This window comes from Miniopterus natalensis, chromosome 2, assembly GCF_054644295.1.
Source record: "Miniopterus natalensis isolate mMinNat1 chromosome 2, mMinNat1.hap1, whole genome shotgun sequence".
NCBI lineage: Eukaryota > Metazoa > Chordata > Mammalia > Chiroptera > Miniopteridae > Miniopterus > Miniopterus natalensis.
Genome location: NC_142082.1, coordinates 138,848,777 through 139,086,375, shown reverse-complemented (window position 1 = coordinate 139,086,375; position 237,599 = coordinate 138,848,777). Strand labels below are relative to the sequence as shown.

At 46.2% G+C, this 237,599-nt stretch overlaps 9 protein-coding genes, 1 long non-coding RNA gene and 1 other non-coding gene across 17 annotated transcripts; 5 read left to right on the top strand and 6 right to left on the bottom strand.

Moving 5' to 3' along the window:
- The first annotated feature begins 8,592 nt into the window (after nucleotides 1–8,592).
- COPZ1 (coat protein complex I subunit zeta 1) lies at nucleotides 8,593–27,995 on the top strand. 2 transcript variants are annotated; one of them, XM_016218011.2, is made up of 9 exons: nucleotides 8,593–8,645; nucleotides 19,738–19,806; nucleotides 21,149–21,230; nucleotides 21,846–21,937; nucleotides 23,523–23,578; nucleotides 24,887–24,964; nucleotides 25,133–25,184; nucleotides 26,367–26,405; nucleotides 27,216–27,995. In XM_016218011.2, exons 1-9 carry the CDS (start codon nucleotides 8,628–8,630, stop codon nucleotides 27,261–27,263), a joined length of 534 nt encoding a protein of 177 aa, XP_016073497.1. In that variant the 5' UTR covers nucleotides 8,593–8,627; the 3' UTR covers nucleotides 27,264–27,995. The 2 variants fall into 2 exon arrangements, with proteins under 2 accessions (XP_016073497.1, XP_016073495.1); XM_016218009.1 differs by lacking the exon at nucleotides 27,216–27,995 and adding an exon at nucleotides 26,985–27,062.
- LOC148093845 (U6 spliceosomal RNA) lies at nucleotides 14,608–14,714 on the top strand. The gene has a single exon (XR_015714091.1). It is a non-coding gene; the product is annotated as a U6 spliceosomal RNA (small nuclear RNA).
- Nucleotides 27,996–38,470: 10,475 nt separating the features above from the next.
- On the bottom strand, nucleotides 38,471–40,300 carry GPR84 (G protein-coupled receptor 84). The gene is given in 4 exon segments (XM_016217987.2): nucleotides 38,471–39,216; nucleotides 39,219–39,594; nucleotides 39,596–39,687; nucleotides 40,179–40,300. Coding segments are annotated over 3 exon segments (1,206 nt in total). The 5' UTR covers nucleotides 39,680–39,687; nucleotides 40,179–40,300.
- A 3,701-nt stretch (nucleotides 40,301–44,001) lies between these two features.
- Nucleotides 44,002–64,646, bottom strand: ZNF385A (zinc finger protein 385A). 2 transcript variants are annotated; one of them, XM_087813895.1, is made up of 8 exons: nucleotides 64,601–64,646; nucleotides 58,254–58,390; nucleotides 50,147–50,257; nucleotides 48,356–48,518; nucleotides 46,299–46,541; nucleotides 45,780–45,949; nucleotides 45,460–45,555; nucleotides 44,002–45,311 (listed from the first exon to the last, which is right to left on the bottom strand). In XM_087813895.1, the coding sequence occupies exons 1-8, from the start codon at nucleotides 64,608–64,610 to the stop codon at nucleotides 45,081–45,083; spliced, it is 1,161 nt and encodes a 386-aa protein (XP_087670021.1). In that variant the 5' UTR covers nucleotides 64,611–64,646; the 3' UTR covers nucleotides 44,002–45,080. The 2 variants fall into 2 exon arrangements, with proteins under 2 accessions (XP_087670021.1, XP_087670022.1); XM_087813896.1 differs by lacking the exons at nucleotides 58,254–58,390; nucleotides 64,601–64,646 and adding an exon at nucleotides 53,410–53,440.
- A 3,368-nt stretch (nucleotides 64,647–68,014) lies between these two features.
- Nucleotides 68,015–90,298, bottom strand: ITGA5 (integrin subunit alpha 5). The gene is made up of 30 exons (XM_016217999.2): nucleotides 89,855–90,298; nucleotides 83,233–83,363; nucleotides 81,844–81,956; nucleotides 81,586–81,706; nucleotides 81,338–81,399; nucleotides 81,193–81,238; nucleotides 80,802–80,927; nucleotides 80,522–80,566; nucleotides 80,343–80,386; nucleotides 77,764–77,820; nucleotides 77,529–77,581; nucleotides 77,013–77,221; nucleotides 76,554–76,745; nucleotides 76,283–76,328; nucleotides 76,006–76,107; nucleotides 75,754–75,809; nucleotides 75,468–75,622; nucleotides 75,015–75,152; nucleotides 74,817–74,884; nucleotides 74,300–74,450; nucleotides 74,109–74,201; nucleotides 73,905–73,984; nucleotides 73,722–73,802; nucleotides 73,510–73,615; nucleotides 72,949–73,101; nucleotides 71,744–71,830; nucleotides 71,530–71,643; nucleotides 70,819–70,920; nucleotides 70,147–70,269; nucleotides 68,015–69,497 (listed from the first exon to the last, which is right to left on the bottom strand). The coding sequence occupies exons 1-30, from the start codon at nucleotides 90,229–90,231 to the stop codon at nucleotides 69,414–69,416; spliced, it is 3,315 nt and encodes a 1,104-aa protein (XP_016073485.2). The 5' UTR covers nucleotides 90,232–90,298; the 3' UTR covers nucleotides 68,015–69,413.
- LOC148093844 (uncharacterized) lies at nucleotides 90,044–118,938 on the top strand. 4 transcript variants are annotated; one of them, XR_015714058.1, is made up of 4 exons: nucleotides 90,044–90,334; nucleotides 91,459–91,568; nucleotides 95,973–96,055; nucleotides 97,393–97,827. It is a non-coding gene; the product is annotated as an uncharacterized LOC148093844 (long non-coding RNA). The 4 variants fall into 4 exon arrangements; XR_015714059.1 differs by lacking the exons at nucleotides 90,044–90,334; nucleotides 97,393–97,827 and adding an exon at nucleotides 118,887–118,938 and having other exon boundaries at nucleotides 90,956–91,568; XR_015714060.1 differs by lacking the exon at nucleotides 90,044–90,334 and having other exon boundaries at nucleotides 90,956–91,568; nucleotides 97,459–97,827.
- A 6,973-nt stretch (nucleotides 118,939–125,911) lies between these two features.
- On the bottom strand, nucleotides 125,912–134,526 carry GTSF1 (gametocyte specific factor 1). The gene is made up of 6 exons (XM_087813763.1): nucleotides 134,511–134,526; nucleotides 130,146–130,246; nucleotides 128,128–128,254; nucleotides 127,628–127,711; nucleotides 127,111–127,174; nucleotides 125,912–126,014 (listed from the first exon to the last, which is right to left on the bottom strand). Exons 1-6 carry the CDS (start codon nucleotides 134,524–134,526, stop codon nucleotides 125,912–125,914), a joined length of 495 nt encoding a protein of 164 aa, XP_087669889.1.
- A 3,752-nt stretch (nucleotides 134,527–138,278) lies between these two features.
- Nucleotides 138,279–147,689, bottom strand: GTSF1L (gametocyte specific factor 1 like). The gene is made up of 3 exons (XM_016217988.2): nucleotides 147,597–147,689; nucleotides 147,251–147,371; nucleotides 138,279–138,310 (listed from the first exon to the last, which is right to left on the bottom strand). Exons 1-3 carry the CDS (start codon nucleotides 147,687–147,689, stop codon nucleotides 138,279–138,281), a joined length of 246 nt encoding a protein of 81 aa, XP_016073474.2.
- A 7,694-nt stretch (nucleotides 147,690–155,383) lies between these two features.
- On the top strand, nucleotides 155,384–187,499 carry NCKAP1L (NCK associated protein 1 like). Its single transcript, XM_016217989.2, has 29 exons — nucleotides 155,384–155,485; nucleotides 156,570–156,680; nucleotides 157,348–157,440; nucleotides 159,931–159,987; nucleotides 160,624–160,766; nucleotides 161,697–161,787; nucleotides 161,878–162,015; nucleotides 162,877–162,925; nucleotides 163,023–163,179; nucleotides 167,672–167,728; nucleotides 168,012–168,108; nucleotides 168,640–168,749; nucleotides 168,920–169,052; nucleotides 169,459–169,540; nucleotides 169,732–169,790; nucleotides 169,992–170,137; nucleotides 171,158–171,290; nucleotides 171,584–171,703; nucleotides 174,092–174,237; nucleotides 174,521–174,652; nucleotides 177,343–177,561; nucleotides 179,062–179,192; nucleotides 181,849–181,946; nucleotides 182,057–182,150; nucleotides 182,303–182,385; nucleotides 182,687–182,767; nucleotides 185,855–185,948; nucleotides 186,830–186,946; nucleotides 187,264–187,499. The coding sequence occupies exons 1-29, from the start codon at nucleotides 155,384–155,386 to the stop codon at nucleotides 187,389–187,391; spliced, it is 3,201 nt and encodes a 1,066-aa protein (XP_016073475.2). The 3' UTR covers nucleotides 187,392–187,499.
- An 11,535-nt stretch (nucleotides 187,500–199,034) lies between these two features.
- Nucleotides 199,035–226,303, top strand: PDE1B (phosphodiesterase 1B). Of its 2 annotated transcripts, XM_016218012.2 has the most exons (16): nucleotides 199,035–199,120; nucleotides 199,208–199,330; nucleotides 215,295–215,408; nucleotides 216,355–216,537; nucleotides 216,676–216,742; nucleotides 217,333–217,449; nucleotides 220,118–220,258; nucleotides 220,647–220,747; nucleotides 220,845–220,970; nucleotides 221,085–221,186; nucleotides 222,190–222,310; nucleotides 222,630–222,711; nucleotides 223,052–223,160; nucleotides 223,649–223,779; nucleotides 224,285–224,404; nucleotides 224,943–226,303. In XM_016218012.2, the coding sequence occupies exons 2-15, from the start codon at nucleotides 199,221–199,223 to the stop codon at nucleotides 224,386–224,388; spliced, it is 1,608 nt and encodes a 535-aa protein (XP_016073498.1). In that variant the 5' UTR covers nucleotides 199,035–199,120; nucleotides 199,208–199,220; the 3' UTR covers nucleotides 224,389–224,404; nucleotides 224,943–226,303. The 2 variants fall into 2 exon arrangements, with proteins under 2 accessions (XP_016073498.1, XP_016073499.1); XM_016218013.2 differs by lacking the exons at nucleotides 199,035–199,120; nucleotides 199,208–199,330 and adding an exon at nucleotides 210,872–210,972.
- On the bottom strand, nucleotides 226,266–236,920 carry PPP1R1A (protein phosphatase 1 regulatory inhibitor subunit 1A). The gene is made up of 7 exons (XM_016218014.2): nucleotides 236,837–236,920; nucleotides 233,121–233,181; nucleotides 232,083–232,120; nucleotides 231,702–231,765; nucleotides 228,932–229,087; nucleotides 227,896–228,002; nucleotides 226,266–227,373 (listed from the first exon to the last, which is right to left on the bottom strand). The coding sequence occupies exons 1-7, from the start codon at nucleotides 236,918–236,920 to the stop codon at nucleotides 227,365–227,367; spliced, it is 519 nt and encodes a 172-aa protein (XP_016073500.2). The 3' UTR covers nucleotides 226,266–227,364.
- Between the last annotated feature and the right edge of the window lie 679 nt (nucleotides 236,921–237,599).

Here is a 237,599-nt window from a genome sequence, read left to right as displayed (position 1 = left end):
AAATAATCCATCTACTTCCCTTCATATCCAGAACTGTAAAGTTGCAGACTCTGTTAACTTCCTTGCTCTCCCCGACCCTCCATTGAACTTTCTTAGAAAAAAACAACAATTTCTGTTAAATCTAAAAATTCAGCTTCACCACATCTATACCTGGGCAGCTAAATATTGATGGAGAAAAATCTCAGAATTTTGTTGACTAGTATCACTTTTCAATTTATGCCACCAAAACTCAACATTGCCAAATTACTCTACATTTTCCTGGCAAATTCTCTTTTCTATTCTGCTCAATATTTCACAACTCTTCTCTTCTAAAATTTCCAATACTTCCTCTACTCCTCTCTCAGTAGATCACCTTTCCTCATATTTCACTGATAAAATAGATGCAATTAAGTGAGACTGCCTTATTTTTCGAATATCAAATCCATCAGCTTACTTGCATCTATTCCCACATGCTTGTCCTTCTACCTTATCAACATGAAAGAAGTATCCCTATTCCTAAGTAAGGCCATCTCCTCTCAGCTCTGCAAAGAGACAAAAAAATCAGATTCCTCTGAGTGCATAGCAAACATTCAATTCTGCACCACAGCAAGGTTGCTATCCATACAGCGAACTGTGTGGATTCAGTCCGGAGAGAAAGTGAGAAAATAATTCAGAGGTAGGGCTGAATCACAAGGTGATAGTCTTAAGAGTTCATTCAGGTAGAACTCCCAACCCATTCCCTTGGATGGCCACAGCAGCTATATAAATCCTAGGAACCTTCCTTTTTGTGGTCTTAAGTTTCATCATAGTCATATGTTGGGGAGACACTTCTACACCTCAGAGACAAAGACAGACTGCTGCTAGGCCAGAAGGATGCTATCTGCTTCTATTTTCCCCTGAAGGCCTGCCTCACTGTTAGCGACTGCCCCACTGAACACCCAAGACTTGAGATGTCCTCACCAGTACTCTTATGGAAGACGTGCCCACATCTCCAGGCCAATAGCTGTAGCTGCCAGCATTCTGCTGTCTGTGATTACCACTTTTTAAGCTGTTTCCCATTCAGCAGTGGTTAGAGTAGAAATAATCTATGATTGCTTTAGCAAGAGGCAGAGCAATCGAGGGTGGGGGGCCAGGAGATGGAGTGTTTAGCACCTAATCTAAGTGAACCGTATGTGGCCCTAGGCAACTTGAATCACTTTTCTGAGTCTCTGGTTCCACCCTAAAATGGAAAAACAAAACAACAAAACTCCCTTTTCACTATCTCTCTGAGTATACATGAAATAAAGCTCCTTCTACACCAGGGTTGATGTTAGGGTGACTAGAGATAGAAATGTTGATTTTTCTTCTTTAAGAAGACCCAAACTTCAGCTTGAATGCTCAGGAGTTGATTTGGTCAATTAATTCATTTTGTGAGAACTCATTTATGCTGACCAAACTTGAAAGAGCATGATATATAAACCATACGGCTGATTTACATAAAGCTTACAGTGGCTTAGATAATCCTATTGGCTGATCAAAATGTTTGATGATTTTGGAAGTCAAATACAATAATTAGAAGGTTGCTTAGTGAACAATAGGAATTAGTTGGATAATTTTTTAAAAAATATGTTTTTATTGATTTCAGAGAGAGGAAGGGAGAGGGAGAAAAAAAAACATCAATGCTGAGAGTCATTGATCAGCTGCCTCCTGCACGCCCCCTACTGGGGATCAAGCCTGCAACCCAAGCATGTGCCCTGACCTGGAATTGAACTATGACCTTCTGGTTCATAGGTCAATGCTCAACCACTGAGCCATGCTGGCTGGGCTAGTTGGATAATTTTAATGGTTAATAGAATTACATTTGCATCCTTTATAAATATATAAGATATTCACTTGTGTTGGCCAAGCTGGGAATCTTCTTTCTTAAATGTCACTAGAGAAATATTGACAATATTTTTGTTGTTTTTGTTGGAAGGGGAATTCTATGCAGACAATCTCCCCCTTCTATGAAGACAAGGTACAATTCAATTGATTGGGTTTCAGCTCCAGCTTCAGTTCCAAGTTAATATAATTGATTCTGTTTATGTTCACTCCAGCCATTTTATTATAATTGATTGAGTTAGCCTTTGATTGTGTTAGGGCTCCAGCCATTTTACTTTAAGTGATTAGGCTACTAGAGCTTTAGATATATTGAGAGAATTATGCTTTCCTGAAACTACACCAGGTCATTTACTACTTTCACATATTAGTAAAAAGTGTAATCTCACCCATTACATTTTGACTTTTCCTAATTTCACCTGTACACAATCTTTTGGGAGCATTTTCCTACTGTTACTATTTAGGAAAATGCAAATCAAAATCACAATTAAACACCACATCACACTAATTAGGATAACCTTTTTCAAAAAAGAAAAATAAGGGTTAGTAAAGATGTGGAGCAATTAGAACCCTTATACGTTGGACTATAAAATGGTACAGTTGCTGTGGGAAATAGTTTGGTGGTTTGTCAAAAAGTTAAACAGCCCAGCCAGGTGTGGCTCAGTGGTTGAGCATCGACCTAGGATCCAGGAGATCGTGGTTCGATTCCCGGTCAGGGCACATCCCCAGGTTTCGGGCTTGATCCCCAGTCGGGGGCCCTGCAGGAGGCCGCTGATCAATGACTTTCTCATCATTGATGCTTCTATCTCTGTCTTTCCCTCCCCCTTCCTCTCTCTGAAATCAATAAAGATATATTTTAAAAAAAGTTAAACATAGAATTACCATATGATCTAGCAATTTTACTCCAAGTTATAGAACCAAAAGAATTGAAAATTGGTAAATTTGTTATACCAATATTCATAGTAGCACTATTTATAATAGTTAGAAGATGAAAACCACCCTAGTGTCCATCAATTGAATGTATAAACAAAACAGGATTGACTGAGCAATAGAACATTATATGGCCATGAAAAGAAATAAAATGATGATACATGCACCTTGAAAACATTATGCTAAGGAAAATAAGCCAGAGGCAAAAGATCAGATATGGTATGGTTTCACTTATTTAACTATTCATAGATACAGAAAGCAAATTGTTGGTTTCCAGCAGCTTCGGGGAGGGGGAAAATGGTAGTGACTGCTTTATGGGTATCAGGTCTTCTTTGGGGTGATGAAAAGGTTTGGAACTAGAGATACTGGTTGCACATCATTGTGAATGTACTTAATGCCACTGAGTTGTACACTTTAAATGGTTAATTTTTGTTACATTAATTTTGCTTCAATAAAGAAAAAATGCTTCCATAATCTCATGCCTCTGCTCAGAAGTATTCAATGGTGTGCAATTATTTGTAAGATAATAAATAACAACAGTAGAGCTTTTTAACAGTTTACACATATTTTTACACACATTATCTCATTTAATTCTCACAACTTTATCCCCATTTTGGTATTCACTTTTTTTATTAGTTTAAAATTATAACCCAGCTGGAGCGGTTCAGTTGGTTGAGCATTGTACCATGCACCGAAAGGCAGCCGGTTTGATCCTTGTCAGGGCACATGCCTGGGCTACCAGTTTGATCCCTGGTAGGGGTGCTTATAGGAGACAGCCAATCCATGTTTCTTCTCTCTCCTTCCTCTCTCTAAGCATGTGATCAGGTGAGGATTTAAAAAAAGAAAGAAATTATAAACATATGCTTGTTGTATCAAAGTCAAACAATACCAAGATATATAAAGAAAAACTATTTAGTAATTCACTCTTTCCATCTCACTCTAGTCTAGGGTAACATATATTAATACTTTCCTTCCACTTTTCCTCTATGTTCTCTTTGCCTGGAATGCTCTTTCCCCAGATATCCTCGTGGTTCATTCCCTGACTCGTTTCAGGTTTTTATCAAATGTCCCCTTCTTAGTAAGATCTTGACCACCTTATTGAACTTTCTCCCTGTCTCTCACTTTTCCACAAAGTGCATAGAACCACTCCAAATTGTGCAACATAGTGTGATTGCTCCCAGCCTCCTTTTCAGTTTTAATTTTCTCCATGGCACTTATCACCACTTAACCTCCTAAGCATTTACTTATTTCTTTGGTTATTGTCTGCTTCTCCTCCCCAACCATAATGCAAGGTTTCATTGAGGGCAATGATACTTGTCTGTATTGTTCACTGTTTTTGTATACTGAGTGCCTAGAGTGAGTGGCTGGCCCATGGCTGGCATTCAATAAATATTTGCTGAATGAATGGAATAAAATAGAAACATTTCAAATAGAGTTATTCATAATTAGTCTTACATTTTTTAGTGGAGAAAAAAAAAGAACTTATACTACATAAATTCCTCTTCAACTTTTGTTATTTAACTTTTCATTATCATTTCTCCAAGTTAATGCATATAGCTCTAACATACATTTTTTCTTTTAAATAGTTTATTGACTACTAGAGAGAGAAGAAGGGAGAGAGAGAAACATTGATTCTAGAGCACAACATCAAGTGGCTGCCTCCTGCATGCTCCCCCCCCCCCCCGCCCCCCCCAGGATTGAGCCGAAACCCCAGCATATGCCCTTGACCGGAACAGAACCAGCAACTTCTCGGTATACAGGAGGATGCCTAACTAACAGAACCACACTGGCCAGAGCATAACATACGTTTTTATTAATTGCATATGAATGCACAGTCTGGATGTACAATAATTTATTCAACTATTCTCCTCTTGATAGGCAATAATGTTATTTTGCCATTATAAACAATGTTGCATGAAAATTCTTATATATGTATCATTATGTAATGGGTTGTGTTTGTAATTCTTTAGGAAACGATGTACCCATGTTTAATTTTACAGGATATTGTCATAATACTTTCCAAAAGACTGTAACAGTTCCAACTCCTACAATCACCTGGTCTCCTTACAGCAGTTACCTAGGTTTGTATTCAAGGCATTTCACCGTCTGGCCACAAAGTACCTTTCCAACTTGCTCTCCATTCCTTTCCCTATTTGAATCCTCTGTTCCATGAAATCAATCTCTCAAAGATTTCTTACACAGCCCTGAAAACATTATGTTAAGTGAAATAAGCCAAACACAAAAGGACAAATATTATATGATTCCACTTATCTGAGGTATTAGAGTAGTCAAATTCATAGACAGAAAGTAGAATAGTGGTTTCCCAAATGTTAGGGGGGAGGGGAGAATGGGAGTTATTGTTTAATAGGTACAGAGTTTCAGTTTGGGATAATGAAAAAGTTCTGGAGATCAATAGCGGTGATGGTTACATAACATATGTGAATATGCTTAATGCCACTGAATTGTACACTTAAAAATGGTTAAAATTTTAAATTTTATGTTATGTATAAAAATTTAAAATAAATATTCTTACACATCCCAGCCTCCATACCTGTACTGATACCAAACCCTACCAGTCATTTCTTCACTACATGAAGGAATCAGTGCCTAACTCAACATCATCTCTTCTCCTGGACCTTGACACCACCACCCCCAAATCCCCAGGGATCACTCCTTTCTCAATTTCTGTGTCTTTTATTTGGCATTTAATCCTAAATTGTGCTTTAACACTGCTCATGTCTTTGTATCTTGCATTTTCACACATATTCATTCTATTCAGTAAACATTGTTTGAGTGTTTACCATTTTAGGGCTAGGTGCTAAGGACATAAAATGAATGGGAGAAAGCATACCTCAGATGGCAAGTCTGGTGAGTTATGTGTTAAAACATGGCTATGACCAGTCAATGATGGCACCAAGGAGGAAGTGTCCAACTCCACCAGAGAAGATGTTGATTTTGTTCTTAAAAAAAAAGCTGATTGGCCCTGGTCAGTGTGGCTCCATGGGTAGAGCATTGGCCCTCTGGCTCAAGGGTATCAGTTTGATTCCAGTCAAGGGCATGTACCTCAGTTTTTTTGTTTGTTTTTTAAATATATCTTTATTGATTTCAGAGAGAGGAAAGGAGGGGGAGAGAGAGAGATAGAAACATCAATGATGAAAGAGTCATTGATTGAGCCTGCAACCCAGACATGTGCCCTGACCGGGAATCGAACCCGGATTGCCTGGATCCTAGGTGGATGCTCAACCGCTGAGCCACGCCTGGCCGGGCAGTTTTGATGTTTTTTTCTCCCTCTCTCCCTTCCAGTCTCTCTGAAAAGCAATGGAAAAAGTATCCTTGGGTGAGGATTTTTTTAAAAAGCTGATTTTTCTTTTAAAATAGCACCTAGACATTTTAGAACACCTAGAAAATACAGAAACATGAAAAAAGTCCTAGCACTTTAAAACAGCCATTGGTTACAATTTGGTATATTCTTTACAGTCTGTCTTTTCTCTACATGTTTTTAGTAAATTGTCTGTAACCATATATATATATACATGGTTTTAATATATTATATATTATACATTATATATATAGTTGACCCTTGAACAAATTGAACAATGCTGGGGTTAGGGGTGCTGACATCCACGTACAATTCTTGACTCCCCCAAACTTAATGTTGACTGATAACATAAACAGCCTATTAACACATATTTTGTATGTTATATGTATTATATACTGGTAATCTTATAATAAATAAGCTAGAGAAAATTTTATTAAGAAAATCATAAGGAGAAAATACATTTCCAGTATTTATTGAAAAACATGCATATATATGTACCTGCGCAATTCAAACCCATGTTGTTCAAGGGTCAACTGTGTGTATATATGTATATATAGTGGAGAGAACATACACATTTTCCATTTGATTGGTTCTTAAAGGTTTTCCAGTTGAAGGGGAGATGTAAGTAAAAGGAACAAGAATGATCATAGAACTTTAATTCCAGGTTCCTATTTTCCAGAAGTGGCAGCTATAGTCCAGAGAGGGTACAAGGACTTGCCAGAATTCTCCCACTTATTAAGGCAAAGTCACAACAAGAACTAATGTCTCCCATCCAGTTAGTTGTCTTTCCCCCATTCTACAGTTACCCAATACGCTCTAGAGCTAAGAATCAGCCATCTTCTGAAACAATGTCTGACTATTAAAATTCATCAATTACTCCACAATCAAAGAAAGAGGAGCCAATCCTCTCTCCCAAAATCACACATTTTTCCTCCTCATGGTCCTTACAGATCATCTGGCACTGGTGTCAGGTACTTAAGATAGGACTGGGATACTGGGCAGCCTGTGTCACAAATCAGAGGAGTGGATTGTGGGTAAGAACATGGTTTTAGAACCAGACCCCTTGGGCTCAAATGTATGTATGTCTGCCAATTAATACTTGTATGGCCTTAATTAAATTATTTAACTGCTGGAAGCTCCACCATTCTCATCTACTTAGTAAAGGTTTCTAAAAATATTGAATAATGTATTCAAAGATTTAGCATGTGCTGGGCCCATAGTAAGGGGTCAATAAATGTTAGTATTATCATTAAACTGCCAAGCCAGGGATAGCCTTGTGATGCTAGGCTTAGTGCTAAATGTTTGAATAACTTCCCAATCAGAATAAAGGCTAAGACTTTGCTTCTTCCAAATATGAGGATTGCCACCTGGAATTTTACCAGAAAATCATATACCCTCCTTTACAGCAAAAGTTAGCTCTGTAGTTTGTTTTGTATTGTTCTATACTTTCCTCTTAGGACCTCTGACTCTACTCTGAAATTATTAGAAAAACTCCTGAGTAGGTTTGGGTGCTCTTCTTGGAGAACTCCTAAAGACATAATATCAGAAATGGGGGGGGGGGGGTCGCTTTGGGGATCATATAAGGCAATAGACGGTGTCCTTGTGGGGGCGGCGGTCGGGGACCAAGGAACAGAGGGGTAGGGAAAAGCTAAACTTCATCAAAACCCTTCCCTATTGTGAAATCCCTGAGTTCAGTAAACTTCTCTTTTCTCATTTTGCAACAGCTTGTCCCTAATGGAGAACCACAGACCCTACTCCCTATATCCTTCCTTATCCTGGACCCTTTATCCCTCTGTCCCTCCTACTCTCTCCTCTCTGGTCTCCAAAGCTCTAATAAAAGAAAACTTGCTTTTACAAACTCACCGGGTCCTTCCCTGGGTTCAGCACAACCTGGCACTCCACTTTGGAGAGATTATTACTGTAGCAATCAACTTTCTGGAGATTCGGTTTATCTACTTAACACTTGGGCAACCCTTGGCTTTGTTCTACAGTTGTACAGCCTTTCTGGGAGGATGCTTAAGTGATCTGAGCGAGTCTGAGGGAAGAGCTAGCAGTGTTGGCCAACGCAACCGTGGGTATCAGGGACTTAATAGGAGTTCTTAGTATAGGGATTGGGGTAGGATTCTATCGGGAGCAGCCAGTTTTAAGGGCTAAGGAGACATAGCGCCCCCTAAAGGAAGTGCGTATTAAAGCGGCTAAAGCAGGACGATATCACGTGCTCTTCGCCCTGCCAATTGAAAATTAATATTCGCTTCCTCTGTTCCCCATGGAAACAACCCCGCCCACAGACACTCCCGCCCCATTCAGTTACGAGATTTTGCCATTTTATTGAGTGTTTAAACTGACAATCAAATACCTGAGCCTTCTGGCTGGACAACTTGCTTCCGCTAAGCAAACTAGTACATTTATTGGTCAATAAAGCAATAACTGGCAGTCGGTAGTCCAATAATCACCATGCTGGGCGGAGTCTAATGAGGGCGTAGGGCCAATCAACGGTGGCGTTGTTTTTGTGGCTCCACGTCGGCACCAGCTGCGGGGCAAGATGGAGGCGCTGATTTTGGTAGGAGCCGGGGCAGCTGAGATGCTGCGGTGTCTAGAGGGGCTGGGAGTCGGGGTTCAGCCTGACTGGGAGGGATTTAAAAGGGGAGTTCCGGGTAATCCTCGGGGACAGAAGGTTTTGTCAGTCCCTGGAATAGCGTGTGGCCTAGAGCAGGAGCTAAAGCCTCGGTTTAGAGTAGGAAGCTCTGCCGCGGAGAGGACGGAGTCGGTGGAAAGTTGAAGGGAGCACATGGAGTCCTTAGGACGCAAAGGTTCATGAGGGTACTGAGTTGGGGTCTTTCAGGTTCCCCGATTTTGAGCATTGTGGACGATATCCTGATTTGAGTTTCCCCAAACCTCCAAATTCGCCCCAAATTGTAAGAATAGAGTTGCAGGTGTTTGTTTTCACAGGCTTCTCCAGTTGGTTGTCACAATTTGACACTCCTTTGATAATTGCCTGTCACATTCCTTCAAAAAACTGTTTTCTTTTTACTTAGGTTTCCTGTTAATCCACTTTATATAGATTTGTCATGATAAAGAATCAGTATTCCATCAAAGTTCTGGAATACGTGGTAGAGTTAGCGTGGATTGTGGAACATTTTTTCAGACTTCTTATTCTGCTCTCCTTTTTCCTACCCATTTAAATTTTAGGAATTATTGTAGGATCTGGGATGCTAACTCTCTCTTTGGTTATATGAAAATTTTAGTGGTTAAAGGGGTGTATTAGCTCCCTTGTCCATATGATCTTTTTTGCTTGTTCAAACAAATAAAACACTATTACTCCTTCTTTTAAAATTGGACTAGAGAATTTCTCTTAAAAGTGCCCCATCTGTTTTGCAATTTGGAGATGTTAACACAGATTTTGTGTGTGTGTGTGTGAATTTAGCTCCCAGCTCCTTTCTTAATTGAGTTGAACTCTAGGCCTCTTTCTTGTCTTTTTCTTTCCTTCAGCTCCCAGCTCTTCATCAGGTAAAAGAGAATAACAGGTTTCAGTTACCCTTTTTCAAAATAGCAGATAGAGATTCTTTATACCATATGAGTTGGTCAAGTCTAAGTAGAAAGCTTAAAATTTGAGTGTTGTTGTTTTTTTCGTATTTGTTTTTTAATTTGAGTAGTTTTTAATGAGATATTTTCTGTCCCAAGAAGTTAACCACTATTAATCAGTTAACAGATTGGGTAAGTTCTAGGGTAGGGTGGGGAATGTCCTGCCTGAGAGCCATACATAGCCCGAGAAATCTTTTGGTTTGGTCTTGCCAAGGCAACCGCAGGTGGGACTAGAAATTCATTAAATCTAGGAACTTTTTTCATAGCTAGTTTTTTTTGTGTTTTTTTTTTTTTAAATATATCTTTATTGATTTCAGAGAGAGGAAAGGAGAGTGAGAGAGAGAGATAGAAACATCAATGATGAGAAAGTCATTGATCAAGCCCGCAACCGGGCATGTGCCCTGACCGGAAATCGAACCCCGATCACCTGGATCCCAGGTCGACGCTCAACCACTAAGCCATGCCCCGGCCGGGCTCATAGCTAGTTTTTAAAAAAACAAATATCTTTATTGATTTCAGAGAGAGGAAGGGAGAGGGAGAGAGAAAGATAGAAACATCAATGATGAGAGAGTCATTGATCAGCTGCCTTCTGCACGCCTCCTACTGGGGATCAAGCCCACAGCCCAGGCATGTGCTCTGACCAGAAATGGAACCCCGATCTCCTGGATCATAGGTAGATGCTTAACCCCTGAACCACGCCAGCCGGGCTCATAGCTAATTTTTAAGTTGATAATTTTGTATGGCCTGCAAATGATGTAAATATCTAAATGGCCCTGGCAGAAAAAAGATTCCCCACCCCTGTTCTAGGGAATTGGTTTCTTTAGAAGTTTTTAGAAATTTTTAGACTTTCCTACACCTGTTTAGAAGGGAGCCTGTTTATAGGTAAATGAGTGAGGGAGATGATACTTGGGGAGCTTTGTCTAGTGGTCAGTTGAGGGACTTATATGTAAAGTCTCACATTTTCTCTTTCCTCAGTTCTCTGTCTCTGTTTCCTCAGTGAAATGTATTTCAACCTGCTTCTTTCTTATATCCATTTTAATCTGTACCTAAGATGCTGAATTCACAGATCCCTGTTAACCTGGTCAGGTACCCCACCCCTGAACTTTGCTTTAAAAACCGTACTGATTCTGCCTGGCTGGGTGTGGCTCAGCAGTTGAGCATAGACCTATGATCCAGGAGATTGCAGTTCCATTCCTGGTTGGTCGGGGCACATGCCCAGGTTGCTGGAGGCAGCTGATCAATGACTCTTTCATCATTGATGTTTCTATCTCTCTCTCCTTTCTCTGAAATCAATAAATAAAAATTCAAAAAAAATAAAAACCATACTGATTATTTGTCATGATGAACCTATATATTGGGGTTAAGGGAAACCAAGGTATAGGGAAAAGAGCTTGTTCGAAGAAGTACAATGTCAAAGCTAGATTAGATTTTGATTTCTAATCCCAGACTAATTCTCTCTCAAATGTTACCTCATCATTAGCTTCCACCTCTTCAGTATACAAAATTGTACTTTGACTATCAGTTATATAAAGTGTCAACAGGTATCAATTCTTGTGCTGATTTCCAGAGTTCTTAGGATATTAAGCTAGTATTTTCCTTCGTCTGTGTCAGCTCTTTCCAACTTTTTTTTCTTTCTCTTTACAATTTCAATATATTTTGGGCTCCCAATTAAGAATTTATATACTTTTCTCACCATTCTAGCCATTTTCAACTGGAGTTCCAGGAAAATTAAGCCCTAATGACATAAGGCATTCATTGTATGTAATGAATCAACTTCTCTATCCACAATGGCACTAGTTTTGTACCATGCTTCGGAGAAGTGAGAAAATAGTCATGGAAATAATTTTCAGCACTTAGTGGTTCAGATGAGGAACCCTAGTTGGAAATTAGGTGGTATTTCCTAAGTTTTTCATTTTCTTCTCACTACCCTCACATACTGGCCCACAAAATTTAGCTCCATCTGATTCAGAATCACCCTCACTGCTCCTTTTAATCTCTTTCCCTCTTCTGTCTACTCAGCAGTATCTCCTGATTCACAGGTCACCATCCTCATTATGAAAACTATAAAGAATCCTTGGATCTTAGCTCTCTTCTGAACTAAAGAGTTTACTATAACTGGATAGTATTTAACAAGCCATTCCTTAGAAAGGGAGACAACTTCTAAAGTTCCTCCTTTTTTTTTCCTTTTTTTTAAAATTTTACTTTTTAGTAATTTTTAGAGAGAGGAAGGGAGAGAGAAACATCAATTTGTTGTCCCACTTATGCATTCATTGGTTGATTCTTGTATGTGCCCTGACTGGGGATCGAACCTGAAACCTTGGCATATTGGGACAACACATTAACTGAGCTACCCAGCCAGGGCCAATAGGCTTCCTCCTCTCACTTTTTTAAAAAAATATTTTTTTATTGATTTTGAGAGAGAGAGAAAAAAACAATAACAACACATCAATGTGAGAGAGAAACATCATTAGGCCGCCTCCTGCATGCCCCTTACCAGGGATGGAGCCTGCAATTCAGGCATGTGCCCTGGCCAAGAAGGGAACCGGCAACCTTTTGATACACAGGATGATGCCCAACCAACTGAGACACTGGTGAGAGCCTCCTTTCACATTTTTATTACCTGGTTTGGCTGGACCTCTGTGGAAAGCTGATCAAAGCATATTCTGTCCTCACCTCTGCAAGCGTATAGCCATAGAATATTGAGAAGAAGGGAAGGGTAAGCTAGAGGAGGTCAAGAAAAACCATCAATTGAAATTTGATCTGATTATTGGTATAACTAAATATCAATATGTTCCCTTCATTTAAGGATTTTACAATAGGTCACATTTCTTTCTTGAATTAAGTAATCCAGCCCTAGCTCTCAAGCATATTTGTCTAATCTTTCTCAGGTCTCCTTGTAGTTTCTAAGGAAAGAGAACTTTTCATTTCCTTCTGTTCCCAGTACTTAATAATGATGCTCTCAGCCTGCATCTTTGGACTTAGCTTTCTCTCTCCTGCTGCTTTCTGCTGGTTATCCCTTCCTTGGGAATGGAGAGGGATCTCTGCAGGTCACCATTCTCCATTAATAACCTATGGAATCTTAAAGATAATGGCTTATCCCCTTCCTCCTTTGGTCTACCTTTTTTTCTCAAAACTGAATTACTCTAGCAGACTAGGTCCTTAAATCTTCCCTCATAGATTTCATTTTTCCTGATCCTCTTAGGATTCACTTTCAGAGTGCTTTTCCAGTGCTTTATGGATCAGACTTCTTGTTTGTATCCTTTCTCTCCCCTTAATAACATTTTTACCCTAAAAAAAATGACAAAATCCTGAATTGTAAGCCTCATTCAAACATCAGGGCATCCAAAGTGCACAAGAGTATGCATATATATGGGGGAGGAGACTATGCAGAATACATCAGTGACTCTTAAAGGTTGATATTGCTCTGTGGCCTTCGCTTCCTGAATCATCTTAATGGGGCTTTTGTTAAATTCCTTTGGCACTAACAGTAGAGGTACTTGGCCTAAATGTCCCCTCCTCCTGCTCTGGGCAAAGGTATCAATTACATTAAGCCCCCAAAGCACTCCCATCTCGTTCCTGGCAGTCCCCTGTGCCCCTCTCCCAGCTGCGTCCTTGCTGGTGCCTGGCCCCTCCATTTCGTTAGGAGAAGCAATCTCCTCGTTCCTGCATTGTGGAGATATATTTCTCAGCTAGGGCGCAAGCAGTGCCAGCACTGCCCCCGGTGAGGTCCCTGGCAGCCATAAAAAATTTTATTGTGATTATGTTGGTGTCGGGGTGTCCATCTGGGTTATTGCACACCTAGTTTAATTGATTGAAGTTTAATTTATTGACACTTCAAATTAAATGATCAGAATAAACTGTGCTGTTACTCTGGCCGGCTTGTTTTAATGGTTGATTGCTGGAAGCAGACCTCAGCTTGAACTAAAACCCCTAAAGAGCAATTGACGCTGCTTCTAACTCTCCCCATGTCTTGCCCTCCAAGAAGACCTCGTTATAGATTTCCGACATATTTATATATATTTTTTCCCTCTCCCTCACAGTGGTGGGAAAGAGTTGGTCCCTGGCAAGGTATAAATTACATCGAAGGTCTAGGGGAGCCGTCACATGGTCAAAAAAGGAGGAGGGGCCTCCACATGAAGAAAGCCAGACCCTTGAGAAGCCAGGTCTTCCCTGGGAGGTAGAATATGAATGCAATTATCAAAATATTTGAGGGAGCATAGTGACGGATTTAGAGTCTTTCTCATCTAGATATTTGCTACTGTTTTTCACTTTATTCCATCAACATGACTTGGTTAGGCAGGATATTGACAAGCAAACTAATTATGGAAAAGGAAACTAAAGAAGCAAATAAAGGATAGAACAAGAATAAAGAATTAGTGCCAATCTACCCATTTGTGCTAGAGTAGTTAAGAAGACAAAGGCAGAGTATCCACAGGCAGCTGATGAATATGGATTGGGAGATTAAGTCCATGAACATTTTAAGATGCCTCTGTTATCAAGGGCTGGCCCACATTCTGCCTCTCCTGATTCTGCACAGAACAGGCTTTCTCTCAGATCAGATTATTATTAGAGTTATCCTGTCCTTAGAGTCCCTAGCCTGTGTAATCTCTTCTGGTGTTTGACCACCACATCTCTTCAGGAAATCTTTCCTATTGTGTAACATGAGTCTTACATGCTGCAGATGAAGCCTAGGTCTTCTTATTTGACTTTAATTTTCCTAGTATCAAGGCAGATAATTCCTATTTTCAGCCAGTTGGCCTGGATAGCTCTGTCTACCAATTTTCTCCCTCCTTTTCTCTTATTTGTATAGTTTTTAGAAGGAGACTGAAACTAGGGGAGTGGCTAGCAATTCTGCCTCAAGGATTGATTTGGGGGAGCAAATAGATTGAAAGATGAACACAGAGGCTGTCAATTCAGTCTTTTAAAAGACTAGCTTTTGGGTGCTTGCTTTGGCAGCACATATACTAAAATTGGAATGATACAGAGAAGATTAGCCTGACTCCTGCACAAGGATGACACACAAATTCATATTTAAAAAAAAAGACTAGCTTTTTGTTTTCAGGAGCAGATGGAGGGGGAACTTGGGAATAAATTAGGATACAGATCATGACCAAGGACTCGTCAGAAATGGATCTACCCCTACTTGATTTTTCCCTTTGCTGAGTGATATTTAAATGAGGGCTCCTGAATTACCAAACTGGTAAGGCAGAATATTCTAATGTTGCACCCAAGCCTCAGGTGGAGAGTACTCTGATTTCTGCTTGTTCAGTTCATTTCTCTTCCCAGTAAGTACTACTTGCTTTGTCCCACATTTCTGTAATTGTTTCACTTCCATAATAGTGGAAGAATTAGGGACTGTGTGACCCCTGGGCATAAAATTCTCTGGCTTTCTGAATTTTAATAAAGAACCTGAAACTTTGCATTCCTGAAGAGCTCGGGAATTGATTTTCTTTGTCCTGCCTGTCTCACAGCCACCAAATTTAGTCATTGAAAGCTGAAGGGATGTGGTGCTGACCTTTGGTCCCCTTGCTGGCTATGTTAGTTTTCTCAGTCATATTTATTAATTTATGAAGGCCACACACATTGTCATTACTTGGTGCCAGGCAGAGGAAAGGGGGTGATTTACAAAAATATCACTCATTTCTCCCCTTTTTCATTCCCTCCCCACACCTTCTCTCTTCCTAGAGAGAATCTTACTTAATTCTAAACCTAGGTCTATGAACTCCTTCAAGTCATAACAGTTTGTGAATGTGTATTTTTCTGGTAACAAGGTCCATAAATTTCATAAGCTTATCAGAGGGGTCTGCTGTACTTCAAAAAAGGTATTAACATTAACTGATTTAGCTCAGGCCTCTCATTTCTCCAGTGAGGAAGCTGAGTCCTAGAGAAAGATAGAACTTGAAGTAATGGCTGATCCAGTCTATAATACAAGGATTTTTTAGGAGTTTAAAGACATTTTCTTCTGTAGTGTCAGAATTCTTGGTGACTATGCATTCATGTTTTGTATCTATGTCAGATAGGAAGATTCTTTCTAGGTATCTCTTCTGCTGTCAGTTTTTCCTTCCCAAGATGTGTTCAGTTTCCTCGGTATAAGCAATATTTGGTCTCATATCATTTAGTTCTGTGGTACCTGTGGTTCCTATTCTTTCCTCAACTGTATTTCTTGAATCAAAGAAAACCTCTGGGTAGTATGTGAAAACTGCTCTTCCCTGTCACAACATTTACCTAATTATTTTCTTTTCATCTGAAGTCCCTGGGCTCGTGGCTGGCAAATTGGAGCCCTTCACCCCAGAGGAGCTTTTCATTTTCAAGAAGTTGGCACAGAGTTAGGGAGCAAATACCTGCTTAGGCCATGTAGAACTGGGATTGGTATCTAGGAATTTCTCCTTCTAGTTTTTACTGTCTTGGCTTTACTTTACAAATAGGATTGAGGGAGAGCATCTTGTTTCTAGTTGATAAAGATCTATTGCCAAGCCAGGGTACTACTTTTTGGCATGACCATAAAGATTTCTTTTAAGTGGGGAATGAAGAACTTTCTAGGAATCTCAACCAGATTCTTACTTGTGCCCTTTCAGCTCTGGGGATAGCATCTTCTAACTTCTCGAAGGCTTCTTGGTCCCCCTCCTCCAAGAGAATAAAATAAAGTAATTAATCATAGCCCCCCAAATACTGTGTCTACCTTCTCCAAACACTCCCCCAGTCCTCTACTGATGGCATATCATGATCTTACCCCAGAATGTTCTCTTACTGTATACATTGTGAACACAATTTAGTGCTTTTTTGGAGCCCATCTCTCCTAGTTTGACTTACAAGACACACAAATAGAGAGCTTTTATCCAGGGCTGCCTTTTTAATACTTTTACTAATGACTATAATCCTTAGGAAGCTGCAGGTCATGGGAAGGCCCACAGAGGGCAGCACTAGGAATGGCTCTTTCCCTCTAGTCCTCTGTGCTGGAGGAGGGGATACTGGGAGATGTTGATTTTTTTCACCAGGCTTCAGAATCCCCTCTTTGAGATAAAAGACTCCTTTGCAGCAGGCTGCTTGCTCAGTGTTGTTTCAGCTCTCCTGAGGAGTCCAGTCTCGGTTTTTCTTGATAATAAAAACATACATAAAAATCTATCTGAGCCACCCAGCCTCCCACAAACTAATCTGCCTACACATCATTTCCAGGCACCATTAGCATTTGAGGTGAAGTTCTGTTATACACTCAGGCTGTGGCTCTCTGAAAGTCAGTGCATCACAGAACTTTGTCTCGAAAGCTTTCTAGCAGCTACCCATTTGGGAGTGGGAGGGAAGAATAGATCTTTTAAATCCCTTGAACATGGCTCTAAGCTTATAGGGTCGTTCTCAGTAATCAGCATTTAATGTGTTACAAGTTCAAGCCTAGTCTATTGTCCATTTCTCAATAGCTGGGAGTTATTTATAAACTTGCCCTTTGCAAAAACTTAAAAATGAAATTACATTATTAGTAATGGCTTTTGGGGCCTTTAAACTGGCTGGCTTTATGGTGTGAGAGGAACTCCTGGGCCTCCCCACTCCTGAGAGGTAATGGGCCTGGGCTGAAGTGGAACCAGCTGCAGTCAGGAGGTGGCAGGAGAAGTAAAGAAGAAGCTGCTGGCTCCAGCTGTAGCAGAATGGAGAATTAAAGCAGCATTTAAGCTCTTGCCTAAATTCTCAGCTTGATTTAGTGTAGTTATTCCTTTGGAAATTTGAAATGACCAGCCTTTTCTCTAGTGCTTTCTTACCCCTTTTAGAGCTGTAAAATAAGTCAGATCTGATCTTGTTGACTTCCTCTGCCTGTCTTTTATCTTTCCCAGGAAGATCCAGTATTTTTATTTTGGGGGTTTCCTTGATAACGTATTCTAAAAAGCTAGTGAAAAGTGCCAGAAATTTGTTTCTCTCTTTTTGCCAGCTGTTTTAGGTCCTCACACTTTGTTGGCCACAAAGGACGTTGTCTGACTCTCCTAATTGGCAGGTGGCCATAAGGGTTTTTCTTTTCTTTGGGATCCCATTCTTTACAGGGATGCCAGACTCTGTGGTGCAAGAACCAGTTACCTATGCCAGTTCAATGCCCAGTTTAAACCATTAGGAAGCTCTCTAAGGTTGCTGTGAATGCAGATAGAAGAACAGAGCCAAAGATTTCCAGGGAAAAGATTGTGGGGGAAAATATTTCTTCTAAATTCCTTTCCCTATGGACTTCTTTTCCTCTCTTAAGGAAACTCATTCCCATCGGTATCTTTCTTTTGGTGAATTGAGGATCCAAGTTGCTATAGAACTGAGCCTGCTTTATGGGATGACCTTTCTGTGGGGAATTAGGAGTTAGGAAAACTGCTTTACTTGTGACCTATTAGATGAGACTCTAGAGACTTCCCTCTGTTAGACACAGAGTTCCCTTCATTTGAGAGAGGAGTTCCTCATACCTTGTTTATTCCAAAGAGTAATCTATATAGGGTGGGCATCTCTAAGGAGTGTTTATCAGATGAGAGATAAGTTGGTAGTAATATCACCCAAAATGGCCACACTAGGTAAGCTATAAGAGGGTCCCCTAGATGTATACTACATCAAAACATTTTTACTTTATTCTGAAACTTTATCTAGTCTCATAATCATTCAATAAATATTGAGAGTTTAGTATGGGTCAGGCATTGTTTTGGACACTTGGGATAAATCAATGAACAAAACACAAAAATTGCTGTCCTCAAGAATTCAATTGGGGAAAGCTTACATTCTTCACCTTGTTGTCAAAAGACTGGGTTACCTATACTCTCATTCTTAACTCCCTGAGCTAGGTTTGGTCCTTTGCATGGAACCATAAACCTCCTGGAGCCTCAAGGGATAGTTTACCTTTATGGATACTGCAGTTTCTGGATCCTTGGCAATGATTCTTTCCTCCTCACTCTTGGGTCTTTGTTAAACACATGCTTGGAGAGTATATTTGGCTCCTGTGAGGACTGTGGTTTTCCTAAGCAAGCCAGGAAAGGGAGGTAGCAAAGCAACAGCCTTGTCTTATAGCACAGGGGAGAGATATCAGTGGTAAGTAATATTGATTAGAAAGTCAAGGAATGAGAGCCTGCAAATACCTATACACATACCACTGCCTTCCCTCCCTTCTCTTTCTTCCTCCCCTGGTTAGTTGGTTCTCTAGAAGTTGCAGGCGTAGAGGAGCTTTTTGCAAAGTGATGTGCTATGCAGTTATTTGAGTTGTAGTATAACCATTAAGGCTGAGGCTGTGATTCCTTTATGAGAGCCAGTGTCCTCCAACTTTGATTCTTGATAGTGAAGAAACACCCCCTCCTGCTCTTTATTTCCAGGCCCCAGAGTGTTTCTTAGATGGATCCTCTTCGCATTGCTTCTAAACTTCTCCAAAATTCAGATTGGTTTTTGTCCTGGCAAGTTAAGTGGTGGTGGTCAGGGTATATTAGAGGAATTGGGATCATAAGGGAAGTCTTGGAAGATGGATGTCTCACTGGGCTACATTCAGAACTGGTGTGTGTGTGTGTGTGTGTGTGTGTGTGTGTGTGTGTGTGTGTGTGTGTGTGTACACGTGTGCACACATGCACTGACATTTCCCTCTGGTCAGTGTGTGAGTGGTTTAGGGAAGGCTTGCTTTATGCCTCTGCATTGCTACTGCATTGGGACTGCAGAAACTTCCAAGTACATTAGGGCATTCAGCCCTGATTTCAGATAGCTTCGTGCAGTGCGTATTAATTAATCTGGTCACATTCCATACCCACCTGTGCATGGGAGACCAGTGAGGGAGAGTAATTTGGAAATAACTGTAGCATAATATTTGGAAATAACAGCATGACCTTCTTTGATTAAGCACTCTTTGGGTCTGGCTCAGAGAAACTGTTTATCTGATGCTGCTTTTGAGTCCTTTGTTAAAATGCCCCCTCCCTCAATTCACTTCACTCATCACTTGGTCATTCTCAGTGGGAAATGTCAATATCTAATCAGGTTGGGATAGGAGACACACAGAAACACCCCAGTGGGACTAGGAGAAGGTATATGGTTTGCCAGTAGTGTCAGGAGCATTCAGGACTGAAGGTATGTTCATATCTCTTCAGGAACCCTCCCTGTATACTGTCAAAGCCATCCTGATTCTGGACAATGATGGAGATCGACTTTTTGCCAAGGTGAGATTCCCTTTCAAATTAGTTTAGAAGCAAGACAAAAACTTACTCAGATTTGACTTTTGGAACTGGCCCTATTAACTCATATTCCTTGATACGATACTGTAAATTTGAGAATTCTTCCATCTTTTCCATGCCTACTCCAGATAAAACCTGAACTGCTTCCATCCCTTAGTTGGCCTGCTTTTCTGCTTACTATCCTCAGACTTTGACCTCTTTTGTTATCAGCATCAGAGCTGTGGAGAACTTTGGAACTTTGGTTTCCAAACAAAGCAGTGTCTAGGTGTGAGATGTAGCCTGCCCATGCCCATCACTTCTGTTCCTTTCCCTTCTACCTTGTCACCTGCCTGGGCTTTTCCAGGGAAATTTCTTGTACTTCCAGAGTTCCAGCCCTAGGCCTGCAGTTACCACCAAGCTTGTTACCTCCTGATTTTCCCAGTGTGTGATGTTTCTAACTTTGGATCTATTAAAAAAGAAGAGAAAGGACACCCCTCTGCTCTCCTCTATATTCTCCCCCTCCTGTAGAAATTTTTTCTGTCCCTGGTGTATTAACTCCGGGCAAGCATAACATAAATCAATCAGCAGGTAGAGATTAGTTTAGAATTCACCAGCTGTTCCTCCCTGTAATTGGATGTAACTATGCAGGACACCTTTTGAAACAGTTATCCAGTTACTAAATGCCAGACCTGTCATAGGTCTTCAGCTGACTGCGACGGATTAGCCCCTAAAGAGCTGAGCGATTTAGCAGCCTTCATCTCCGCCCCCGTGCCAGGGAGAGCTTGGGAGTGGGCTTAGCAATGTGCTAGATTGCCTCCTGCTTCTTTCAGTTTGCAGAAAAGAAAGCTAAGATATGAGAGCACATAGGGTAGGGTTTTCTTTTCTTTAGAGAAGATTTTTGTAGCCTTTCCCCATTCTTCACCTTCATATAGTGAATGAGGGTCTGCAAGAAGTGTTCTGTGCTCTTAGGGCCTTTTGTGTTCTCTAGCACTGCTCCCTGACATGGGCTAGCTTCTAGGAAGCACTCGAAGAGAGTGGCCTCAGGATTGCTCTCTTAGAGTACGGACAGGAGCAGAACCTCATCATAGGACTCATAGACCTCTGCCTTTACAGTCTTAGAAATGTGAGATGGGGTTGCTTAGAGCAGAGTCCTTAAAAAGTTATTTTTGTATTTGATTACTTGCTGCCCATTCCCTGCCTCCATAGTTCTTCCTTCTTCATATCAGTATTTCTCCCTTACCCCATGCCTTGAAAGAGAGAAATCCAAGATCAGGTGCAAAACACAGTCACTAATCATTCTGGGCTCTGAGCTCTAATGACCCAATCCTTCTGCTTTCCCTCTGACCAGTACTATGACGACACCTATCCCAGTGTCAAGGAGCAAAAGGCCTTTGAGAAGAACATTTTCAACAAGACTCATCGGACTGATAGTAGGTCATTTTCCTTTCACTATTCCCTGTGTTGGGGGAACCATGGTGGGAAGGGGGTGACAGCAGGACTGCAGAGAAAGGATAAAATGACTGTGCCTCCTTTTTCTCTTTTTTTCCTCCTCCCCTCATATAATAAACTCTTCAGAAATGTAATGGGGAGGTGAGTGTACCTCACACGGGAATACTGTGCTGGAAGGTTGGCTGTTAGCTACCTGTCTAGTCCCTGGATTTATGAGCCTCACTTGACAAATTTAACTGCAGCTCTGCTTATTGTACCGCATCCATTAGGGCAGGTAAATGGAAGTCTGTAAAGGTGACCGCTCTGCATTTTCACCTCCGAAGGATCGACTAGTATCCTGTCTCTTATACAAAGAGGGAAATAAGGGTAGTCGCGGGGAGGGTGGTTAGAGGAGAAGATACATTTAGATTTCCTCAAGTTTATACTTCCCTTCTGCTACCACCTGAAAATAAAAAGCAGGTCAACTTTGATCTTTGGGGGTTATTCAACCTACATTATCTCAGACCAAAACAATTGGATACCAGGAGTTCATGATAACTCCCGTCCTACTTCCTTGTCTTAGGCCACCTACTTTTTCCACCTTTTTTCCCCCCTAGGTGAAATCGCTCTCTTGGAAGGCCTAACAGTAGTATACAAAAGCAGTATCGATCTCTATTTCTATGTGATTGGCAGCTCCTATGAAAATGAGGTGAGAATCCCTACCCCTCTTTGCTATCTCTGATCCCACTTCCTAAACCATAGGCAGGACATAGTTACTGGTTCTGGGCCTTAGGAGTACCACATCCCTCTGGCTTCTGACTGGGCTAATGAAGTTGTCAGAGATTCCTGCTAGCCTCACAAAAATGGCCTAGCAAATGAATCGACCTAAAATAGAAGTTTTCCCAGATCTTTTTTTTTAATCTTCATATAGGAGACACCACATGTGTTTTAATATATATTAATGGACAATATCAATGGCCTTTCCTGGATAGTGTGTTTTAAGATGGATTTCTGAGATATGGTCAAGGTAGGGGAATGCTTGCTCTTGCTATGAAGATTTCACACCTGACTGAGTTTGGGTCAGTTAGCTAACATTCTGGGTTGAAGCTGTATATTCTGACTGGGTATAGTCCTTGAGACTTGAGACTTGTGCACTTGAGAAACTGGGTATAGTCCTAACCTGCTTCCTCTGTACAGGAAAAACTATTTACCTCAGGTAGCAAGTACCAGGAAGGAGAGTAGATAAGTAAAAATAAGCCTCCACATAATGAGGCAAAAGTAAAAGTTTGAGAGAACCAACTCTTACTACTGTAAGTGCTTTGTACAGTACATTGTTATTTAAACCTTACAATACTTCCTTTTTTTTTAAATCCTCCCCTGAGGATATTTTCCATTGCTTTTCAGAGAGAGTGGAAGGGAGAGAGAGAGAGATAAACATTGATGTGAGACGCATTGATTGATTGCCTCTCGAATGTGCCCCAACCAGGGTGGGGATTGAGCCTGCAACACAGGTACGTCCCCTTGGCTGGAATTGAACCCAGGACCCTTCAGTCCGCAGGCTGACGCTTTAACCACTGAGCCAAACCAGCTAGGGCTGCAGTATTTAACCAGTGTTGAACTACAAAAGTGGCAGTTTCATGTGGTTCAACCTAATTTTCCCAGGGTTACACATCTAGAAAATGGCTCAGCTGGGATTTAAGCCCAGATCTGTCTGACTCCAAAGCCCATGCTCTTTCCACCAACTTTCCGACCTCAGCTATTGCTTGGTTAATGATTCTTTATCTAAGACTGGTGGGTAACGTCCAGCCCACAGGCCCTATGTGGCCCACGAAATCATTTGGTTTGGCCCTGCAAAGGCAGGACTAGAAAGTCAGTAAATCTAGGTGCTTTTTTCAATGTTAATTTTTAAGTTGATAATTTTGTATGGCCGGCGAATGATGTTATAAATATTCAACTGGCCCTTGGCAGAAAAAAGGTTCCCCGCCCCTGATCTAAGACATCAGGTAACATACACAGTTGGTAAATACATGAGAGGATTGTGATAGGAAAGTTCTGTTTGAACAGACTCATCAAAGAGAGACATCAAATTGTAGAATCATGTAGCAGAATTTATTTCTGTGAGAAACCACAGGTCCTCTTTCTGTTTTGCTCTCACTTGCACCTTATGCTTTTGGTCCTTTGTGAAAGCCTGTGTCTTTTGATGCTTAATGAATTAGAGGGTTTTATTTTTTATTTCAGGTAGCAGCTTTCAGGGCCTTGAACCTTATCCTTCTGCTTCTTCTGTTTCCCAACAGTTGATGCTCATGGCTGTTCTGAACTGCCTCTTTGACTCATTGAGCCAGATGCTGAGGTGAGCAGCCCATTCTTGACATCTGTTTGGGAGAGAAAGTCACTATTCTTCAGGCACATGGATTTGTAGGGAATCAGCAGAGGCTCCAGGGAGCTGATTTACCTTGAGAAGTTGGGCTTTTTATTTCAGAGTAATTCACACTGAAGGGAGGACTGGATGGAGGGGAAAGTATGTCCTTCTGGAATAATTCTAAGAAAGGGAGCAGAATCTTCACCTCTGTGTCTATTCTGTTCCCCAGTGGCTCTGTCAGAGTTCTAAGCACCCTCAAAGTGCTTTTCTGAACTTCATTCTTTATATTAGGTATAGGTAAGGGGCAAGCATAGGGAAATGTCCCAGATAAAACATCCGTGCCTTGGGAATGGAGGCAACACTCCCAGTTTTTCACTTTTAGCCCTTAGTTTTTCCCTTCTTTAGAACAGGAAGAACGTGCCAATTACCTCTCCTCCCCTTCCACCACTCCACCGAGTCCTTTGTACCCCATGTAGATGGGCAGTAGAAAAGACATAAGATACTTTTCCTGAAAACATACAGGGCTCTGAACTTCATTCCCCCAGCAGCTCCCAAGTGAACCCAGCACAGACAGCCATCCGGAGCCGAACAGCAGGCATTCTCAGCCTCTCAAAATCAGCAGGGTGAATGGCTCAGATTTCCTCAGGAAGGGGATGATTTATTTCTTAGCCAGGTGAATGAATAGACTTCATTTCGGGTAATCTAGTATAAGAGTCAAACTGACGGATGTAACTGGCCACAAGCACCAACCACCGGATCTGAGGCTGGTGGATGTGGGCCCTGACTGTTCCCAGCCCCCTTGTTGGGCTTCTTTTCAAGACCTGAACAAAGCTGGGGAGGAGGGGGAGGGGTTTGAGCAGAGAGAGGCTTGAAGATTTGTCAGAGCTTGAGTGCAAATAGAGTTTGCACTCAACCCCTCTCCACCTCCTGCCACCTTTAGATTGAGTTTTAGCTCTGTTTATTTCCTTTTTTCCACCCACTGATGTCAGCATTTATGAGCAATGTCATGAGCAGCATCATGGCAGGTAGGAAAGAGACAATAGGTCTGGATAATCAACCCTTGAATAGTCAGAAACTAACTGTATTTTTTGGATCTCTTTCCTGACATTCCTGATCCTTTCTTAGCAAACAAGAGTAGGAAGGGATTTAGAGTGGATTAGCTAAAAAGTTATTGTTTACCTTATTTCTTTGTGTGGTTGGTGGAGACATTTATTGGTCTAGTGTAGGATCCCAACTCAGATTGTGTCCTAGGATTCCTTTCACACATGGGCTGTTTCTTCTTTTTTCTTGGGGACTCAGGAAAAATGTAGAAAAGCGAGCTCTGCTGGAGAACATGGAGGGGCTCTTCTTGGCTGTGGATGAAATCGTAGATGGAGGGTGAGTTTTCTGACTTGCCTGGACCTCCCTGGATCTAGGGGATATGTGGGGGGAGGGGGCAGGTAACTGCCCCTATCCTAAAGCAAGTGGGCTGAGTGACCAGAGTATCTCCACAGTAAGTAGGTCCTTCAGGAGACAGCGAAAGGTGGTCTCTTCTTTGTCTTTTAGGGTGATCCTAGAGAGCGATCCCCAGCAAGTGGTACACCGGGTGGCATTAAGGGTAAGCATGAGTATGTTCCTCTATATTCCTCCATCTACTCACTCTCCAGGGCCAGACTTGCCGAATGTATTTTAAGGGTCTGGGCTTGTAGAATACATACAACCTTTTCCTTTTTCAAATTCTTATTGTCTCAAAGGGAAGCAGAGGAATGTTATTTCTGCCCCTAACCTGGTACCTAGTACTTCATATGATCTTTGCATAGAATGCACATTTAATTGAATCAATGATGAAATAAAGAGATTTTAATATTGCTGGTCCTGAAACTATAAAGGAACTTGAAGTTGGCTTATTCTTCCAACTTCACAGGATAGATCACAGTCCTTTAAAGAGTGTCTTCCTTGTCTTTTAAGGTCTTATAAAACTGAGGATAACGCCTCTCCATCAGGAAGTATTTATTTGCTAGAACCTCAGTCCTCTGGTGCTAGTGATATTAGAAAGGGGCCTCTAAGTTAACCATAGAAGGTTCCAGATCTGCTGAGGAGATAATGATGGGTGCAGAGAGAGCCCACCAGCAAATTGGGGGGGGGGTGCAGAGATGTCTAAGCAAAGCAAATCTCCCCATTCACAGAATGTCCCAGCTCTGACCTCCACAAAGTGAAGGCTGACAGTGCTGGGTAATGGGAAATCTTCTCCCTTAACTGCCGTGGGCTCCATTTGCATACTTTAATCTTCTCCTCTAACATATGTCTCTATGTGGCAAGAGAGAGGGTCCCCCCCACCAACTCCCTCCTTTCCCTTCTCAGGCTGCTGTTGCAGCAGTTTATTTCTTCAAATTAACATGCTGTCGTTACCCATCAGGCCTTGCGGGACCCATTAAACTATCCCTGGCTCCCCCTCATCCTTTCCCTAGTGATATTGATATTCAGGGAGGGTCTTCTCTGACTAGGGAATCAGGTCCTCCTAAGTTGTGGATCACATAACCTGCTGATTACTTGGAATTGAATAAATTTTTTAAGAAGTCCTCCTGCCTTAAAATGGATGAAATGACCGTTTTTTGCTCACAGTCCCTCTGGCCAAGTAAAATTGTGGCTATACTAGTCCCTAGAAGGGACTGGTAATTTTTAAGATATCTGCCCTTTGCTTCAGTTTAAAGGACCATCTCTTTCTTGTCTCCTGCCAAACTTTGATCAGGCTCTACTCCAGCTTTCTCCCACACTAACTGCTTTTTCTTCTGTGTTGTAGGGTGAAGATGTACCCCTTACAGAGCAGACCGTGTCTCAGGTATGACTTTTTCCTTTCTTCCTCTCCAGATGGGACTGGGTCACTCAAGAGGCTAGAATAGCATTCCACCCCCAATCCACAAAGTCTGAATGAGGCTAGAGACTGAAGACACATCTTCCTTGGCTCCCTCTTATTCTAGAGAACTGGGATTCATACAGCCAAATGCTCCTACCCCACTCTAACTACCATCCCAGTTTGCTATGAGCAGTGGCTGTCAACCTTGGTGTGTACCCTTCAAACTCTCCCTGCCTGATGCCTCATTCAGTGATTTATTCCCCAGCAGAAGTTTCCCTTAAGCAGATGGTCTGTGTGTATATACACTCTCTCTCTCTCTCTCTCTCTCATTATTCAAATGAGGGCTAGGCTGGAAATGCATATTCTAGAATATGCAGGTTTTACAGATCCATCCAGCTACTTTGCAAGTAGATTTGTCTACCTGATTGGGGGTGGGGGCAAAGGAGAGATTCTGTTTTCTACCCATTTGGAATTCTCACTAAGAAGTCCATCTAGATATGGTAACACACACACACCCCTTTTAACATATGTCCAGTAACTCCCAGTTTTTTTCTTTCCTCCCAGGTATACCTCTTCTCTCTTCATCCTCCCAATGGATTTGAATTTTTTTGCAATTTCCCAAACTGACAATCCTCTAGGGTCTTAGAGAGCTTCTTACCATTCCTCTACCTTTGGGGATTTTCTCTTTGCCATTCTTCTCAGGACAGGGAAGGCAAGTGAGGGGAAGGAAAGCCCCAATCCCCATCCCCACCCTATCCCCAAACAAGTCCCTCAATGCTGCCCTTGTCCCTGCAGGTGCTGCAGTCAGCCAAAGAACAGATCAAGTGGTCACTCCTTCGGTGAAGACCCCACTGTTCCTGGCTCCTCACCCCCTCAAAAAAATCCACATGTCTGCTGTGACTTCTCATCCAGTCCCCCAACTGATGCTCTCAGGATCATCTCGGGGATCACAAGGGATCCTTAAATCTCCATCCTGTCTGTGGTTGCTGCTCCCAAACCCCTAGAAGCTTCCCATTCCTTCTCACTTTTTTGTAGTTCTGGGAGTAAAGCTCCCAGGAGATCTGGATGCAGGGCAGGGGAAGCACCTCTTCCTTTCTAGATTGGATTATGCTCCCACGTTCTCCTACCCCGCATATTTTCTTCTTAACTTCTGTGCCCTTTGCTGCAGCTACGTGTCAGATCAAAGCAGGAGAACGAATGTGCTGAGTGTTTTTCTCCCTTTACCTTTATCCGGCCTTCATCCCAACAGTTCATATGTCCAGCAAGGGGAGGGAAAGAGAATTCTTTTCTATCGAATGAGTGGGGGGTGGGGAGAGGTATATCTAGTCTCAGTCACCCTACCTCCCCCTTACTGGCCTCAACATTTTCTCCCATTCCTTCTTACTGCTCTGTCCTCCAGCCTTGGAGGAAAGATTGGAACAGCTCATAGGTAGGGGACAGAGCAGAAGAAGCAATGATTTAAATTTTATTGGATAGGGCTTATAAAATTCTGTATTTCAGTCACAGCTGCATTCTTTACCCTGATTCTGGCTTATACTTTAAAAACTGCTGTGGTCTGTGTGTTCATTGTGGGAGTGTCCCATACCTTAACTCTACCTTCACTACCCTGGGATCTTTGCCTGGCTTGTCCTCTCTGTGCCCTGGAGGAAAGCCAGTTCCTGAACTAAAACTCCATTCTAGTCTTGGGAAGAAGCCTTTCTGCTCAGAACTAGGGAGGGGGTAGAATTTATGACTTGGGCCTCTGGGCTCTCTCCGTCCTGTTTGCTCCCCCACATGCTTTTCACTCCTCTGCCTTGGGTCTGCAATCCTTGCCGCTTAACCCTATCCTCTCTCTGCCTCAGCCTTATATCCAGGCAGTAGGTCTGGGCTCTTCCCCTCCCTAGGTCGCTGAGAGAGGTGCCTTCAGAAAACCTTCAGGATATGGATTTCCCCAGGAAGATGGAGGATGGAATACCTGCTCTTGGGTCGAATCTTTTCCCTTGACCCAAAACTTCCCATGAAAATGTCTCAAAAACCTTCCTGAGACTTAGGGTTCTGTCCCACCCATTACCTGCTGATTCTCCAAGACTGAAGTGGGGCACATAACTGGGCATATTTGAGGGGGCATTTCTGTGTAAGAGATATATGGAGTCAGGAGATAGCCACCTTCATGTACTGCTGTGTGCGAAGTGGAATAAAAGGAGATTTCTTTTTCCAAACTGCCTTTGTGTGATGTTTCTTTTCCTCTTCCTCTCTTTTTGGCAGCTGCTCCTATTCTTCTAGCATCCCCCTCACTCCCCATCTTATAATATTTCTTCCCTCTTACCTCAGAGACTCCCCGGCATTCTCCCCCACCATCACTGCCGTCCCTAATTTACGGGCCTGTTTGCCTCCTTGGCATCTCTCAGTCCCCTTGCCTGGAAATTGGCGCCAGGGGTGGGGTGGGGATGGTATTTTCTCAGTGGGAGTCCCAGGGAACTGAGTTCTCCCCCACCCCCCCAAAGCCAGCTGCCTGCTCCCACCTCAGCCATTAGTAACCCGGAGACGCGCACCTGCGTGGAGGCTCTCCTCCAGACCCTGCTCCCTTCCTGAACCTCCCACTCCTGCTCTGAAATGGCGCTGAGCCGGTTATTTATCGGAGCCAGTGCTGCTCCAGAAGGTCAGGACGGTGGTGTAAATAACCTCTTCTCGCCATTTCCCCGTCCCTCCAGAGCCTGCTCCCCTCCCCCTCCTCCACCTTTATTCTCACAAATGAATGTGGCTGGGCTGGCGCAGAGCCTGGCCCTGCATCTTAATGGGGCAGTGAGCTCACAAGATGGATTTAGCTGGGGGTTTTATGGTTGCCGCGGCGACAGGAGAATGCTTTGGTTTTCTTTCCCCCTTCCTCTGCAGGATTTTAAGGAGGGGGAAGTGTGGGGAGCTTTCCTCTGCACTGCTATTTGAAGGGTCTCCTCAGTCACCTCTGCTGCTCATAAGATGGGCCCCTGCAATTCCAGGATTCAGCAAGAGAGACCGCATTTAGGACCTCAGGAAAGGATGAGGGAAAGAAGGTTAACGAGTGCAGAAGAGCCTCTCCAGTATCAAGACATGAAACCTAGAGTTGTCCAGTCTTGCCTGCTCTTCTGTGAGAACCTGGCTATTAAGCTGAGTAACTATGGGGCACCTGTGCTCAGGATACCCCTCAGCAGATAGAAAAAAAGAAAAATGCTTGGGTATACCATCCCTGTATTGAAAATTGGCATATAGAGGCTTGGATGAGGGGTAGATATGTGTCTTTGCCTATCTGCAATGGGGAAGAGCAGTGTCAGGCACTACCATCCTGATATTCTTACACATCACTCAACATTGACCCTGGGCGGGAGGCCTGTCAGTGTGAGAACTGAGAGGTGATCATTGACCATGTGGAGAATGGAGTTCTATCCAGTTCTCAAATTTGAAATTCTCTGAGCTTGTTTCCCCAGCCTGGCCTGTTTGAACTTTTCTTGCCTTCTCTTTCCCATGGACCTCTGGTGCCCTGACCTACCCAGTCCTCTGGCCAACAATTTTTTTGCAAGACTATGAGCAAACCATCGCCTGCACTGACTAAGCAGAGACTGGGGAGCAGGGTCTGATTATCTCCCTCCTTTGGTCTCTTTCTGTTTGATTCTGGGCCTCTGTCTCTGTTTGTGAGCCCTTCCCTCTTCCCCAGGGAACCCGGGTAGCCCCTCCTCCCCTCGCTCCCTTCCTCTTCTTTGGCTGGGAAAGTTACTGCAGCCTGAACAGTGCCAGACACCTGCCTGCCAGATGTGGCGATTCTCCATTCTTCTCTTCCCCCTCCCCAAATGTCTATCCTTTCCCCACCCCACTGAGCTCAGGCAGAGAGAGCCCCCCCACAGGGTGATTTAGTGCCACAGCCCCTCTTCCTCATCTACCCCTCCAGTTCCTCTCCCTCCCCCTGGTCCCATGCCCCTCCCCCCTTTTTTTCCACCAAGTCCTGCAGAGTCCTTACTGGTACTGCCTCCTCCCACTCCCACCCTGGGGAGCTGGCTGGTATAAGCCCCAGCTCCTGGACTGGAGAATGAATGGGTGGGGCAGAGGTTATTGGCCTCTGTTTCACCCATGGGAGAGTACATCAGCAGGACTGAGGACAGTGGCAGCCAGAGCTGATGTCATTCTCACTGGTGGGGAGGGGAGGTGGTCAGGGAGGAGGAGGTGAGTGGGGAGGGAATGGGGAGGGAACCAGCTCTCCAAGACTGCAGAGGAGAAAGAGGTCTGAGAGGTCTTCTGAAGTAGGCAAGAGAGCTCAGAGTTGTGGCTGCCTGGTGGACATCATATCTTTGTTTCTCTGGCTGGTTTCCAGATCTTGTCTCTGGATCTGTGTCTCAATATGACTCAGTAGATGCCCCTCATCTCCTCCTCTTCAGATTGACCTAAAACACACACTTAAAGGGAACTCTTAGTCCTTAGCCTTTTCTCTTTAGTGTCTTTATAAATCTCTCTTCCCTCCCATTTCACCCCTCCTCCCTTAGATGAGCTCTCTTGGTCACAGGCCTCCCCCACCCACTTTCATCCCATATCATAATACAATATGATCCCAGACCGCCCACCAAGGCAGGGACTCATTCAGAGCCTCTTTTCTCTTTCCCATCCCTCCTTGAAATCTGACTGTCCCCCTGGGCCAGGCAGAGGTCTCTGGGGGTGGCAGTGAGGTAGGGGGATGGCTGGGCCTAAGAGGGCAGAGGTAGGGCAGATAGAGAGTCTAATGAAGTAGGAGAAGGGGGAGGAGTGGGGCAGGAAGATTGAAAGAGAAGCACAGTAAGAAAGAAAGTGACTGAGAGACAAAGGCAGAGGCTAAGAGTTAGCAGAAAGCCAGCATAACAAGCTGGGAGAGTGAGAGAAACCCACATAGAGATCAGCAAGACTGGGAACAGAGAAAAAGAATGGAGAGAGAGAAAGCAAGGAAAGCCACAGCTAGAGAAGGCAGCTGGGGAGGGACTGGGCAAGGGGCAGGCTGGCTCTCCTGGGCTCTCTCCTTCGGATGGACCATAAATCTGTGTGTGTGCACACGTGTCTGTCCATCTATGTGCATGTGCACACTGCACGTGTGCAGGGGTTTGTGGTGGGCATAGGGATGATTCCCACAATATTCTCATTCCCCAATTTCTTTCAAGGGCCTCCCTCCTCGAGGCACCCCACACCAACCCCTCATTTCCCAGTATTCCTGGTGCTCCAGGGGCCATTCCAAAGGTATTTCCACATCTCAGGAATCCTGGCTTTCTCACTTGGAATGCAGACCTCCTGGAATGTGCAGCCAGAATCTGTAGAATCAAGAGGCCCATCCCCTCACTGCCCACCCCCCCATGCCTGCTCACCAGCTGCTCCTGTCCATCTTCTCCTCCCACTCCTGTATCTCTCCCTCCTCCTCAATGACCCCTCCCCCAGCCTCTTACCCCTAGCTGGCTGGGGCCCAGGTTGGAGGGGAGACAAAGACAGGATTTATCACCAGGACGGAGAAGCAGCCAGAGACCAGGGCAAGGGCAATGGCTGACCTCTCTGGGATGGGAGGGAGTGCTTGGCCAGATGCTGGGAGGCTGGAAGCCTGGGTTCCAATGGCTCTTGCTAACAATCCCTACCTTTTCCCATTCCAACCTTGTTCTCTTCCTTGTCCCTGAAAACTTAGGAAACAGAGAGAGGATGGCCTCCAGCTGATTTTAGGCCTCTGAAGGAAAACCTGGGAGGAGATTGATGTTTTATGGTTATTCTCTTATGGATACTGAGGAGGATTTGGAAACCAGGTAGCAATCACACACCCATTATTTCCAGGACTAGAAAGAAGTTCAGGTTTAGTATTGCAACAGATGAGATGAAGAGGGACTTCCTCTAAAATAGAGGAACTTCTCTCAAGAACAGGCCCTGATTGCCAGTAGAGAGAGATAAAGGTAATTATTGGTCCAGAAAGATGGGAGATAAGGTCTCACCTGGAAGTAAAGGAAGAAATGGAATTCCCCAAGGGTTACTAGCTCCAGTCCCTCTGAGGCAGCCTTCCTTCCTGAGACCCCCGCCCCCCCAACTGCCTCCTAGGAGGTACGAGGCTTGCAGCTGGACCCTGCCTTACAGTAAATAGACTATTGGCCTGAAATTGTCTCTACTCAGCAGGCAGGGTGTGTACTCAGAGAGGGAACTGTCTGATCCAGGAGTTTCCGAGAAACCAGACCATATATCTTTTAGTGGACAGCTCCTGTAGCTTCCCTAGCTGTCCTTGGAGGCCCATCAGCCCCTCCAACATCTTGGTGTATTAGAGGCCTCCACAAACCCAACTCTGAAGCTCTCGCACCCCTTTCACCTCCTGGAACCCAATATCCTGCTTCTTGCCTTCACCCTACTGTCCTGGGAGAAAGCTGTTAGAGTTATATCTAGTGAGAAGACGGTGGAGGGAAGAGAAACTGAGGCAATTTAGTGCTTCCAGATTACCAGTCCCACCAATCCATTCCTATCCAGATCTGGTATGGGAGACCTTTTTGTGGTTTCCTTTTAAATGCTTCTACAAGTTGAAACCATTCCTTCAGTTCCTGATGGAAAGCCAAAATTTGGAAATTTTCAGTAGGAAGGGGTTATGAATTGGGGGGAAGAGACTGAGAGTGTACAAAAGAATTGGGGGGAGGGGTAGCACAAGGTAAGGGAAAAATAAGAAAAGGGAAAAAGAGAACGTTTCATTTTTTCCTCACTCCCCCTTCCCCCAATTGAGAAGGCAGATTTACAGCCTTGGTTTGGGGAGGGGGTGGTGAGCATAAGGAAGACAGATCTGCAGTTCTGCCCTCTGAGTGTCTGGGTACTTAGCTTTAACTCCCCCATTAGCATCAATCCCCATCTTGCTGCCCATCCGTCTTCTGACATCAGCTCCTTCCCCTTTCTGTAGCCCAGGCTTTCTGACCCTAAGTGGCTCTTAAAGGGCCAGTCTAGACTCTTCTCTCCCTCCCTTCTCCCACTCCAAGCAACACAGTCTGGTGTGTGTGTGTGCGCACACGCATGAACTGTGTTCATCCTTGCTTGTGTGTGCTTGGGGGATGAGAGCTCTTCCCTAGCTCTCTTTGTTCTCTTTAGACCTCTCTTATATCATGGACCCCACTTTTTGTTCACTACCTACCCAAGCCCAGAACAAGCCCTCTCACTGGGATGGGGGTCACAGACACATGGCCCTTGGAGCTGAGTGCTGGAGAAGGCATGTGGATCCCTGGACAGATCCTCTTTCCTCCCTCATTTCCTGGAGGCCCAGGGCAAGGGGTTTTTGATTCTCAGCCAGCAGTGGGGGTGGACTGGTTGGGGACTGAGACTCCTTGGAGACGCCCTGAGCCCCACATTCCTAGCCTCCTTTCCCAGGGACCCAGGCTGTGGCGTGTGGGGGGGAGGGGTGGAAGATTTCAAATCTTCCTCTCCCTGTGAGGGAGGTGACTTGCCAAAGAAACCTGCCTCTGAATTTCCTGGCAATTCTGTTCCTCAGGAACTGAGCTTAGGGCAGCAGAGGGGAAACTGGTTTCTCCCTATTTCTCTCTATCTTCTGCAGAAATGCTGTAACTGCACTCCAGGGGCTATGTGAATGCCAGGATGCTTGGAAAGTTCCTCTCCCATCTGCCTTCAATCCTTTCTGCTGCAAAGATCTGTAGTCCTCTGAGGGGCTCTCCAGGAGAGTTAACCCTCCTGCCTGATATGTGAAACTCATTCTCCACCTCCCTCAGTGCTCCCTTCTCTGGTTTAGGATGAGAGGGAAATGGTGGGTGGGGGCCTTGGGAAAGTGGCCACGCTAAAAATAGGAACCCCCAACTGCACCCCCCAGCCCCTTATTTATCACCTTCCAAACCTCACCCTCAAAGAAGCATAAATATTCCTAATTCCTGAAGACCAGCCCTGAACTCATAAATTTGACTGGGGAGGTGGGCAAGGGGGAGGAATGAGGTGTATCGGGAATGGGGAGCCTACTGCAGCCTGGAGGAAGTAGAAAATCTCCTGCAGGAGGCACCTGGCTTGTCCTCTTGCCAGCACCTATGGGTCTTCATTGAGAGGAGGAGTAGGAGTTGTTTCTCTTAGTAGTTCCTCTGAGGATTAGACTTTTCTCACCACCCCGCCCCCGCAAACAAATAAAAAACCACCCTAGTCCAGTCTTCTGCAGTACTTCTCCGTCCTTCTCCCTCCCTCTTTTCTTTGCTATTACCTTCCAGTTCTCCTCTCCGGCTCCTCTCTCACCCCTCTATTGAGCTTTTCTCTAAGCCTTTGCTCCTCTAAGCCCTTTTTAGAGCCACTGTCTGAAGAGCAAATTTCCCTTCTTATTCAATCTGGACAGCGATGTTTGAACGGAAGTCTCTCTCAGTTCCCGATCTCCCCGTTTCAGCCCATTTGCCTCCTTCAATGCGCCCTTTCTTTTCAGTCTCCTTCTTTCTTCTCCTCAGATCACCTCCTTTTTCACTCCCTCGGTCTTTTCTCCTCAGCTTTTTTTTTTTTTTTTGGTCACCCCTTTGGCCTCCTCAGTTTCCCCTTAGCTCTTCAGGTCAGTATCCTCTCTCCTCCCTCCCTGTTCAGTCGTCTCTTCTCCCCTTACTCCACCATCACTCCCACCCCTCAGATTCCTCCGCCCAAATTTACCCCCTCAGACCCCATCCTCCGTTTCAGTTCCCACCACCACACTCCATTTCCCCCTCCCGCAGGGTGAAAGAGGAGGGAGGAGGGGGCTTGAGGAACAGGTAGAGGGAGTGGAGTTCCTTGAGGGGAGGGAGAGAAAGAGGAGAAAAACCTGGGGAGAGGGAGACGGAAGAGGTGACGAAGGGAGGGGCATCTTCACTCCCCGCTGCTCCCCCCTTCCCCGCAGTCGCTGAGCCATAAATCAGGGCCGAAGCGGTTTGGCCAATGGTAGAGTGACTCGTAAATCGGCCTGTCAAACTCAGCCAATGAGAGGCGGCGTTAAATCAAGTCCTGTCAGCGCTTGGCCAATCAAAGGCCCTGTGTTAACCATAAATCTGTCTGTGAGAGACAGCGAAAGAGAGAGAGTGTGTGACCGAGCTAGAGCGGCGGGGGCGGGGGTCAGGGGAGCGGACAGGAGGAGAGTGGAGCGGGAGGATGGAGAGAAGGAGCTTAAGAGTAAAAAGGCGATAACAGAGGTACTGGGAGGTGAGGAGAGCCTGCAGAACAGACGGACAGATGGAGAGACAAAGAGAAGTCTTGAGAGAGAACATCAGAAAGTCATAGATAGAGCTCCGGCGCGACACTGACAGAAACGGGCAAGGAGACAGACACTGACTCACACTCAGGAGGGCCCCCAAATGCACATACTCTCCCGAGACACCCGTGGGCTCCGAATTATGAGGGACTTCAGGCGTGGACTCACGCGCACCATGCACACCCGCCAGAGAGAGAAAGCCTGAGCGAGAATCTTCTTTCTCTTTCCCCTCACTCAGCCCTAATCGAAATTGAGGGGGTGGAGGGTGGGGGAGGGGTGTGTGTTTGAGCTGTAGAGGGTGGGAGAAGAGGGGGTTGTTTTCTTGCTAAGATCTGTCCTTTTGGATCTCAGACTCCAGAGTTTCTTCCTGTGTCCTCTTGAGTCATTTCTTTCCAGCGACTGATAATTGGGAAGTCCCTCCTGAGGTCTAACCTCAATCCCTATTGCTGCTCATTTCTACTTGCTAAAACTTTTAAATTGTTTTCATGGAATATGAAAACTGAACACTTACAAACTTTCAGAGAACTGTCAATTTTCAGAACCTTACAAGGTCTGAGCAAAAGGGACTTAAGGATCAATTGGTCACTTGATTCTAGTTTTAGAAAGGCTGCTGTCCTGTTATGGTTAGATAGGTGGGCTGGTACTGAGGTCAGACTCAGCCCTCAACTCATGCTCATACCACTTACTAGCCCTTTGACTGGAAAATTGCTTAACCCAAATTGCCTATTTATTTATTTATTTATTTGGAAACAAGATATTATAAGAGGTACCTTATGGTAAATTTTGTGGGGATTACACAAATAATATAGTTATAGGATTTATGTGCCCTGTATATTTAGGACAGTACTGGGGCACATAAGAGTGCACCCCACCCCCATCTTTGTACAGATAATAAAGCCTGAGGCCCAGAATGGTCAAGAGTCCTGCCCAGGTTCACAGCTAATTATCAGAGAACCTTGACTGGAACCCTGGTCTCTACACTCCTGGGCAACTTCCAGAACCTTAGAAGGTCTGAGCAAAAGGGACTTAGGGATCAATTGGTCACTTGATTCTAGTTTTAAAAAGGCTGCTGTCCTGTTATGGTTAGATAGGTGGGCTGGTACTGAGGTCAGACTCAGCACATGTTCTTTTCTCTCTCTCTCTCTCTCTCTCTCTCTCTCTCTCTCTCTCTCTCTCTCTTTTTTTAATCCTCACCTGAGTATATTATTTCCATTGCTTTTCAGAGAGAGTGGAAGGGAGAGAAAGAGAGAGAAACATCGATGTGAGAGAGACACATCAATTGGTTGCTTCCTGCATGCGTCCCCACGGGGGCCAGGGATAGAGCCTGCAACCAAGGTATGTGCCCTTGGTCAGAAATGAACCCTGGACCCTTCAGTCCATGGGACAACACTCGAACCACTGAGCAAAATCAACTTGATTTTGCTGGGCACATGTTCTTTTTGGTCCTTTATTGTTCACCCCACCTGTGGGGGCCCCTCCCTGCCTCAGTACCCTTGAACTCCTGAACTTGATTCAGCTTAGGCTGCTGTGATTTTTGTGGAAGAGGTCACTTCAGAAGCTCATGTTCCAGATTAGGAGGCAGAATTCCTGGGCCCTGGAAGTATGTTAAATGTGAGAGTATAGATCTGTCCACCCCACTATCTGAATCTCTCTGGACTTGACTTTGTTCTCTCAAACCATGGACTTGGGGGCAGGGAGGGAACAGCATGCAGCCAGAGCAGTGTCACTGTCAACATGATTCTCCCATTCCATCCCCAGTGCCAGCAGTATGCCCACCCTGACCCACCACCCTAACTAAGTACTGTACACGATAAATATCTCATGAATAATAAATGTATAATTAATTCTTTACTTTTCTTCATAAGTTTGAGGAAAAGGGACCTATACAGATACCCGGGTCTCCACTCCTGCTGAAAGGGGAGGGGGTACCTCTGGACTCCCAGTCCCTTTGACACCTTCTGTCCTCAACAAGGAAGCCAGAAAGAAAACACAGAGAACCAGCGTCATCTGGTGGTCATGGATGCTTTAAGTTCGGGTGTGTGAGTGCACAAGGGTGCACAGGATGTTGGTCAGTCTGGAGGAAGGGAATGGTATGATTTCCCCTCAGCCCAGCCCCTGAGCCCTCTTAACTAGAATCTCTGTTCTGCTTTCATAACCCAGGTGACAAGAGCAAGTCTGGGGGAAGTGAGGGGTCAGGTAAACTAGCTCCATCCAGTGTGACCCTGCAAGGGCAACTAGAACTCTTGTCTAATCATTGCCTCAGCTAAGCTCAGTTCCACTTCCACAGAGTGAGAGTCCTCTCTCATGACCATTCTCTTTGGATAAGGCAAGAGCCAGGGGCTAGCCTCACTGAAGTTGTTATCAAAGCTGGATTTAAAAAAATTTTTTGAGCTGAAAAACATCTGTTTGTAGGGATTGGGGGGGGGGGGGGTCCTGGCAGCAGTAGATAGGGGTAGGGACCATTTCTGGGAAGTTTTTTTAAAAAGCAGATTAATCCTCTTAAACAAACTCACATGTTTTTTACCTAGAAATTCCTCAGCTGAAGACTATGTCCCTGGCCCACTGCTTCCTGCTCTTACTCTGACATGGGTCCCCCCCCCCCCCCCATTAAGTTTCAGTTGCAAACCAACACTGGCCTATTTCCTTCTTCCCCAAAGACCATACCTGAGAATTAAAAGCATGGAATTCATTTATTAATAATTAATAATGCAACTTGGGCAGCCTAAGGCTGAAACATTGAGCAAGAGATAGAGAGGTCTGGTTTGGGGGTTAGGGGGAGGTTGTGTGTGAAAATGGCCACAGGTCTTACTTTCATCTACTCCCATGCCAGCTGGCCACTCTAGTTCTGGATGAAACAGTCCCAGATTCTGGTGAATGGAACACAGTTCTAGCGAATCCTATGGAAACTCTGGAGCCTACGGAAACTCTGGGGTCCTCGTTTTAGGAGGGAGCTATAAGCTTGGCGGAACTGGCGGTTCATGGCTGCATAGAGCACAGGGTTGATGCAACCATTGAGCCATGTGAAGTTGGCAGCAAGCATATGGACAACCCGGGGAGCCCGGACCCTGGCATCCAGGATGTTGAGCAGCAAGAAAGGGAGGTAGCTCAGGGTAAAGCAGAGGAACACAGCAAAACACATCCGAGTCACCTTCCTAAACTCTGATGGAGAGTCCTGAGTTTTTTGGGCTCCTTTAGTTGGCCTGGCCTTGGCAGGTGCTTCTGGAGGGCTTTTATCTGCCATCTGCTTAGCTACCTTACTGGTGCTCTGGTCCCCCACTTCTGATGAGTCTCCTTCCAAGGTCTGGGTGGTGACAGTGCTGACTGGCTCAGATGAAATTCCCTCACTGGGCCTTCCTGATGCCACCCTGCTGTCCAGCTCCTGGAAATGACTGGGCATGGCTTCATCTGTTCCAGCCACGTGGCTGGATGGGATACTTGTCTGGTGCAGCTTGTACTGAGCCAGCGCCTGTGCTGCACGCTTCACCTGGCAGTGGATGAGGCAATAGAAGACACCGACACTGCTGAGCCCAAGCACAAAGTAGATGCCCATGAGGATGGTGGTGTAAGGTCAGCCTCGGATGCGGTCAAAGCTGCAGGTGCAGACTACTGGCACCAAGATATAGACAGACCGGGGGGGGCAAAGCTGGCCACACCCACCACCCAGGTGCCCACCAGAGCCAGCACTATCCCCTTGGCACTGAACACTTGGGGAAATAACTTAGGGTGGGCAATGAGGAGGTAGCATCCCAGGGCAATGAGGCAGAGGGTGAGGATGGAGACAGAGTTGGATGTAAAGAGGAGGAGCCCAAAAACTCTGCAGAAGGTGGCGCCAGTTCTCCAGTGCAGGTGAAGGTAGGTGTCCACAGAGAAGGGCTGGAGAAGGGTGCAGTAGAGCAGATCAGCTACTGTGAGGTTGGCGATAAGCAGGTTGAAGTGGGTACGGAGTTTGGGCTGGATGGCCAAGGCCAGCAGGGTGAGCACGTTGCCCACAGTGCCTGTCACAGCCACCCCCCTCCCCCCAGATAACTGCCACGTAACGATAGCCCAGCACGGACTCATGGTAGCAGGAAAAGTTGGCATTAGAGGTGTTCCACATGATGGAGGCTGAAGGGAGTGGGTAGAAGAGGAAGAAGGAGTCAGAACTTGACTTTGAATTTATATCTCTTGAACTACTCTGGGCCCCTGGACACCTGAACTGCTTTGGTTGCTCAGCAGCCTCGCAAGCCATTCCCAGGCCTCCTCATCTCAAGATTCCCAGCCCTCTCCTTAGGCTCTCTTAGTCCTTTCCCATTCTCAAAGATTCTCCCAAATTCTTATCTAAATATCTCTTAGTCTCTGTACACTTCAAACTCAAGGCCTCATTCAATATTTATCCAGATACTGTCAGTAACCCCAGTGCCCTCTAACATTTTTAATTCCTCCCCTGTCCCCTAATACCGCCCAGGAGTCCCCTCTCTATATCCAGGATGCTGCTATAGTCCTCTCTGCCCTGTTTTGCTACACACACATGCTGGTCTCAGTTTTTTTTCTGTTTTTACCACCTGGGAGATGAAGAGACAGAGAAAGAAAAGTGCACCCATCACAAAATTACTCACCTGAGTCTCCCAGCCTTCAATTCTCTCTCCAGTGGGAGGAGAAATCAAACTCGTTCAAAGGGCAGTCCTTTCTAGTGGGCAGTCAGGCATCAAACAGGAGGAATCTTGCTTTCATGTCTCTTATACTAGACTGAAAAAATAAGAAACTCCTGTTACCCAACCTTAGCCACTTCCTTCCTTGTCTCTGGTCCTACTTGTTCTCTTTGACTAGTGAAACTTGGGCTTCTCTGTTGAAACTCCCCTGCTACTTACTCCAAGGCCATTTCATTCCTTCCTTTCTCCTCTCTCATACCTGAGCTCTGTTTCCTTCCTCTCTTTGCATAGCGGAACACCCATAAGATCAATGCCGAGAATTGTTGAGGCATGGAGACAGAGCATCGGAACATCTGGGCCCCTTCTCAAAGGGTCAAAGGACAAGACCAAGTTCCAGGAGCAAGTCTAGGCACCCCAGAAGCGTTGGCTTTGTTTGGGGTGAGCACTGCTTTCCCTCTTTCCAGGACTTGGAGATGGTTCAAGTCAGAGGGTACCATGTGATATCCTGGCACATGTAGGACATTCTAGACAAAGGGCACAGTATGCATAGAGTCACAGAGCTTTATTATTTTATTTTATTTTTTTAAATGTCTTTATTGATTTCAGAGAGAGGAAAGGAGAGGGAGAGAGAGATAGAAACATCAATGATGAGAGAGTCATTGATCAGCTACCTAGCCCGCAACCTGGGCATGTGCCCTGACCGGGAATTGAACCCTGATCGCCTGGATCCCAGGTCAATCCTCACCCGCTGAGCCACGCCCGGCCGGGCGAGTCACAGAGCTTTAGGTAGAAGTGAAAAGAGTGTGAGGTAGGGAGCAACAGAGAAGATCCCGGAGTGGTGAGCAAGGCTGAGATCAAGGAAGGCCTTGTGTATCATGCTGAGGAGCCAGGTGTTTAAAAAAATATATATGTTTTTATTGATTTTAGAGGGAAAAGAAGGGAGAGAGAAACATCAATTGGCTGCCCCCCCACTCCCCACCAAGGATCGAGCCAACAATCCAGGCATGTGCCCTAGACTGGGAATCGAACTGGCAACCTCCTGGTACATGGGATGATGCTAACCAACTGAGCCATACTAGCCAAGACAGGAGCTGGGGTTTTTCCTGAAGGTGATGCAGAGATTGGCACTAAGATGGCTGTGAGTAAGGAGTGAAAACATGCAGGCCAGAAATGAGAGCAGTAAAGAGGCACCAGTTCTGACAAGAGACAGGCAGGGCCTGAGTTAAGGCCAGGGTAGGCTTCATGGGCATGCTACCTGTGTCATCGCACTGAGCCAAGGTCCAGTGCTTGGTTTAATGTTCTGCAATCACTGTCTTTTTGAACAAGGGGCCCTGCTTTTTTCATTTTGCACTGGACCCCACAAATTATGTAGCCAATCCTGGTTAGGGCAGCGGTTGTGGGAACAGAAAACAGTGATCAGGATCTGTAGGTTGTTAAAAAGTCAAATAGGACTTACTTAGTGACTTCTTAGATTAAGGGTTAGAGAGAGGGAAGACTAGGATGAATCCATTTTCCAGGTGGATGGTGGTGATCTTAATAAGATAGGGAAGCCCTGCCCAGTTGCTCAGTGGTTAGATCCTGCAGAATCCGGGGTTTGATTCCAGCCACAGGCTGCAGGCTAGATCCCTAGCACATACCTCGGCTGGCATATGCTGGAGGCAACCAATTGATGTGTCTCTCTCACATATATATATTTTTTAATCTCCCTCTCCCTGTCCCTCTCCCTGTCCCTGTCCCTGTCCCTCTCCCTTTCCCTCTCTCTCTCCCTCTCCCTCCCTCCCTCTCTCCCTCTCCCTCCCTCCCCCCCCCCTCTCTCTTTCTCTCTCCCTTCCACTCTATCTGAAAATCAATAGAAAAATATCCTCAGGTGAGGATTTAAAAAAAAGATAGGAATTGTGGGGAGTACAATAGGTTTAGGGAGGGGTTAAATCATGAATTCAGTTTTAGACTAGGTTTGAGGTGGACTCTAGTATCCCAGCACCTCTAACCTTAATTTCTTCTAGCCCCTCTCTCTCCCCACATGTGACCCAGCCCCTGTCTTTTTCTACCCACTGTCCTATAGGGCCAGACTTCTGGATATACAGTCTCTGTTTTTTTGTGTGTTTTGTTTGTTTGTTTTTTTTAGCTAGAAATACCTAAAACAAACATGCAAACCCAAAACTCCTTGTTGGGTTCCATTTCTGAAACCACAGGAAACTCCAACCCTAGACTTCACAGTTGACAAACCCAAGAGGTCCCTATTCCCCTCTCCTTCCTCTTTAAGAGCCATCTTCCTCCCTCCTCCTTTAAGACTGAGAAGGGGATAAAGAGGAAATGAGCAAAGATGCAATTCAGGAGGACTCCATGGTTTAATGTTCTGCAATCACTGCCTTTTTGAACAAGGCCCCTGCTTTTTTAAATTTTGCACTGGACCCCACAAATTATATAGCCAGTGATGGTTAGGGCAGTGTTTGTGGATTTTGGTCTGGCCTTTTTTTTTTTTCAGTCCTCACCTGAGGATATGCTCTTATAGATTTCAGAGAGAGAGGAAGGGAAGGAGAGAGAGGGAGAAAGAGAGAGAAGAGAGAGAGAGGAACATCGATTGGCTGCCTTCCTTCCGTAGCATCCAGACCAGGGATCGAACCTGCAGCCTGGGTATGTGCGCTGACTGGGAATCAAATCCAAGACCTTTTGGTGTATGGGAGGATTCTCCAACAGAGCCACACTGGCCATGGCTGGGCTGACCATTTTTGTTTGATCTTTTTGTCACCCAGCAGGGCTAGAGCGCGGGGTCACAGAGTCCCTGGCTGCTTTTGGGAGTGTGTGGTTGAACTGAATTCTGTAGATAAAGGGAACACTGCTCTTCCTCACTCACCCAACCCCCATTATGTGAGAGAGAAGAGTGTCCTCTCCTGTCCCACAGATCTTTTAGGGGACCAGATGAGAAGGTATTCTAGCATATCTGTAAATGCATAGTTCCAGTTTTTTGGTCTTGGGTACATAAAGTCTCAATAAATTAAAAAAAAAAAAAAATATATATATATATATATTGATTTCAGAGAGAGGAAAGGAGAGGGAGAGAGAGAGATAGAAACATCAATGAGAGAGTCATTGATCGAGCCTGCAACCTGGGCATGTGCCCTGACAGGAAACTGAACCCCAATTACCTGGATCCTAGGTCGACGCTCAACCGCTGAGCCACGTCCGGCCGGGCTCAATAAATTTTTAAAAGACCCAAACCTGCTCATTTTGCAGATAGGGAAATAGGGTACTAGAGAGGGAAGGACTAACCGAAGGACACTATTTACATGGGGCCAAGCAGAGCATAGAGCTCAGATTCCCATTCCCTGCCCCCACTCCTCATGCCTTGCATGTCTCTGGGGTGGGTTTCTCACTAGAGGCACAAAAACCTTGATTCTTTCTTTGGCTGATACTGGGTCTAGACCTGTCTCCCTAGAATCGTGAGACACCACAGGAGAGTAAGACTAGGGGAGACTCCTTTTCCATGTCGTTGGCGCCGCCTGGTGGAGTTGCGGAGAATTCTCAACAGCCGTGACTGCAACCCGAGACCTGGGCTCGGAATGATTCCCCAAGGCCAAGTTTACACTTGAGCTGGACCAGAGTGGGGGTGAGTGGGAGGATGAGTCTCTGCTCGCTTTTCACAAGCCTCAGATCTTGCCTCTTCCCACCCCAGGTTCCTCAACCCCGTCCTTCTTCTGGTCCCATTTCCTGTGTGCCAGTCTCCTTCACCATATCCCGATGTTATTGCTCCCAAAAACAGCGGGCAAAGATTGAGAGTCTGAGTCTGGGGGACAGAGGCCAACGAATCCAGACTTTATTGTCAGGGACAGGGAAAAGGGAAAGACATGGGTCGGGGGCCAGGGTTGCTACATTATCAAGCAGAAAGAGTTGAAGGCCAGTGGGGGGCTGTCCCCCTCCCGGGTCAGTATTTGGAAAGGCTGACAATACGGAAATCACAGGGTGGGGGAGGTCAAGCCCTCGCCCGAATGTACTGTGGTGTCTGGTGGGAGGGGACAGCCAGGAGGTCTAGGGGCTGGGATGAGGAGGCTACAGACTCTGCGAATCCTGCGGAAGGGCGGGGGCGAGGCTTCTATTGCTTTTTGCTCACAGTTTTGCGGAAGGCGAGGCGGGGGTGGGCTTGGACTGGACACCCCTTGCCCCGCTCGGTACCCCTTGGGCGATGGGTGCTGGTGAAAAGAATGGAATCCGGACTGGGGAGGAAGGTGAGGGAAGGGTCTATAGGGGCATCTACTTGGTCCCACCCAAGTGCCAGAGATGCCTCCAAGTGCTGCCCCCTGCGATGGGCCCAGCTAGACCAGGGGCAGGTGCATGGTGCAGGGCGGGCACAGTGAGGTTGCAGGCGGTAAAACCAAAGTGCTTATGAGGGATCCCGCCTGTTCCCCTCCCCCTGTGGAGGACGGGGGTGTTCACGGAAGCGCTTCAATTTTGGGGTGTGGGGCCGGAGTCCCAGAGTCCGCTTATTGCCAAGAAAATCCATTTCTGCCCCCCGGACCCCGACCATGGCTTGTGAACCCCATTTTGTGCTAGGTTTGGGGGGAAGGGCTGGATGGACATGGCTTTTGGGAGGGGGGGTGTCTCTAAGGGGGCTCGGGGTGAGACGGCCCCCCCTTTTCTAGGGGAAAGGAAAGGGCAGGGGGTGGGGTTCCCTGAGATCTGGGGTGTTCCCCCCCTTCTGAAGCCCCCCTCCCCCACTACCCCTCCCCTTTCCTGGAACCCCGTACCTCGGGGTGGGGGGGAAGGAGAGAGATCATTCAGGGAGTGCCGGGAGAAGGAGCGAGCTGGAAGCCCGGAGGCCTGGGTCCCGGCTGGAGGTGGGGGCGTTGAACGGGAGGGGGTTCAGGGTTCAGGTCAATAGGGGGAGAACAGGATGGGTCCGTGCGCTGTTCGGATGGGTCCAGGGGCCGGGTGGAGCAGGGGATGGGTGATCGGCGGTCCCTGGAGAAGAGGTGCTGCTGGAGCTGGACGCAGGGACAGCGGGGAGCCCGCTGCTGCTGCCATTACCGCAGCCACCGCCAGGGGGCTGGGGAGCAGGCCGCCGGCCAGGGACTTGGGCAGCTCCTTGGAGAAAGTCAACGTGCTCTGCAGGGGTGGGGGGAGGAGGTGGGAAGAGAAAGGGAAAAGTCATTCTTTGGCCCAGCAAATCCCTGCTGTCCCCCAGTACCTGCGTCCCCTCATCCTCCCAGCACCGGTTCCCCATTGCCGAATTTTCCAGTCTCCAGGGCCTTACCGCCAGCTCCACAGGGCCCCTAGGCTTCTTGTGACGGCTCAGAAGCGGGTTGGGCTTCCCGGCCACACCATCTCGGTGCCGCCGGCTGGAAATGTGCTGCAGGGGTGAGTGGATAGGGGGCTGTGAGTCCCCAGAAAAGGAGCAACTACCAGGAGGCAGAGCCATAGAACAGTAATCATCCACCAAGTACCTGGCCCCGCCCCTTCCGTGGAACCAAGGGATGACCCTGTAGCAGAGACCTCACTCAAATTCCCTGTTCTCCCTTCAGTTAGCTAACTGGTGGAGCTCCCCAGAATTTCTGGGAAGGGCCTTGGACCCACCTGTTTCAGCTGGACCTCCGAGTTGACCTTGACATTGCAGATCTCACAGTGGAAGGTTCGGTCCTGGGCAGGGGCCTCCGGTTCCCCAGGAGTGGTAGGCCCCAGCCGAGGATAAGCTTTGATGGGGCCCAGCCCACTTCGGGCCTCCAGAATTGTCTTGTGCTTAGTACCTGAAACCCACAGAGAGCAGAAGGTAAGGAGTGGAGGAAAATTCTCCAGGCCTACTAGGCCTCAAATACCCACATTCTCAATTACAATATGGGAAACATCAAGTGTGTGTGTGTGGGGGGCTTTCTAAGCCTCTTGGGATCTTCTCACCCAAACACAGGGTGGGTCAGGGGAGAGTCATAGGTAAAAGAAGTAAGGTGGGGAGGAGTTCAGGAAGTAAGGACTAAGGAATGGTGGCTGTGATTAGGGAGGCAGAAAAGCTGGTAGGTCTTAGAGGGTACAAGGGTATTAGAAGCTAGGGGAGTTAGGATGTAGGGAGCAGGAGTGGGCTGAGGACAGGGGAGTTCATACCTTTGTTATGTGCCTCAAGCTGGGACAGGGAATTCACTGCCACCTTACACAAAGCACAGTAGAGCAGCCGCTTGGCCTTTTCTTCCTCTTCCTTGCTACCGCCAGGAAGGGAAGCTGAGGCTGGAGTTCCCCCTTCACCCTTGGTTGCACCCTGACCAGTCTCCGGAATGCTGGGAGGGGATGGGGAACCAGGCTGTTTCTCCGGGGATCCTGGCGCTGGATCCAGTCCATTCTCCATGGAAACTGTTGTTGGGGGAGAGACACAAGGATCATCCCAGGTGGCTTTTGGAGAAGATTCTTTATGTGGAGGAGACTCACCCCCATTTCCTGGAGGGCAAGAGCCCAGGAGTCCCCACCCTGTGACAACATGCATGCTCTCATGCCCTGGGCCAGAGCCAGATGTGGTCCAGCTGCTGCAGGCTGGGTGTGAGACTGCGATGCCTGGCTCACTCTCCATAAGCTGGGAATGGCTGTGGGGGGTGGGGGAGTCCAGCCCCACTGGTATCCCCTTCAAGATGAAGCTGGTAGCCAGCCTCGACAGGGGGAGAGGCATGGCATAAGGATTCACCCCTCAATGGCCTGTCAGCCAGGGGGGCTTTCCTGGCCAGCCCCCTTCCCAGAGTCCTGTCCAGTTTCCAGGGAGGCATATGCCAAAGAACTCTAAGAAGGCACAGAGGCAGGATGAACAAGGAGAGGTTGGGAGAGACAGACACAGACATAGCAAAAGGGAAACAGAAACAGCAGAACCAGAGAGGACAGAAACAGGGATGCATGCTGCTCTATAATTCATGGCTCGATTAAAGATGCACAGGCCCTAGGCCTCAGCACTGGGTTCTGGCCTCTGTACAGGGGAAACTCTAGCGCTCCCATTCTTGCTCCAGCAGCCGATCCAGTTTCCGGGTCATGAGGAGGCTGGCAGTGGGGGTGGGGAGCTGGTGGGAGGGGACTTCCTGACCCCTGCAGGTGTCCATTTGCTTGTTCATAGTATGATATTTCCCTTTATTTCACTTACTCCTTTCTGACATCCTTTATTTCCATCTCAGCCCAGATGGCACACTCACATCTCCGTCTGGATAGGACTTACAAAAGCAGGGCAGGTATTGTTATCTCCTTAGAGAGACACCATAGGAACTAAATGATGTAATATGCATAAAGCACCTAGAACAGAGCTATTGAAGAAATGTTACCTACCACCACCATCATCTCTATTTTACTGACATGTTATCAAATTAACCCAAGATGATTAGGCTAAGAAGCAGCCAGAGCAGTTAGAGCTCAGGTCACCTGCCCACCTATCTGTGTATCCCTGAGGGATGCTTGGCTCTCATTCTGCTCAGAGTGGGGCAGGAAAGACAGGCAAGGGTAAGGAGGAAATAGGCTGCTGGGTCTCTCTGGAGGTGGCCATGACTGACATCTGATGTGGTAATACCAGGATGGGGGTAGCTCATCTTCCAGTCATGATATTCCTTCTTTCCAGTTTCTTGGCTGAAAATATGTTTAAGATGGCCATTAGCCATGAGGGAGAAATAATCTCAGAGTTGCCTTTTGTAAACCTGGAAAAGACCTCAAAGATCTTAAAGTTTCATTCCCCTGGCCCAGAGGGGTCAAAATATCTACCCAAGATTATCCAGAAAGTTGCCTGGGTGTCCTGGACTTTCAGTCTTCCCTGAGGGGAGCCCCACTGAGCAGGCTCTCAGATATCTTGACTCCCTATCCTGCCCCTCTTTCCAAGATGAAGGGGCTTCTCCCTGGATTTGATGGTTCCTTTTTTCTTGAGGAAGTTTTCCAGGTGGCCTCACCCTAGCCCCTCTCTGAGTCACTGGGCGGTGGGGAGGACAGACAGTGGGAACTCTGTTGAGAGGACCTGGGGTGGGGGGTGGGGTGACAGGATGGAAATTGTGCATCACTGTACTTGGCTCCAGGACTCACCTTGGATGGGGGTGGGGGTGAGGTGGGGGCTGAGGAAGAGAGACATGAAAGCAGAGGAGAGTTCTGGGAAGTGGGGAAAGAACAGAGGAGACAAGATCAGTTGAAGAATATAGGGGAGTCAGACATACCTGGGTGGGAGGCTACACCCTCCCCATTTGGGGGTGTGCTGCCTGGGGGAGCTGTGTCTCCAGGTTCCCTGACGCCAGGCTCCCTGCCTCGGGTCTTGGCAGCCTCAATGCCTTTGACTCTTCGGGCATGGCGATTACCCTTGTAGTGTGCCTCAGCCTGGCTCTATAGGGACAGAGGAAGAAAATGGAAGCTGAGATCACCTTTCATCTGACAATTCTCCCCACAGAGCTCTTTCAGGTCCTGGGGTAGTCTCAGCAGGATGCAGTGAATCTCTCCCTACACCAGTGAGATGTAAAGCCCCATGCCAAGGAGCCCTGCTTAGTCCTGGGGCTAGGACTAGCTTCTCAAGTTTGAGTCTCTGGGAACCTGGATCCCTACCTAGCCCAGGCTCCACTCACTACCACACCCAGGGCCTGGTTGCTGATTCAAGCTTTCTACCTAGTCCTGAGGTGAGAGAAGAGGACCCCACACCTACAGAATCCTAAGTGGGAGGGGCCTACCAATCAAGCTAATTAGCATCCTTTTAGACCCTGGGCCTGTGTCCCCTGGTACCAGGATCCAGCCTTTGCCGCTTCTACCCTCAGTCTGGGTGTCCCAGAAGCTCCGAGGCCTAGGCTCTACACTGACTACTGCCCCCTGGGTCTCATTTTCCCTGAAGCCTCTGTAGACACCCTGGAGGACCCTGGCCCCAAGCCCAGTCAGCTCTGGAAACAGAGAAAGCAGCAGAGACAGCTGTCAAAACAGACTTGGTTGGGGAGGGCAAAAAGAGAAGGCTGCCTGCTATTGGCCCCCTCTTCTCTGGTCTTCCACCCTCCACCAACAAGTGGAGCCTGGGTTGGAAGAGAGGATGCCTGGGATTGAGGTAAAAGGGAGGCCTAAAGCTGGGTTGGTCCTCTTTCCCCTCCTCCTTCCATGTGTACCCCCTGTTAAGAACACACAATCTTAGAGATACAAGGTCACCCAGACAGGAACAGAGTAGAAATAAAAGGTGAGGAGAGGCAGAAAAAGAAGATTGACAGTCCCGGTGTGGGCAGTGGTGTGCAGAGCCTGGCAGGATGGTGTGTATATGTGTGAACTGGGTAGACAAACAGAACATGCTTTATTTTCCCATACTCAGCAGAGTGAGGCTCTGTTTTTTCTCCCCCAAATCTCTTAGAACCTGCACCTCACAAAGGCCCCTCTAGACCCACACAGAAGTCCCAAGGGAGCCTTGGAGGGAGGAAATCTGGGAGGCCAGACACCTAGGTGCTGAGTTCTTGGTGGCTTCTCCCCATGGGAAAGTCCCATGGGAGGGAGTAGGGGCCAGGCTGTGTGTATGATTTGGAGGAAGGAGGGTGGAGAGAGGAGGAAGCCAAGAGGGTAAAGGGAAGTAGGTGGGCCAGGGGAAGAGTTCAGCAGAGGCCAAGGAGGGCACAGGCTTTTCAGGGGAGCCAATAACCTAACTCAGTTCTGCTCCCAAGAACCAGTGGGCCAGAGGCCACATTCCCACCCAGACACTGATGGCTACCTGTGTTCCAAGAAGTTCTGAGCCAGTGATACTAGTCCCCAAGGAAGGGAGGGCTCAGCCTTAGCAGACTGGTCTACATCATGCTGAAATATAGTCATCTCTTGGACTTCTTAAGTGCTTTCTGTCATTTCATGCCCCTCCTACAGTGCCCCATTCCCTACTCCTCTCTGATATCCCCTTAATCCCTGCCTCTTACCCAGAGCTCCCAGCCTATGTCCTTCCCCAAGATCCCCTGGCTGCCCCTGCTCCATCCATTGGGTGGGTGAGTGGCTGGGCTTCTTACCTGAGAATTGAAGCGGATCTGACAGACATTACAGGAAATGATGGGCCTCTTAGTCTTGAGCAAAGGTCCCCCAAAAGTGTGGGAAAGCACAGCCTTCTGTACAGGGTCCATCTGTGGAGGCAGGCTGGGGTGAGCCAGGAGCCCCAGCACAAGCTTATGTCCATCATCCCCCCATTGGCAGCAGCTGGGTTGAACCAAAATCCCCAGAGCCTCCTCCCTATCCCTCAGTACGCCTGAGGGTTCTGAGTCTCAGTTCCCCCTGATTTCCTCCCAGCCCTATCTTCATAGCACTAGAAGGGACCTGAGGCATCACTGGCCCAATACTTCCATTTGACAAAAAGCGGAAGTGGTTTGCCTAAGGTCACACCATGAATTAACAGGAGAGCTGGAACTTGAATCTGAACCCCCGTCTTGGGTCATCACACCTCTCATACCTGAAGATCCAACTCTGTCACCTTGACTTATCTCCTGCAGCTAAGCTGATCCACCAGTGGCACACTGACAGGAAGTCTCAAAGCAGCCCAGAACCTAGGGCCTTCAATTAAGGCCTTTTTGGCTTCCCTTCTGGGGCAAGGCTGTCTACTAAGTCAAGCTTTGGTCCCAGGAGACAGATGTTCCCAGGTTCCCATCTCTGGGCCCCAGGTTACCTTAACATACTCACTCCCTGGACCTCTTTAAGGCAACAGATTCTAGAGGGAGTAAAAGACTCAGGAGAGGGTAGGGGGTACTAGCAAATAATGGAGAATAAGTGAGGAAACCTAAGAACCTGGGCTGGCCTGAGGCAGCCCAGAGATCTTCTAAACACTCTCTCCGGGGTCACAGGGCTTCTGGGGCAGGGCTGTGGGGCTGGGCGGTATTAGAAACAGTCTCTGCCCCCACCCTGGGTCAGCAGATGTCTTTGCAGTCTCCTGCCAAGAGTTCACATGAGGAGGGGAGAGGATGGGAGTTTCTCTCTGAGGTCTTCTGCTATCAGGGGATGAAACTAGGGGCCTAGAGGCAAGAAAACTGCCTCCCTGCACAGTCCTCCTCCCTTCTGGCCCCTAGGCAGCCAGGGAGAGTGGAGACTGGAATGCAGCTGAGGCTGAGGAGGATTGGGTGATCCTCCTGAACTTCTCATAAAAATGGAACCAAATTAGAGCTGAAACCTTATCTTCCAGGTGGAAGGATCAAGTAAAAAACAGTTGCTGGGGACTTGTATGGATTCTTAGCTCCTCAGCTGAGCCCCTCCTGTGCCTAGACTTCACGGTTCCAAGTAAGACACCAGTGAGAGACAGGAATGTGAAGCAGAGGGAGGAAGGTGGTTCAAGTCTGGAAAGGCCACACATGCGGTCTTCCCTCTGCTCTCCCCAATAGTCTCACTGGCTGGTGGGCATAATGTCAGAAAAGGGGCTTTAGCATCCCTGTGAAATGTGCTGCCCCACTTGGTAGTGGTAGAGGCAGGAACCATGACCAGATTGAGATAACTGGTCTGACTGATGAGTGTCAATCTCTTGGCCTGCCTGCCATTGGCTGGAAGCAGCTACTCGGTGGCTCACTCTCACCTCCTGAAAGCCCAGGACTTATTCAAAGAATAGCTAAATGGGAAGAATGGGTGTGTCTGTGTATGTGTCTAGGCAGGCTGTGATCAATCTGTGCATGGGTGGAGTGTGAAAGAGTGTCATGTGCTGTGTGTATATGATTTATGTATCAACATTTCTGTGTCGGGGGTTCTGCTGACACCATGAATGGCCAGGTTGTGTAATCTTCAGCTGTGTGTTTGTCTGTGTGACTGTATGATGCGTTTGGCAGAAAGAAAGACAGACCAAGTTGGGAGACGAACTTTAATCAGAAAAAGGAGACAGAAGAGTGTTCTCAGCTCCCAGTCTCCAGTCTTTCCTATCCAGAGACACCCCCGACTCTGCCCCAGGGCTCTCCTCAGTCCCTGGGCTTCCTCACATGCTGGGTGGGGAATGGAAGTCAGCCCAAACAGAAACCCAATCTGGGCTAGGAAACTTAAGTAGATTAAAATAATAGGGAGAGAGGAGTGGGGTGGAGAGTGGAAAGCAGAGGCCCCTGATTCTGTCTATGCCCCACCCATCACTCCAGCCTGCTCCCCTGAGTGGCTGAGGGCCCAGTGTCCTAAGGAAAACTTGTGGGCTGACTGTCCCAGCATCCATCCCCTGATAATGGTTCCTGACTTCCTTGAGTCCTTCCTCTAGTGTTAGAGCCTTTTCTCTTGCACAACCCACTCCTCAGGCTTAAGTCCATTAATACCAAGTAGGCATGGGGGTGGGCAAGAAAGAGGGCATCAACCCAGTCAGGTGGGTCCTTCCCAACCTCTCCTCCATGAATTGAGGAGACACCAGGCTGACGATGAGGGCTCCTGGGCCCAATCCCTGCGCAGGTGGAATGTGAGCCACTGAAGTGCTGCTTCAGGCCAAGGTCAAGAGGCCCTGGTGACCTAGATGAGGGCTCTCTGGGGAGGGGAGGAGGCCAACATTTCCCAGAACCCATTCCACTCCAGAGCCCCTTCCCTGGGATTTTGGCCTAGGAACTGCCTGAAAATGTCCACAAAATGGTCCCCTCCCACCTGCCCTCCAGCAGCAGACATGAAGGGGAATTGCTCCCTGAAGCTGGGGCATAATGAATCGGGAAGGGCAAGGGGGAGGGAAGGGGGGAAACCAGATCAGGAACACGAAGGGGGGGGGGGCTATGATTATATTTCCTTCCATTGCCCTTTATCTGATGGTAACTGCTGCCCCTTGTTTGACCACCTTACTTCCCCATCCCCCAAAATAAAGGTGAAAAGGGAAGGGGCGAAATCTTAGCGGTGGGAAGACCTGAGGGACAGGACAGATAGAAATAGGAAAGAAAAGGAGCTAGGGGTGTATAAAGAGCAGGTGGAAGCTGGTGGGGGAGGGATGCTGGGAAGGAGAGAATTGGATGGGGTCAGGGCTGGATAAGAGGGATCTGAGCGGCATGGTAATTTCAGGGTAGGTGTAGGACCTGACAGGATGTCTGAAGATTTGGGGGACTCCTAGGATCTGAAAAGCTGAGTCTGGGGTATCCAGTATGGTGGCAGTAGCCTGGGGGCACCAGCTGGGACCCAGAGATTGTTTCGGGCCGCGCCGGCTGTGGGGGATGGGCCGGATAACCGGAGGACCAGGCGACGGGAGAGGTGGCCAGTCCCGCAGGGGCGGGCGGGCGGGCGGGGATGGGGTGGGGGTGGGGGGCGCTGCGGCAGCGGCGGGAGCCCGGGAGAGAGGAGGGGATGGGTGGCTTACCCTGCGGGACCCTGGGGGCCGTGGCTCCATGGCCCGGGGTGGCGGACCCGGGCGGGGGCCTCGAGCCTGGCCGGGCCGGGCAGGCCTGGGAAGCGGCTCTGTAGCCCGGTGGCTCGGGGCTGTGCAGCCGGGCGGACCCGGAGACGGGGAGGCGGTGCCAGCAGGGACCGGACCCGCCCCGGAGGCGGGGCCGAGGGCGGGCCAAGGGCGGGGGCGGGCACAGGGAGTTCAGGGGGATGAAGAGGGGCTGGGGCGAAAAGAGGAGTGAGAGTCCATGTCTAGACGCCAATTCCAGGGAAGACCTAGTAGTGCTGTGAGGGGCCGCTCGGCCTGGCGATGGAGCATTGACCAGATGACTTCGGCTTTCCTCCATTGGGGATATTTGATGGGTTTAGTGTCCCCACCAATCCTATGGAAGACCCTGTTTCTCTAGCTCGGACATTTCTCCTTTCTTTCATCCTTTCCTCCCTGCCCCTCTCTCCTCTGCTGATAGCCTCTCTTCCGAGTTCCCAGACGATCCTTCTCTTGCTCCCTCTGCACACGGGCCCTGTGCCCTTTTACATGCCACTTTCTCTACTAGGAATGGGAAACCGAGCCCAGGTAGCCAGGTGTCAGGCAGTGCTCTCTCAGTGATTCTGAACAGCTGGAACTGCGGGTGCCCAGGGCAGAACGATCTCAGGCTGGGAACCTCGTTCCTAACCTCTTCTGACCTCCTTCCCTCGCCTGCCACCTGCTGGAGAACCAGGTTCCTTAAGAGTTTATGCTTCGTGCACTTGCTGCCCTCTGGCGGTGGAGTGGGGGCAGCATTGGGGGACGAGGGCCTGGAGGGCAGAGCAGCCCACTCTCCTAGACACCTCCTCATCCTCCCTGAACAGCTTCTAGTATTACCTCTCTCATCTCTGGATCTCATCACTCCCCACTCTATCTAGGACAGAGAGATTAGTGAAGAAGAGGGCTGGATGTAGATAGAGAGAGGCTGTCTTTGGGAGACCTGAGGGATGTCCAAGGGCAGAGGGACACATAATGCAGGGAAGAGTCGGAGGGGTAGGGACTGCCCAATTAGGAGAGTGATCTGGAGGTATTAGTCCAGGGAGGGGGAGTCTCTGCCATAAATAATAATACCACCACCACCACCACCACCAAATGTTGGTTGAGCCCTTGGAATGTGCCAGCCTCCATATTGTAAACTCTTTGCATGGATTATCTAATTTAATCTTCACAACCACTATTCTAAGTACTATTATTATCTTTATTTTATAGATGAGGGAACTGAGGTCAAATAAGTTGCTCAAGGTCATAAACTAGGAAGCGGATGAACTGGGATTTGAATTTAAACCTGGGCAGCCTGACTCCAAAGCCATGTTCTTAATTGCTGCACAGTACTGCCAAAGGCCTGTCTGCAGCTTTTCTGCAGTCCTTGTTCCCCTGCAGAGTTCGACACTATTGATGCAGCCCATCATACTCACTCTCCTGGCTTCTCCAACTCTACAGGAGCCTGGTTTTGTGGTTCTGTCTCCACTCCCTCCAGTGGCTCCTCCATTACCTTTTCTCTAGTTCCCACTACCCAATTCTGCTTATTCCCCAAGGCTGAGGCCTTGGCCATACTATCTTTCTCTCTCTGATCCTCCCTTAAATAAAAATAATAGCAATAACATAATAATCATAGTAGCTATGAACACTAACTGATATTTACTTTGTGCTGGGTGTTATGACTATATAATACAATCCTCACAGCCTTGTGAGCTGGTACTATTACTATCTTATTTTACAACTGGTAAAACTGAGGTTCAGAGTGGTTAAGTAATTTGCCTAAGGCCACACAGCCAGGACCTTTATAATGTCAATTCAAATCCTGCCAGTCAGATACCAAAGCTGGTGCTGCTCAATACCCTGCTGCACTCTTCAAGCTCTGCTCATGGCTTTAAATTGCTACTCCTCATTCCTCACTAGAGGCAGTGGAGCTATGCACCCTGGAGGAGTCAGAAACTCTGGATTATCCACTGGAATCACTAAGTACCTTTGTGACCTTGGACAAGTCATTTAACCTCTCTTGGCCATTATTTCCTTATCTATAAAATGGGGGAAGTGATGGGGGACCTGAGGGTAAGTATAAATCAGGTATTTAGATGGGAGTAAGTATTCCCAGCACCTTCTGCTCTAGTTACATCCAATCAGTTGCACTTTCTCAAGTGCCCTTTTCTAGACACTGTTCATGCTATTTGCTTCCGCTTGGAATGTTCTCTAAGGCTCCTTTTAAAATCCTACTACTAATTCTTCAAAGCCCAAATCATATATCACCTGCTGCAAATTCAATCTCTTTTTTCTCTTCTCTCTTTTTCTCTTGCTTAGCTCAGGTTGGTCCCTTAGGCACCACCACATCCAGCAAGTCTTTCTTGACATCCTCATGGGATCCCATAGAAGCTAAGTGCCTCTGACACAGTTCTTCTCACACTATAGGGTAACTGTTAACTTGTTATCTTTCCTACTAAACTGTGAGTTCCACAAGGGCGTGAACTGAGTCTTGAATCCTTGACACCAGGCACAGTGTCTGGCACATAGTAGGTGCTCAAAATAAATTTTTTTTTGGTTCAGTTGAATCATTGTTAGTGTCCATTTCACAATATTTATTAACTCTTCCTCTGGTTTGCATTGCAGATCACTGCATACGTGTCTATATTTCTCCCCTGAATATAAGCTCTTTCAGGATTGGACCATATCACATTCATCCTCATGTCTCCATCATACGTAGAACAGTGCCTTGCTTATAGTAATTACACAGTTTTCTTATCTGTAAAATGAGGATAAAAATCACAGCTACCCAATCAGGTTGCTATCAAGATTGAGATATAAAAAAATGCTTTGTAAACTTCAAAATGCAATGCAGATGTTGGTTTGGATTCTTTGAGAAAAGTTTGGAGGAAGCAGCTGTGGTATTAAAAGAACTCTATTTGGAGTCACATGCTATGGGTTCAAATCATACCTTAGGCACATACTGTGTCAACTTAGATAAATTAGTAAACCCTTCTGAGCCTTAGTTTCTGTTTTCCGTATGTTGAACAGGAATAACAATATCTACTTTGTTGGGTTGTGGTGAAGATGAAATAAGAGCATGTACAGAAACATCTACCACAGTGCCTGGTGCATAGTTGATACTCAATATATGTTTATAGCTGAATATGGTTTGATGGTGGGTTATTTGAACTGAATAAGGCTGACTTCCCCCAAACCTTTAGCTCTAGCCCAGCCTCCAGGTCCCAGATTCTAACTGTTGGACATTTTTGGCTCAATGTTCCACTGGTACACCAACTCACCATGTCCTAAAGGGAGTTCAGGAGCCTCACGCCAGATCAGCTTCCTCCTTCAATCCTCTGCCCCTGTCAAGGTGACTTCTTCCACCCAATCACAGAGTCTCGGACCCTGGAGTCATCCTTGACTCACCCTTTCCTCCCCAACCCCCAAACACCAGTTGGTCACCATAGTCTGTCAATATTTCCTTGGAAATGCCTTGCCTATCTCCCTTCCTCTCTCCTCAAACTGCCACTGTCATTAAACACCCGCTAGTCTGGCTTCCCTGTCCATGGGTGGGGAATATGCGGTCACAGGGCCATATATACGGCCATGAAATCATTTGGCCTGGCCCTGCCAAGGCAACTGCAGGCGGGACTTGAAATTCAATAAATCTAGGAGCTTTTTTTCATAGCTAATTTTTAAGTTGATAATTTTGTATGGCCCTCGAATGATGTTATAAATATCCAAATGGCCCTTGGCAGAAAAATGGTTCCCTGCCCCTGCTGTAGGTCCACATTGCTGGGACAGCCTCCTAATTGGCCACCCTCCTCGAGCCTCTGTTCCCTTCCAGCCAGCTGTTTCACTCACCTTCCTTAAACACTACGATTGATTGATTGATTGATTTTAGAGAGAAAGGGAGAGAGAAACATTGATTCATTGTTTCACTTATTCATGCATTCATTGGTTGATTCTTTTTTTTTTTTATTAATCCTCACTCAAGGATACTTTTCCCATTGCTTTTCTCAGAGAGAGAGAGAAAGATTGATGTGAGGGAGACACATCAATTGGTTGCCTCCCGTACATGCCCAGACCAGGGCCAGAGATTGAGCCTGCAGCCAAAGTATGTGCCCTTGGTGGGAATCAAACCGGGACCCTCCAGTCTGCAGTCTGATGCTCTAACCATTGAGCCAAACCGGCCAGGGCAGTTGATTCTTGTATGTGTCCTGACTGGAGTTTGAACCCGCAACCTTGGAGTATTGGGACGATGCGCTAATCAACTGAGCTACCCAGCTAGGGCTTTAAACTCTGCTCTTCCCAAGTCACTCTCCTGCTCAAGACTGGATAAAGGCTCTCTATTTCACATTGCATTAAATCTAGACAACTTTACCAGCCCTCCAAGACGTACACCACTGATCATACCCACCCAACTATGGACTCCAGAGAGCTGGAACTTACAAACAGGAATGCTTATTCCCTCTTTCTGGATATTACTGTCTTTATGGATAGCCTATCACCCCTCCCACTTCACCGAGTCACTACCACCAACCTAGGTCTTGATGTGTCTCTAGATGATGGACTAGATGAGATAAAACATATCAAACACCTAGCACAGTGCCTAGCCTATAGCAAGACCTCAGCAAATATTAGCTATTATTGCTATTGTTATTAATAATATTTCAGATAGCCAACAATACCTGTAATTGACTAGAAGTAAGAGAGATGGGATTCTAAAAAGAGAATTAGATACAAAGAGAAGAGGAAAAGAAAGCAGGGGTGGGCCAGAGGGAGAGCTGAGGTCACAGGAGGGTGGGGTAGGCAGGCTGGCTGCTACTCACAGTGCTGTAGTTGCTAAAGAGGCCCAGGGTGGGGGCCGGCTCCAGTGGGAAAGGCAGGATTTGCTTGAGGTCCAGTGGGGGCTGCATTATGGGGGTCTGCCGCAGCAGAGGGAGGGGCCCTGCCCGGCTCAGGCTGCCTGAAGGACAGAGAAAATATTATGTGAGGCGGGAAGATCGAAGCCTGTCAGTTCCACTCCCCAGCTGGGGCCCCCACACTCAGAAGTATGACCCCCATGCACACATACTTCCCCTGCTTGCTGGCTCCAGAGCAATGCAGCACAGTGCCCTGTGAGTCTGGGGGAGGGTGCGGATGAGTCCTTCCCTTCTGGGTGGTTTTCACTTCCCCTTTCTCTAGTGTCCCTCCTCCAAGACAATTAGGCATTAAACAGACCCAGGAAGAGCACAGACCCCTGCAGACTGCCTGCTGGACCAGCAGGACTTGGGAACCCTAGGCCCTTGGCCACTCCCTTCTTCTGGTTTTGCTTTCCCCCAGGGAATCCCAAAAGCTAGGTTTTACCCTAGGGAGAACTCTCAGGGGGGTGATTCATCCCACTACCCAGAGGGGAATATTGAGGCCTAGATTTGGAGGAGGGCTACTGAATCTTCCAGGTTCCCTAAAAAGTTATGATTTTTGTCCCAGTCATAATTCTTAATTAACTGTAGACACCTCTGGGGGTGGGTAGTAAGTGAGTGGCATTTGCTCTGGGAGGTGGGCTGCCTGAGGCCCTTCTCAGGGCCCCTTCTTCCACCCTTCCTGTCTTCCCCAATGGCCCTCTGTCTAACCTGGAGTGTTCAACTCCAGCTCTGCAGGAGGAACTACGACCAGGCCTCTGGGAGGGGAATGCCTTGGTCTAACCCAAAGGGGAAATGAAAGTCCAGGCCAGCTACTCCACTACTCCCCTCCCCACTCAGACCTTCTTCTCCTCCCTCCAGAGCCATGGGAGGAACCCCTCCAGGCTCCAAAGGGGTGGCCCAAAGGCCTTCAGGATCCCTCTGGGCTTCCACTGGCTTAGCTCCCTTTTCCGACCTCCCTGTCCACCAGTGGGAAACTCTAGCTGCCCTTCACTGCTCAAGCAAGCCCGTCAGCAGCAGAGGTTCCCAGGAACAAAGGCAAACCCAGGAGGCTGCAAGCTTGGCCCTGTCCTCCCCGACCTTACAGGGCACAGGGTCCCCCATATTCTTCCTTGCTCCCTCCATAAAGACTGCCCATTTTCATACCTTCAGTTTCTGGTGCCTGCTGCCCCCAGGCAGTGGCCTGCCCCTGGCCCCCCAGGGGCCTGGGCCTGACAGCGTCCCCTTCCCTTGGTTCTGCCCCCTGCCCTCTCCCTTGCCAGCACCCCCCCCAGTCCAGTCAGTAGAATCAGCCAATCAGAGTCCTGCAAAAGTGGGGCAGAGGGGAGGGCGGGGGAGCAGGGATTAGGGGAATCAGAGGAAGAGAGGGAGGGGGTGGGGAGGGCTCAGGCACAGCTGGGGGCAGGGAGCTGGTCCAGAAAGGTCTGGAGGGGTCTGTCTCTTCCACCCACTGCTAGGACTGGGTAGCCATGGCGCCTGAGGCAGAGAGGGGTCAAGACAGCAGGAAGCTTGGACTCCAGGGGTCTAAAGATTGAAGGAAAGGGCAGGATGCTTGGCTTTGACCCTTGGGCATGTAGGGGTCTGTATACCCTGTGTCCATTTCCTCTTTTTCTGTACACCCTGTGTCCATTCCCTAGGAGTTTGGATGGGATAGGGTAGGAGGAGAGAGACAGACAGACAGATAGATGAGAGTGAGTAACAGGGAATGGAAAAGACTGACAGAAGCAGGAATAAGTGACTGAGAAAGGGGACAGAGACACAGAGATAAAAGGATAAAGAACAATGGAGAGATGTAAGAGAGTGAAACGAGAGAGAAAAACAGGGACACTGCTGAAGAACTGGACACAGAGCTGGAGACTAGGGTAGAAAGACCAAAGTATAGGAAACAGAAAGAGCAAGACAGGGAGAGACAGACAGGGACAGACAGACTAATAGAGTAATTCAACCATCTCCCCTTTCCTGGTCTACACCCTCATAGCTTCTCTTCTCTACACCCCACCCCCTCCTGCCTGGCATACAAGACCAGGGCAGCCTTAACGAGCCCCGGGTGGCATCAGGAATGGTGAGAGAAACCTGAGCACTCCCAGAGTCCCAGGCACCCAGCAGCCACCCTTAGCAGCTGGCTTGGGGCTGGCACTTGCCCCACCCCACAGCACCAGAGACAGCAGCTCAGCTCCTTGACCCTTTTGCGGATTGAGTATTATCACATTCAATCTCTGAGGCAGTGACGACTCGGTAGGGGTAGCTGATACTATTTTTTCCCATTTGACATATGAGGAAACTGAGGATCAGAGAAGTCGAAAACTTGACTGATGTTACACAGCTTGTAAGTATCAGAGCTGGGATTTAAATCAAGATCTGTTGCACTCTGCAAATTCTTTCTCTGCTACATAACCCCAAAGGACTTCAGTCTAACTCTGAAGCAAAGATCTGAGGGCTGGCTTCCATCTTGTTCAAGGACAGGAAGGGGAGAGCAAGTTCCATGCACTTCCTAGGACTGGAAGAAAACAGGTAGCAGCCACTCAGTTTCCTACAGCCAGCAACTCATCTTTTCCACTGACATGAGCCCTGGGGGTGGGGGTGGGAGGGAAGGGAAAGTGGGAGGAGGAGGTGAGATGAGGATGGCAGTTTATAGGACAAATGGGCAGAAGCAGGGCTCTTGGTTTCAGGTAGTCCAAGACTCGGTTCCCTCCTCCACTCCTTTTCTGAGAATAATAATAGTTGCCACTTTTTGAGGGATATAGTTGCCACTATATGCAGGGCACTTCACATATATAGTCTCCCCGTGGAAGGTGCCACTTGCTCACTAGCTGGGTGACTAGCTAGTTTCTCGGACTCTCTTGGACTCATTTCTCGTTTGTCAAATGAGACAACAGTACCTGCCTCATGGAATTGTTGAGAGGATTGAACAAATTCATGTAAAGTGCTGGCATGCCACAAGGGAGCTCAATAAATAAATGGTTGCTAAATAAATTAATCCTTATCTTACAGATGATGACAATCAGCTCAGAGAGGGGGACTTACTTGACTAAGGCCATACAACTGGTGAGGGATTTGAATCTGTGCGTCTGGCTCTAGACACAGGGTTTTCAAGCACTACACATTTTTGGGTAGACTAAGGGTGGGAGGGGAAAGGCAGGAATGATAGTAAGGACTAGGGAAGCAGGAAATGAGGTAGGAAATTCAGGGCTATTCAGGGTTATTTGGTTAGGTAAGAGCTTCTGGCAGGTTTGGAGGAGGGGGTGGAGAGCAAATTGGAGTGTGTGTATATGTGCGTGTGTGTGTCAGGCAGGGCAGAGAGAAACTGGGGCCTGGCTGGGGCAGGCCACTCCAGAGGGTAGCTCATTAGAGTACATAATTACCTTCAGCAGATAGAGCCCCACCCAGCTCTGTGGGGAACTGCCAAATGCTTTATTAAAGACAGTTCCCAATGAACTTTAGAGGGGTGAACTCTCAGACCCTTGGATGGATGTCCCTCTGTCCATTTCTGTGCCTTACCTTGCCCTAAGCCCTTTGATCCTGCTCAGGTTTCCTCCCCAGCACTAAGCCACAGCTGACTCCTTCCATCCCACTGAGGTCTGGTCTTTTCCTTCCTCTCTTCCCCAGAAATTCTGGCCTGGTCGGAGTCCTAGCCCTTTGGCTATCTTAGGTTGGGTCTGGGGCTTGAAGCCCTTGTAAAGAATGGGAGTGTTTGCCATGAGCTGGCTCAGGGAGTGGCTGAGTAGGAACAGGAACCAGGAAAGGTGTTAGGGCTGTGGGTTAGTGTTGGTCTGGAGAATGGGCCAGGATGAGATTCAGATTAGATGGGTATCAGGGTTAGGGTTACAAGTTGTATTAGGGCCCAAGGTGGTGTGAAAAGCGGAGGAATTAGACTCTGGGGCCAAGGGAGAAATTGGATTGGAGTCTGAACTGGGATTTCTTCTCTAATTCATCTCATTTTTGCTTCAGGCCTTTTGGCCTCTTCTCCCTCCCCAGAAATGCCTAATGTTGGGGGTTGAGGGGAGAATCTTGATACCCTGGATCTTGCCTTCTTGAGCATTCCCTTCTGCCTCAGTTTCCCCTGTCTTGGCAAGAGGCAGGCTGAGGGCTGGAAGGGCTTTGAAGTTAAAGATGAAAGCAACATGGGACGATTATGAACTCAAAACATCATTCCTAATAACTTCGGGGTAGCTGTGGGTGGGGGCAGGGCCAAAGGAGAAGGTGGCCAGGAAGGGAAGAGAGAAAAGACAACCCTGGGACATCTTCCCAATCTGATGGGAAAGGGCCTCTTTCAATGGCTCCCCCTTCACCACACTAGGGGCCCAGCTGGAGAGGACGGTAAGAAGGACCTAGAACAGGAAACCTGAGCGCAGAACCACCACTTAAACCTGGCCCACAGGCTGGGCCTTCCCTGCTGGGCAGGACCACCATGCACACAGACTCAGTAGCCCTCAGCACTCAGAACCTGAAAACCTTAGTATGGGTCCCAAAGGTAGGGCCTGAGCTCAAGCTAGCAGTTTTCTCCTCCCCTTCTTTCCTCAGAGGGCTAAGATGTATGGGCTCCAGCCACCAGGCTTCCCACCCCTCTGTGGGCTGGGCACAAGGAAGGAGTTAATTACAGTGTCCTCCAGGGAGAGGTGTGTGGGGGGTCCAATTGCTGGATCCAGGCATTCTTCCTGTGGTGGGACCTTGGTTGGGTTTGAGCAGGTCCCTGAAGTCCTCTTTAGGGCCTATTGACCATGGAAAGTATGGCTCACACTGGCCTGTGCTGGACAAACAAGATGTTGTCTTTGGGCCTCATGCCTAGGGTGGGGCCCATGCCCAGGGTGGAGCCAGGGTACGGGAATTGCACAGGTTGGAGGAATGTGGAGCCTGTGTTCTGGGGATCTGAGTCCAAGTTGTGGTGGTGAGGGACACTCTAGAGTAGTCTTCATAGATGGGTGGGAGTCTCTTCCCTGTAGAGATACCCTTGGGAAGGAGGCAGACAACCGGTCAGTCATGCCTTCATTCCCTCATTCATTTAATAGCTATGATGGGGTGCCAGGTGGAGACGGTTAGACATAAAGTGGTGAGAGAGTAAGGAAATTCAGGAGAGGGAGAGAAAGAGATGGAGGAAGATTTGAAGAAGGGAGTAAAGAGTTAGTGGGAAGTCAACAGGGGTCAAACGAAAGAAGAAAAGAAAAAGAGCCAAGGACACAAACAGCAGAGGGCTGAGGCAGAAGCCAGGCAGACCCTGGGACACCAGCATGGAGCTAGGTGTCCCCAGTGTGTGTGGAGGGGCAGACCACGTGTGTCTGGGCCTGGTCGGTAGGGCTCCCACCATAAACAGGGCCCAGGAACTGACCTAACCAGGGTAGAGGTCAGAGGTCAGAGGGTAGAGCAGGCCTGCAGAGTATTTGGAGGTAGAGACCTGGAGCCTAGCTGATGAGGACTCCAGCGCACAGCTCATCTGTCCCTCTCCTCCCCCACTCTGGGGTTCCCTTCCGATGTAGGTCATGAGGATGGGGTGACTGTGGCTGAAGGGCTGTCAGAGCCCCGCGGGATTCCCCTCCCCCATCCTTACTCTTTTCGTTGCCCCTTCCTCTCCTGGTCTCCCCCGCCCCCTTGGGCAGGGATGGGGGTGGGGTAGGGGAAGAAGGAAGAAGAAGGAAGCCGGGAAGGAAGGGCCCAGGCAGCCAGAGCAGGGAGAGAGAGGGGCAGGTCCTGGCGTGTTGGGGCAGGATGGTTGCGGAGACAAGATCTGAACCGCAGGGGCCCTGGGACGGACAGTTTCCCACCCCTTCTTCTCCCTGCCCCCTAATCTCCAGCCTTCAGGTTCCCACCTCCCACCATACACACCTCCAAGCTACACCCACCATCTTCTCCCCCCGCCCGCCCCTACTCCCTCCTTTCCCTCTTATCCTGGGCCCAGGAGGATGTCGGAGCGCCAGAGCGAAGGGTGCGGGGAGAGGGTCAGAACCTTTCGCTCAACTCCACCAGGCCAGGGCCAGCCCCCTCCCCCAGCCTCTCGTAGACGGACATATAATATTCATGAGCCTCATGAATACGCAATGTTCTCATTATGGGGAGGGGGTCTCCCTTAGCTGTCTGCTCCTTTAGCATTCCCTAGATTATCGGGAGGAGCGGCAGCTTGGGGAAGAGGGGAAGAAGGGACCCCAGATTTGGAGCCCGATGAAGGGGGAGGGGGAGCAGGTCGCTGTCGGGCGGCCGCAGTCACCGCGGTGCCGGGAGGTTGGGGGGGGGGGGGTGACCTATTGAGAGGGACCCAGGAGCCTGGAGCTGTGGAGCCCACTCACCGAGGATCATGCTGGGGACCCAGGCGCCCGGGTTCCGCGTCGCTCTGTCCCGGGGGCCGGTCTGGCCGGGCTGGGGGTACTGGGGGAGGAGTCGGGGGAGGAGCAGAGGCCGGTCTAGGCGGAGCCCGCAGCAGGTGAAGGAGGGAGGAGGAGGGACGCGGCGCTCAGGGCTCCGTGAGGGGGCGTCCTGGCGGCTCCTCGCTCCTTCCCGCTTTCTTGTCTCTTTGCTGCCCCTGGGTCTCCTGGATTTACGGTGTCACTGCAACCAGGGCTGGGGAACAAGACATCTAGAAGACTGTGAGATGACGGAGGAAGCTGGAAACGACGACGCCTGGGTTCCTGGGAAGGGCTGAGTCTGAGGGCGGGCAGTCTGGTCGCGAGCTGACACGGGGTGGAGGATGGCTGAGTACTCTGGGCAGGGATGGGCCTGGGTTGGCTGGGTCACCTTGATCCTCTCCAAAATGATGGGCTGGGCAGTGGTGGGGGTGGGGTGCAGAGAACGTTTGGGTCTGAGTTTGTTTCTATCACTTTAGAGCAGGATGCCCAGGGGGATTGGGTCTCAGGTAAAATGTGGGGTTGAACAGGGTTGCCACGTTCATCTATGACTTGGGTCCAAATGCCTAGGTCCTTAGGAAAGGTCTGAGTGAAGAGACTGTAATCAACGGATCCAAAGAGGTGGAAAGAGAAACTTGCAACTGAGGTCATTAGGACAACCAGAAGATAACAGAAGACCAGAACTGAGGCTCAACCTTGTAGAGATGACATGGATTGGGGTGGGGATAGGAGTGTCTATCCAGGGCCTGAACCCAGGGCGTTCCCCACTAAGGTGAACTTGGATTGAAGAGGACTGGTGGGAGGTGTTTGGCGAGGTGGAGGGGAGAGGATGGACAGGACAGAATGTATGGGGTGGGGACAATGTCTGGGGGAGGCCGAGTACAGGACACTGAATGTATGCGAAGGACCAACAAAGGGACTTGGCAGGAGGCAGGCAACTGGGACGCCATCAGAAGGCTGGAGTCTGGGAGTCTAGAGGTGTCTGGGGAAGTTGCAGCTGCTGTAGCCTGGACCTGTCTGTACCTGCCCCAAGAGGGAGGGTGGCCGGAGGCCTTCCCACAATGCCAAGCAGCCAGCATCAGGCCAACTCCAGACAGAGGAAAGGAGGTGTGGCTGGGAACCAGAACACTTAAGATTTAGGGAGGATGGCGGCAGGAAGGAATAGGTCAGTGGAAAGGTGGCGGTGGGGCTGGAATCTTGGAACACTCTAGGAAGGGAAGGGGGATGGGGACTGGCATTCCTGGGTTCTGCAGAGAAGTTGGGACTAGCTGGCTAATTAAAGTACAGCAAGTTCAAGTTCCTGTTTCTGAGCCTCAGCAGTCTCTTGCCCCCACCCCACTGATCTGGTTGGCTTGAAGAAAAGATCTGTTTCTGCATCTGCCAAGATGCTCCAGCTCAAGGGCAAGAGAATGCTGGGCTTGCCAATGCCTTGGTAGTGTTCTGATCCAGAGGCCAGAGATCTTAGGGTGCTGTGGCCTTGCTGCTCAAATCTGGCCTTGGGGGAAAATGTGGGGTCTTTGAGCCTACCTGAGGTCCTCTTGATCCAGATCCAACCTACTACTATGCCATCCAACCCTAGCATCGCAAAATCAGCTTCTCCCCAGACCTTGTTATCCACCCACCACACATACACTTCTTGTCTCTTCCCATTTTTTCTCTTCCTAGGTGGACTCTAAGAACCAGGCATGGCTGATTGGTGATAGAGACTCCTTTGCCCTCAGCCTTGTCTACTTTCCCACTGCCCTAGGGACTTTGACTTAGGGAGGTCTCAGCAGGGGTTGCTTAGCTTACTAAGGGCTGGCAGCTGGTAAAGGGCGGGGTGACCTTGCAGGCAGCTGGGAGGGGTATGTGTGGGGTGAATTCATTATTGATGAGCCCTGCACCCCGGGCTACTAATGAGCCCAGGCCGGCTGCTCTAATTGATGTCAAGAAACTTGAGACCCCCAGATCAGCTTCCCGCCTGCCAGCTGCCTCCCCTGAGCCCCCTCCCCCTCCCTGCACCCCCAGCTGCTCTGTTCCCTTCCTAGGGCCTCCTTTCCATCTCTACCAACAGACAAGGAAAGGGCTCAGGCCTCCTAGCCCCCCACTCTCATGTCCTTCTGGATCACTCAACTGTTAAAGGTGGGACGTAGACAGAGATTGGGAAGGGGAAACAGACCAGAGTCTGAGAATTTACAGTTCAGGGACAGAGAGGCTGGTGCTAGATTACATCTGCAGAATTTCTGAGCCTAAGAAATTGCTTTCTTATATTGTGAGACCTTGTCACTCTCTGAGACTCAAAGCTACAGGCAAGACACTGATACACCCATGACACCAACCCAATACTCAAAGCCTATTTCCCCTCCTCATTTCCTCCTCACAATAGTGTAAGAAGTCTCAGATCTAGCCCATGAAGTTTGGCTGATGCCATTCCCACCCCTCCCCCAAGAGGAGTAGTATGGGATTTCTTTCCTTGAGAATTCCCAGTGCCTTGTTATGCCAGAGCTGCTATCCTTGGAAATACTGGGTGGCTCTTTGCCTCATCAGGTCTCTTCTTCCCCATTAGTCCCTCTTTATTTATAGGTTCTGGGAAGAAGTTCCTGAGGTACAGAATTATCAAGAAGTCAGATTAGCGTGGAGCAGCCTTGGTTTCCCAGGAGAGAGATTATGAGGTGATGCAGGCATTGCTAGGCAGGAGCCTAGGTTAATAATAATAATCCTGGCCCTGGCTGGGTAGCTCAGTTGGTTAGAGCATCATCCCAATACACCAAGGTTGTGGGTTTGATCTCCGGTTAGGGCACATACAAGAAGCAAACAATGAATGCATAAATAAGTGGAACAACAAATTAATGTTTCTCTCTCTCCCTCCCTAAAAAAAAAAAAAAAAAAAAGTAGTCCTGGTGATGGGGAAAGAAGGTGAGATGGACCGAAGGACCTCGCTTCCCCAGATTTCCATAAATTTGTAACTTTGCTGCCCTCTGGTGGCTGAACTCTGGTCTAGCATGATGTGGACAACCGTTAGAATTTTAGCACCCCTCTCCTTTCTCTTGCTGCATGTTAGGACAGGCCTTGAGGAGACAGAGGACCCTGAGGGGCTCCCTCACTTTCATTTCTCTTCAAAGACCTGAACCTTACAGCATGTTGGTTAAGGAGGAAGGCTTTCACAGTCAGATAAGGCTAAATTTGACTCTGCTGTGGCACTCACCGTGTGAGTTGGGCAAGTTACATAACCTCTCTGGGCCTTAATTTCCTCTTGTATAAATGGGGTTAATTGTACCTACTTCACAGGACTATTTATAGAAATTAAAGGAGATTATGTATAATATTTAACACCCCCTCTACCCACCAGCACACAATAAGCAATAAAAACAAAACCCTAACTGATTTCTTCTGATTTAGTTCTATAGCTTTCTCTCTCAACCCATTTCATCAATCTGATTTAGGGAAATCCAGGTGAGTCTTCTGGACCACCTTCAACCCTTTGCATCCTTCCCTAATCCTCAAGGAGAAGGGGTTTATTTTCCCTCCCTCTTGGAGGTGTTAGGGACCAGATTTGTGGGGCTGAGTGATGGGCAGGAGTCAAGTCTTCCTTTCACTCCTTCCATTATTTCTTTTACCTAAGGGAACCCCAAAACAAGTTCCACAGTTCCTGGGAGTTAGAATCCTGGCTCCCAGTGGAAAGAAGCTGTGAGAAATGGAGGCTTTTCCTACCCACCAAACTGTCTGGTTCCAGGATGGGTTTGGAAAGAATATAAAAGATTCCAGCTCTGGTCAGTGGGGGCACCGGGCTGGGTTTATTGCACTGCAACAGAGTTTAAATAAGTCCCAGGTGTCCCGAGCCGAGGTGAGGGGAGGGTTGGGCAGAGAGAGGAAGGGCAGCGTCAGTGCAGCTGGCAGGCAGAACCCAAATCCTGCAGGCCCAAGACAGTGGGCTCCCCTTTCTCTGGGGGACTGGGAGGGCCTGTCTTTGGCCAGGCTGAGGTTCCAGATCTGTTGCCATCATGGCCCCTTCAGAGTCCTGGGCAATTCCTGACTTCTCCTGTGTCAGAGGTGGGCTGGGCCCCCAGGCCCAGGTGTCTGGTGCAGGCTCAACTGTTGTCCTGAATCTGCCTGGTTAGGTTACCAAAGTCTGAGTCTGGATCCCAGATCAACCCCAGGCCCCAGGTTGAATCTGGCCCCATTAGAGTTCTGATTCTCCTTGGAGCTGTTCTGGGCCAGCATTGATCCTTGTTTGGTATCTGTCCTGAGCTGGTCCTGGGGCACCATCCACGGTTAGTGTTCCTTATTCGCCCACGAGGGTGGGGACTGTCCAGAGCTGCCAGGTCTCACTCCCCAGGTTCCAGGTTCTTAGCTGGGGCTTTATGTGGATCTCTGGCAAAGCTGAGGACAGATCTTTGCAGGCTGGAGCTAGACAGAAAGTCCTGGTGGCAAGTTTGGCCCAGAGAACTGAGATTGGATTCCCCAGTTCTGGTTCCAAGTTGTTTTCAGGAAACTCTCTCCAAAATGCAAAGGCTGCAGGGAGGCTGGGGCCTCTGTCCCTGGGTCTAGGTTCCCCCATCCATGAGGAGGACATGTGTAAACGAGGGTCCTTCACAGTGCATGGGGGGCGAGGATCCTCTGCTCCTCACCTCCCGGCTCTGGCCCTTCAAGTATGTCTCTGGGCTGGGGAGAGGAGCTTCTCCCTGGCCCTCAGCACCTTCAGGAAGCACTCAGCCCCCTCCCTGTCAGTAGACTGAGGGTGGGGGACTGAGCCTTCAGGATTGGAGTCTGGGATTAGGAGTCAGGCATCAGAGGTGGCTGGAGGCTTGAGCTGAGCTTTTTCCATGGCGGTGCCATATGGGAGGGAGCGTTTGAAGAATCCAAGCTAATGAAGGGGAAAGGAGGGAGAGTTTAGATTCTCTGGCTCCCATTTTTCTCCAGATCTTATCCCAAGAGGGAATGAAGAGGACTCTCTAGTGCTTCCAATCTCCCCATCTTGCAAAAGTGCCCTAAATTCAGGCTGTTATGTCTACCTCTCTAAGAAGTCCAATGGGTCAGGAGGGCTATAGCTGGGGGTGCTTTGGTAGAAAGGGATCAGTGTCATAAAATGCCTCCAGGTAAGCCAGGGATAGCAAATAGGTTTGAACTCAAGTTCCAAGTCTGACTGCCTGGTATTGGCTGCCTCTGGAGGAGGATTCTGAGGGCACTGCTAGGGTATGATCAATTAGTGATAGTTGCCATGGGTCTTTGGAGGAAGTGACAGCACAAATGCCATATATTTGCCACCTGTGAGTAACACTGATGTTGCAAGTATAGGCAAACTTAACAGGTTGATTCAAGAGACTCTTTCTAAGATAGGGGCTGTAGAATGAAGGGAAGGATCCTATAGGCAGGGTCAGGATGGGATGCACGTGGCCAGGCCACAGGTGGGGGCATGTGGCTAGAGAATTGGTCTGGAGATGCTTGGGATTGTGCTGGGTCAAGGGCAGAACCTGATGAGAGGGCAGCCAAGTCACAGGTAGGATATGGCTGACCTTGTAGAGGATGTAGATGAGCAGACCTAGGAGCAGGAGGCCAATGAGGATGGCTAGGATAATAATCCACAGTGGGACACCGTGGCTGCCTTCTGCCTTGGTCCACTGTACAACTGTGGGCACCTAGGGGGCAAGTCACGAGAAGTCACTGAAAAGCCATTAGTTCTTCCCACCTACACCCGGCTCCCACTTGCCATTGGACCTAGACCCACCTCTCATTTCCCATCTTGGGCTAACAGAATTCTGAACTTCAATGTGCATCGTTGTCTCTAACTTTTGGGCCTTCACATTTGCTAGTTTCCTCTCCCCAGAGAATATTCGTTTCTTGAGTGGTTAGCCTGGTAGTTCAGGTCTCAGCTTAAACATTACTTCTTTCCGGAAGCCTTTCGTGACCCAGCAAGACTGTGTTCAAGTGTCCCCATGATGTGTTCCCATAAATATCCTGCCACTTGTCACACTGTGTTCTTATTGCCCATTAGACTGTGAACTCTAGGAGCGAAGACGCCCTGTCCATCTGGCTTATCATTATATCCCTAGTACAGGACATAGTAGATGCTCAATAAATATTTGTTATAATAATAGGGCCACCCTCCATCTATGTCTCAGTCCTAGTGCAGGCCTAGCACTCTGAACCCTATCTTTTTTGGCCCAGACCTCTGGCCCTGGACCCACCAGAAGTTCCTTTCGGGGAAGCTGCCGAGGCAGGATTCGATAAGGCATCTTCAGGGCTTCGTACACAGCTTCACATTGCAGGCTAAATGGCTGGTGCTCTCGCTGTGGGTAGAGGAAAGGTGTTCAGGGCATCCCCTGCTGCCCACTTGGGATCTAGAGGACATAGGGTTCCTCATGGTCTGGGTCAGGTTTGAGCTTTCTCTGTTTTGGGCTCACTCTCTCCTGAATCTCTATGTCCCTTACATGAGATAATAAATGTGTAATTGAATAGTTGTAACTAAATAATAATGCACAGATGACTGCATGTTCAAAAGATTTTTTTTTGAATCATTAATGTGGGTTAAGCACCCAGGACAATACCTGGCCCATAGTGTACACTTCATAAATGACTGTTCTTTACTATTCCTACATCTGCTTGTCTCTCCGCTATAGATTCATCTTCCATCTCTGTTTTTCTATCCTTCTATGCACACTGGTCACCCTCCAGCTCTCCCACCTTCTTTGAATGGGCCAGGAAAGGGAAGCTGTCACTCTTCTCAGTGTGGCCACTAGGTGGTGCCAAGGACACAGCCCTGTCTAAACAAGGGCAGGAGGGGAGCAGGAGTGCCTGGATCCCATTCCCCAAAGGATGTGGCTAGGACAGTGGGGAAAGGGAGGATCAGTCCAGGCAGGCCCGAAGGTGGGGGTCAGGGTGAGGTAAAGCTCCCTTACCTGCAGGAAGGTTTTGGCCTGGACTCGGAAATGCAGTTGCAGACTTAGGCTTTCTTGCCGGTGGAGTGACCCAAGCTCACAGCGCAGCCTGAAACACTCCACCTCTGGGCATTTCTGGGAAGAAAGAGGAAGCCTGAACCTGAAATTCTGCCCTTTGAGAATTAAAACAGGTACTCAATGCTTCGGCCCAGACCTCATTCCCAGGATGACTTACCAGGATCTGAGGCCCTGAGGAGGCAGGACTGTGGCCTGGAGCTTCCCGTCTTTGCAGCCTGTGGTTCTGGGAACCCTCGGGATCCAACTGGAAGAGGAAACAGACTATTAGCTGCCTCTTCCACCTCATTACAGCATCTAAGTCAGCCTGCACCTGGGTCTCAGAACAGCTTCAACCTGTTCTTTTATCCACTCAACTGACCACCTCCGGTGGCAAATCACCAAGCTCAGTGTGAAACATGGAAATGAATAAGACTTGATTCTTGGAGTTTACAAGAAAGATATGTGTAAATAATTAGGCCCCTGTCCCCCCTTAGGGTCTTTGCATTGGCTATTCCTTCTTGGAATGTGCTTCCCCAAGTTTTCAAAGTAGGTTCATCCTTATCTTTCAGGCCTCCAGAGGTTTTCCCTGATGACTCAAACAGTCTCCAGTTCCCTTCCCAGTTCAGAATGTTAGCACTGCACTTTTATCACTTTTCAATACCTGTTAATCTCTCTTTTTAATTTGTATTGTCTATTACCCTCCACTAAAATGCAAGCTCCATGATAGTGGGAACCTTGTTAGTTTGGTTCAGTGCAATATTTCCTGAGTCTATAATAGGGTTCAGTGCAGGCACTCATTTAATTAAATATTGTTAATGCCCTGCAGGCATGGCTCAGTGGTTGAGCATCCAGGAGACTGCAGCTCAATTCCGGGTCAGGGCACATGCCCAGGTTTCAGGTTCAATCCCCAGTAGGGGGTGTGCAGGAGGCAGTCTTTCAGTGACTCTCTCATCATTGATGTTTCTATCTCTCTCTCTCCCTCTCCTTTCTTCTCTCTGAAATCAATAAAGACATATTAAAAAAAATTAAAAGGAAAACATCCTGTTTAATTAAATATTGTTAATGAGTAAACAGGTATTGGGGCCCACAGGAACAGATCTGAAGAAGGCTTCCCAGAGGTGTTGGTGTAGAGCTGTGCTCTCAGAGTATGCCAGGGCAAGAAATAAGGGAGGGTATTTCAGGCAAAATGACAGAAATTCAGTGCATAACAGAGTCTTTTTCCTTCCTAGGGCCTAGAGGTGTCTGTGGGCCTTCTGACCCCCTTCCAGTGGCCTAAGTCCTAGCTTCAGGCACATCCTCATTCGCTCTTCCAGGCCCCCAGTGACCTTCCCCAAACCTATTACCCTTGGTTCCCCTGCCCACTCCAGTCTCCAGGCCTCTCACCTCCAGGTGCTCTGAGTTGGGGAGGTGACTGGAGGTACAGTTGCTGAGTCCTGTAAACCTGGTCATGTAGAGGAGCTGCTGACCTTCCAGACTCTGGGGACAGCTGAGCTCCAGCACACCCCGGCTAATGGAGCTGGGGCCCAGGTTGATGAGCTGAGGAGAGGAGAGAACAATCATCATAAGAAGGGAATGATTCTGCTCCATTGAGACCCTGGGTCACCATGGCCCACTATACCCTGCAGCAAGTCTCAGGAGTTAGAGGGGAAATCAATGGGCAGAGACGAAATACTCTCCAACCAATATTCTTAGAGGTGGCTCTATCTTCCTTTCCAAGTCACTCAACTGGCCTGTCCCTACTCTGGCTGTCTCTCAAACTGACCCTGCCCAGCCCTTTACATATTACTCCCCCTCCCTCCTCTCTTCCTTTCAGTCATCATTCTGTTCCCTGCCATCTGTCACTCATACTAGCTCCTCCTTCCCTATCAATCACTGTGCTCCCACCCCTCCAATTCCCAGCTGCCTGTTCTGGTCCTAGTCTGCTCTGCCTTTATCCCTCCTTACCTCATAAACATGATGGACAGAAGGGCCCAGGTCCCCCTCCTTCTGAGGCTGTTCTGGGGGATGCCAGTCACTCACTGGGAATAGCACCACGTCAGGCTTGGAGACACTAAGGAGGAGGGTGGTTTAGAGGACAGTGGAAGAAACCCTATATGCATACTTTCCTAGAAGTCTGTCTCCACTCCCAGCAAGACCCCATTTCCCTGGGCACTGACCCATTAAGGGAGACCTGGGCTTGAGCCTCCACCGAGAGCCGGAAGGAAACCACTTCGCTTTGCGAGTTGTTGAGATTCTTGCTGTGGGATGGAGAGACTGAGTTGGTGCTGGAGCCCAGCCAGGGAGGATTCCACTGGCCCTGCCCCCAACTCCACTGCAGCCTGGGCCCACCCACACCCTACCTGAGGATCTGGAAGTCAAACTGGATCGTTTTCTTCGTGTCCCGGAGGTGAGGAACTGTGAACCGAAGGCCACCCCAGAGCTATGGAACAGGGAGTGAGGACAGGGAGGCTGTTAGATTGGGCATTTGCCTCTTCCAATTCCAGCCCTCCTTCCCGATCCCACAGCACTGCCCTCTCAGGTCCTCTCTCCAATCCCAGACTTACACTGGCTCCTGCCTTCATGGGGTTGCCCAGGTCACACACCAGTAGGCGGCTCTGGTTCACGGCAAAGTAGTCACAGCTCAGGCTGGAGAAGTTCTGGAGGTGGGGTGGGTATGCAGGTAAGGTTTTGGTGCCCCTCTAGCAGAGCTTCCTCCCAAGCCCCACCTGAGAGTCCCCCCTGAGTCTGTTCATACCCCTGGGTATCTGACGAGTCCTGAGTACTCAGCCTCTGGAGGAGCCGTGACTCGAAGCTCAGCCTCATAGGCACCACCCTCACCCACATTCTGGGCATGGAAAGTTAGGTTCAGAGAATTCTTGTCGCCCAGGTACACCTGGTTCGGCTTCCTGGAGTGGGCACACAAGGTAAGGGACACTTAATCCCCAAACCAGGACAATGGGCCACAATAAAGATAACAACAATAATAATAGATACCATTTACTGAGTTTCAACTCTATGGCAGGCACTAGGCTAGATGCTTCATGTAAGTGATTTCATTTAATTCTTCCAAAAGACTAGAAAAGTAGGTGTTATTGTTCCCACTATACGGATGAAGCTGAAACTCGGAGAAGCTGAGTAACTTCCCAAGGTCACACAGCTACTAGTATGTCCCTATTGTACTTTTTCAGGTGCCAGGTACTTCCAAGTTCCATGTGTCTTGATTCAAGATCTTGGCATCTGAAACCCCCAGCTTGGTGTTAGCCTTCACGTACCCAATCACTTCCAGCTGTAGGTCTGGCACACAGATGTTGTCTTCTCCACAGTCCAGTAAGATCTGAGCCTGAGAAGCAGAGCAGCCTTCAGAGAGGCAGTTTAGAACCCCTCCTGGGCTGTAGGTGGGCTCCCCACTTCTAGGGCTCTGCCCCCAGGTGTCAGGCCCCTCTCCTGGCTTCTCCCCGCCCTGTCCTCACCTTGTCCTCTATGCGGCTCTTGCTCTGGTAATGTAAGACTGGTCGGAGGCCATGGCTGTCCACAGGGGCTTGGGGGTCCAGGGAGAAGTTGAGGGCAATGTGAATCGGGGAGAGTTTGTCTCGGAACTCTGACTCGTTCTGGGTCAGGGGAGAGGGTTCACAAGGTCAGGGGACATTGGGGATTTGATGGCCCTGCTCCTCAGCTTCTCATGTCTCCTTTTGTCCACTTAGGGCTTTCAAGAATTCAGGTGTCCAAACTTGACCATCTTCATTGCTTGAGATGCCCTGGCAGCCTGGTTCCCAGCTCTGACAGAAGGGTCTCCTTCTTCAGCCCCACCAAAGTCCCAAGCCTTTCACTGGAACCTCCCAATCTCTTTCCCTTCAGGAGGGGCCCCCCAGTTCTCTTCAGCCACCCTCCCCAGGCTGGCCCATATCCTGCCCTTGAGGTGATACCCTGAGGTAGATCTTCATCTCTCTGCAGTCCTCCCGAGCCCCATTCTGGATGAGCAGGGTCTGGGTCAGGGTCGCCTGCTTGGAGGCCAGAAACAGCGCTCGCCGTACTCCTCCCTTCTGCTTCTGCCAGTCCAACTGGAGTTCCACCGTGAAGCCTGCAGCAGGGGCTGTATGTTAGGAGAATCTGCCTCTCTCTCTCAACCTATTCAGAGAGAAGGGAAGTGCCCATGTCCCTAGTCCCTCCATCCTGTCCCAGTGCCTGAAGGATTCAGGGAGTCTCCTTTACCGATGGAATCAGGAACATGTTTTCCAGAAGCATTGAGGCAGAAGCTAAGGTTGATGCTGGAGGAAGACCAAGAGTAAAGTTGATGTACCCAACTGGAACAGGCATCCTACACCTTCCACCTATCCCCCAGGTAGACCCAGACTAGGACACCCTCATTTTCCCCCTTCTACAGACCTGGTCTCCCTGCCCACTCCAAGGCACAGACTGAGGTAACCCAGACTGACCCCTGCAATACCCTGGGCCCCAGCTTACCAAGCCACAGGGTTCCCCTCCAAGCTGCAGCTGCGCTCCTCTGGGTTAAACATGGCAGGAAAGATGGTGAGGGAGGCACTGGCAGACACAATGGGGCGACCCCTGCCAAGAGTAGATGTGGGTCAATAGAACTAAGACTCCTCTGGAACCTGGGCACAGGAAGCTGATGCTCAAGCCCCAGGATCCCAGTGTCCTTTGTATACTTTTCCAACCTCAGCCCTATTGAGGAATTCCTCAGTTCCCACTTCTCCCAGGGGGCCCACCCTGTAGTTCATACCTGTATACCACAGCCTTGTCCACACCAAAGGACCCCACAATCAGATCTGCAAGAAGTCAAGAAACTACCCTTTAAACAAGCCCCAAATCAGGACCCTTCTTTCCTAACACCCTTCTAGTTTCATTGCTCAAGGAGGCTGAAGTGAGGGGACATCGCCATCTGGTGGCAGTATCCTAAAACTGCCCCCAAGGACTTCAGGAAAGTGCAGAGAGGGGTTAGGGGCCAGTGACCAGGGAATTCTAAGATGAACAGGGCCTAGGGTACAACTCACCAGGGTATCCATTGCCATCCAGGTCTCGGCCTCCTCGAAGTGCAGAGCCAAAGAAGTCTGGAGTGTGACCAGTTGCCCACAGGGGCAACAGAACCTGGGAAGGCTTAGAGCCCAGCCCCACTGGGCTCCCAGGGAACACAAACACCACTCCTTGCTGGGTCTCGCCACCAAAGGGAGCTCCAATGGCCACATCTGCAAGAAACACAACACACACCAGTCAGCAGGCCCAGAATCCAGGAGTCTAAATCTTTACCACCAAACCCCAGGATCCAGGATCCTATTTTTCCCAGCAGTCATTCCCAGATTCTAATTTCTTCAAAGCCTCCAGACCTAGACATTGGGATTAAAGTCTACACACCGCCTTGAGAAGACACTGAGGGTCTGGGTATCTTAGCCACCCTCTTTCTAAATCCCTTCTGACTCAGGCCCCTGACCCCCTCCCTAGCTCCTTGTACTTACCGTTGTAGCCATCTTGGTCCAGGTCCCCCAGGGGGGTCAAGGAACTTCCAAATCGGCCAAACTCATCATGGCCAGTAAGAGTAAGGGTGGGTGTGGGCTCCATGCCGGCTGGCTGCTGCAGGTAGATGTAGACCCTGCCTACCTCCTGAGGTCGCCCATCGGCTGTCCGATCCATGAGCAGGGGTGCTCCCACCAGCAAGTCATCTAGCCTGGGGGGTAGGGGGAAAAGTTAGGCATCCTGGCACCCTGCCTTGCCACCTCCCCTCCCAATCCCAATGCCAGGAAATTCTGGAGGCATCCTGGATCCTAGTCTCCCTCCCACCCAAGTGATAAGAGCAGAGGTCTTCTCATCTTAGCTTTCAGCTCTCTTCTTGCCCCTGAGCAAAGGGAATGTAGGAAAAAGTGAGGAGAAGCCAGGGAAGAAGCCTGGAGAAAACCTCTCTTTGCATTTTTCTGTCCCACCCCACTCTTTCTTCTTGGGAAGGGCATCATGGTGTGCCTTTCCCTACTACTCACCCATCCCCATTGATATCTGTTGCAGCCACTGCATAGCCATAGTAGGAAGCCATCTGGGGAGGACAGAGGGGCAGTTCTGGGTCAGAACTAGGGGCTTAATCAATAAAATCAATAGGGGTTATGGGGGGAAGTCAGAGACTCCAGGGAGCCTCAGAAGTTGGGCTGAGCTTATTGGGTTAGAGCTGGGACTTGGCGGCAGAGGGCCAAGCTGGGTTGGGGCTGGGGGTGTTCTCACCTGTTCCCCTGAGAAGTTGTAGAGGGACCGAATGTCTGAGCCATTAAGGATGGTGACCTGGGAATGAGAAGAAACGCCTATTGGCCCAGGACTCCCAGACCAGCCAGTGGACAGAAAGCAGATATGTACAGGCTACCCAAGGGCAGGCATTCCTTGGAGACACAGACTACTTGTCCTCTAATCCCTTCCTGAGCTTTGCCCTCATATTCCCATTTCTATGCCAGTAGCTTAGTCCCACAGCAACTTTATTATTTTTCCCCATATCACTTATCAACTACTGTCAGATTGAATATTTATCTGTCTTTTGCCCATCTCTACCAACTAGAATGAAAGATCAATGCAGGCAAGAGCTTTGTTTTGTTTTTTTGCTTTCTCCCCAGAGCCTAAAGTAATGCTTGGCAAGCAGTAGACACTCAGTAATTATTAGCTGAATGAATGCACACCGAGGCCTCAGTCATTCTTCATCCTCCAGCCCCCCAAACCACAAACACTCACGTCTTCCCTATGTCTCCTCTTCGTGGCTGGCCTTACCAGTCCCTAAGTCTTTTTTCTTTTTCTTTAAAAATATGTTTTATAGCCCAGCCAGAGTGGCTTAGCTGTTAAGCATCAACCTATGATCTAGGAGATCACTGTTCGATTCCCGGTCAGGGCACATACCCAGATTGTGGGCTCGAACCCCAGCAGGGGGTATGCAGGAGGCAGCTGATCAATGACTCTCATCACTGATGTTTCTATCTCTCTCTCTCCCTCTCCCTTCCTCTCTCTGAAATCAATAAAGACATATTTTAAAAGAAAAAGAAAAGAAAAAAAAGAAACATCAATGATGAGAGAGTCATTGATCGGCTGCTTCCTGCATGGTTCCTACTGGGGATCTAGCCCATAAGCCAGAATCTCCAGCTTCAGGGATCGATGCTCAATTACTGAACCACGCCGCCACTGCCTGGGCCAGTCCCCAAGTTTTTTGACTCCTTGCTCTCTTCCCCACTGTTGCTGCTGTTAATCTGGTGAGAGTCCTGTCACAGGACTGCTGGAGAGCCTCTCAGCTACCTCCCTGCCTGCCTCCCTGCCTCAAACCATCCCTTCCTCTAAGCACCCTTTCCCCACTACAGCAGAATGATTGGCCTCAAACAGATCTAGGAGGGACACCTCTGGCTTGAAAACCCACAGTGGTGCCCTGGTCAGGTGGCTCAGTTGGTTGGAGCATTGTCCCGTACACCAAAAGGTAGTGGGTTCAGTTCCTGGTCAGGGCACATACCTAGATTGCGGGTTCAATCCCTGATCCCAGTGCGTACAGGAGGCAACCGATCCATGTTTCTGTCTCTCTCTCCCCACCTTCCTCTCTCTCTAAAAATCAATAAAAACACATCCTCCAGGGGAGAAAAAGGGACATCTGTAATATTTTAAACAAAAATAAAATAAAAAAAACAACCAAAAAAACCCCAAAACACATCCTCCAGTGAGGATTAAAAAAACCCAAAACAACAAACCCACAGTGGTTCCCTGCAGCCACTGCCTGAAGTCTCCACTTCTTGGCTGGTCCTCTGAGGCCCTGGATAACTGATCCCAACCTTTCTGCTTTCGCTCAGCCTTTCCTCATTCTCCTCACCCTCAGTCAGCCTATGAGCCTGCTATATAGGCCTGACATGTTTTCCTTTCCTTCCACACTTTTTTTCATGCTCCTGTCTAGGATGCCCTCTTGCTTTATCTCCACTGACCCTTCACAGAACCTTCTCTGATCCATCCCTGCCCTGGAAAGGAGGTTATTCCTTTCCCCAAACTAATATACCATCTTAACCACTTTTCTGAAATTTACCATAGTGCAAGAAGAATGCTGACTTTGGGATAAGACAGACCTGGTTTTAAATTCCTACCCAGGCACTTACTAACAGTGTGATCTTAAACAACTTACTGCGTCTTTTAGAGCCTCAGCTTTCTCATGTGTCTAATGCACATGGTAATATCCACCCTCATTGGCTTGTTGTGAGGAATAGAAATCACAAGTGGACAGTGCCCGAAGCACTGAGTCGCTCATGACTAGTAGCTGTACCTTAGGTTGTAATTGTGTGTGTCTTATCTTACGTACTTGATCAGAAGCACCTCATGAGATGGGGTATGATGTCTCATTCATCCTCTTATCTCTTACCTTGCTTTAATAAATGTTAATTGAACAAACACCTATGGCATTCTTATCTGTATCCTTTTTAAAGCACTTGTCATGGTCTAATAATAACAGCTCCAGCTGTATACTGACTAACAGTTCACTAAGTACTTTCACATGCATTACCTCATTTCATCCTTACAAGAGTCTTGTGAGGTCAGAACTATTATTAGCCCATTATACAGAGAAGAATGAGGCTCAGAGAGGTTAGGCAGGCTCAAGGATTTTACGAAATGAAGTAGGGTATGAATAAATAAAAATAACAGAAGGATTCATCTAGAGTAAGTGCCAGGACTTGAACCCAGGTCTGACCCCAGAGCCTGTGTTCTGATCCACTTTTTGAATCCTCGCAAACTGCCATGCATGTTTTTTGTAATTAGCCAGGGGAGGGGAGGAAAGGGAAGGTCAAGCAGGGTCTTACATAACCATAGGTGAGGTTCCCTTTTGGCACGCCAGCAACAAAGTCTGCAAAGAGAAGAAAGTTGTGGACTAAGGGTGGGAAAAGGGGAGTCACAAGAATGGTAAGTGTCTCAGCTCCTGTGGCCTGAGACCCTGGGTCTCCATCCACCCCCTTTGGCCCTAGCCTGTAGACATACTCACCTTCTGTGTCATCACCACTGAATTCACCTACAGCCACAGAGTAACCTGGGGGAGAGGGTGGGTGAGTATTAATTAGTATTCTTGCTTTGAGGACCCATCTGCCCTGGCCCATTCTCCAATCCCCCCCCACCTCTACTGGGCCTTCATAGTCAGCCTGCCCATGACAAATATGACAGAGGGACTGGGGATGCCTGAGTGGGAAAAGAGGAGGCAAGGGAGTGTGTGAGGACAGGAGCACCTGAGGTTCCCCCCTGCAGTTTCCTCCCACTTGCTCACTTACCCAGATAGCTGTCATCATAGATGGAACTGGCCTGGCGAGTCTGAAGCTGCCCCTGAACCAGGTTGATCAGGTACTCAGGGTAATAGGACTCTGCAATCTGCTCCTGGGTGGCCGACAGGATCTGGCCTGGGGAAGGGGCCGAGGAGATGGATGGAGTAGGAGGGGGCAGGGAAAAGAGACACTGGGGTGTGTGTGACTGGGTAGGATTTCAGAAGTCTGGTTTAAGGAAGGGAAGCTTGTGGAAGGTGGTGGAAGGGGACACGTTAAGTCTCAAAAAAGGGAGAGAATTGGGATGGTCAGCAGAGGAGGGGAGGATGGTGGTCTCAGGCTGGGAGCGGGGATGAGAAACCTTGTGCCGGGGGCCTAGGTATCAGCATTAGGAAGGACTTACCTTGCCAGAAATAGCTCCCTGGTCCACCTAGGACCACACGCCCAGTCTGGGGGGGGGGGGGGGAGAAGGAGGTGAGTCTGTATCTAGTCCTGATCCCCCTGTGTCTACCACCAACAGCCACATCCCTTCCAGATCACTCTCTTACCTTGGTGAACTCAGCACTGAAGCCCCCTTGGCAGTAGCCCTGTCCTGCTGCCCAGCTGAAATCTGTGAGGGAGAAGGTGGTGGGAAGGAGGCCCACATGGATGGGTCATGCAGGAAAAAAGAGACTGGGGAAGGAGGTGGGAGAGGAAACCTGAGGAAGGACCTCCCTGAATCAGAGAGTAAGCAAAAGACTAATCAGGAGGGTTGTAGGGATTCATATAGAGAGGCCCATGCTCACTCTTGCCCTACCTGAGCGGCAAGGTGCATACTCCAGAATTCGGGTGAAGTTGTCTGTGGAGAGGTAGCAGGTGCCCACAGGATCGCTCAGTGGCTCCTTCTCTGTGCGCCAACTGTATAGTGGAGCACAGGCCTAGGAAGGCCACGGGGAGGGAGCTTTAGGTTTAGACCAACAGAAATCCTCCTCCCTCCCTCCAGGCCTGTGCTCCACTACACCTGACCATTGCCCATTCCCTGGTCACCACCCCCCTGAGCCTGCTGGTCCCTCACCAAGATGGAGGAGCCATGGGCTCGAACTGTTGCTCCGAACCACTGTAAGGACTTGTACTCCACGGGTTCCTCTCCCTCGGGGATGGAGAGTGAGGACTCCAGGATCCGAGAGCCTTGGGGAAGTGAGAAAGGGGAGTCATGCAAGTAGTGGGCAACTGAGCCCTAGCAAGCCTTAAGTCCAGGACTTATTGGGAGGGGGAATAGGGAAGGGTCTTTAGATTCTGCTTTGTGTGGCCTGACGCACCCCTGCTCTATACAACATACACACACCTGGGATTTCTAGAGTTGCCTTTCCCTGGTCTAGCTGGGCCAAGGTTGCTTGCAGTGAGGTGGGGGCAGGAGGGTAGTGGGGGAAGAATGGCTATTTCCTGGGAGGGTAACCCTCTGGCTGCACTTCTCTGTCCAGGCTGTATCTCTAAGCGCCTTGTTCTTTTCTTGGTCTTTCTCACATCTCTGGATTGCTGCCCCTATGTCTCCCCCTCCCTCTTTTTCTCTGTGCATCTGTCTTTCTCTTTCTAAGTCCTAGCTCTGCTCTCTGCAGGACATCCATTTTTATTCCTCTGATTCTTACCTGTCTTTCTGGTTAAAAAAACAAATCAGTCTGTTTCATGATCTTATCTCCCACCCCCATTGTCCCCATCTGTTTATGCATTCCTCTTTTTGTCCCCTTGCCCCAGTCTTTATCTCTGCAGCCAGATATATCTCAGCAGTTTATATCCTTACTCCACCATTTACTAGCTGTGTGAACTTGAACAAGTTACTTAACCTCTATTTCCTCACCTATAAAATGGGGATAATATCTCATACAGTTGTTGAAAGAATTAAGTGAGTTAGTATTTATAAAGTGCTTATAACAGTGCTGGGCACAGAGCAAGTGCTCTTGAAGTGTTGGCTGTTTTTACTGTTTATCTCTTGTCTCTTTCTGTCTCCCTCCTCTCTATCTCTGCATCTACCCTGGACCTTGAGCTCTTTGAGGGCAGTGGCTAAATCATGCTTCAATTCCCCGCAGCCCCAGCACAGTGCCTGGCAAGCACTATCACTTAGTCAGTGCTTAGTTAAATGAATCAAATAGTCTGTGTGACTCTCCCTGTCTTTGTCTGTGTTACTGCCCTGGCCTCCCTGAATTGTGGGTGATTCAGGGGAAATGAGAGCCACATGTTTCTGAATCATGCCCGCCCTCCTTGGGCTGGGCTGGACTGGGAACGTGGTGTGAGTGCCACGGGGAGCCGCGTACCGCTGCACAGAACTGGAGCACCACCAGAGCATCAGAGTGCTGGGAGGGCACAGCGCCAAGGAACCGGGAAGGCCCCACCCGGGCCTCATCCCCAGGCCACAGCCCCACCCCCGTCCCTCCCTGAACTTCCCAGGCCTACCAAGGGGGGTGGTTACCTTTGCTGTCAAACTCAACAGGGGTGCACTGTGCCAGGCTGGTGCTCCAGGGACAGAGGTAGACAGCACCACCCTGCAGCACTCCTGGCTGGCTGGTGTTAGCCTTGGGTGCTCCCACCAGCACGCTGACCCTGTGGAGGGGAAGGGAGAGGCAGTTCAGGGTGGCTCCTAGCTCTTCTCCAATTTCCCAAGGCAGGAAGGACCCAGGCTTCTGGGCCAGGGGCTGACTGGGGGGTGGGGGAGATGCCCCCTGGGTTGTATTTATATCTCAGAAGATGCCACAGATGCCAGAGGCACAGGCTGGAGTCAGGCGGTCCCCATGTGCTGCTGTCACTAACACAACCCCTCCCCTCCTTCCACCACTCTCTTTCCTCTCCTACCTTCCCGTTATTAAAGAGAGCAGGAGCCAGAGTCAGTTCTGGAAAGGAAAAGAGGGGCCAGAGGTTCTGGCCTCGGCTTCTCCATCTCTCTATGGACTTGCCAAGATTCGATGTGCAGCCCCTGGAAACACAGGGTGCTCTCACCTAGCCTGTATCCTCTTGTCCCAAGCCAAAGCCTTTCTCTGGGCCAAGACCCAGGCATCCCGCTGCCCTGCTGCCCAGCCCAGGGGCGTGTAGGAGGAAAATGTGAGTCTTGGAAATCAGGCAGTAGAAGTGGAGAGAAGAGCTGGAGGCTGGTGAAAACAGATTGTTCCCCTGGGCTTGGGCCTGCCTTCACCTTGGGCTCTGGTGTGGACTTCCCCATTGTGGCTGGGTCTTTGTCTTATCTCCTAAACCCCTTTCCCACACACCATCTCTAGGAGTCTGAATTCAGATCCTGCTCTACTGGAGTCTTAGTTCTAGACACAGTTCCTCAGTCCCCCCAAAACTATAAGGAGAGGGTTGCCTTTGCTGGGGGTTCTATGTAATGGGGAGGGTCATAGTTAAGGTCCTGAACAATCTTTCTATCTTTTGCTTGGTCTTTACCATTCCATGGTCCCTTGCCTCTGAGGCTTCTGCACAGCAGTCAGCCCTCTCGGCTTTCTCCTCTAGGAGACTCCCATGAGGACTGCATCTGGCAACCGGGGCAACTGGCCCTGGCCCTGGGCCAGTGTCCCTGCAAGCCCTCTGCTCTCCTCCCATACCTGCCTCTGGCACTGTTTCTCAACCTCTCTGTTCCTCTGCTCCTGTGACTGCTTGCTCTCTTGGTTTCAGTTTTTGTCGTCTCTCTCTTGATCTCAGATCTCGGGCTTCTCTATCTCTATTGATTCCTGTCCTTTCAGTTTCAGCATTCCCGATACCCACCCCTTCTCTGATATTAGGATACCCTTTTCAGCCTTTCTTAGCAGGAAAGAGTGTCCAAGTGGGGGATTGTGGTAGAGCTGGGTTTGTCTTCCAAGAGGACTGGGTGGAGAAGTGGTGAAAAGGGTGGGGTCCAAGAGAAATAGGGGATGGGAACAACTGAGGAAATAGCTCCATGGGACTGAAGTGGGGAGTGAGCAGTCCAGAGGATGAGAATGGAGGAGGGAGAGGCCAGGGTCCAGAGGAATGGGGGGGTGGGGCCAGTGAGAGTTCCTGGAGTGATGGGGGGTGGGGTGCCAGCCTTGGTTACCCGGGGAATAGGAAATGTTTACTGCCTGTGGCTTCCTGTCTGTTTTCAACCTCTCTCTTCTCCATTTGTCTCCCACCCGCTGGGCCCCACCCTTTTCACTCAGGCATTACAAACAGTTGGGGGTGGGCCATGGCACAGGGACCCGGTCAATTACCAGGCCCAGTAGGTAAAGGTTGGTGGTGGGGAGAGGCTGCATTGTCCCAGGGCTGGGTGAGGAGAGAGGGGTACAACCCTATCTTAGCAGAGGCAGCCCCAGCAAAGTGTGGTATAGGAGGCAGTGAAAAGAGCACTGGACTGGGGGTCAGCACCGGGCAAGGGTCAGGCACTTGCTCAGTATGGACTTGGGCTATATTCTTCCCCTCTTTCTCTGGGAGCAGAGATTGAACAGGTTATCTCAAAGTCTCCAGGAACTCTGATAGTCTGTTTCCAGGAGAACACAGGGCTATGGTCAAGGGACCCAGTTCCCACTCTCAATTTTTACAACACCCCGGCTCTTGAGGAGGAGCTGAGTCTGGGCTCTCTGGGGATGGCCTGAGGAAGGAGCCTGGAGTTTGACAGGGCTGGAAGGTGAAGAGAAAGACCTTACATGCCTCCCCCCCATCATGGCTTATACCCAAGGGTTCAGTAGCCCTCCTATCCCAGTTCCTCCAAGTCAGTCTAATAACTAGTACCCTCGCCTATGTGCCAAGTGGGGCACCTGGTGTCAGGGATGGGGCATCACACAGCTTATCTTTATTCTTCTACTCTTAGCTCCTGCTTCCTAAATCCTGGAGCAGTTGGGTCTCCTTAGAGGTCCAAGAAGGTAACAATGGAAGGTCCTTGGGCTATTTTCAATTTTTCAGAAAGCCTAATGGAAATCATGCATTTACCTGATAAGGCAGCCCAGGCTAATTAAAACCTCAAGTATATTTGCTTTTGGCTGGAATTATATCAACTCATGTAGAGAACCTGACTATTTCATATTGGTCACAAGCTCTGACTGGCAGATGTCTTCTTGTTCTCACTTCCAGTTGATAAAAAAAAAAATCAGAAAAAAAGATTTATTTCTTACTAAATGCAGTTTGGCAGGTAAACCCTTCTAAAAGGTAGAGTCCAAGGGAAGAAATAATTGCCATAATTTATTTTGAAGACTCAGAACCCTGAAATTCTAGAGTTGGTTCTTGGAGACACAGGCTGCCACAGCTGGAATGCACTGTAGAGGGAATCCACCGGTTTGAAGACTTTCTTGTAGATGCCTCTGGGCTACCACATGGAGTAGGGAGAGGCTAGTTTGGTCCTGACACTCCTCCTCATCTTCTTTCAGAGCAATCTCTTTTCCCTGTTTTATATAGAATGTCCTGGTAAAATATCATTTGAATTAAAAAAAAAAGGAAATTAAGAAAAAAAACGGGCATTAAAAATTGCTGACTGAGCCCTGGCCGGTTTCGCTCAGTGGTTAGAGCATCAGCTTTTGAAGAGAAGGGTCTCAGGTTTGATTTCTGGTCAAGGGCACATACCTGAGTTGCAGGCTTGTGTGTCCCTGACCCCAGTTGATCTCCGGCCACAGCTGGGGTGCATGCAGAAGGTAACCAATCAATATGTCTCTCTCACATTGATATTTCTCTCTCTCTCTCTCTCTCTCTCTCTCTCTCCCCCTCCTTCCTCCCCTCCAGTCTAAGAAAAATCAATGGAAAAAATATCCTCGGGTCAGGATTAACACACAAAAAACTCAACCTGCTGACTGATTCCTATGTCTTTACTTTACAGATGGGAAAATGAAATCCCAGAAAAGTGAAGTAACATGTCGAAAGTCACTCAGAATCCTTTTCAACATAAAAACTAGAAGCCAGGAATCCAGATTCCTAGGCCAGTGTTCTAGTCTACCCTGTTGCCAGTTTATCCCCTGTTCTCTCCACTATCTCCCTGGCCAGGCTTCTGATTAACCAAGATCCTGTTCAATACATGCTTACTGTTTGACTCTATTGGCCTGACAAGGTCGGGGGCGGAGAGAAGCAAATGGACCAGGGCCCACTTCCTGCAGGTCCTACAGCAGTCCTGGCCAGGCCAGAAGGAGACACCTAGTTCAGTGTCCCCCAGTGTATTCTCAAAGAAAATGCCTGCCTGGCTGGGGAGGGAGAGGTGCCTCTACCTACGGCAACTAAGTACCAGAAGGGAATAAAGAGCTGGGCTAAGGCTGGTGCACCTTTTAAGTTTGTGTCCTAGGCCAAGTCACTTTCCCTCTCCAAGCCTTGGATTCTCTGCCGATAAAATGGTGGGCTGCCCTTGAATTGCCTCTAAAACAAATTCTAGTTCTAAACTTCTATGACTCCTGCAGCTTCAGTATATAAATGGAGCGCCTGGCCAGAGTGGCTCAGCAGCTGTTAAGCACTGACCTATCATCCAGACATCCAGGAAATCGTGGTTCGATTCCTGGCAGGGCACATGCCCAGGTTACTGGCTTGATCTCCAACAGGGGGTGTGCAGGAGGCACTTGATCAATAACTCTCATCATTGATGTTTCTCTCTCTCCCTCGCCCTTCCTCTCAATGAAATCAATAAAAAAAATATTAAAAAAAAAGAAATGGGAGAAAATTTAGAAAAAGAACTAGGTGGTATCTAGAAGGAGAGAAGCAGAGACAGAAAATAGTTACCTCAAAAATCATGCCTGCCATGTATTGATCACCCTCTATGGACCCTATGGACCAGGTGCTTTTTATATATATTGTCTCATTTAGTCCTCAAAACAGCCCCATAAGTTAGGTGTCTGATTTTCATAAGAACACCAGGCTCTAACAGCTTAAGTAGCTGGTCACAGGTCAAACAAAGAACAAGTAAGTGGTAGAGCCAGGTGCATACCCAGTTCTGCCTGACTTAAGGCCTGGTCCTTGTCTATACCATGCAAAATCTCTTGTGTTCACTCTGCCCTTTGATGCTGGTTTGGTGTGCAGTGTGAGAGGTGATGCAGAGGGACTAAGAACACTGAGGCCCTCCCTCTCCAGTGATGGCCCCAGGTGAGCCACTATTTTGATCCCCTGTGGGTAGGAGGGGGTGGAAAGCCCAGCTGTGGTGGAAGGGAGGTCACTGGGGAGGTGGAATGTTCAGAGTCCTACTCTGAGAGTGTACTGTAAAGAGAAAATGAGAGGGGGAGGAGTGCAAGCTAGACACCTGGGTTCTCTTGGAAGGAGAGATGAGAAGGGGAGGGAGGAGGGATGAAAATGCTGGGTCCTGTTTTAGAAGAGGGCTTTAGGGACTGTGGGATCAGGCCAGGGGCCAGACAGACACCTAGGGAACCGGAAGTGTGTGAAAGTCCAGATGTCTTAGAGGAGTGTTTTAGAAGGGTGATGACACTCCTGTTGGTTGTGGGGTGGGGTAAGAGGAAGGTTACCCAGATATGGGGAAGGATCCCCTCCCCTCCCCGCCTCTTCTCTATTCCATTAGGGTTGTGGTAAGCAGTTTAAGGGGGCCTTGGGGGAGGCCAGGTCTGGCAGAGGTTCCAGGCCACGGTGATGCAATGGGGTTTGGGCAAGAGGCCAGGGGGGTGGGGTGGGGGGTGGGTGGGGACCTTGAATAGCCCAGAACTAACAGCTAAGGCCTATCTTTCTTTCTTTTTTTCATCCCCAAGTCCTCTAGACAATGGAGAAACTTAACCACCCCCTTCCCTAACTGAATTAGCTAGATTAATCCTTTTCTCTAAAAATTAAAGAAAATGAGTAGAGATCAGTTAATTGTATCAGGTGTAAAAACAGCTCCTTGTAAAAACAGGACCTTGACAGAGGTCCTATCAAACCCTAAGATACCAGGGATTGGGGTGGTGGTGGTAGTGGGGAGCAGTGGGAAGCTCAGAGCCCAGAGATGTAGGAGAAACAGGACTATTGTGGAGGATCAGGAATCTGGTACCTGGGAGTCCCTGGATGCTACCCAGAAACACCTTCCCCTCTTCCCAACCCCCCACATTTAAATAAAAGCCCCAGTTCTAATGTTGCCTCAGCTCCAGCTTTGGTTTCCCCATGCCAGAGGGTTCCCCATTTTCCAGGCACTCGGGGTCTCTGATGGTCACCCTGCTGAGCTGGGAATGAGGAGCCTCCTCTGAGCCTTCCCCAGGCTCTGATGTTCTGTGTTATGACGCTCCCGGTCCCAGCGAGCCCCCGTCTCCCCAGCTTCCGACCCCAGCCCCCAGGTCTTAGTTCAGCTCCAGCCCACAAGCTACAGGAAACCAGCTTTTCTCTTCCTCCCGGGAGCTAGAGGAAGAGGGAAACCGCCCACCCCCCTCCACGCGCGCACACACACCCCTCCCGACACATCGGAGCACCGCCCTTGGCTGAGCCCACCCCCAGCCCCGGCGCCCCCAGTGCCAGGGTTCCGGGACTCTCCCCAAGCTGCTGGATCCCCTCATCTGAACAGAGCCTGGGGGCGGAGGGCGGAGTGGGAGACCAAGGAGAAAGGGAAGGGAGCCGCCGTCCCCCTCCCGGGTCTTTCCCAGTCTGAGTTGAGGGGGGAGGGGAGGATGAGGCTGGCCCCCATTTAACCTCTGGGCCCCTCTCTGTCTCCGACTCCCCTCTTACTACACGCAGTTCATTCTGCTTCGACCGGTTCTCTCTCCGCACAAGGGCCCTCGGGGACCTGAGGTCCCCCAGTGCTCCAAAAAGCCCTTCCCGGCCTCCGCGCCCCCTCTTCGCCGGCGTCCGCTTGGGTCCCGGCAGCTCACAGATCTCAGCCGGAGACCCTCTGCTCTCCGTTCACGCGCCCCCCTCTCCCTTGGCCCCGAGACCCCTTCCCAGACTTTTCCAGGTTCCAGCTTCGTGTCCTCTCCCCACCCCACACATGTCTCCCCACTGATCTCTCTCAAACTCCAGGCCCCCTCCACGCCGGCCACTGTTCCCTCCCTAGTCCTGCGCAGGCCCCCAACTCTAGCGTGGGCCCCCAACTCCAGCCCTAGTCCTTCCAAACTCCGCCTCTCAAACTCAAGCCTTGGTCCCCTCCAGACTTCAGCCGCGCCCCCACTTTCCAGGCGTCCCCCACCCCCTCCATCCCGCCGCCAACTCTTCTCACTCACCCGTCCGTTCCCGGCCGATAAAACTCCACCGAGAAGCCGAAGAAGGAGCCCGGGGGCCCGGAGAGCACTGCTGGGGCCTCCGAGTCTAAGTTGAAGCCCCCGACCCCGGGTGTCGGCGGCAGCAGCAGCAGCAGCAAGGGCAGCAGCAGCGGCGGCGGCGCGGGGCGGGGCGGGGGGCCCCAGCGTGGCTGCACCGCGTGGAGAGGGGACCCTGGCGTCCGGCTCCCCATAGCGCCCGCTCTCCCCTGTCCTGGGGCCACCGACCCGGAGCCGCTTCCTAAACCTCGCAGAGGCGAATGACTCAACGCGGGGAGGAGTTTGCCAAACTCCCGGCTGAGCCCTCCCTCCGCCTGCCGGGGGGGTGGGCGAGGGGGCATTCCTGGGTCCTCCGAACGCTGCACCCGCGCCCCCCACCCCGAAGGGGCGTGGGGGGGCCGCACCTCTCCACTGCCCTCTCCCAACCCCAGCTGGAGGCCGGTGGTTCGTACTGGGTCAGACTGGGCGGGCTTGGGTTCTTCCCCCCTCCCTCCGCTTCCCCCTCCTCCTTCCCTCCTTCCTTTCCAGATGTACAACGTAAACGCTCGGAAAAGGAGTCGGAAAAAGGGAGCCGAGAATTTCCTAATGAGGAAAGGAATCACCTCTGGAGGGCGGAGGGAGCCTGTGTATGTGTGTGGGGTCTTCCTCGCGTCTTCAGGGAGGAGACTTTTGGGTCCAAAGAGACCGGAGACACTTCTGGCATCTGGCCAAGTGGGATTCCCCCTTGCCTTCCGGGGCCACTGGGCGCCTGGGTTCCTGCCAGCTGGATTTGGGACTCAGGAGTTGGGGTACAGAGCGCTCCTGATCTGGTAGAGGACCTCCACAGGCTCCTCGAGTTCTGCTGCCCCTCACCCCAAGCTGCTAGAATTGAAAACCCAGGAGTTTGGGGTCACCCACCAGGAGGATTCTGCTCCAGGTCACCCCCTTCTTGGTTGTAGGGTATGGAAACCTCTCTTGAGCTCCTTCCTAGAATCTGGCAGTTGACCAAGAGCCTGGGTGTGATAGGGAGGGTGGTGCTTTGGCCCCACAGTGTCTTCTTGATAAAACCCATGTGATTCCTATAAACCTGGAAAATTGTAGCATGGGTTGGAGTGGTGGTGGTGGTGGTATCTTGCAAAGGGGCCACTCCATTTTCCCCAGATCCCCCCGGGGGGATGTAGAGGAAGGAACTCTGTAGTAAGGGAAGGCAGTGACCCCCTGCCCACCCCTTCCTCCAACCTGGCTCTGTGTAATGAGATCACCTTTTAGGATTCTAGTCTTTATCTTAGTCTGGGGGAGGGAGACCTAGGGGACTAGATTCTCTCCTAACATACTCTCCTTTCCAGCCCCCTTCCTGCCTTTTTCCTCCAGGATTTCTTTCCTTCCAGAACAGTAATTCCCCAAATCAAACTCTGCTCCCTCTGTTCCCCAGTCCCCTGCCCCCCATTCTGCCTCAGAAATTCAGAATAAAAGTGCCCAGAATCAATGCTTTTTCTTTCACTTTGAGTTTCCTTCTGCTACTCTACTTTCTGTCCCAAATCACCCAGCTTTTTAAATTTTTAAATTTTTTAAATTTTTATTTTTTAAAGCCCATCTCCAGAACCAGCTGCAGCCCAAGGGAGAAGCCAGCTGGACAGACTGTGGGATGATGCTGGCCCCTATCCCACTCTCACATCTGCAGGTCCTGACCCTTTCTTAGGTGAGGAACCCAAGCAATCTCTGGGTTAGGATTTAAGCACAGCACTACTGCAAAGGTAACCTCTAGGCAAAAACTACTCAAGCCAAGGACTGAGAACCCCCTTTGGGAGGAGCGGGGCTGAGGCCTGACTGCTGTATAAACCAGCAAAGTGCACGTGTGTGAACCCAGCCCTCTCCTTTTCAGCCCAGGCACAAGCTCTTTAGATTTTCCCAGGATTTAGGAGTTTTGGGTGGAGGGGGAAAGGGTACAGGGAGGGAGGTGTGTGACTCAGCTCCTCCCAGGAGCCTTGGTGGGGGACAGGGGACATAGCGTCCTACTCCAGTCTTCTTCCCAGCTCCACCGCCCCCCCAGCCTTGGCCAACTCAAACAGGCCCTCTCCCTGTCCATTCCCTGCTCCTGTTTACACGGGGAGCCCCTTAGTCATTCTCTGGCTGGCTTTTCTACTCTCTCCGATATCCCTCCTCTCTTGGCTCTCTTTGCCCTTATAAGTCCTTTCCCTTGGCCCAACACCTCTTGCTTTCTCTCTCACCATGCCTGCTCCAGGTCAGGCATGAACTTGGGGTTCCCTCCTAGTTGGAGCTGCTTCAGCATAGCCCTTCAGGTCTGGAAGCTGGCCTAGAAACATCAGCCAAGAGGGAGCCCTAGAGGTCATCAGGAAAGGAAATGGGTGTAGAGAGTTTAAGTGACTTGTCCAAGGTTACATGGCTAGTCAGTTTGTGGTGAGTCTAGAACCTAAGTGTTTTGACTCTAAGCCCAGTGCCTTCTCCTCTCAGCCCATTGCCCTCCAAATGCTCCGTCTCCTCTCAGCTTTTTCTGTCTTATGTATCTCTCAGCTTGTCTCTGACCCAGCCTGTGTGTCTCTAAGTGTCTCTGTTTTCTCTCTCGGATATGACCTCTCTGGTACCCTTTGTCTCTTCATCTCTCAGTAGGAATGATTTGCTGTGATGACAGACTTATTAATCATGGTCTGCTTGACAGAGAAACAGAAGGGGTGAAGGGCAAGGGTGGGACACGCACCAGGCTCCTGCTGTCACCAGCCTGCCTGCCCAGAAGGCTGGAGCTTTAGAACCAGAAGAGTGAATTTCCATAGAGATGGACGGGATAGAGGTGCATATTCTAAAGCCAGGAGCCATGCTGTGTTTCAGCAGGGTGGGAGAGGGGTGAGGGAGTACTAATAATGTTATTTAGCATATGCCCTATGCCTGGCCCTGGGCTTGACATTGAACCTGCCTTTATCCCACTTAATCTTCCCAACTATCCAGCACTAAAGGTATTATGATCCTCATTTTACTGTGAGGAAACTGAGGCCCAGAGAATGAAGTGACTGAGCCAAGATCAACAGGAATAAAGGGGCAGAGGTGGAATCCAAATTCAATTCCAGTTGATTCCAAAGCCTGTTGCTTTTCCCAATGCACTGTTAGTTTAGTCCTCTAAACTGGGCTGGGTTTCTACAGGGAGAAGACTGTGGAGCAGGGATCATTAACCTAGGTACATTGTTCCCAGGGTGGGGTGGAGGGAAGATTGGGTGCACAATCCACTAATCCTCTGAAACTGGATGGAAGTTTTTGTGTGTATGTATATGATTTCTCTGGGGTGAGACTCAATTGCTTCTTTTAGATTCTCAAATGCCTGGAAATTCTGAGAGTGCTGAGGCTGGATGTCCTGATTTCAAGGAATAGACTTGAGCCTTGTTGAGCCTGTAAAAAGCCTGGTTGGGTCCTGGCCACTGTGACTCAGTGGTGGAGCATCAACTTCTGATACAGGAGACCGCAGTTCGATTCCTGGGCAGGGCACATGCCTGGGTTGCGGGCTCGATCCCCAGTGGAGGGTGTGCAGGAGGCAGCCGATCAATGACGCTCTCGTTATTGATGTTTCTCTCTCTCTCTCCCTCTCCCTTCCTCTCTCTGAAATCACTAAAGACATATTTAAAAAAAAAAAAAAGCCTGATTAGGTGGCAAGCCTGGTTGGGTGGCTTTAGCTGAGTGAAGTCTTCATGAAATTAAACTGGTGTGTGATAGCACACACGAATAGGGTGTAGGTGTGCTGAGATCATATCAGTCCCCTCAACCCTTGCAGCCTGAAGACCCCAGGCTGGTGGCTTCTGGTCAGAAAGACCTCTCTTGCTTATTCCAGATGACTGTAGAAAGTGATATGATGCAAAAAAGATTGGGAAGAGTTCACGACAACGGGACCAGAGGAGTTTGTTGGCTTGTGCCTCCTCACTTTGGCTCTAGGGTCCCACTCCTGCCCTGTGGTGGGTGATGAATGATGAGAGGGAAGGAAGGAGGGATACTAATGAAGATTATAGAGCTGCAAGGGGGTCTCTGGAAGGAGAACAGAAGCCCAGTTATCCCAGAAGTCTGGGTCCAGAGCCAGCTAAAGCTGGGGCACTGCTCTGTGTGTGTGTCAAAGAGAGAAATTAGAAAGTACAGGAGCAGGTCATTTGAACTCTGGGGCTCTGTTGCTGCCCTGACTCAAGGTCTCAGCCTAGGGAAACTGATGGCTCCATCATATGTGAGTAACCACCCATGACTTGTATACTTCCTGTCTGACCCAGGAGAAACTCTTCCCCCATACTCCAGACCGAAAATAAACCCAAATTCCCCTCCCCTTTCCACCCCCACTTTGCTCAGAGCACAGGAGGGATGGATGAAGGGTGTTTGCTAGGGTGACAAGATCAGGCCTAGGGGATAAGATGCTTGGGTTCACTTGGTGCTCCAGGACTCTGAACGTAGGGATTGAGATGGTGACCAGATATCTCTGTAAGGGCCAAACTGTTAAGTTTTTCTTGGTTGGGCTAGACTGGGAGGGACAGAAGGACAGGGACTAGGGGAAGGGCACTGACTGGAGAGGAACAGGGCTAAGGGGACACTGGGGTAAAAAATATAAGACCCAGGGGTCCAAAACAAGCAGACCAATGAGAAGGAATTTCCCTTACCCCAGCTAGTGCCTTCTCTTCCAAACTCTCTTCAGTTTTTCTATCCTTTTTTTCCGACAACAAGATTCTACAGCAAAATGTAACAACCCCAGATAGGAAGGTAAAGGGAAATAAGATTCTCTGGGATGTCCTAAACATTGACCTCATTTGATCTGCTCACCCCCCCACCCCCATTACTTTGTTTCTCTGATTTGTTGCCATGTACCTACCTTTGGAGAGGAAAGAAGTGCCTGAAGCTTCTGGGCTCAAGGGCCTGGAAACTGGAGGAGAGATCCTTCCAGGGTGGGAGCTGTGGCCGGAGCATCAGTTTCCTGGGATGGTCTTCACAGATGTAAGCACATCTGGAGCCCATCAGGAAGGGACCTGGAGCATCAGGATTCTCAATATACATCTGATTGAGGCTGTGAGGTACTGAGGATGAGCCACCCCCGCAAATTTGCCATTTCTAGTCCTCTCCTGGGAAGGATTACCAATCCTAGACAGGAAGTTAGGGCATTGGAAAGGGCCAGGAGGAGGACAGGAGGGCCAGGGACTGCACCCAAACCCAGACATACTTTTTCACCAGCTTCATCTCTTTCTGATTCTATAGGGGTGATGGCATCTCTGATCAGGTAGGAATCAGGGTGTGTGTGTGTGTGTGTGTGTGTGTGCATGTACAGCAGAAGTATGCCATTCAATTCATGAAAAGTCATAAGCACTCCCCATGAATTCTCATGCGTTCTCTGGACCTCTGGCACTTCTCATCCTTTTACCCACAAACACACACACATACTCCTTCCTTGGCTGCAAATTCCTCCCTGTCCATCATCACCTTGTAATGAGCACATTTGTTTTCCAGGGATCATGTACAGGGCTAAGAATAGGTCCATCCACTTGCCCTTCCTCTCAGGGAGCTCTAACCTTTTGGGGTGCTGAATTAGGGGGTAAATGAGTATACAGTGATCCCTGCGAAGGATCCAGGTGTCCCCAGCAGCCAGCCCCTCGGTAAAATGGAAAGTCTCTGGGGTTGAGATTCAGGCTCAGTGATACGGAGCACTCTTGAGGAGCAGAGCTCTCTCTCTTTCTTCCACGGTTATAGCTTGAGTGGGGAACTGAGCCTTAAGAGATTTAAAAAAATATATCTTTATTGATTTCAGAGAGAGGAAGGGAGAGAGAGAGAGAGAGAAACATCGATGATGAGTCATTGATCTGCTGCCTCCTGCACGCCCCAACTAGGGATCAAGCGTACAACCTGGGCATGTGCCCTGACCAGGAATCGAACCTAGATCTCCTGGATCCTAGGTCCATGCTCAACCACTGAGCTACACCCGGCTGGGCACCTTAAGAGATTCTTAAATAACTCCTGGACCCCAACGTTGTGACTTAATGAGTTGAGATAATAATATAAGGCAGTGTTGTATAAAATTTGCAAGTGTTTTATTTCAGGTTCTAATTTACCAAAATTGGGTTTCCTGTCTTACCTGCAGCAAAAGTTGAGTGGCTATGCCTTTTGAGCCTCCATCCCTCATCATCTCTGGCCTCAGCCCTTGACTGGACTTCAAAACTCCAGGTGAGAAACCAAGGGGAGGAGCTTTCTGATTTTATGGCTTAGAGCCTTTTCAATAGCTGTCCAGCAGCTCAGAGGCCAGAGACCTCTCTGTTCCAGTCTCTGATATAGGCTTGGCTAGAGGGTCCCAGCTGACAGAATTGTAAGGCTGGGGCCTTCAGGTCTCTAAGATAGAGGAGGAATGTGTGATAGAGATTGACCTGGGAAGTTTCGGGTTTGGGTAGAGAGCTGAGTGGCTGGGGGAGGGAAAGGTGGGATGGAGCTCTAAACTTTTACTTCCAGGAGATCAGCCCTTTCTTCAGGCCACACCCTCACACCCAGCCTGTATTGGCTGGCCACACCCCCACAGCTGGCTGGGAAGAGATCTCAACCCTAACCCCCCCCCCCAAGCCGATTGCTTACAGATGTTCTAAGGAAAGGGATGGGGGTTAAAAGGAGAAAGGGAAGATAGGGGGTGCAGGGAAGAAAAGCTGAAGGAAGGAGGGGGAGATTCATGGAAGGGTGGTCAGGTGGGCAAGCCTGTGAAGATGAGAAGTGAGAGGTAAACAGTTGGAGAGGGTGAGAAGTGGAAAAGAGGATCTTGCTCCCTCTGTAATGCGTCCTACTCACTGCAGGCAAATCTATCTTATACCAAGGCTGTGATGATGTTACCTCTCAGCCCAAAACCTTCCATGGCTCCAACCTTTTAACCAATAAACATCTGTTTACTCCAAAGTGCCTAGAAGTACACAAGGCACACAGTCAGTGCCACTGACCCAATTCGGTATACAGTTTTGAGTGATAACTATGTGTAAAGCTCAGTAGCCATGCTGGGGGAACAAAAAGGGAGGAAGAGAGGGAACTGGGCCAGGATAGAAATGTAAATAAGATCAAAGAGGTGGACAGAGAGAGGCCTCAGGAGGAGGGAAAAGGCAGAGGAGCGAGGGCCAAGAGTGATGAGTGGAGAGTGAGAGAGAAGCAGGTAGAGGAAGCAGGAAGGAGAGTCCTGGAAAGATGGCAGAAGAGAGGGAAGCGGAAAGGAAAGAAGGAAATAAAAGGTGGGGGACAGAGGGAGAGGACTGTGGAGAGAGGGAGGCAGGCAGGGGTGTGGGGTCATGGAGAGTGGGAGATGGATAGAAATGGGGGGACAATCCTTTCTTGCTGCTGGGTCAGGAACTCCCTGCTGGCCAATGAGAGGCAGTTTGGAGTGGGCAGGAAGCCTGCAGGGCACCTGGTGTGCTCCCTATCTCCTTCCCATTTAGGACCCAGCTTTCTATGTCCTTTGCCATTTTTAGGTCCTTGAATTGACTTTCTTCCTTCTCTGGTTCCCTCTCCTCTCTTCCTTCACTTCTTGTGTACAGATTTCTGAAGGCAACCTCCTCCTCATTCATCACACCGCAGGCCAGCCCCTTGTCCCTCTTCTCTAGGTTTGTTTCCCTGTGATCGGTGGATGGGATGAAACACCTCGAGTGGCCGTGTTTCCAGCTCCAGTTTGCTCTCAATTCAGTGTCCCTCCTCCTTCATCAAACTGGTCTCGGGCTGAGATGTTTGTGTCAGAAGTCCCTTTGGCCTCTTTCCTGCTCCTGAATCCCTGGGGTGGTATTTGAGGGTGGGAGGAGGGGTAAGGTCCGAGGTGGAAAGTTTGACGCCGAGTCCAGGCCCCCAGCCCCTCTTAGACTGGCTGAGCTCATCTCTCCAAGCAACCACAGCTGGCCATTTTCCATGTGATCACCTCAGGGAGGGGGCTGGGCTCCAGAAACTCAGACAGAGCTGCCTGAGTTCCACAACGAGTAGGCTTGGGGCTGGAGCACCCTCAGGTGCTGCCATTTCACCTCTGCTGTGCCCTGCCGGGAAAGCCCTGGGGGAGGAGCAAGAGTGGAGGAGACAGGCCTGGAGAAGAGCCAAAGCTGGAATAGATTTTGGGCCCAAGTTGGCCCAGGTTTCTCTATCCCTGCACATGAATGTTCAACATTTGTGCTGGCCAGGCTGGGAAAAGATACTCTGTGATGTGAATGTTTATGTGAGGTGGAAACCTGTGTGTGTGTGTTTGTGTGTGTGTGTGTGTGTGGTCCGAACATCTGAACATGCTTCTGACGGTGTGCATGTATGCATGGGTGGGGGCATCTGTGGCCAATAGGTCAAAGTTTGTGTGTGTGTGTGTGTGTGTGTGTGTGTGATTGCCTTGCTCTTTCCAGTGCAGAGGGAGGTGAGACAGCTGCCTGGGGAATGAGGGCTGCATGCTCTCCCCGCCATCCCATCCCTTCTCTAGCCATGGCCTTCTCTCAACCACAGATAACAGGAGAGCCAGAGAAAGCAAGCCACAGAACAGAGAAAGGAAGGGGCCACTAGCCTCTCGAGAAGAAACTGGGGCAAGGGGCTAGCTGGACTGGCTGAGGTGAGAGTCACCCCCTACCCCAGGAGTGGATGCAGGGGCTGCTGTGAGAGTAGCCTGTGGCCCCGTCATGAAGGCTGCTGAGCTGGAAGCATTAGAGGGTGTCTAGTGTGGGTTTCTGCACCCCTTTTTCCAATCTCCTCCAGGCTCTGAGATCTTGGGACAGACTGGAGGAGGTTGGTGAGGAGTGTTAGGTGGGAAGGCAGGGAAGGGGGTGGGCAGGAAGCTGTTTTTCCCCTCTTTTCTGGCTCCTTTATGTCAGCAGACTGGCTTCCTTCCTCCTGACTGTACCTTGGCTCCCAGCTCATTTCCACTCTTATGCACAGCTCCTAGTCTGGCACAGAGGATTTTTTCCAAGCCGGGTCTTCTGGGAAAGGGGACCCCTAGATGAGTGGGAATAGGGGCAGAGGAAGCAAATGAGATGCCAGTGTGTCCCTCCAACTCACTCAAGGTCAGTAGCTTAGGCCTGAATGAACTATGGAGTGGCTCAGAGGATGGGAGGTGCTCTGAACAAAGCAGGGAGCCAGGAGTTTGGTTACCTGGGGACTGCCTCTCCTTCAGCCTGGGATGTGGAGAGAATAGGCTGGAGAGACACAACCATCCTCACCCTAGCCTCACTTCCCTCTCTGTGTCCCTACTTGGCTGTCCTTGCCTCAGTCTGCCCCTGCCTGCCCCACCTCCCACCTCCATCCACTGCCCTACAAGTCAAGGAATGTAAGTTTCCTCTCTCACTCTCTCATTGATTAGTCATGGGCACCCCATCCTCAAGGGAACCGTTACTCACCCTTGGGGCCCCCCCTCACTTGCAGTCGTCTCCCCAGAACTGGCTGAATTCCTGTAGGAGGAGCTTACAGAGTTGGACGTGGGTGGGGAGGTAGTGAGGGTTGTGGGTGGTGGGCAGTGTCCTAGACACAGCCAAGGCAGGAGCCCCTCCCACTCCTCAATACACACATACCCAAGGAAGTCATACTCCTAGTTGTAGCTACTTTAATGGTCACAAAGGTTTAGGCAAAAGGGGTGGGTTTGAGGCAGAGGACCGGGTGCTGTGACTGTGTGGAGAAGGGCCCGAAACAACTGAGCATCTAGTTTCTTCACTGGTGCTGGCTTTGGGGCCAGGATGAGGGCCTGGGGCCCGCTCTTTGGACTTGGCTGAGTGCCCAGGCCTGGCCTCTGTCTCACAGAATCAGACAGAGGCCTTTCCCAATAAGGAGCCTCCCATCTCTGGGTCCACTCCCCTGTTGCCCCCACTCCCTCTCCCCTGTAACAGCTCCTCTGCCCTAAAATGGCCACATTTTCCTTCCTTTCCTGCTTTCTTCCCCCCACACCTAGCTTTGGGCCCTGGGGGGAGAAAGGGAGCTGGGTAAGGGTAAGACTGCACAGGGGACAGGTGGGCAGGTTTGGAGAAGGGTAATGGGATCTCAGGAAGAGAGGGGAATAAGGCCACATGACCTAGGTATGTATGGGGATGGGCGTGGAGGCATGGCTTCCTGGAGTTATTGTCTTTTCCATAATAATAGCATACCCTATTATTATACATACTATATAATATATATTATTATACATATTATACTGTCATTACACATATAATACATGCTATGTATTTTAAGAGTTTTATATGTATTAACTCATTTAATTGGCACTGCCACTCTATGAGGGAGGTGCTGTTAACCTAGCTGGTAAGATAAGGAAACTGAAGCAGAGAGACTTGGTTAAGTAACTTGCCCAGGGTAAGTGGAAAAGCTGGATTCAAACCCAAGCAATTTGGCTTCACTTTAGGAGAAATCAACTTGCTCACTTTGTCTGTGCAGTTCTTGAGCCTCACTATCAGAGGCATAAGGAATGCCCAAGTGGCTTATGGGGTCGTGATGCTCACAGAAGCTGCCACTCAAATGTGACCCACTATGGACCCTTGGGTGTTTGCATGGATTCAGACTAAACACTCCCAGAGAGCCAATGACCCATGTTTTAAAAAAACAAAAACATTTTAAAACAAATCTACTGTTGAGTGACATGCAAATGATACGTAGGTTAGCACAGAAGCCAAATAAGTGTGACTGGTTGGGGAAGGGTGGGAGGGATACAAGAAGAGGCCAAAATAAGAGTTAGGGATGAGCTGGGAGAATGAAAGATCCCACAGGGGATGTGTGGAGGGACTTCCTTGGGCCCTTTTCCAGCCTTTTCTTATGTTCCAGGCAGTTAAAAATAGTGATTTATTCTACCCAGTGAGGGGGAGAAAGGAAGAAGGGGTTGAGAATTCTAGCCCTGAAGCAGACAGGGACCCCATGGGATGGATCCAGGTACTTGACTTAGAAGTTCCAGCTTGAGCAAGACTCTGCCCTTTTCTGGCCCTTAATCTTGTCTTTCCTAAACTGAAGAAATTGAACTAGATGACCCCTGAGGTTCCATCTCCAACACATTTAGATTTGTATATAGGAACTCAGTGGGGAAAACCAGTGTAGGGGCTGGAGTCTTTGTGTGGGGCCAGGACTAAACAAACACTTGGTAACTAGGATGAGCTCAGGGCTCTGGGGGAAAGGCTCTGCAGGGGGTGATGGGAAGGAAGCCAGGCCAGGCAAGCCCAATCCCAGAAAAGTGAATGAACAAAACTCATTCATTCATTCAACTGTTCCTTCAGAAATTAAAACCTAGGAACCTCAGCTTCCCATTCAAGGAGGCTATAATGAGAGTATGAGTTCTAGATGTCTAGGCAGGGCAAACTCTCAGGTCCCTCATCAGTTTTTGAGGGATTATGAGAGAAATTAACATTTGAAGAAATGTGCCGATGTCACCTGACAAATACCAGGTACAAATCTAAGTATTTTACATATATTACCTAATTTAACCACAAAATAATCCTATGAGGCAGCATTTTATATATCTTTCACATCAATTTACCTATTTAATCTTCACAACAACCCTCTAAAGTTAGTAAGTCCATTTGCTTGATGAGAAATCTGAAAAAGCAGGAAAAGGGGAAATTAGATTTCTAATAGGACTTTTCTGACTGGTAAAGGTGGAAGACCCTGGAAGGAGGTAGGGGACTGTTGCTTCTTAGGAAGATCTTTTCTGGCTCTGGGTTCAGACTGGCTTAGCTGAAGGGAGGGTTGGTGTGCTGGCCTTCCAGCTCTTGACAGCTGGGAGATGAAGATATACACTAACGTCACCGACGTGTTACAAATCAGAAGAAAATGGCAATCTGATATCTTTGAGAATGCTTCTGAGAAGTCTTTGGATAGGAACCTTAAATCAGCAAAAGGATCTTGAAAGGCCAGAGGCAGAATTCTGATTAAACTAGCTGCTATTTGTTTCCACCAACTACTGGTGCACAGTAGGAGATAAGGAAATTAAATATGTAGTGGGACTTCCTTATTGTTTGGGGCTGAAAGGGGGATCTTGCCTCCTCTGGTGATTGTGAAGTTAATGCAATCTTCCGTTACTAGGCAGGAGGTGGCGGTATGAGTGGTAGTGGTGGTGGAGGAGGGGGTGGTAGTGGAGATGGGGTGGTTCCCCTGGTTGACCTCTGACCAGGTAGAAAAGCCTGAGCTTTCTGAGAAGGAAATTTGCTAAAAGGGCACTTGGGGGAAGGGTCCATATGTTTGGGTTCCAGCCTGGGGTGAAGTCAGACACTTAAATCATACCTCCCAACTGCCCAATTCCTCTTTGAGCTCAGTTCCCAGCCAAAATCCTAGCTATCCTGCCAGAGGAGTGACTGTGGACATGGGGGAGGGACTAAGATGCTGGAAGTGGGTGGTTGGAAACTGGAATTAGTGGGAATTTGCTGGGAATACAAATCTGTTCTCATTAGTGTTATGAAATGGGTTCAAGGTCAGGGCTGGTAGGGCAAGGAGCCGGGAAATCTTAACAGAACTGAATTGTAGACTCCTTATCCCCTGGGACACAAGGACAGCCACACCCAGTGGGCTGAATTCCCCTCTCCCACAAATAAAACCACAGAGAAGTGCCTAGAGGCACAGATACCTACATAGACACACCCACTACTCTTCCCTCATCCAACTGTTGTTCACTTTTGACAGAAACCCCTGTACCTTCTGGAGCAGCAAGCAGCACTAGGAAAAAGGTGTGGGGGTTAGAGGGATGGGTATCCTGGATTTTCATTAAGAAACATCCTCCTCTAGTGATCGCAAAGGCCTGCACTATGTCGGCTCTTTTGCCCTTCCCCACCGGGGATGGGTCTGGATGATCTTCCCTCTCACTCTAGGAGAAACTTGGTGGTCTGTTGCTCTCCTGGTGTGCAACACCTCTTAACCACAGTGATGCAGGAGCAGGAGGCATGAGGACGGAGTGTGCACGTTGGGCGGGGAAATCAGGGCAGGGCGTTGAGAAAGCTACTCAATGGTGTTTTCCACTGGCCGGGATCCAGGTTGCTGGGTCCTGTCTGACCCAATAGCCAGTCCTGCTTCCTTCTTTTGTCAGCTTCACACTCAATGCTCATTTGGGGGTAAGGCAGGAGAGGCAGGGTTCCTCCAGAGGAAACGTATCCCTTCTGTGAGCGGTTTTCCAGGTGACTGTTCTGGATTGACTAAAGGGACTTGGGGGCATGAGTAACCTCATCCAGCCTGGGACCATCCCACCCATGCCTAGTGTTCTCTTCCATGTAAAGGAGTTTGTCCTGGCCCCGTCATGGTATAACTATAAGCACTTAGACATCTAATAAGAACCACGATGCTTTTATTTTGGGCTAAGCTAAGTTTGCCCCATTCTGTTCTATGAATTCTCTGCTTATATCCCCATTAGACTGGAAGCTTTACTGGAACAAGAATTGTGTGTGTGTGTGTCAGTTGTTACAATGTTGTAACCCCGCATGAGGAAAGCAATACGGGGTGGGGCAAAATAGGTTTACAGTTGTTCGTATGGAAAAAGTAAAATTATTAATAAACAGTACAAAAATAAACTCTGTGTTTCACATATTCACAACTGTAAACCCGTACATGTTTGCCCCACCCTGTACATGTTTCTTTATATGCAAAGTGACAGTGTGATAATACCAGAGGAGGGAAGATCTTGGAAATGCTGAAATATATTTTTTCCAAGAAAAGGGGAGGGCCACTGAAATGGGGGTAAGCTGACATGAAGGCCTCCCTGCTCTCCCATCCCTGAAAAACAGAAAAAAAAGCTTCATTTAAATACATCCTCTATTGCAGTTGCTTGAGTCTCAGTGTTTAAGTATTATCTCACTGATATGCCCAGTCTAGCTTGGTTCCTGTGATTCCAGTATCTGGAATGTACTGTCTTCATTCATCAAGGCCCACCCAAGCCCTGCATATGTTTCTCCAGCTCATTCTAACTCTCAGTAATGTCCCACTCTTCTAAATTCCTGCATTCATAGTCTGGACTACACAGTCTAACACATAATTATAACAGGGTATTTATAAAGTCTTTGTACAACTTAGAAATTGAATATATTTGGATATACATATGATAGGAACAACTACAAATATTTTATGAAAGCAAAGCCCATAAAATTTTTAATGCTAATGTTTGCTTTTTGTTAATGTGCTTTTAAATTGTACAGGAAGGGTATGTATTATACTGGAAAGAAGACCTGGGTTTGAATGCTGACTCTCTCACTTGATAGATATGTGACCCTGGCAAGTTACTTAACTTCCCTGGGTCTCAGTATTTTTAATCTGTAAAATGGGGATAATATCTTCCTCACAGATTTGTTGGGAGAATTAAACTAATATACTAAATGTACAATTACCTACCACAGTGGTTAACTGCAAATATTAAAGCCTCATTCAGTCTGTCTGATAAATCTGAAATCTATTCAAAGTCTGAAATGCTTTCTGAATGGAATGGAATATATTTTATAAGTCAGTTCTGAACACATACATTAAAAGCCTTCCTCAAGCTCCCTCCCCAGTACCCCAGATTTCACAAGTCATAGCATTTACTCCACTGCATTGCTTCTGAGTTCCTGACCCAAAGAAATTAAATTACTTTTAAGCCACTAAAGTTTGGGAATAATTTGTTATGCATCAATGGGTAACTAATATAGTCTATAAATCCCTTGAAAGCAGCATTTGTTTTGTACTTATTTTACTTCAAGTTATTGCATCAACCACCTCCCTGCCCCTGCATTGGAGATTAGAGCATACTTAAACATCTGTGGAATACAAGAGGTGAAATGACATTGCCCTTGAAATTCAGCACAGTACAACTGGACGAGAAAACCAAGATGTTCATGAGTCAGAATATTCTGATCATTTTTTCTTCCCTGAGGGTATTTAAGATCTCCCAGGGTGGAGGTAAGGACAAAGGAGTAGAACTCAGGTATTATTTGTCATTTTGGAGTTTCCCAAAACTCTGTTCTCAATTCTTTTTTAAAATTATTTTTTATTATTGATTTTTAGAGAGAAAGAAAGAAATATTGATTTATTGTTCCACTTATTTATGCATTCATTGGCTGGTTTTTTAATGTGCCCTGACTGGGATGGAACCCACTATCTCGGTTTATTGGGATGATGCTCCAACCAAGTGAGCTACCTGGCCAATGCCTGTTCTCAATTCTTATGTGGAATATTTTCTTAAGCCTGGGTATAGAGGGAAGTTTTGGTAAATGTGGAGTTTCCAGTATACTATGGAAACTCACCTAGGCAAAGGAAGTGAGACAATGCCTGGAGGAAAAGGGATGTTTCTCTTCACAGGATAAATTCAGGCACAGGTCCTTTCCTAGGGACCAGGTAAACACTGCTCAGGCATCCAGGACCAACAGAGTCATCCCACTGTGAATATGAATGTGCACGAAGGGGCCTGAGGAAGGACAACTCTGGGGGCAATGAAGATTAGATTAGAGACAGAACCACATTAAACCCAAACTCTATTAATAAGTGGATGTTACCCAGATGAGCATCATTTTCTTTTTGACATGGTAGCTTTAGATTCTCTTAGTTACATGGTTGACTAGAGCCTCTGGCCTGTCAGTATATAGAGAATCAGGAGGTCTGGACCTCTAACCTTCAAATCCCTGTGGTGGTGGGTGCCTAGTGTGGGAGCAGGGACATTGTGAACTCAGAACTTTAACTTCCCCCACTCCTCTAGTACATGGTTCCCTTAGCTTAGGCATAGCTTATGCCTGGGATCACATGGGGTTCTGTGGGTGCTAGACTGGTAACCCTCAAGAAGAGAAAGTCAATCACTTCTCAAAATTGAATAGCAGATGTTGGAGGAGGAAGATATTATAGGTACCATTTAGCCCAATGTCCTCATTTTATAGACAAGGAAATTGAGGCTCAGGGAAAAGAAATGCCTTGCCCAAGGTCATACAGCTAATGTGGGATATAATCCAGGTGTCCTTATTCCAAGTTAGCTCTTTCCACCATGCCACACTTGCCTTCACTTTAGTTTCATCATATATTCCCTTTTATCCCACTAACTCCCAACTTTATTCTGGGTTATATTCAGAAAGGTCCATTTCCAGACTCCACCCCCCCTCCCCCCCAGAAGGGTAAAGAGCCTCTGTTTTTGTTTTTGGGTATAGAGCATTACTCCCTTTCCCTGCCTCTCTTTCTCCTGTTGCTCTCAATGAGGAACTGAGTCTATTTCTCTCTATATAGGAGGGTTATTAGAAGTTCTGGGCTCCATTCAGTTTGTGGCAGGGAAGCTGATGGGCACAGTGCCTTGGGATGCCCTCCATGTTGGCAGGCTGACTGTACCCAACTGGTGGTCATGGCCTAGTGCCCACTGGCAGGGAGGGTACCCATCCATGCATTCATTAACTTGATGCCTGGCATCCATGGATGCTAGATGGCTGGCTGGCTGAATACCTATGCTGGTCCTGGTTTGTGTCAATTTTAAAGATACTGGCAGTTCTAGATTGGCAGGAAGGACATCTCATTGCCAACCTAGAATCTGTGCTAAATCTGTGCACAGGACCTCCTGGACTTTAGGTAAGAGCTTTAAATGTCTCTGTGATCCCCCTCTTCTTCTCATCCTTACTCCACTATAGAGTTCTTTGTATCACCTTTTCCTAGCCTGATACCAGAAGCTGACAGGTGACAGTCTCAGGCCAAAGTTTCTCAGAAAGGGAAGGAAGAGAAATGGGGCATATGTGAGTTAGGCTGAGTAGGAACTAGGAAGCAGCAAAGGTACCCTGCCTACTCTCCCCACAAGCTTCAAAAGACTCTGGAAGCTACCTATTGCCCAATTATTTCCACAGCAGTTCCAGGCAGCCTTAGACTGCATCTCCACCTGCTGGTCACCAAGAAGATCAACAGCCCTGTCTCAGCTCTTTCTTTAGAATATAGAAACTAAAACTTCACCAATACTCCCTCTTCATTTCAAGGTTAAATTCTTCCTTCTCATAATCTGTTGAAGTTACAGTTTTCTCTCTTGGGAAACTGCCTTTTCAAGAGACTGAATGTAGGGATACCTGGGTACAATTTCCCTTTCAAAACATCTCTGAAGCTAGTTGCCCTAGGTGTAGGGTGGTCGAAATCTATGCCCCTCCTCACCCTGGTTAACTATACCCACAGGTAGAAACAGCAGGTAGTGAGGTCATACTTAAACAAAGATCACAGGATCCCTGTTGGCCTTAGGGGCAGGGAGAAATAAGTCTTAAAGAACTGCTCTTATTTTTCTCTCTGTCCCTATCTGATTTAGATATGGGAGAGCCTGAGGGAGTCCTCTAATGTTTTTTGTTTTGTTTTTTATCTCTACTGTTTTTTTCATATCATTCTCTTCATTTTCCTCTTCCCATCTCACTAGCAAAGACAACTCCTTTAGAACCCATTAGCTATCATTCAGTCCATGTTGAAACCATGGGCTAGGGAATCCTGAGAGTCCCTAGGGCTACACCTTGAGAAGTGAAGGTCATCTTAAGCAGGACAGCTCTCAAATTAATACTTTATTGGTGAAATTGGACAATGTCAATAAATACCCTTAAAATTGACCAGGATACAGTTTCAATTCATGGAGGACATAGGGCTAGGAAAACAAATCAGATCCAGAAATTTACTCTCCTTTCTCAGCTGACAGTCTGATCTACCCAGGTTGAGTAAAAAGTAATTTCTTTTTTATTTTCTGGATGCCCAGCCTTGACCGAAAGGATCCCCTTTAAATGTCTCAAATTTTGTCTTAACAGGAAGAAGTCAAGGAGTTAAGACAGTATAAGGGGATAATCTTATGCTATATGCACTTCATGTCATCTCTGTGTTAGGTATCCTCAGTTTATGCATTATAGCTGAAATGTATTGAGTGCTTACTGTTAACACTCTTAAGAACTTAAATGTGCCCTGGCTGTTGTGACTCAGTGGTTGGAGCATCAGCCCGAGCACCAAAAGGTCAAAAGTTGGATTCCTGGTCCAGTGCATGTACCTGGGTTGTGGGTGAGGATTAACAATGAATAAACAAACAAACACTTAAATGCATTTTCCACATTTGTATCTTTAAATCATTGTATGATTCAGATACTGTACCTTTATTATCCTCATGTTCTAATCACTATTATGCTATACTCTTTACTTGGTGATTAGTGTAATTTTGTTTTTAAAATTTATCTTCATTGATTTCAGAGAGAAGAAGGGAGAGGGAGGGAGAGAGATAGAAACATCAATGATGAGAGAGTCATTGATTGGTTGCCTCCTGCACGCCCCCTACTAGGGATTGAGACCGAAACCCAGGCATGTGCCTTGACTGGGAATGGAACCACGATCGTCTGGATCATAGGTCAATGCTCAACTGCTGAGTCATGCCAGCCAGGCAGTGTGTAGATTTTTTAAGGACCTACTTGGGTCTTTAACAACTCAGTGTAATTATCTTCCTTGTAAATGCCTTTGAAAAAAAAAAGCCTTTCTTCAGAGTGATACGTCGTTGCAGAAACTTTATGCATCAGAATTATATGAGGTGCATTTTGAAACACCCTAGTTGGTTTGGCTCAGTGGATAGAGCACTGGCCTGGGGACTGAAGTGTCCCGGTTCAATTCTGGCCAAGGGCACATACCACAGTTGCAGTCTCAATCCCCAGCCCTGGTCTGGGAGCCTGCAGGAGGCAACCAATCGATGTCTCTTCCTCTGTCTCTCTCCCCTGCCTTCCAGTATCTCTGAATAAGCAATGGAAAAAATATCCTCGGGTAAAGATTAAAAAAAAAGTGTATTGTGAAAAAGATTCCAGTGTGCTGCTTCTAGATAATCCGATTCAGGAAATCTGGACCAAAGCCCAGGAATCTGCATTTTAAAATAAGCACCCAAGTAACTGTGATGTAGGTGATATTTGGATTATGTTTTGAGAAACACTGCCTTTGAGTATAAATGGCCTGAGGGTAGGGCTGTTAACTATAACAAATCTTCATGTGTATATCCCATTTAAGTTGGCTGCTTGTAGCAATAGATGTAACACTGGGCTTTGGATCATCCTTGGCTAAGAACTAAAGGATGCTCATTCACTCTGATCTTTTTTTTTTTTTTTTTACACCAAGGAGAGGCAGTCCTAGGGCCTCCCTATCTGTTAGAGGCCCTTAGAAACAAGACTATGTTACATGTTGTAAGTGGCTTTTTCCCTTATTTCAAAAGGTTTGATGAAGGCTGTACAGTTTTGCCATACTGGCCCTAGTGATTCTGCAGTCTCCACTGGAGAGGGCTGAGAATGATATGTTATTTTTGTCCACCTTCTGAAATGCACAATGCAGGCGGCAGGGTAAAGGGAGGAGAGTCAAGGGCTAAGATAGAGTCTGAAGCAAACTAAGAAAGCATTTTAGCAGGGGAGAAATGAAGGGTTGCACATGGCTCCAGTAACACCACAGCATTCTCTGAAGACAGCACCAGTCACTGCTGGCTGTTTCCTATTTTGAAGGAAAGAACAACAAAAAACAGTATTGGCAAACTGACCCTCGGTTTGTCTGGAAATGGTGTTCTGGAAAGCAGTTTGCATCAGAGAAGCACAAGAATGAAGGTCTTGAAGAAAAAAAAAATGGGGCCAAAAAATACAGCAAGCACCTCATATAGCCCAAAGGAGGCGGCAGGGACATTGTGGAAAACTCTATTTAATCCCTGGCCTGGCTAACAGCCTTTTAATGCACTTTTTATAACAAGCCTGGCTTCTGAGGTTGTGATGAGCGTTCTAGCTCCTAGAATCAGTTACGGTTCTTTGAAAAATTTCTTACTCCTGGGACAGATTAACCAAAACCCCAAACTGGGAAATTAGGGAGCTCCAGTTGCTCTGCATGTTTTAAAAGGCTATATTTGATTCAATATGGTGAAGTCAAAACCCTTTAACTTTCTAGGTTACTTTCTTTTCCCACTGCTTCTCTCACTCATCTGGATGGCCTCAGAGAGTATTTTCAGGTTGACAGAAAAATTTTACAGAATGATCAAAAGCAAAGCAAGCCCTAGAAATGGCTGCAGAATCTTCCTCCTCTTTACTTTAAAATGCTTTTTTTCAATTGAATAAGTAGAAAAACAAAATTTTCCAGTTGTACCAACCATGGAGGTCATCTAGTTCAATCTCCTCACTTCATAGAGAAATGAGGTAAAGAAAGTTTAACTGACGTGTCCAACATCACAGGGCTGTTCTTACAATCAAGAGAAGTCTGTCAAACTCCCAGTTCAATGTTACCTCTCTTAACTGCTTTCATAACCACTTTTCTCAAGTAGTTTTTGCCTGCCCATGACTTAGTACTCAGGTACTATAGCAACAAGTTTTTGGCTTTTTGGGGGGAGGTTGGCATAGTACCTTTTTCTGTGAACTTTGAAGTAACTTACTTGCTTTTAAAAAAAGGCTGACCTCAATCTTATTACAAAAACAAACATTGAAAAACTCTAACACACTCTAGAGCAAACTCTGAACGCTCCAGGTACTGATTATCCAGTTTCCTTTTCCCTTTCTCTGCTGACCATGCATTTGGATGTTTACATTGGTCAGTAGCCCTGCAAAAAGTCTGATACAGCCCAGCCGCTGTGGCTCAGCCATTAAGCGTTGACCTATGAACCAGGAGGTCACAGTTCATTTACCGGTCAGGGCACATGCCCAGGTAGTGGGCTTCATCCCAAGTGGGGGGCGTGAAGGAGGCAGCCAGTCAATGATTCACTCATCACTGATGTTTCTATCTTTCTCTCTGAAATCAATAAAGACATATTTTTAAAAAAAGTCTGGTACAATATATGTTGTGGTACTGTTTGTGGCAGCTTCCTGATCCCTAATAGTATCTACGGTGCTATGTTCTCAAAGTCAGTATTCCAAAGGCTGGAACTTCCTTGCTGGATTAGTTTGTTAGTGTTCTAGGAGTCATTCCTATATACCTGCTCCTCCAGCAAAAAAAATAAACTAGACCACCTTCTTATACCATATATAAGAATAAACTCAAAACGGATTAAAGAATTAAATGTAAAAGTTGCAATCATAAAACTCATAGAAGAAAACATAGGCAGTAGCCCCTTTATATTTCTCTTAGTAATATTTTTTTCTGATATATCTCCTCAGGCAAGGGAAACAAAACAAAACAAAACAAAAACAAATGGGACTACATCAAACTAAAAAGATTTTGCACAGCAAAGGAAATCATCAACAAAATGAAAAGACAACCTACTGAATGGGAGAAAATATTTGTCAATGATACATCCAATAAGGGGCTAATATCCAAAATTTATAAAGAATTCATATAACTAAACACCAAACAATCCAATTAAAAAATGGGCAGAGGACCTGAATAGACACTTCTCCAAAGAGGACATACAGATGGCCAATAGACTTATGAAAAGATGCTCAATGTCACTAACCATCAGAGAAATGCAAATTAAAACCACAATGAGCTATCACCTCACACCAGTCACAATGGGTGTCATCAATAAATCAATAAACAAGTGTTGTCGAGAATGTGGAGAAAAAGGAACCCTTGTGCACTGTTGGTGGTAATGCAGATTGGTGCAGCTACTGTGGAAAACAGTATGGGTACTCCTCAAAAAATTAAAAATAGAACTATATGACCCAGCAATTCCACTTCTAGGTAAATATCTGAAGAAATCCAGAACACTAATTTGAAAAGATATGTGCACCCCTATGTTCATGAAGCAACTCAGGTGTCCATCAACAGACAATTGGCTAATGAAGAGGTGGTACATATATAAAATGGAATATTACTTGGCCATAAAAGAAAATAACCTTGGACATATCAAGTTGGCGGCGTAGGTTAACAGCTGTACCCACCGTCTCCTGCAACCACATCAAAATTACAACGAAAATACAGAACCATCATCACTCAGAACCTCCTGAAATCCAGCTGAACAGAAGCCCTACAACCAGGGAACTGAAGAACCATCCGGACTGGTAGGAGGGGCAGAGACACGGGCGGATTGGGGCTGAATCCCGGAGACTCAGTAGCGGGCCCACACCTGGTGCTGTGGTTTAAAGCCCAGAGGGGCATCTTGGTGGCAGAGGTTTCCTGGAGGAGTGAGGGGTCCCAGCCTCAGATCAAGCTCCTAGCCCAGGGCTCCAGGGCTGGGAATAGACGTCCCCACAACTTTGGGCTGTAAAAACCAGTGGGGACTGTGGCTGAGGGTCCTGGAGGATGCGGGAGTCCTAGGCTTTCCTCTTTTTTTAAATTTTTTATATTTTATTATTATTACTTTTAAATATATCTTTATTGATTTCAGAGAGAGGAAGGAGATGGAAACATCAATGATGAGAGTCATTGATTGGCTGCAACCCACAACCCGGGCATGTGCCCTGTCCGGAAATCGAACCCCCGATTGCCTGGATCCTAGGTCGGAGCTCAACCGCTGAGCCACGCCCGGCCAGGCCCAGGCTTTCCTCTTAAAGGGCCCGCGCATGGACTCACTCAGATGGGCTCCCTCTGAGCCCCAGCGCCGGGCAGCAGCTTGAAAGGAGCCTGGGACACTTGGGGAGGAACTAACCTGCCTGAAATGGGGGCGACAGGTGGAGGGGCAGCTTTTTCCCCAGGCAGAAGAGCTGGCAGAGGCCATTGCTCCTTTGGTGAGTCCTCCCTGCACACAGCCAGCAGGCAGGCGCCATGCTTGAATCTCCAGCGCCATGCTTGAATCTCCAGCGCCTGACTCACACCTTTGGCCCCGCTTCGTGATTCCCGGAGGCCCCGCCCCTCCCCACCTGCAGCTCATCCAGGCCATTTCCAGGGGCTTTTCTGTGCAAGTGGCCTCTGGAGCCTCAAGCTTAGGACTTTCCTAAAATCTCTCAAACAAGCAGCAGCACGCCCCATATGACTTGATAAGTGGCCCCAGGCCTGGCACTAGTGACAGCCTGCACTGGTTCATACTTTGGCCTCTTCTGGACACTTCCAAGCTCAGCGCAAGTAGCAGCCAACTACGGTTTGCTCTGTAGCTCATGCTGGGTGGCCCTGGGCAAGGCACTGGCAGAGGCCGACTTTGTACCTCCTGGGAGGCCCCAGAGACAGTGCACCTGGTGGTCAGACTCGACCACGCTGGATTACAACCCTACCACATCCATGAGTGACACACTCAAGGGATACACTTGGTGAACACCAAAGCCCCACTGAAGTAAATCCTGCTCCACAGGGGTGTCTCCAGCACAGCAGCTCTTTGGCTGTAGTTGCAGCTGGTCCTGAAGCTGATTGGTCTGGGGGTCAATTCCTCCCAGTGATGCCAACAGCAACCAAGGCTCAACTACAACAGGACAGTGCACACAGCCCACACAGGGGAACACCTACAAGGCCCAGCTCAGGTGACTGGGGAGGATGAGCCACTGGACCCTACAGGACACCTACTACACAAAGTCACTCTACAAATTCCAGGAGACATAGCAGCTCTACCTAATACATAGAAACAAACACCTGGAAGCAGCCAAAATGTGGAGGCAAAGAAACATGTCACAAAGAACAGAAGAAATCTCTAGAAGAGGAACTAAATGAAATAGATCCAAGCAAGCTGACAGAGTTCAGAATCTTGTTTATAAGGATGTTTAAGCATACTATTATGGAAATAACTGAGAAAATCGATAACATAATACAGTACCAATTTGAAATGAAGGCTACACGAACTGAAACGAAGAATAATTTATAAGAAGTCAACAGTAGAGTAGAGGATGCTGAGAATCAAATCAGCAATTTGGAACATAAGGAAACAAAAAACACCCAACCAGAAGAGCAAAAAGAAAAAAGAATCCAGAAATATGAAGATAGTATAAGGAGCCTCTGGGACAACTTCAAGAGGCCCAACATTTGTATTATTGGGGTACCAGAGGGGAAGAAAGAGAACAAGGAATTGAAAACCTATTTTAAAAAATAATGACAGAAAACTTCCCCTACCTGGGGAAAGAAACAGACTTACAAGTCCAGGAAGCACAGAGGGTCCCAAACAAGAGGAACCCTAAGAGGCCCACACCAATAAAAATGCCAAAAGTTAAAGACAAAGAAAGAATTTTAAAAGCTGCAAGAGAAAAACAGTTAGTTACCTACAAAGGAGCACCCATATGACTGTCAGCTGATTTCTCAACATGAACCTTGCAGGCCAGAAAGGAGTGGCAAGAAATATTCAAAGTGATGAAAAGCATGAAACTACAACCAAGATTGCTCTACCCAGCAAAGCTATCATTTAGAATTGAAGGTCAGATAAAGGGCTTTGCAGATAAGAAAAAGCTAAAGGAGTTCATCACCACCAGACCAGCACTACAGGAAAAGTTGAAGGGCCTTCTTTAAGAAGAAGCTAATGAACAAAAGAATCTGATGAACTAAATAGATCCAGAGACATTGACGCATGTAACAGACGATCATATTTCAGAGGAAAGAGGGAAGGGGGTGGAGGGTGGGAAAAGATTAACCAAGGAAGTTATATGCATATATGCATAAGCCATGGACACAGTCAACAATGGGGTGAAGGCCTGGGGAGGGGGTGGGAGCGAAGTGGAGGGAGTCAATTGGGGGAATAAAACCGGACACATGTAATACTCTCAACAATAAAGATAAATTAAAAAAAAATAGCCCGGCTGGGCCTGGCTCAGCGGTTGAGCGTTGACACAGGTTCCAGGTGATCGGGGTTTGATTCCTGGTCGGGGCACATGCCTGGGTTGCGGGCTTCATCCTCAGTTGGGGGTGTGCAGGAGGCAGCTGATGAGTGACTCATCATTGATGTTTCTATCTCTCTCTCCCTCTCCTTTCTTCTGTCTGAAATCAATAAAAAGACAAAAAAAATAAAAAAATAAATTAAAAAAATAAAAAATAAATCTTACCATTTATGACAATGTGGATGGACCTAGAGAGTATTATGCTAAGTGAAATCCGTTGGACAGAGAAAGACAAATACCGTATAACTTCATTTATATGTGGAATCTAAAGAACAAAATAAATGAAAAAACAGAAATAGACTCATAGATACAGAGAACAAACTGATATTGCCAGATTGGGGGACCTTGGGAGGCTGGGTGAAAAAAGGGACGTGATTAAGAAGTACAAATTGGTAGCTATAAAATAGTCATGGGGATGTAAAGTACAGCATAGAAAATATTGTCAGTAATATTGTAATAACTATGTATGGTGCTAGGTAGTTACTAGAATTACCAGGGGGATCACTTGTAAATTATATGTGTCTACCATTATGCTGTACACTTGAAACTAATATAAAATACTGAATGTCAACAATTGAAAAATTAAAAGTTACCCAAGGAGGCAACATTTGAGTTGGAACTTGAAGGTGGAATATGCTAAGCAGAAAAGTGTTGGGAAGGGAGGGAACATGTGCATTTTAGGGAACATGTACATTCTAGGAAACAAGAGTGTGAAGGTATGGTCATTAAAGAGTACAACGTGGCCTGGCTGGATGTGGCTCAGCAGTTGAGCATCGGCCTAGGATCCAGGAGATCATGGTTCCGATTCCCAGTCAGGGCACGTGCCCGGGTTGCGGGCTCGATCCGCAGTCGGGGGTGTGCAGGAGGCAGCAGATCAATGATGACTCTCTCATCAATTATAAAATGTAGTGGGAATAATAATACTGTGTTTGGGGGTAGCTGGCCTGACTGCAATTATGGTTCCTCCATACAGTAACTAAGTAACTCTGGTCAAACCTTGTATTGAATATGATCCTCAGTTTTCTTTTTTATTTATTTTTTATTTTATTATTATTTTTAAAAAATATATCTTTTATTGATTTCAGAGAGAGGAAAGGAGAGGGAGAGAGAAATAGAAACAATGATGAGAGAGTCATTGATCGGCTGCAGCCCGTAATCCGGGCATGTGCCCTGACCGGGAATCGAACCCTGATTGCCTGGATCCTAGGTCAACGCTTTAACCACTGAGCCACGCCCGGCTGGGCTCTTTATTTTTTTTTAAAAAATACATCTTTATTGATTTCATAAAGAGGAAAGGCGAGGGATAGAGAGATAGAAACATCAATGATGAGAGTCACTGATCAGCTGCCTCCTGCACACCCCCAACTGGGGATCGAGCCCGCAACCCGGGAATGTGCCCTGACCAGGAATTGAACCCCGATCACCTGGATCCTGGGTTGACGCTCAACAGCTGAGCCATGCCTGGCCAGGCCCTCAGTTTTTTTTATTTACCAATGGAGACCTAATATTATGTATTTCATGGGGTTATGTGGAATTAAATTAACAATGCATATACAGTACTTTGTATAGTGCTTGGCACATGTTAAAAGCTGAAAAAGCGTTTGCTATTATTAGGTAAACTGGGTACAGATTTCTAAGTACCTTGAGCGCTATGTTAAGGCAGGTGGAGAATAAACTGAAATGGGGAAAACCTAATGGCTAAAAGACTACTTAGGAGGTTGCTCAATAGTTCAGGCAAGGATGACGATTTGAAATAGGACAGTCGCAGCGGAGAAACAAAGAACTGGTTGATTTCAGTAGTCATTTCTGGTATTGAAATACCAAGATTTGGTGGCTAACTGAATGTGAGGGAATTCTGAAAAAACTGAGTGAACAGTGACATTATGAAGAACAGTTCTAAGTGGCAGCTGAAGGCTCTAAGCACCTCCAAGTCCAAGGCCTGATTGAGGCAAATGGTCTTAAGTATTTTGTGCATAACATTGATATGGCTCCTCTCACAAGTATTATAAGAAATAATCTACTGCTTTGTGAATGCTTCAGGGAATAGGACTAAAACAGACCACTGGTCTTGGAAATGAGGAGGTTGAGTGGCGACGGTGAAGACAGAGTAGACATTTGCAATGGATTAAGGAGTAAGCAAGGACTGGAGATCTAGTACAGACAACTCTTGCAAGAAATGCCAGCACTGAAGGGAAGAAATAAGCAGGCAATGGCTCAAGGGGGAGTGTGGAGGGTTCTGTGTATTGGTTTACTGAACATGTGGGTTCCTCTAGAAGTTGGAAAGCTAAAAACTACATTTTCCACATTCCCCTGTAGCTGGGGGCGGGGGGGGGGGGGAGGTTCAGATGTGATTTAAATTTTGCCTATGAGATGCACTAGTGTATCACTTGGATTCTGGAGCCAGCAGGGGTTCAGACAGGGTGCAGGGCATCTCTATGGGGTTGCTGACAGCAGCAGAGATATTGTGCTTCTTGAACTGGGAGCTGCAGTGGCAGCTTCCTAACTGTAGAAGAAGTAACAGCTCCCTGAGCAGCCTTTGGGAGTTACTTTTGGAAATTCAGTCTTGAGTTTGTTTCTTCAAGCCTTCCTAACAATTCTGTGATCCATTTAATTCCCTGTAACACTTTCCCCCTTCCTGCTGAGACAAGCTCATATGGATTGTTTTCTGCAATGGAACCCTGACTGATACAGAGGACAGGGTATGTGTTTCTTTAAAAAAAGGAATGTAACCTTAGCATTTTTGTAGCTTAAAGAGTTAAACATCTAAGAAGATAACCCATTTATTAATGAAAAATGTAATAAAAATGTAATACATATAAAGAAAAAAGTTAAAGAGAAACAGAATTAAAGTTAAGAGAAAAGAGGGAATAACTTACGGAAGATATTGGAGGATAGAAGTTGGGTGTGATAGCCAGCTACCAAGATGGCCACAATGATCCCTGCCTCCTGATATTCATGCTCCTGTGAAGTCCCCTCCCATAATGAAAAGACTCACCAGTGTAACCAAAAGCATATTGTGGAAACGATGGAGTGTGACTTCTGAAGTTAGGTCATAAAAGAATTTACAGCTCTCACCTTGCTCTTAGGCACTCTGGGGGAAGGCAGGTGACATATTGTGAGGACAAATAGGCTGTGGAGAGTCCCACATGGGGAGGAACTGAGGCCTTCTGCCACCAACCAACAATGACTTGCTAAACATGTAAATGAGCCACCTTAGAAGCAAATCCTTCAGCCTCAGTCTGAAAGTGTGAGGGTAATAAATGTTTATTATTGTTTTAGTCCACTATGCTTTGAGGAAACTTGTCATGTATCGATAGATAGCTAATAAATTGGGATATAGTATAGGTAAAAGGATGACTTAGCCTTGGAGACAAAGTATATCTCTGAGATAAAGGAAAAGATCAATACTGTAAGAGTTAAGTCTAGAAATGGAAAAAAGAGGAAGCTTGATGACCAGTATTTTATCTAGAGTGTAACAGGCACAGCCATTGGCTGAAAGTGGGGGTGGGAAGTACAGACTATAAAGTTGAGAACAATACAAAGGGTGAATGGTAACCAGGTAAATCTAAAAAAACCAATAGGAACGAGTGCCTGACATAAGAAATCATGAATCTGCAGTGGAGTCAGTTGGAACACTTATGTGATTTTCTATCACTATGCACAATAACCTAAAATAGAGTAAGAGATAGTGGATTTCACTTGACTTGGGAATTTGTGAAGTAGAACAACAGTGGGGTCAAGGGAACCCAGGGTGATAATTTAGGCTATTAAAATGGCTGACCATGGAGTCCAAGGTGGTAGACATGGAAAGGAGTTCAGAAAGGAGCTCATAACCTGAAAGAATGAGAGGCTGAGTACAAAATCAACATTTAGGGAAGCAGGGTGCTTATAGAAGCCAAAAGCAGTAAATTAGAAAGCGGAAGTCCCACATTATGGTCACAGCTCACTACTGACAAGCTGTGTATCCTCGGCAAAGATAAAATTGTAAAGGCCTGTTCTCCACTCCTCCTCTGGATTAAAATATGTGAAATGCTAAGCAAGAACAGTGGCTTGCCTACAGTAAACACTGTACAACAATTTTAGCAATTACTCTTAAATGTTTTAAAATTATATAGCATTTGATACATACATATGAAGTATAAGATAAACCCTGGGAAACCCACCACCCAACTTAATAAACAGAATACTATGAATACATTGTACTTTTTCCTGATCCCAACCCTCTGGCTTCTCCCCTAGAGATAACCACTACCTTGAATTTTGTGTTTATCAGTCTCATTACTTAAAAAACAAACAAACGTGCACATTTGTTCAGGGCCTGTTTCTTCATATGTAAGGTGAAATTTTGGATTAGGTGCTCTTTAAGCTCCCTTCCAGCTTTAAGAGTATATGTGATATGATAGGTGGGTATCAGAGTTTCATACCTAGAGGAACCATATTAATGCTTATTTTTCAAGGGTTTTGTAAAGTTGAAACACAGGCTCTTCTGTTGAAATCTCCAATTCAACAAAAGGATATCTCAATAGAGCTTCTAACCGAAAGATCAACATGTTCCATCACTTTCAATTTGCACCTGTGCTATAACATTCTACTCTAGAGAAAACCAACACAAAGACCTAAATAACCCTGCCAAAGGAAAACCTTAATCCAAAGCCGAGGAAATAAAACCAAAACAGATGAACCAAGAAAGCATATACTTTATTTCAGTAAGTATTTTACTAAACATTAAGAGGCATGGTTGGATTCATACATAGCTTTTCTCTACAGCCCAGATTTCCTTTCTATCTATAATATGTGTGTGTTATATATTATAAAACTAATCATCTTTTCTTCACATTTCCTCAAAGGTTCTTACACTATTTTAGTTTCATATGAAACAGTCTTTAATTAAGGTAAACACAAATACCTATCTGCTGACTATATGGTTGTTCTCTAGGGTTACTGTTGGCCTAGGATGCTGATCTTCCTAGTAATATACAATCTTAGATTTTACATGTCTCACCAGTTACTGAGTTTATAAAAGTTAAGTGAGTTCTACCAGGCAGTAGAATGGCTTTGTAAAGGCCAAATGCCCTGTTCATACACAGGTCTACATTCTTCAGACTGGTATGGCTGGAACAGAAGGTCAGCTGAGACTGCTGGTATGAACAGGTTAATGTCTTCAGTGGCCTCTAAAAGGCCATGACTGTAAAGTAGGATACGAATATGTTCTGAAGTAGGATACGAATATGTTCTGAAGCTTAACAGTACCAGGAAGACAGGGATCAAAAGAATGAGCCATCGCTACAATATTTTTCTCATGGAATTTAGGTAGTTTTCCTTATTCTACCCATTCTGTTGATATCAGAAATGAATGTTTTCTAAGAGGTCTCTTCTTTGCAAGGCTAGTCCTGCTTCGATCATTTAAAATATGGTATACACATCAACTTGATTTTTATAGCCTGTATCTTTAAAAGAGTATAATGTTATCTCCTTGGTTTCTACCTACTTTGGAGCTTAATGTGAATTGTGAAAAGTACAAGTAAAGGACTCTTAAGAATGCCAGTATAGGTATGTACATTTTGTCTAAGAGACTAACGCAAGCAGCTACTCTTCTGCCTCACCAATGAAAGGGTATTGCGGTGCATTATTTGAAATTAAATCTACATACTCTCCTTGTTTAGCTCAGGTACACCTACCAGGAGAGCTAAACATCCCTTATTACTTGCATTTGTTTATTCCTGGTAATAACATTTGCAAATCACATTGGCACTTCTAGAACCCTTATAGAGAAAGGCAATCTTCTAAAAAGCAAATCCTCTCTTTGGGGTAGAATCTGGAAGCCCTGCATAAGATCAAAATGTAGGACTCAGAGGCTCTGGACTAAGGTTCTGAAACACCTCTGTATTTAACCTTTAACCATAACACCTGACTGTAAATGAAATTAAGATAGGCTATTCAAGTCTTTATCTTACACTGTTCACATTCCAAAGGGAGGGTATGATCTCAAAAAGTGGGTGTCAGATAAGTAAGCTTCTCCTCTCAACATCTGACGGAAGTAGTAAATAGTCACTTCTTTGTTCTAGTTTTTGGAAATCTCTAAAAATCTCCAGCAAACAAAGTCTAGACTAGTGAATCTTAGGCCCAATAAAAATCCCAAGCAGTCTCTGAAAGCTCCTAGATCAGACAAATTGGTTGCTTTAATCATTAGTTTACCAAAGAAACAACGGATTGTCAATTTTGTGAGCTAATAACACAGGCAGCCATTCATTCTCCTATGTGAGCGTTATACTCCAAAAGGTCAGATGAATTGTGACTAAGTTCTAGTAGTCATAAACAAAGAGTGATCTAAAATAACAAAATCAGGGTTTTCATGTTTTTCATACGTGACAGATGTTAGCTTATCTCACCTTTAGATATTTAAAAAAACGAAGTAACTATTTTCTGTTTAATTCCTTTGTTGAGTTGTATTCAAGCAGCTAATTCTTTGCAATGAGACTCATGCCCCTACTTGTTTCTCCTAAACTAGGTAGGAATTCTGGGTTACAAGGGTAGCAGATGATAGTTTTGTTCTGTTATCACCCAAACAAAGGAAACCAAAAGAGTTTTGTATTTTTCATTAATAAGGTGTTGATTTATACACAAACATAAATGACCAGAATTAGGGGCATAAAGGGTGTTTTCCCCCCCTCAATATATTCACCACTCTCTCCAGAAGAAATGGCCTAGTTATTCACTTAAGATTATTCACTTAAGATCATGCACCTAAGCAGAAATACTACTGTACTGATACTTCAACCTGTTTTTAGAGTTTGGAACTAAAGAAACAGCTCTGTTTCATCAGGGAAGAATCCTGTTTTGTATAAAACTCTCGGAAGAAGGCATTCCATAAGAGCCTACTTCCCCTTATCTGTTACTCTGCTAGAGAGGTCATTTTTGGAATTATCTGCCAGTATGCTTCAGCCAAGTTCCTATCTATCTATACCAGATCACAAATTCCTCTCCATGCTAGACGGTTTAAAACCAAACCAAATCAAACTTGAAAACCACCACACAAAAACAATCCAAACAATCTCTGGGGAGATTATGTAAGGGCCAACAAGATGCTAGGATAGCCAGAGCTTTGGCTGTTTCAAAATCTTACTTATTATACATACACTCCAGGGTAGTAAGCAGGGCCCTCACACATTTAAGCTTTGAAGCTTAATTAAATTTCACACACAGGTGGAAAGCCTATCTCTTCTCTGCATGTACACTTGTTCCTCCCCTCTATGCCAATCTTCACTCCTATATAATCCACACCTAGTTTGACAACTAGTACAATGTCTAGTTGGAATGTGGAAGAAATAAAGTAAATAAAAGAACCCTACCCTAGGTTGGAAATATTTAGGAAACAAGTTATCTTAAACATTCTAAACAAGAATGGCGTATTTTGCTCCATAAATGCTACCAATATCTTGGAGACTCTGGATAAACAGATGCACTGATCAAATTGGTCCACTCCTACTAATGCTAAAAAGAATTTGGTCCATGTGTATCAGAGAACATGAATACACAGTTACTTCTTCCAACCCAAGTTTCTTGCCTGCTTTTGCTGGATTCTTCCTTTTTTCTTTTTTTTACATTTTATTTTTGTTTAAAATATTACAGATGTCCCTTTTTCTCTCCAATGACCTGTTCCACCCAATAATTATGTTTCATTAATGTGGAAAGGGATGTGATTTCTGATCTTGGGGCTCCAAGTACTTAACCAAACTATCAACCTATCTACATCAATGGTTTATTTGAAACAGTTTTTCTAAGTATGAGGGTTCACTCTTGCATCAAATGAGTGAGGACTCAAAAAGGGGGTAAAAAAAAGGCATCTGTCAGTTTGAAAGTCACAGATAGTTTATCTTTCTATAACTAGATTAGGAGAAAAATGAAGAACCCACTGGTAGCAGGAAGAAGCAAGAGTCTTCTAGGTTCACTCATCTGTAAGGAAATGAGAAAAAAAGGAAAATTTAGTTCCTTTCAATGACAAAGGCACCAACTACATGTGACAATGGACCACACAATTACAACCCAATTAAAATCTCTTGGTCACTGGAGGAATCTCCTGTTGTTAATGGCACAGCATCAAGTACCTTCTGACCCTGAGCTCTTCAGTATCACTAAGCACACAGAAACTTGTTAATTGAATTAAAAGCATTCTATGAAGAGATCAATGTATACTCCTGTGTCAACAGTTTTATGACTGAGGAGAAAATAAGAATTGACTATCCAGGCAATTGACTCCTACAGACAATTCTGGATTAATTCTAATCAACTTATATTGATTTTTTTCCTTTTCATTCACTCTACTACTCATTCATTTAACAATATATTTTGAACTGTTACAGTGTACATTAGAAGAACAAAAATTAATATTACCTGCTTTTGAGGCACTTATCTAGTAAAAAATGGAGTTGTTGATAAACACACAAATGGGATAAAGCATATTGAATACAAGGTAAACAAACCCTTTTCAACCTTATGTATATTCAAAAAACTCTCCACCCATAATTAAGTTCCTTAAGGGAATAAATCATGTCTTCTATTTCTTTTGTATCCTTCCAAAGAAGCCAGAGAATTCTGCAACAATAGGCATTCAATAAATGATACTTTATTAAGAGGATAAGAAGATCTGTGGGTGTTAAAAGAGTCTTAACTAACCTAGGATAATTTTTCTCCCCGATTCTTCAGGGCTTACACAGAAAAATAAATTTTTAGTATCTAAGGAGTTTAATAGCAAAGAGCTGAGTTCCAAAGTAGAGGTGTATCTTAACTGATATAGAAGTTTCTCCTAGGCTTTCACCTTAAGAGTAGCCATTTTTACAAGGTAACTATCCATACTGTTAGAGCACCAAGTATTTTGTACAGTGTGTCAGAGTAGGATTCAAAGTTCATGATTTATCCAGATTTGTGTGCACTTCCCTGACACAGCCCAGTGCTATTGTGTCTCTTTTCCTTCTGGGGCCAGATGCAATTTATTACTTTCCTGATGTATTTAACAATTTTTTTTTTTTGTTCAAAATATTACAGATGTCCCTTTTTCTCCCCAGTGACCCATTCCACCGTTTCACCCCCCTGTATTTAACAATTTGATGTCAGAACCTACCAAGAAAAAAGGCTAGTACCTAGAAGCAACTGATAGTTATTTTCCATAGCTAAGGAGTGTTTGCTTTTAGAATTTCTTTTCTACTTTTCACCAGAAGAAACATCAGTTTTGGTACAAAATGAACCCTAACTCACAGAAGGTCCATCTGATTCACTGTCCAGAGGAAGTGAATGAACTGGAAGGCAACAGGCCAATTACTCATTCATTCACTAAATATTCACTGAGGGCCTACTAGCTGCAAGACAGTGGGGGATATATTCCCATTTCTAGCCTTTATACTATTCCTTTTGCCAGGGGCCATGTGGCTGGGCAACCTCAGCCAAAACAGCATTTGAAGCACCAAACTTGGCTCAGCTATGGTAGGTACATAGGGTAACCTCGAGGAAAGGCTTCATCTGTGAAAAGTAAAACATTATGCTCTCTTCATATAGATTTTTGTGAGGTTCTGTTAAATCAAATATTCAGATAAGATTAGCAGTGCAAGACTCTTAGAGACCCAAAACTTTTAAGTGCTCATTAAAAAGAGTATGAATATTTTGATATGTTAAACTATACTGCACAGGGAAAGAATTGCAGAGCAGTGAAGCACAGCTGTCTGATTAATCTCAGCCCATTAAAGAGGCGTGATAGATCTAGAATGTAACTCTGATAAAGAAAAGAAAATAAGAAAAAAAAAAAAAGGGAATGTGTACTAACTCCAGGGAAAGCAACTTGGCATGTTAACCGAATTCTAATTTAAGCAGTAAATGCCTATTCATTAGCGTGTAAAGCCATAACAGAAACTATATACTTAAAAAACATAGGGACACACAAAGCTTTAATTTGGTACCATAATCTGAAAGAAAATTGGACCCAAATTGCTTTATGTCCAGTTAAATCTTGCTACCATCTGAAGAAACAGTGAAATAAAACTGAAATACTTACTTGATGAGATATTCAGTTACTGTGCATTTCCATCTATAGAGTAGAAATATTTCAAAATAAATACACCAGGCCAACTGAAATTCATTCCATCCTCTATTTTAACTAAACACAAATGACTTATTCTGGGGTATATTGAATTACAATATAAAAGTAGAATAATTTATTTATTTATTTATTTATTATTTTTAAATCTTCACCTGAGGATATGCTTTTTTATTGATTTTAGAGAGAGAGAAAGGGAGAGGGGGACAGAGAGAGAGAAAAAAAAACCCGATTGGTTGCCTTCCATATGCATCCCAACCAGGATCAAACCCACAACCTGGGTATGTGCCCTGACTGAGAATTGAACCTGAGACCCTTTGGTACATTGGACAACACTCCAACCAACTGAGCCACACTGGTCAGGGCTAAAAGTAGAAGAATTTAAAATTAGTGATTGGATTCTTCTCAAGAGTATGAGAAAGGCAAATACTTATCAAGACTTCTGGCATATGATTTGGTGATCTCATTTTTTGGGCAAGTATTCAAAGGGAAGTTTTTTAAAGGAAATCCTCTAGCCACCTGAAAATTAACTCAAATAGTAGCACTGAAAGCAAGGGAATCTGAATTTGGGGGCAACATTAGGAAAAGAAAGTTTATATTAAATATTACAATATCTTGGGTGTTCCATATGTGGGAATTTCTTTACCAGGGTGGTATGATACAAATTTAGTATCTGTTTGCTCAGCATGGCCTCTGATGTCTAGGGGAGACATTTAAATACTATTTTTATGCTGGTTCTTATGACTCACAACTTTCATGTTCTCTCTACACATTTCCTTTTAGGTCTCTGAAATTCAATTTTTAATCCCAATTCCCTATTGATCTTATGTCTTAAAAGTCAGGGATGACTTCCTCCAAACCAAAATCAATAGTCTTTTGTTGTTGTTGTTAATCCTCACCTGAGAATATTTTTTCCACTTATTTTTTTAGAGAGAGTGGGAGAGAGAGGGAGAGAGAGACACATCGATTGGTTGCCTCCGCTTGTGCCCTGACTGGGGCTGGGGATTTAACCTGCAACTCAGGTATGTACCCCCTTGATGGGTAATTGAACCCATGACCCTTTGGTGAGTGGGCTGCCACTCTAATCACTGAGTAAGACCAGTCAGGACAGTAGTCTTTTTATTGGTCTCCAAATTTATTTATGGTATTTGATGTCAGTGGTAACCCTATCTTGAAAATATTCTTTTGGTTTCTGTGGTCTTGTACTTTCCTGTTCATAATTTCCTGTTACTAACCAGAACCAGGTCTAGGTTGACGTGAGGTGCTTAGGGTACAAAACTTGAGGTACTCTCTCTCAGGTTATGGAGTGCAAGGTATTCAGATTAGACATGTCTTTGAATATCAAGACTAACTGTATTTATTAGCACAAAGAAAAGAATAAAAGCATTTTGTCTCATTTCACTTACTGTTTTTCCATGGCAGAACATACGGCAGAGACTTGGGAACGCGCATGCCTGAAGCTAGGTTACTCTTATGTTCCATAACTATGTTGCTTGCAGGGCTGGAAAAAAAAAAGATAAATTTGACTATGCCAGCACATCTGTATTCTTCAGGCAGGCACATGCAAGACAATCAAACTATGTTTTTTGTAATTTGGGGGAAAACAACCTATATTATGAAATGTAAACACATTTCCATCAAAATGTTCTTGTAATTAGAATGATTACCATTTCTCTGGAAAGCTCACTGTTCTGTACAGGCATTAAGATGGGTCTAAGTATTTTCATTTTCCAGAAATTGAGATAAACAACAATGCCATCTACTGTTCAGTTGTATGGCAGGCTCATAAACTCACTCAATAAACGTAAGTAATAAAATAAAATGCCAAGACAATCAAACCAGAGGCAACAAATCTCACAAAACTGAGGCAAAATTAAAATTGTACCAATAAAATTCATCTTCAAGTTTTTCCATCTTAGTGCACACACAAAATAAGGTACACTTACAACTACTAACTGACCTCAGGAGCTAAGAAATAAAAATTGATATTTTATTTTGGGAAAAAAATGAAGTCTAGCATCTCATTCCTTCATTTTCTAATCCAGAAATATTCTCATTTGGATTTGAAATTTGATCTTCTAAGGTTTGAAGATAAAATAATGAGAAATCCTACAGATTTCAAAATTATATGCAAAATCAGTGGGAAGAAGAGATGCATTTTCTTCCCTATCCAATAAGTACTCTGGATTTCCTACTCACAAATAAAAAACTTTTAAGATTACTTTTTCCTTAGACACTAGTTACCAAGAGGAAAAATTATCCACGTGGTATAGCTGGATAATTTTTTGAAACCATTAAAATAATACGAACCTAGCAAAAAAACCCAACTAAGACATAAGAGTGTCGGACAGCACTATCTCCTTTGCTAGACTATAAGCTAGTATTTTTATGTTCCCACAGTGATTAACACAAAGCATGTGACTTTTTATGAATCAAGGAAGAAATAAGAAAAATAATCCACCAAAACTATTTAGACTAAGTTACTACCAAGAAACATCATCAAGGAAAGAGGTCAACTCATGCTTTGGTGGTTTTTTTTGGTAACAAAGCACACTGATTTTGCGAGGCAGTGCTGGGAATGAGACCATTTCATTTACCTGTTCTTGCCACAGTAGTTGGCTGTGCCCCAGACAAATGGGGTGCTGGTCTGTTCCCACAAATCTGCCAAAGGAAGTAAAACATAGTTTGTAGTATAAGACACCAGTTCATGCTAGCTGAATTTGTAAAATGAAAAATAATACACCTGTTTAGAGAAGGAAGTAAAAATTGATCAAGGACCCTGCCCAAGTGACACAGTAGCAGGAATTTAATAGAAGGATATAAACACAAACGACATAAATAATAATAAATGTGCCTAGTAACAGCCAAACACAGATGGTGTAACACAATTTATGGAAAAAACAGATGTAAAGAAGTGCTTTTTCCAATTAAGAGGAATAGGCTGTTTCACGTGTCTGCACAGCGATACAAATGTGCTTGTTTTGGGGCGCAATAAAAATAATAAAGCATTCTCTACAACATGGTATGTTTATAAAAAAGGAAAATCTTCCTTCTGTCTAAGGCAAATGATTTGAGATTTAGAAACTGTGAAGAAAAAGATGCAGAAGCACTTACCTTTATCCCAGTCTTCATCGCAAGGAGGGCACTGCCATGTGCTCTCAGCCAGAGTCTCTTGTCCAAGATTCCTGGTTTGGTTGACTGCAAGACAATAGAGATTCTGACATAAACCGGGACATTGCTAAGTTATGTTTAAAGGGGTTAGTGGCTAAGAGAGTAGCACAATGGGTCTTTGTTACTGAAAAATGGATGCCATGAAAGATAAACAGAGCGGTCTTATCCCCTTGCTGACAGAAGAATGAAAGAAAAGCAGAAACAAATGTATTTACCATATTTATGGCAATAAAAGGATTTTTTTTTTTAGTTTGATGAATTATTGGTAAAATGAATCAGGCTGTTTAGAGAAAAAGCATTCTGACAAACACAACCAGACGACCTTTTCCTGCTGAAAGTGTTCTTAAAAACTGAAACCCAAAAATCAAGGTGACAATGTAGTATAATACAAATTTAAAGGGGCTAACCTCTAGCACCGAAACATCTTAGGTAGTCAGCCTTACCAATGTCTTGCTCTATACAACTTTTGTCATCACAGCTTGAGATATGATGACTGATTTCGGTCCGAGGAACCTGATGGCGAGCATTGAAGGGACAAGTAGCCAATTTGTTTGCGACATCAGGATGATTCTGTGGAACAAAAATTAAGGGGTTTATCAATTTTCTTGCTCTCTTAAAAGTCCAAGGGGTGTGGCTCAGCTTTATCTGTAAGTGGCTCCCCTAAAATCTCTCAATAAACTTACTGTGATAGGTAAACTCATAGTAGAAAATTAAGAGGAAATTATTTATCACGCATAAGAACCATATAGTGTCTCAAACTCAGCAAAACATAAGCCTCTTTGTTATGACTGTAGAGACTGACAACACAGATTTTGGGGTTAGAGCAGCTTATATGGAGGTAAACAGCAAATTTAGAATTGGGTACTTGAACCACATCTTCTCTCCCTGTTCTTCAAAGTCACGAGATTCAGGTGGCACAGCCTGTAATGGCAGAGCTCTTTGGATGTCTTTGAAAGCTGATATTGAGGATACACAGTAACACTAAAACATATTCTTAGTCTGCACTGCAGTAGTGCCCCTGCTACTGCAATACAATAGGGCTGGAAAATAACTGTTGGAAGGGAGCTGCAGAAGAAGCAAACCAATGATTTTTCAGATTAACACAGGAACACTTATTTAAAGTAATGATGCCTGAAATGAGGCTCTGAACAATTTGACCTTTATTTCCATTATTTCACTAAGGAAAAGCCCAAAGGATAGAGTCTACTCTGCTCACCAAGTTCCTTATTTTAAAACAAAACAAAGTGTTTAATGTCCCTAAATCTTATGGTTATATATACCAGCAATTAAGAAATTTGCTTAATAGGAGAAGCAAAAGATATATCACAAATAATACTCAAAAGAGTAAAATTAATGTGAAATGGGGGGAAGGCTAGAAAAAAACAGAGGATGGAGAAAATTGGGAGGGCACTTATCTCCATAATTTTTGTTAAGGGATGTCAGGCATTCCAATGCAAAGGTTTTGGGGCAAAAGATTAAGAGCATTAGAAGAGAAGAGTTATGACAATGTCTTTACACTGCGTGGCTCCCTTTCCCAACCTTTATCCTTGATATGTTTGAGAGCCTAGGGGAGGAAGTTGTGGTAGTATCTTCTGATCCATATTGTCTAGGTTCAACCTTAAGGGATCTTTGCTCAAAAGATTAAAAAGAGCTGGAGAAATAATAAAAAATGGCATTATAATCATATCTCCTGGACTGCAAGAGAAACACCCTTTATAGGATGTTAATGCATACATAAATTGTATGCATTTTGGATTAAATTGCATACAACTGAAAACCAAAATTGAAAACCAAAACTGTTTTCCAAACATAAATCTGGCAGAACTTTGGCCTCTGTATCTGACATCAGCACTCTAACAATCTTTTCAAAGTGCCTCAGTTAATATACCAGCATTAAAGCAGTTTATGACAGCTAAATCTACAAAAGACAGACCAGGGAAGAACCTCTAATGAGTTGTTATTTCCCCCTCAAAGATGCTTATTGTCGAAATTTGGAATAAGTTATTTTTAGGAATAATCTTTTCTTCGGCTAGCCTCTAACTGTTCAGCTTCTCTAAAATTTATAACCGAAAATATCAGAAATCATATTATATACTCATTCCTTATCAAGACAATGGACACATTGAATTCACAAGGCAAAAGGGATTTTCTCATTGCTAGCAAAAATTAGTTGTTTCCTCTGTTTTACAAAGGGAGAAAAGACTCCAGAAAAGCTGTTTATAAATGGGTGCTTATCGTTAGTTGGGGAAAAAACTAAAATAGGGGAAAAACTTATGTACCCAAGAAGTAAACAAACCCCTTTTTATAAATGTTGGTATTTAATACAAAGGTAGATTTCCAAAAACAATTCTGGCATTCAATTAAAACACTTATGTTAAAATTATTTGATATTTATAAAATTTGGCTTTTTAAAAAGCACTCAAGAGGGCATTACAGGGCAAATTATGAAATAATACCCTACCTTTCTGCACTTGATAAGATGATAAGGAAACCTGCAGGCCCTGATCTGGTGGTTTTTATCATAGGGACATTGTAATAGCTTTTCAGGGTCCAGGGAATCAACTGAAAGAGAGAGAAATAGGGTAAGTACAAAGCTTAACAGGTCTTTAGAAAACCACAGCATTACAGGCACAATATATTTTCCAACAGAATCTGTAACAATAGAATAAGACAGTCTGATAACAACTTGGAATTAAAAAAAAAGGGTGACTAAACATTTGAAAATGAAACTGTAACCCTGATAAGATAAAATTGTGTTAAGTCCAGCAAAACCAACAATCAAGGGATGAGGTTCATATTTGGTTGTATTTTTTTTTTTTAATATATCTTTATTGATTTCAGAGAGAGGAAAGAAGAGGGAGAGAGGGAGATAGAAACATCAATGATGAGAGAGTCACTGATCGTGCCCACAACCCGGGCATGTGCCCTGACCAGGAATCGAACCCCGATCACCTGGATCCTAGATCGAGGCTCAACCGCTGAGCCACGCCCGGCTGGGCCATATTTGGTTGCATTTAAACATTGCTGTTTTCACTGTTGGTGACCCTCACTATAAAACAAAAAATTAAATGAAATGACATTCTCTTTTCCTTTTCTAAAAGTGCTAATTCAGGGTCATTTCCATTCTAGCTAGCCCAACCAGAGCTTCCTAACCAGTATACTGAAGGCTGGAATGGATGGTGGTCCAATATATCAATGCAGGGCCCACTGCACGTGGGCTCCCAGCACCCGTCTATTTACCAGTATGCATGACATGAAAAAAGCACCCGTCTATTTACTAGTATGCATGACATGAAAAAAGTTAGTAAGCACTGCTTTATATGTGTGACATGTTCTATGGAAGATTGAGAAATATTCATTAATAGATGACTTTTTTCTTTTCTTTTTTAAAAAAATATATCTTTATTGATTTCAGAGGGAGGAGAGGAGAGGGAGAGAGAGAGATAGAAACATCAATGATGAGAGAGTCAATGACTGAGCCCACAACCCAGGCATGTGCCCTGACCGGGAATCGAACCCCGATCTCCTGGATCCTAGGTCGACACTCAACCACTGAGCCACGCCCGGCCAGGCGAGATGACTTCTTTTTCATCTGTCAACATTAATTTACTACCACGATAAGTAGTTCCTGATCTTGGTTACTTTAATTACCTCTCAAATGAAACCAATACCTTTATCAGGTAGGTGGTTTTACTTTTCATATTTTGATGCATAAATTAGAAAAAACAAGAATTCTTTAATCTAGTGATTATCAAATTTGCCAGATTAAAAAACAGAATAATCTTCAAACACAGAATCTCCTGAGGTTAAAACAACAGCAGACATATGAAGCTGCTGGGTGAAAGAAAGCCCCTAACCTATATCATGCTATTTAAAACTACCCTTAGAAGGCTATACTTTCAGGGATTATTTCCATGTTTCTCAGAGAAGTTTCTCTGAACGTGTAAAACTACCCTTAGGCTTTAAAGATGCCCAGGCTGAGCCCCAAATTTTAATAAACTGGTTAAGGAAGGGGAATTCAATGGTTAAGCACATTCTCAGTATATTTTGAGGACAAGAGTCAACCTAACAAAATGCTTTTGCCCCCACTGAAGGCAATGATAAAAGTGAAATAAGATAAACAATTCTCATTTGACAAGAAGCTTATAAACCAAGAGACTGCTATGAAAATCAGAAGCCAGTAGGGAATTGAAACAGACAGTTTCACTGGAAGAGTGGTAAACATGGAATAAATTGCTAACCATGATCCTTATGCAAATAAGCCAGAAAGGTGACTTGAAGGACAGAATAAATAGGAAGGAAAAATCTTAGAGGACAGGCAGGCTTATTATGCCAACCAGGCATATCCTGACCAGCAATCTTTTCATATTTCTGAAGCTTTAGGACACCCAGGGAGAGTTTACAGATGAAATTCTTATTAAATCCTTTCATTTAATCCATGCCATCACTAGCAAATGTTAAGCCATGTCAGCAGCTGACATACTTGACGTACATTATGATTCATACACAGTGTACTGCCCACACAGTGGTATACATCAGAGTTGATAATGATGGTTTCCTATCATAATGCTTTGCTTTTTGGTCTCTAGTAATTTAGGTCAGCTCTAACCTGTTTTTTTCGATTTAAAATTTTTATTTTCTTTTTAATTAAAAAATTTTAAATGGTGATAAATATATATATATATACAACATAAAATTTACCATCTTAACCATTTTTAAGCGTACAAGTCAGTAGTGTTAAGTATATTCACATTGCTGTGCAATGAATCTCCAGAATTTTTTCCTCTTACAAGTCTGAAACTCTATACCCATTAAACAACTCCTGTTCCCTCCTCCACCCAACCATGGCAACCACTGTTCTATTTCTGTTTGACTAGTCTAGATTCTTCATCATTCAGTGAAATCATATAGTATTTTGTCTTTTTGTGACTGACTTATTTCACTTAACATAATGTCCTCAAGTTTCCTCCATATTGGGGCACGTGATGGGATTTCTTGTACCTAGTTTTGTTATTTGCTTAAAAAAATTAAAAAAAAAAAATTTAATCCTCACTGGAGGATATGTTTATTGATTTTAGAGAGAAAGGAAGGGGGAGAGGAAGAGAGAGAGAGAAACATGGATGTGAGAGAGAAATATCCATCAGGTGCCTCCTGCAAGAATCCTCAACCCAGGCATTGAGGAATTGAACCTCAATCTCCTGGATCCTAGGTCAATGCTCAACTGCTGAGCCACGCCCAGTGGTTTCTTATTTTAAGAAAAGAGGGTGGGGGAGGGAGCCGTAGGGAAGATCAAGGAGAATCAACCTTGGGGATTAATGATTTTCAAAGTGTGGTCCTCAGAACAGCAGCATCGCCTTACATGTTGGAAATGCAAGTTCTTGGGTCCCAGGCCTTTTGAATCAGAAATTCTGGGGGTGGGGTCTAGCAACCTGTGTTTTAATAAGCCCTACCCCAGCAGGTGATTTTGCTGCATGCTAAAATTTGAGAACCTTTGTTGTAGATATTTAATAAAGACTATTTCCATGTAGTTTCTGTATGTTGGTGATGAAGGTTTTATTGGACTCCTCCTTGAAGGCAGAATGGAACTAAAATATCCCTTGGTTGGAACTTATTACAAAGAGATCCTGAACAAGACTGCAAAGCAGGAAACAAAGTAGGCCCTGCTGACAAGTTTCATCTACTCACCGGTTCAGATGTTCCTCAAACTTGGTCAGGGCCTAGAAACCATAGTGCCTTGTGATATCAAGTAGGACACTCCATACACACAATGTATAAGACTCTGGTTCTTGCCTGGCTGGTGTGGCTCAGCGGTTGAGTATTGACCTATGATCCTGGAGATCGAGGTTCGATTCCCAGTCAGGGCACATACCCGGGTTTTGGGCTCCGTCCCCAGTGGGGGGTGTGTAGGAGGCAGCTGATCAATGACTCTCTCATCACTGATGTTTCTTTCTCTCTCCCTCCCCCCTTTCTCTGGAGAAAAAAAAAAGACTCTGGTTCTCACTATGTCCCTAATTAACTATGTAACCCTGGGCAAATCAATTAATATAGGTTTTGTTTTCTCAGTGTAAAATTTGAGTGTTAAATACAGTGATTTTCAGGTCTCTTTTGGTTCTACACTTGTGTAATTCTAGTGCTGGCTCCCTTTTGATTTTCTGGGCCATCTAAGGTGTCTGGATCACTGGAGAAAGAAAAATCCTCTCTAAGATTTCTTTAATCCTAAAAACTCAATCTACATCAACAATATTATGTAATATTATCCCTCAAAATAGAAAGAAAACAGAGGTTACTATACCTATGTCATTAACAGGAGAAACTAAAGTCCTGACAAATTAGAATGCTTCATTTAATAAAAAAAAATATATATACATATTTTAAAAATGTTTTTATTGATTTTTTTTTGAGAGAGAGGAAGGGAGAGGGCAAGAGACAGAAACATCGATTGGTTGCCTCCTGTATGCACCCTAACCGTGGATTGAACTCACAACCTGGGCATGTGCCCTGATTGGGAATTGAACTGGTGACCAGTGCATGGGATGATGCTGAACCAACTGAATCACACCGGCCAGGGCTAATAAAAATATAATTTAATACAGGTGTCCCAACTGCAGCCTTTTCAAAACTTGATGACTTTTCATACTTCTTTAACTATTTAAATTTTAAGTATCTTATTTCAAATTTGGGCACTTTTCTATGTTACTATCACACAGATTGTTTCTCCTCAGCAGTTTAGGAGAAATGTGAATCTTTGCCACACATTAAAAGTCCTCTCAGACATAAAACTGTATGTAAGTTAACTTATTTTCTAAAAGCAATAAATAGTACATACTGTAAGTTTCTTCCATGTTGAAAATGAAGAAGCCGAATCCAAGTGCTGTGGGGGAAAAAGCAGTGGTTCAGGGAATTGGAAATGAAATGTACCTAAAGGTGGCCCTAAGAGGTAGAGTCAAACTGGAATTGAAGCTACCCAAGTTCAATATAAGAAACCCTTAGTGCCCTCCTCCTTCAAATATTTTTTCCCCTTTAAAGTATTCTTCACTACTTTAAAGCCTTTCAACATCACTGCTTAATTCATACTCTTGGAATAAATTCTAAGGCTCCCAAATAGTTAAGACAAACCACATATGACTACTAATTAAACTGTATTGAGTTGATGTCAGTCTACTTTAAGTTCCATTACAATGGTCAGTCACTGTTTACCATCTGTTAGGGTTTGATGATATTTAACACGAGAGAGGACAAATCAAGACCACAAGGATACTGTTATTTAAACTTCAGGATAAACATAGAAATAGGGCACAATTTTAAAGCTCTCAAGTTCATAAAAATACAGGATGGAAAGGCTGCCAGTCTTGCTTCCCCCGGGTACTTGGGAATGCTGGAAGGCTATGGCAGTATATACACGTAATGCATCCAATATGCCCACAGACATTCTAGCCTACTATTTCTATCTATGACTTTTCTTAAACAAGATCAGGAAGTGCCATACTTTCCACTGATGCTTCACCTCCCCTCTACCCCTCCAATCTCCTATGCTAAAATGAGTAGGCTTGGTTATTTAATCTATCCAATTAATAGTCATTCCCTCTATGAACTGAGGTAAAACTTCTGAATGTTAGGACTTAAGAACTGCCCATTTTATGGATAACAGAATCATAAAAGAACAGATTTATAAGAGAACTGTGGAAGATTAAAAGACAAGAACTGGTTTTGTAGTTTGAATTCTCTTCTACAGAAGATCCCCCTACTGAGCACTGTGATTAAATAAACATCGCTATTGGGAAAAAAACCCTAAATTTATATAAAACCATCCCATAAGAAACTTCTGAAAATTGGCTAGATTTACAGTTATTGTCTCTAGAGCAAGCTCTCCTTTGGCATCTCATACAATTCCACACCCCTTCCCCCCCATTCTATGACATAAGCAGCCTTGGAATCCATGATAAGAAATACAAGTGATCAGCTGGAACCCTAGTTTAGTAATTTGCTGCAGAGCCCATTTGTTAGTTACAATCATTAGTGAAACTGTCCTAAAAATGTCTGGATTAAGAAATTCTCAGCTTCCTTTCAACATGTTTTTACTTGTACATAGTCACTCTGTACTTTTTAAATAAAAATAAGCGGAAGGAAGGACCAAATACTATGTTCCTTGATTTTAAAGCATTTAAAGGACTGATCAGCACTAGATTCAGCAACTTGTAGGATGCCACCTTATCTTTTGGGGGCAAAAAGACTAATTACAATAGATAAAGTGCACTAGAATCCATGGCCTCAGCGTCAGCCTTGTCCATTTAAGTAAGTATCAAACTGTTAACAGGTGATCTTTATCTCTTCCCGAATACTAGACGCAGTGAAACGGACAAATTACACAAAGCCGCCTAGTTTGGGGGCTGAATGTAGTCTGAAGCAACTGGTTAAACTCAACAGGGCTGGGGGCTCAGTAAAAGAGTTTTTCTTTTTCTCAACAGGACAGTCAGAGTAGCTTTAAGCAATGGGACTAAACAGGAGAAGGGGGAGAAGGTGGTTAGCTTGTTTGTAGACCGAGGAGCTGGGGAGGCCCTCGAGGGGCCGGAACCGCCCGCAGCCAAAACAGCTGCGTGGAGAACCCACCAGGCTGGTGGTTTCATCAGGCCCGAGGCTATGGGCTCGAAAGGGAAGATAGTAGTTGGTGAACGCACCCCAGCACCCTAAGGTGAGGTGTTTGGGCCCCAAGCCAAGGCCCGGACGTCTTTCCTACCTGAGTCAAGACACGCTCTCCACACAGTCGCCTCCAGCCCTCATCAGCGCCCTAGCAACGCTCACTTCCGGCCCCTGACGTTAGGGGGTGGGGAGCGGCCTCCACTTCCTGTGACGGAGTCTCCACTCTGGCTTGGGCTGGGGGTGGGCCGTGGGCCTCCTGGACGCTCCCTCCTCCAGCCCTTACCGCTCTTCAGGCTGCCCCCTCCCTTCAGGCCCATCCTCTTTCAGCCCAGCCCCCTCTGGCTGGGGGAATGGCGGTGGCCTTGCGTGGGTTGAACTCGCAGGGCCTTCCCTGGGCTTTGTGGCCGCCATCTTAGAAAAGAGAACAAGGGGCTAGAAATGGGCGCTCGAGGAGGAAATGAAGGGGGCGGGTTAGAAGTGGGATGCTGGTTGGAAAGAAGCCTTGTCTGTGGAAATTGTTTAGGTACAAGGGTAATTGAGATTTTGAGGGGAGAAAAGAGGAAAATTGTAAAGGAGATAAGCAGGCAGACCAGCCAAAAAACCCCAATAGCCAAGGACAGGAATCTAGTTGGTTTTGTTTTGGTCATGTAGAATCTCAAAATTCAAGTCAATAATAGTACCAGAGAATGCTAGGTAGGATGGATGTCCTGGTCCGATTAAAGGGAGTTTAGAGCTGAGGAGAGAGTGCAAGGAAAAGAGCTGGAGAGGTAAAGAGGGTCAGAAAGTTATAACTTGATAGTGGAAACCCAAATATTTATATTGTGACCCTTCTTTCTGGAAGCTGATTAAAAAAAAAAAGTGTAAGTGGTTGTTCTTGTTCTAAGGTGTTTAGGCAAACAGGCCCCAAAGTGGGTGAAAGGTTAAGTGGAAGTACAACAGATGCCAAAGAAATGATCAAGACTATAAATTCATATTAGGAAGAAATCAGTGGGGCCTAAAGTGACCAGGGAAGGTTTTATGGAGAAAAGGAACTTGCGGCCTTTGAAGATTAGAATAAAATAGGAAGGTGTTGACACTACAGGTAGATTTGGTGATGCTATTTTTCAAAACCAAGAAGTAGAAATGTGATAGGACTAAGATTTTTGTACTGTGGGAGGTGTAGGTGGCAGTCTGGGAAATCAGCCTGGATGCTGAAATACTGGATTTTGGGAGCATTTATATGATTTATAGAGCTTAAATGTGACTTAGGAGAATATCCTGACAGCAAGGAACTGAATGTGGCTTTAGTGAAAAGGATCATGGGAGGAGATGTTTTATTTATTTTATTATTATTATTTTTTTCCTCATCAGAGGATATTTTTTCTATTGCTTTTCAGAGAGAATGGAAGGGAAAGAGCGGGAGATCGGCCAGTGATACATTGGTGTGAGAGAGACACATCAATTGGTTGCCTCCATCATGTCCTGGGACTGGGGTTGAGGACGGAGCCTGCAACCCAGGTATGTGCCTTGGCTGGAATAGAACTGGGAGGGACCCTTCAGTCCGAGGGCCAGTGTTCTAACCACTGAGCTAAACCAGCCAGGGTGGGAGATGTTTTATTTTATATGTATAATTTGTAAACATATTACCAGGTATTTTTTTGTTTGTTTGTTTTTTTAAAATTAGCCCTTAGGCTGAAGAAGGTGTTCTCCACAGCCTTTGATTTGTATTAAGATACTAAAAAGAAATGTGTTAATGGAAGTTGGGCCCAAGCCATTCTTGTCAGACTGATGGTTCTTAATCTTGTCTGTGCATTAGAATCTGGGGAGCTTTTAAGACATAGTAAGCCAATTTCCCATCCTGGACCAATTAATCAGAAAAGGCTGGGCATAGCTATTTTTAAAACGCTGCCCAGATGATTTTAATGTGCAGTCAGGGCTGAGAACCACTGACCTAGGCACCGTTTTGAATTTACAAGAGCTATTCTTTCACCTGGGCGCCCAGGATGATTCCTGTGAAGAAGCAGCAAGCTGTTAAAGTGCTTCTTGAAAGATAATTGCTAAGAGTAAAAGCTTCATTTCAGGCTTAGTGCAGAGCATTTTAGAAAAAGCTGCTGTTTTGGCAAATCAGTTTTAGATTGTTAGAAATACCTTAAAGTAATCTTTATGAAATCCTGAACCTCTGAATTTATCACAATATTATTCATGCAGATTGGTGGGGCCAGTGTGATTTGAAGTGAAATGTGTGGGTTTTGTTTTTAGGCTTTAAATTGCAGTAATCTGGTGAAACTGTTGACACTGTTACTGTGACCCATAAGTACTTCTCATTCAGACACCTGCAGATCAAAATTTCTGAGGAAGGAAGAGCTAAAGGGCTTGAGAGGATGGGGAGTGGATACCAAATCAGAATCTAAAGTCAGGCTCACTGCATTCAGTAATTCTTTGTTGGGGTGACAGGATCCTCAAATGATAAAGGTGTTCTATTTAGCACCAGTGAACAAGCCCACCAACTTAAAAAAATAAAAATAAACAAAAAACCCAAACTGTCTTCAGGGAAGATTTTAAAATAAAAACGCACTACACATTTATTCTTTCTATTTTTAAATGCTTTGTTCATTTCTTTCCAACCCAGAAATTTCCTGCTTTATCTGAGATCCCTGCTAAGCTTCTTTCAGACTTTTTTTTTTTTTTAAAGCCAGGTTGAATATATTTGAAAAGGAAAATACAATGAGAGACCAAGGCATTTACAGAGGATCATTTTAGGAGCTAGATGAGATTAATACCCTAAACCAAATCCCGTCTGTGCTGGTTGTGTCTGGTGATATACTAGCATTATATTTTGGAATGAATAATTATTAGTTAAAAGACTGGACTAATGAGTAAAATGGCAGATCTCTAGTGATTGGGGAAAAAAATCTTTGTTATCTCAGCTTCTAGAATTGAAGGAATGTTAGTAGTTCTTGAGATTCTTTAGAGACTTTCAGTCTTTCAGAAAACCCAAAACTTAAACTTTAACCCATCAGAAGACTAAAATATTAATTTTTTTTTCTTTTTTGAATATTGTCAACTAAGTCCTGGTTCTCTCATCTAATTATGGTTTCTGATTGGTAGTTAAGTGTATAATTAAAAACTGGAATTCAATAAATGCAGTTGCAGAGTATTTCAAGATGAGAGATCTATGGGGGAACAAAATAGATGTCCTTATTGATGAGGATAGATTGGGAAGCATTGCTTTAGAGAGTGAAAAGTTGGGGCTAGTTCCAATTTTTTAGGCAAAGTAGCAGGGGAGGTGCTCCCACTAGGAATGTTTCCATTATATTCCCAAGGCTTTAGAGGAGGGTGAAAAGTTCCGGCTTTTACAATATTTTAGGCAAAGTAGCAGGGAGAGCTTCTCTATAATATTTCTATTGTATGGGGTGTTCCCAAAAATGTGTACATACACTTTGAATAATTATAAAGGCAGTGTTTATTTTAAAATACACTTTATTTTCAAAATTGAGCTATCAGTTGTTAAAGTGTGTATACATTTTTCGGGGGACACCATGTATTCCCAATGGGAATAAATTTATGTTAAAAGAGCTGTTAATGGTAGTGTGCCAAGAATAGCCAACATCCAACTCTAGGACTACAGAATGATACAGGATAAATGAAAAAACCAGTAGTGATTTTTTTTGGTCTGTAGTTTAAACTCACTTTGTGTCCTAATATGTAAATGTTATATATCTGTGTAAGCCACATTGCCTGTAATAGTTTCCAGGGTACTTGAGAAATAAGTTCTCTATGTTTTTCATTGACTTCTAGGTAGTTCCTTTCCCCAGGGCTCAGCAACAAGTAGCCTCTTGCACCCTTTCTGGTGCTGACATCTAAGATATAAATTGTAAGTAAAAGTTTGTAAACTATTACTATCACTTTGGCAGTGCTTAATGAACAGATGGGTAAGGAAATGGAAACTTCTGAAAAGTTGTTTGTTGAAAAGATGGTAGAATATGCTAAAGAATTTTTATCTACTAAAAATTTTGTAAAGGACTAGTCTTACATTTTCTTGTGGCCGCCTGCTCTCTTTCTCTCCCAGCACTTAAAACTGTGTCATACCAGTGGTACTCAAATTATGGTGCCCAGACCAGCAGCATCTGCATCACTTCATACTTGAGAAAAAGCAAATTCTTGGGCCTCATTACAGACCTACCAAATCCGAAACTCAGGGGTGAGATGCCTACAATTTGTGTTTTAACAAGCCCTCCAAATGATTTTGATACCCATTAAAGTTTGAGAACCATTGCTTTATATTGTAGTTGTCAACATTGTTCCCTCATGATGGACCACGGCCACTACGGTTCTTAACATAGGCCTCAAGCATTGTAGATACTTACTTGATTTGAGAGCACGGGTATATTTTGTCAGCAGCAGCAGCAGCAGCTGTAAGACATCATCTAACTTGTAAGAGAATACATGGGAAGTTAGCGTCTAAAATATTTGAGGGTTTTTCCCGTTTTTTTTTTGGTTTGTTTTTGTTTTAAATTCTCATTGGACGATATTTTTTCCATTGATATTTCAGAGAGAGTGGAAAGGAGTGGGGGATGAGGGGGAGAGAGAGGGAGATACATCGATTGGTTGCCTCCCGTACGTGCCCCCACTGGGGGGTGGGGGATCGAACCTGCAACCCAGGTACGTGCCCTTGACTGGAAATTGAACCTGAGACCCTTTGGTGTGCAGGCCAAGCGCTAATCACTGAGCCATGCTGGCCTGGGCCCCTGTTTTATACCACAGCTGCTTGGAAAACCTTCACGAAAAGGGCTATAAAGTATGGACCAACAACAGCATAAAGAAGTGGAACTGATGGGATATGTGAGAAAGAATAAGTCATATTTAAGATGGGCATAACTGATTTCTACAGAATCAAGAAGGTAGATTTGGAGCCATGTTACAAACTCACTTGTCATAAAAATTATATCCTTTAAGCATGGAAGGTTTGTACAGAGAATTGATTGAAGAAAGGTGATCTGATGGACATATCGTAGATGACTTGGAGGTAGGAAAAGAAAAATTGGAGGATAGAACCTCATTAAGGAATAGCGTTATAGCCCTCACATTGGCTGTATTTCCCCTACTAAGGGAAATAGGCAAATAAGCCTTCTACCCTTGTGGTTGACAAATGAGGATATGAAAGGAAGGAAAAATAAAAAACCAAATGAAGCTTGTCATACGAAAAATATTTTTATTTAATAAATAACACGTTAGGATGGCAATAATAACAAGAGTTGGTACCTAAATATGTGACAATTAAGATTTCTCCAAAATTAATTTATTTACTTATTTGAAAGGAAGGGAAAGAGAGAAACATCGATTTGTTGTTCCACTTATTTATGCATTCATTGATTGCTTCTTATATGTGCCCTGACCAGAGATCGAACATGCAACCTTGACATGTCTGGATGATACTCTAACCAACTGAGCTACCCGGCCAGGGCCAAGATTTCTCCAAAGTTTTAAAAAAGACTTAAAAAGTTTTCTGTCTTTTTATTTTTTATTTATTTATTTATTTTTAAAATATGTCTTTATTGATTTCAGAGAGAGGAAGGGAGAGGGGGAGAGAGAGATAGAAACTATTAATGATGAGAGAGTCATTGATCTGCTGCCTCCTGCACGCCCCCAACTGGGGATTGAGCCCGCAACCCGGGCATGTGCCCTCACTGGGAATCAAACCCCGATCGCCTGGATCCTAGGTCGATGCTTAACCGCTGAGCCATGCCCGGCCAGGCTGTCTTTTTATTTTTTAAATCCTCACTTTCGATCTTGCTTAGAGAGAGGAAGTGGGGGGAAGAGAAAGAGGAGAGAGAGAAAGAAACATCGATGTGAAAGAGAAACATCAATTGGTTGCCTTCCGTACATGCCCAGACCAGATCAAACCCAGGTATGTGCCCTGACTGGGAATTGAAATAGCAACCTTTTGGTGCACAGGATGATGCTCAACCAACTGAGCCACACCAGCCAGGCTGTCTGTTGTCTTTTTAATCTACAACTTCTCTATCAGTTTTTCTGACCTATGGGTAGAAAGAGTACACTGAGGTAGTGTCATTTTGATAGCAAGTATTTTTATAGAAGACCTAAGCTCGATGTGTGTGAGTAGCATTTCAGATAGAGTTCTAGACAGCTCTTTCTCCCAAGTCTGATTTAAAGCTACCTGGACTTTCCCTGCATTCTACTGTGTGTGGAGGAGGACTTAGAATAGAAAATATGGGTTTTAAAAAAAATCAATCCTCAAGAATACTTTAAAAAAAAAAAATCTTTATTGATTCAGAGAGAGGAAAGGAGAGGGAGAGAGAGAGAAACATAAATGATGAGAGTCATTGATCCACTGCCTCCTGCATGCCCCCGACTGGGGATTGATACCCCAACCGAGAATGTTCCCTGACCGGGAATCGAACTGCAATCTCCTGGATCCTAGGTCAATGCTCAACCGCTGAGCCACGCCTCTCCGGGCTCCTCTAACTCTTGAGGTGCCCTTCAAGCTTGTTTGGGAACCCTCACTTGATTCATGTATAGTACACAAATTTTCCCCTTCATCATTTTAAGAATTGTTTTTTTCATATCTTGAAAATCTTAAATCAGAATTGAGAACCTTATGAAATGAAGTCCTTGATGGATTAAAGTCTTAAGTGGAGCCTTAGAAGAAGGAATGGAAGTACTCAGAGCCCAAGAATACAGTTTTTGTAAAATTTGTAATTGAAGCTGAGGCATCTGCCATGTCTATGACTTAGTGGCCATCTCACTTCGAGTGTCCAACTTAAAATTTCCTATTCCAATAACTTTTATAAGATGATTTATCTTACCTTTCACAAATCAGCATTTTGGGAGCAATTGTCTTAACAAATGAAGGAGAATGATATGTTATCTAGAAAGAAGAAAGGAGAAAGAAATAACACATGTACTGTGAGTTTTTATACCTTTGCATAGAAGGCTATCTGGAAGCAGAAATTTGAGTCTCCCTTCCATAATTGTTATTGGGAAGTAGCTGATCTGCCAAGGACTATAGTCCCACTTTATTTACATTCAAGTGTATGGTCATGTGACTAGTTTTTGCCAATGGAATGTGAGTGAAGTATTCTCTGGTTAAGAGGCAGCTGCACCTTCTCCAGTCTCTTTTTGTGGCAGTTTGTGAAGTCAAGTGTGGAAGGTGACAGTCACGAGATGAAAAGAGTCTGTGTTCTCAAATTACTACCCCACTGAATATTTGCACTGGGATTGTATACAGGGAAACTTTTGTTGTATTAAACCGTGATATTAACACAGTTTGGACTTTATCTGTTAAAGGAGCTTGCATTGCTCTAACACACACACACATCTTAATTTAATATTAATCTACCTTATGAAATAGATATTTTTCCTTTTATAGATGAGGAAGATGTGTTTGAGAAGTAACTTCCCTTTAGGCCAGAGCAGATCTGACTGAAAAACTAATGAGTTCTCCATGATAACATGTTGAGTCTTTGAGAAAGGAAATTAGTTGAGATAGAATAAATCCCAACCTTTCAGATTATAAATTTTAGTTTACACCAGTAGTTTTTTCTGTGGAAGTGACAAGGTATTGGTAAGATAAGAAGACTCTTAAAAAAAATTTTTTTTTTACTTTTAAAATTTTAAAAATTTATCTTTATTGTTGAAAGTATTACAGGTGTCCCATTCCCCCCTCCCCCAATTGACCCCCTCCACCTCGCTCCCCCCCAGGACTTCACCCCATTATTGACTGTGTCCATGGGTTATACATATATGCATATTACTACTTTGGTTAAACTCTTCCCACCCTCCACCCCCCTTCCCTCTTTCCTCTGAAATATGATCATCTGTTGCATGTGTCAATGTCTCTGGGTCTATTTAGTTTGTCAGATTGTTTTGTTTATTAGCTTCTTAAAGAAGACCCTTCAACTTTTCCTGTAGTGTTGGTCTGGTGGTGATGAACTCCTTTAGCTTTTTCTTATCTGTGAAGCTCTTTATCTGACCTTCAATTCTAAATGATAGCTTTGCTGGATAGAGCAATCTTGGTTGTAGTTCCATGTTTTTCATCACTTTGAATATTTCTTGCCACTCCCTTCAGGCCGGCAAAGTTTCTGTTGAGAAATCAGCTGACAGATGTTGTGCTCCCTTGTAGGTAACTAATTGCTTTTCTCTTGCAGCTTTTAAGATTCTCTCTTTGTCTTTAACCTCTGGCATTTTAATGATGATGTGTCTTGCTGTGGGCCTCTTTGGGTTCCTCTTGTTTGGGACCCTCTGTGCTTCCTGGACTTGTAAGTCTGCTTCTTTCCCCAGGTAGGGGAAGTTTTCTGTCATTTTTTCAAATAGGTTTTCAATTCCTTGGTCTCTTTCTTCTCCTTTTAGCACCCCAATAATACTAATGTTGGGCCTCTTGAAGTTGTCCCGGAGGCTCCTTATACTATTTTCATATTTCTGGATTCTTTTTTCTTTTTGCTCTTCTGGTTGGGTGTTTTTTTTCCCCTCATGTTCTAGATTGCTGATTTGATTATCAGTGTCCTCTACTCTATTGTTGATTCCCTGTAAATTATTTTTCATTTCAGTTCGTGTAGCCTTCATTTCAAATTGGTACTTTATTATGTCATTGATTTTCTCAGTTGTTTTCATAGTACTCTTACTAATATGGTTGAGCATCCTTATAAACAAAATTCTGAACTCTGTATCTGTTAGCTTGCTTGGCTCTATTTCATTTAGTTCCTCTTCTAGAGATTTCTTTTGTTCTTTCCTTTGTGACATGTTTCTTTGTCTCCACATTTTGGCTGCTTCCAGGTGTTTGTTTCTATGTATTAGGTAGAGCTGCTATGTGTCCTGGAATTTGTAGAGTGTCTTTGTGTAGTAGGTGTCCTGTAGGGTCCAGTGGCTCAGCCTCCCCAGTCACCTGAGCTGGGCCTTGTAGGTGCTCCCCTGTGTGGGCTGTGTGCACTGTCCTGTTGTAGTTGAGCCTTGGTTGCTGTTGGTGCTACTGGGAGGAATTGACCCTCAGACCAATCAGCTGTGAGGACCAGCTGCAACTACAGCCAAAGAGCTGCTGTGCTGGAGACACCCGTATGGAGCAGGATTTACTTCAGTGGGGCTTTTGTGTTCACCAAGTGTGCCCCTTGAGTGTGTCACTCATGGATATGGTAGGATTGTAATCCAGCGTGGTCGAGTCTGACCACCAGGTGCACTGTCTCTGGGGCCACTCGGGAGATGCAAAGTCAGCCTGTGCCAGTGCCTCTCCCAGGGCCAACCAGCATGAGCTACAGAGCAAACCGTAGTTGGCTGCTACTTGTGCTGTGCTTGGAAGTGTCCAGAAGAGGCCAAACTATGAACCAATGCAGGCTGCCAGTAGTGCCAGGCCTGGGGCCACTTATCAAGTCATATGGGGGGGGGGTGCTGCTGCTTGTTTGAGAGATTTTAGGAAAGCCCTAAGCATGAGGCTGGAGAGGCCACTTGCACAGAAAAGCCCCTGGAAATGGCCTGGATGAGCTGCAGGTGGGGAGGGGCGGGGCCTCCGGGAATCACGGGGGCGGAGTGAAAGATGTGAGTCAGGTGCTAGCAATTCAAGCATGGCGCCTGCCTGCCGGCTGTGTTTGGTAAGGACTCACCAAAGGAGCAATGGCCTCTGCCAGCCCTTCTGCCTGGGAGAAAGCTGCCCCTCCACCTCTCGCCCCAATGTCAGGCAGGTTAGCTCCTCCCCATGTGTCCCAGGTCCTTTCAGGCTGCTGCCCAGCGCTGGGCTCAGAGGGAGCGCATCTGAGTCCGTGTGCGGGCCCTTTAAGAGGAAAGGCTGGGACTCCTGCAGCCTTCACCACCCTCAGTCATAGTCCCTGTTGGTTTTCACAGCCCAAAGTTGTGGGGATTTCTCTTCCTGGCCCTGGAGCCCTGGGCTGGGGGCCTGCTGTGGGGCTGGGACCCCTCACTCCTCCTGGAAACCTCCACCACCGAGGTATCCCTTCCGGGCTTAAACCGTGGCACTGGGGGTGGCAGTGTCTCCGGGATTCAGCCCTGACCCGCCTGCGTCTCCGCCCCTCCTACTGGTCTCAGTGCTTTTTCAGTTCCCTAGTTGTAGGGCTTCTGTTCAGCTAGATTTCAGGAGGCTCTGAGTGATGGTTGTTCTGTATTTTAGTTGTAATGTTGATGTGGTTGTGGGAGGCGGTGGGTACAGCTGTTACCTATGCCACCATCTTGTTTCCTCCCAACAGATAAGAAAACTCTTGTTGTAAGTGAATTTAGATTTTAATTAGACTCCTTTTTACTGGGTTTCCTCTCCAGAGACAGATGAAATTTTCAGTTTTACTATTTCGATTGTTTTGGTGAAGGGTTTTGTGGGAGGAGTAGTAAGGCAATTACTCAAGGTTTCAATACTTATTATCTATGAAGGCCTTATGGTCTAAGCCTTCATTTATGACTGTTCACTCTTCCACCCTTGCTCACCTATGTTCCAGATGTCAGGGTCAGAAATCTGATTGACAGCATTAGAAAGTTTTTCATTTGGTTCCAAACTCAAGAGAAATACCTTTGGAAGATTAAATGGGTCTGAAATAAAGCAGACCAGAAGTTACAGAAGCAGAGTAGAATCTTCCTTTAGTGTGTATGTGTGTTTTTTTAATCCTCACCCAAGGATATTTTTTCCATTGATTTTTAGAGAGAAAGAGAGAGAAACATTGATGTGAGAGAGTCACATCGATTGGTTGCCTCCCGCACTTGTCCAGACCTGGGGCAGGGATTGAACCTGCAACCGAGGTACATGCCCTTGACCAGGAATTGAACCTGTGATCCTTTGGTTCACAGGCCAATGCTCTAACCAATGAGCCAAACTGGCCAGGGCTTCCTTTTGTGTTTTATTATTCTCATTTGGCTAAGACTTCCTTAGCTATGAAATATGGAGGGTGGGGAGCAGTAGAACTTGATGCCACTTATCTGCCCCCAAAACAAAAAACTTACCTTCAACATTGGCAATTTTATTGACACAGTTAGCTTCATGTTCCTTGAGCCTTTTGATTAAGACAGCATGACAAGCATTATATTTGCAGTTAGCCATCTCTTTAGGTATCTTTGGATTTTTCTAAAAGGCAAAATTTCTTGTTAAATGACTATCAGGTTTTGCCTGTATTCCACCCTCCATTCCTTTCTGGAAATGCCAAAGACATACCATGTTCCAACATTAAGAACTGCTAGGTGGTATGTATAGTCAGAAGCTTGTTCTTTTTTTTAAGGTCTTTAATCATTTGTAATTCGAGTTTATTTTTCTCCCTCCAGTGACTTAACAGTCCTTATGAGGAAAACTTACCTTTCTATGTGAGGCTAGGTGGTATTGTAACTTGCTGGCTTGTAGCCTGTGGTTTGGGTCATAAGGACATATTTCTAAGGCTTCTGGTTCCATGAGGCCTAAATAGCAGGGACCATGGATTGGCAAAGAAAATATTGACATTTGAGATCAGATGGTCTTGACATAGGCCCATTTTCTGTTCTCGAAAGAAGAGTGGTATGAAAGATATGGGTATCTCAAGTCCTATCTATGAAACTTTTGGATAACAAAGTAATAGCCTAGCCAGTTAGATAATAGGAGAAATTCACTGCTTATATGCCTTGGAAGACCAAAAACTAACATTTATACACATTTTTTAGTCTTAAAGTTTGTTTTAAGTAGAGAACTTTGCTCCCAAATAGAGTATTAAACAGGCAGGATTTCTGGGAATACTCACAGTATTGGGGTACAATGAAGTTTAACACTGTAAATTTGAGTGCTGAAGAAAGCAACCTGGGGCAGCTGGTTCCTTTACCTTTTCAGCATTGCCATCTTTCACTTCTTCAAATGTATCTAAAAACTAAGCTCTGTGCTAGATGAGAGTGCTACTTGTCAGATAGCTACTTTTGGGGAGAGAGGATTGGAAGAATGAACAATACCACGTTCAAGTTCAGGCTACTTTATAATTATCTGAGAATACCAGTCTGAAGTCTAAAGTTGCAGGTATTAACACATGAAGACTCCCAGAAGTGAACTAAGAACATACCATCTCAAATATGCTGCATTTTACTGCCTAGAGGAGGCCTACTTTCCCTTATCGCTAGCTCTGTTTAGCTATCCTAGCAGAGATTCACTTCAAGGACTCCCAAGTTTCCAGGCAACAGCTATAGCTGAGATTTCTGCAAAGCAGGGACAGCATAGTCTGATAAGGGGGGAAAAAAGATCAAGGCAGACTGGCATAAACAGCAAGGATAGAAAAGTGCATAGAATGGCCCATTTCAATTCTGCTTTGTATCATGCCTCAGGCATAGACAAAGGGCACAGAACTAGACTGTTAAATGTCAGTTTTCCTGAGGGCATTTAGGTGATTAAATCCAGGGATTCAGATTCAGGTATCTTTCAGGAGTGCAAATGAGGGTGGTTCTTTAAAGCTTACACTGCATATTAATGATTATATTAGAGCCATGAACACTTATGAAGTGAATTGGATCTCTGGAAAATAAAGGCTACAGCAGAAGCTTCTGGCCAAGATGGGAGAGTAGGTCAATGTGGTACGTGAAGCGTCCCACGAACACATCAAAATTGCAGCTAAACTACAGAACAACCATCATTCAGAACTGCCTGAATTCTAGCTGAATGGAAGTCCTACAACTAGGGATATAAAGAAGAAGCTACATCAAGACTGCTGGGAAGGATGGAGACCTGGAATGGGCTGATTCCACACCCAAGTGTGGTGGATAAAAATTGGGAGAGGTATCTTGGCTAAAGGGGTCCACCCTGAGGAGTGAGGGGTCCCAGCCCCACACCAGGTCCCCCAGCTCAGGGCTCTAGTGCCAGGAAGAGAAGTCCCCATAACTTCTGGCTGTAAAACTTAGCAGGGATTGTGGCTGAATGAGATAGAGGGCAGCTGGACTCCCAGGTGTTCCTCCTAAAGTGCCTGCACGTGGACTTAGTCGGACTTTCTTGCTCTGAGCTACAGTGCTGGGGCAGCAGCTCAAAAGGCACCAGGGACATATGGGAGGAACTGAATTGTCTGGCTTCAGGGCAAGAGCTGGAAGGGCAGCTTTCTCCCAGACAAGTGCTGGCAGAGGCCAGTGTTCCTTTTTTGAGCCCTCCCCACACAGAGCCAGAAGGCTGGCACCATATTTGAGCCTCTGATCAACCTGGGTAACACCATTAGTTCCACCCCTGGTGATTCCCTGACATTCTACCCCACCCAAGCTGTTTCCAGTAGCTTTCCCATACCAATGGCCTGTCTTGGCTCATGCTTCAGACTTTCCTAAAAATCTCTCAAACAAGCAGCACCTGGCCTTGGCATGCCCCATACCTCGTGCTAAGTGGCCTCAGGCCCAGTACTAATGGCAGCCAGCCTTGGTCTGCAGCTTGCTTCACCTAGGCACCTCCAAGTCCAGCACCAATAGCAGCCATCTGCAGATCACTTTGTAGTGCATGCCTGCTGACCCTGGGCAGAACACAGGTGGTAGCTGACCTTGGCCTGCACCTCTCTGGAGGCCCCAGAGCCAGCACACCTGCTGGACAGTTTCAGACCACAGCGAAGCACTACCCAAATACCTCCAACAAGTGACACACTCAAGGGGCAGATTCAGCAAGCGCCAGAGCCCTGCTGAAATAAGTCCTGAAGTGTGCCCCTGAACAGCTGTTATACCCAGTTTTCACGAGATTAATTCACACAGAGACCAAATTGAGCATTTGGAATTTATTTCACCGACAGCTATGAGTGGGCTCATGCCCTAAACAGACTCGTAGCCCTGAACAGTCTTCAAAGGGAGAATATAAAGGCAAAACTGCATCCTGGTTGGCATGGAGAGGGGTGGGAACCTAGTGAAGCAATGTACGGAAGCTGAAACAAGCATTGTTTAACCGTTAAGTTTGGCTATTTCCTGGCACTAGCTTGTAACTGTTTGTTCAGGGTTATAGAACAGGGTTGACATTAAAAATGAGGGTTACATGCTTCATGATTGAAAAATGAGGGTTACATGCTTCATAGCTTATCCTCCATGGTGGTTGCAATCAGTCCTTGCAGCTGAATAACTTAGGGTTAAATCCCTTCCATTGACATGCCAATAGCAATCAAGGCTCAACTACAACAGGAGGTTGTACACAGCCCATATGGTGGGGGAGAGTGTACCTGGAGTGCCCAGCTTGGGTGATCATGGGGGCTGTGCCACTGGGCCCTACAGAACACCTACTATATAAGGCCACTCTACCAAGCCTGGGAGATGTAACAGCTCTACCTAATATATAGAAACAAACACAGGGAGGCTGCTAAAATGAGGACACAAAGAAAGATGTCCCAAAATGAAAGAACAGAACAAAACTCCTGAAAAAAAGGTAAACAAAATCAAACACAATCTACTACATGCAGAGTTCAAAACACTATAAGAATGCTCAATGAACTTAGGGGAAGAGTAGATGAACTTAGTGAGAACTTCAACAAAGAGATAGGAAACATAAAAACGGAGATAGGAAAAAACACACCAGTCAAAAATGATGAATACATTAACTAAAATGAAGACTATGTTACATATTACAGGGAATCAACAGTAGAGTAGATGAAGCCAAGAATCAAACCAGCAATCTGGAATACAAGGAAGCTAAAGACACCCAATATTGTCCTCAGATAACCCCAAACCTTTATTTTAGTCAGCAGCCTAGAGAAGTATGCAGTTTGACCACACTGGTAAGGCTGGTCTTAATAAACAAAGAGTGTTTCAGAACAGGCAGTGAGAATTGGCAACTTCGAATCACTCACCTAATTATTAATAGTTGAATATAGAAGTAGGGAGGCCAAGATTATAATGGAGGCCATTTGTTTTAATACACTGTAGCCTTGGCAAGACCTTGATGTAACTTGACACTAGAGGATCTTCAGATCTACCTCATTCTTGAAGCATTTCTCTCAATAATCTAAAGGGAAGTATTACTTGAAGAGGAAAACAATTCTCAGTAAGGCAAAACAAGGCAAATAACTGAAGTTTGAGGAGATGGAAAGCACAGTACTTTTCAGTCAAATGATATGAATCAACTTTCTGTTCAGGCTACTTAATTTCTCCCACCATATGTTCTATGGTTTCTCAGAGGTTTGGAAGCTTTTGATGTTATAGTTAAGTCTTGGAAAAGTGGTTCTCAATCCTGAGTAGTCAAAGTGGCAGATCCTTTGGCCCCACTCCAGAACTTCTGGGTTAGAATCTTCACGAATGGGGTCTGGCCAACTGTGGCTTTAAAAGAGTTCCACAGGGGATTCTGATTTGTAGCTAGGGTTCCTAGGCCCTGCTCTGGGGTAATTATCCTTGGATGGGCTCCTTTCGTTTCTAGGAGGAACTGCCACATGATCTCTCCAATGCAGATTCTCTAAAGACTACCAGTTGGCATGATTAATCCCATTTTTAAACCTGGCCTTTTTCTTTATGGGGTGCTAAATGGAATTCTACAGAAAGTGACAAGCTCAGGCATACTCAGAAATTAAAATTTTACTTTATTGTTGGCATTCCTAATTTAATGTACAGGTCTTGAGCCAAATGTTTATATATACCATATCATTTAATCACTTCCACAGTTGTATGAGGGATTACCATCATTTTACAGGTTAGGAAACTGACTCAGTGGTATACCCTAAAGTTACAAAACTAGTACGTGTTTGAGTACCATTATTATTATTTGAAGTAATACATGTAAAGCACTTGAAATAGCTCGTTCATAGTAAATAGCTAGGTCATCACTTTACTTATGTAGTAACTTATTTAACACAATAGCCCCTTGAGACAGGAAATATTAGAATATCATCTCCATTTTACTGGCAGGGAAACTGGTTTGTAAAACTGAGCTGGTAAGTGAAAATTGGGATGTGAATTCAAGATATCTGGCTCCAGAACCTGGGCTCTTAGCTTCTAGTCATAAGGCTTAGCCCACTATTCAACTACATTTGAACACAAAATTCTGTCTGATGCCCAAATGTAGGCTTTTTTCATATACCAAGTACAGGCAAATAAGTGTTTCCAGGCTCCAGCAATCTTACAGTTCAGCTGGGTTGGCAGTATAATATGAAATGGACAAGTAAAGGTAGACCCAAATTTAGATGTAAAGTGTGTACTCTAGACCAAGTGTGCAGGAGTTCAGCCAAGCCTGGACTTGGGTCTATTTGAGCTAGATCCAGAAGATTGACTAGAATTTTGGTCAGCAAAGGGGAAAGCATACATAAGTGAGAAAGGCAGAAATGAACATAACAAATTCACAGTACAACGAGAACATAGTTCCCACTAGGTTGGGAAGTAAGTATTAGAATACAGCAGAAAATAAGATTATGTTGGTATGGAAAGTCTTCAACACAATTTTCAGGATTAGGATAAGAAATGCAAGTGAGAAAGATCCAGTAGAACTATACTAACTTGTAAGAAGGCTACTGTTACACTGCTGCTCAGCTTCCTAGATGTTGGTGTCTTATTGCCTGCTCCTTTTTCTCCCCCATAAAGGTGAAAGGCCAATAGAAATCCTACAAATCTCTTTAGTAGAACCTGGGTTTCTTTGATAACAGCAGGTGATTCAAACCTTCAGAGCTAATATTCCTAATGCCATGCCCATAGCTTTCCAGGGACACACCCAGTAAGTGAACTGGAAGGCAAATTCTGTTTTCCAAAAATGCAAAGTTTCCCTTGGAGAAGTTTGAAATTTCAGTGTTAAGCATTGCCATATTGTTTATTTAAAAAATACATTCTCTTGGGAGCAAACATATTAAGTTCCTTAAATAATAATGCTAATCAGCTCCCCTCTCCCTTGGTCCCAGGATATATTGGGACAATGTGATAGCCCTGGATATGGAAAGTGACAATGGTTGAAAAGTAGGGAAAAGTTTATTAGAAAGGAGGTAGATATGAAGACAACTCTTGTTTGATTTAGAATTTTCCAAAGGGCCTTCTGCCTCAAAAGACACTTGAAAGTGAGTTGGTTTTCTTGAATTAGGGAGTTGTAGCCTAGTTGGAATGGCAAGAATATTTTAGTGCTAAAGTTCACCCAGTCTTCTAAGATTTAAAGTCCATTATTAATTTCCCCTTATTAATCTCAGTCAATTTGGTTCTTCTTCATGGGGCCCATTTCCCAATTTAGTCTTTTTTTTTTTTTTTTTTTAAATATATCTTTATTGATTTCAGAGAGAGGAAAGGAGAGGGAGAGATAGAAACATCAATGATGAGAGAGTCATTGATCGGCTGCCTCAAGCCCGCAACCTGGGCATGTACCCTGACAGGGAATCGGACCCTGATTGCCTGGATCCTAGGTCGACACTCAACCGCTGAGCCATGCCCGGCTGGGCCCAATTTAGTCTTAATAATTTAACAAATAAATCAGCTTATTTATTGAGTGGCTATTATGTCCAGGAGGTGGTGTTCTAGATCAGCGTTTCTCAATACATGTCTGATGGGACATTTGTACCCAAACCTCCTAGGGTTCTTATAAATGCATATTTCTGGGCCCCACTGCAGACCTACCAATCCTGAATCTGTGGAGATAGGAATTGATCTCTGTTCCATAACTACCTTTAAGAACCATTGTATTAGAGCAGTGGTTCTCAAACTTGAGAGTGCATTGGGATCACCTGGAGGGCTTGTTAAAACAGTGCTGGACCCTACCCCAGAGTTTTAGATTCAGTGGGCCTGGGGTGGGGGGGGGGCTCAGAGTTTGCACATCTAATAAGTTTCCAGGTAATGCTTATGTGACCACATTTTGAGAATCACTGTACTAGAGCATTGTGGGGGATGTAAAGAAGTATTAGATACAATCCTTATCATTAAGGAACTTATGATGTAGTTGGGGGAGATAATACATACATTTATTTTTATTTATTTATTAAATATATCTTTATTGATTTCATAGAGAGGAAAGGAGAGGGATAGAGAGATAGAAACATCAATGATGAGTCATTGATCGGCTGCCTCCTGCACGCCCCCAACTGGGGATCGAGCCCGCCACCCGGATATGTGCCCTGACTGGGAATCGAACCCCGATCGCCTGGATCCTGGGTCGATGCTCAACCGCTGAGCCACCCCCAGCCAGGCAATACACATATTTAAAAATATAACAAGCCCTAGTTGGTTTGGCTCAGTGGTTAAAGTGTCGGCCAGTGGACCGAAGGGTCCCAGGTTTGATTCCAGCCAAGGTCACATACCTTGTTGCATGCTTGATCCCTGGCCCTGGTTGGGATGCATGCAGAGGCAACCAGTTGATGTGTTTCTCTCACGTCGATGTTTATTTCTCTCTCCCTTCCATTCTCTCTGAAAAGCAATGGAAAAAATATCCTTGGGTGAGGGGGGAAAAAAAAAATAACAAGAGCCCTGGCAGGTGTTGCTCAGTGGTTAGAGCATCAACCCATGCACTGAAGGGTCTTGGGTTCAATTCTTGGTCAAGGGCATGTACCTGGATTGCAGGTTCTATTCCCAGCTCCTGTTGGGGCATGTGCAGGAGGCAACCAATTGATGAGTCTCTTTGACATTGATGTTTCTCTCTCTTTCTCTCTCCCCCTCCCTCCCTTCCACTCTCTCTGAAAATCAGTGGAAAAAATATCCTCTGGTGAGGATTAACAGCAACAAAAAAGAGAAGTTGGGATTTAATCTGCGCCCTAAAGGATGGATGGGCCTAGGGTTCAGGTGAGAATAACAGAGGCATTCTTGATGGGCACATAAAAGAAGGAAAGTATAAAGTGTATGGGTGTGGAGTGGTCAATATTTCTTTGTCTGGTATAGAGAGCTTTATATAGGACACTAGTGGAGGGGTAAGGCGAAAAAGGTTGATGCCAGACTGTGAAGAGCCTTGAAAGCCTGTCTCTTTCCCCTGCCGCCACCCATTTCACGGTCTTAGCTGCGCAGCTAAAAAGAGGAAGTCTCCCCTGCTGAATGTGCAAGAGGAAGCACGAAAGGATTCTGAGGGCTTGTGAGCTGTACTGACTGCTTTTACCCATGAGCCAATTGTAGAGGCAACAGGAAGATCAGCACACCAACCGGGCTGGGTGCCTCCGCCCAGAGGGTGTCACCACCCAAGCTCAAAGTGTTTGGGGAGCTCAGGCGTTCCTATCCGGATGTTCTACTCTTTTGGTGGCCATCATGTCTTTGACCTCTGCCTACCAGCATAAATTGGCAGAAAAGCTCACTATCCTGAATGATCGAGGTCAGGGGGTTCTCATTCGTATGTATAACATCAAGAAGGTAAGCATGAGAAACTGGACTAGCACTAATTACTCTAGCAGTAGTAGGGCAGAGAACTCTGAGGCCAGCAGGTCCAGCGATTAGACTTTCTCCTCTTTCCCGCTGACTTAACTGGCCTTTAGTCATTTGGATTATATAGATGAAGCAGAAAGGGAGGCTTTTTTCAGGGCTTCCCCTTTCTAGGTATGGTTCTCACTGCAACCACGTCTGCTTTCTGCTGGAGATGGGGTAGGAGTGGGTTGGTAAATAATTGCGTTCTGAGTCACTTGGATAATAGTCTGGGGTCTAAAATTCTGAGTTGTATTGTTTATTGCTGATCCCCCACACTCTGAAGATATCCAAAGTTGGGCCTCAGCAAAAACACCTGTAGAAGTACTTCCCCAAAAGGAAAAAAAAAAGTGTGATATTAACATTAAAACAAAACGGGTAGGTCCTTTCTGAGGTACTTAGAGTCTGAGACAGCTAATGCTGTGGTTGTGTATTTGTGTGTTTAGGATAGGAACTGTGGAATCGAGAGAAACTGGTGGCAAGGGGAGTAAAGGGATAAAAGCGGGGTGGGATTGGGGAACTCCTGGAAGAGGAAACTGGACCTGGGGAGGGAACTTATGTGTATTTTTTAAATAAAGCAAACCACCAGGAACATGGTTTCTCTGTCCCCACATCTCCTTTAATAGCCCTTTGGGATGATTTACTTATATAGTGGACATAATTGTGACACTGAGTCTCCCACAAAGTCAAACTCTTGAGCAGCTGCTTTTCTCACTTCTTCCGGCTTCAGCTGAAGGGTGGAGAGAGCTTCCTCTTTGTGCTGGGGCCAAGCAGACATTAAACTTTACATGACAAGACAAGATGCCCGGGTTATTTAGCTCTTCTGATAGTTAGCTTAATGTCCGTGAACTTGTTCCTGACCTACTTTTATGCTTTTATAATGAATTCCCAGATTCCTTTTTCCTAAGAGGGTTTTGTGAGAATGAATGATGCAGCAAGAGGTATGTTTACGAGGGCCAGGAGAAAGGGTTGATATATATATATATATATATATATATATATATATATATATATATAGTATGGTTTATCTGTGCAGACTTGTTCGGACCCCAAATCCAAGCCACCTTTCTTACTGGAAAAGTCCATGGAATCATCTCTCAAGTATATCAACAAGAAATTTCCTAACATAGATGTCCGAAACAGCACGGTGAGAATGCTATCCCTCTTCTCTCCTTTCTCTGAAATGACTATGTTTGGATGACAGGAGATGTAATAGCCTTCTTTTAGTTTTCCTAGGCTCAATCACAGGGCTTCAAGTTATTGTAGTCTTGAGAATTCTGAAAAAGATAGACTTTTCCCAGGATAAGTATTGCCCCTTTCTCCATTGCAAGATTCACAAGAACACTTTGGTTTTTTTTGTAGAGGAAGACAGCTTTACTAACCCAGCAGGGTACATATATTTTATTGTTATTCCTGTTTCCCACTCAGTGTTTCCTTGCTAATTGTCTTAGAGTTATGCATCTGGTGGGATATCCCTTACTTCTCCCTTATGAAATGTGAGCACTAGATTTCTTATCATCTCACCTGTAGCATCTTCACATTCTGCTTCTTTTGACTTTGATAAACCTTTAGGGACCTTGAAATTTCCTTAGCACCCTACATCTGGTCAGAATCACATGCAACAATCCAACCTCCTAGGTAGAGAATCTCCTCTGTTTAAAGACCCTCAGAGAGTTGGAGATTTACCAACTTACTCTGGCAGTGTATTTCAGCTGTCTTCAAGAACATTTTAGGTATAACCCTTATTCTTCTTGGGTTACTTTGATCACTTGTCTTATTATTTTTTTTTAAATTTTGTTTTGTGTTTCTCTCAGCAACATTTAGGACCAGTACATCGGGAAAAAGCTGAGATTATTAGATTCCTCACCAACTACTACCAGTCATTTGTGGATGTCATGGAATTTCGGGTGAGCTCTCTTTAGCTCAGGCCCCAGTGTGGGTATTGTCCTTCTGAGGCTATTCATTCTTTATTAAATGTTCATTTATGTGCTTAATATAGTTTCTTTAAAAAATAAGATGTACTGCCCTGCCGGGCGTGGCTCAGCAGTTTAGCATCGACCTAGGACCCAGGAGATCGAGGTTCGATTCCCAGTCATGAGGGTTGTGCAGGAGGTGGCCGATCAATGATGACTCTCTCATCATTGATGTTTCTATCTCTCTCTCCCTCTCTCCCGTCCTCTCTCTGAAATCAATAAAGATATATTAAAAAAAAAAAAAGATCTAATATGGAAGGGTACCTAAGTTGTATTGTTAAATGAAAATGAGTTGCAGAATAGTGTATGATACAATTATATATTTTTAAATCTTCACCTGAGGATATTTTTTCCATTGCTTTTCAGAGAGAGTGGAAGGTAGAGAGAGAGAGAGAGAAACATTGATGAGAGAGACACATTGATTGGTTTCCTCCTGCACGTGGCCCGGTCAGGGCATGTGTGGGAGGCAACCAACTGATGTGTTTCATATCGATGTTTCTCTCTCTCCCTTCCACTCTCTGAAAAGTAATGGAAAAAATATCCTCAGGTAAGGATTAAAAAAAAATAAATTAACCCACCCCCCTAAAATAAATATACTTCTCTTGGATTTTCTAAATTTTAGTATTTTGCCATGTTTGCTTATCTTCATTCTTTTCTGGACCATTGAGTTAATTGCAGACATTATGACATTTCCCTCCCTAAATACTTTAGCATACAGCTGCTAAGAACAAGGTATTTTCTTACATAACCCCAAATACAATGATCATACTCAGGAAATGTAAAATTTATACAATATTATTAGTTAATATATAGGACATATCACATTTCTCTAATTATTTCATGGGTCATACATAGAATTTAGTTGCCATGCCTCTTTAGTTTTTTTTTTGATCCTCATCTGAGGATTAAAACATAAAAATATATTTTTCATTCTAGAGAGAGAAGAAGGGAGAGGGAGAGAGAGAGAGAAACATTGACGTGAGAGAGAAACATCAGTTGGTTGCCTCTATATGTGCCCCTATTGGGGACTGAACCCGCAACCTAGGTTATGTGCCCTGATAGGGAATCAAACCTGTGACCATTCAGTATGTGGGATGACACTCTAACTAACTGAGCCACCTGGCCAAGGCATGTCTCTTTAGTTTTTAATCTAGAATAGTTCCCAGCCTTTTTTGTTTTTTTTTCCAGTCTTTCATGATACTAACCTTTTTGAAGAGTCCAGACTAATTATTTTTGAGAATATTCCTCTATTTGGATTTGTCTGGTTGTTAACAGTGTTTGGTAGCAATACTACATGAATGATATTTTATTTGAACTTTAAACAATGAGCATGTGTTATATCTGTCAATGTAAACAAACTAAAAAATTATTTAGTGTAATATTTTTGAAAGGCAAATTGGTAATGTGTTTCAAATTCTTAAAAATACATACTTTTTAATGTAACAGTTCTACTCCTAAAAATTTGTCTTAAGAAAACAATAAAATAGAAGTACAAAGATATGTATGTACAAGAATATACTCTGTTGCATTGTTTTTGATGTGCCAACTTGATAATTGAATATATCCAATAAATAGAAGTTTAGTTAAAATTTTAGAGTATATGTCTATAAATAAATGTTATGCAGCTATTAAAGATAATACATATTTATATTACCTGGCATGGAAAAATGTTCTTCACATGTGCTTTAGTATAAAAGCAAATTACCATATAGCTTAAGATATAAGATGTCCCTAAAATATATATTAACATAGATAAACATGCATATACATGTTTATGTTCCAATTGATGAGATTCTGAGTAGTTTTAAAAACAAATTAAAATTATGCTTATCTGTATTTTCTGCATTGAGCATGTATTTTTAATGCATTCAAGAAATAACACAAATTTTAGCCATCTGAGCAATCTAAGTTTGTGATGATATTATAGTATTTCTTCAGATAATACCATAGGATGGGACCCTGCCTTGGGTGCCCTGCATCCACCCTAGGGAGATAATTCAGGCCATTGATCAGATCATATAATAAAGAGAGAAGTTGGGACAAGGAAAACTGTAAGGACTGAAGGAGGGTCAGGTCAGAGGTTATTAATCTTGGAATTGAGAGTAGTGATTAGGAAGAAGGTAGACATCAGTGGAGGTAGTGGAAAGAATGCTGGAAGCACTGGGATGATAAGATCAGGGAGAGTGTATGTTATATAGTAGTGACTTGTGTCTATGGAAACATGGCATTTGGCAGGGTAAGCCTGAAAGGGGTCCACTGACAACTTACTGAGGAGGGACTCCCTCTATTCAGCAATACCTCTTTTATGTTAGTCAGTGGCTTCCTAGGACCTATAAGGGAAAGAACCCTTCCCTTCAAATTCTGGTGGTAGAAGTCATTTTCTCTTTATTCTTTATTCATTCTCTTCTCCAATTTTACCCCCAGGATCATGTATATGAACTTCTCAACACCATTGATGCCTGCCAGTGCTATTTTGATATTGTAAGATTCTTTACAATTCTCTTTTATCCACAGAAAATGTCTCAGTTGGGACTGTGTGAGGTGGGATGGGACTAGAGGAAAGGCTGTTCCTCCAGGACTATATAATATATAGTATATTGTAATATATACAGGGGTGGGAAAAAGTAGGCTTGTAGTTGTGAGTATGTGAAACACAGAGTTTATTCTTATATTATTATTCATTAATTATTGTATTACTTATTTGTATTACAACTGTAAACCAACTTTTGTCCACCCCTGTATATGATATATTGTATAATGAATGAATGGCTATTTATCCCAGGACTATAATTCTTTCATAAAAAGTGCTGAAGTTAAAGCATGTTTACATGTGAAACAGATTAGCAATGTGATTTATTTAATATAAAAATTACACAAAAATGTTCTTATTCCATTTCCTCCAACTCCTAAATATACCTTATTTCCTGGCCTTCTTGTATCTTTATCTCACTTTTGGCTCCTTACTTTTGTTCCAATTTTCTCCTGAATTTTCAGTCCTGTGAATTCCTCCTTTTAAATAGATCTTTTCAGAGTCTATTTGGCACTGTCTGGAATAGTTGGGGTAGTAGGGATTAATTGGCCTTGCTCTTCTTGGGTTCCTATGTGTTTTTCTTGTAGAGTCTCAACTTTGACTTCACTCGAAGTTACCTGGACTTGATTGTGACTTACACCTCAGTTATTTTACTTCTGTCACGGATTGAGGATCGACGGGTACTAATTGGCGCGTACAACTGTGCCTATGAGATGCTGCACGGGCATTCGTGAGTTAAGGGGATATAAAAAGTGAAGAATCTCATACATGGTGCTATGAGGTAGGGGGTGGACACAAAGGAAATAGACGCCATGCTTTCTCATATGAGAACTTGTAATCTACATGATGACCCAGGCAAAATAAAGTAATTTAGAATACTTACAAGTGCACACATCAGCAAGTGCACTTTTACATATAGTTAACTCTTGAATATCTGCTAGTGGGTTATCCAGTTTGTATTGTCTCTGACCAATTTTTAATCCTGGGCTGGCTTCCCCTCTGCTTTTCAGGTTATTGCAAAAGTCAAAGAAAAAAAATATTTTAGTATTGGTAGGAATAATATTAGCAAGGTAAACCATTAGAGGTAAGTAATGTATAATAATACATTTGAAGCAAAATAGAAATGGAGTTTGGATTATTGCATTCTGTGGTCCTCTGTTAGTGCAAATAAAAGTATTTAAGGGCTGACAAATTGAAGACTAGAGGGATCAGAGCAGGCTGTGGCGCACTGTTCTATGCATGGTGTGTATTTCCATGTATCTACATGAATACCCAGGCACATGCCTTACCTATTAGCTTTGAATATGTATATATCCTTTTGGGTTGTATAAAGATTTGGGTCCAGGCATATTACTTGATTTATAACTGATCAACATAAATTTATACCTATCATGTGTCCAACCCTATTTTGGGTGCTTATATGGAAGACATTTTCATGGACCTGATAAAAATTATGTGGTTCTACCTAATGATAGCTTAATATAGCTGGGCCTGGAAGGATTTTCTATACATGTAACTCACAGTTTTTAGTATGTATATCTTTGGAGGTGGTGGACAATGCTAGCTAGCCAGTGCACACCTCTTTATCTTATATCAAACATGAGAGTTTACATCATAGTTAAAAGAGCCTGTAACTCCTTTTTCCTGTGCTTTCTTCCAGTGACATGAGTTTCCCTCGTCTAAGTCAGATGGTCTTGGAGTATGATCACCCTTTGAAGAAGCTGACAGAGGAGTTTGGGCCTCACACAAAGGCAAGTTCCCTGAGAGAGTAGGGAATTCCTCAGGCAGAAGTGTATTTTCCTCATCGTTGACGTTAAGGATTCATTTGTTTTTCCCCACAGGCTGTGAGTGGAGCCCTGCTTTCTTTGCACTTCCTCTTCGTCAGAAGGAACCAGGGAGCTGAGCAGTGGCGCAGTGCCCAGCTTCTAAGTCTCATTAGCAGCCCCCCTGTCATGATTAACCCTGCTACTTCAGACACAGTAAGTTCTCGATTCCTTTTGTCAGTGGAGGTGGTCTCTCTGCCAAGGCCATCTCTGTAGAGGGTGTTTGTTTCAGGAATTATCAGCTCTAAGGGTACTTTAAGCCCTCTTCTAGGACATGCCTCTAAGTTGATCACCTTTTGTAGCTAAGATAATCGTGGTTGGGTTGGATCTTTTGTTTGGACTAGGATTAGTGTGTGCCTGCCCATAGAAGGAATTTAGTAAATATTCACTGAATGAATGAATGAATGAATGAATGAATGAAACAAAACTGAATCATTAGGCGCATATTCAGCCCAGTAGGAATCTAAGCATAGGCATCAATTATTTAACAAATGATTTTATTCGACTACTGTGGGCTCAGTGTCCTTGCTTCAAAGAACTTGTAGTCTAGTAGGGAAGATATGCCATGTAGTCATAAAAATACAACTGATTGTACAAGATGATTGAGAAGCAACAAATGAGTGATTTTACTTTAAGTGGTAAAAGAATCTGAAGGAGGGAGAAATCGTGAGAAGGTTTTGAGTCTTGCTCTCCTGTTATTAAAAGTATTTGAACTGTTAAAGAGAAGTTATGTCAAACCTTTTGTTTGTCCTGACTTCCATCCCAAGCTCCTTTCCCTTTTCTCAACTACATTTTCCCCCCTTAATTCACTTCTATGATTAACCCTGCTAATTCAAACACAGTAAGTTGTTGGCAGGTTTCCTAGGTATTGGCTTAATTGACTTATCAGAGTGCTGTAATCCAGTCTGGTAAAATAAAAGTTGGTTTTGGTACTCACATTTTAACTTGAATGCATTAGTCTGTAGGGGAAGATCAAGTTAAATAACTGCTTGACCACCTCTGCCTCTCTTCCCACAGATGGCCTGTGAATACCTGTCTGTGGAAGTGATGGAGCGCTGGATTACCAGTAAGTTTTGTGGGATTAGGTGGGAAGAGATATAGCAGTGAATTACATGGATAGCAAGCTTTGAAATCTTCCTCTACACTGTTTTACTTGCCTGCAGTTGGGTTTCTTCTTTGTCACGGGTGCCTCAACTCCAATAGCCAGTGCCAGAAGCTGTGGAAGCAGTGTCTGCAGGGCTCCCTGTACATCACCCTCATCCGGGAGGAAGTGCTGCAGGTGCACAAGGTCACCGAGGACCTGTTTAACAGTTTTAAAGGGTGAGGCATGAGAACAAAACTCATCTTCTTTTGGGATTTTTAGCCCCTCCTCACATGCTTTTCAGTTTTGACCAGTGGTCAAGGATATGGGTGGTAAGGATTAATTCTAATTACTGAAGAAATACTTATTGAATACCTACTATTTACTAGGCACTTCAATGGATTTTAAGGATACATTAAGTTATAAGATAGCATTGAGATTAAGAGCATCATGGACTCTGCAAATAGACTACCTGGGTTTGAATTTTAGCTCTACAAGTTACTGGCTATATAAGTTGGGCAAATTACTTAACTTCTTCATTCCATACCTCAATGTCCTTATCTATAAAATGGGAATAATAATAGTACTTCCCTGTGACCTACCTCATAGGTTGATATGAGGAATGAAAGAATTACTACTTATAAAGCACATAGAAAATTGCCTGGTACATTGTAAGTGCTATCTATGTGCTTATTAAATAAAAAAAGACAGAATCTCTGCTCTCAAGGAGATTACAAACTGGTGAAAAGTAGACAAACTGTTGTGATATAGTGAGGTATTGTGATGTATGGACACAAAGTGCTCATGGAAGCATTTAGGACACTTAAACTCGCTTTGGAGGATCCAGAAAAACCTGGAGACAGACCTGAAGAGTTAAACAGGTGAAGTGGTGTGTGTGTGTGTGTATGTGTAAAGGCAGGGGAGTTGCTCAAGGCAGAGAAAGATATTTTAGGCAGAGAAACTAGCTAGATTTTGAGGCAAGAGGGAGCATGTCAAGTTCTAAGAAATGCGTGTAGCTTAGTGCATGGGCAGCTGGGTTACAAAGGTGTGGATGTCAAGAGACAGATTTAGCCATGGCTGGGTGACTCTGTTGATTGGAGTGTCATCCCCTACACCAAAAGGTTGTGGGTTTGATTCCCAGTCAGGGCACATACCTAGGTTTGGGGTTTGATCCCCAGTTGGGGTGCCTATGGGAGACAACCAATTGATGTTTCTGTCTCACATCGATATTTCTATCTCACATCACAACAATGTCTCACATTGATATTCTCCCTTCTCCGTCTCCCTCTCTCTTTAAAAAAATAAATGAAAACATATCCTTAGGTGAAGATTAAAAAAAAAAAAAAGGCCCATCCGGGCATGGCTCAGCGGTTGAGCATCGACCTAGGATCCAGGAGATCGGGGTTCGATTCCTGGTCAGGGCACATGCCCGGGTTGCGGGCTAGGCAGCCAATCAATGACTCTCACATCATTGATGTTTCTATCTCTCTCTCTCCCCCTCCTTTCCTCTCTCTGCAGTCAATAAAGATATATTTAAAAAAAAAAAAAAAAAGGAGAGACATTTAGAAATTTCTGGCCTTGTATGTCCTGTCACAGAGTTTGAACCTGTCCTAAAAAAGATAGGGAGTCATTGAGTGATTTCAAACAGGGAAGTGACATGATCGTATTTGCATTTTATTTATTTATTTATTTATTTATTTATTTATTTATTTATTTATTTATCCATTGATTTTTTAGAGAGAGTGGAAGGGGTGGGGAGAAAGCGAGAGAGAGAGAAACATCTTTTTGAGAAAGACACATTGAATGGTTGCCTCCCACACATGCCCTGACTGGGGCTGGGGTTCAAACCTGCAACCCAGGTATATGCCCCTGACTGGGAATCTAACCTGCGAACCTTCGGTGCATGGGCTGATACTCTAGTTACTGAGCCACACTGGCCAGGACTGCAATTTAGAAAAAAATCACTCTTGCTGCAGAAAAGTAGAGGGCAAAAGTAGAAGCAGAGATTAATTAAGTAAATTAGGAGGACTTGAAGTCAGAATTTCTGGTATGGATACTTGGTATTTCTTAAGATAAAGAACATGTGAATAAAAGCAAGTTTGTGGGGGAAAGATTGTAAATTCAGTTCTGAGCAGGTTGAATGTGAAGTATCTATAGGACACTGAATATAGATGCGTGTTAGACCTTTTACTTTGTGGCGCTGGAATTTAGGAGTGAAATCTGGATTCAGATAAAGATTGGTAGAATGGTAATCAAAGCCATAGGAGTAGGTGAGATTACTAAGGAGAACATGTAGAGTGAGAAGAGACTTGGGCAGAACCTCTGGGGATATTGATATTTAAGGGCCAGCAGAGGCAGAGAAATCAGTGAGGGATGTTGAGAAGAGGGAAAGCAGAAGTCAAGGGAAGACAATACAAGATGGAAGGACTGGTTATCCATGTTACATGATATCGAGAGGTCAAATAAAGTGAGAACTGAAAAATATTTATTGGGTTTGGCTATATATAAAGATGATCTTAGCACTCGTCTTGTAGACGACTTCAGTTGAGTGGTGAGGTTGAAAACTGGGTTGCGGTAGGTTTAGGAGAAAATGAGAGATAAGGAATTTAACAAGAATAGGAGAGCTATAATGAGAAGGAGGTGTAGCATGAGGGAAGGGGTCAAATACCTTTATTATACTTAATAGTTGCAAAACTAACATCCAGAATGTAAAGTATACAAAGTAGGAGTTGACTACAATCTCATCTCCTGGAATAGTTTGGTGTATGTCCTCCAGATGCTTGTGTTTAAGTATAAACATGTAAGGGTGTGCAGGTATTTTCAGCCTCCTATAAGCAAATTTTAAAAAGCAATGGATCCAATGTTCTGAAGTTTGCTTGCCCCCCCACTTAGTGTATTTTGGCTATCATTGCATATCAGTCTATAGAGACTTCTCTTATTCTTTTTAATACTCAAATGGTATTCCGTTATGTGGTTGTAACAATTTATTTACCCAATCCCCTATCAATGGACATTTGAAATGTTTTAAAAAAATTTACAAACAACGCTATAATGAATGTCCTTAAACATATATCTTTGTGAACATTTCTATAGGGTAAATTCTCAGAAGTGGAATAAAGATATATTTCAAATTTTAGTAGCTTACCAAATTGCCTTCTAAACAGACATATTAGCTATAGTTTATCTGAATACTTATTCTTCATTCTCTCAAAAACTGGGTATTATCATAAAATAAATCAGTGCCAGAATTAAGAGAGAGTAAATCTAAGATTAATAATTTGAAGTTATAGGAAGTGAAATTTGCATCTATATGTCTCTAGATCTAGCTATGTCTCTATATTTAGATAGGTCTAGATATATCTACATACCTAAATAGATCTAGATATATAGAAAAACTTTCTAATGTTTACCAGTTCTGAGGAATGGAAGGGAAGTTTGAAGAGTGTTCAGCTCCCCATCTCGAAGAACAACTAATATATATTTATAGTTTAGTGAGCCTTTGACATAAGTTATATAATTTGATCTTCACAATACTTATAATCAGGTATAAGTATTAATATCTTTTTAAATAAGTGATAAAATGGAAACTCAGTCTAAATGTAACTCAATTAAGAGGTGAGATTAGGAAATAATTCCAGATTTTTCAGCTCTTTATCCTGTCTCTTTCCATCATACTGTGTAGAGGCTGAAATAATTATTTGCCAGTGGAGTTGAATCCTGATTTAATTAAGATACTTTCCAACTCTAAATGTTTTTGATTGTACGTTAAGTTCAATAAAGGCGTGGTTTGGAGAATGGAAATGAAAGGTAATGAAGTTTGATTAATGTGGTAGCAACAGTGACACAGGGCAAGAGAAGACAGATATGAGGAACATAGCGAGCAAAGAGCCTAAGTTAATATAGGATTTTGTAGCATGAGTTAGTTGTAGAACAAAAGAGATATTGTGAGTAAAGTCAAATATTACAGACAGATGAAGAACAATGAGAAGGCCTTTTAATTTGGCCATTCCAAAGTTCACATTGACTTTAGAGTGAGCAATTTTTTTTTAGTGTCAAAGGTCTGTGGGGTTCAAGGGTGAAAGGTAAAGAAGTAAAAAGAGTATAGATGTCTCTTTAGAATTGTCTTTGGTGGTGTGGGAGACCAGCCAAAGTTTAGTAGATTGTCATGGTCAAGCAAGGGTCTTTTTAGAGTAAGGTAGGCTTTGAACTTATTTGTTGGGGGAAGAAGATAAGCCAGTGGAGAAGAAGAGATTTAAGTTACAAAGGGATAACTGATAAAGTTAAATTCTAAGAGGTGGGGGGTGGGAATGGGATCCAAGGTAGCACTGGAGTAACTATTTTACTGGAGAGCAGGGTCTGTGTCATATTTATGCACTGTTTTTATTTCCCTCAAACCTGGAAGAGCACTTTGTCTGGAAAGTGTCAAGGCAGGAGCATAGGACAAGGAATCTACTCCCACCCAGGTTTGCCATTAAAACCCTAGCTGACCTTGGGCAAGTCATTTCCCCCCCTAGGAATTATTTTCTTCGTAAGAAAACTGAATGGTCTCTAAGCCCTATGAGTCTCTTATTAATTAATAGACCTGGGTGAAAATAGGGTTTGGAAACATCCTGAAAGTGAGGGCTGCCCATGCACCCCCAGGATGTACTTTGGAATCTCTGAGGACTGGGAAGGTGGGACAAGGCCTCTAACACTGATGGCTAACCCAGCAGTGTTTGTGTCAATCCTCAGGTATGGCAAGCGAGTGGCAGACATAAAGGAAAGCAAGGAACATGCAATTGCAAACAGGTAAAGGCTGGGAATGGATTCTCCAAGAGGGGATGGAGTAGGAATCTCTCCTAATCTTTGTTCTCACCTAAGCCACCCCCAGTTTCTGCACAGCCTTAGTGCCTCAACCCAAGAACTTGCTGTTGCTCCCCAGATTCTTGTTTGCTTACAAAATCTAATTGTAGCATTGAGCTTTCCTTCGCCTGACAGCCCTTCCTAAGTGCAGCTGTCTTCTGTGCTGCCTCTGGAGGATTTTTAAGGGTGGGAGAGGCCATGTTCTTGTTTCCCCTTTTTCCCTCCTCAGTGGCCAGTTTCACTGTCAACGACGCCAATATCTGCGGATGGCAGTGAAGGAGCTGGAGACTGTGTTAACTGATGAACCAGGACTACTGGGTCCCAAGGTAAGAGAAAGAAATGTTGGGAGGAGGATGATAAAAGACTGTATGTGGAGAGTGACTTTGTATTCATGAGTTTTTGCATTTCTGAATCTTCTGATATCTATTTGTGTGTGTATATATATATATATGCTAATTCCCTTTAATCTTCTTGGAGTACCCCAAACTTCTTGTATCTCTTTTTTGGGCACGATCATAGTATATCATGTATTTAAGTATTTGTGTACTTATCCTCTATTTGAGTGTGAACTAATTGAAGGTAGAGCTTGCTTTTAAAAAATCATAAAAATGCCTAGTAAATATTTCTAAAATTTAATTTGATAGGGAGGAAAGAGAATTGACTGTAAGCTAATGTCAACACACATACATGTCTGATTCTGTGTTACATATTTTTTTGTGGGTCTTTGTGTTTTTTGGACACTATTGTTGGCGTGCTACACGACTGTATCTACATACGTATTATCATGATAGTTTTCTCTGTGCTTTGAAATCCATTTTTAAAGTTGGAAATTCTTATAGTCTCTGTCCTCTCCTTAGGCCCTTTATGTTTTCATGGCCCTGTCCTTCATTCGTGATGAAGTCACCTGGCTGGTTCGCCATACAGAAAATGTCACCAAGACAAAGACACCTGAGGACTACACTGACTCGTTAGTACTTGACATGGTTAAAAATCTTGACCTTAAATGACTGGGAAAAGGGACAGGGAGGCATCAGATGACCTTAGGAGGTCTCAATGTCTGCACTGTTATCACTGTTTTTGTCTCAGTTCATATTTCTAGTCTCATACATCTCTCTGTTCTCATCATCAACTTTGTAGGAGTATTGCAGAACTGCTTTTCTTGTTGGAGGAGATTAGTGGTCTGGTCCGAAGACATATCAAAGTGATACAGCAATACCACCTTCAGTACCTGGCCAGATTTGATGCTCTTGTGCTCAGTGACATCATTCAAGTATGTTTAATTGATTATACTTTGGAAATTTCAGGGTGATCCCTGGTCATTTCCCCTGGGGAACACCCTGGCTGAATCTCAAAAAGCCTGATTTCCCCCTCTACATTTGTTAAAAGGAGAAAGAAAGATTTATAGTCTCAGCAGTGTCTCTCTTCCCCCCCCCCCCCCCTTCCCCTCTCTCCAAGGTGAAGCTACACAGAAATAGGAGAGAAAAATAAAGCGAAATTAGGTGTTAGCATGGCAGGGAACCCAGGAAGTTTCCTCCATCTTTTGCTTGACTCTTTCTATCTGTTTGTGTCTCTTAGCAATTCTTTCTACCTTCAAACACTGACTGAAGCTTGTGATCCTCATTTCTATCCTTGTAAAACCTATGTGCACTTGATGGTGACTCCAACATCTCTCTTAGAACCTGTCGGTGTGTCCTGAGGAGGAGTCCATTATAATGTCCTCATTCGTCAGTACTCTCTCTTCTCTGAATCTCAAGCAAGGTAACTGGAGGGAAGTGGAGGAGGCAGGGTATACATGAAGGTGAACATCTTTCTTCTTTTCCCCCCTAAAATACTGATTTCTTGAACCAAGGAATGGGACAAGATGACTTTGAAGAGCATCTACCATTCAATGTAGTTGAATATAGAGTGCTTCTTTACTGTTTCCTTTTAAACTTCTATTTTTCTTTCAGTTGATAATGGAGAAAAATTTGAATTCTCTGGATTGAGGCTGGACTGGTTCCGCCTACAGGTAGGTCTGTTCCTATTAATGATCCCTCATTCTCAGGTTCTTCTTCCCCCATAATCCCTTCTCTTTTTATTTCCTAAGCTCTATATGGAGTGATTCAACATTGAAAACTGTTAATTGGACAGGAAAAACCACAGCCAAACTGTAGCCCCAAGGCTGTTTTTTTCTTGTTCTTCTCTACCCTTCGCCCAACTCTAACCATAGGCATACACCAGTGTAGCTAAGGCTCCCCTGCACCTGCATGAGAATCCTGACTTAGCCAAGGTGATGAACCTCATTGTCTTTCACTCCCGAATGCTGGACTCAGTAGAGAAAATGCTGGTGGAAACATCTGACTTGTCTACTTTCTGGTATGTCCTGATTCAGAGCTCTTTGTCAGTTCACCTGATCTTTTGCATGGCTTCTGTGGAGGACTGTAATTGTCCCAGACAGATAGATGGGAAAGTCTTGTTTTTTTTTGAGATCTCCTCAAAGGCAGATACTCAAACTCCACAGCTCACTCATTTCAGCTTCTACTAAGTGATAGGAATGTGAAGTTGATTCCCTTTTGTTCTGGCTTTGTTTAGGAAAACCATTTGGACTTTACACAGCCTTCCCTTTTCTGGAATATTTCATCAATATATCTTTCCCTCACTGTTATCTTTTGGGCCTACTTTTATTTTCTTAGGGCATTGTGATTTAGAAGAGACATGTAAAACTTGGGGGTTTAGAGGGGAGAACTGAAAATAATCAAGAGGGCTGGAGAATAGGGCCTTTAGAGAATAAAAATTAGTTTCTTTCTTAGTATCATTCAGCATTTACTAAGTGACCACTGTTGTGCATAATTCTACCCACTGAGCCGATCAAACAAGTAACACAGTATATTGTCTTTGCTCCCTGCATTGATATAGAGGGGGAGATATAACACCTATGTGTGAAAGGAACATCAACATAATACTTTGAAAATGTAAGAAAGTGTAAAAAGAGTGCATGATGTTCAGAGGATGTAGGGTTGAAGAAAGATCAGTCTCATGGAATTAAACTGAGAAAGTTTTATGGAGCCTGAGTGTCCAGTTTTGGGGGTAATGTGAATCAGTAGTACTGAAAGACTTCTAAATTAGGGGGAGTGGCACAAATCATGCAGAGGTTCTGAGGGAGGAGTAGCAAATTTTATACAAAGGAAGGGAAGAAAGATTATCACCAAACTGCTCTGGAGTTCCAGTATAAGAGTCTGAAAGTTTATTGAGTTCCTGTCTACCTTAGGGGTAGGAAAATTAAGAAGGGAGTGACGAATATCAACAAATATTTATTGAAAGAATGAATACTGTGTCTACCTCAAAGTAACCAGATCCTAAACCCTGGTTTTAAGCTTCCTTCCCTTTTTTCTCGAGCTTTCATCTCCGCACCTTTGAGAAGATGTTTACTATGACCCTGGAGGAACCTACCATGTTGCGTTATGCCATTGCCTTCCCCCTGATTTGTGCTCATTTTGTTCACTGCACTCATGAGATGTGCCCAGAGGAGGTGGGTACCCTGAACTCCAAACCCTGTCATCTCTTCAATCATATCTCATTTGTATTCCCTCGAAACACAATTCCAAGGGTTTATTTTGGTCCCAAGCTGGGCACAAACATAGGTATGTGATAAGAGCCCCTAAGTGTTTCAGCTTTATGTAGACTATGTCCTCTCTCTGAGTCTCAGGTTCTTTTTCTGTAGAAGGATTGAGTAGCTCAGGACAGAGGAGCAGAGTAGTATTATGAGGAAGAAGTGATTGTCTTGGTGATGATAATTTTTTCTTTGATTCTGCTTTTCCAAAGTACCCCCATCTGAAGAACCACAGCCTTCATCACTGCAACTCCTTCCTGGAAGAGTTGGCCAAGCAGACCAGTAACTGTGTCCTGGAGATCTGTGCTGAGCAGCGAAACTTAAGTGAGCAGGTAGGCTCAGTCTTCTTTCTGTTGAAGTTTCCCCTTTGCCATCCCTCTGTGCCTTTCCCTCTATCTACCTTTGTCTTCTCAATTGTCAAGTTCTCTAGACCCTTTCTCTCAAGTAGGGCTAGAGTTTTTGTGTAATTGAATTTATGGCAGGATTCTTTTCTTAGTGTAGTCCATTAAGTCTTTACTGCTGTAGGACTAGATAGAGGTATCTAAAAATACTTAGTTGACAGCTGCACTCCAACAAAATCTGTGCTGTTATTTGAAGAGTTCTGAGAGATGAGTTAACTTTCTAATTTACTCCCTTCTTCCCCCTGCCCATGTACATATGCTTGGACAATGGCCCCCAAATCACACCTCGTCTCACCTTTCTGCCTATTTGCACTCTAATCTGTGGCTGTCTGAACATTTTTAGGCACTTCCTCTGTGTCTGTCCTCAGGGCTGCTTTCTTGTTTTTGTCTGCTTGTTTTCCTCTCCCCTCCCCTCCCTTGACTGACTCACAGCACCTGGTCGTGATTAGCTCAACCTAAATTTCAGAAAATTTGGAAGTGAGGAACTTGTTCCACTGTTGCTCTGGAGTCTTTTAGGTTGCCCTGACTACCCATCCCTTCCTGGATTTGAGTCAGGTTTTGAAGCAACTTTAGTAGAAGGGGAGCCAAGTTTTGTGTGTGTATGTGTGTGTGTATGTATGTGTGTGTACATATACACAGTTATATTATTACATAACCTTTCCATTTTCTCATTTGTAAAATGGGGATAAAAATAATTTCTTCACAGAGGTATCATAAAGATTAAATGAAACAAAGTACATTATATACTTGGTATAAAACTCTCAATAGATGCTAGCTGTTACATTATTTGGTACTTACTGGGTACTAAGCTAGGTTTTTGGATGGGGTCGTGGAAGGAAGATACACAGTCCCTCTCCTAGGGGAATGTTCAAGTTTAAGAAAAAAAGGAGTAGCCCAGCTGGCGTGGCTCAGCGGTTGAGCATCGACCTAGGATCCAGGCGATCGGGGTTCGATTCCTGATCAGGGCACATGCCCGGGTTGTGGGCTCGATCAATGACTCTCTCATCATTGATGTTTCTATCTCTCTCTCTCTCTCTCCCTCTCCTTTCCTCCCTCTGAAATCAATAAAGATATATTGAAAAAAAAAAGAAAAAAGGAGTAAAAACACAGGTTTGAAAGACATTTAAATAATTAATGCAAGGAAGATATGCAAATGTGTACATTTATGAATATATTCATCACTCAATTTGAATATCTACTATATACAAGGGGCAAGTTTTGCTCAGTGCTGAATCAGGGATGACTAAAACATGTGCGCAGTTGTTTCTACACACATCAGAACTTTTGCAATCAAATGAATATTGGCCATTCCAAAGTTATCATTTTGAATTAATAATTAGTGATGTTGCCATTACTAATGGAATTACATATTTTTGACATTACTTTTGAAATCTACCACAGACACTTTCACATAATTTTGAGGTTGACATATCTTTGTCCATCAAGGTGGACTTGATTTTTTTGGAAGAGTAAGAGTTTGGACTTAAAAAAATGATGTGTGATTATAAAGTAACAAAACTAGTTTTCTCATGGCTCTTATGCTGCTCTAACAGTAATTCCAAATGAAGAGTTTATAGACATGCTCTCTGCACATGCTCAACAGCATTTGACTAAAAGGAGAGAATTCCAAGCTGATTACCTTGAAGGAGATACCTGAATATATAAGTTCTATCGTAGATTTTCTGTATGGCTAACTGGGGTATCTGGCTGAAGAGAAGAGATGCAGAATTGATGTTTAAACTCAATTGATGTTTAAGCTAGTAAGAAATATGACACCTTATTTAAAAAAAAACAAAAGAAAGAAAAGAAGTAGAAAGAGAGAGCTGGTCACATTGTGATCTCTGAGTCTTCGGTGGGCTATGGTAGTGTGGGTTACTGTCTCCACTGGACAGAATATGAAGGAATGCAGCCAGTGAGATGGTTGTTCCATACCAGCAAAAAACAACTGTCTTCCAGGTTGGAAGACCCTAGAAAGTGCAGTTGACTGGAGCTCTTAGATTGTATTCTTTTTACTTGAATTTTTCCATTAGGAAAGACTTCCTTTCAGAATGCGGGTGGGGGAGTGATGATCTGATCCCTGAAAGACACTGCCATGTTGAGACTTTGAGCTGAAACATGGGGAGATATTTAATAAAAACTAAAAGAGGTAAGCAGTTTGTAAATAGGCCCCCTTTAGAGAAAGAGATGCTGGGAGGAAAGAGAGAGAAAGGCAGAAGGACAGACAATCAAGGAGGAAACTTTTTATAACCGTTAGGTGGGCTACTTGGCAGTTTTAGGAACTAATCTCATTTTTCCATTCACTGGTGTTTGTTTCTAAAGCTTCTGCCTAAGCACTCTGCCACTACCATCAGCAAGGCAAAGAACAAGAAAACCATGAAGCAGAGGCCGACTCCCAGAAAAGGAGAGCCTGAGAGGGAAAAGCCAGGAGCTGAGAGTCACCGGAAGAACCGCAGCGTTGTTACCAAGTGAGGACCTGGGCCCTAGAGGACCAGCTGGGCACTGTATCAAAGAAGGGAGAATGGGGAAGAATGCAGAAGTGGTGGTGGGTAATGACATATGGAAAAGCACTGAAATGTGAATTTTCTACTTTGCCTATGTAGTCTGTATCAATGTGTACTGTTCTAGGCTGAGTGTTCCTAAAAGATGAAAGGGGTCTGAAGGTCATGGGCCGAAAAATCCTTCCCAGATAATAGCAGGCAGTGCCAGGCCCATAATCAAGGCTCATTTTACTTTCTCAACTTTACGCAGCATGGACAAGCTACACATAAACTTGACCGAACTGGCGCTGACAATGAATCATGTACACCAGTTCTCTGTATTTGAACATACTATCTTCCCTTCTGAGTATCTCAGCAGCCACCTGGAGGCCAGACTCAACAGGTATCACTCTTTCCTTGTCTTCTACCTTTGTATAGTATGGTCATTTTCAAAGTTGGGTTCCATTAGATTCATCCTGACAGTCGTGTTGATACTGGACACTAAACAGGTCCGGGCTGCCTGTACTGCCTGAGCCAAATTAAGCAGAGACAAGGCTGAATCATATATGAGCGTATATTTCAATAATGTCGGCAGTATGGAGAAAGCAGCAGGTTATCCTGTAAATTCTGCTTTAACACCTCCTACTAGGTGGCTGATTATATATGAATAAGGAAGAAAGACTGCATGCAAAGGGGAAGGGGGGATCAGCATAATGGCTGTAGGGTCCGTGGTTCATGTGTCTCCTTCCAGGATCTTGAAGTCCAATAATAAGGTAGTTAATTTCCATGGTGTTAAGATCCAGCTCCACCAGTTGCTGGGACTGGAGAATGGTCAGCATTCCTGAGGCAAACTCCAGGGAGGGGTCAGGGTCCAGGCCCAGCAACCAAATCAAATTGTGTCCTGTCCTTTGTCTGTTCTCGAAATGTATTTTCTTTTCTGAGTAATGGACCCATCTGGGCGCCAAGATATCTCTTATCTTTTTACAGCTCTGTTTTTTTTTTCTTCTTGCAGCACATCCTCTAGTTTCCCAGAGTCTGTAAGAAAAGCTCTTATCTATAGTTAGTAAGGTGAATAATCATTAAACAACTGTGGTCCTTATTTCTATTACATGCCCTCCCCACTATCAATAAGTACTAAGCAAGAAAATAAAAAATAAAAATAAAGCAGGAAAGGGAGATAGGAAGTGTGTTGTGTGTGTGTGTTGCTGTGTTACAATTTTACATAGAACGGACTGGAAAGGCCTGCTTGGAAAGGTGGTATTTGAGTAAACTCCTGAAGGAAGTGAGGAAGTCAGATATGTGACTGTCTGGGGAAAGAACAGTCTAAGCAGAGGAACCAGCAAGTGCAAAGGCTCTGAGGTAGGAGCTTGCCTGGTATGTTCAGGGGATATGGAGGAGACCCGTGTGGCTGGAATAGAATGAGCTAGGGGGAGACTGGTAGGACTTGAGATTAGAGAGGCTAGAGGAGTGGCATACTGTGCAGATGCTTCTTTATCATTGTAAGGACCTTGGCTTTTATTCTGAGTGAGATGGGGAGCCTTGGCAGGGTCTGGGCAGAGCAGTACAAGATCTCACTCAATATTTTAATTGGATCGCTCTGGCTGCACTAAGAGAGCAACGACAGAAGTAGAGAGAATAGTTAGGAGTCTATGTTTTCATTTATTTTTCAATTAGTCTTTGCTTGTGTGACAGTAAATTTAGTTTGTTTTCATTCTATACACTAGCTATATGGAAAGAAGTATCTCAGGTGCATAAACAACATTAAAAAGATGACAAGTTGATAAAATTGTCCATGCATAAACCTCGAGAAGCTGGCAGTGGTTTCTAGGCCTGGGAGCAGCACGGGCATGATATTCTGGTTTTCCCTGGATGTCTCAAATACTTTCTCCACTTATGTCACAGTTCCTAAAGCCCCAATGCTGGCCTGGAGGCTTGGCATCAGTGAACATTCTGAAATAGATTAGGCTTGCCCCCCACCTCTTCTCTATCCCTTCTGTATTTTTTCTCCTCAAGTGGTTTCTCCTCTCTTTTCCTTTTTCTCTGGGGAGCAGGCCCTCCTGTTCCCTTCTTCTTCCATACCATAAATATTTTTCCCAAAACAAAAACAAAAGCTCCCCAAACATCTACGGCTTTAGGAAGAATCTGATTAACTCATTCATATTGAGGTGCAAATGACTGACGAAGACTTTGGCAAAGTGGGATGTTTCTCTTTTCCCTTTCTTTTAACAAGGAAAAAAGCCTTAGGTCAAAGGACTAACTGAATTCTCAGGTTTCTGGGGAAGGTATTTTGGAAGGAGGTGGAGGTGCAGTGGGAAGGGGTGTTCCTGTGTGCCTCTTACATAATACAATAAGTCCTCATTTTACATAGTTGACAGGTTCTGTGACTTCAAGTGAAACAACATAGGAGAAAACCAATTTTACCATATAAAAAAGTTAAGTTCCTATGTCATCTCATCAGTTTTACAATGAAAAGATCAATGCTACAATGAAAATATGTTATTCAGGGACATGCTGAACAGTGTGAACAGTTATCCCACTTTCTCTAGGGTTGGCTATAGCTGCATGCCAGCCAAGTGTGCTCTTCATCCAGCTCTGGCAACCCATGGCCACAGGGATTGCACTGCACTCCCAAGGATTTCTAGGTGTGGTTTTCCATTTCTGACAGTGGTTGGAACTAATTATTTCCAAGGAGAAATGACAAAATACTGATCCTGAGAATGCAGGTGGTATGAACCCTCAGGTAGAGTTAGATGATATTTGGGAGCCCAGGTCTCTTACCACCTGACCTAATTTCTCCAGAGGAGACAGAAGAGCATAGTGGTTAGGAATCAAATGTTATTGGATTCAAGTCCCAGCTCTGCCACTTGCCAGCTATGTGGTCTTCAGATAGCAAGTGACTTACTATCTCTGTGTCTCAGTTTATTCCTCTGTAAAATGGGGATAATAATTGTACCTACATTATTGGGTTGTTGTGAGGTTTAAATGAAATAATGTATGTAGTAAAATCATAGCACAGCACCTGGGACACAGTGTAATGTGATAATTGCTACTATGTTTATCATTATGGTTGTAATTATGATTTTTGTCATCTAGAGCCATTGTGTATCTGGCTGGCTACAATGCCACAACCCAGGAGATTGCAAGGCCTTCTGAGCTATTGGCAGGAGTCAAAGCATACATCAGTTTCATACAGTCACTGGCCCAGTTTTTGGGTGCAGATGTTCCCAGAGTCATCCGCAATGCCCTCCTACAGCAGACACAGCCGCTGGACTCATGTGGGGAGCAGACTATCACAACTCTCTACACAAACTGGTTGGTGTTGCTCATCCTCACTCTGCCTTACCTTTTTGTTACACCTTTTCCTTACACAGCAGGACTCAGGTCCAGGCATTTTAGCTCCCAGGGTCAAATAAGTCTTCAAATGAAGGCTTATTTCTGCATGAGGACTGGAGCAATAAGCTGAAGCAACCCAGATTCCCTTCTATCTACCATGAGGTTTTTTTCTAATCTTCCAGTAACATCCATTGACCTATTTTGTAATAATTCAACCTTTTTCCTCTTCATTTCTAGTTCCCCAACCTTCCTTTTCTGGGTTCTGTTTTAATTTCAAATGATTTCTATTCCTCTTTCTGAAGTTCTTTTGTTTCTCTTTTCACTCAGCTTCTTCCTCTGAAAACCATTCTAACATTATCTCTCCTGAACACTATCTCTTCAACCCTAGACATGACATTTCTCTAGTAGATTGTTCTTAATAGGAAGGGGACATCCTTCCCAAAACCAGAGGTAGGAGCAATATTTCCTTTGAGATTTAAGGAGGGAAAGGAGCTGGATTTCTTCATCCCCAAGCCACTGGGTGGCGCTCTTAATCCAATATCAGCTCAATAGGAAATAGGCTGCTAAGAATGCCCTGAGTAGGGGGAAAGACAGGCAAGGTTTGCAAATACAAATGCCAACAGAGACCAAGGAAGTAAGGGACCTGGGTGTTGCGGGCTAGGTGGGAACTTTGGGTAGTTGGGGAGGGTATGCCTCTTTAAAGGGGGCAGCAGCCACTTAGTTCCTCCTCCTCAATGCCCCACTAAATCCTTATTTTTTAATGTAATATCTCTCAGTTTCAAACTTTTGAACAACTAATTCAAATTAAAAGAAAAAAAAGTCATGTTTAGTGAGTGGGTTTGGCCCACCCGTGGTTAGCTTGAGACTTCTGTAAGACCTAAGCCCAGAGCTAGTGCCTGGGTGAGTGGCATGGGTTGGCTAAGCCCTCCTCTGCTGACACTGGTTGGAGGCCTTCTCAGCTTGCCCAGAGGTCAGGAGGGTATATTTGGAGACTGATGACTAATGTTCCTGGGATTTCTCTCTGTCCAGGAGGTTTGACTTGAGATCCACTTCCAAGATCCTAGGTCTTCAGTCCAACATTCTCATTGGAGAGGTTGAGGCTAAGTATATTTCAGAGGAGCCCAATTGGGAAATTTTTTGTGTGTGATCTTGGGCTTGCTGAACCTGACAGAGGAAGACCAAGGATGAGGGGAGTATAGTAATTAGAAAGAGCAGGGGCTGAGGGAAGGGAGTGTATGCCGTCAAATTTGATAGCCGTGCAGATTAGAGGAGAAGTGGAATTACATTACTGCCAGTTGTTTTTGAGCCAATGATTTGAGGTGTTAATTAGGGTGTTTTACTGTCTTCTCTGAGACTCTTCTCTCCACCCCTGCCTTTGGTGGGATTTCTCTTCCTGAGCCCAGTGGTAGTGGCAGGGAGCAATGGTGGGGAGAAGGGATTGCACACTAACTTTCTGTGCTTTCTTGGCCAACCCTGTAGGTACCTAGAAAGTCTGCTCAGACAGGCGAGCGGTGGGACCATCATCCTCTCCCCAGCCATGCAGGCCTTCATCAGCCTTCCCAGAGAGGAGGAGCAACACTTCAGCGCAGAGGAGTTCTCTGACATCTCTGGTGAGCCCAAGGCCTGGTTGCCTTATCCAGGAGTGTCTTTCCCTTCAGTACAGTATCTCAGCTGTGGACCTTATCTAAATCCTCCTATTTTCCCAGAAGCTCATTCTACACTCTCCTGAGCATCTCTGCTAAATTCCACTTTGGGGGGGGAGGGGGGACAGGATTCTAAGCAAGACCTAGAATTGAGGCATGGCCTAGGTAGAGGGGGAAAGTGAGAGGAGTTAGGAGTTGGGCAGGGACACTCAAGTCCCTGAAAAGATTTATTTTTTGAAGAGTAGTAAATAGTTATTTTCCATCTCCACAAAGAATAAAAGAGTAGGACATATAATGAAGGGCAAAAGAGAAATGTAAGAGGACATTCTCATGCTTGGAATTATTAAACTCCCATCTGATGTTATGGTATCTTCTTCCTGAGGAATAAGTTTTAGAGCCTTAACCAGTGCTTATATTACTGATGTTTAATAACGATGATGAAATAATGGATGGCATTTATTGTGGGCTAAGTTGTCAGTGTTTTCATGTATTAACTCATTTAATTTTCACAAGAACATTCAGGTAGATAGTCATATTATCCCCATTTTACAGATGAGGACACTGAGACACAGAGAGATTAAGGAACTTGCCTAAAGTCGCACATTCATAAATGGTAGAACTCGGATTTCAACTCAAGGCAGTCATGTTTCAGAACTCGGTGCTTAATCACTATGTAGTGCTGCTTGCCAGTGTATAGAAGTGCTTTTGTGTCTGAAGGGGAGCCAGGGAATGAGTCTGCAGTGACTGAGTTGGGAAATCATTCTCTTTTTAAAGAGGACTCTAAGCCATACAGATCCTTTTTCATAGATTTGTTTTACTGACTGACTGATTGATGAACTCTCCTGCTGCTTCCTACTTCCTCTCACCTCCATATAAATCATGGCTCCTGCATGGTAGGACATGTTTCAGTGACCTGCCCTCTCCACTCTTCCCCTTCCTTGGGGGTGTTATGAAAGTCAGAGTATGCAGTTCTGTTTCTGAACTCTGCCTTCTTCCTATGCTCATTCTGGCTCTGTCAGTAAGCTGACCCCACTCTTCATCTGCTGGAGGTTTCAGGTGTCCCCTTCTCATCAACCCCACCCACAAACTGTAGGCAGCATCTAAAATCAGCTTTAGGTCTTGCTGACAACTGACAAGCAGCAGGAGGTAATGTTGATTCCCCCTTCTACCACCCCCACCCCAATTTCCCAGGGTTACCATGGTAATGGGACAATGCTACTCCAAAAATAGATGGAAAGAGGAGGATGCCCTAGGGTTACTAGCCTGGAGTAGAGGAGACTAAGTAGGTTTGGCAGATCCAAACCTTCTCCATCAGCTCCAGAGAAGGCAATTCAGCCCCTTTCCTCCTTTTTCAGCCACTTTAGCATTATCTGTGTTGACTGGTGAGGAAATCCTTTTCTAGTTCTTAGCTTAATCTTCCTACTGTAAAAATGTGACTCTAAAAACGTATTTGCTCTGGACAAGTCTCTGTGTCAGCTGCTGTGACCAGTTCCATGTCCTCAGTCATGGTGGAGGTGGAGGTCAGCCGGTCCTGCTTTCAAAGACTGGAGTGTTTTCTTTTCCCTCTGAGCTCATATTAACTATGTTAAACTCACCTTTTTTTTCTACTGGTCTCTTGTTACTTCTGGTCTTTTATGGTTTTCTTTGCTGGGATGGTCCATACCCAAAGATCATAGCTAAAGCTCCTCCCTGTCTGAATTTGTCACTGGTGTTTCTGACATGGGATTCCCCCAGGAAGCTTTGTTTGATTCACAAAGGGCCAGAAGCAGACTGGGTAGAGAGGGGTAAGGCATTGAGGCAGACTGGGGGAAGAAGGATTTAAAGGAAAAAACAGTTGGACTCTGGGGATGTGTTTTTATTATGTAAAAAGAAAAGGTAGCTTAAGGAGAGAAAAACTTGGACAGTGAGGTGTTAAATAAAGGAAGTGGAGGGAGGAACATAGAAAAAGCCAGACCTTAGATAAGGAGCTAGATGTGGTATCTGCTGGGACACAGGAAGGGGCAGTAAGGCAATGTGCTAGGTTTCTTGTACCCACTCTTGACTTGGTTAAGTGACCTGGGACAACCACTGAACCCCACCTTGTCTGTTAAATTACATACCTCAGAGGGCTGTTAATAATTATCATAATAAATCCATTATTTATATATATCTTCATAGTGTTCTCTAAGGTTTTTATAATGTATCTTATTTATTCTAATAGGAACTCTGTGAGGTATTCAGGGAAGATGTTAATTTCTTCATTTTACAAAAAAGTAAACTGAGGCTCAGTGACCCATTTAAGGTCTTACATCTAGTAAAGCTACAACAGCTGGTCCAGCAAGAGTGAAACCCAGGTACCACATAAAGGGACTTGAGAGAGTATAGATTCTTAAGACTGTAAAGTAAACAGTTACCATTTCTGGTAAGTCTTGGTGTGAGTACCAGAGGGGAGAGGGTAAACTTTCCCACAGGTAGGCCACACCTGTCACCTGAATGGAGGATATCAGGTTGCTTTTGCTCCTCAACTTCCCATTTCCTTTCCTTGCTGAAAAACATTTCGCAGGTTTAAATTACCTTATCGCTGTTATGCAAAAGCTCTAATGCCCTCTGAGTCCCATCTGGGACCTCTGAATCTCTTTTCCAGAGATGCGGGCCTTGGCTGAACTCTTGGGCCCCTATGGCATGAAGTTCCTGAGTGAAAACCTGATGTGGCATGTGACCTCTCAGATTGCAGAGCTGAAGGTACTGTGGAAGTTTAGCCGCAGGCGAAGAGGGTTAGCAGTAGGAGACTGGGGGGAAGATACCATGGCTCTTGTCTTTTCCTGTTTAATGTTTCTGTGTCCCGGCTGTAGAAGCTGGTGGTGGAAAACATGGATGTACTTGTTCAGATCCGATCTAACTTTAGCAAGGCGGACTTGATGGCTTCTCTGCTGCCCCAGCTGATGGGTGAGCCTTCCCCTAGAGGGAAAAGGAATTGTGGGAAAAGCATTGTGGATGACAGGGGTTTTAGGGGATCTGGGGCTAGGGCTGGGTCTGCAGAAGCAAGACCATCACTATTCTCATATGTTCTCTTCTCTAACACTCTTCTTTTTCCTCAGGGGCTGATAATGTGCTGAAGCGCATGACCATCATTGGAGTTATCCTCAGCTTTAGGGACATGGCTCAAGAGGGACTTCGAGAGGTGAGCTGGGGGAGAGGGTCTGCCACAAATCACAGACACCTCTCATGGTAGGGCTTGCATGAGAAGTTATGGAAAGGGTTGGTGAGCATTGAGGAGAAAGGAGCTTAATTTGGTAGAGGCCCTGGAAGATCTCTGGGGATAGATGAGCTGAGGAAATGTAGAGGCATGTGGGGAGGGGTGGGAAGTTTATTTAAGCTGATGTTCTTATTTAAGCTGAGACCCTTTTTTTGGTTTGTTTTCACCTGCTTTTGAAGACACTGGCCACTGTCCAGTGAATTCATTCATCTGCTTTTTCCTTCAGGTTTTCTCCTCCCACTGCCCCTTTCTTATGGGTCCCATCGAGTGCCTGAAGGAGTTTGTCACTCCAGACACAGACATCAAGGTAAAGGAAGTATGAAGTGGACTCCAATTAGGAGATTTGTTGTTAAAAAGGAATGTAGTAGGGTCTTGAAAGGGAGAGAGAGCTCTGAAGAATACTGTAGGGAGAAGAGCCAGGAATTGAATAAAAAAACACGAGGGGAGATTTTATGAAGAAAGAGAGGGGCATTGGTCAGACAAATGTTCTTGGAGAAAAGGCAGAGCTGGGGAGACATGCGGGGATGGAGAAAAGTGGGAGCCTGGGGGAGCCTGTTGGGGCTGGGGAAACATTACTGGAGGGAGGAGGACAAGCTCTAGGACAGCATCTGTAGGTTTTCACTTAAGATGTGCACACAAGTTCTCTCTTTAGTCAGGAGCTTAGGTACTTCTTATAAAAAGACTTGTTCCTTCCATTCCCACTCACCCTGCCTGCTGTCAGAGTTTCCTTTCTTTTTCTGGCCATTTCTTCCTCCTAGTTCTGAAACTTTCCAGTTCCTCTATCTGTGTCACCTGCCTCAGGTCCCATTCACTACAGAGATGGAGAAAGAAAGAAGGGATTCTGTAGACACCCTGAGTTAAACATCCCTTCCTTCTCTCCTTTCCTACCTTGCATTACCTTGTCTTTTAAATCACCTGGAACAAACAAGTATGTTTTGCAGGAAATACAGCTGAAGATTGGGAACAAAGAGCTTCAAAATGCACAGGGCAGGCTACTTCTCTTGTTGATTCCTTTAAGGGAAGGAGGTCTGTGATAAAAGGAAACTGGTTAGCAGGAAGAATTAAAGTTAGATGTTAAGAAAAACATCCTTACCTCTAGATCAAAAGAATTGGGAAATATCCTCCTCTGTCTGTGTAAAATCAAATGAGGGTCAAATGGTCATGTTAGAGGGCATGTTTCACTGGATGGCTGCCCCTTTTGACCAGTCTTCGATTTTATGATTTTATGGCGAGCCTGGATTTCTGGCAACTGCTGATTTTGGGGTCGAATGCTCTAGCCTGTCAGGAGCTTGTCTAGCTGATATCTCCTGGGCAGCCCTCAGCTTTAGGCTCTGCCTGCTTTTGAAAATAAGTAGGTGGAGGTGGAGAGGGGGATGACCTGTCCATCAGAAATTCTGTTGTTGCCTCAAGGGGAAAAACATTAGGAGAAGAGAAAATAAGACCCCTTCAGTCATCCCTTTGTTTGTCCAGAAAACCACAGGTCATGAACGAAGGTCCCTGATCTCCTAGGCCATGGTTGCCATAAACAAGGTCATCTAGTTAGTAGGGAATTTAAATAAAGGACAAAGCAGAGTGTAGTTAAGGTTTGCCTTTTGTGTCGAGTACCATAAGCAAAGTGTGTGGGGTTCTTTGCAAAAGATACTCTACTTAGTTGTCTACTATTGAAACAATCATCCTTGTTCTCTCAGAGCATTATAAAGTGTTTTTTTTAACCTCAAAAGGGGTGTAAGTACTTAGTGTGAGAGAGTGGGGAGTTTTGAGACTAGATCTTGGGAACCTTATTCTAAGTACATTGAGGGATTTGGGTATCAATCAGTAAATATTAATTGAGTGCCTTCTATATGCTTAGCATTGTGTTAAAAACTAGACAGGATAAAATGAAATGCAAAGTTCCTAGCTTTGAGATAAAGGAAGAAGGGAAAGGAATAATGTTTGTCAGTATATTTGTGACTCCATGAGTCCCTAGGTTAGATCGATACTTTATATGTGTGGTCTAATTTAATCTTCACAACAATTCTGTGAGGTAAGTACTACTACCCCAGTTTTACAGATGAGAAAACTAAGGCTCAAAGACATGAAGTGACTTTTAGCTAAGATCACACATTTAGTAAGTTTAGAATTTGAATCCAGATCTTCCTTTCACTCCAAAGCCTTTTTTCTCCCTTCTCCATGCCATGAGGTTTTAAAAGAAATTATAATCTAGTTGGTGAGATAAGCCATATGTCTCACCTCCTGTCTGAAAAGACAACTGACGTTACCAGGTGCTGTGCGTGACTAGTGCTTTCAGTGACTAGTGCTACCAGTAAAAGGAGGGAGACGTAGGTTTGGGCGGAAGTAATCAGGGAGGGCTTCACAGAGAATATGAGATCTGAGTTAAGCCTCAAGGAATGGGTGTCACCTAGATATAAGTTGGGGAGAGGAAAGGACACTGGAGGAGGGAAGCACATGAACCAAAATGTGGGAGTAAGGAAGTAAATTGTAGTTTGGAGAGTGAATAAATTACCCTGCCTGCATTGACTGTAGGAAGTGTTTAGGGAAATAAAATTGTCAACGTAAGAAACATTCAAACTTGTGAAGAATTTTTGTGAGTTTATTTGAGCCAAACTGTAGACAAATGCCAGGAAGCAGAATCTCAAGGGACTGAGATAATGCTCTGGAGAATGGCAGTTTTGCACCTTGTTTTATACATTACAGCCAAAAGAGGAGACGTAAGTGGGTTACATGAAATCCATTGGTGATAGATTAGGGAGGCAGGAGAAAGCAAAGCAGGGAGACCCCTGGGGTTGGATAAAAAGTAAAATGATGGACACACACTTCTTTTACTTAGGTGGGTGCAGGATAGTTAACAGTCAACAATTAACTCAATGCAATGAGGGTATTTGTGGTCTCTGCCTGTGCTTTGAGGGGTCTGGAAAAAAGAAAATTAGTTTGACATTCCAACGATATGTTATCGTAGATGCAAAAGACAGGCTCAATTAAGGTAAAGATTGACCTTTGTAAGAGAAGATACTGGCCTAGGACATGACTATCCACCATAAACTACTTTTAGTTAAAAAAATTTTAATTTCAGACCATCCTTTGGGGTTACTTAGGTCTCTGAGTTTGCAAGGCCACCATGCAGGCCTTCCCTGAGCTAGTCAGGTTAGCATGTGGCCCCTTTTCATCCACAAGGTTGAGACAGTAAATTTGTACTATGGCATATGTGAATGCCAAGCAAAAGCTTTTGGGTTTTTCCCTCTGTAGGTTAGGGAGAGCTATGAAGGAATACCTAGAAAAGGTGATAGTATACCAAAAATTTAAAACCAGTGGTCTACGAATTCTGACTCTCTGTAGCTTTTGCCAAACGCTTTTCTCCTTGGAATCAGATCTAGAAAGTTGTTTTCTTCTCTACCAGGTGACTCTGAGTATCTTTGAGCTGGCATCTGCTGCAGGCGTGGGCTGTGACATTGACCCAGCCCTGGTGGCTGCCATTGCTAATATGAAAGCTGGTAAAATTGGGGAAATGAGGGGTTTGGGCCATATTTCTGGGTGGGAAAATGCCAATGTCAAAGAAGCCTTTTGTTTGGGATTGTGAATTCAGGGATACAAGCTGGTAACTAAGGAAAGACTTAACACATGGTCCCTAATCCCCACAAAATACTAACACAGGCAATTTAGATTTCTAGTCAGAATCCAACCAGCTGACCTGTGAATCAGCTAAAAAATATTAAGTGAGAGTCTGTTTGATGCTTAGCAAGTGCTCAAAGGAACTTACAATCTGGTTGGGGAAATGAGTGCCAATGAAACAATGAGAGAACAATACACAGTAGTATAGGATTTCATGCTGAGTATGTGGTATAGCATCTGATCTCCAGAGTACAGCATCTGTGCTCTCCCCTCCTGTATAATCACCATGACACTATTCACTTCTTCCCCAGGTCTCACACTTGTCTCATATTTTCCATTACGCATTTCCTGTGATTAGAATGTTCATACTTATACACACTCAGAACCAAGGGGCCGGTATGAAGCCCTTTCGTAATTTCCAGACGGGTCCTCCCTCTTCTCTATTGGTTTTGGTGAGACTCTTTCCTTTCCTTCCTGCCTCTCCACCCCATTGCAGTTGATGGCGTGTCCTCAGACTGCTTGTCAGCAGAGCCCTTTGCTAAGAGCTCTGCTCAGACACCAGTGGAGGCCTCCAAGGACTCAGGCCCCTCACGATAAGTGGAGGCTGGCCCTGTCCCCTTCAGCAGTAATGACTTGCCTATAGTGCTTCATAAAGAGTGTTCATAGATATTTTCTCATGTGATCCTCAGCAACTCTGAGGATCCTCGTCCTGTAGAGTTTGACTCCTGTTGGCTGACCTCACTTCTCTTTTTCCTCTTGCTAGATACCTCATCCCCTGAGGAAGAATATAAGGTGGCCTGCCTGCTCTTGATCTTTCTTGCAGTTTCCCTCCCACTCCTTGCCACAGACCCTTCTTCCTTCTACAGCATCGAGATGGATGGTAAGTAAGGAGTAGGGTTGAGGAACCAGGGCTATTTAGGTTACTGTCCTGGGGTAGGGAGATGAGATGGAGACAGTTATCTATCTGAAAATATAGACTTCTGTCTCAGGTATAACGTTCTGTTTCAAAAAGCAGAATGAACTGTCCATAAAATTCAATTCCAGTGAAATTTCATAGGAATATCCTTCTCCTAATCCCCAGTGCTTCCTATGGATGTTAAATAGGGGTGGCCCAGATGGAAAAAATGAAAACTTCCCAGCTGGGGTAACTCACTTTGTTATTTCCTTTTGTTTCTCCCTCTATCAATAATAACCTAGGTTACAACAACAATATTCACTGCTTGACCAAAGCCATCATCCATGTGTCTGCTGCCCTCTTCACACTCTACAACAAGAACATTGAAACTCACCTCAAGGAATTTCTGGTGGTGAGTGGGTCTAGGTGATAAGGAATGGAAGGCTGCAAAGTCTGGTGAGAATTGGTTTGACTTAATCCATAGACTGTTATTGTTGAGCAGGCCTTGGATAACCTCCCACCTAATTCATTCAGTAAGTAGTGAGAGGCCACTTTGTGAAAGGCAGGAGTTTCTTTTAAGTTTCCTGACAGCTAGTATTTCAGCCTCTGCCTAAATCCTTGGAAAGAGCATTGGACTAAGAGTCAGAAAATCTGAGTTCTAATTCTAGATCTAGTTCTGGATACACTAAGAAGTTGTATGACTTCTGAAGAGCCACACTTTTGGGGCCTCAGTCTTTTCATTTATTAAAGAGGGCAATTAAACTAAATCTATGATTCACTACCTTGGTGTGCATTAGGATCCCAAGGAGCTTGTTCAAATACAGATTCCCAACCCTTATACTAATTCTGCTGAATTAGAATATCCTAGGGTGAGTCCAATCCTCTGTTTTTAATAAGATCTCTAGGAGATCTGAAGCACAATAAAGTTGGAGAGACACTGAGTTGTAAAAGTCCCCTTCCAACTCTAATACTGACAAAAAGCCAAACTTTTTTCAAATTCTCAAACTTTAGCGTAAATGAAAACCACTTAGAAAATTTCTGAATCAGTGGATTAAAGGCAGCACTGGAAAATTCGCATTTTCTTTTTTTTGTTAATCCTCACCTGAGGATATATTTTTCCATTGATTTTTAGAGAGGGTGGAAGGGAGGGGAGTGTGGGGGGTGGGGGGAGAGGGAGGGAAGGAGATAGTGAGAGAGACACATCAAATGTCTGCCTCCTGCACGTGCCAGATCCAGGCCCAGAATTGAACCTGCAACCCAGGTATATGCCCTTGACTGGAAATTGAACCCGAGATTCTTAGGTGCCTGGGCTGATGCTCTACCACTGAGCCACACTGGCCAGGGCAAAATTTGCATTTTCAACAAGTTGCTCATCCTGGAATCTTACTTTGAGAACCACTGGTCTAGAATACTAAGGACTGGTGCTTACAACCAGGCAGCCGATTCTACTGTAGGCTATGTCCAATTTGTTTGAAAAAAAATTGTTTTAAAACAAATTTTAGCCAAAGTTTGACTCCCTGTTACTATCACCATTGATCTTAGCTTTGCCCCTGGAAAAACACTAAGTATAATCTCTTTCCATTATTGAAAGAGGCCCAGAGTTTTCCATCCTAAATCCTCCGTGGAGGAATCACATCCATATACTTCTGCTACATGGTCCATTACCCACTGCCTGCTTGAGCATTCTCAGCAATAGGGAGCTTATTCCTTGGCAAAGTGTGGTCCTGATTTAGGAACTGGGGCCTCATCTGCCTCCTTTCAGGAGGAAACAGTAGGTCACATTCTCTTGGGAATCATACTATTGTCTTGAGAAGTACATGTTGGGGACTGGGAAGCTCAGTGAGTGGGTCTCTATTAAAAGTGAAACAATCACTCAGGGTGGACTCTGAGCTTCTTAGATATAAAGAGGACTCACACTCACACAGCTCTAAGTTGGGGTGAGAAGGGAATTCCCCCCCCTCCTTTCCCTTCCCCCCCTTTGTTTGCTAAATACAGGAAACCTGAGTCTGGGATGCAATTAAGCACGTTTCTTCCTACCTCTTTGATTTGTTGGGGACCTGGAGGCGAATGGAGAAGACAGCTATTTGGGAGTTGACAGGAGGAGAATACCAAGAGCACTGTGTCTGAATCAGAGGCCCAGCTCTTCTCTAGTCCAGAGAGGAGTTAGCTGTAAACGGCCCTAGGACAGTGGTGTCTGCATGCTGCCTGGGAAAAGAGATTAATCTCCTGGCACACAGTATTACCTGCCTTTGTTCTAGGCCCTTTCCTTCCCCTGCAACCTCTCCCCCAGCACCCCAGGCAACCTCCTGTTGTCCACACTGGTTTATAGGCTGAAACCTAGAGTATTTGCCAGTTTTCCACCCTGAGTCTCCAGGAACATCTTCTAACTTTCCTCCTTGATATTTTAACTTCCTGTAGCCTGAGGCTGTCCTACTCTGACCTCCATAAAAATCTGCTTCCCTTACAAACTCTTCCCTTACAGGTGGCCTCTATAAGCCTCCTGCAGCTGGGCCAGGAGACTGACAAGATTAAAACCAGAAATCGGGAATCCATTTCTCTGCTCATGCGCTTGGTATGTATCTTGTTGAAGTTGCTCTGGGAAAAGAGAGAGGAGAGCCAGAGGGAGACTCCTCTTTAAGGTCTTTTGGTCCCTGGTATTGTCATCACTCAAAAGCATTAACTAAGAACTTAATTCTGCTGGACCCTCTGGGTCTAGTCTTCATATCCTGGTTAACATTCTAGACTTGTCCTGTAATATCAAGGTAGAGTCTTCAAGGACTTCTCTGCAGGACAGGGCCTTCCTGGCCCTTAGCTGACTGGGACCCTTTTCCTGCAATGTTCTCGAGTCTGACCTGGTGGGGCAGGTGTGACCCTCATCCGTAACAACCTGCCCAGTGCATGTTTGGTTTCACTTGACCTCTTCCTACCACCTATTTCTTGTCCTTAAGAGTATATGAAGAGGGTGCTGAATAGCACAGAGCTGAACTCAGAATGGGGAGGAGGGCTCAGAGGAGGAAGGGATTTTAGATGAAAAGTTACAAGGCAGGGAGCCCGGTGACCCGTGCATCAGGCAGCTCTTGCTATCTCTTCTCCTTTATCCCCAAGCTGTGGGTTTTCCCTACTTTGGCAGAAAGTTCTGGGAACTCTGACTCAGTTAATTAAAAAAGAAATCTTTTCCTCATGACCCTGTTTCTTTCCTCATCACACTTACTCACTGTTTTGCTCTAAAAGTCTGATTTGCCAGGTTAGCACTGCACTTAGGTATGGACAGGAGGGGCCCCTGCCCTAGCCCTGTGTTTAAGAGGCCCTCCTCTGGCCTGTGGGGAGAGAAGTCTGTGTTCTACCTTGAACCCCACACTGAAGATTTCTGGGACCTCAGAATTCTCTGTTAAGCAGCTCCAGCCCACTTGTGGGGCTCGTGTAGAGCTTCTTCCCCAAGTCCGTCCTGCTGAGGCAGACTGCTGCTGGCAGATATGCCTCTAGTGCCCAAGGAATGTATGGCTAGAGCTTAGCTGTGCAGATAGGAGGTCTATGTGCATACAAACGCTTCAAACTGGGGCGGTTCCCCCTCCCCTGTTCTGGTGCAGAGCTCTTAGAAGTCTAAGAATTCTTAATTCAAACCCGGCCTTCCATGAAATTATAAAAGTATATTGTGAAGGTTGAAATATAGAATATAATAGTTTATTTAATTTATTTAGTCATATGGTATGTGGGTTTCCATTTGGACTCTTGGCCCAGGACCATGAATGTTAGGGGCAGGCATGCCAGGGATTGTCCCTGGTTTCCTTTAAATACACTGGCACTGAATGTTATCTGTGTCTCAGTTTCTTCTGCTAGAAAAAGGCCTAGGTTGGCTGATTAAGGATTATGATGGAGAAGAGAAGAGAATGGACATGAGGTTATATGTGTGTAGGTGTGTGTGTGGTGAGGGGTGAGAGGGCAGAGGAGGCAAATGAGGGCAAATACTAGTAGTGTGCTAGAGAGAGGACAATTTTTGGAGCATCATGAACTTGGGCAAGCTAATTAACCTTTGTGAGACTCTGATTCTTTATCCATAAAAGTGCACGATAATCCTTATGATAGAGTGCTTAGTATTCATAAGATAATATATGTAAAAGTGCCTAGTACATAATAGATGCTCAAGAAATGTTAGTTCCCTGTCTCTGCTGTTCATTTTAGTTTCTGGAAGGTTAAGCACGCCTCTTCATTTCCTTGGGCAGTTTTCACCTCTGTAAGGTTGGAGGTGATTCTTTATTGCCGGAGAGCCTGGCCTCTTCCTTCTTCTTTGCTCCCCTCTCCCCCACATCCCCAAACTGTGAGGAGGCCTCTGCCCCTTGTGGCAATGCAGTGAGGCCTTCAGAGTGGCTGGAACAGAGAGCTAGGGCCAAGCACTTTTTATTGGAGAGAGTGATGGAAGGACTAGCTGCTGCAAAGCAATTTAAATGCAAATGTTTCCACAGAGCATTTGGAAATTACTGAAGGGGAAGGAGCTGTATTCTGATATAAGAGGCTACTCATGTAGCCCCAAATCCTAGTCAGGCACTTCTCTCCCTGAGTTCTTTCTGTCTTGCTGTCAAGCCTGGGCAGTGCCCACCCCAGTATTGCCAGTGTTCCTGGCTTTCACAGTGGAAAGAGAGGACTCTTTCATAGACTTGTGGGATCTTAGCTGTCAGAATGAGTCCAGATCCTGGCAATTACTCTAGTCCTTACAATTCATAAGTGAGGAAACTGAGGACAGGAAGGGAAAGATGACATTCAAAGTCTCCCCCAAAATATATGGGCAGATTTGGGACTACAACCCAAGTTTCTTGGCCTTCATTCTAGGGCTGTTTCCACTACTATAAATCTCTTCCAGTTAGGAGTCCTGTTATTTTCTGTGCTTAATGGAGCAAAGAATAGGAAGTCTTGGGCCAGTGAATCGTTCTTGAAGCTGTCACTCATTTCCTTGTACCTGAGGGTTGTGTCCTGGAAAAGAGGTCTTATCTCTGTCCTGGCTTAAGGTTTGAAAGTCTACCCTAGCAAAAAATTTTTTCTGTTATCCAACCTAATACTCGAGCTACAGTTTTACTGGCAGGTTTCCTCCCCTTCAGCCTGTGGCATCTGCTCTTCTGGGGCTGTTGTGTGTATTGTGTGTGCATGTGCTTGAGAAACGCAGAATTTTACAAATTTTAAAACCTGAAAGGACTTCAGAGTGAGAAACATGTTAGAGTAGATATGGTAGGTTCTGTTATGCATGAATTTTCAGAACTTGAAACACCAGCCAGATCGGGGAGGGCCCATCTGTGTGAATTGCCAGAGGATATGGGACACCTCTCCGGAGTGTGTCTTTTAGTCCCAGACCTCTTGACGAGAAGAGTACTAAAGGAAATACACCTATTCCTTCCTCAGAGATGGGGACCCTCCAGCCCAATGCTAGGTTGCACTGCTCTTTGCTAATATCCGCTCGTCCCACCAGTCTTATCCAAGCATCTTGATCTATCTTTCGGCTTGGCTGTGGGGGCTGCTGGGATTACCACAGTACACAGGCTTCTAATTAAACTAATTAATCATGCCTGCTCCTCTATGCAGCATCCTTACTGCTCCACAAGCACTGCACTGAGGGAGGGAGGACACAGGCCCAGCACAGGAGGACCCGTGTGGATTCCATGTCCCCCTTTTTCGGCCTGCAGCCGCAGTTGTTTCTTTCTCTGTCAGGCTTTGTCATTATGGCTTTTACTCATCCTTACCTGCATCTGCACTCCCCACCCACATGTGCTTTAGCATCCAGAATGGGAGAGAATGGGCTTTTCTGCCACAAGGGAAGTGATTCTTCCCTGCCTTCTGTTTCTGAGCCCTTCATATAACCTTGAGGAGGGGGACAGAGGCCACATGCTTTCTGGGAGATAAACCAAGGAGGGAAAGAGGGGAGTGTGACTTGGAACCCCGTTCACTTGTAACTCTGAGGGCCTCAGAGGGCCCCGGGGACTGAATGAAGAGGAACAGGGTGGCACAGAGGCATGCCCTACTCGAGGTTCTCATCTCTTGGTCCCTTCTCTTGCAGGTGGTGGAGGAGTCCTCCTTCCTGACCCTAGACATGCTGGAGTCCTGTTTCCCTTATGTCCTGCTTCGAAATGCCTATCGGGAGGTATCTCGGACCTACCACCTGAATCGAGTGCCGGCCAGTACCCACTGAAGGCCCTTTGGACCTGCCTAAACCCACGCCACACTGGGAACTGTGGTCATTTTCTCAAGGGGTAGGGACGGGGTGGGGTCTGGAGCCAGAGCAGATGAACAGGCATATGGATGAACAATCCAGGGCTGAGAAATCATAGAGGAGCGGGGCAGGTTGGGGGATGGAGGAGAGGTAAAAGGAAAAGTTAGGGGCATGGGGCCAAGTGTGTGAATTTTTACAATGAAAAAAACCAAAAAACAAAACCACACAGAACCGAGTGACATACAAATATGTTTCTATCTTGAGCTCTGACTGGCATGGGTCTCTTTGACGACCTTCATCACTATTCTACGGTGATGCTGGCGGACAGAGAAGATCAATCATCATATTAAACCATAATGAGCTTCTAATCCTCCCACTGGAGCTGCTATTGTCTCCTGCACATTCATTAGGACGATTATCTCCTCTGTTCCTTTTCCAAATGTGTTCAGCAAATATTCAACCCGGTCCTACTGCAAAGTCGTAGCAAAGGAATCCCTCTTTTCCTTTGTGGGGGCACTTTGCAGAGTAAGAGGGGCAATGAGGAAGTGCTCTTGAGAGATTTTCACCGCCCCAAATCTTTTCACCTGCCCTAAAAAGTAAATTCATCTGTTTAACTTTCACCCCCTCCTCCTTTTTCTCTGACATCATCACAACCCAGAGCGGCGGGTCAGTCTAGGTAATTCTAGGTCACACGACAACCCATTGGACCGGAGTCATGTGGTTTCCTTCCCGGACCATTTGGGGTACTCTTCCTCGTACCTGGAAGGGTTGATTTAACCCAAATCCCCTTGTCATCTTGGGTACAGCTGTTGCTCCAGGCAGGGATTTCTTGTCTAGATTTTAAATTTCACAGACCTTATTAGGTTATAGGGCCCTGAGAGTGGGTATACTTGAGGGAGTACAAGCTGTTTCAACTTAGCCCTTTCCTGCACTAATTAGAATTTCAAGTGTCACAAAACCTAGGGCATTGAAGATAGCACTAAACTAGGTTTAGTTAACTCCATGGCAGGGAATAGTGGCCTCCGGTGCATCACTTCTGTGCACCCACTTCCAGGGAGGCTGGAGCAACAGATCACATATGTAATAGGTTTAGAGTAGTTGGGATGGGCCAATATAATTAACTAGTTGATTAATCAGGGTCATGTTCGTACTTCCACTATAAAAGGCAAGCAACTGTTGATTTTCCTCAAAACCATCTGACCTTCATTAAAGCTATTTAATAGCTGTTTTTGGATTTTATATGTGTGTTTGATTTTTACTTCTCAAGACCCAGGCTTAGTCTATACTTTTAAAACTTGGCTCCTATAATCAATACACAAGTTTTCCTTAGCAACAACTGCCTGCTCTTTAGGATAGAAGCAAGAGAGGATTCTGCTTTGTGCCTCAGCACGTTGTCCTTCCTTGCTGTGGAAAGGACAGCGTGTTCTAAGGGGTGATTCAGGGTCAGGCCTACTGAGACCGAGGGGAAAATTGATGAGGAAGAGAAGGCTCAAAACTATCTGAACAACTATTCTTAAGCACATATCTCTGCTGGGATCATCGTCTTGAGATGGAGATCCCTTTTTCATCTACCATGGAACTGCTTAAAAGGAGCCTCCCAGAGGACAGAAGACAAGTTGCTGCAGGAGAATAGAGGATAGATATACTACCTTTATTATTTTTTTAAAATTAAAAATTAGTTCGAGATAGTTAATCCAATAAAGTATTGCAGAGAGATCCTGTGTAATGTTACCAGTTCCCCCCAACGGTAACATCTTGCAAAAGTGATGGTATACTGTGATAACCAGAATATTGACCATGATACCATCCACCCATCTTATTCAGATTTCCCCAGTTGTTTTTTTTCAGTCCTTACCCGAGGATATTTCTTCCATTGCTGTTCAGAAAGAGTGGGGGGAGGGGGGAGAGATGTGAGAGAGACACATTGATTGGTTGCCTCCCGAACATGCCCTGACAGGGGCCGGGGATCGAGCCTACAACTGAGGTACTTGCCCTTGGCCAGAATCCAACCCCGGGACCCTTCAGTTCCTGGGCCAATGCTCTAAGATACAGAACAGTTCCAGCATCACAAGGATCCCTCATGTTGCTCTTTTATAAACACACCCACGTCCCTCCTGCAACCCTCTTCTGCTTCCCTAACCCCTGGCAACACAAATCTGTTCCCCCTTTCTAAAATTTTGTCATTTGTCATAATATCTTTTTATAAACATATATTTACACATACATTTCTCTACCATGTATACTTTTTCAAAATGTTCTTGCATCCTTATGACATTTCTGCAAGGTAGGGGAGGCTTCCTTATCTCAGGCCAGTAAACAGATTCAGAGATGCTAAATGACTTAGGAAGGTGACATGTTTAGCAGTATGTCTAGAACTGGGAGCTGAGTCTGACATTCAGTCCTAGACTTTTCTCCCTGTCCAGACTGCCTCTTCATCTGGGAAGACTTAGTTATTAGAATCCAGAGACCCTAGAACAAGCAAAAATAGGAGAAGGTAAGACATGATGGCCTTAACCACCTGAAACAAAAGATGAATGTCTTGAGGTAACAGGACCCATCAGCACTTTAGGCAATTTGCTTCCTTGGCCAGGACCATCTCTGATCCCTTGCAGCCTAGGACACAATCAACTGTGAACTGCTTTCTGCTCTCAGATCCCCAGCTTGCTTTGTTCAGGCCTAAAAGGAACTAAGGAATGAGTATCAGGGAGAAATTCTGACCTTGATTGCTTTGTCTTGCAGGCAGAGTAGACTCTAGCCTCGGCATTTTCATTAGTGCAGTGTTTTCATTACAATCTCCATTAACTTGTTTGCAGCAATGAGATGGAATTATCCCTCCCACCAGGCCTGCGGTGAGATGCTTGCAGAGAAGTTCCCATTCCTTTGGGCAGTAAAGACACTATGGTGTTCAGTCCAGTGGGCAGATGAGGGTGGCCTCTAACTGCAGTGGGTCTGGGGCCTGGATGAGGGGTTCTTACCCTTTGGCACTTTGCCCGGGAGGTAAAGAACAGCTGTGGTTTGAGTTCTAACCCAGGAGAGGAGATCCCAGCTAGGGACGAGACTTCCTTAACCTCAGGTCCTCATGCCTATATCAGTTCTCCTCCAACAAAGTTTCACTTTGAGAAGAAGCTGGCGCATGGTTGAAATGCACTCACGTGGTTGAATGTTCTTTCAGTCCTCCTCCCCACAGGGCCTCCGGCTCCTCCTAAGTACCTGTCATCAAAGGAGATGAAGATGAATCCCCCCTCAGCCCCCACACCTCAAGGAGTTGTCAAGTACTCTCCCTCCTACCTGAATAGGAAGCTGGAGCAGCAGGCCACATTTCAGGCTGAGGAAGTCAGAAGTTAACTTGAGCTGAGTTTGCAGCTCTGGAGAGATTGAGGAGCAGGATTTCTTTTGTCATTTTGGAAGGAGAGGGTTGTGAGGCTGCCCCTTTAAATAGCATTCCTGTAGGAGGCAGATCACATCCATCCGTCACCACTGCCAAAATGTCACTTTTGGTCTCTATCAAACTCAAAGCTTGTTGGAAGGGGTTGTGGAGTTAGGGGAGTGAGGAGGAATGGTCTCCAAGGGACATGGGCAGTTTGGAAGCTGAAAAGGAGAGGCATGAGATTGGGTAGATGGAACCTGGGGAAAGTGGGGGGCAGGAGATGGGGGAAAGACAGGGAGAGAAAAATAGTGGGTCTTTTGAGTCTACGAATGGGACTGATACACCCTGTCTAGAGGGAGGTTAAGACAGAAGGGTAGGATTGCAACAAGACGCATGAGGTTGAGGTTAAACACCAGGAATGGTAACTAGAGAGAGAAAGAGCCACGGAGTGGAAAAGCACTAGAAAAAGGTTGGGGGGCTTGGCCCGGGCCATGTTGCTTACTCTCTGTGGGGCAGCAACATTTTTCTGGGCTTAGTTTTCCCATTTGTTGCATGAAGGGGGCTGGACTAGATGGAGTCTGAAGTCTCTTTTACGAAGAACTTGTGGGGTGTGTGAATTTTTCTTTTCTTAAAATGGGTTAGGAGGTGGGGGCGTGGGAGAGCAAGAGTGGGATATACCACTGTGTCCACACAAAATGTTGAGAGACCCCTCTGGAAGAACATCTCTCGCCTCTCTCCCACTTTTTCTAGTTGAAATACCTGCCTAATTTGGGAATCCCTTTAGCTCTAATCCTAATTTGCTTTCCTTCTTTCTTTTTGTTAATCTTCATCTGAGGATATTTTTTCCATTGATTTTTGGGGGGTGGGGGAGAGAAACATCAATGTGTCAGACACATCAATTGGTTGCCTCTCGCTAGCGCCCTGACCGGAGCCAGGGATCAAACCTGCAGCCCAGGTATGTGCCCTTGACCGGGAATGGAACCTGCGACCCTTTGATGTGCAGGCCAATGATCTAACCACTGAGCCACACTGGCCAGGGCTCCAGCCCATTCTTTTTCAGTGGATAAGGAAGGCAATTGCTCTCAAATTTTGAGGAGTGGATTGTGTAGGAGTCTGACTGGGGTCTCAGATGCAGCTATGTCTAGACTGGCACTGTTCCTGGCAAGGAGGGGAAAGGTGGATGTGTGCTGAAATTAGATGGACAGAGGGGGAAGCCCCAATATGCTTTTCGTATTTTCTCCATCTCTGACTCTGCCATCTCCTTCTGCCTCTGTACTTCTGGGAGCTGGTTGTGCTGATGCTTCTCTATCCTGCCAGATCCGAAGGCCCAGCCTAACCTAATGGCCAAAAGGCAGTTCTTTAATGACGGGAGTCTTCACCCAGCCACTAAACTTCTGTTTTTTCCTACTCCATTGCCTGGGAAGGGGGGAGCCTCCACCTGATATTTAGAACGGAGTAAATGCCTTCTCCTGACCACCCCTCCTTCCAACCCCCAGAGTTCTTGAAATTAAAACTCACGTTCTGGACTAGTTAGTGAAGACACCTCCGCCTTCTCTTTGCATGGCGTTTTCCCCAATGCCAAAGCAGGCGGTCTTTAAGGAGAACATTCTAAGGGATGCTGAGGCGATTCCTGCCAGAGTCCAAAGGAGGACTCAGTTTGATGGAAGAGGCTTTGCCCTGTTCCAAAGTCTTGAGTTCAAATTCCAGGTCATTCATCCTGCCAATGTTTTAAGCACCCAGGCTGTTTTGTGCTGGGCCCTCAGCCACTAGAGTTCTTTCACGGACGATGGGTTAAGAAGAAACAATCTGGAAAGGCCACAGGAGGGGCTGAGATGAGCTATTTATTGGGAATGATTTCCTGGCCCTTATGGAGTTATATTTAATGGAAAGAAGATGTGGTGCTGCCTGCTCGGGTGGATTCTCTCTGGAAAGCTTTAAACTTCGGAAGAAAGGAGTGGGATACCATAGCAACTCGGAGCGACCCCGAACTTTTTCCTTGAAAGGCAGGAGCGCTGGTGTGAGGGCCTGGCCTGGGGCTGGGCTCTGACGGTGGGCGCCTTCACTGTGCCACAGTGCCAAGGCCCCCAGGCAGAGAGGGGTGGACTCCTGTCCCTACCCCTCTCTCTCACGCGGGACGCTAGGCCCATGTGAATACATGAAACCACGCGCCGGTACACGGAAACTCGCACACCAAAGGAACCCGCACGACACCCACAGCGAAGCGCTGCCTCCGCCGCCTGCGCCGCTCTCTGTAAACACCGCTTACACCCACCCGCGGGGCGCGCGCCCGCCCTTGGGCGCTTTTGTCTGCGTGCGCCCCGGGCTTCAGCCTTTCCTCCGGGAGGGGGAGGAGCGGCTGCGGGGAGTGAGAGAAGAGCCGGCGGCAGAGGAGAGGGGCGGGGGCAGAGGGAGGGGGCCGGCCGGGGAGGCGGAGAGACGGAGGAGGCGGCTCCGGCAGCGCGCGGCGGCGGGGAGAGCTGGGCTGCCTGGGAGCCCAGAGCTCCGCCGGGCAGGGGAGAGGAGCGCCGCAGGAACCGCAGCTCCGCCGGCTTGGGCCGAGCCTAGCGACACCGGCCTGGCTGCTCCGAGCCAGCCGCAGGTGGGAAGGGGCTGGGATGGGGGCGAGGGTCTTCCGGTTAGGGGCTGAGGCTGAGCCGCGGTGCTGTCTCCTCCCCCTGTTCCACAGACGGAGGGTGAGCATGGAGCTGTCCCCTCGCAGCCCTCCCGAGATGCTGGAGTCGGACTGCCCGTCACCCCTGGAGCTGAAGTCAGCCCCCAGCAAGAAGATGTGGATTAAGCTTCGGTCGCTGTGAGTCCCCGGCCCGGAGTGGGGGGAAGGGATCTCTGGGAGCCTGGAAAAAGGGGGGGGGGGGCTGGAGTCGGGCCGGTGGATTCTCTCCCGCACACATGTTGGCAGGTGCAAGGAAATAAGCTGCCCTGACATGAGTGGCCAGGCCACATGTGCAAGGCATGTGCGGAGCAAGCTGGCTGGTTAGAGCAGGCTTAGGAGCTGCAAAGCTAACGATGTGCCTGTGGACCCTCCGGTGACACACGCAGCGTGGAGAGGCGGCCCAGGATGTGCGGTGCAGTGTGGCAGGGCTGCAGACGGGCTGCATCCAGGAGGTGCCGGGCTGACTCACACGTATCCATGTGCAGGGTTGTGCAGATGTGAGACACATCACATGTGTGTGCATGAGTGTCTGTGGGTCACAGAGATGTTTGTAGAATGATTGCACACAGCTGCAGATGTAGTACATGGGGATACTCGTGCCAACCTGTGGGTCATATAGACCTCTACTGGGATTGGTGGTTTCTGCCTCCTGCGTCCTATATGGGATGGGGGTGGGGGAGCTCCATACCTGAGCTGCTCATCTCTCTTGGGGCCTGGAACCCCACTCTGCTTATTAATGATGGGGAACCCTCCTGGGATCTGGAGAAGTGGTGGAACCCCTACCAGGGGTAGAGCCTCTACCTGGGATCTGGGTGGTGAAGAATGACTGACAGGGGCAAGCCTTTTTGTTGCTATAGGGTTTCCCAAGGATCTCCAAGCACATTTAGGCATCTTTTCTTATTGTTGCAGGATGAGGGCATGTGGAGAGGAATAAATGAGGAATAAATGAGGAAAAGTCCCAAGGGAGGAAAGGAACTTTTCTTCCTGCTCCTCAGAGAGAGAGAGGATCTGGTCAGATACAAGCCACGCACCATGTTTATCTCCCAGTCAGCTGTGAGTGGGTAACCTCCGCAGTCTGTTGATTCTTAAGCAGAGAACAAGGGAAGGTGCTCCTCTCCCTAATATGACTCCTCGTGGACCCAGGAAAGGCTGTAGATAGATGTTTAATGAGGAATTCAGGACACATAGCCCCTAAACCCAGTTCCTCCCCAGTATCCAATAGTGAACACTGAAGCTTTCCATTTCTGGGCTCTGGCAGAGAGAGAGAGAGATGGGGTAGGAGATGGATAGATGCTTATGATTGTGTTGTTTTTGAAACACTTCAACTGCGGCAATAAGACGATGCCTTTTTACTGGGTGGCGGGTCTGATTTATATACTAGCTGCTTAGAGAGGCCTGAGGGAGAACTGAGGCAGAGTGGCAACAAGGCTTGGAATCCAAATGTGCTTTGCAGTTCACCCCCTTTGCTGCCTCCAGCCAATGCAGTTTGTGGGCTCTCTGAAGCGGAGCCTTGGAATGAGTTCTGGGATGAAGAAATGGAAAACTGGATTGAATTGATTTTTATTGGGAGGAGCACTGGTTGATTCTTGAGAGAAAACTGATGCGTTGTTAATAGTAACTAAGCTAGGAAGAGGGACAGGTAAGGAAGTAGGTGAAAGGCAAAGAAGGAGCTTCAGGATCTATAAATGGGAGAATTCGAGGTGTCCTAGGATGACTCCCCCATAGCTCTAGTGGTCATCATATTTTTCCCCTGCCTCTGTTCCAGGTAACAGGTCCTGCAAAACAGCAGGTTTTCCCTGTTTTATTATCTCCCACACCTTTTGAACCAAAAGTCTTTCCTGGAAGCAAATTGCTATTTCTTCTTTTGATGTGAGAAGCTCCCAATGGTAAGAGAAGAGCCTCTCCAGAGGAGGAATTGAAACCTGGGGAAGGAAGGGAGCAGAGGCAGCTTCCCTACAATGTGTGTTAGTTGGTGTGTCCTTACAGGAGATGCCAGAAAAGTACCATCTCCTCATTATTAATCACCAAGATAGATTCCCAATCTCACTTTCTCAAAGCAGAGAAAGATCTTGGTATCAAGGGAGATCCCAAGTTGATGGTTGACTGGATTTGGCCCTGTTTGAATATTGGGGAGGCCTTGCCGAGCAGATGAAGGGAAATAAAAGGACTTAGGACTTTTGCTGGGTAGGAGAGAGACACTCTACTCTCAGGGTTGAGTGGTTTCTGAAGAGTTGAACATAAAAGGCATTCTCTCTTTTGAGTGGAAATAGAACACTCCTTCCCCCAACCCTAGTCACCACCTGTTCCCAAATAGGCTTGAATAGGAAGGGGTTGTCTAGTCTGAAAATGAGAGGGGGTGAACATAATTATCTCAGGTCTGGGTACTGAATAGAAATGAAGGCAAATGCAGTATATATGTATTTATAAATATATAAAGGCATTGATTCCCCTACTCAACATATCCTATAACCATCACGCTCCCTGCCCCCCCCCCCATACTCTTTTAATTTCTAATCTAGGACATCTAGACTCTCTTCAGGGAGGCTAGGCCTGGTGTTTTTGCCTCTGGTTAAAAAGTTGTATAATATAATTGTGCAGGGTGATTTCTTTTAGGGAAGGACATCCAGGAATTCTGTTTCCCTCACTAGCACCCTGCCAAAGATAAATTCAGAATCTGGAGCATATGAGCTAGAAAGTCCCTAACTGTGGGGTTTCATCTCTACATAGCAGGAAAATTTTCCTAACTAAGCAGACTCAAGCTGAGACATGAGAGAGGCTGGGACAGGCAATCTGGAGATAATGGGCTGACCAGGATGATTTTTAGCACCTCTCACCCTCAGATGAAGGATTTGACTTCTCTGACTGAGACCAGAGAGCTTTCAGGAGTGTGTGTGTGTGTGTGTGTGTGTGTGTGTGTGTGTAGGAGTCGAAGGGAATTTCTGTGTCTTTTGAGAATCAAGAAAAACTATGAGCAGAGATTAGTTAGCTATCCTTAGCTCATTCATTCATTCAACAACTATTAATTGTCTTCTGTGGGCCGTGTGATGTGCTGGATGCTGGGGATATAGTGCTGGACAAAATGAACACAGTCCCTGCTCCTGTGGAGCTTATAATTTGGTTCAACTCCATCAAGGGGAGTGGAGAGTGGGGGAAGCACCCTGTTCCTCATTTTGATACACCCACCCAAGTGCTAAAATTCTCCCACTCTTGTTTCTGCTTAATCTTTTCCTTTGGGAGTTACACACAAAAACATATATATGAGTTATCTGTTATCTCTTTCCCAGGATAGTACAAGCATCACTCTCTTCTCTCTCCTCCAGTTTATCCTGGAATTTTACAGACAGAACTTTCCTTTCCTTTGGGATAGTATAGACACAATCTCTTTCCCTTCTTTCTTCACATGGTAGACACTCAGGACTCTCAAGGTCTAGGCTCAATGTCCTAAGCTGTGGTTCAAGGTCATTACAGCTGAGCTGGAGCAAAAACGCAGTTGGGAATTATTTTTGCCCATCTTAGTTTCATCAGAGTCTAGTGTGGTACCTGAAACATAATAGGAACTCAATAAATAAAAGAATGAACAAATGAACTAATGATTATGTGTATATGTCACAGAGCCCAGTTCTGACTCTGATTCTGCGGTGTGTGTGTTCTTGCGTTCAGAGTGGGGAGTAGGAAATGGAGAAAGGGAGATGCTGTCGTTTTCTGAGGAGGTGATGTTTAAAAGGTGCAGGTTTGAGTACCTCAGTGCAGAGCTTGGGACTGAAGGAGTTACAGAGAGGACACATAAACGACATTATTTGGATGTGTGAACAAGATGTATCAGAATGATTGTGAATGCCTCACGTGTTTACATATGTGTCTGTGTAAAGGTGGATGTATGTGCCGGAGACAGTTTGTGGAGTCAGAGCTCTACAATGATGTCTCTTTGTTTTTATGTTTATAAATGGCATATGTAATAATAAATATGTTGGGCAGGTATGCTGAATTTGGGCATGCTGCATATCTGAAATTGTTCTATGTATGAATGAGATGTATGAGTGTGTGCATGTGTGTAGGTAATGGGATAATATGTATGCGTGATCTTTTGTATGTCTTTTTGACATTCACATTTTTTGACAATCCTGGGGAGATCAAGTGGGCAGGAGGAGGAAGCTGAGGGGCTGGACTGGGTATTTCACTGATTTATCCCACCTTTTGTTCTCATTTCATCTATGCCCCAGGAGTGATCTTCTGTGGCTCTTACCACTTTTGAAAACTGTGCTGCTGTCCTCCTTTCTGTGCACATGGCTGTGGAGCTGTTGTGAAAATTGCAGGGTAAACTGTGGCTCCCTGGACCTCTGGAGAAAAAGGAGCATCATTTTTCCTTGGCCTTGGCAGGATGGTTTTTAGTGCCTTCCTCCCCAGATCAGCCCTCCCTCCTTTATTTCTAATCATAGCCAAAGGGAATCTCTCCTCCTTGGGTTTATACCTCCATTGTCTATTAGATGGCTTCCATCTCTCTATTTCACCCATCAGCTTTGTCTTGATGAGGCATCTGGGTGGTAGAGGGTGGAAAATTCCTGCAGTAAGCTGAGGAGAGGTGCAAAGGGGAAAGCAAATTCAGACCAAAGGGAGAACTCCACAAACTTCTGATCAGAACTGGTGGCTGGAGGGAATCAGGGAGGCAGGGCGGTGGTCGTAGAAGATCATTGGGAATATCGGGATTCTAGAATTGGAGTTCATGTTTCTACTCCGCACGATCTTGAAGTCATATAGTCTCTCTGAATCTCAGTTCTTCGTTTTCTATCATCCATATGAAAGTGCCTTTTAAATGATTCAGCCTGGAGTTCTTTTAGCATGGGAGGGAGAGCTTGCTGTGCGAAGAGGCATCGGAATAAGAATGAATGGATGGCCATTGGCTTGGCTGTGGAGAAAATAAAGATTCAAAAGGCAGGAATATGAATTACTTAGTAGATTAAAGTCCCGGTGTCTGGGACATAATTTGGAAGAATCTGGTTGATGAATGGTTGTCTGGAACAGGTGAGGCAGGTGTCTGAGCTTAGGGAATAGAAAGCTGGGTAAGGCTGGAGAAGGGCTGTCCTAGAATGAGTGTGGGCCACTGAGGTCAAAAGAAAGAGAGGGCCTTACTCCATATCTCCCTTCCCAGTGGAAAAACTAGAAGTGGGTAGAGCAATTGCAGTTCCAAGATATGGTATGTGGGGGAGCCCAGGGCCTGCCACTGGTGAGTTCTGTGAGGAATTCCCCTCTGCCATTTATCCTCAGTCCCTGGCTATAGGCCTGGCTATGATATGACCAGGTACGCCGCAGTCTACTTTAGAGAATCTCTAATGCCCCTTAGAACCCAAATGTCACTCTGCCTGCTCAGGAGCCCCAGGAAGCCGGTTGGAAAGACTGAGAGGAGATTCCCACATTCAGAATTTCATTTATCACCTTTGCCAGGAGCGGGGTGAGGTAGGCTGGGGATGCTATTGGACTGGGGCCAGGTGAGAGACTTGGAGGGGAGGAGAGAAGCCTGGATGTCCCTAGATCCTTTGCCCCTGCCTGCTGCCCAGGGAATTCCCGAAGTCACTGAAGTGAGTGGTGCCTTCATCTTCTCGTCTTTGGGCCAACTCATCAGACTCCGAAGGAGGAGCCCAGAACCTTCCCTCTAGAGGGATCACCGAGGATTTGCTTTCCACTTCTCTGTGTCCTCTGTTTTCCTCGTCTTTGATTCTTCCTGCATCTTTTCCTCTGTCCCTTCCCTCCTTTGTTCACATCTTTCTCCTGTTCCTCTTCCTCTGCTGGGCTCCACTTCGGCTCTCTGGGCCCACTTCCTACCCCCTTTGACCTGCCCTCTCATGCTCACCTCCAACGCCCCTACTCCTCCCTCACGTTGGCCAGAGTCAGAAACCCCCCGGGGCTCCAGCTCCCTGATGGTGCTGGGTGAGTTCCCTGCGGGCATCCCTTGGGGCCACCGTAGGAGTCCGGCTCCAACCCCTGTATCCTGCAAGGCCTTGCTTTTGCCTTCTCGGCGACCTCATCCTCCCAACGCCTCTGGGGAGGAAGCCAAGTTAATTGCCTTTGGATCTCAGGGGGCTGATTTTTCTCAGGGACGGAAGTGGAGTAGCTATTTTCCGACTCTCTTCAGGACAGCAGCAGAGAAAGAGGGATAACACCAGGGCAGCAGGTGGGGTGCAGGTGAGACCACTGGGTGACTGGAAGTTGTTAGTTCGTGAGATTGCCCCCTAAGGGAGGAAGACTTTATGGTCTGAGAGAAGCGGGAGAGAGTCCTGGGAATGCTGAGTGGGGCAAAGACAGGAACTGAGGGGGAAGAAAGGCGACCGAGAAGGGAAAAGGGGAAAACTGAGATGTTATCCACTCAGTGCAGGGAAGTCCCTAAGGCCAGTGCTCTTGCCCCTCTAGCACCCTCCATGGGTGCACAGGAGCTGAGGGGAGAGGAGAAGCTGCAGGACTGGGGTGGGGGGTGCAGGGCTAGGTGGGGGCTTTCTCTCCTTGTCTGGGAAGGAAGCATGAGGTTAGGCTTCTACTTCAGCATCCAGACCTGGCAGAAGTCCACTGGGGGAGTGGGAATGGGGTTTTGTGGAGAAGCAGGCTTGATGGGAGAATGGCCGGCGCATATCCAGGGGGAGGCCTGGTGGCATGCGCTGGGAGAAGATCTAGAAAGGGGGGGCTTCAGGTGGTGCTCTTGGATACAGCCAGGCTCCCAGGTCAGTTGATGCCACAGCTGCAATGAGTAGTCAGATTTGCAAGTAATTATGGTGGCTGCAGTGGAATGATTAGGCTGCCAGCTGGTGATGGCGCCATTTAGGCTGGGAAGGGAGCTTGGCTTCCTGGGGGCTTAGTGATTCTCTGGCAGGCAGGACCTGGGGGCTGGAGAGGCTTCTCCATTCATTCCTATTCCTTGGCTTCCTGGATCATAGGTTGATGCTCAACCACTGAGCTACGCCGGCTGGGCTCCTTGGCTTCCTCGCTCCCCTGCTGATCAGCTCCTGTGTATCTAACTTGGTACTATCTCCCTAGTTCTCTCCTCTATGCCCACCTTGTTTAGCAACTTCTTGGGGTCTGGACTGAGTGAACACACATGCCAACAGCATTGCCAAGCTCCCTAAGCCCAGACTGTCTCTCTACCAAGCAGTAGCTTTAGAAATTCCAATCTGAAAGAAATACAATAAATCAAATTGTACCAGACTTACCCCCAAAGACTTCTCTGTCCTGCCTGTTCTCTTCCTTTCTGTTTTGTTTTGAAATGCCAAGAAAATTTGCTCTTGTTTTGATTGCAGCAAGATGGGTTAAAGATAGGTATGCAGGATAACTTCCTGGAAAGCTCAGATGTTAGAATGTGACCTTTCTATGATAAAGAACAAATCCACTCTTCCTCTTTAAGACTCAGGTTAGGGATGATTTGGGGGAAGCACTGATGAACTTGAACCCAGGACGAATCTAGACCCAGGCATCCTACTTCCCTAGTGTCTCTAACGCAGGCACTGCACCTGAGAACCATAAAGTGTTACAGAGGAGGAAACTGGTGCTCACAGATAGTTGGTAAGGTGAGGGGCAGGGCTGGGACCAGACCCAAATTCCACTCATCCACAATTTAGTGCTGTTCCTGTCACACCTGCCGCCAGTCCCTTGCCAAGTTTCCAACTCACTTTCTCACCCCAGGCTGCCTTTAACATCTGTTAGGCCCCCTGGAAGCTGGGCATCTGCTGGCAACATCTGTTGGGATGTGGTTTGGAGGGCTGGTGGGGTGGCCCATGTGGAGGTGGTTAATGAGCAGAATTAAATAGGGCAGGGAGGGAGAAGAGGGGAGGACAACTGAACCAGACAAAGAGTTCTTCTGGACTGGGTCCTGGGAGCCTCCTCTCTAACTCGCTTTCCTCTGACTCTTGTGCCCACACCCCACACCTCCCAGTTCTTCCCTCTCTTAAGGGCTGAAGCCTGAGGGAGAAGAGACTCATTTGTGTTCTGGGCTGGGAGCAGGGATATTGGGTCCTTTTCAGTCTGGACCATGGCTCAAGCTGCTTAAATTAATCCCTTCCTCTTTTGACCTTAGCTGTGCTGGGCTGTGGCCAGAAACGCGTGTTAGAAAGAGCTTTTGGTAGGAGGCAGAGGAGGCCTCGCCTTCAGGCACAGGCAGGGGGTGAGCTGACTCCTTTCCCTCTTCTTCAGTCTTTCTCAGACTCTCTCCTACAGCACCTTTCGAATCTCCCTTCCTTCCCTCCCTGCCCCCTTAGTACCTCCTGCTCTTCTCCCTCGTCTCACTCCACTCACCTTGTTTCTTTCCCTCCCCACTAACCCTCAGTCTTCCACAGGCTCTGCCCCATTCTCCCCCAACCCTCCCTCCACCCAGCTCTTCTGGCCAGTGCCTAGAGACCTGCTGCCATGTCAACCTGAAGCCTGCCACTTCCCAGGATGGCACCCCAGCTCTGCCAGTAGGGGGACTATTTTTATCTCTGGAGCCACCCCCGCCACTGTGCCCAGCCAGCTGCAAGAACTGGGGCTGCTTGGATAGCAGTGGGAAGCCAGGGGTGTAAGGGGGCACTAGTGCTTGGATAAGGTAGAGATCTGGTTGTTCTTGGCTTTTGGAGCTCCACACTCTGCATATTCCCCAGCTTCTGTTTCCACTGCCTCCTGACCCCCGTGGCATAAGGAGCCAGGGAGAAGTCCCACACATCTGGAGTGGTGGTAGCAGGCCTCTGGGGCCTGGGTACAGGAGTGGGCCTGGGGACTTTGTTCATGGAGGACTCTTAATAAACATTTGCTGAACTAATGAAATAAAGGATTGGACTAAATGATCTTTTGCATTCATGCATCACTTTATAGTTCCCAGAGTGCTCTTATATGGGCCATTTGATCCTTGTGAGAATTCTGTGAAGCTTGCCTTATTTACCCATTTTACAGGCAAGGAAGCTGCAGCTCAGAGTATCTTGCCCAAGGGCACACATAGTGATAAGTCTAGGCAAAAGGCTCCTGGTTTTATTTTATTTTATTATTTTATTTTATTTTATTTATTGTTATTGTTATTTTTTAAATCCTCACCTGAGGATATTTTTTCATTGCTTTTTCAGAGAGAGTGGGAGGAAGGGAGAGGGAGAGAGGGAGAGGGAGAGAGAGAGGGAGAGGGAAAGAAAGAGAGAGCAAGAGAGAAACATTGATGTGAGACAGGCACATAGGTTGGTTGCCTTCTGCTCCCTCAGTCTGCAGGCTGATGCTCTAACCACTGAGCAAAACTGGCCAGGGCAGCTCCTGATTTTAATTTATGCCCTCTTTCTACTGGATTTAGATAATTTCCTTGGTTCTTACAATTTCTGAGATTTTGGAGCCTTGAGATCAGCCAGTTAATCCCTTTCCCAATAACCCCCACCCCCACCCTACCCCCATTCTTTTCCCTCTCCCCCACCCCTCCCTTCTTCTCTGACCAGTGGCAGTGTCTCCTCTCCTTTGTTCATCCCATCCCAACTCTATCCTTCAGTGCAGGTGGGGAAAGCTGGGGATGGGCCAGGAGGGAGGCATTATCATTGGGTTCTTTGCTATTTTAAAACTAAATTTAAGGACTGAAGGAAAATCCATGCTGGACTCTTTGCTGTAGTCATCACATCTATGCCCTGCCTACCACCTAGGGAACAGTTTTCTTAGCTTGGACACACGTAGTGTGTGGTATGTGTGGATATATGTGGGTGAGTGGATATGTGTGAATTTTTTTTCACCAGGATGGGATGGTGGTTTATTGATATCCTTCCTTATTAGGAAGAGTAATAATAATAATAATAATGATAAGCTGGGATGAGTGATTAATAATAATAATAAGCTGGGATGAGTGATATGTATATGGGGGTGTGGTGGTAAACAGTCATTTGTCAACCAGCTTTGGTTCTACTGGGCAAGAGAGTAGAGGGATGGATATCCTCTCCAAAGCCTTTTTAGTCTGAGAAATCTCTTTCAGTAGGAGGGCTGAGGTTAGTGCCTACTTGGCTAGGGTAGCAGGGCCTGGAGTGAGCACCTGGAGTCAGGGGAGGTAGGGGAGCTGGCCTGGCTCGGTGTTTGTTGCTGTGCCCGGCTGTGTGCAGCTGCCCCACTCCCACCTCCATCCCTATCCTTCCAAGCCAGCACGTCCACAGAATAGGCCAAATGGCCTGTCCCTTATCTCCTGGGTGGCAGTTCTGAGTCTCTGACTTTGGGTCTAGTCTTTTCTTTCTAAAAACACTAACCGGCTTGTGCGTGCGTGCATGTGTGTGTGTTGGGCACAGAGAGAATGAGATGAACGCAGAGAGTGTGGGTTTCAATTTTTCCAAACTCGGTAGCAGCCCTGCCTCATGGCTTCCAGGAGTTCGCTGGAAAACAACTTGCAGATATTTAACCTCTGTTCCTCTTCTTTCTGTTGAAGCCCACTTTTACTTGTCCCGTTACTCAGTGGAGCTGAGAAACAGCAGGTTCCCAAACTTCATTTGTTTATAATCCTTCAAGGTTTTGGCACAGTGACAAGGTATTTTAATTTCTCCCTGCTTTTTGGGGGATGGAGAGGAAAAGACTTCCTGTCATAAAATCCTGGCTGTTTTCCCCTTTTCCTGTCACATTCATCCCCACTAGTCCCCTGTCCTCTTTCCCACATGACCCCAGCCCCAGGCCCTAGGTTAAAGAAATTATAGTAGCGCAGAACTCTCTTCCCTGGGCGTGTTGGGCTTCACCCCCGGCTCTCCTCATTAGCCCCGCCCAGCCCCTCAGCTGACCAATCACAGCCCCAGTGCCCTTGTGTTGGTGATGTCATCTCTGAGCCAATCCCGCGGCGGGCTGGGGCCGCGCGCTCGTCCACCCGTCAGTTCACGCGGAGGCCACGTTCCCTTCCCCAACCTGAGCGGGAGCGAAGCCTGCGGGGTGGGGGGCGGGGGCAGTCTCCATGCCTCTTCTTGGCCCTCCGGTCACTTCTATTCTCCCTCTCCAGTTAATTCGATTATCCCCCAACCCCCGTTTTGCAGATGAGAAAACTGGGGCCGGGAGTGTTAATGTAACTCTCCCGATCTCTTGGTTTCTGTGAGCAAGTCCTCCTGATTTTCATTCACGCGTGGGGGTGGGGTGGGGAGAATAGGGGCTTCCCTCCTGGTTGAAAGGGTCGCTGGGTGAGGATCCCCTGATCCCTAGCTTCAGAGAGCCCCTCCCCTGCAGTTTCTAATTCTCTTCCTGCCTTGCTTCCATTCTTTCCGGTGGGTTAAAGCTCTCGTTTTGAAAAGTGGCCACGGAAGAAGCCCTGGGAGGGAACTGAGTCTCGGCCCCTCTGGTGGGCTCGTGCAGAGCCTCTTCACCTCCCACTACAGACTTTCTCATTAGGACAGATTCAGGATGGTTCCCTGTCCTTGCACCCTTAAGCCTCCTACTAACCCCTTCTCCTCAAAGAGCCCCACCTCCTCAGAGCAGGAGGATGGCCTGTGCTATTTCTGTCCTTTCTGGGATTTTTCTGAGAACAGATTCTTGTTTCCAGTCTGATTCAGATGTGAAACTTTTCCTGAGGCCTCTCACCCAGTTGCTGTGGGCTGGGTCTCTGCCTCATCACTGACTTCTTCCTCCAGGCAGGCTCCTTCTGTTCCCCTCCCCAAAGTTCTCTCCGGTGGGTCACTCAATTCTGCTGAGACCTGGAGGAGGAAGTCAGGGGACCAAGAGGGAGTCATTCCTCCCAGGGGCCCCAGGCCCTGGGGGCAGCATATTGATGCTCTGAAGTAGGAGACTTTGATTCCCATGGCAAATCCTGTTCCTGTGCAGAGGAGCCACCTCCAGGGCCCCATCCTCCGGTAGGTGGTAGGAGCCAAGGGTGAGGAAGGGGGAGGGGAGGAGAATGACAGGTTGCTGTGGTTCCACCAGTTGTAATTTGATGGAGGGGAGGGATTAAGACTTGACATTCCCCATGTGTTTTGTGTGTGTGTGTGTGTGTGTGTGTGTGTGTGTGTGTGTGTGTGTACTGCTCCACCTTTTACCCCATCGGTCTTGCCCTTCACCCATTCTCTTCATTGTCCATCTCCCCTTTTTATCACTTCTTGACTACAGCAGGTGACTTAGCAGAGTTTCCCTCCTTTCTCTGCTTCGTGACCCCCAGCATACTTAGGACCTTACGTTCCTCTGAAATCTCATCTGGTTTTAAGAACCCAAAAGGGAACAAAGATTCTTCTCACAACTCTCAGCCCCTTGACTTAAGGCTGTCCTGTGCTGAGCCCCCTGCTTACAGTGGTCTTTTTGGGAATGTGGATTCTGACAGTAGTACAGGGGTATTTGGAAATCACCAGATCATCAGCCATATGATAATCCAAAGAAATGAACTGGTGGAGGCTGAGGAAGCTGAGCTCTTCTGGGGTTTGGGGGTTATTACTGCCCAGAACCTTCTTTTCCAGCTGGCAGTCAAGAGCTGGGAGACACTGGGGCCTTCCAAGGGTCAGGATCTGAGGCTTTTCCCATGGTGCAGGAACTGAGGGTAAAGGAGAAAGAAGTGGTGGTGGTGACACAGGGCTAGGGGTGGAGGTGGAAGGAATGTTGGGGAAGCTTCCAGTTTTCCTTAGGTCTGGATGTGGACTGGACAGGGTTGAGCATTCTGTTTTGCAGGGAAAGGAACCCTTCCCTGCCAGATTCTCCAAAGACTGAATCAGAGGGATTGGATTAAAACTGATATAGGGGTGGGGAGTAGGATTTCTTGTAGAAGAATGGTGAGGTGAGGACTTTAGGTGTGCCAGGGGAGATCTTAACTCTGAAGGATTTTAGAAACAGAGAGGCTCCTGTCAGGCCATGTGGGGATTATATAACTTCAGGAAGGTGAAGTTCAGCACCTGGATCCTTCTAGCCTCCTGAGTCCATGTTTCCCTCCTTGGACTCCCCATTTGTCAAATATATTCTTTAACCTCTCTTCTTCTCTCTCCTTGATGGGGTCTGGATTGTGTTGGGTTCAGATTTCAACAGGAGCTATTAAAGAGCTCCTGGACAAGATCTAGAGGTGGAGGCAGGAGGAACTTGGAGGGAGGGGTGTATTGAAAGGCAGCCCACGATCTCAATCCTCTCCCCAGGCTCTCCATTACAGAGAAATCCTGGCTCAGCAATAGCAATTGTGAGCTCTGGCAGATAGCTCCTCACCTAATTAATCTGCCTTCTCTCCCATTTATTTATTTAATGAACATTTACTGAGCATGTATTGTGTGCTCTGCACACAGCAGCCAGGATAAACAAGTCATTGTCAGTATCATCAGGACACTTACAGTCTACTATGGGTCAATGGACGCCAACACTTCATGAAGGATGGATGACCGAGATTGATTGAAGAAGCTATGATGGAATTGGCTCTAGCCTCTCTCCATACTAATTAAATGATTGTGCTCCCTCTGCCCAACACCTTTGGTGTTTGGGGCACAGTTAAAGCTCCAGTAGTGTGAGTTGTAGGCTTGCCAACCTGACTGAGATTGACAAGTTGTGTGACCTTAAACAAGTCACTCAACCTTCCTCATCAGGTGATTGTGAGGCTCAAATGAGGTTTGTAATTTTAAAGGAGAGATTATGACCACTTTCACTCTCCCATTTCCTCTGTTAGGGTACTAACTAATTACTAGTCTCCATCTAAACTAGACTTACTCTTCTGGACTTGGGAGAAAGAAGGCAGGCACTGTTGGATTTGAAGGGAGTGAGCCATGAGCTGGGTAGGGCCAGCATAATGCTAGTCAGTTAATTCCGATTCAAACCAGATTTGCAAAGACCCATTGTATGTGCCAGGCTTTTGCATATATTATTTCATTTAATCCTCTTATTAACAGCCCTTCACAGGTGGTTTATTATCATCCTCACTATTTTACAGATGAAGGAATTGAGGCTCTAAAATAAAAGTTCTCAAACTTTAGTGTGCATGAGAATCATCTGGAATGTTTGTTAATTGCAGATTCCTGGACCATACCCTAAGATATTCTGATTCAATAGGTGTGTAGTGAGTGGGACCTAGAATCTAAAATTTTCACAAGTATCCTAGGTGGTTCTGATGCCAGTGGTCTATAGGCCACGTTTTTATAGGTGCTGATTAAGAATTAGTGACGTGCCCAAGGGCTCAGAGCCAGGAAGTGATAGGTTTGAATCCAGGATTGCTGCCTCCCAGACCTGAGCCTTGGTTTCTGCTTTGGAAATAGGGATAGCAATTCCTTCCCACCTCCCTCCTTCCCTCCCTCCAGGCTCATTGTGAGGAGAAAATGAGATAATGTAGGAGAAAGCTAAGAAATGTAGAGCTGGCAGCATTGTTAGCAATTATGCGAATACATGCAAATGAGCACCCGTGGGCTTGACTGTTCACTTTGGGAGCCTGTGCTCAGATGTGATTTGAGAGGCTGGTTGGGTTGAGGAAAAAACTTTGGCAGAGGGCATTTGGTTGTAAAAAGGGCTGACCAAAGTGGAAGATTAGGGCTAGTATGGGAATCTGGGGGGAGATGGGATATGAGGCCTTTATTTCTTCCTATGTTGTGTGCCCCCAGATTCGAGGGCCCCAGGCCACAGGGACTAATCAGGAGGAGGAAGCCTGGCTTGAGCCTGGGCCCCAAAGGCAGAGTGTACCTCTGTTCTGTGATGGCTGCGGTGGCACTCTGGGAGATGCTGGCTCTGGCCCCCCTTTCTAGCTCTTTGGCTGTAAAGCCTTTTCTCTTGTCTAGCCTCTATTCCTTCTATCTACTGAAGCCCCAGCTGGGTCTGAGCTTTACTGAACTCAGCCTCTTTAAACCCACTGTTTGCACATGGAGGGGGTGCAGTAGAAAGGTGAGAAGTGGGATTTGAAGACAGCCCACTGAGGAGGCGCAGTGTCGTCCTCCCATTTCCCCCCTTTCCCTTCTGCCCCATGTGCATTCAGGCATGTCTTCAGCCAGGACTGCTCGTCCCTGAGGTGAGAGTTGGCCCGTGATGCTTCCTGGGGCTGGCTGTTTTGGCAGCCCTCTTCCAAAGCTGCTGAGACCCCAGGATTCTAGAGCTGCCTCCGTTCAGGAATGCCATTGTTCCCCGCCTCCCCCACCATCTCTGGGAATTGATGCTAATTTCAGCGTCTGGTCCCTGACTCATTCTCTTCTGCTCCCTGACTCAGAGGGTGACCTTGGGTTTCTTTAGCCCCTCTCAGTGGGGAATGTAATGCCCACCATTTCACCCCCAATTAAGTGGGGCTGGGCAGGGCTAGGGAAGGAGCGAGAGGGGAATGTTTAATTGCTTCCTTTAAAATCACCGTCTAAAGTCAGAGAGCATTGTTTGCTTCATGACTGCCTGGGCTGTACCCACCAGACTTCTAAGAAGCCTCCCAGTTAATCACTGACCCCCAGAATTCAAGAGTGCAAACTGGGGCATTGTCTCTTCAGGCAACACATTCAGTAAGTGAGACCCCTGGCGCCACCCGCAGCACTCTCGCTCTGGGAAAGCTGCTGCAGGGCTGAGGTAGGGCATGGGTCACCCTTTGCCAGAGGTTCTCTCTGGTACCTGGCAGGCAGGGGTTAATCCTGCTTTGTCCTGGTTGATGGATTCTGGAATCAGAATCCATTAGCTCTGCCTGGGTGGAGTGAGGCCAGGCAAAAGCATTCAGATTGCTCTTTGTTCTGTGTCTTTGCCATCCCTGCCAGAGACAGAGGGGCGATGGACATGTACCTCCCTCTCCACCATGACCTAGAGACATAAGGAAAGAGTCTTGAGTACTCTTTTGATTGCTGTTGATCCCAGAGCCTCTCTCATGGGGGAAATAAGCAGTTTCAGCTCCTGGTTATTCAGACTATGAAACAAACCACCCCCAAAACATCACCCCAGGGGCTTGTACCTTCCTAATTCTGCTGAGCCCCGGGCAGTCTGAACAAGAATGTTCAGGCAACACTGACTAAAGGGGAGTGTTAAGAGGTCAGAGGTGGATGGGGACAGGAGTCAGGAAAAGCCTGGGATTAAACCTGGGTGGTGGGGTGGTGGTGTAGGTAAATTTAATACAGGAAGTGGCAGTACCCTGAGATGAAAACCATTAGCTGCTATTAGTCTTACTGTTAGAATGATTAATGATTATGGAAGACGGAAGGTATGCTGCCCTCATGACAAGGTAGCAGTGCCTAAGCAGGATGTCTGTGTCTCTCTCACCCCCTCCCAGGCTACGATGCATGGTGAAGCAGCTGGAGAATGGGGAGGTCAACATTGAGGAGCTGAAGAAAAACCTGGAGTACACAGCCTCCCTGCTGGAGGCCGTCTACATAGATGAGACTCGGTGAGAGTGGTGACAGTGGGGATGCTGGGCAGCAGGGAGAGATCTGCCCACAGAGGCGGAAGATACCAGACAGTCACAGTAACCCAGGCACTGGGAGTCAGATGGCAAGCCGCGGATGGAGATGTGTGCCGGGGTCAGAGCAGGAAGGAAGAGTGAGAAGGGCAGAGAGGAAGAGCTCTAGGTAGAAATATCAGCAGACATAGAGGCAGAGGAACAGGCAGAGTTGTAGAGACAGAGGCAAACACGGGTGTCAAGGAGAGAAGGCTGTTAGCTTAAAGCTCATCTAGTCCCAGCCTTCTTCCCAGAGTGGAATGCCCCCTGTCGCAGACCTGCACGCCCAGTGTGGCAGTCACTGGTCTCATGTGGCTACTGGGGCTTGAAATGTGGCAACTGTGAATTGAGATGTGTGTGTATTTGTAAAATACATGCTGGATTTCCAAACAAGAATGCAAAATATCTCATCAATTATATATATATATAAATTAATTAAAAATACATTTTATATTAATTCCACATTGAAATGATAATATTTGGGGTATATTAGGTTAAAGAAAATTTATCTTTAAAGTGAATTTCACCTGTTTCTTTTTATCTTTTTAAAGTGGCTACTGGAAAATTTCAAGTTACTTATATGTGTCTTGCATTTTATTTCTGCTGGACAGAGCTGCTGGCCTTTAGCATCCCTGTCAGCTGGTATTCCAACATCTGCTTGAACACTTTCAGAGTTGGGATGCTCGCTAGCTCATATAGTGAACTGTTTTATGATTGGGGACATGAGATAGAGAAACAAATAAAAAGACATAGCAAGAGAAAGGCTCGGGAGGGTCAAAGCAGGGAGAGAGCCGGCCTGAGAGTTACTGAAGTGTGGGGTGTGGCTGGGCCCAGGGTCTGTAGGTTGTGGAAGCATTTCCTGTCTTTCCTCTGTGCCGCCCCTCTGGGGCCTCAGGCAAATCTTGGACACAGAGGATGAGCTTCAGGAGCTTCGGTCAGACGCCGTGCCTTCGGAGGTGCGGGACTGGCTGGCCTCCACCTTCACCCAGCAGACCCGGGCCAAAGGCCGCCGGGCAGAGGAGAAGCCCAAGTTCCGCAGCATCGTGCACGCCGTGCAGGCTGGCATCTTCGTGGAACGGTGAGGCGTGCCTCCCTCTGCCCTAGTCCTGTCCCCCCTTCCCAGTCCCCCTGGTCTCCCAGGCCTCACCTGTTCACCTGATCAGACCCCACTCTGCAGACCGTCATACCTCAGCCTCTTTTCGTTATTTTCCCTTAGGATGTTCCGGAGAACGTACACCTCTGTGGGTCCCACCTATTCCACTGCTGTCCTCAACTGTCTCAAGGTGATCCCCGGGTTTGCGGGAAAGAGGAAAAGATTGGGGAGGGGCAGGAGGAAATAGTCATTGGGATTTCCAGACTCTGTATGGGGTGATTTTTGCCTTCCCTTTTAACCGTTGATCCTCAAAACAACTTTTGCCCACTCCAGAAGCAAACTCCTGCCTTTTTTTCTGTGCAATACCGAGTGATATCTGGGAAGAAAGAAGTCCATTTGACCACCTCTTTGAGACAGGTTTCTTTTTTTAAAAAATATGTTTTTATTGATTTCAGAGAGAGGAAGGGAGAGGGAGAGAGAGAGAGACATCAAATGATGAGAGAGTTGCCATTGATCAGCTGCCTCCTGCATGCCCCCGACTGGGGATCGAGCCCACAACCCAGGCATGTGCCCTGACCAGGAATCAAACGGCGATCTCCTGGATCCTAGATCAATGCTCAACCACTGAACCACCCCCTGCCAGGCCACCACCTTTTGTTTACTTGCTTCCCAAGACCCTGTAATCATCCGGAAGTGCTCGTGGAAGTCTAACTGCAATCCTTGCTGCTGCTGGGATGCTCCCCTGGGAGCCTCCCTGCCTAGTCCATTGTTTCTTCACAGAACCTGGACCTCTGGTGCTTTGATGTCTTTTCCTTGAACCGGGCAGCGGATGACCACGCTCTGAGGACCATTGTTTTTGAGTTGCTGACTCGGCATAACCTCATCAGCCGCTTTAAGGTTCGGTAGCATCCTATTCCTGCCTTTGGGTATGATTCTCCACTCCCATCACTCCTGTTCTAGAAAATTCCCAACAAGCAGATTCCACAGGCTCCCTCACTTAGTCTCATCGTCAGGGGAGTCTCCTCATGCCCCCAGTCTAGCCTTTCTTGCATGTGTTGCAGTCCCAGCCTCTGATCTTTTTGTTTTGTTTATTTTTGTTTAAAATATTACAGATGTCCCTTTTTCTCCCCAATGACCCATTCCACCCTGTCTGGCTCCCCTCCCTGGTCTCTCTCCCTACCACTGTCTGTGTCCTTGGGTTGTGCACATATGCATATAAGTTCTTTGGTTAATCTCTCTCCCTCCACCCATCCGCCCTCCTCTGTCCCTCTGACATTTGTCAGTCTGATCCATGCTTTCATGTCATTGATTCAATTCTGTTCATCAGTTTATTAAGTTCTTTAGATTCCACATATAAGTGAGATCATGTGATGTTTGTCTTTCCCTGCCTGGCTTATTTCTCTTAGCATAATATTCTCCAGGTCCTTCCACACTGTCCCAAATGGTACGAGATCCTTCTTCTTTATAGCTGCATAGTATTCCATGGTGTAAATGTCTCACAGCTTTTTTATCCACTCATCTACTGATGGGCACTTGGGCTGTTTCCAGATTTTAGCTTATTTTGCTTCCTGAACTAAGATTCTAGGTCTGCAACTGTCTAGCCCAGGATTCTGTTCTCTCCCCTCTTGCTTCCCTCTAATTTGACCTCTTCAGGCTGGCTTGACATTCACCTCCTCATTTCAGCTGTCCTGCCTCCTGTCTGTGGACACCTGAGGCCTAGAGTCCAGATGCTGTCAGTCCTTTGGGACTAGAGTCTCCATGTGCTTGGGGGGAAGGGGAGGGAATAAAATTGCACCCCCCCTTGCGCTAGTTTCTGTCCAAGGAATTTTATGGAGAGGATCAGCTGTTGGCAGTGCTGGGTAGGACTGAATGAGGGGAGGGAGGGTGTGTGAACTCCATTTGCTCTTCAGGTTGGCTGGCCAGGAAGAATATAGGATTGAAGTCCTCTCCAGATCCTGTGCCAGGAGGGAATGTCTTGGGAATAGAGGATGGAAAAAACCATTTCCCCGTGGAAAAACCACGGTTGGAAGTAGAGGGTGAGGGAGCTTGAAGAATTGAAGTGGGGACTTGGGTTGGAGTGGGCAGTGGATGTTGGAGCTGAGGAAACCATGTGTTCTGAGTGGTCCATGGTGGGGGTGGGTCAGAGGAGTCCAGTTAGAAGGGCCCCTCCCAGAGGGCTTTGGAAGGTCACCTGCCACCCTATGCCTCCATTTCTCTGTAACAGACCACTGGTGCATGTCAGCCTTTCCTCTGCCCTGACTCCTCCTTTTTCACCTCCCAAGAGGGCTTCCAGATCTTTCCTGAGGTGCTCAGTTGGGATTTTCTTCAGTGCCTTCCTGAGACCTGTTCTGCAGTTTTATTTTCTTCCCTTCAATCCTGCTCAGAGAACAGCAGGGTCCTCTTTTTCCTGATTTTTCACAGCTCATGTTTCTCCAAACTGGTTCTCAGATATACTCCAGACAGTTTTTCTTAAACTCTGCTTCCTTACCTGGAAGGACTGGTTTTGGGGTGACTCTAAGAGTAATTGCATCAAGTTAGGATTGGCCCAGGCCCAGTCCGCCTTGCTCCAAGACAGAGAGAGGGGGTTGCTTATTGCTTTAGTGTTCATTCAAAGTAGAGCCCCCAGTAGGAGTCATCCTTCTTAAGCTCCACATTCCCTTCCAGGGCACTCAGCCCCTCCCTGCTCTCCCTTCCCTTCCCTTTCCTCCCCTCCCCCCCAAGGGACGCTATAGCAACGCAAAAGCAAGGGCAGTTGTCATGGAAACAGTCTTTTAAAATTCCCTGAATTTGGGGCACAGCCCTCCAGGGGTGGGGGTGGGGGTGGGGGACATTACGGTCTGATTGATGAGTGGCACATATGTGTCTCATCACTACCGCTCATCTCTACAGAAACTTCCCCAGGTCCTGACCCTCCCTCTCCTCCCAGCCTCAGGAGATCACCAGCCCTGCCCTCTAGGAGCCTTGAGCCTTTAAATGAGGCAGACATACCCCAAAGGCATATGCCGGACAGAGACAGAATTGACAGAAGTGGGAGTATCTGAGTGTATGGGAGTATCTAAGTGTGTGTGTGGGGGGGTTGCTTTTCAGAGGAGCGGTGATCCACCTCTGGCTGGAAGGGTCCTCTCCACATCGTGTTATCCTTTCTCCTCCTGAGCCCTTTTCCATGGTATTGGATTGGATTGGGGTGGGGTGGTTGAAAGGTAGGAGGGAAATCTTTCCTTTTTTAAAAAATCTCCAGGGAAATAATAATAATTATAGCTACTCTTCAGAGAGCACTTACTAAATGCTTTGTACTTATTTCATTAAATTCAAGGTAGGAGGTGGTATCTTCTTTCTGCAATTAAGTATCTGAGGCACAGGGAGGCACGTGACTTGCCCAAGGTCGCACAGCCAGCAGGTGGTAGAGCCAGGATGTGAGCCTAGGTTCACCAGACTGCTGAGCCAGTGCTCTCTCCCTGTGCCATGCTGCCTTCTAAAGAAAAACGGCATTGCTGACCTCAGGCCTGGGCCCCCTGCCATTCCTGCAGATCCTCCACGTATCTCCGTTTCCTCCCTCCTACTGCAGATTCCCACTGTGTTTTTGATGACTTTACTGGATGCTTTGGAGACAGGCTATGGGAAGTACAAGAACCCTTACCACAACCAGATCCACGCAGCTGATGTTACCCAGACAGTCCACTGCTTTTTGCTTCGCACAGGGATGGTGGTAGGTGCCCTGGAGGTCACTCTTCTGTGACTCAGGGTTTTGTGGCTCCGTAGCTGGGATGGCTAGACTGTACTCCCATTTCCCTTCTTCTCTCTTTGGTTCCTCTCCTTCGGCATCCCACAGTCTTCAGAGTCAAACTGGACTTGCTCTACATAATTCCTGGGTGGACCATAATTTCACAGGATGTGTGCTGGAATGCAGTGGGAATGTTGCAGATTGAGATGGAGGAGGGTCCTTGGCCATTCCAGAGCTGAGAAATCTGGCTGCATTAGCCCAAGAACTGGCCTTGGAGAATGGGAAGGATGGTGTGAGTGGTCTAGCCTGTATGTGGAGGTCTTTGGCATGACTGCACAGGGTTGGCCCCTCTCATCGTCTCTCTTTCTCCCAGCACTGCCTGTCAGAGATCGAGGTGTTGGCCATCATCTTTGCAGCAGCCATCCACGACTATGAACACACAGGCACTACCAACAGCTTCCACATCCAGACCAAGTGAGGGCTGGGGTGTGGCAAGGCAGGGGGGGCCAAGTGGAGATTGCCAGAATTTCCACTTACAGAGGGCTGAACCCGATGACCTTTGGCTTTGCAGGTCAGAATGTGCCATCCTGTACAATGACCGCTCAGTGCTGGAGAATCACCACATCAGCTCTGTTTTCCGAATGATGCAGGACGACGAGATGAACATTTTCATCAACCTCACCAAGGATGAGTTTGTGTGAGCAGAAGCCGGGAGTGGGACCCCCATCATCTCAGCCCTCTCTTTCTACTTCCAGGACCTCCTGCCAACAGTGCTGTGGGGCTGATCACTTTTCTGGTTCTGTTCATTCAGAGAGTTGCGGGCCCTGGTCATTGAGATGGTATTGGCCACAGACATGTCCTGTCATTTCCAGCAAGTGAAGTCCATGAAGACAGCCTTGCAGCAGCTGGAGAGGTGGCATTTGGTGGGGTGTGGCCAGGGCTAGGCCAGAGTGAGGGGTGTGTGAATTGGGGGGCATATGCATGAGTGATTGGCGTGCCAAGTCTTTACCTGGATGTGGAAGCTTTCCTGGCTCCAGATAGCTGAGTATATGTGCGTGTGTGTGTGTGAGTGTGAGTGTGACATGTGTGTGCAAATCACCCTGTGTTAATGTACAGCCCAGGCAGTTGGTGTACTGAGAGCACTTTGGGCTGGGAGTCTGCGATGGGCGTTTTCATCTCAGTTTGAGGACAGGCTTACTCTGGAATGCTGGGAAACTCATTCAACTCTTCTGGACTCATTCCCTTATTTGTGAAATGTGAAAATATATGCCTCCCTCAACAGCTTGTTACCAGTTTCTACTCTAAGAAGGCTATTGAGAGAGTCATATGAGGTTAAAGACAAAAACACAGAACAAAGGCCATAATTACATCTGATGTTGCTTAGAAGTGGGAGTATGTAAATGTGTGGGAGTATCTAAATGTGTGTAAGAGAGAACAGACTGTGTGTGTGTCCTGAGGTGTGTGTCAGTTTGTCTGTGTGGGGGAGAATGTGCAGTGTCAGACCATATCGTTGTTGGAAAATAATAAAATAGTAATAATAATAATTATAGATAACATCTACTGAGCACTTACTACGTGCCAGACACTCTTCTAAATACTCCTATGTTGTATGTCATTTAGTTCTCAGGACAGTTCTATGTGGTAGATTCTATTATTTCTACTAAGGATTAAGGAAAATGAAATATGACAAATTTAAGTAACTTCCTCTTTGTTGAACAACTAGTGTGTAATAAGTGTAGTGGGGATTGAACCCAGACCTCTGATTCTAAGAGCCTGGGCTGCTTGCTATGTGTGTGTGTATGTATCCTCAGAGGGTGTTTGAAGTTACCTGAGAGGACCTGAGAGAGGGCAGGTGATGGGAAGTTAGGAATGGTTCAGGCTTCCTTTTCCTTGCTCTTGCCATCTGCCTCGACCAGGATTGACAAGTCCAAGGCCCTATCTCTACTGCTCCATGCTGCAGACATCAGCCACCCAACCAAGCAGTGGTCAGTTCACAGCCGCTGGACCAAGGCTCTCATGGAAGAATTCTTCCGCCAGGTAGCATGGCATCTTTGCCCACCCCTGCCCAGGGGCCTTCTCCCCCTTGGTTTTCCATGTTTTCCACACTCCTACTCCAGATCTTCATTCAGCAACCTGCAGCTTCTGACTTGACCCCAAACCCGTGGGATAAAATGTCATCATCCTAAAAGCTGAACAATGGTTGATGACAGGTGCATCCCATTTGCATATCACTGATTTCCAGGTCACAGGCACAGAAATTCCTCTTTTCCCACAACAAACCCCTACCACCCCAGCTTCACCCTGGATCTGGTAGTCTGAGGTATCCTCTCCAGCTTTTCCCTGTCTTCTTCCCCAGGGTGACAAGGAGGCAGAGCTGGGTCTGCCCTTTTCCCCGCTGTGTGACCGTACTTCCACTCTCGTGGCACAGTCCCAGATTGGTGAGTATCCTTTCCGGCAGGGAGAGAGGATTACGAAGGGGAAAGAATGCTGTCCGGGCCTGGGCCAGGACTGCCCCAAGCAGCCAGCCCTCAAAACCAGTATTCCTATAGAGGCAAGCCTGTCATCTAGGGCATGGGGTCCTGGGTGGAAGGCCAGGGGGTGTGATGGCGGGGAGTTCTCTGGGGTCACAAAGACATCATCTCAAAGGCTGCCCCCATTGGGAACCTTTTAGCCTCAGGCTACTTTTACACTTAGAGAAGGGTCACAGCCGTGCCAGCCACATCCGCTGCCCAGCCCTCCAGGTGAGTCATCTTCATGGTGCTGTTCTCTTCACTGCAGGTTTCATCGACTTCATTGTGGAGCCCACATTCTCTGTGCTGACTGATGTGGCTGAGAAGAGTGTCCAGCCCCTGGTGGATGAAGACTCCAAGTCTAAAAGCCAGCCCAGGTGAGGATGACGGGAGCCGGGGCTCCTGGTTCTGGGCGAGAGAAGTTGGACGCACAGAGGGCCGACTCGCAGGGAGGAGGCACAACCATGGCAGGGGCCGTGGAGGAGACTGCCCTGAACGCGGGAGCCGCTCTGCTGTGTCACACACAGGGCAGGAGGATGGGGGCGTGGGACCAGAAGTGTGTGCTGCACCTGTGTTCCCTTCCCCCATATTTTTGTCTCTTCCATTAGCTCTGTCTTTATTGCCTTTCTGCTAATCTTGTTTTTATTTTCCTTCTAGTAAGAGGGAAAGTGTGGAGAGGGAGGGGTGAAATCTGGGAGCAGGAGGTCAGGGACTTGGTGGGTACCTAGCAGAGGGAAAAGGAGAGGGGGAAGAGGCTCCCTAGGCCGCCTCCTGGCCTTCCACCCCCTCCACACTGAGGGACTGAAGGCTGCTCTGGAATGGGCTGGGTCTCACCTCTGAAGTTGTGGGGGGACCCTGCTTCTAGCTTCCAGTGGCGCCAGCCTTCTCTGGATGTGGAAGTTGGAGACCCCAACCCTGATGTGATCAGCTTCCGCTCCACCTGGACCAAATACATTCAGGAGAACAAGCAGAAATGGAAGGAACAGGCAGCAAGTGGTGAGTACCACTGTGGCGGATGAAGCTGGGGGAAGACAGTGGCTAAAGGAGTAGTAGCAGGTCCATTTTCCTTAAGCCCCTGGAGCAGCCCTTTGACTCCTAGGGTTGGGAATGGAGCTGATCAGATTAAAGTTAGATCGCAGGAAAGACTGACCAGCTAGCTAATTGGCCTCGACTGTTCTAGAATGAGGACTGGAGAGAGGACAGGGACAGCCATATTCCACAACCCAAGGGGCCCTGTGCACACTGTGGTCTGTGAATGGTGCCCCTGGAGATTTGAGCCACCTGGTGGCCCTGACTGGTAAGGCCCTTCCTTTAGATGGGAGTTGAGGGTTGTAATCAGCGAGGCTGGAGAGGCTCTCCCCAAGTGGGCAGATGTTGACTGTAGCTCAGCTTGAAGGCAGGAGGATGCAAGAGAATCCTTTACTTTTCTCCACATACTCCTTGGGTTCTGGGGAAAACTATTTCTTGGTCTGGTCCCAGCTTCCTTCATGCCCCTCTGCAGGCATCACCAACCAGATGTCCATTGATGAGCTGTCCCCCTGTGAGGAGGAAGCCCCACCCTCCCCTGCCGAAGATGAACACAACCAGAATGGGAATCTGGACTAGCCTGGGGCTGGCCCAGGTGAGCCTGTCACGGTGGAGCGGGGAGGTCTTGATGTTGGGCAGGGAGTAGGGAGAGCTGGGTGTCCAACACGGCATTTTGAAGAGTCGTCCCTGGGGTTCAGTGGATGTGTTCTCCCTCCCTCCTTCCAGGCAGGAAAGTGGAGGAAGTGAACACATAGAATTGAGTCAGGGCATGAGTGGGAAGCAAGGAAACCCTTCCAGTTCTTCTGTCCCAGTCCCTGCAGTCAGAAAGCAGGCAGCTCTTCAGGGCAGGGTGCGGCCTGAGCAAGGCTACAGCCATCCTGTGTAGCACCTTCGTGAGGGTTCGGGAAAAGGAACCAGCCCAGGGCACAAGGCTCTGTGAGGTCAGTTGGGCAGCTCACATGACCTCAGCTGCAGCTCCTGCGCACACCTTGGCTGGGTACCCTTCTGCAGGGTATTCTTTACACAACTATATGTGGAACTGAGTGGGGATCTGGGTGGGACTTGGAGAAGGCAAGTGAGGCTGGAGATAAAGGCAAAGATCCGAGCACTAAGACTTCTCCTTCTTTCCTCAGGTCCTCATTGAGTCCCAAGTGTTCGATGTCATCAGCACCATCCATCGGGACTGGCTCCCCCAACTGCTCCAAGGGAGCAGGGAGGTCGAGAAACAGACAACCCACCCAAAGGCCAAATGCCAAGATTGTGGGGTTGGGGGAAGGGCCCCTCCCCACCGGACACCCATTGGGCTGCACTTTAATCTCCCGGCAGCAAGACTGGGGAACTTCAGGCTCCCAATGGTCACTGTGGCCATCCCCCTGCCTCTGAACTCCCCGCCATGGCCAGATGGCTGTCTGGGAAAGGGGAGCTTCCTGCAGGCTTCCCAGGGCCTGGGGGGAGGGTCAGAGATGCCAGCCCCCTGAGCCCTCCCCTACCCTTTTAGACTCCAAGTTTCTAAGCAATACATTTTGGGGGTTCCCTCAGCCCCCACCCCAGATCTTAGCTGGAAGGTCTGGGTCCCCCTTTTCCTCCCCTGAGAGGGGCTGGAATAGGTTAGAAAGCTGGGGGGTTTCAGAGCCCTACGTATGGGGAGGGGAGTGGGCTCCTTCAGGGCATGATATCTTTCTAGGGCCTGGGAATGGGGGGACAGCCTCTTTATCCCAGATCTGCATTGCTTCAGCCACATCCCCAGCTCGACCCCTTGCAGTCTTCCCTCTCTCCCATTCTGTAATGGTAACTGGAGGACTAGGGACTGAGGTTTTTCCTGGGGTCCTCAAGAGCTTGGGACTGGTCTGGACATGTCACCTGCCCTGGCTGATGCCTGAGCCCTTTGCCTACTTCCTTTCCCCTGGGGCTGGGCGGCTTCCATCCGACCAATGTCTGTAAAGTGCTTTGAGTCTTCCCAGCAAAGCACCTTTAGAATGCATCTTATGGGCACAGGCAGGAGAGACTAGCTGGGTCATGGGGGGGTATAATCCAGTAATGCTGGGTTACCAACAGAGGATCCCTCCCCTCTTGCCCCTTCCAGCACTGGCCCAGCTGCAGGCACCAAGAGGCCTCCTCTGGACAAGTGGGCAGCGGTGGGTGGAAGGCAGGTGGGGAGGGGCTCAGGGCTGCTGCTGTCATGTCCTCTAAAGAGAGCCCACCAAAGCCCTGCCCCTTCCTCTCCTCAGGCTCCTCTTGCCCCACCTTGTCCCAGGAAAGGCCCAAGTCCAGGTGACTGTCCTCCTCCTTTCTTGTAAATACCAACCATGCATTTGTACAGTGGTCCGTCTGTTTGTGTGAAGTCCATATCCATGGTCTGTCTCTTAGACCTGCCACCTTGCCACCTGTCCCTCCTACCCCACCTGGAGTGGGGCAGAGACGCATGTGACTCACCCCTGCCCTTGGCCTCCCAGAACCCTCTATAGTCAGAGATCAATAAAGGAGGGAGACCAGGCGTGGCTGTGTTTGGTGTTCATTGGGTGGAAGTCCACTGAGTATCTTCACATACACTCTCTTTTAAGCTTGATAAAGCCCCAGTGTGGTCGGTGCTCTCCCTGTTATAGATATAGGGGGCAAGCTGAGGCCCAGAGAGCTGAGGTCTTGCCTGAGGACACCAGTAGGGAGGGCAGAAGTGTAAGGGGGACCTTATACTTCTGAGGTTCTTTTCTCTCCATCAAACTGCTTAAGTAGGAGGGGCAAATTTTGCCTTCCTTTCTTCCCTCTCCCCCCCACTACCTGGAAAAACTGAAAGTAGGGAGCAGAAGAGGCCTGGCTATGGGGTCTGAGGAAGTTTCTTCACCTATGCTTAGCTTTTGTCTTTTTCCTGGCCCCTTGGTGTCTAGGACAAGGAGAGGTAACCTTCCCAGTTCCCAGCAAGGGTCTCTTATTGTTTTTTCAGTACATCTTTGCTAATGGGTTGGAACGGGGTGGTGTTCTCTTCACAGATGGAGGAGGAAACACATCCTGAAGTTTGGGAGGCAAGGAGGCATTCACACAACACAACACCCAGTCTTTCCCATGGGCCCTGCCAGGCTGCAGTTCTCCCTTGTGTCCAGTAGATGGTGCTCACAGCAAAGTCACAGTGGGACCAGCCTCAGAGCTCCAAGTTATGCAGCTGCAGGGCAGCCCTGCCAGGTGGTGATATCTTTTCTTAATAGGAAAAGACAACCTGGGCCATTCTTTCTTCTTGGTACCCTGGAAGTTAGTCCTCCCATCTATCTGACTCCCATTTCTCTTCCCACAGCAAGTAAGGACAGGGTTGGAGAAGAACCCCCTTCTCAATTCTCTTGCCCAGAGGGAGCTGAGCACAAGGTCAGGGGCTGTAGAAAGGGCAAGACAAGAGGGGAGAGAGAAAAGATTCTCCAAGTCAGGAAAGAAGGAAAATGCCAAGGACCTAACACCAAATTTATCACTTTTTAAAAACAAGAGATTTTCCCCAAAAGTGAAGAAATAAGAAACAAATCCAGTGTCCACACACTCCCAACTGCAGTCTTGTATCCAGGATATCTCCTTCACTCAGACCTGCTGCGGGGAAAGAGGGCAGAAAGAGAGGGTGAGTGAACAGCCAGAGGGCATGCTGTCCCCTCCCCAGCTGGTCTGCCCAACCATCCCATTAGTCAAGCAGCTAACTTCTGATGTCTGATACCAGTTCCTGTCCCTTGTCCAATCGACATGGGGGGTGGGGGTGGGGGGGGGGGGATGGAGACTGTCAAATTGAAGCTCACAAGGTTACTTCATTAATGCCTTCACTCCAGGCAGGGCCACTGCTCATCCAGCCTGGATAGGTGGGGATCTCCTTTTGGGTTCCAAATGCCCTTTATCAGAAAACCCATGGTCTATTTCCATCACCTCTTCCAGGAGCCAGAAGTCCTAACTCAGAGTCTAACCTCAATCCCTGCTACTGCAGATTCTCCTTTGTCCATCCTCTTGTCATAGAGAATAACTCTTCAGAGACTAAAGCTGGTGCTTTTCCCCCTTCCCTAAGTCCAGATCTTAGCCCTCGCCTTTATCCACACAGCCTGCTCTCCTGTAGACCTGCAGCCTTACCGAGTTGGCTCCCTGGGAATCCAGTGGCGGTATACGGGCTGAGGGTTCCTCTGTGCTAGGTTTCTCACTGCTCCTCTCCTGAGTTTTTGGGGTGGATTCTGAAGGCTCTAAGGAGGGAAAATGGGGGGTGGGAGGAGAGGTGGTATTCATCAGGGCTTGTAGAGAGGGCAGTGCTGCTGCTCACCCCACCCCATACTCCAATGACCCCTGAGAGGATCCAAGACCTGGGGCAATTGGGCAAGACCAATGGGGTTTTCTCTGATCATAATTCCTACTAGAGAATCACTACATTAAAATTTTTTTTTTCTGTAATCAGAAATCGAAAAAAACACACCCTCCAACGAAAGTTTTCAAATTTGGGTACAATTTCAATGTGTGGCTAAATCTGACCTGAACTGATATGAAGCTACTTATAGTCTATTTATCCCACTTAGGGGGACAGTTCATCTCACTGTAGAAATAGCAATGTGTTTGATTACAGGGTGCACTGCTGGGGGTGTGATGTAATATACAGTGTACATACTGTATCGCCATAAAATTGGAAAAATTCTGACTTCTGGAATAATTGGGATAAGGGACTATGGAGATGTATTAACAACACCTCTAGCAGTTTCCATTTATTATATGCTTTGTATGTATCAGCTACTGGGAAGTTTCACTTAATTTTCACAAACAACCCAGTGAAGTGGGCACCATCATTACCACTTTGTAGACTGAGGTAAGTAAGTTGCTCAAGGCCTCTGAGCTGGGAAAAAGGCAGAGCCAGGATTCTAGCCTGTGAGTGCTGTTCCCATTCTGCTGGGCTCCCCCCATACGACCACTACTGGGAGCTCTGAAGGCCAGTTGGGAGGGGCTGGGATCATTCAGTCAGGAAAAGTGAAAAGATGCAAATACACGCACTAGGTGCAGATATAGCCATATTCTGAAGACAGTTTCTGGCTGCTACAAGACCCCTCCCCACAAAGGCAAAGCTGGCCTCCTCCCAGGCTGGTCCCTCCCCAGCCTGGTCCCTCCGCAGCTTGCAGCTTGGACGTACTTTGTGCTTTCCCAGAGGTGCTCAGCCTTGACTCCGCTTCTGTGTCTGTGGCCCCAGGTGGGCAGGTCTCCTGGGTCCCTGTGCTCTCAGCGGCTCCCTCAGGCTCCTCTCCCTGCTGCTGTTGCCCCAGGTGATGTTCAACCATCATCTGGAGCTCTAGGGGTACAGAGAAAGGGAGAGAACATTGAACATGACTGCCCAGAGCCTCCTCTGCGGACCCTTAACTTCAACAGCCCCACTAAATGGCCATCACACACTGCCAGTGTGGTTTGACTTTCCCATCCCCTGAGATCTGAACAAGGAGGGACATTTGCCAGGCAATTAGGAGGGACTAGAGCTGGACAATAAAACGTATTTCCTTCAAAGGTAGGAAAGGTGCCCTGGCCAGTGTGGCTCGGTTGGTTGAGCATTATTCCATGTACTAAAGGGTCGCCAGTTTGATTCCAGGTCAGGCACATACCCGTTACGGGTTCAATTCTTGGTCGGGATGCATAGAGGAGGCAACCGATCAGGCAACCAATAGATGTTTCTCTCCCTCTCCCTTCCTCTCTTAAATCAACAAAAACATATATATTTTTAAAAAGGTAAGAAGGGTGTAGGGAAGAGCCTTTAAGAACAAAAGATCCTCCTAACTTGCTGGGATACTTGGTCTCCCTTGGGAGCAGGAGAAAAGACTCAAATTAGAGTCAAGAAATATTTGAAATCAAAGCAGCATGGTCCTGGCATAAAAAGAGACACATAGGCCATGGAACAGAATAGAGAGCCCAGAAATAAACTCACTTCTATATGGTCAATTAATCTATGACAAAGGAGGCAAGAACATACAGCGGGGTAAAGACAGTCTATTCAATAAATGGTGTTGGGAAAACTGGACAGACACATGCAAAAAAACAAAACTAGATCACCTTCTTTCACCATATAAAAGAATAAACTCAAAATGGATTAAAGACTTAAATGTAAGACCCAAAACCATAAAACTAGAAGAAAACATAGGTAGTAAACTCTCTGACATTGCTCTTAGTAATATTTTTTCTGATATATCTCCTCTGGCAAGAGAAACAAAAGAAAAAAATAAACAAATGGGACTACATCAAACTAAAAGTTTTTGCACAGTGGAGGAAGCCATCAACAAAATGAAAAGACAACCTACTGAATGGGAGAAGATATTCTCCAATGATATATACAATAAGGGGTCACTATCCAACATTTATAAAGAATTCATACAACTAAACACCAAAAACAACCCCCAAACAATACAATTAAAAAATGGGCAGAGGACCTGAATAGACACTTCACCAAAAAGGACATACAGGTGGGCAATAGACCCATGAAAAGATGTTAAATGCCACTAATCATCAGAAAAATGCAAATTAAAACCACAGTGAGATATCACCTCACACCTGTCAAAGTGGCTATGATCAATAAACCCACCAACGACGAGTGTTGGGGAGGATGTGGGGAAAAGGGCACCCTCCTGCACAGCTGGTGGGAGTGCAGACTGGTGCAGCCACCATGGAAAACAGTAGGGAGGGTCCTCAAAAAGTTAAATATGAAACTGCCTATGGCCTGGAGATTTCACTTCTGGGTATTGATCTGAAGAAATCCAAAATACTAATTTGAAAAGATATATGCACCCCTTTGTTGACTGCAGCATTATTTACAATAGCCAAGATATGGAAGCAATTTAAGTGCCCAGCAATAGATGATTGGATAAAGAAGGTGTGTTACATATATATACACTGGAATATTACTTGGCCATAAAAACGGATGAAATCTTACCATTATTATGCTAAGTGAAATAAGTCAGACAGATAAAGACAAATAGCACAAGATTTCACTTATACATGGAACCTAAAGAACAAAAGAAATAAACAAACAAACAAAATAGAAACATACTTATAGACACAGAGAACAAACTGATGGTTGCCAGATAGAGGACGTTTGGGGGCTGGATGAAAAATGTGAAGGGGTCGAGAAGGACAATTTGGTAGTTACAAAATAGTCATGGGAAAGTAAAATACAGCACAGGGAACATAGTCAATAACATTGTAATAACTATGCATGGTGCCAGGTGGGTACTGGACTTATGGGGGGGTCACTTCGTAAATTATATACACGTTTAACCACTATGCTGTATACCTGAAACCAATATAAAATAATATTGAATGTCAACTGTAATTAAAAAAAAAAATTTGAGTCCTAGCCAATTTGGCTCAGTTGTTAGAGAGTCAGCCCTTGGACTGAAGGGTCTCAGGTTTGATTCTGGCCGAGGGGACGTATTTCAGTTGCAGGCTCGGCCCAGGTCAGCGCATGTGGGAGACAACCAGTTGATGTCTCTCTCTCAAATCCACCTGTCTCTCTCTCCCTCCCTGAAAAGCAATGGAAAAGATATCCTCGAGTGAGGATTTAAAACAAAAAAAATTGAGTAACTTCTATGCGCTGCGCACTATGCTGGGTGAGTTCACATATTTTCTTTAACTTAACTGCCCTAGCGAGGTAGTATTCGGGGCTCAGTAGGTTAGGAAGGTTCTCCAAGGCTGCTCAGCTACCCCACTGTAATAATGACAGACTTAATGACTTCTCAAGGATTCCTTTCAAAGGGGCATTAGGTCAACTGTACAGCCTCAGGCACAGAGGGGAAGAAAGAGATGGGGGAGGAGGGTGGGTGGAGGTATATGGGGGATAAATGGTGATGGAAAAAAGAAAATAAAATAAAGGGGGAAAAATAAAATTGCGAAAAAAAGAGAAAGATGGGAAGGATCTTCCAAACCTTTCATTGTAGGTGTGGTCCTCGTCACCTTCTTCCGTTGCCGTGGAGACATGGACAAAGTGGACTGTGAAGGACAGAACACAGGTGAGTGCCAGCCGGCTCACTTGCCTCCTCTGCCTCGCCATGCTTTTGGATTGCAGTTGGGGGTAGGTGTGGACTTCGGAAAGTGGGGGAAGGAAATTCCTGCTTCTCCAGCCCCCACAATGGTGAGCAAGGAGACTATGTGTTGGACATTCTGGGGGATGTGTGTATGTCCACTGCACATTTGGGGTGTGCAGGGAAGAGGGAGTCAAAGGCTCTGCAGGTGGAGGGTTCTGAGGAATAATCCCCTAATGAGTCAGTGGGTTTCCTGGGCTCGGCTGAATGGAGGGGTCAGCTCACCTTGAGAAGGGGGTTAGGGATCCGGTCTTCATCTATCTCTGAGGGGAACAGGGAAAGGAGAAAGTGATGAGGCTGGGAAACCCAGGGGGTCCCCACAGAGCTAACTTCCAAGGAGAGGAGCCTCTGCAGTCACCTCCTTCCTGATGTGTCCCTCACATCTGCCCTTAAGAAGTCAGTCCTGGTGGCTGCCCCAGGCCTACTCCCTCCAGCTTCCTCCTGCTCTCAAGGCTGGCTTTACCCCTGCATCTAATCCTGTCCTTGACCCTACAGGTTTATGTGTCTACATCCTTGCCTCAGACCTGGAGGTTCCAGGATTTGTGGTCCCTTTGCTCTTTTCCTCCCTCTGAAGTATCCATATCTCTTTCTCCTTCTATCCATCTCCCCTACCCCAGGTCTAGAACTGAACCCTGCATAGGAGGGAACATCGGAAAAGGAATAGCAAACGTATCCTGTGCAGGGGCCAAGAAGGTACAATCATTCTCCTAGCTGGAGGAGAGCTGGAGACTCAGGCATCCTGAACTCCCTGCTAGCTTATAAGCATGACCACCTCTCTTCTACTCTCCCATCAAGCTCCCCATGACATTCCCTGAGACCTTGCTCTCTCCCCAGACCTTGATGGGGACACTGGTGACCAGAATGCCAGCTGCGCCCTGAGCTTTTTCTAACCTTCCCTCTCCCCTCTGGGGGCTGTGGAGATAGCTGCTGGAGGCGGTCCCTCCCCCTCACAGCTGTCACTGCCTCCAGGGGTGGGGCAGCAGCCTCTCAGTTGCTGGAGAAACCTGGAAGCTGTTGCGAAGCAACCAGCACTCAGTTGACCACCGCAATTCCTGAGGGGCTTAGGAACCAGGTGGTCTCCCTGCCCTTCCTAGCACTGCTCTGCCTGCCCAGAGCAAAGGAAATCCTCCTGCTAATCCAGCCACCACTTTTCTGCTTCCAGGGTTGAAGAGATCTCTGATTTCTCAGATCTGCCCTTCTATCGAGCACCCACCTTCTCTCACCGACCCAGCTGCCTTCAGCAGCCCCCATTCCTGGGTTTACCTGGGGATGACTGGTCACTGGTCAGCACAAGGGTGGCAGGGGTGGGCCGACGCCTCCGAATCTGAAGGAAGAGGTCAAGTACAAGGCATCAAAGCCCCACCCAACCACTCAGCAACATAATCCAGGTCAGCCAGTTAGCATACCTAAAAAAATGTCATGTTACCCCGAACCTGCTGTCCCAGGGTGGACTTTCTTGGGTCCATCCCTCTCCCCTGGGGACCCAAAAGACCACGCCCACTTTCTGCATCCCCTATCCCCTTTCTGTCTCTGCATCCCCCCAGTCCTGGCCCTTCCTCCCCATCTCAGCAGTTATATCTGCTCCAATGCATCGATCTCTGGCCTGCTGTCCTTCCGTCCATCCTGGATCAATGGTCAGAAATAACCATAGAGGTACAAGGCTCTTCCCTCAGTCTCCCAGCCCACCCCTCAAACAGACATTAACCCTTTGTGGACCAGCACCTGAAGAGAGCACCCCTCCATCCCCACCCAGCTTGGGGGAGGACAGCACAGAAAAGGTAGGTCTGAATGTGCATTCCCCTGGCCTGTGCCCCTCACTCCCTAATGTTCTCCCTATCCTTGGATACTCTGCCTTTCTAATTTGTCAGGAAATATGGTTTGTGAAAATCCTTGTCACGGTAACTATAAATGAGGAGGAGTCCTAGGCAGGACCCTGGTCAGAACCTACAGTTTAGCTGAAAAATCTTATCCTAGGCTCAGGATCCCATTCTAAGAAATTAACATGTAAAGAGCCGATTGCTGGGCTTCTGAATCCCCTTTCCCATTGCTGTTCTTTTGTCTTGCTGCCAATAAAGTTGATTGTTGTTGAAGATGGTCCAAGGACTATTGGGACATGTAGTTTTTTCCTTTTCTCTGGAGGGGTTAGGGGCTTGGAAGTGAGGGAAAAGGTGGGGTTGGAGTCCCTGTAGACTCCAACAGGGACTCCAACAGGGCAGCAGAAGGGAGGGAAGGTTAATGGGACCAGGAAAGAGGCTAAAATTATTCAGGACTAACAGGAGTAGGGTGAGGACACTGAATGATCAAATTCCTATCTGTGTGTCCATTATTTAGTATCATTACCATTGGGGGTAAAGTGGTAAGATGCCTGCCCTTCTCTATGCCCAGAAAATGGGTACCAGCCATAGTAAGAGGGTCAGTATCAGTCTGAGAGGCTGACTCTCCCCAGAGAAGAGATGGGATCCATGGAATGGGAGTATGTAGAGGTAGGGCATGTTTCTCAGGAGAACCCAGCAGCACCTGTTTCTGGTGTAATTTCAAGGTCCTTGGCACTAGCAGTCCTGTGTGTGTGTGCATGTGTGTGTGCATGGGTACATGCATGCATTGCACAAACATTAGCTGAGTCCGACTCTAGCTATTTCTGGTGCAAATGTGCTGGGTGCCAGCAGGCAGGCGTGTGTGCCTCATATATGTGGGTGGGGGCCATCCTTCTCCTGGGAGGGCACTCCTCTCCCTTTCCTGCTCTGGGGGAGGGGCCTGGCTGTAAAAGAGACAGGGAGAAGGTAGGGTGTGGATTAGTGGGAGTTGGGAGCCTGAGAAGGAGACTCCAAGTATGACAGAAAAGGCCTTTGAAAGGGCAGCAGGGCTCTGTGATCTTGCACAGATCCCTTCCTTAGCCAATTTCCTTGCCTTGGACAGATTTCTAAGCACTCAGTGTCCTTGAGAATTGTGAGGGAATGAAGTCAGACTTCCCAAAGCACCTCCCGGACACCTGAACCATGCTTTTTTCTCTTTCTTGCACTTATCCCAAATCCTAGCTCTCAAGGACACCTGGTGTCTTTGCCTCTGATTTATTTCCAAACCAGTCATGCCAAGGACCTGGTAGTTCTGGGCACCCCCCATCCCCTGCCACCCTGTGCTCCCTAATTCAGATCTTTTGAGGGTTTTTTACCCTCCCTTGTCAATCTGGGTTAGGAGCTCCTGCCAAACCTGGAGCTTTTTGCCTACACACTTGGGTAACACAGCAGGAGGGGTTGAGGTTAGACTGCAGGTAAGATTTCAGGCTTGGCAGACAGGTTTCTGAAGACTAGAGAAAAGCAGGCTCAAGTCCCAGCTCTCTTTTTTCCCTCTGACTCCTTGGCACTGCCTTATCCCTCTCCCGTGTCCCTAGACCCCTGAACCAGGGTGCGCCCCCCCTCCCCTACCAACACACACCTACACCTGCCTCCTCTAACACCAAACAGATGCAGGTGTCAGGTAGTGATACCTGTTTGTGCCAACAGGAGGCATATCCGCTTGAAACCTCACTCCTAACCCCCACATTCCACACTCTCCAGCGCTTTATTCCTGAGTCAGAGGTTATCTTTGCCAGTCCCCTGCCTGCAGGCATAATAACCTTTCCCTGACCCCAGGGAAAGCGCCCCATGCTCCAGGCTCTCCACCCTCCTCATTCTCAGGAGCTCTGAGGTCTCACCACAGTCCCTCTACTGTCCCACCTCAGAGGTCTGGAGATGTGGCTCCCCAGGCCAGGGAGAGGATGAGACCAGGTACCTAACCCCTGCCCACACTTGGGAAGCTGAAGTTATAGGGAGAGAGTGTGTGCCTTCCTGTTCCCTTCCCATCCAGACCTCGTTCTACCAACCAGATAGATCAACAGAAAGGAGACTCTCAGCCCATCCTGAGAGGTCAATGTTTTTTCAGGTGGGGAGGCCCAGCAGAGCCCTGGTGGCGTGGGGTTGGGGGGAAGTAGAGAACTGACCTTGTGGGAAGAGGGATGCCCAGGCAAATGGACAGAGAACACAAAAGAGATGGAGAAATGAGCAAATGAGCAAATATTTGGCGAACAGTCTGTAGAGGTGACCAAGGGTGGTCACCTCTCCACTGAGACATACACTTGCTCACACACTCTCATAGGCTGCTGCCGCCTCTGCCAGGCTGCTCTGAGCTAAAAATAGGCCAGGCCAGGAGGCTGGGCTGGGCCCTGGACTCCCACCCCTTCAGCCAAGGCCAGCACAGTGCTTCTCCCCTGCCTATCGCTCAACTTGAACCCCAATCCGTCGAAAGCCCCTGCCTGTGGCTTCCCATGTGCCATTCTCTCCATGCCACCCCCACTCCCCGCTCCAAAGGGCGGTAGTTGGGAAAAATGGCCCACGTGTCCAGACTTGCAGAAAGGGGAGCCCCAGCCTGCAGACAGGACCACCCCTCCCCAAAGCCCCGGCCCTCTCAGTGTTCCCCAGCCCCTTCTTGTTCTCACTCTCTGGGATCCGGCAGGGTCGCCCCTAGTTAGGAGAGGACTGGGCGGGCTATTTCTCTTCTTTCCATTCCTATGGCACCAGGTTCCCCCCATTACTACCCTCTCCCCTCACCCCTCCCGCGCTGCTGCGGTTACCCTTCTGCGTACCCCCCCCTCCCCCCAGCTCAGAAACTCTGGCGGGGTTGACCGGGAGCAGGACGCCAGGCGGGCGAAGGCGGGAGGGGTCGGTCCTCTGGCACCCCCTCCCCCAGGGCTGGGGAGGCAGGGAGCGACTCTCGAGGGGACAGGCGTCCAGGGGCGGCGCTCGTCCTTCAGTCCATCTTGAAGAAGCCAGGATAGGGACGGGTGGCTCCGACGGTGGGGGAGGGGACAGAAGCCCCCAAACTGAGCGCATCCGCCCTTAGAGGCGCACCGCCAAGGGAAGACCACGCGGGTACCTCGGTCTTACAGTGCAGGGGTCCCTCGTCCTTGGCTGGGCGAGTCCCCCGCCGCCCTCCCTGCTCCGCACCTGCTCGGCCGCCTCCGGGTCAAGGTGCGGCTCCAGCAGCGGGACGGTGAACTGGATCTTCCGCGGGCTGTTGTCCGGCTCCATCGCTGGGCGGCGGCCGGTGGCCGGCGCGGCGGCGGCGGCGGCGGCGGCGGGAAGGCGGCGGCCTCGGGGCTGGGCGGGCGCGCGCCCTCTCGGCTCCGCTCCGCTCGGGCCCCGGCCGGGCCCGCTCAGCTCCGGGCTCCGCGCTCCGCGCTCCCAGCTCGCGGCCCGGGGGCTCTGCGGCCGCCTATTGGCTCCGCACCCGCCCCTCGGCCCCCTTCCCCCGCCCCAGCCCCGAGCCTTAACCCCGTCGTGGCTGCGCCGCTGGCTGCGGGGGTCCCCGCCCCGAGGGCGGGAGAGCGGGGTGTGGCGGGCCCGGGCGCTGGGGACGGCGCGGGCGGGGACGCAGGTGTCCCGGGAGTCCGGGCAGGGAGGGGGTGGGGAGCAGCTGGCGCGAACTTCTCCACGCCCGGCAGGTTTTAGGGGCGGGGAAGGTGGAAGGGCGCTGCGAGAGAGGCGGCAGCAAACGCAAGATATCGTGTCCTTTCATAGAGAAAGGGGGTTGTGTCAGAGAAAAGAAGGAAAGAGGATTTAGGTATGCAGCAGGAAGGATGGAGGCTAGACGCGGAGAGGGACTTTCCCTTGAGGAGAAGACACTAGGGCGGAGGTGGAAACTTGGAGGGGAGGTGTGGGGTGCGGGCAGCGGTCCTGTGTTCCCTTCGTGGCAGGGCAGAGAACTGGA

Coding starts and splice junctions, on each gene's coding strand:
- COPZ1 (XM_016218009.1), top strand. Junction 23,579..24,886: donor TCATTGAGCCAGATGCTGAG/GTGAGCAGCCCA, acceptor TTGGGGACTCAG/GAAAAATGTAGAAAAGCGAG. Junction 25,185..26,366: donor TACACCGGGTGGCATTAAGG/GTAAGCATGAGT, acceptor TCTGTGTTGTAG/GGTGAAGATGTACCCCTTAC.
- ZNF385A (XM_087813895.1), bottom strand. Junction 45,556..45,779: donor CGGAGGTCCAGCTGAAACAG/GTGGGTCCAAGG, acceptor TCACCCCTGCAG/CACATTTCCAGCCGGCGGCA. Junction 45,312..45,459: donor GGGGCCCTGTGGAGCTGGCG/GTAAGGCCCTGG, acceptor CCACCCCTGCAG/AGCACGTTGACTTTCTCCAA.
- ITGA5 (XM_016217999.2), bottom strand. CDS start 90,231: ATGCCCCCTCGCCCACCCCCCCGGCAGGCGGAGGGAGGGCTCAGCCGG. Junction 70,921..71,529: donor AGGCCAAAACCTTCCTGCAG/GTAAGGGAGCTT, acceptor CTCTACCCACAG/CGAGAGCACCAGCCATTTAG. Junction 70,270..70,818: donor TTCCCCGAAAGGAACTTCTG/GTGGGTCCAGGG, acceptor CTTGCCCCCTAG/GTGCCCACAGTTGTACAGTG.
- GTSF1 (XM_087813763.1), bottom strand. Junction 127,175..127,627: donor CGATGAAGACTGGGATAAAG/GTAAGTGCTTCT, acceptor TTCCTTTGGCAG/ATTTGTGGGAACAGACCAGC. Junction 126,015..127,110: donor AACTACTGTGGCAAGAACAG/GTAAATGAAATG, acceptor TTTTTTTTCCAG/CCCTGCAAGCAACATAGTTA.
- GTSF1L (XM_016217988.2), bottom strand. CDS start 147,689: ATGGAACCAGAAGCCTTAGAAATATGTCCTTATGACCCAAACCACAGG. Junction 147,372..147,596: donor ACCTAGCCTCACATAGAAAG/GTAAGTTTTCCT, acceptor TTTGCCTTTTAG/AAAAATCCAAAGATACCTAA. Junction 138,311..147,250: donor TAAAATTGCCAATGTTGAAG/GTAAGTTTTTTG, acceptor GCTTCTTCACAG/GAATCATCCTGGGCGCCCAG.
- NCKAP1L (XM_016217989.2), top strand. CDS start 155,384: ATGTCTTTGACCTCTGCCTACCAGCATAAATTGGCAGAAAAGCTCACT. Junction 155,486..156,569: donor GTATGTATAACATCAAGAAG/GTAAGCATGAGA, acceptor TTATCTGTGCAG/ACTTGTTCGGACCCCAAATC. Junction 162,926..163,022: donor GATGGAGCGCTGGATTACCA/GTAAGTTTTGTG, acceptor ACTTGCCTGCAG/TTGGGTTTCTTCTTTGTCAC.
- PDE1B (XM_016218012.2), top strand. CDS start 199,221: ATGGAGCTGTCCCCTCGCAGCCCTCCCGAGATGCTGGAGTCGGACTGC. Junction 216,538..216,675: donor GCTGGCATCTTCGTGGAACG/GTGAGGCGTGCC, acceptor ATTTTCCCTTAG/GATGTTCCGGAGAACGTACA. Junction 223,161..223,648: donor AAGTCTAAAAGCCAGCCCAG/GTGAGGATGACG, acceptor CCCTGCTTCTAG/CTTCCAGTGGCGCCAGCCTT.
- PPP1R1A (XM_016218014.2), bottom strand. CDS start 236,920: ATGGAGCCGGACAACAGCCCGCGGAAGATCCAGTTCACCGTCCCGCTG. Junction 233,182..236,836: donor ACCCGGAGGCGGCCGAGCAG/GTGCGGAGCAGG, acceptor CTCTTCCTTCAG/ATTCGGAGGCGTCGGCCCAC. Junction 232,121..233,120: donor CAGTGACCAGTCATCCCCAG/GTAAACCCAGGA, acceptor TGTTCCCCTCAG/AGATAGATGAAGACCGGATC.